Source organism: Heloderma suspectum, chromosome 3 (genome assembly GCF_057233095.1).
Source record: "Heloderma suspectum isolate Gila_16-S chromosome 3, 16-S_ref, whole genome shotgun sequence".
Taxonomy (NCBI): Eukaryota; Metazoa; Chordata; class Lepidosauria; order Squamata; family Helodermatidae; genus Heloderma; species Heloderma suspectum.
This window is the reverse complement of record NC_139460.1, coordinates 229,946,314-230,234,671: the sequence shown is the minus strand read 5'-3', so window position 1 is coordinate 230,234,671 and position 288,358 is coordinate 229,946,314. Positions and strand designations below refer to the sequence as shown.

General features: G+C 43.9%; 2 protein-coding genes across 15 annotated transcripts; both read left to right on the top strand.

The window, feature by feature from the left end:
• Positions 1 to 113,874: 113,874 nt before the first annotated feature.
• LRRC27 (leucine rich repeat containing 27) lies at positions 113,875 to 184,842 on the top strand. Of its 3 annotated transcripts, XM_084845937.1 has the most exons (12): positions 114,195 to 114,271; positions 121,772 to 122,056; positions 122,372 to 122,502; positions 123,212 to 123,270; positions 128,419 to 128,565; positions 132,184 to 132,306; positions 139,404 to 139,644; positions 151,576 to 151,707; positions 155,377 to 155,476; positions 176,547 to 176,686; positions 182,701 to 182,827; positions 183,639 to 184,835. In XM_084845937.1, the coding sequence occupies exons 2-12, from the start codon at positions 121,838 to 121,840 to the stop codon at positions 183,789 to 183,791; spliced, it is 1,572 nt and encodes a 523-aa protein (XP_084702063.1). In that variant the 5' UTR covers positions 114,195 to 114,271; positions 121,772 to 121,837; the 3' UTR covers positions 183,792 to 184,835. The 3 variants fall into 3 exon arrangements, with proteins under 3 accessions (XP_084702062.1, XP_084702063.1, XP_084702061.1); XM_084845936.1 differs by lacking the exons at positions 114,195 to 114,271; positions 132,184 to 132,306 and adding an exon at positions 113,875 to 114,108 and having other exon boundaries at positions 183,639 to 184,842; XM_084845935.1 differs by lacking the exon at positions 132,184 to 132,306 and having other exon boundaries at positions 183,639 to 184,842.
• Positions 184,843 to 204,526: 19,684 nt separating this feature from the next.
• PWWP2B (PWWP domain containing 2B) lies at positions 204,527 to 284,137 on the top strand. Of its 12 annotated transcripts, XR_014789440.1 has the most exons (6): positions 204,527 to 204,868; positions 227,848 to 229,504; positions 243,434 to 245,239; positions 246,101 to 246,287; positions 249,499 to 249,566; positions 256,171 to 257,610. XR_014789440.1 is itself a non-coding variant. In XM_084845934.1 (4 exons), coding segments are annotated over exons 2-3 (1,641 nt in total). In that variant the 5' UTR covers positions 204,778 to 205,376; positions 216,402 to 216,459; the 3' UTR covers positions 229,487 to 229,504; positions 243,434 to 257,610. The 12 variants fall into 12 exon arrangements, 5 of the variants coding, with proteins under 5 accessions (XP_084702055.1, XP_084702060.1, XP_084702058.1 ...); XR_014789439.1 differs by having other exon boundaries at positions 243,434 to 246,287; XR_014789437.1 differs by lacking the exon at positions 256,171 to 257,610 and adding an exon at positions 265,641 to 284,137 and having other exon boundaries at positions 243,434 to 249,566.
• Positions 284,138 to 288,358: the final 4,221 nt, after the last annotated feature.

Here is a 288,358-nt window from a genome sequence, read left to right as displayed (position 1 = left end):
GAACAGTCTGAAGATGTGCAAATGGGCAAGGGCTGGGTGGCCTGTAAACTATCATATGATTTTAATTAGTAATTTTATAGAAGTCGTATAACTGGACAGCTATTATTCATATGCTGTTTATTGCAAAAGGCTAGTATTTATTAAAAGAATGTGAATTATCTGGTGTTCTGAACTTTGCACATTCAATTATTGTCAGACAGAAATTTGTGGCCTTTAAAATGCCCATCTTAAATTGGGTCCTATTATGCCAGAGTAGCAGCTGCAGTGGCACTAGTTCTGACTACTGTCAGCCCAACCCAACATTTGGCCTCCTGGCAAAATCGCTGTCTGGAGCTCAAATGGGCTTAAAAGTCCATAGGATGCCACTTCAAAGGGGTCAAGGAAGCCTTCACCACCACTAATCGCATCCCTGTATCATTCCCAGAGAGTAAGGCGGTCTAGCTTGTGCAGGAGCTAAGAGAAAGGACTCCAGCACCAGTGTACAGCGTATGGCTTTGCAACACCAGTGCAATGGCAATCTCTCTGTCAAAGTGGTCTAACACCACTGACGCTGCTAGAAATCTGGTGAGGGAGCCATAGCTCAAAGGCAGAGCATATGATCTGCATGTAGATAATCTTAGAATTAATCCCTACACCTAGAGTCAAAGGTACTTGGATAGAAGGGCTGGTCTAACAGTATAGGGCAGCTCCTTATCTTTAGGGCTATTGTATTGTTATGTATGCCAGGGGATGCTATGGTTCAATGCTTTTTGGACCTCTTGAGCTCCTGTAGTTTGCATGCTCCAGTAGCTGATAGGAGGAGTTTATTTGCAGACTTTTATGTAGAAACTAGCAAATGAACCTGGCTTTGCATGGGTTGGAATAGCCCTTGGTTTCGTACAACAAAACTTTCAAGCAAAGTTATGCAGCTGTCAGAGTTGGACACACTGTGCCTGCCCCATCTGAGTGAAGCCACACCTGCTGGCACTCCTAGGCACAGACCCTGCCATGGTGCATTCCTATTGAGCGGGGGGGCAGGCGGTGTCTTCCCACTCCATTCCTGAGCAGGGTTGGCTGCCCCACAGCAGAGGGGAAGGGGTAGGAGTATAACTCTGTTCCTCAGACTACTCCCCACAGCCTCAAACTCACATCCACTCCACTCTGCAAAGCTAAGCACTGGTTAAGTCTGCCACCTACTGACTGAAGACAGTACTGCAGGCTTCAAACCATATGGACACATTTAAATAAATTTAAATGAATTAAGGGTGCAATCCTATGCATGTTTAGACAGAGAAAAGTCCTACAACTCCCAGCATTCCCCAGCCAGCTATGCTATGCTGGGGGATGCTGGGAGCTGTAGGACTTTTCTCTATCTAAACATGCATAGGATTGTGCCCTAATTAATTTAAAAATCAGAGACTCCAAGGTCCTCTTAGTTTCAGGTGTCTAGGTATCACAGTCTAGGTATCACAGTTGGGGCTACGATACTGACACACAGACACACATCCTCTTTTATTATTACAGTTACGTGCCTGCTCGATCCATAGATGTTTTCCTGCTACCCAAAATTGCATTGCTGCAATTTTGCAATGGCACAGAAAAAGTACAACATGCAATACATGACCCAATATTTCAGCCTCATTTGTGGGTGGCAAAATATGGGTGATTGTATTGACCAATTTTTCATGGGAGGCTGTGAAATCCAAGGATGGATAAAACTTATTGCCTACCACAAAAGTCTTCTTCTTATGGTGGCCATTTTTTTACCCACTCATCACAGTGATTGCCTCAAACGTCATCCCCCTCCCTCCCTCCCTCCAGTGACCCAAAATTCAAGCTATTACATAGCTCCTTGCCCTTTTCAATAACTAGCAAAGACAGAGTAAGAGAAGTTATATACATTTGTTTACATTACATAACAGGTTACAAAACTCAGCTTTTCTTGGGGCAGAATTTGGATTGCCTCTCTCTCTCTCTCTCTCTCTCTCTCTCTCTCTTACTGTAGAGTACATACACCCCTGTTTATATTCTACATCTTTAAAGCTCTAGCAATCCACTTGTCATAAGGGGTTTATTGACAGTTCTTTATTCTTTCCTTATTTTATTTTTTGTTTGTTTACCTTAATATATAATTTATATAAATCCCATACAAATCCTAAATACAATGCAATACAATACAAAAGTACACCTTAAATAATCTCAAATCAAGGTAAGTGATTTATATCTAAATTTAAAGGTAAAGGTAAAGGTGTCCCCAACCAGTCGTGTCCGACTCTAGGGTGCGGTGCTCATCCCCGTTTCTAAGCCGAAGAGCCAGCACTGTCCGAAGATGCTTCTGTGGTCATGTGGCCGGCATGACTGAACACCGAGGTGCACGGAACGCTGTTGCCTTTCCCGCCGAGGCAGTACCTATTTATCTACTTGCAATTTCTTGCTTTCGAACTGCTAGGTTGGCAGGAGCTGGGACTGAAGACAGGAGCTCACTCCGTCACGCAGCACTCTGGTCTCGAACTGCTGACCTGCCGACCATCCGGTCTGCAGTTCAGCGTCTTAACCACTAAGCCACCGCGGCCCATATATCAAAATTTAGGGGCATATTATATGCAATCTTCATAAAATTGATATAGATCAAGGTTCTTCTAGGAGAGGCTGTTATGGTGCCACCCCCCTGCCTCATTCATGGACATTTATGGGAGGTCCAGACGTCATTATCTTCTGTTCATGACCCTCTCACGTTTTCTTATCATTTCTTCCATCTTTTTCCTTAACACAGAAAATTTGTTAAGGAGAAAAAGATGGAACAGTTGCACAATGCCTTCTGACTAGTAGCACTGGGAGCCCTCCATCTGGAAGCACTCCAAGCATGAAATGATACCATTCTTTATCTACCTTCTCTTAAATGTATATTTTCCATTATTTTTACCATATCTGCAATTTTTCATGCCTAATGAACCAATATGTATATTCAGGGGTATTAGTTAACTATTTACCGACTGTAGGGACCTTTGCAACAGTCAATACGCTCTAAATCATTTTGCGATGGTTTCTGTATATGAATCCATCCATATAGCTCAGTAAAACAAACAAAGCATTTGGGATACCACATATCCAACCATCACTTCAATAACATAAAGAACTTTTTCCTGTAAGAACAATATTCTTGGACACAACCACATTCTTTCCTGACCTTATGTGAATACAAATGACTAAAAAGGCTCGTGATGAGATCAGCAAGTTGATGCTTTGCCACAGAGAGCATTGCCTTCCACTGTTTCTCACTCCCGCCCTTACACCTACACGAGAGCATCTGTTGACAAGCTAATTGAAAAGTAAAACAACATGGACATGGATACCATCCCTACAATTTTCATGAGGGATTGACGACAACAGGCAATTATCTAAATTGGTACAAGTCAAGATTTTCTCTTTAAAGAACTCACACAAACAATGTGCACCTTGACTCTTGCATAAAAGATGCAGGGCCAAAATTAACATAATATCTGCTGAAATCTTCTATTTAGGGAATTGGACCTTCATCTCAATTTCATTTGTAACACACTGAAAGCCTGTGATTACCATGTGAATAAGCTGGGCCTACTCTAAAAAAAAAAGGGGGGGAGCAACAAATGATACAACAAATGTTGAAATTCAATCACTTTTTATTTTTATTTTATTTTATTATTAAATTTATTAATCGCCCATCTGGCTGGTCACCCAGCCACTCTGGGCGATGTACAACATACAATAAAACAGTTTAAAACAATAGAATTCTACAATAAAAACATTTTCTAAAATACCCTAACCCACCCCAAATGCCTGCCTGAACAACCACGTTTTTAATGCATGACGGAAGCTCATTAAAGATTACTTCTCTAGATTTAGCTCCATATGATGCGCCATGTTGTATTATTTTGCTATCATCATCAATCATCAATCATTTTTATACTACCCAATAGCCAAAACTCTCTGGGCAGTTCACAAATTATTTTTTTTACTAAAACAGAAATATGATATAAAACCACAGGATATTGAATAAGCAATTGCCAACATTCTATTGTTTTGTCACATTCTACCATCACTAAAAAGGGGAAGGCAGGCTGAGAAGAGGTAGATGATAAGCTATTCAAATACGGGCAGGCTTAGCAACCAACAGCTCCCATTCATTTCTCTGGGACAAAGTAAATGGCTGCAATCAGCCATGCACTTAGGGAAGTGATAAAAATTACTCCTCGTTAAGAAACTGGCATTAGAATGGACTGTGAGAAGGTTTAGTCCCTGCCTCATTGTTGTCCCTTAGTTTATACCTTTATTTCCTCCCATTATAGGTGAATGGCTGCCATTCATTCCTATTGGAACAAGTACACTTGTTTACTTGGATAGGCCATCACTCAGTGGCAGTGCAGATGCTTACATGCAGAAGGACCTCACTTCAAATCCTCCAGATAGGCTACCATCCAGTTAGGGGTGGAAAGACTGTCTGAAAGCCAAGAGATCTGTTGCCAGTCAGTACTGAGAATATTGAGCTAGATCAGGGGTGGGCAACTCCGGAGTGTCCAGGGGGCCATTTCCACACATACACACACCCCATTGCCAAAATTATTGCTACTACAATGCCAAATTGCCACTGAATTTGGCAGCACAGCAGCCACAGAGTTGGATTTCTTTATTTCAATAAGGACGCACCTTATTGTAAAAACAAATTGTGCTCCCGGAAGAGCAAGATTTGCCATTAAAACAAGGTGTATGCTTACCATGCGCCTTGTTTTAAAGGGGACATTTGGCTTTTTGGAAGCACAATAGCACTTGGGGGGGGCATCAGGAGCCACAAAATAGGCAGGGAGGGTGCATGTGGCCTGCAAGCCACATGTTGCCAATCCCTGATCTAGATGGACAAGGTAGCTTCCTATGTTCCTAGACTGCTGTACTTCAGGATGTAATCACGATTAGGGCAAAATCTGACTCCCTGTCAGGACACTGGAAGGGGGCACTGCCCAGCAGGGCTCTTCTTACTCACTCTCACATGCATGCCCCAGCTCACTCTGAGCTTTAAACTTACCTTACCACCAGGAGGAGGAGGAGGAGGAGAACAAACTCTCTAGAAATGGGCTCTATGTTTCCTGCCATGGAAGCCTCATTCCTACAGCATCCTAGGAATCAAGTAGGAAACTTTGAATACTGCTTCCTAGGATGCTCTAGAAATGAGGTATCTATGGCAGGAACCATAGACGCCATTCCAAGAGCATTTTTCCTCTCTTTTTGACTTTTTTTGGTTGTGGGAGGGGGTCTTGGGAACTGCCAGGCAGGGCTTGGGAGCCACCTGTGGCCCATGAGTCACATGTTTTGCACCCCTGCTCTACAAGGAGTTTATCAATAATCTTGAACAGGACAGCCTCACTGTTAAGTCTTGAGCCACACATAATTTTTAAAAAATCAATTGGTCAGCCGCTCCCTGCTCCAGCATTCCTCCTAACAGCAGTGGGGAAACAGCAAACTTGACTGCTTTGGGATCACAGGGGTGGGGGAGGTTAAAGCTTTTTCCCTCCCCCCAACGGTCCTGATGCAGGCAAGTGGGGTAACAGTAACCTTGTACGTGAGTGTGAATGGATGTGAATGGGTGTCAGTGTGTGTGTGTGTGTGTGTGTGTCCTGGCCCCACCCACAGCCACCAGCTCCATCTACTTCAAAGGGTTCCACAGGGGCAAATGCACCCCCCCAAAAAAACGTTGCCCACCCCTGCACAGAGGAATCTGAGCTGCTATTGGCAAGCACAGTAGTCAATAGCAGGCAGATGCAAATTAGGAAAGATGATGACAGTTCCCTTTACAAGACTAGCAACCATCAGAAGCATCCACAAGCCATCTCTTCCTCATAATTGTTCTTCTACTTAAAAATACAACATAATTTGGTAAAAGTAATAGCCTAATGTACTGAGTTATCAGTGTAAAAGGGGTGGCTTCATATTATATGTCTTGCACCAGCTATGGTATTTCCCACAGAAATGTTGCATGTGAACTACAGACATGCATCTTTAAACACCAGTTAGACTGAGGCTCATAGGCACTTGTACATGGATGTTTAAGGACATTCATACTTTACTTATTTGTTGTGGGAACACTGGAGTACATCTACAAAACATTGCTACATTCAGCATGAAGCTCCCCTGACTTTAATTGAAATCAGTGGGATTTACAGGCAAACAAGACATCACCCACTGAAACTTATATTCATTCCACTGCTTTGGAAAGACAGAACAGTTTTTTAAGTCATGTGTGGAATTCCCTTCTTGCTAATATGTCCAAGGGAAAGATTGAGTCCTTTATCTCTTTTTGCTAGCAACCTCTCCATCAATAACTTTGCACTCGCTGTTATACAAAAATCAAAGACCCCCATTTGAAAACAAATCCCTTCTTGACCTGCTTAGAAAACATCTTGTACTTGTATCTAATAAAGAGGCAAGCAAACAGCCACTATTCATCATCCTGATGCTTGCACAGTTGACAGCAAATGCAATAAAAGGACAACCAACTGTTCTAGAGAAGCAACACTGAAAGTAGTGACCCTCCAGATATAGCATACAAGTCATAACTGTGCATTAAAATCCATGCCTTCCTGTTCTCACCTTGGGATTTGTATGTCTAAGTGAATATTTGTGTTTTGTACCTCATTTCAAGTCTTCCAGCTGCTATGCTAATCTCCAAAAAGGGTATTTATTTAGTCGATGTATGTCTCACCTTTTCACCAAAAATTGGTACTCAAGGATATGGTAACAGCTAGTTAGATTCAGAAAGGGGTAATCAAAATTATCAAGGTGTTGGAGCCCCGTCCAAATCAGGAAGGACTAAACCATCTGGGGTTTTTAATTTAGAAAAAAAAAAAATGACAGTCTGCAATCCTACAAACACTTACTTGGGAATAAGTCTTACTGACCTCATTGTATAGGATTGCACTTTCATGATGGACCTGATAAAAGTTTGTAAAGTTATACATGGCATGGAGTATGTGCACAGACAGAAATGTTTCTCCCTCTCTCAGAACACTAGACTAGTTGGCAGTAGATTCAGGAGAGACAAAAGAAAGTACTTGCATGCACGCACATACGCACACTATCTGACATTCACTGCTACAAGATGCCCACTGGCTTAGATGGCTTTAAAAGGGGATTACACAAATCCATGGAGAACTGGTCCATCAACAGCTAACAGCCATGATAACCAAATGGAACATCCATGTTTAGAGTGCCAGTGAATACCTACTGCTGGAGAGATGGGAAACAGAAGGGCAAACTCCTGCCTCCAAGCCCTGCTTGTGAATTTCTCAGAAGCAGCTGGTTGCTGATAGGATCTGGACCAGGTGGAGCTTTGGTACAATCCAGCAGCACTGCATTTATGTTCTTACCTACTTAAAGGGCTGGATGTGCCCGATCTCATCTGATTTCGGAAGCTAAGCAGGGTCAGCCCTGGTTAGTACTTGGACGGGAGACCACCTGGGAATCAGGCTTCCTGCACTGAGCAGGGGTTGGACTTGATGGTCTTGTAGGCCCCTTCAAACCCTATGATTTATGACCCAAAATTGCCCAGTCACAATCCTGAGAATCAACCTGTCTCTTTAAAAATCTTCCTTGTTTCACTGCAACATTGTTGTTGGTTCAAACATAGTACAAGACATTCACTAATACATGGGGAAGTGTGAACATAAACTGTATGCTGGTTGTCAAAACAAAGGAACTATGTATAGATTCTGACAAATTATCTTGGCTTTTCTATTAGGTTCTCCTCACCATCTTCAGTGAGAAGTGTGCCTATGTGTTGGGGGTGGTGGCTGCAAAGAGGTGATACAGAGCAGGTGGAATCATGGCTATAGGCTGCAGAGAAGCAAAGATGGCTTCTAGGGATGTCACTGAGTTCTGTAATTCCTTGGCTCAGGCTGCAAATCTTGGCAACTCATAGGGATGGATGGATTCACCTCCATCTGGTCCCAGGCAATCAACAAGGTGCCGTCACTGCCTGCCCGCAGGAACTGCCGGACAGCTCGGCGACTGCCCGAGAAGCACTGTAAGGCTGTCCATTGCCTTACCAAGCGGCAACTGTGTGCAGAAATTGCAACTTGGGGCAGATCTACACATAGGCTTTTCTCCGTTCTCATAATGCATCAGTCACTGTTGGGGTATATGATGCTGTCTTTAACCCACATGTATTCTGCCTGTTCCCACCGTTTGTTCCGCTTTGTCAGACCCCCATAAAAGCGGTTTAAATGGCTTTATTCCACAGTCCTGGCATCCATGTATACCAGTTCCACACTGTTGTTACATCAGAGGACTTGCTGATATCATGCATTTCCTTATATGGTTAGGAGTTTGTGTCTGCTCGCCAGCCAATCACTTGTCACTCTGCAAGTGATGCAGTTTGGTGCGGGTTCAAGTTTAGTAGGCCACTTGCCCACGTGGTTTGTGCCTATGTTCTTGTCATGGCTGGGATGTTGAAGAAATCCATCTGGGGATGTCAAGTTTACCAAGCTTGCAGCAGGTTGGCATCCCCAGACTGCAGCTCACTTGCCCGCAAGTAGGCCTGACTCAATTTGTATTGGGTCAGGCCACCTCACAGATTTTCAGGGGATTCTTTCCCCACAAAATTGGCATTTACAAGGCTGCCTCTCGCCCAGCAAGGAGCCACATCCCCATGGCTTCCCCCAGCATTGGCTGCCACCACATGGCACCAAGTAAAAAGAGGACTTTCTCTCTCTCCTTTTTTCTTTTCCCCACCCACCTTCACTACACAGTGTTTCCTACGGTCCCGCAGCTGCCAGGGCTTTCGCTACAGACAAGGGACTCCTTCAGCTCTCAACCATGGCTCTCAAAGCACTGCATAAGCGATGGCCTTTTTGCGATCCTCCGCCCGCCCCCTTACCAGCACACTCACTCACACCCTATCCCTCACACACACTTTCTCTTTCTCTCTCTCTCTCACACACACACACACACACACATACACACACACAGAGTGGATAAAGTAGCAGTGGATAAAGTAGCAGTTACGGGAACTCTGGGGGAAAGTGACCATGTTGTACTTGAGTTCTCGGTTCTAAAGGAAGCAAAAGCTGAGTGTAGCCAAGCACATACCCTGGATTTTAGGAAAGCTAATTTTAATAAACTCAAACTAATGATAAGTAAGGTCCCATGGCAAGCGACTCTAATGAGAAAAGGAGTCCAAGATGGGTAGGAGTTTTTATTTTTATTTATTTATATTTATTACGTTTATATCCTGCCTTTTTTCCTCTTTAAGGAACCCAAGGCAGCATACATAATCCTTCTCCTCTCCATTTTATCCTCACAACAACAACCCTGTGAGGTAGGTTGGGCTGAGAGTCTGTGACTGGCCCAATGTCACCCAGTGAACTTCCATGGCCGAGTAGGGACTAGAACCTGGATCTCCCAACTCCCAGTCCAACACTCTAGCCATTACATCACACTGGTTTCTAAAGGCACAATTACAAACAGTTCCAACAAGAAAAAAGGTGGAAGACAACAGAAGAAGCCAATGTGGCTCCACAAAAAGCTTAGAGATGACCTGAAAACAAAAAAGGACACATATAGGAAGAGGAAGGAAGGCGAAGCTACAAAGGAAGAGTACAGGCAGGTAGCACAGAATTGCAGAGATGGCATCAGGACAGCTAAAACTGAGAACAAGCTGAAGTTAGCGAGGGATGCTAAAAACAACAGAACGGCTTTCTTCAGATATGTGCACAGTAAAAGACAGAGGAAAGAAATGGTGGTTCAGCTATTAAATAAGGATGGCAAAATGATAACAGATGACAAAGAAAAGGCAGAGGTGCTTAATTCCTACTTTGGCTCAGTCTTCTCCTGAAAGAGGGTGTATGACCCCCTGGGAAAGGCGAAGTACAGGCTGAAGGGGCAGGACTGCAGCTTGAGATCAATAGGCATATGGTCAAGGAACACCTCATTACTTTGAATGATTTCAGATCTCCAGGGCCAGATCAGAACTGCATCCTAAAGTAATAAAGGAACTGGCAGAAGAGCTCTCAGAACCACTGTCTATTCTCTTTGAGAAATCATGGAGAACGGATGAAGTGCCAGATGACTGGAGGAAGGCTAATGTTGTCCCTATCTTCAAAAAGGGCAAAAAGGAGAAACCTGGGAACTACAGACCAGTCAGTCTGACATCAATCCCTGGGAAAATTCTGGAGCAGATTATAGAACGATCAGTCTGTTAGCACCTTGATAACAATGCCGTGATTACTCGAAGCCAGCATGGATTTGTCAAGAACAAATCCTGCCAGACTAATCTGATCTCATTTTTTGATCAGGTAACCTCCCTTGTGGACTGTGGGAATGCTGTGGACATAATATGTCTTGACTTCAGCAAAGCTTTCGACAAAATGCCCCATGATATCCTGATGAGCAAACTAGCTCAAAGTGGGCTAGATGAAACACCTATCAGGAGGATCCACAGTTGGCTACAGAATCGGACGCAAAGAGTGCTTATCAATGGGATCTTCTCAAATTGGGGAGAGGTAATCAGTGAGGTACTGCAGGGCTCAGTCCTGGGCCCAGTGCTCTTCAACATTTTTATTAATGACTTGGATGAAGAGGTGCAGGGAATGCTTATCAAATCTGCAGATGACACAAAATTGGGTGGGATAGCTAATACCTTGGAAGACAGAGACAAAATTCAAAGTAATCTTGATAGGCTTTTTTAATGTTTATAATTATTTGTTAAAATTCAGTTTAAAAAATTCATTTAAAAAGGCATAATGTCAGGCCAGAACAAGTTTGTCTTTCTGGGTAGTTGGTAACCTTAATTAGAGCAGGGGGAGAGTTGTGCCACTCATGACTAGGGATGTCACAGGCACTATCCAGTAGGTGCCCATAATGTTCACATAACCACAATAATGATAGCAATAGAATAATTGACCTGGTTTGCACATAATGTCAATTCATGGGTTGCTTAACCCAAGAATTGTTGGAGCCATGAGCAAGGGAGGGAGGGAGCTGGCTCCCACATGCTCATCACTTCCTCTTTCAATCAGCTTCAATTAACAATCCCGGGTTGTTTGGTGTGATTACTGAACACGGAACTCTTGGTTGTTAAGGGACAAAAAAACCCAGAGTTTTAACCCAACAATATATGTACCATGAATTTTCGTTGAGTTAAACTCTGAGTATTTTAACCCTAAACTACCCAGATTTTCAAGTTCAAATGTCACATCAAACAACCCAGGTATGGGGCATTCTTGAGTTGTTGATTAAAGCTGATTCAAAACAGAAGTGGCGAGAGCATAGGAGTTAGCGTGCTAATTCCCTTGCTCATGGCTGTGACAGCCCATGATTTAAACAACCCCTGGGTTGTCATTACATGCGAACCGAGCTTTGGAGAAGAAATGTTTTCCAGAAACAGCACATTGCCGCTTACAGTCAGGGCCAGAAATATTGGAATAAGGATAACTGTTTTGGCAGTTGGCCTCTGTACACCACCACATTGAAGTTGAAAGGAAACACACCCAGATGGGAGCGAAGTCAGGACTTCCAGCTGTAATTCAAGGGGTATGACAAAAGTGGGGCACTAACCATTCAGGAAGTACAGCCAGTGGCATACACACACACCCATCATTGGTGGCTCATAAGTAATGGAACGAATGGCTAACAAGCAGCTGCATGGCCAGGTATGGCCTGTTTCCTGGGCACCCCATGACCAATCAAGCAGATAAAAGGCCTGGAGGTGGTTCTGAGTGTTACATTTGGTAGCTGTTCACTGGAACTCCCCACATGAGGTCCAAAGAGGTGTCCATGCGAGTGAAGGAGGCCATCATTAGGCTGAGGAAACAAAATAAACCCATCAGAGAGATAGCAAAAACAGTGGGAGTGGCCAATACAACAGTTTGGAACATCCTGAAAAAGAAGGAATTAACTGGCAAGCTCAGCAACAGCAAAAGGCCTGGAAGACCACAGAAGACAACTAAAGTGGATGACCACAGAATTCTGCTCATGGTGAAGAGGAACTCTTTCACAACATCTAGCCAGGTCAAGAATGCTCTTGAGGAGGTAGGCATGTCATTGTCAACATCTACAGTGGCTGGGTGACCAGTCAGATGGGCGATTAATAAATTTAATAAATAAATAAATAAATAAATACAGTCAAGAGACGGCTTTATGAACGTAAATACAGAGGCTTCACAACAAGGTGCAAACCACTGGTAATGCTCAAGAACCGAAAGGCCAGATTAGCCTTTGCCAGCAAACACCTAAAAAAGCCTGCCCAGTTCTGGAATAAGATTCTTTGGACTGATGAAACCAAGATCAACTTGTACCAGAATGATGGGAAGAGAAAAGTATGGAGAAGGAAAGGAACAGCTCATGATCCAAAGCATACCACATCATCTGTCAAACATGGTGGAGGCAGAGTTATGGCATGGGCATGTATGGCTGCCAATGGAACTGGGTCACTGGTGTTTATTGATGACCTGACTGCTGAGAAAAGCAGCAGGATGAATTCTGAAGTGTATAGGGCTATACTTTCTGCTCAGATTCAGCCGAATGCTGCCAGACTGATACGCCGCCGCTTCATATTGCAGATGGATTATGATCCAAAACATACAGCAAAAGCTACCCAAGAGTTTCTCAAGGCAAAGCAGTAGAATATTCTTCAATGGCCAAGTCAGTCACCTGATCTCAACCCAACAGAGCATGCTTTTCATTTACTGAAGACAAGACTGAAGGCAGAAAGACCCACAAACAAGCAGCAGCTGAAGGCAGCTGCAGTAAAGGCCTGGCAAAGCATCTCGAGGGAGGAAACTCAGCATTTGGTCATGTCCATGGGTTCCAGACTTCAGGCAGTCATTGACTGCAAAGGATTTTTATCCAGGTATTAAAGGCGATCCTTAAGTTTGAAATGATGTTGCTTTGTTCCATTACTTATGAGCCACCAACGATGGGGGTGTGTGTATGCCACTGGCTGTCCTTCCTGAATGGTTATTGCCCCACTTTTGTCAAACCCCTTGAATTACAGCTGGAAGTCCTGACTTCGCTCCCATCTGGGTGTGTTTCCTTTCAACTTCAATGTGGTGGTGTACTGCCAAAACAGTTATCCTTATTCCAATATTTCTGGCCCTGACTGTATATTCAGTAGTGAGCAATTATTATTTCCCTCATCACAAAAGCATTGCTTTAGGGAAAGACACTTGTATTCAGCACAACATTTCAGTAGCAGCCACACATCTGGAAAAACAGCCATCTGGAAATACCCTCTTGTACAACAGTATTCATTCCCACAGCTGATATGTACTAACTTGATCCACACAATCAAAACACCTCACCATGGATTGCTGAAGCCACAGTGAGCTGGCATTTTGCATATTCAGCCCTGACCAGGAGTTGTTGTTGCATCCAAACCTGGCCACTGTCGGTTGTCTGAGGGTTAAACAACCCTCACATAACCCATGGTCTGCTGTAGGGTTATGTGAAAGCAGCCACGTCCAGATGCAATGACAACCCCTAGTTGGCGGTTGAATATGCAAAATGCCAGTCAGCACACACCAGAGCTCACCAGGGCTTAAACAACCCACAGTGTGCTTTGATTGTGCGAACCAGCCCACTATGGTTCTTAGACATTGTGGGGGAATAGACCTTATCCTGGTGGGGGACTTGGGAGAGGGACAGGGCAGGAGCCAACAAGCTCACAGGAGACAGATATCTCTGTCACTGGTATGCAGAAGCAGAAGGAGAGAGCCCTGTTACAAAGGCACATGGAGACACTTGGACACTTCCCTGAGAAACTATGGCTACTGCAAGCAGCAAAAGGGAAACAGAATAACCCAGTCAGTAGCAAACAAAGGGACTCAGGAAGTGGGCACAGCTGGGAAGCCCCTGATAAAATCAGAGGAAGAGACAGGCGAATGAGGGAATCTGTTGCAGCTCTATTCTGAATGAAGATGAGGACAAGGCTATGCTTGCCAACTTCCTTCCCTCCGTCCAAGTCTTGGAAACTAGAGAAGAAGTCAGTAGTTGCTACTTTCTCTTAACCCCATCTACCACAGTCACACACCACTGGTTTTCTCTCTCTGAGTATTTTTGAAGTCAGAGGTGTTCATTTTTTCAAAACCCACTGGGTATTGTTTTATCTTCTAGGGCTGCCCAGGAGAATTTGGCGTGTTAGTTAATTTAAGATAATTAGCAGTATTAATATCTTCAACCTTGTTCCTGAGAATAAATGTGAGCTGGTTAAACTAGGCCTATTGACAGGAGAGATAATTTACTGCCTGTAATTGCCATATTAGCTTGCATACCATGGGCCTGTGTGGGCCCGAATATAAAAATAAATACATGTTATGGTGCTTAAAAAAAAAAAAGCACACCATGCATAGAAAGCACACCATGCTTACTTCGGAGAATAGTTGTCGCTCTAGTCTATTGGGCTATTTTGCATTATAGGTACTATACAGGAAGTAGTTATTTAGAGACAACATAATTGTAACTCAGATGCCAATATTTTTCTTCATCAAGAAAATAAAAATGAAAAGCAATTAGATTCATGAGTGCCAACAAGAGTGTCCGAGATCTACATGCATACTTCCAGATGGGAGAAGCTTCTCCGTGATTCTGTGGAACTACCTCCCTAGGGAACTCCGCCATGCCCTCTCTTAAATGAGATTCCGCCACGCATTGAAAACTTGGTTGTTCAGGCAGGCATTTGGGGTGGGTTAGGGACATTTTAGAAAATGATGTTTTAGTGTGTATTTTTATTGTTTTTAAACTGTTTGTATCATTGTACATTGCCCAGAGTGGCCGGGTGACCAGCCAGATGGGCGATTAAGAGATTAAATAAATAAATAAATAAATAAATGGTTCTATCCCACACATCTATGATGTATGTGCAAGCACCACTGACATGTGGGTGGGTGGGTCAAATGTGTGGTCCTCTTTTGCCTGATCAGCACTCTTCTAGGATTGTGTGGGAAAGACTCATGTTATCTACTTTGCCCCTGTGGTTGTGACATTCACAGGTACCATGAATAAGCAACTCCCACACAGCTTGATATGCGCACAAAAGGGGCCTTAATGGAGGGAATTTTATCATGTGTAGCTTGTCATGCAGTGGTGAGGACGCTGCACCTTCTGCAGTGCTTCCTCAGACTAATTATTGAGCCTATGAAACTGCTTCAAATCAAGTCAGGCCAACAGTCCAACTAGCCCAATATTGTCTATCCTGACAGAGATCTTTCCCTGGTCTGCTACGTTGGATCCTTTTCATTAGAGATGCTGGAGACTGAACCAATGACCAACTGGATAAAAGGCGTGCACTCTACCACTGAGCTATGCCCTTCCCTGTAATAAAAAGACATCACAGATCTATCTTCTGTTGCATGGACAGAGATAGGCTTGCCACAACTATCTACGCAATGGTAACATCTCAGATTGACTAATGCAACATGTTGCATGTGAGGTAACCTTTGATGACTTCTCAGAAATTCAGCTAGTCCAAAGCAGGACTGCTAAGTTGTTGACCAGGACCAACAGAACAGAACGTATCTCAGAAGTTCTTAAATAATGTCATTGGCAGTCAGTCCATTCTGAGCACAATTCAAAATGCTGGTGCTTCACCTTTAAGCCTTACCTGGCTTGGGACTTCAGGAAGGGCCACTGAGGAATATAGGAAGCTGCCTTATACGGAGTCAGAGCGTTGGTCCAGCTAGCCCAGTACTGTTGATACTGACTGGTAGCAGCTCTCTGGGGTTTCAGGCAGGAGATCTTCCTTCCTTACCTGGAGGTGCCAGGAACTGAATCTGGGACCTTCTGCACGCAAAGCATGTGCTCTGCAACTGTGCTATGGCCCCTCCTACCTACTCCCACACGAACCTTGCCCAAATACGAAGGTAATCTTCTCAGGCCCTCCTCTAGGTGTCTCGGTCTTCAGCCAGGTAGTGATCAGAAAAAGGGACTTCTCAGTTGGGGCACATTTCTGTGGAATGCTCTCTTGGAAGAAGAAGGCCCACCTGGCACTGAATCTCATGTCTTTCTGGTGCCAGGGGAGACATTTTCATTTACCCAGTCTTTTTAAGTTTATTATGTCTGTTTCAATGTTTCTGGAGATATATCCTGCTGCTTTAAGTAATATATTATTTGAAATGTTGTATTTTTTTCAATGTTTGTTTGGAAGCCATCCTGGGAATTGTAGGACTGGAACCTGGAGTTTTGTTTTGTTTTTTAATGAAGCACTGGCATTCAGGGGAACCTGCAGCAATCTCTTGGCAGGCTCATGGCCTCAACCTATGCCTAATACCTGTGTTCTTGTAGATAAGCTCAACAACAAAGATTTTCCTCTCATCTCACCTACTTTTTGAAATCACAGCTAAATCTGGCACTTCAAGCTGATGGTTTATATTTTGAACTGCATATAAGTGGTAGTTGTGTGACATGCTTACAAAAATATTGTGATCCAGGGGGAAAAGACCAGCAAAAAAGGCAGACACATCCATCTACTGGACCACCAATGTACAAAATAATAAAATATGCCACATTAGTTTTTTCAAGTGGTTATTAATTATGAGCTCTTCTGTGAACTTCAAGAGCTGACAATGCGAAATAATGTGAATGTCAGAAAAGCAAACAGAATAAAAAGTAGCATGCAGTCTAATTCTATACTTGGAAGTAAAGTCACACTGTATTCAACAGGGCTTGCTCCCAGGTATGCATGCATAGGTGAAAAATCCAACTTAAGTCCTTCTTAGAGTAGACACACTGAAATGAATGGGACTTAAGTAATGACTAATGTAAAGCCCATTCATTTCAATAGGTCTACTCTAAGTAGGGCTTATGTTGGATTCTATCCCTAGGACTGTAGCCTCAGTCACCTTAATGCTGTACTTTACTGTTCCTAGATGGGATCGGCGGAGGGATTATTCTGCCTTCATTCATTTTCCTCTTCCCATGAAGACATGTGCTGCTATAAATACCTTCAACAGTACAGACAAGGGAGGAATACTTAATAAGATCGACATAGGCTTTGGCTAGTTTTTAAATAGAAATGTGCACCCCCTCCACCCAATGTAAGGATCAGCTGACTATCCAAAGAAGGTGGAAGACAGAAATAGCAAGATTTATCATGTTTAAAAAAGTTATTCACCCCTTGCATATCTATGTGCATATGTGTGTGTTTAGGTTTCTGAAGGCTGCTAGAGTGTATTGAAAACCACAGTAGCAAAAACTGTGTTTCCCCACTGAAATGTCTTGATTAGAAGAGACAGCATTAGCTTCCCATAAGAGAACATTATTTTGGCTCTTCTCCCATTCGTCTTGCATTCCCACCCACACTCCCTCTCCTTTGAACTCCCCTCCCACTCTCCAAATGTCCCAGAAGCATTCATGTGTGCCCTTATTCTCATGGAAGTTCAGGACTATTAGGAGGTATTACTGTTTGCTGGTTTCAAAGGCATTAACCATAAACATCCCTTCAGCTCAAGAAGACCACGCTGAATATATGCATTGACTTCTGAGCTCTATAGACTGCTAAAGATCTTCAAATCCACCTAAAAGCCTAAAAAGGAGGTGGTTGAGAGCTATAATCCTGATAGTCGATTTTCTCATACTGTTTTTTAGAGTGCAGTACCAATTTCATGCTGAATCTCATTTTCATCATGGGGGCTGCTGCCAGAAGGAATGGTGAGTGGGGAGAGACTCTGTCAGGGCTGGGCTGCTTCCACCTGCCTTGCCCCACCCCAGCTCTAAAAGACTTCATAAGGAAACTGCTGCTACTTTTGGTGTATGTGAAGGTGTTGTGCTGTCTTCAGTAGTATACCCTTTTAATGAGGACATTTGCCCAGGGAGAGGCTTCTTTCCATCTCGCCTTTCCTGGTTCTCTGCTGCCTTGAGACAAGTAGGAGGCCAGTGCTGTGGGGATGACAGTGCCCTTTCCTTGCTCAGGACATGGCCCCTCGGTTAGAGGGGTGTCTCTGTCTGCTGCTTGAGGGTGGGGTGTCTGAAGTGCCTTGTGGTTAAGAACATAACATAAGAAGAGCCTTGCTGGATCAGACCAAGGCTCCATCTAGTCCAGCATTCTGTTCACACAGTGGCCAACCAGCTGTCGACCGGGAACCCACAAGCAGGACATGAGAGCAACAGCACCCTCCCCCCACCCCATGTTCCCCACCAACTGGTGTATATAGGCTCACTGCTTCTGATACTGGAGGTAGCACATAGCCATCAGGACTAGTCGCCATCAATAGCCTTCTCCTCCAGGAATTTGTCCAACCCCCTTTTAACGCCATCCAAATTGGTGACCATCACTACATCCTCTGGTAGCGAATTCCATAGTTTAACTATGAATTGTGTGTAGTGCTTCCTTTTATCTCTCCTGAATCTCCCACCAATCAGCTTTATGGGATGACCCTGGGTTCTAGTGTTTTGAGAGAGGGAGAAAAATGTCTCCTTATCCACATTCTCCACACCATGTATACTTTTGTAGACCTCTATCATGTCTCCCCTTACCTTCCTTTTTTCCAAGCTAATTGTTTTATCTTTCCCCTGTTTTGCTCTGAGTCTGATGCAGGGAAGATTATTTTATTGTTAATATGAACTCTTAATATGAACAATTTAGTGAATTGCTTAGTTGTGACTATAATGTTGACATTTTTGGTATTGGATATTGTTAACTGACCTATTGGTGTGTCCTATGCTCGTTTAAACTTTTGATATGTTTTAAATAAATTGTAATTGACTTCTTAATGTTATGTTGTAATTGATTATAATTATGGTTATTGTATTTGTTTGTTCTCTGAACCACTTTGAGAACAACGTATTATGGAAAACACAGTATACAATTAAATTGCCTATTGACTATGAAAACAGTTTGCAGTACAATATTGGGGGTGAGGGAGTTCAGGGAGTCAACTCTGTTTATGGATGTGAGCATGGCAATATCCCTTTCAAGTAGAACTGTTACTGAACTATGAAAGGTATGGAAGAGGTATTCTGAAGGGCTTGGGCTTCTACTACTGAGAGTCAGCCGACACTGACTGTGTATGGTCCAGATTTCTCAGCAGGGCCAGCCCTATCATTAGACAGAGTGAAGTGACTGCCTCAGGCAGCAGATGCTGGGAGGAGCAGTGAGGTGCTGGAGGACAATGCTACATGTGCCGTGTAGCCTCCCCTAAGCTAGTCCACACCCATAACCAATACTAATTGCCAATTGCCATTATTTTAACACCTCCTCAGTTAGCACTCACAGATTGCCTCAGAGATTTAAGCCTGACTCCTTCCTTCTGACTCACTGGGAAGGATACAGCACAGAAGAGGTCTTTCAGTTACCAGTCCCTGAAGACACACAGCTTCCTGAGCTTAACTACAGCTAGCTGACAAATGTGGCCTCAGCTCTCTCTTGTAGAGAGAGCCTGCTACTGAAATGCTACTGCTACTGAAATGTTCTTCTCTGCAGATCATCTCAGCTTCTGCCTTCAGTGATTCAGCTCTGTTGTCCTTCCTCTGGACAGCCACCACTTGCTGCTATTCTGCTGTCCCTCTGATCTTCCATACTCTGCTTCTCCAACCTCCAACTGACCTCTATCAGATCTTTTATTCCTTCCAGCCAGAACCCTCCATCCAATCATATATTACCCTCTGGCAAACTGACAGTCCATTGGCCTATACGTAAGAGCCATTGAGTGGAGTTAGAATATTCCCATGTGGAGTTATCTTTGTCTGATCCCTTCTGATTCCATTGTCCACTATAAAAGCAGTAAACTTCTACTGTCAAAATGACAGAACCGTAAACCTACTCGAGGCCACAGGTCCTTAAGGGTGCAGCTGCTTAGGCTGTGAGGTTGACAGAGAAAGAAAAAGATATAGTGATTGTCCAGAGACATATGTCATGTGTAAACATGTGCAGCATCACATTCCTTGATACCTTAATATGATCCACATGTGGTGTCAAAATCTTGTTTTGATGGAATAGTGCTCAATTGTTGTTGAACTGTGTATGTGGGTAACTGAGTATATCAAATGTTTGTACATGTGCATGATGTCTAAAAAAATCTTTCAGAACGTTCAAAACTAACCTGGTGTTTGCAATGAATTTATGAACTGTGTTCATATAATCTCTCATGATTGTGTCATGATTGTTACACCAGTCACTATGGTGTACGGTATACCGTACCCAATCTGCTGTATACCGTACGGTATGCTATACCGTATTCAATCTGCTGTGCATGAACCATGTTCCTATCATCTTGTGTCATATATAAGTCACTGTGTATTATACTATGCTCAAATATTACCTGTGCATGTGCACACATGTGCAATATCACTTGCCTCCATACCTGAAAAAGAACACTATGCATTGGTCTATGTGTGGTGTTAATGTGATGCTTTTCTGAACAAGTGCACAATTGGTCAGCTTCTCCCATCATTTCATCTCAATACTAAAAAAAAAAGCTTCTGCTGAATTTCTACCTGTCCTAAAGCTTTTAAAAGGCACAAGAACCCTGCCAGCAGAAAGCTGGCCAACTGTATGACTGATGCAACTGAACATAGAAGAGTTAAACTATTTCCCCAGCACTGTCTGGTAATTCCAAAATTCCTTCTGCCAAACAAACACCGTTGGTTTCCAATGCGGACATATTCTGGCCCTTTTAATTTGGCTTCAGCAGAAACTCTCACCAGTTGTATTCTCTCCCTGAACAAACAGCAATGAATACAATTAATGCATTGACTAGCATCTGACATGTGATTGCTACTTGGTTCCCCAGGTGAGCATACAGCAGCCAGCTGATCTCTAAAAGCCCATCCTTCACCACTTGGAAACCAGAAGCTTGCATTGCTCTGGAAGTCTCGTAATAACCCCAGCATCGTTACATTCTGTCACATGATCAGCTGCAGCCTAATGTATTCATCAGATTGGAACAGAAAAGTGAGAATATTCCTACCCACCTCCTTATGGGCAGAGCAGCACAGAGATAATGAAATATTTCAACTAGCTGACAAGGAATGGGACATGGCTATGTGAAGGAGGTGGTTCGGCACATCCCCCAGGCATGACTGGCAGATGGTGCTACATAACTATTACATTTTTTTTTAAAAAAAAAGTCTTGCTCGGGATGATGGGAACCCATACAACTGGAGCAGGCAAGCACAATATTTAAGGGATAACACCCTTTAACTACAAATTAATTGACTGGGAATAATTAGCCCATTGCCACACTTTTATAATACTTTTTGTGGAACTTGAATACAAATTGTTGTTGTTGTTGTTGGGAGGGGAAGCACAGGTAAAAAAAGTGTAACCCTTTTTTCAATAAGAAGAATAGTGAAAATTGCAAAAGTGATTCATTCAAAAATGCAATGTTTTCTCCAACTTTTTTTTAAAGTTTTCCAACAGGCTTTACTTTGATGCCTTGCTGTCCAAAAGCCATGTGCTAGAAAAACAGAGCTCCTTGGTAGTTATCTTATTGAGAAAGTGAAAAATGAAGTGTAAAATTTAATGGCATAAAGTGATTTGACAAACACGTCCGATATCTTGTGAAATGTGTGACATCAAATATGGAAGATTTGTCTTTGAATAATGATGTGCCTCTTGTTAATAAGATACCATCAAACTAAAATAAACTGGGTCAAATTAAACAACTAGGAAAGATAGCTATGTTAAAATGAGTTTCAAATTAAACAACTAGGAAAGATAGCTATGTTAAAATGAGTTTCTTGCCAAAGTTCGTGTTTATTTTTGTTAATGTCCCTGTGACGATATGTTATGTGACATTATGTTATGTGACGTGACGGGACATGTGACGTCATGAGACGTTGTGACATGTGATGTTGTGACCTGACTTGACGTCATGTCGTGACTTCATGCCGTGACGTGATGTCGTGACATGACGTCGTATGACGTCGTGGCGTGACATCGTGACTTGGCGTGATGTCGTGATCTCGTGACGTGGTGATGTGACATGACGTGTCGTGACAACGTGTCGTGTCGTCGTGACGAGATGTCATGACGTTACGTGATGTGTTGTGCCGTGTTGTGACGTGACGTCGTGACGTGATGTGTCATGATGTGACATGACATGGTGACGTGACGTGATGTCGCGACGTGACGTCGTAACGTGACATGACGTTGTGATGTGACATGTCATAACGTGACGTCATGATGTGCTGTGACATCGTGCTGTGACATGTCGTGACGTGACGTGATGTTGTGACGTGATGTTGTGACGTGACGTTGTGATGTGACGTTGTGACGTGATGGTGTGACATGACGGCGTGAAGGCGCGACGTGACATGACGTGATGTTGTGACGTGACGTGACGACGTGTGTTGTGACGTGACGTCGTGACATCGTGACATGTCGTGATGTGTCGTGACATAATGATGTGACGTTTGTGACGTGACATGTCGTGATGCTATGGAGTGACAACGTGACATGTCGTCGTGACGTGCCATGACGTCGTGACGTGCCGTGACGTCGTGACATGCCTTCGAGACATGACGACTTGATGTGACGTGGTGACGTGACATGGTGACGTGGTAACGTGGTGATGAGACGTGACCTTATGTTAATATCCCCCACTGGTAAATGTCAAAAATCATGTGTTGAGTTTTCGGCTGTCTAGGAGTGGGGGGGCCTGACCAGGAGAGGAAGCTGCCATACAACATAGTGGATGTGTTGTGCACACAGCTCTGCTCTCCCCTCCCCAGAACGCCCCCCAGCCATACCACTTTTCAGTCACTCCATGCTCCTCTTATTAGTGCAGAGGATGGGGCTTCTCCGTGCTGCCTTGGAGGTAGCGCGGACAAGGCGGGAGGTCGGATTTCCAGGATTTCCAGGAGCTCCGAGGTCGGTTTCCAGAAAAGAGCATATCCTATGGCCCTCTAGACAGTGTCTAGCAGCCATAGGATTGCTCCCTTAAGTTCATACATGGAATAAAAGTTTCCCTCCTGCATTGTTCAGGGGAGCCTTGACCTTCTGCGCAAGCTTTTCAGGGACTGCAGGCAGCTGCAGTGGCACGGGGCCGGGGGGAGCAGAGAGGAAAGTTTCCTTCCATGACCTTCCTTAATGTAATGCATCTTAATGTAACGTATCGAAGCTTACATGTTCAGTCTGGTGGATCAGTGGAGCATCTAAGAGGAAATGACAATATGTAAGACAGAAGAGCTCAAGGTACATTTGATATGATGAATTTTGTATTCAGTTATAGGTGACCCTCTTATGTTATTCTTTACATGGTAATTAGGTTGACCTGGTTCACATTTATTTATTTGCTGAGCTCAGTGGAGCATTTTATCATTTATGTCCTCTACAGTAATGTCCCCATCCTTATCTGTCAAATCTACAATCCCCAGTGGATGAACAAAAGAACCAAAAAAAGACTTGACTTTGTTGCTGATATTCTACAGCCTGCTGCTTTCCCTAATTCCCCCTGTCTAGACCTTTCATTCTTGAAATGAAATTCAACAACAGTGAGAATCCTACTACTTCTCCCGCTTGGACTGTCCCCTTCATTTGCCCTCCTGGATTTTTGTTCTCAGTTGCAGCAGCACATAAAATAGCAAGGGAGGTGGTCGCCAAATGGTGTCCCAGAGCTTAACACTGCATTGCAAGAAAGGGTGGTGCAAGCCTTGAAAAATGTAGCCACCATATTAGATACACACACCACTCTATGCCCTTCAGAGAAGGAAAGTGCTGTACATGAGGGTGCTGTTGCACTTATGTCCCACTTGTTGGGCTTTCCACAGGCAGCTGGTTGGCCACTGTGTGAAGAGAATGCTGGACTAGATGGACACTTAGTCTGATCCAGCATGGGTCTTATTACATTCTTATTGTTCCCACCCACCTCTCTACCACTAACTCTATAGGCAAATGATCCTTACTAGCTACGGGTGACTAGATAAGTGGTCATTTATAAGCTTGTCCCGTGAGCTCCCCTTCGGTCTGCTTCTGCCATTCCGGTCTCCATGTCATCTGCCTTCTTGCCTCCCCTCATTTTCAGTTCGTCAAGCCACTTCCCTTTTCCAAGTCTGCTTCGCACATTTGTTTTTGAGTGATGTCTGTATGTTGCCATGCCACTTAACATCACCCTAAGGGAGGTGTGAAGATGCTCCTTTATCACCCCTCCTAGGTTCTGCCCTTTCCTCAAAGGGGCAGGCCTAGTATTAGGGATGTCACGGGCGCCTGACTGGGTTCGGGAATTTGTCGGGCACCCCCTGCCTGCGACCTCTGAACTGCACCCGCCAAGACCCTGTCCTTGTACGCCCCCCCACTCATGCCTGCTCACGCTCCCCAGTACTCAAAGGCATGAAAATGGCAGTGCTCACCGAACAGGTTCGCAGTGAGCCCGGGGAACTCACCGAATTCGTGGGTGGCCCGAGCACAGGTTCGGGGGGGGAATGCGAGCAGGGGCGCTGCTTCAGCAAGTACCCGGAGAAACCAAACTAGGGTGAGTTCTTACATCCCTACCTAGTATTCTTCCTCCTTTCTGACCATTCCTTCCAGTTGCACTACCTGCATCAACAAGACAACATGGGGATGTGGCATGGAGAGAGTTAGTTCTTCATGGTTGCAGGCCCCAAGGATATAGAGGTCCTGGGTCAGGGGTCCCTAACTGAAGAGTTCCTGATCCAGTTGGACTGCGGCTCAGACCTAATCATGATGATGGGGCCTGCAATGATTTATAGTGCCTCTGACAGATCAAGCCAGCCTCTCCTTGCTCAAACCCAATCAGTTGCTTAGGGTGGGAGTGCTGACACTGACGCAGTTATAACTGACGTATATGAGAGGCGATGGGGGAAATCCAGAAAGCACAAAAAATCCCTGAGCAAGAGAGAGGGCAAGATGCCTGGAAGATATGTTAACTAGGAGCAGTATCCAATGGTACTCCTACACAGAGTAGACCCATTGAAGTGAATGGGCCTAGTCTGGGTAGGACTACCTTTGGATACTGTCCCTAGGCTACAGTGTAGTTCAGTCTTCCCTTGCTATGCAGGCGGAATTTATACCGGCGCAACTGCGAGGATACGCCTGCATATGCCTATGCTGGCATATCTGCTATGATAGCACAGCTCTATCAATGTGAGGCTGAAAATGGGGCAGGGACATGGGCATTGCATGGGCAGGACAGGGAAGGAGTGGATTTATGACAAATCTATACACCCCTTCAGAGTCCATTCCCACCCCTGACAATGATGCAACTTTATGCCAACCACAGAGCTGGTGTAAGGAAAATATCACCTCTAGGAGTTGATGGAGGTGGGGGGGAGCCACATGAAACCTCTGGCCCCCTACCTGCCCGCTTTTCCCACCTCACTATGATGGAGTACAGGATTTGGTGTAACTGCACCTGATTGCACCACATATAAACTCCCATCGGGGAGATCATAACCAGATGACAGGGCATGTGACATGGGGTCTATATCTTTATGGCTCTACAGGGTGCATATTTTGGACCAGAGCAGACATTCCTTTAAATGTGTGTCTAGCAACTACTGCTTCATTTCCTTTTTAGTCTAGGTGTAGGAGCTCCAACCTGGATGCCAACTTTTGTGGGGGGAATGTAAGAGGGCTTTTAAGATCTGAACTGGGGGGCCCTGTGCCTACTCTAGAGTAAAAATGAAAAGACAACTCAGCTGCTAGACACACATTTAAAGGAATGTCTGATTTGGCCCTTTGCGCACGCAAGAGATTGCTCTGGTGATGGGAACTATGGAGAAAGAGCATTATGCATACAAAGGGAGCACTTTGAACAAGGAGCGTTTCTCAAGAACTATGACACATATGTCCCCTGCCTCAGGTGCGCATCTATATCTACATTGTTATGCTCATCCAGACCCACTTGAGCTGCCTAGATGCATCTTTTCATGCCAATGCAGATGTGCAATTCCCATGAGGAGCTTTTAGCTGTCGCACACCACTACAGCAAGATTGGCGCTTTTATGTTTAAATAAGGCCTCTGTGCATCACACTCTTTCCATGTTGACAGGCCTTTCAGGGGATATTAAATAATTACATTTACAACACTATACTTCCCAGTGATATAATGGGAATTTAATATAAAGGTTCAAACCCACTATATTTTTAGAACAGACGAGGAAGTACCCAGCAAGGATATACACAAATTGCCATGTGCGTGTCGATATAGTGTGAACAAACAAAGCTGCCAGAGCAATATAACAAAATGTAAAAAAAAAAAACAAAGTTGAATGACACATCATGGGTTTACCGAGGGAGAGGGAAAGAAACCATAATTCTTTGCACCTTTCTACAGCTAACACTTTTACCAGAAAGCTGCTAAACAGCCAATTCTGATCTGTTAAGGGATATCAAATAATTTGGTTTCTCGACAGGTTTTGCAACAGCAAATATATTTAAGTTATCAACTCTTTCATCACCATTTCCAGTAACCATGATTTTTTGGTGAGTTGGAAGTTTATGCTCGGCCTGCATTGACAAAATAAACAAAAGGCTGAGTTTTCAGGCTATATTCATCATCAGTTCAGGGTGCAGTGATGTATGAAAACGAACAGGTCAAGGGCAAATGTTCAGGTGCTTTATTGCACTACTGAGGATTACATAAGCACTTGAAAAACACATAATAAAGTAGCCATGAGAAATTAAAAAATGGTTAAACATACAGATGCCATGGTCTAAATACCATGATTCCATTTTCTGAGATATAGCAGCAGGACTGGCATCAAGGGTAGGCATACTTGGGCACCTGCCGAGGCCCCACACCCCAGCAGGGGCCCAGCGACAAGAGCCCTCTGGAGTCGCTCCTCCTCTTCACCATTGCAGCCTCTGCTTGTTCACCTGCCTCTCATTCTGGCCTAGACAATGGTGGCAGTGAGAAGGAAAGTGATAGATGCCCCTGCCTACTTGCTCACCACCTGTCAAGCAAGAAACTAGTAGTAATGATGGGAATGAGGAAAAGGAGCAATATAAGGAGAAGGAGCAATAGCAGGCAGCTGGTGACAATGGTGGTCACTAAGGGAGGGGGCCCATGAGTGGAGGGAGGAGCCCACTGAGGGTGTCTTGCCCAAGGGTCCTCAAAAACCTGGAGCTGACACTGGATGGTAGAATTATCACAGAATGATAAGTGGCTCACTGTATTTGAATCAGCTAATAACATTTAGGTTTCCAATGCAACTAAAGTTTTCCATAATATCTGAACTGTCAGCCTTATGGAGCAGAGAGACCATACCTTATATTCTAATCAGTGCCATCTGCATGCAGGAAGGATATATTCAAGGGCAATACCTCCTGTCATTTTTTTTATATAAACTAAATTTCTAGTCCTCGTGTTACTGAACAAATTGAGAAAATGCATGTCCTAAATGTGGCATAGCATGGGCTAGAACCTAGAGGAGGAGGGAGGTGGCCATGACTATTCTTTCTTGGGCTCAAAATGTCTCATCAGGATCCTGAGCTCACCTCAATATATATTATATAACCAATGTGTTAGTTATATAAGGCATATTGATTTAAATGGAGGAAACCCAGCAAGAACTTAATCAATGGGACTTAAACTTATACTGGATAGTGCCAATATTTTTCTTCTTTACTACCTAAAGTTTTATTGACTATTACCCTACCATATGGTGCATGTTAATGTCATAACAAGATGCTGATTAAACATGTTTTGGCAAATCAGGATTTCTTGCGAAAATCCTTAGATTCCCAGTTAGTTCTTGTTTTTCTAATCTATATTTTTTTAAAAAAATTTCTAGAGCTCATGGTGGCAGAAATAGTTTTGAAATAGTGATGGCACAAAATGCTAAGAACTGAAAAACAAAGATGCAGGTGCAAAGAACTCTAAATTTGTCATGTTGCCCAAACAGCATGATTTCTGAGCATGTATCACAAAATTTCAGGGAGGGTGAACCAAAGTTTCCCACATTTGAGTTATGCAGTTCCATAATAAAGATGACACAGGGGGGAAAATGAAAGCTGTCCACCATCTGTGGCTTGGCAGTCAACAGAACGATAAACAAATTATGTTAATTGCATGCATCTAAAGTAAGAATATTAGTTCCATCTAGGGATGTCAGAGAATTCTGCCACGGATCTCGGGGAGGCCGAATGCCAGCGCATTCGGCCCCCTGAAATCGGTGGCGGAATGGTCTGCCACCCCCCCCGCCACCCCCCGGGACGAGACTTACCTGGGGCGGATCTTCCTGGCGGCGGCAGCTCTGGCGGCAGCTCCGGCGGCGGCTCCGGCGGTGGTGCGGCGGCAGCAGCTGCGGCAGCCGGTCTTCCAACCAGCTGCCACCGCCATTTCTAGTTTAAAAAAAAAAAAGACGTGATAGGCTACGTAAAGATTTACGTAGCCTATCACGGCTAGGTTCGGAAAAAAAAACGTGATAGGCTACGTTAATGTTTACATAGCCTATCATGGCTGACTTAAAAAAAACACAACAACAACGCGCGTACGCAAATGGCAGAGGCCGTGGCCGCCGCTATTTGCGTACGCGTGTTGTTGTTGCTTTTTTAAGTCAGCCGCGATAGGCTATGTAAACATTTACGTAGCCTATCACAGCTGACTGCAGGGACGCAAACGGCGGCGGCTACAGCCGCCGCCATTTGCGTCCCTGCTAGCCAGCGGCCGGATGTCTGGCTGCTGGCGGAGCCGGCCGGCGGCTCCGCAGAATCCCTGCGGAGCACAGCCGGCCGGCCAGGATTCCGGGGGGGGGGGAGGAACGGAGCGCCTCCCCCCCCATCCAGGATTCCAGGGGGAGAGACAGAGCGCCTCCTCCCACACCATCAACATAATCCGCGAAAGGTAAGTGACTTTCGTACATCCCTAGTTCCATCCCTCATGATGCGTTTCCCAATATGGCCCTCGGCATTAAACCAGTAGCTTCCTTCAGTTACACAGTTGTTGACGGATTATGTCACCTTACATTCCAAGGTAATTTAGCCCATTGTTAGACAATGGAATTTAATAAACACTCTTTCACAAGAGACATTAATGTTGCACTCTGCAGAGCAATTGGGAAAGGGTAGTCAGGAAATTAATGTTATATACATAATGCCCATTTCATGGCAACATTCCAATCCAGAGCTGAGCTCTATGTGGATAATTGAGTCTGAAGCGACAACAGTATCTACAGAAAACAGCCAAAAGGTCGAACAGATTCAGACAACCCGGTGAACTTACGAGGGAACGCTCTCAAGGAGCTTTCAGTTGTTCAGTTGTCATGGTAGTGGTTTGTGGGTGTTTGCAATATGTGCTGATACTAAGTGTGAAACTTTTGTAACACATTTGTGACACAGTGCTTCGAAAGTGTTCATGCTAAATACTGAAGAAACAGCGCTGGCAGCGGGGAGAGATAATTTCTAACTTAAAATAAAGTTTTAAAGACTCTACAGAATTTATCAAACTGCACTGTTGCATAGCACTGCCTTTTAATATCTTATTTTATTGCAGTTTTAGCAATAGAGTAATGCTCATTCCTTTTTATCAGTTTGGCTGTTGTGCCAATGCAGCCAGTGTGGTGTAGCGGTTAGAGTACTGGATTGGGACTCAGAAGATCTGGGTTCTAGTCCCTACTTGGCAATGAAGCTCCCTGGGTGACTTTGGGCCAGTCACTGACTCTCAGCCTAACCTACCACACAGGGTGGTTGTGAGGATAAAATTGAGAGGAGGAGGACCACGTAAGCCACCCTGGTTTCCTTCCAAGAGGAAAAAAGATGGGATACAAATGTAATGATTTTTTTAAAAATTGTTGCAAGGCTCTATTTTGTCCCCTGTGCTTTTTAAACATCTACATGAACCCGCTGAGGGAGGTCATCTGGAATTTTGAGGTTGGGTCTCCTGATTATGTTGATAATACCCAGCTCTATCTCTCCTTTTCAAGTGATACCAAGGAGATTGTGGAAGTCCTGGAATGTCATTTGGATAGAACAAGGCATTGGATATGAGTGTAAGGCTCCAGGCCTGTAAGCAAGCTAAAAGTAGTTGAGAGAGGCTTAGAGATCCATAATGCTCTCTGCTTTGGTTCATTATTAGTGGCAATGTGTTTGCAGGTGGGCCTCTTGGTTTGCGAGATGAGTCAGAGGTCGATATGACCGCCTCAGCACATTCCATGCTAATGAGCTCTGGTACCGTTTATCTTATCAGGTCCTAGGATGAGCCTGGGAAGCGGAGTTCTGTTTGTCTTAAAGCTACAGGTGTCTGTGCTGGGAACCAAGCACTGTTAGGCTATGCTGGGAAAGTTTCAGATGAACTCTAATTAACGCTTGCTGCTGTCATGCTGCCTCACTGCAAACATCTATGGTATAAAACCCATTGTACCCCTTGGCTCTGGGTTCAGAGAAGCTGTCTGATCCAACCACTGGGTACGCCTGTGTGCTGTAAGTACTCAATAAAGTCTCCTTGTAAGTAAACCTGGATCTGGCTTTTCACTTTCTTGGCACCTCCAAACCTTAGCAGCCCACAGCCGGGGCATACAATGGGCTAAGAAGCTGAGCTGAATCCAGACAAGATGGAGGCTCTGCTGGTCAGTAGTCAAGGCAATCTGGGATTGGTGGTACAGCCTATTCTGAATGGGTTTGCACTCCCTCTGAAAAATCAGGTTTATAGCTTGGGGAAATTCCTGCACCCAGCATTGCTCCTGGAAGGTCAGGTGGCTCCTGTGGTCAAGCGTGCCTTTGTTTGGCTGCTCCACCAGTTGTGTCCCTCCCTGGAGAAGTAAAATCTGCAATACAATCTATGTGGGGCTGCCCTTAAAGAGTATTTGGAAACTACAGTTAGGTCAAAATGCGGCAGCCAGACCATATAACTCTGCTCTTATTGTTGTTGTTGTTCAGTCGTGTCCGACTCTTTGTGACTCCTCCTCTATCCTGTCTCCCTTTGTTGTTGTTGTTCAGTTGTTCAGTCGTGTCCGACTCTTTGTGACTCCATGAACCCATAGCACGCCAGGCCTTCCTGTCCTCCGCTCTCTCCCGGAGTGTGCTCAAGTCCATATTCATTGCATCGGTGATGCTATCTAGCCATCTCATCCTCTGCCATCCCCTTCTCCTTTTGCCTTCAATCTTTCCCAGCATCAGGGTCTTTTCCAGGGAGTTTTATCTTCACATTAGGTGGCCAAAATATTTGAGCTTCAGCTTCAGTATCTGTCCTTCCAATGAGCAGTCAGGGTTGATTTCCTTTCGGATTGACTGATTGGACCTCCTTGCAGTCCAGGGGACTCATAAGAGTCTTCTCCAGCACCGCAGTTCGAAAGCATCAATTCTTCAGCGCTCAGCCTTCCTTATAGTCCAGCTCTCACAGCCATACGTTGCTACTGAGAAAACCATAGCTTTGATGATATGAACCTTTGTCAGCAAGGTGATGTCTCTGCTTCTTACTATGCTGTCTAGATTTGCCATAGCTTTCCTCCCAAGGAGCAAGCGTCTTTTAATTTCATGGCTACAGTCACCGTCTGCCGTGATCTTGGAGCCCAAGAAAATAAAATCTGTCACTGCTTCCATTTCTTCCCCTTCTATATGCCAGGAAGTGATGGGGCCAGATGCCATGATTTTAGTTTTTTTAATGTTGCGTTTCAAACCAGCTTTTGCACTCTCCACTTTCACCCACAACAAGAGGCTCTTTAGATCCTCTGCATTTTCTGCCATTAGGGTGGTATCGTCTGCGTATCGGAGGTTGTTGATAATTCTCCCAGCAATCTTAATTCCGACCTGTGATTCATCTAACCCGGCGTTTCTCATGATGCACTCTGCATATAAGTTAAATAAGCAGGGCGACAATATACAGCCTTGTCGTACTCCTTTCCCAATTTTGAACCACTCGGTTGTTCCATGTCTGATTCTTACTGTTGCCTCTTGACCCTCGTACAGGTTTCTCAGGAGACAGGTAAGGTGGTCTGGTACTCCCATCTCTTTCACAATTTGCCACAGTTTGTTGTGATCCACACAATCAAAGGCTTTAGCGTAGTCAAGGCAGCAGAAATAGACGTTTTTCTGGAATTCTCTTGCTTTCTCCATGATCCAGCGAATGTTGGCGATTTGATCTCTAGTTCCTCTGCCTCTTCGAAACCCAGCTTGTACTTCCGGTACTTCTCGGTTCACATACTGCTGAAGCCTAGCTTGTAGGATTTTGAGCATCACCTTGCTGGCATGTGAAATGAGCGCAATTGTACGGTAGTTTGAACACTCTTTGGCATTGCCCTTCTTTGGAACTGGAATGTAAACTGACCTTTTCCAGTCTTGTGGCCACAGTTGAGTGTTCCAAATTTGTTGGCATATTGAGTGCAGCACTTTAACAGCATCATCTTTTAGGATTTTAAATAGCTCATCTGGAATACTGTCATCTCCGCTAGCTTTGTTGTTAGTAATGCTTTCTAAGGCCCACTTGACTTCACTCTCTAGGATGTCCGGCTCAAGTTCAGTGACCGCACTGTCATGGCTATCAGAGACATTAAGATCTTTCCTGTATAGTTCTTCTGTGTATTCTTGCCACCTCTTCTTAATCTCATCTGCTTCTGTTAGGTCCCTGCCTTCTTTGTCCTTGATCATGCCCGTCTTTGCATAAAACGTTCCCTTGATATCTCTGATTTTCTTGAAGAGACCTCTGGTCTTTCCCATTCTATTGTTTTCTTCGATTTCTTTGCATTGTTCATTTAAGAAGGCCTTCTTGTCTCTCCTTGCTATTCTCTGGAAATCTGCATTCAGTTGGGTATATCTTCCCCTTTCTCCCTTGCTTTTCTCTTCCCTTCTTTCCTCAGCTACTTGCAAAGCCTCAACAGACAGCCACTTTGCTTTCTTCATTTCTTTTTCTTTGGGATGGATTGAGTTGCTGCCTCCTGAACAATGTTACGGACCTCCGTCCATAGTTCCTCAGGCACTCTGTCTATCAGGTCTAATCCCTGAAATCTATTCCTCACCTCCACTGTATATTCATAAGGAATATGATTTAGGTCATACCTGAATAGTTTAGTGGGTTTCCCTACGTTCTTCAATTTACGCCAAAATGTTGCGATAAGAAGCTCATGATCTGAGCCACAGTCAGCTCCAGCTCTTGTTTTTACTGACTGTATAGAGCTTCTCCATCTTTGGCTGCAAAGGACATAATCAATCTGATTTCGATATTGACCATCTGGTGATGTCCATGTGTAGAGTCGCCTCTTGTGCTGTTGGAAAATAGTGTTTGCTATGATCAGCGTGTTCTCTTGGCAAAACGCTATTAGCCTTTGTCCTGCTTCATTTTGTACACCAAGGCCATGCTTGCCTGTTATCCCGGGGATTTCTTGACTTCCTACTTTAGCATTCCAATCCCCTATGATGAAGAGGACATCTTTTTTTGGTGTTAGTTCTAGAAGGTGTTGTAGGTCTTCATAGAACTGATCAACCTCAGCTTCTTCGGCCTCAGTGGTTGGGGCATAGACTTGAATTACTGTGATCTTGAATGGTTTGCCTTGGATTCGTACTGAGATCATTCTGTCGTTTTTGAGATTGTACCCCAGTACTGCTTTTCCCACTCTTTTATTTAGTATGAGTGCTACTCCATTTCTTCTAAGGGATTCTTGCCCGCAGTAGTAGATATAATGGTCACCTGAATTAAATTCACCCATGCTTGTCCATTTTAGTTTGCTGATTCCCAAGATGTCGATGTTCAATCTTGCCATCTCATGTTTGACCACCTCCAGCTTACCTTGATTAATTGATCTTACACTCCAGGTTCCTAAACAATATTGTTCCTTATACCAGCTACAATGGTTCCCAATTTGTTCCTGGTCCCAGCTGAAGGTGCTGTTCTTACCTAAAGCCAGGGCCAGCCCAAAACATTTTGCTGTCTGAGGCAAACCTGACTAGGTAATGGAACAAATACTGGTACAATTACAATGAATATTAATAACTCAACAGCTGAACAAGACATCATCTTGCTTGTCATTTGCACCACCCATCTGCCTCCATCTTTTTCATGATAATCAAGACGTGAAAGAAACTTTGCTATAAAATCTCTCCACCCCAGCCCCGTGCACTGTAAAGCACAAAAAGGCACCAATCCTAAACTTACTGAGGGAGCTGATGTGTTGCTGTGGCCTTGTTCTCCTTTCCTGTCCTGGAATTGTGAGAGTGGGATAGGATGGTGTTCTATCTGGCTCTGGCTGCTGCTGCTGGAGTATATTTTGGAGAACTGCCAAGAACAAGTTTAAGCATCAGGAGTTTTAAAGGTGATGCAGTGAGGCCCCACTACCACATACAAACCTCAGTTAAGTGTGTAGATCAGCTTTATGCGTGTTTTTTTAATAAAAGGTTCAAAATGATGGGGGCATATTTTCAAGAGGAGGACAAGGATCTGGGCACTCACATCTCTACACCCTTACTTCTTAAAGCCACATTAAGTCTAAAAGGTATGAGGAAAAAGGAGAAAGTAGTAGTAGTAGTAGTAGTAATTATAACAATAATATAATCAAAAATTGTTTCGAACAGCTATGGAACTTTGGATTACAAATTAAATTTAAATTTAGATTGTAAGCTTCTAGGGGCAGAGACCTGTCTTTTTTTGCTTATGGTTCTCTGTAAAGTACCACATATATTGTAAATACCAAAGTCTGTGCATCTTCCGGAAGCAGCTGAAGACATGTTTTATTCAAACTGCCTTTTGGTGGCCAGCAACAGGGAAAGATAAGGTACCTTGATTAGTATATTTTTACCAGCCCTGAGCCTTTGCGATGAAGTAGGCTACACATCCAATCAATCATTTAATTAATTAAATAAGTAATACATCAAATATGGACAACAATAATGGTGTAAATGGTTTTTTCTACCGCAGATAAAATAGTGATCCTATCATATACATAGAAGAAAGCCCCATGGGCAAAGCAGATATATTGGGGAAATGTAGTGCTGGGCAAGGGGAAGCCTACCTCTTCCCTGCCCACCCCTTTCAGAATGAAAAGTACTAGAGATGTAAAGGCCTGGAAAATGCTGGAAAAATGGGTTTTCAAAGTTTAAAAATTGGGGGTGGGGGTTTCCTGGAGGTTTCCAAGAGTTTCTGGAACATTGGCGGGAGGGATATTTTTCCCCATAATTTGGGGGGCTCCCCCCATTTTTCCAAGTTGTTTTCCAGGCCTTCACATCTCCAGTAACCATCCCTCCCACATGGCATGGGGCTTTAGAAAAATAAATGTCCCATTAATGCCAATTATGACTTTTTTTCTAAAGCCCCATAGCATGTGGAAGGGGCAATCTCTGTTCTGATCAGGGCTGGAGATGGAAGAGGTCACCTTCCCCTTGCTGCATGCTACATTTATGGTAGGAATTGGACATGCATTCCATGTGCCTATAATTTCATTAACAAAAAGAGAAGATATAGCTACATGCCGCATCGGTACGTATAACATGTAGTTTGGCCCTCAGGAGAGAAATAAATGTCGACCCTCCTGTGACCTGCATTCCAGGGTTCCAACAGCTTTCAAAAGACACATGTGGCAAGGAGACTTAGCTTCCCCTATCAATACCATTAAGCTGAGTGTGGTCATGTTTGAGGAGAACCACGTTGGAAAATCTCCAATATGAAGACATTCTGTTTTTTTCCCTAGGAGCAGGGTTGCCCACAGGGAAGCCCAGCACTAAAGAATCTCTTGTGTACCACTCTTATTGGAAAGGAAGATGGGGGTGATACAAGAGCAAAACTGAAAGGCAGATCCAGAAACACCAATCAAAGGCTTTCACTGAAGCCAATAGATTTGGTTTTGTCCAACAAAACTCAAATTGTAAAAGTACTTCCTGTGAATCTGAGCAACCTTTCGCATTTAAAGTTTCCATCAGGTTCCATGAATGGACGGGAAGCATCTAATTCTAATCCTAAAATATTAGTGAAACTAAGAAGATGTGGACCTGATCTGGGCCTGGAATGGGAGGCCACTAGGAGTCCCATTGCAGCTACTCTGAGATTCCTAAAGGAAGATACAGAATAACGACAACTACAAGTTTCCCTGGAAAACACAACCCTCAAGTGGAAAGTTTTATCTGCGTTCTGTGGAAAAAATGTAAGGATGGATTTCAATGGGTCTACTCTAAGTAGAATTAATACTGGATACTACCCATGTAAAGGCTAGATTTCATCGTTTTTTCCATTCCCAGCAAGGGTTTGTTTACATGACCGCTTATCTGTTGATACCAACCCATTAATGCTGGGGTCCCCAGTGTGGTACCCATAGGCACCTGCAAAACATTTAAAGACTTGTTTTAAAATTCCCCATTTTTAATATATGTACATGGATTTGTATATATCCATAGCAATGAATACATATGAAATGCATACAATGTTCTAGCAATTATAAATAGGCTTTAACAAAAGTGGACCATATATATATCCAAATAAATATCCATTTGAAGGTGGCATCTATATGCCACCTGTTCAAATACTGAAAGCACTGTAAGGTCCTCAATCCATTGCGTTATAGGAGGTGAGTGTTTATCCTTCCAAAGTTGTAATATTAGTCTTTTAGCTTTCAAAGGGGCTTGGAGAATCCATTTACACTGACAAATTAAATGTGTTAATTTCCATGGACCGGTAAACAATTTAAAAGAGCATGTACATCAGTGAATATTAAAAGACTGTTCCAGTACAAAATTTATCCATGTAATAACCTCCTCCCCAAAAGAAGCAACTACTGGATATTGCCAAAACATATGTTTAAAAGAATCAATCGGTGTATTGCCCTGCCAGCAATTAGCCAAATTAGACAATCCCTAATTAAAGAGACGTTGTGGTGTCCAATAGACATGAAACAAACGTTTTTGCTGAATAAGACACAGCATAAGATCCACAGACGCAACAAGTAGATGCCAAAGCAACGATGGCATTTTGTGGTGGTGCCCACAGCAGTTTCTCATATTCCCAAATATGCCCAGGGGTCCAAAAAGATTGGATTTTTAATGTATTAATGCATATTAATCTATGGGTTTTTAAACACATGGTCAAGGATTGAATCAGAGGATGAAATACATTGAAATATCTGAAAAGGATTTTTCCCCCTTTTACCCCAGAGTAAGTGATCATGTTACCATCTGCTGCTTCCTCTGGTGCAGCTTTTTCTGTTTCAGTTAATTATCAGATGGTCACCAGATGGAATATGCAAAGGTTCCAAGCAAACATGGAGTTCTCTCCTCTCCATCCATTCCAGTGGAAAAAACTAGCTCCATGCGTGCACGTTTCTTTGGAATGGATAGCAAGCCTTTGGGGAACGCAGGGAGGGCTCCAACAAGCAGGGCTGGCCCAAGACAGGTAGTTGATTGAGGCAGAGCTGCAAATGGCACCCCCTCACCCCAAGTCAAGGTGCACAGTACCCCAAACACGCCAATTTTGGCACATGAGAATCAAATCCTACAAGTGCCTCTCCCCATCCCTAGCAGTTAAAAAATACAATAACAAATTAAATAACTAACCATTTGCTGCCGTTTCATCACACCCAAAGTTGGCTGCCTGAAGTGGCTGCTTCACTCTGCCTAATAGTAGGGCCGGCTCTTCCAACAGGTAGCAAAATATTTCCCCTATCGCATTCACTCCCACAGGTTTCAGTCATAGTATATTTGTATCTCATAAACATAGCAAAAATCCTTGCTCCCTTAATAATGGTCTTGGCCACTGCTTTGCTCCCGCAAACTCATTTTTTTTGGAGTTACCCCTGGTGGGTAGAGAACTCTATGTTTATGCTTATACAGCACACACAGTACTTTGGACTGGGCAGAATCAAACTGATCTCTTTAGCTATGCAACATGCATCTTCAGGTCATATTTAAGTGGAGAATAGCGTAAGCATATAAAATTTTGTGTGTTTTTTAATTTGATCTATATCCTATCTTTCCTCCAAGGAGCGCAAGTTGACCTAGTTTCCCCCTGCCCCAGTTTTATCCACCCAGCAACCCTGTGAGGAAGTCTAGGCTGACAGATACTGACTAGCTCATGGCCACCCAATGAGTTTTATGGCTGAGTAGGAATTTGAACCCAGGTCTCCCCAGTACTAGTTTCCCTCTAAGCACTAGACCACACTGCCTCTCCAATGGCATGTTTATGTGCACAAAATACATTCTTAAAGTGGGTGCTTGGGATGTGAGCACACATGACAAGTTAACTCTTTAAATAAGCTCTATTACATAAAATAGGCCAAACATTAAAGGGGTTTTTTTTTATAAAAGGATTGTAACAAAATACTGAGCTAAGAAGCCTCGACTAGAACAAGGACACTGTGAAATATCACATTTTCATGTTTGCCTAAGGATGGAGTTGTTAACAAATACATCATGACAGACTTAGCAATGACAGCAGAGGGTTCAATTTCTTAAAATTGTGCAACTTGTATATTGCACACTTTTCCCATGGTAAACAAGCCCAAAAATATACTGAGATCTTGGTCTTGTGTATTTCCACTTTGCCTCTTGCTTGAAGCCTAGCTCTGCTCAGCGGAAGTGAAATATTTTTGGCTTAAACTGACCTGCACAATATAATAAGACTGACTGCTTAGTATGAAAGAACAACTGTAAGACGGGCTGCATTTTCATTTTCTGCCTGCCTTCCCTGCCTTGATACCACCGGCTGGTCTGCTGTCAAGCCATACTGAAACTTTGCAGGCAAAGGTGCGGACTGCTATTGATTTAGCAGCTCTGATGTCACAGAAGTGCTGAACAGCCACAGTTGGAGAAGCTGAGTGCTTAGGAGGGCTTAGGAGACAATAAAGCTGCCTTTCCAAGGTCCATGAACAACTTCTCTTAGACATGAATGTATTGACCAGATGCCACAAGCCTTTGCATGACAGTTGCAAAGAAACAAATGAGCAAACCCTGCCTCTCATGTGGAGTGTAGGATACTATACTACAATATACAATATATTACCATCATCTCTACTGACATAGCCTAGTAAACAATGATGGAGATGGTGTATTTTCCCCCCCTGCTTCAATCACCCGAGGCTGAAGACAGCGGGTTACAGTTGAACCTATTGCGGATAAAAGGGTAGCTCTCTGGGAGGCCCTAGACTACAGAACAGCCGTTGCATAGCCGGAGATCACATCTCCAGAAGGCTGCCTGAATACAGAGTACCAGGTACGTAGGTACCAAAGCAGGGGAGGGAATAATTTCCTTTCCTTTTCTGATTTGTTTTTGTTTTAAATGTCTCATTTGTTTCATTGTCCATTCATTTGAACTGCATTCATTTCATTTTTCAATTGTTATTAGTTCATTTGTTTTCATTTTTCACTTATTTTCGTTCCCCCATTCTGAATGGGAGACGCAGACAGTCTTCTGCTACATGTAACTTTAGCATTTTCCATTTAAATAGCATGGAATTTGCAGGCCTTTTACTAGTGCCCTAAGGCATCAGACCCAGCAAATGTCATTCAGTTTGGACAAAGGATCCCCATTTTTATAGACAATTAAAAGCGCATCCTATAATCTTTCCATTGCCTTCAACGGGATACCCAGTGACTTTTTTTCCTGCTTGTAATTGCTGTGTTTTATATCCTTTTGGCATGAACTTTGCATGAATTCTACTACCCCTCCAAATGATTAGAACTGCTAAATTTCAAATAGGACAAAGGGTTCCCTATTTTATAGGCAATTTTAAAAGATGTGCAGACACGACCTAACTGCTATGTAAACTCAATAGAGCTTTCCAATATTTCAGTTCCACTGCCTTGCTCTCTTTCCCTCTTTACACCTTCCTTTAATCCAGGGGTGCTGGATCTGGCCCACCTGAGGCTGCAATCTGGCCCTCTAAGTTTCCCCAGATGGCCATGCCCCCTTCCGCTGGCTCTACCCCTTTTCTCCGAACTACCGATCGTTTGACCATTTCCCGGCTTTGGCACCATTGTTCTTTCATTCTAAAAAGCCGAAACAAAGAACTGAGTGTGAAGCACATCGCAACACTTACCCAACACAAAATGTGGCTTGGATTCTCCATCTGCCCCTAGAAGAGGGAGGCAGAGACCAGCACGTGCAGTTTGCTACTTGAGTGCTCACCTGTTGGCCAGGGCCAGCCCTCCCAAGAAGCGGGGTGAATCCTCCATCTCAGGCAGATCTGGAATGGTGGTGGATCATGCATGCCGCTGTGCCAGAGGGTCCTGGATCCCCATGTGGCAACTGCCCTATGCCTCTCAAAGTGAGGCGCAGGATAAGCGGCCACTCTGGAGAACCCTGCTGGCCATTCTCCTGCTGCAGTACGGCATGGGCAAAGAGCTGCTCTGAAGAGCCACACCGGCTGCCGCAAAGGAGCCCCCTTCACAGCTCCTCAGAGCAGTGCCCACCCAACACCTTGCTCTGAGGACCCCTTAGAGTGAGGCATCAGGTGGACAGGCAGACTCTCTGGGGAGCGAGGAACAACCGCTGCTGAGGGGAGGAACACGAGGGGCCATGGCCACTGCAGCTCTGAGGGGGTCCTTCCTGAGAGCAAGGCATTGGCGGTGGCCACAGCACAGGCGGCCTCCAGGGCCATCTCCCTGCCAATGCCTCGCTTGTAGGAAGGACCCCCTCAGAGCGAGGTATTGAGAGGAAGGCAGGCTGTGGGGGCAAAGAGGGAGGGTGCTGGCGCTGGTGCTCCTCCCCACCCCTAACAGCCAAAGAGAGAGAGCCCAGCTGCGGTGGCCGTGGCCCCTCGTGTTCCTCCCCTCAGCAGCGGTTGTTCCTCGCGCTTCTCCCTGCCACAGTGGCGGCTTGTGCTCCCCCCACCCCCGCCAGCAGCAGTGTGTCCCCTTGCCTCAGGTGGCGGGAGGTCTTGCACCAGCCCTGCTGGTGGCGCACTATGCTGCGCTAACATAACATATCTTCCCAAAGCATCTGAGGAGGTTTGCAATACATCAGACACAGGAGATCAGATATAACAATAATTTGCATCCCTCTGAGGAAAACAATATCATGCGAGACTAAAATAACGCAAGCCAAAATTGTTATCTTGATGCTTTCTGAAATGAATGAGCCCTTGGTTTTATATGCACAGATAACAGCTTGGGAGAAGAAGAAAATAATAGCTAATTTGTTTTTTTATCTCTAGAAGTACCAAGGGGTATGACAGGCACGTGAAATGGCTAAGCTTTTCTGAACAAAGGAAGGTAGCTTTGCCACTCTTCCACTGCCCCCCCCCTCCTCCAGTATTTAAACTGCATTTGCTGATAGTATAGAAACTTGAGTGCTTATAGTGTGTGGGAAGAGCTGGTTGAGAATGCTTATGGAGAAAAATATGATAGAGGATAACTTTAAATATCCTAACCAGCTTTTATGCATGCCATTTAGAGACCCTTCTCAAATGCAAGGATGAAATTAGGGCTGTGCACCGCTTCGGCCCAAGGCCCGAACCCCGAGTTGAAGCGGGCTGCTTTGGGTCATTTTGTGCCCCCTCCGAGGAGAAGCAGAGGTGGCATGAAGCAGGCCAGAGCGGGTCGGGTGCACTTTGGCCCCCAGCCCACCCACCCCCCGATGCCTCCAGGTCCTTACCTGAGCTGCCTTCTCCTCACCACCGCCACCACAGCGTCGCTGCTGCCGCCATGCCACCCCACCCCGCCGCCTCCTGAGGCCTGGATGTGCAGTGATTCTTCTTCCAGGGAGTTGCCATTTTAAAAATGGTAGCTCCCTGGAAGAAGAGTCGCAGCGCCTCCAGGCCTCAGGAGGCGGTAGAGGCGGCGGCGAAGACAGCAACAGTAGGCAGTGGCGAAGGCAGCACAACGGAGAAGGCAGTGGCAGAGGAGGCAGAGGCCCAGGTAAGGAGCTGGGGGGTGGCGTGGGGGGGGGCCCACTTTGGGTTCAGGGCCAAGGCGGGTTGGGGGCTCCCCAAATCTGCCCGAGCCAGATTGGGCTGCCTCAGAAGCTGCAAAGCGGCTTCCAAGTCAGATCAGAGGGTCCCTGCACAGCCCTAGATGAAATAGTACTTTTGGCTTGGGACTCCACACTTATTTTTAGAGTAGATTTCATTTTGGCCATTTAGGACCCAATCCTATGTGGAGAGGCGGCTGCCTCCGAACTCAGATGCGATCATCTATCTAATGCACAGCAGGAGGACCGCAGAGGGGATCTTCTCCTCCGAACTCCAGCCACCCTGCATTCACGGTTAGATGGCCAATTTCATCACAGCACAGGGTGGCTGGGCTGGACAACGCACAGGAAGCATTGTACCAGCACTTATGCACTCCCCACCCCTACCTGCCCCCAGCATCGCCCCCTTTTGCCCTGCTCCGCACTGCTCTTACAAGCACGGAGCTCGAGGGTGACCCGCGCCGCCTATGAGGGGGCAGAGGAGGGGGCAGGGAGGCAGCTCTCCAGGAACTGACTAATACTATGGCCATCTAGCCACTGACTAGCGGCCATAGGATTGCGCCCTAAGTTATACTAAACAATAGTTCATCCGTTTCTTTAGGGCTCAAAAAAAAAAAAAAGTATTGGATTGGCAGGCCTAGAGCTTGACATTCCTTATTTGCTCATAAAACACAAACAGCAAAAACACCCAGAGCTGCTTAGTTGATTTGACATGAAAGCAAATTATCCTCATATTAAAGGCATGCTTGGATATAATCAGAGGCCGTCAACAGTAGTGACTCATGATAGCATTCTCACTGTGTGAATTCACCTGTAGGCTTCAGGAGCTTCTAATGTAAGATGTTAAAAAAGATTTCCTGTGCAAGAAAGTTGCATAGTAACCTTATTTTAAAGCTGACACCATTATTTGATTTTATTTTATTTATTACATTTCTATACCGCCTAATAGCGGAAGCTCTCTGGGCGGTTCACAAAAACTAAAACCACAAAATATAGCATAAAGTACAATATAAAATACAAAAGCTTAAAACTACAGTATTAAAGTAGAACCAGAATAAAACCTAGCAGCGCTGCAGAGATTTAAAATACAATAGCAGATTTAAAACAACAGAGCTAAAAGACTAAATGCTAAAACATTAAAATGCCATTACAGACCATTGTAAGGTACTGCATGTCTCAAATCAGAGACCCTTGCTAGCCAACTCTGGATCCTTATTCCCTACTCCAGGGCTGGGCAAAAGGTAGATTTCCAGATGTTTGGGATTTCAGCTCCCAAAAGCCCCTGCCAGTATGGCGAATGGTCAGGAATGCTGGGAGTTGAAGTTCAAAACATCTGCAAATCTACATCTTGAGTACAATTATGTATACCTCAAGAGCAGGGATGGGGAGCTGCCAGCTCACAGGCCACATACCGCCTGTGATACCGTTGGATCCAGCCCACGGCTTCTCCTCCTCAGCCCCAGAACAGCAATTAGGCTTTTTAACAGGCTTTCATTGGCGCCAACGGGAACTTTGTTTCTAAGCCAAATTGCAGCATTTTCCTTGAGACGGCTGCTGAGGAAGGGAATGCTAACCCTCCCGTACCTGGGCATGGTGACCCTGAGAAAAGGACTGCTCCCCTGGGCAGCAATTAGGCTTTTAAGAGCTCCTGTTGGCAATAATGGGTGCCTTTTAAAAAGCCCAATTGCCACACGGGTGGTGAGCTGAAGAGGGAAGGGGTGAAAGAGATAAGGGAGGCAGAGAGAGAAAGTGGGGAGGGGAGAGAGGGGGGAGGGAGAGGGAAGAGGGAGAGATTGAGAGAGAAGAGCAAGGGGGAGGGGGAGAGAAGGGGGGAGAAGGGGGAGGAGAAGGCAGAGAGAGAGAGAGAGAAAGTAGGGGGAGAGACAAGTAAGGGTGTGTGCGTGTGGGTGGGTGGATGTGAATGGGCATGAGTGGCTGGGGATGTGAGAAAGTGAGAATTGTGGTGATGGTGATATTAAGTGAAGATTATCAGCATTCCACGTTCTTTATCCCTCTCCTCCTCTCTTGAGAGAGAGTGTGGAGTGGTGATGATCTTGAGAAAGAAAGAGGGATGGAGGGTGGGTTGGTTCTGGCTCCAGCCACTGTCAGCTCTGGCCCTGCCATCCCGAAACATTCCCCCCAGGGGAGGTGTGACTCTCAGCCGAAAAAAAGCTCCCCCAGCCCCGATTTAGAGCCATCAACACACCACATGGAAGTCTCTGTGACTTTACCTAACATGTGGGAGAATTAACTGAACACTACAGCAATATTTGGGAACAATCATTTCTTTAACTGTCAGCTAATGTGGAGCTCTTACCTTAAAAAAATCTGCTCTAAGGGGACTCTGCTGAAAGAAAGAACATCAGTGGTGGCCCCTAGCAAGTCATGCACTGCGGGGCGCCTGTGTAACTGCCAGCCTTAATGCAGGTTGGGCAGGAGGGCCTGCACAGAGAGCCTACGAAATTGGCACCCAAATCAGCTCTGAAACCCACAACCCTAAAACAGCAGCCCCTGTTCAGTGTTTTGGGTCTTCCACCATCCACTCATCTTGGCAGTAAATTATGCTCTCCATCTACTTCTATAAATGATAGTCCCGTTATTGCTTGTCGGGGCACAGAAATCAAAGACGATCAGTATCAAGGAAGCAGAGGACAAGGCAGTGGCATGAATGGCTATTTAGAAGATCATACATTTCCCACTAATATAATAGCAGTGTATGAACTGCATTTATTGCATTGGCCAAATGTGTTATCTGAACTTATTTTTCTTTTTTTTAAGTTTCTCACTTACAACATATGGTATTTTACCTGTGAAATGCAGGGAACAATTTGGTTAAATATGGGAGAGAGATTTCTTAATGGTAGTAGGTGGCAAAGCCCATTAGTTCAAACTACTCATAAGCCAAGTTTGCATTCAAATAGACTTTTATTTTTCCCTTCTGGAGTGCTGAGACTCAATTAGAGGGTGTAACTATCACCTTGCAAAAAATCCAAGCCAGGCATTTCACAGAGCAATTACTGTGGAAGACAATGATCTTGTGCTACTTTCAGTGTGATGATATTTGTCAACTAAATACAAGAGTACAACAGAACACAAGAACACCAATGGTTTGAATCTTTATCATCTTAGTCATCTGTATCTCAATTAATTAGCCCCGCCTACCCTAACCTGGCACCTTCCAGATGTGTTGGACTATAACTCCCATGATCCTGAGTAAACATGGCTACTGTCTTTGAATGACAGGAGTTGTAGTCCAACACATCTGGAGAGTGCCAGGTTGAAGACACCTGCATTGGCCCCAGTCTTATAGATCAACATAAGGTTTCCACTCACTGGATGGACTCCTGCATGACCAGGGCTGCCACATTAATTTCAGTACTGGAGAAATGGCAATGCATGGATGAAACTTCCCCCAACATTGGATGTATGGGACAGTCCCTCTTAATGATGCATCTATTCTGAATATGCCCCAAAACATAAGGGTAAGTTAAATTATAGTTATTAATAACACCCATTGGTCTCTCCTTTTCCTGTAGTGTAAGGCAGGGATTCTCAAACTTTCTAGCCACAGGGCCCACTTGAGAGAACCGAAAATTACTGAGGGCCACCAGCCACAAAATGGATCACAGCCAGTCCCAAAGTGGTAGCAGGTGGAGGTGGGGTTTTGCATCATCAGCTGGCAATTACTGATACCATTTCTAATGTCCTTTAATATCTCTTTGGATATTTCTAAATTCTGTGCCACAATTATCTCCTTGTGGCTGGGAGTTCCACAGTTCAGCTTTCCTTATATTAAGTACAGCCATTGGCTGACAAGGTTTCATGACTCAGCCTCCCCTTTTTAGGCAGAATTTGCTGAACCAGAGGCTCTTTTTCTTTTGTATTCTTCCTCCCCACCCCACTGTCCCTCAAAGTATTTGTACTTCTCTCCTGTCATTTCTTCTCCCCTTCTCCTTCCACACTTAACTTCTACCCTGTCCTCCCACCCAAACTTCCAGTTTCTCTTAGCCCTGCTTCCTGCAGCATCTATATTAGCTTCCTCTTATAACAGCTTCCTTCTCTCTCTCTCTCTCTCTCTCTCTCTCTCATCCCCTTCTTCTCTATACTAATTTTATGTTTGTTTATTATTATTGTTGTTGTTGTTGTTGTTGTTGTTATTATTATTATTATTATTATTATTATTAAATATTAAGTTTTATCTCTCTGGATTTCCTCTGAAGACCCCTCAGGCCGTTTTCCCTCAAAGGGGGGAGACCCTCCCTTCTCCCCCCCCATCCCAACTTCTCCATCACCCACAAACCTTAACTCAGTCCCATCTTCTCCCCCCCCACACACACACACACACAGAGGCTGCCCAGTTCTCGGTGCCACTGCCCCAAACCAGGTTGTACTTCAAAGATGGAGGAGGTGACTGTTGCCATGGCCACAAAGTACTGCAGCAGCAGCAGCCCCCCCCCCCCCCCGGCTTCTCCTTTACTGCTCCTTCAGTCTATCTGTCTTTTCACCGCCCTTCTTCCCATTTTTTTTGTTCTCCTGAACCAGAATATGACCACAGTGGTACAGTCAACAGCCTTAAGCAGGCCACCATCTCTCATCCTGGGAAGTGCAAGGCTAATGGGGTAACAACTGGAATGCATGTTGTACACTAAAATAAATGACAGGCCAAAGAGAATTAGTGACACTAAAGCCCCACTGAAATTAATGGGGCAAAAATTAGTCACAACTCACTTACCCTATTGCGACTTAATCCCAGCTTTCTTCAGATCTGAGCCATGATCGTTATTACCAAAGGGCACAATTCACTGAGACAGGGGTCCCCAACCTTTTTGGAGCCGTGGACACGTTTTGGAATTTGAGAAATTGCTATGGGCACCATCACAAAATGGCTACCATGGAGGCTGTGGCTCATAATGGATGCCATGGGCGCCTAGCTAGTCAAAAGTGAGTATAGCAAAGCTAGAGGGTGGGAGAAATAGAAAGGCAAAGGGGTAGAGGGAAGAGAAAGAGCAAGGCTAGCAGTTAGAAAGGGAGAGAAAGAAAACTCCCCTAACATTTTACAAGGTTTTTATTTTAAAAATAAAGTTTTGAAGGGTGGAGAGCTTCATGGGCGCTGTTGGAGGTCTCTGTGGGTGCCATGTTAGGGACCCCTGTACCAAGGTGTTCTCCTGTGCAAAGCCCATTGAAATGCATTGGAGCTGCACAACATGTATGTACAAGACTCGTGCAGGGATGGTCCTGCTGGATTGTGCCCTAAGGCTGCAGTCCTAACCACATTTCCTAGGGAGTAGGTTCTGCTGAACCTGCTTATTTCTGAGTAAACACGCATAGGAGTTCACTGTAACGGTGCAATCCTGAGCACATTTACTCAGATGTAAGCCTCCCAGAATTAAATGAGTCTTACTCCCTAGGAGGTGTGCTTAGGTTTGTAGTCTTCAGCTGCAATCCTATGCACACTTACTTGGGAATAAGTCCAAATGAATGCAATAGGGCTTATGTCTGAGTGGACACGCATGGGATTGTGGTCTTACTCAGTGTCCTGATTCTTTTATTTCAGACAAATGCTAATATTTAAATGGCTGCTAGATGCTGTAACATCAGCTGTAACTGACAGGGTCACCATGCAATTCTGTCTACATTTTTCTCAGCACCTCTGTTACAAAGACTAGCTGAGAATAAGTCAAAGTGCTGGGGGGGGGGTTGCTGTCCTTTAATGCAGGGGTCCCCAACCCCCGGGCCGTGGACCGGTACCGGTCCGTGGCCTGCTAGCAACCGGGCCACAGGGGTGTACAAAACCCCCTCACCTTGGGGGCCCACGGGGGGGGAAGCGATCCGTCCCCCCCCCCGAATCCTCGCTGGCCCTGGCCAGCTCTGCTCCATGGCGAGTCCGCAGAGCTGCCGGCCGGCTCCGGCTGCTGGGACGCAAATGGCATCTGCTATGCAGATATGCAAATGGCGTCCCTGTTCGTCAAGTAATAGGCTACGTAAATCTTTATGTAGCTGATTACTACAAAGAATAGGGATGCAAATGGCATCCACATAGCAGACGCCATTTGCGTCGCAGTGGCCGGAAGTCCACCAGCAGGAAAAAAAAAACCCGGTCTGTGGAAAAATTGGACCGGTCCCTGGCCCCCAAAAGGTTGGGAACCGCTGCTTTAATGTAAACATTTCTTAGATCTAAAGGTTTCTTTTTAAAGGTTCTGCTTGAAATGTTAAAACAAACACCAAAAACCCTGTAAATCCGAAGTCACTGATGTGTCAGAATGATGGTAGATGTCTAAAAAAATGGATGCTAAAGAAACTGCTTTTGTTTAAAAAGAAGTAATTCAACCTGCTGTGTTTCTGTTCTAAGAGATTCACCAGTTTTACTCACTGCAGGAAGTAGGATGGGTAGGGTAAAATCCGATAAGTCTTATAACCATATTTTTATTTAATAGGATGCAGATGAACTAAAGTAGACCAGCTTGAATCACTTCTTCTGGGTGACCTTATGCTACTTCTGAACCCAAAAGTGCAGTGTTCATTGCTAGCTTGGAATCAAAGTCTACTTTAAAACAACAACAATCCCCCAAACCCAAACTTCCTACATTTTATGTCACAATACTGTTGTTTATAGACAGATGTCAAATGCAAATGATCCAAGAAAAGAGAGGCTTCTTCTCAAAACTTCTGTTTGAAGCAAAACGCAGGGCCGGGGTGGGGATGGGGGATGAACAGAACAAGAGACCTTCTGCTTCTATTTACTTGTTTTATTTTTAAAAATGTATATCATGTCCTTTAATTATCTAGAGGCCTAAGACCAAGATAAACAATATTGATAATATTGCTGTTATCAGCGATATTGTTGATCATAAAACAGGAGATAAAACACTGACCAACAGCCATAAAAATGCAAATTTTAAAACAGACAAAAAGGATCAAGTATCTTCGAAAAGAGAGTCTCCTAAAAGACTGCAGGATCAGGTACAGCCTGATTTGGGAGGGAGTTCCAGAGCTGTGGCACCTCAACTGAGAAGGCCCAGCTCCTTGCCCTTATGTTACCTCATAGGCCAACGGGACCCAGAGGATGCTGTCTGTCTTGGTAAGCATGCGAATTCATCTGGAAAAAGATGTTCCCTAAGATATATGCAGTTCAGGATCTATAGAAAGCCAGTGTTTTGTAGTGGCTAGAATGTTGGACTGGGAGTCGGGAGATCCAGGTTCTAGTCTCTACTGGGCCATGAAAGCTCACTGGGTGACTTTGGGCCAGTCACAGGCTCACAGCCCAACCTACCTCACAGGGGTGTTGTTGCGAGGATAAAATGGAGAGGACGAGGATTATATATGCCACCCTGGGCTCCTTAGGAGGAAATAAGGTGGGATATAAATCTAATTAATTAATTAAATAGGGTGTTATAGGTATCTCACCAATGCCTGGAAGATTAACAGCGACCAACTCAGTTGACATATTGCATCAGTTTTATATGTTGTTACTGATCGATTCCTGACTGGCAGCAGCTTCTACATCTTCCAAACAGCCCTAAAAGAACTCAGGACCAGGATACTTAAAAGATCACCTGATCTCCCACCGGCCTGCATGGTTGCTGCGCTAAACAGGAGATACCCTCCTGGCGGTACCAGGGGTCTGATTTCAGGGGTCTGGTCCATCATGGCTCGGAATAGGGCCTTCACTGTCATAGCACCCACTCTCTGAAACTCCCTACCACTATAAACTAGGCAGGTGCCAACGCTTCTGGGTTTTCAGCGCCTACTGAAACCATAATTTTTCCAACAGGCATTCCCAGAAAGCTAACCTTGCCCTCGGTACAAAGATTTGCTTCTTGTACATCACTTAGAAATTTATTTGATGTAAGCAATTCATAAATATAGTTAAATAAATAAATATCCAAAGGCCACCTGTGTAGATCTTCTACAACTCTGTTCCTCAGTAGATCCTCCAGGGCACATCAGACTTCCTGAGTTTCTCCCAACTGGTCCTCTCTGAATCTGGCATCCTCTCTTCTTCCCTCAGCAGTGGCTCCAAAACATCATAGTTTCTAGGACAGCAAGTTGAGGTGAGATGGGCTGGCCTATCTCACAGGCTCACAATTTATTTGGTTAATATTATTCTGTAGCAGCCTTCCCCATGCCCTCCAGATGTGTTGGACCACAACTCCCAGCAGCCCCCCAGCCAGGCTGCTCTATGAGTTCTCTTGAGTTCCTTAACCAAAGAGGACAATTTAAACCCACAAGCATGTTTTCAGGACAGCTTGAGTACCATGAGCTCTCTTGGGAAATGGTGCGCTCTCCTTCTGCCTCTGAATTCTTCAAAGATCTGTTTCAAATGTGCTTCTGCCAGCTCAGCATGTACTTATCCTCCCCCTGGATTGTGATGAAAGGGAAAAATTCCCAGGTGGATCTAAAGTTTCGGTATTGAAGATTACCCAGTTGGTCCTTTTGTTGGATTCTGTCCCTTGTTGAGATTGATTACGGTGTCCTGGGGTGCCTCACTGTTTCTCTGAAAGTCTCCTTTGTTGCAGTGGTTCACAAAGAAAGCATAAAATCCAGGCAAAAACCAGCGCTTCTACAGCAAATGGATTTCAGTGGCAGAGCTTAGGACATTGCTCAAGCTCTACATGTTGTTTATCCCCAGGGGACCCTCCTGGCTCAGCTGCAGCCTGAGGTACCTGGAGGTAACATGACTGGAGGATCCTGTTGAGCCAGGTACTACCTGGAACCACCCTTAGCAGGAGCAAGGCACAAGCGGTGCTGTGAGACAATACTCAGCCTTTCATAGCAGGCAGCAAGATTTATGTGTATGTGGTGGTGGTGGTGAGCTAGATGGGTAGAGTGGCCACTGATGGAACGCCAAAAAAGAAAAGGACCAAGAGCACACTGATTTCCATAAAAACTCTGTATGTTAATGTAAATGTATAGATGCAAATTTAGAAATAATTATTATAATTTAAATAGAAATACAGTACATCTAGGAATGTCAGAGAATTTCGCCACGAATCTTCCGACCAGCTGCTGCCGCCATTTCCAGTAAAAAAACAACAACAAAAGGTGATAGGCTACGTAAAGATTTACGTAGCCTATCACGGCTAGATTTTTAAAAAATACCGTGATAGGCTACGTAAATGTTTACGTAGCCTATCATGGCTGAGTGAAAAACAAAAAACAAAAAACCGCGCGTATGCAAATGGCGGCGCCCATGGGCACCGCCATTTGCGTTCCATATTTTGGCACGTCTAGTCTACATAAACATTTACGTAGACTACGGCGAAAATAAGGGGAACTCAAATAACGTAGATGCTACGCTATTTGTGTTCCCCTTATTTTTGCCGTAGTCTACGTAAATGTTTACATAGACTAGACGTGCCAAAATAAGGAACGCAAATGGCAGCGCCCATAGACGCCGCCATTTGTGTACGCGTGCTTTTTTTTTTCACTCAGCCGTGATAGGCTACGTAAACATTTACGTAGCCTATCACGGCTGACTGCAGGGATGCAAACGGCGGCGGCTATGGCCGACGCCATTTGCGGCCCGGCTGGCCAGGATTCGGGGGTGGAGGGACGGAGCACCTCCCCCCCTGGCCAGAATTTCGTGGGGGAGGGATGGAGAGCCTCCCCCCCGGCCAGAATATTGGGGGGGAGGGACGGAGCGCCTCCCCCCCGGCCAGAATTTCGGAGGGGAGGGATGGAGCGCCTCCTCCCCACCACGAATCAAATTTTGATACAGGTAAGAGACTTTCGTACATCCCTAATACATCTCACCACAGTGTAGAAGACTGTGACCAAGTGACCTGTTTGCTTGCTCATTCAGTTGCTAAGAATCAATGGGAAACCGCACTTATGGTTCTTTATCTTTAAACCAGAACTGGATAGGACAGCCCTTCAAATAGGGGAGGCCTTCAAAGAGAGGACAGAGCTCTGGCAGCCCTTCAGATAGAGGACTGCCCTCTGTAAAAGAGGACATGTGGCCACCCTAGGGGCCAGTCAGAGACAAGAAGCTGGTGGCTCAGTATGAACAAGTTGTCTGGGATCTGCATGGAGAGACTCTTAATCAGGAAAGCTCAGAGTAGAGCAGCTGTGATGTGACTGTCTCTCATGAAGGGATGAGGAGGGATTGGCCAATTCAGGGAGAAACCAGAGAGGCCCCGGCCCTAGTAAAAGAGGCCTGTCAATACTTCGCTGAACCTACACATAGCAGTTATACCGTTATCATACCATTATCATAACTATTGGTACACATGACCAATGGGCACCAATAGTTATGATAATGGTATAACTGCTATGTGTAGATTCAGCCTTAGTGATGAGCAATGAAATAAATCCTGAAATAAATCATTGTCATCTTTTGAAATGAAATGATAATGCATAGTATTGACTGGATCATATCCACAGCTAATTAATAATTACTACTACTACTACTAATGATCATAATAATAGTTATACTAACTCTGACTGTCACAGCATTTTCCGACACCATGCTTTGTTTCTCTCTCCAAAGAGATATAGCTTTCTCTTTTAAAATGTGGAAAGATGGGAGTCTACTACTGAGAGGGCCTTTTTAGTGGTGGTGCACCAACTAATGAATTCTCACCACAGAAAAGCTCACCTAGCATCTGTGTTGTGATCTTTGGGGCATTAGGTAAAGACCTTTTTATTCTCCCTGGCTTTTTAGTCCTTCCATTAAAAAACAAACAAATGGTCTTGGGGCTTTTAAATCCTTTTACAGTCTATGTTCTCCACTGTTGATTTTAATTTGGTTTTATTATATGGTTTATTTGTTTTTTTAAAAAAGTTTGTTGTTATGTTTTATTACATTCTTATATTTTATGGTTTTGACCTATAATGTGCGAGCTGCTCGAAGAGCTTCAGTTATTGGGTAATATAGAGATGTAGTAAATAAATAAATATGCACAGTCTAGGTGCAAAGTTTTAAAAGCCATGGAAGGTTTTGACTGTTGTCACTCCATGAATGAATAGAATTTCCATTCAGAGAAGGAGGGTTACGCTGGTGGAAGAGAGCCTTCTGTGAGTGCAGCTCTACTTCCATGAATGGAAACTCTTTCCATTCATGGAGAGACCACACTGAATATCAACCTGTGAGTGCAACATGGAGAAAGCAAAAAACAAAAATGACCGCTGCAATTATGAACATTTCGGTGTGACTTAGCTCTCGTATTTCTCTGAAGTGTGCCTCTGGTACTACTCATAAAGGGAAACTAAGCCTCCCCCAAAAGGAGAGATAGTATTCTTTGCTTACTCCATTGCTTGTTTTCCTGCATATGACCCTTTATTTTGTCCCATGTGTCTACCACTTCTACAGAGAAAAGTATGTGGTTGCACTTCAACACTGTTGTGGTGTGGCAGAACCTATCATCCCCCCTGCCCCATCACTGGGTGTGACGGCCTCCAGTAAGAGCTACTCCACAGGGACAGAATGCATCTCAGTGCACAGAGACACTGAGACATCTTTGAGGCTTCTCACTGCCCTTTCCATTGCTTGGTGTAATTATGGGCCCTTCACTTCTTAAAAAAAATCAAGTGGAGTTAGCTGGAGGTATTAATCACAAACTTTAGTGTTCTCACCACATTCACCATAGGAAGCTGCCTTATACTTTATCAGACTATTGATCATTGATCCATCTAGCCCTGGATCGTTAACACTGACTGGGTTTTTCCAGCCCCACCTAGAGATGTCAGGGATTGAACCTGGGGCCTTGTGCTTGCAAAGCATGTACTCTACCCCTGAGTTATGGCCCCTACAGTACAGCCCAGTTTATAAGTTTTTGATACACCAAAGCATCAAATAGTAAAGAAAACGGGGGATGAATGTGCTAGCAATCCAGAGCCTCAAAGTGCTGGTAATAAGACAGGATGCAACTATATTGCTGTGGTTGGCTTCTCTCTGTGACATTGGTGCCATGTCTTCTGCTCGCTCTGCCTCCCAACTGTGTCCTTGTGAAGCATGTGGAGAGCAGAAAACATGTCATTTCCAATCTTCTCCCAGCCTACAGACAAGAGATGGAGGAGGGAGAGCAAGAAGGAGGGTGCGACATGCACCCATATGCCCACTATAGTCAAAGAATATGCTAGCTTCTAAGCAACTGGGCTGGCCCAATGGATCCATGTGCCACTAAAGTGCTATTTATGCCTGTTTTCCAATGCTTCTTGTTTAGTATGTGGTGCCCATAAAGTTACACAACAAAATGATGAAGAGCACATTCTTCAAACCAAAAATAAGAGCTTATGTTCTTCCCCCACCTCTTTGATCATCTGCAGGTTTTTTCAAAGGAAGCTCTTTAAGGAAGCACTATTGTTTCTCTCAGCTGGGAAAGTCTCTTTTGCATAACCTCGTTGACAGAATTATTACCTGCAAAGCGGCCAAATGTTTTACTACATGGATAGTTGGATCAATTTAAAACCTCCCCTCTCCCACTCCCTTCCCCCATTACCAAGGCCCTAGATATACAGTGATGGCTTTTCAGGCACCCAGGGACTAGTTCAACCAAAGAATCAGCATTTTAATGAAAGGGCACCTAAACCAAGGAGTTCATCACACAGAGCTTTTATCCTGCTATTCAGATGGCTCTGTCACGGAAGTTTGCGGGCTCTTTAGATGGCGCCGTTACCCTCCAAGGTGTCTCCCGCCATTTCCCCCATCCTATCCCATGTTTTCCCCAAACGCAAAAAATGTAGTATTTTTCCCAGCCCACGGAACAGGAGTGCCATAACCTCCACGTGGAATTCTTCCATAGCGGAAGAAGCCACTGTCTGCCTGCTGTGGGCATTTGTTTTCGGTTGCTGGGGGTGCGCATGGTGAGGATGACGAAGGCATCGAGGATGGGAGCAGGGTTGCTGGGAAGGAGACCTGAGCAGATTTGACAGGCACGAGGGCAAGAATCGCCTGCAGATTGCATCTCCTGCCTCTGCATTTCTCAATCGGAGGGAGAAGAGGGTGCAGTGCCTCCCTGCAACAAAGGGAGACACGTCTGATCCCCCACCCCACCAAGCTCAGAAGCAACATCCTCTGTTGTTTCAGAGCACCCTATTAAGTTCAATGGGGCTTACTCCCAAGTAAGTGTGCCCAGGATTGCAGACTTATACCGTGGTATTATCTCTACTCAGACATAGGTCAGAGGTTTCCTGGGGGCTTTAAGAAAACAGTACAGCATTAGTTGAGCTACGCAAACAAGACTCCCTTTGCACACAAGCCAGGGAGGGAGGGAGGCCCTCCCTCAGTTCAAACCACGTGGCTGCTGTGTAAAGAAGCCCTTCCTAATCCCACAAAGAAATCGAAAGCAGGAAGCTCTGGAAAGGATGTGGGGTTTTGCAGGGGGGTTGCTTAATGTAGAAACACCGGAAGTATCAGCTGGGCTTCTCTCTGCAAGACTGACACTGACTGAAAAGAAGATACTGGTTTGAGTTACAGTTCAATCTTATGGATGTTTACTCAGATGTAAGGCCCGCTGTTTTCAGTGGGGATTTCTCCCAGGTAAGTGTGCATAGGATTACAGCTTTCAGGGCTTGATTGAAGAGAACAGGCGTTAGAGCTAGAACTTATGCACTGTGCACGGGTTCAACTGTGGCATGTGTGACATAATAATGAAGAGGCGAGGACAGAGCCTCTGATCATGTGTATTTTCTCAGAGCCATTGTGTTTTGAGGATACAATGGGGCAACCCCTGTGTATGCTATCCAAATGCCTTGGGGAAAGGCTGTATTTATTTATGACACTTGTGTATCCCAATCACATCTCCACAGATTTGCAAGACTGAAGGGCAGCTCTGTGTTTGCTTTCCCGATGTTGATGGTACCGCAATGGTGTGGAAGGAGGGTACAAACTGGATATCACATTTCCACGTCAACTACGATGCAAGGAAAAGAGGAGCCCTCAGAGATGATTAAGCAGAGGAAAACCCACGCATTCAAATCACGTGTGCAAAGCTCCCCTAGCATCCAAAAATATTTCCTTAGATTGTAGAATCACAAATGCTGAAAGCGAAGCATTGGCGTGTGGGTATCGTGAGTGACATGGACCAGCAGATTCTGAGCAGCAAGCAGAACATCTTCCCATCCTCCTGAAAATGGCAAACAGGGAATCTTCAATTGTTGCCTGTCCACTGCAATCACATTGTGCCATGTCTCCACCGTGTTGCAAGTAGGGTTGTACGGAATGTGTAAAATCCGCTCCGCCTGCGTTTCGCAGATTGTCAGGTGCCTTTTGTTCCATCGTCCGCCCACAGACAGATGCGAACTTTTTTCATTGTATGGGGAAAATTCGCAAATAATTACATAAGAGATTTCGTAAGAATTTACATAATTTACCTTCATACGTAACATTTAGCGTATCATTGCCCATTCCATTCCACTTTTCCTCAGCAGAAACTTGCAGATTTTCCGCAAATAAATATGCATCCGTTTCAGGAAAGTTAAAAAAAAAATCATCCAAAATTCCTGGGCTCTGCGTGGCCTGAGGGGGTCACTCCGCAACGGATTCCGCAGGCCGGATTCTTAGAGATCCGAGCTCATTTTAGTTCATCTCGAATTTCTCCAGCATCCCTAGTTGCAAGGCTGTGTGTTTCATATTGGCAGAAAAGGTCAGAGCGTAGAGATGTCATTCCCAGCTCCACTTTGACTCATCTCCCCATAATCAGCATTGTTGTACTGGGCAGCAATCATTACTGATGTTGCCATGGTTCTCTTCCTAACACAGCAGCTTTGAACCACTGTGCTACACCAATGTGATGCCCCGTTTTAGCTAAAAATTCTAGCACAATGCAACAGTTAATAATAACAAAAATACTTAGCATTTATTTAGCAAGTTCAGAGCACTTTACACTATATGCTATCTCAGTAATTCTTACAACAACTAGGTAAGGATTTCAGTATTATTATCCCCATTTTGCAAACGGGAGGCTGAGGCCAACAGCCGGACCATAGTCAGCACCTGGCATGTCTGGGCCACTGCTGAGGCCCTAGTGCCTCAAGAGGGCCCACTGATGTGGATCCCACCCCTGGGCTCCCTGGGCTGGGTGGCTGAATTACCATTTAACATTTCCCACAATGCCCCTGAATGTCTGACACAGGGTTGCTCTGGGGCATTGTGGGACATATAAAATGGCGGCTACCTGCTACTGACAAGAGCAGTGCCAGGTAAGCCCACCACAGTAGTGTCCCTGCAACAGGGCCTGCCAGAGGGCATTATGCCAAAGTCCTGTAGCCAGCACTGGCTGAGAAGCCCCCACAATGAGCAGATAGAAGAGGTGAGATTTGAACCATGGACTTCCTTGTTCATAGCTCAGTCTCTTAGCCATTATGCTAGAGTGGTTCCAAGAAATGACTCAGGGATGGTCCAGTGGTAATTGCACCTTGCTCTACATGTGATTGGTTGAGTGGATCTTTGGATTAAGGCTCAAAAGTGTGTGTATATCTCTTAATTTTCATTTCCTGTCTTTTCACATCCTCCTTGTCAATTCATTTATTTACCAAATGCCCCCCCGCCCAGCTTTTCTTTTTACTTTGAAATGTTCAACAAAGATCACAAGCTCTCTTTTTCACTATGTTGTGATGGCTCCTATTGTAAATGTGTGAAATCATAACAGGAGAGGCAGCGATGCAAACCATCTTTATTAAGGTCCAGGATGGTTTCATGGTTTGGTTTGGATTTTTAAAAAAAATCACTGCACTGTTGTTTTAAACTGTTTGAGTGGGGCAAAACTGAAATCCAGTGGGTTTATCTGGTTCCTGCTGAAGTGACATTAAGGCTGCAGTCCCACAGGTGCTTGGAAGTAAGCTCCATTGAAGTCTGCTGGATTTACCTCTATGTATGTGTGTATTTGTATGCACACCTCTGAGCTTCTGATTCAGGGAAAGTGTTATGGTAACGTTACACCGGTGTTTCTCAAACAGTGGGCCAGGGACCACCAGTGGGCCTCGGTGCTGCAGCTTGCCCAGTGCCTCCTCGTTCACCTGCCCCGCAGCCTTCTTACTGAACTGCCCCCAACAGCAGCAGCTCCCTGCGTGCGCAGCACATAGCCATGCATGGCAGTGGGTGTTGGTTAGGGAGCAAGGATGTAGCATGCAAAGTTGGAGGGCAGAAAAGGAAAGAAAGAGAAGGGAAGAGAGGAAGCAGACAGAGTGTGAGGGAGAGATACTAGCTTTCAGGGAGTTATTGGTACACTTCTATGCTAAATACGCAGAACTGTACACTCACATGTGCACACGTGCGAGCGCACACGTTATATATAGAATCATAGAATAGTAGGGTTGGAAGGGGCCTACAAGGCCATCGAGTCCAAATGCAGGAATCCAAGTCAGAGCATCCCTATAAAATTAAGTGAAAAACAAGTAAACATCACCATATTCGGCTGAGCCCTAGATCCTGAGCAGGAAGCTATCAATCACAGAAACATCTAGGAAAATAAGTGCATGTCAGCAGAGATCACGATAAAATTATTTTGTTAAATATTGAGGATTCCACCGTCATCAATAACACAAACTGTTAAGATTTCAAAACAAGCCCTTTGTTTTGAAAGTTTCAGTTACTGATGAAGGCATCATTTAAAACATTTAACAGCATAATTTGATCCTGATACCCATTCTGTCAGTCTCAGAAATATCTATTATTTATTTGAGAGATTTATATCCCAACTTTTCTCATTAGAACCACTCAAGGCAGCTAATGCCAAGATTAAAAAACTTAAGCACAAAAAATGGGGGGCGGGGTGGATCCAACCCTGGCGCAAGCAGCAATGGGACTTCTATTCATGCAACGAGACTTCCCCATCCTCTCCTCCCCCTTTAGCCTCCCGTGCACATTGCAGATCTACTCCAGAGGGTCCCCCAACTCTCTGGAGCAGATTTGGGGGCACACAGGGGGCTGCATGGGGGAAGGGGAGATCCGTTCCATCAGCGGTTGCCTCCTGCTGGTAGAATGGCACCACTGGATACAGCTCAATGAAAGCACAGCAAAGAGATAAAAATACCAAAAATCAAGGATTATAACAAAAATGGAAAAAGCCGGCAAAAGGAAATCACCCACGACTTCTGCCCTCCCATACAGAATTAAGCGACATGATCTAATTACCCGCCCATTATGCAGTCTGTATTTTGCCGTGCATTTGCTTGAAAACATCTGACATGAAACAGAATCGGGCATGGCTGTCATGCCCTACCTGGAGGAGGATTCATCTGCGGAAGAAGAGGAGAGGGAGAGCCAGCACAGTGGGCCCTGGCCAAGGCTCAGCAAGGAACAGGAGGCCTTGGCTGACAATCCTCAGACCTCTGGACTGCCTTGACCTCGCCTCTGCCTATGCCTGCAAACCCTCCTTGGAACTTCTGTGTATGACTTTGGACTGAACTGGATGCTCTCTCGCTGCTGCTCCTTGCCCAAGGCCCTTGCCTGCATTGAAACAGGACAATAGCTTCCACCGAACCTATTTGTTTGTTTATTACATTTATGAATCGCCCCTCTGCCTAATAACACGTGAGGTGATATACAACTCAAAGAAAACAACAAGGCTTAATACACATAAAATCACGGGGGCAAAATGTTCCCATCTCAACTACAGGAAAGTTTCAAAAGACCTTACACTTTCAAGGCCTGTTCCTCGGAATGAGTGTCACCAATCATATCAGACTCTTTCAACAACTGGATCTCTAAAGTGCTTAGTAGAGATGCTAGGCATCATTTTGTCTGGTGCAAAGTAAAGACACAGGAAGGAGAGTATATATGCAAGGATAAATAAAAGACATTCAGAGAATGCAGGAAAAAATACTGTTGCAAAAATAAAATATATTGCCATGGGTCAAGCAAAAGTTAGCTGCAACTAGCCCCACTGAAAGCAATTGACTAGAATGTGGTCGTGATTAATGGGAAGTTGTGGCACCACTGGTTTTAACAGACAGGACTAATTTCTGCCAGATTGACTGCAGTTCAGCAAAGTTCATTGATATGCACAGCTCAGAGGGCCTCCTGCATTCTAGTTCTACCCAATGAGAGCTCAGACTACCTCCCACAGGCAACAATGGCATGAACTGGAGGTTCTGGATGAAAGGCATGGCGCAGAATAGGTCTGATAACCTATTGATTTATTTACTGACTTATTTAAGATAAACTGAAAAAAATAAATGTATGATATTTATATACCACCCTATCCCAAAAAGGATGGCTGACACAATAAACGGGTTTTAAAAGTTACAACTAATACAAAATTTTTTTAGAAGGCCTCAGGAAATAAAATCCCAACGATAAAAATCTAAATCCAACCTTCTGTTAGCGGGAGAAATGGTTGCACTAGCAGAGCTCTGTTGCCTTTTCTAACTGCAAAAATGATTGCGTAAGCACAAGCAGAGGACTTTGTAAACCTAGGCCGTGTTTCCACAACAACAGAAGGAGAAACTAATGGAGGAGTACCGGATTTTTTTTAAAAGGAATCGGCTTTGCTGTGAGCACACTTCCATGAGCAGATTCTCCGCAGCACTAAAAATCGCTTCCCAGAACATTCTTCCGGGGGGGGGGGGGGTGGCGGGGGTTGGAGTGAACGTCATCTGTCTGGCAGGGGCTGCTCAACCAATAAGAGAGGCTTCCCCCCTCTCCCCCACCCTTTCTCCTTTCTCCTGAAAGCCCAGATGCACCTGCATTTCAGGAGCAAGCCTCAATGAGCACAATGGGAAGTACTTCTGAGTAGACACACATATGCATGTGCTGGGGAGGGGGAGAACACAAAACACAGAAACCAGCCCCCATTTTAACCCACAGGACCTCTCTGACCGCAATGTCAGTTACTTCTGAAGAGACATGAATGGCTTTGTTGTGGGAAAGAGAGCAGTAAACACAAAGACAGAAACCAGTACCCACTGTAACCTGCAGGATATCTATAACCAAGCCGTGAAGAACATACTTCCTAAGGCAATGAATTGGAGCCTCAAGAGTGTGCTTAACTGCACTAAGGAATTTAATATGTGCCATTTCAGCTGAGGGGGAATCTCTGTGATTTCTGAGGTGGGCATTCAAGGGCAAGCCTCATTCAGCACAATGGGAGTTACTACTGAGGAGACACTAATGGGTTTGTTGTGGGAAAGAGATGGAAACCAGCCCGCATTTTAACACATGGGATCTCTATAAGGGAGCTGTGACATAGTTACTTCCTAAGGCAGTGAATCGGAGCCTCGAGATTGCGCTTAATCACACTTACAGAATTGGGCTTTAACATGTGCCATGTCAATAGAGGAGCTTCTCTGTTATTCCTGTGGTCATTGAGAGGGCAAGCCCCATTCAGCACAATGGAAGAAAACACACCTTGACTGGGGTCAGGGTGAAAGGCACATCCCTGGGCAGGGCTAGCATACCCGAGCTAAATGCAGGGGTTGGGGTACACAACAACTATACTGGGGAGAACCCAACTTAAGGAAAAGAATTGGACTTTAAGCAGTCTCAGGAAATCCGGTTTTTCCTTGATAAGCTCCACGGGGGCTGCTGGATGGACCCACTGTCATGTATCCCTAATGACCTCAACACGCAGCCGGCTCAGAGTAAATCTCTGGTGGAAACACCCCCCAAATGTCTGCAACTGATTGCACAACCAGTACTCTAATTGGATTCTTCCGTTGTGCATAGTTTGGAACTTGGTTTCTGCTAGCGAAATGTCATCTGCACTAGCGGAATGACACTGTTGGATACAACCCCAAATGCCTCACAGAAGAGAACTGTCTTCATCTGGCACCCAAACGATAACTGTATGAGTGTCTGGTGAGTCTCCATAAATTGTTGTTGTTCCGTCGTTCAGTCGTGTCCGACTCTTCATGACCCCATGGACCATAGCACGCCAGGCCTTCCTGTCCTCCGCTCTCTCCCGGAGTGTGCTCAAGTCCATATTCATTGCATCGGTGATGCTATCTAGCCATCTCATCCTCTGCCGTTCCCTTCTCCTTTTGCCTTCAATCTTTCCCAGCATCGGGGTCTTTTCCAGGGAGTTTTCTCTTCGCATTAGGTGGCCAAAATATTTGAGCTTCAGCTTCAGTATCTGTCCTTCCAATGAGCACTCAGGGTTGATTTCCTTTAGGATTGACTGATTTGACCTCCTTGCAGTCCAGGGGACTCGTAAGAGTCTTCTCCAGCACCACAGTTCGAAAGCATCGATTCTTCGGCGCTCAGCCTTCCTTATAGTCCAGCTCTCACAGCCATACGTTGCTACTGGGAAAACCACAGCTTTGATTATACGAACCTTTGTCGGCAAGGTGATGTCTCTGCTTCTTACTATGCTGTCTAGGTTTGCCATAGCTTTCCTCCCAAGGAGCAAGCATCTTTTAATTTCATGGCTACAGTCACCGTCTGCTGATCTTGGAGCCCAAGAAAATAAAACCTGTCACTGCTTCCATTTCTTCCCCTTCTATAGAAGTGATGGGGCCAGATGCCATGATCTTAGTTTTTTTAATGTTGAGTTTCAAACCAGCTTTTGCACTTTCCACTTTCACCCTCAACAAGAGGCTCTTTAGATCCTCTGCATTTTCTGCCATTAGGGTGGTATCGTCTGCGTATCTGAGGTTGTTGATAATTCTCCCGGCAATCTTAATTCTGACCTGTGATTCATCCAACCCGGCGCTTCTCATGATGTACTCTGCATATAAGTTAAATAAGCAGGGCGACAATATACAGCCTTGTCGTACTCCTTTCCCAATTTTGAACCACTCGGTTGTTCCATGTCTGGTTCTTACTGTTGCTTCTTGACCCCCGTACAGGTTTCTCAGGAGACAGGTAAGGTGGTCTGGTACTCCCATCTCTTTCACAATTTGCCACAGTTTGTTGTGATCCACACAATCAAGGCTCTAGCGTAGTCAATGAAGCAGAAATAGACGTTTTTCTGGAATTCTCTTGCTTTCTCCATGATCCAGTGAATGTTGGCAATTTGATCTCTAGTTCCTCTGCCTCTTCGAAACCCAGCTTGTACTTCTGGTAGTTCTCGGTTCACATACTGCTGAAGCCTAGCTTGTAGGATTTTGAGCATAACCTTGCTGGCATGTGAAATGAGCGCAATTGTACAGTAGTTTGAACACTCTTTGGCATTGCCCTTCTTTGGAATTGGAATGTAAACTGACCTTTTCCAGTCTTGTGGCCATTGCTGAGTGTTCCAAATTTGTTGGCATATTGAGTGCAGCACTTTAACAGCATCATCTTTTAGGATTTTAAATAGCTCATCTGGAATACTGTCATCTCCGCCAGCTTTGTTGTTAGGAACGCTTCCTAAGGCCCACTTGACTTCACTCTCTAGGATGTCTGGGTCAAGTTCAGTGACCGCACTGTCATGGCTATCAGGGACATTCAGATCTTTTCTGTAGAGTTCTTCTGTGTATTCTTTCCACCTCTTCTTAATCTCATCTGCTTCTGTTAGGTCCCTGCCTTCTTTGCCCTTGATCATGCCCGTCTTTGCACAAAACGTTCCCTTGAGATCTCCGATTTTCTTGAAGAGATCTCTAGTCTTTCCCATTCTGTTGTTTTCCTCGACTTCTTTGCATTGTTCATTTAAGAAGGCCTTCTTGTCTCTCCTTGCACACCAATTGTACCATTTGATCTTATCCTTGCAAAATTACTTGACATATAAAACCCCTGTGAGGCAGCATGTTTCTCTTTGTATATACAAACCTTGGTTTGACCAAGAATGTGCGGACAAGAAGAAATCCCTAACAGATAAAATAGACTATACAGGAAATCAGATTTGCCAGTTATACCCCCTTGAATGGTTGACTCTAAAGAAGAGATATAAACACTTAATTAGGGAGAAAAAGAACCAGGCACGGAGAGTGAGTTGGCAGAATCTAATTGCCACTTCGAAGGCTCATGACTCAGCCACCTTCTGGCAAATTGTCTCCAGAGGTTGGCATAGTAAACCAGGTAGAATGGATTTCCACATTCCAGTTAAGGCCTGTCAATTGTATTTTAGTGATTTGTATGCAAAAAGATGATCCAGAGCCCCACTATTACAAACGTAAACGAATAATCTACCTGACTAGCCTCCTGTCTCCACTTCTGAAATTAGCAGGCTTATTTTTAAGCTTAAATTGGGCAAAGCACCCGGGAGTGACAACATTCCACCTGAGTTGCTTAAGGCCAACATGGAATGGTGAGCCCCGGTCCTAGCAGTCTTATTTATCTGTATCGATCGGTCAGCGTGTATACCAGAGGATTGGGGCCTCGCTACCATCATTCCGATATATAGAAAGGGGGAAAGATCGGACCCTGCTAATTACAGGCCAGTCAGTCTACTGAGTATTGTCAGTAACCTGTATGCCAGTCACCTCCTCAAGAAACTTTCAAGCTGGAGGTAGAAAACCTTTTGGAAGATGAGCAGGCAGGTTTCAGACCAGGGTGCTCCACAGCTGACCAGGGGCTTGTGTTACAACACCTGGTTGAAAAATATTCTTCTGTTCCTGGGGGGGCACTTTACACAGCCTTTATTGACTGTAAGTCTGCTTTTGATCTAATTCCGAGGGACAGGTTATGGCAAAAATGTGAGGCCACTAACACCGATAGGTGATTGTTGACTCTTATTCGTAGTCTCCATGATAAAACTTGGCTGCAGGTGAGATGCAACTGTGTAGGCCATCTGACCAGACCAATTCCAACTTATATTGGTGTCAAACAGGGCTGTGTTTTAGCCCCTACTTTGTTCAACATTTACATCAATTCCTTGGTCAACAGGCTTTCTGAGACAAACTCCCACCCTCCTAAATTGGCAAATAGACCTTTGTCTATCTTATTATATGCAGATGATGCGGTACTTCTCTCTTTGACATACATTGGCTTGAGGCGGTTATTAAGAACCGTGCACATTTATTGCAAAACTGAGAAATTGGTGATTAACTATGCCAAATCTAAAATCTTAGTCTTTACTCGAAAATGGACTAAAAATCGCTGGCAGATCAATGGGCATCCAAATGAGCAGGTTAAATCCTACAAATATTTGGGAGTAATTTTCCAGTCATCTGGATCTTGGAGAACTCAAATCTCTAATGCCATTGCAAGTGTTCAGAAGAGTGTTAAATCGCTCATCTTTTTTTACACCAAAGGAGGCCAGCACATACCATCAGCCCTAACAGTTTTTTCTGCCAAAGTGATAACACAAATGTTATATGGTGCACATTGCCGCTATGGAATCCACTCAAACAAAATTGCTGAGAAATATCCTTGGCCTTCCGAGTTTTGTGCCCAACGTGCTCCTGCGTCTAGAGGCAGGCCAAATCTCGGTTGAATCCCGGGTTTAGATGTATAAGTTAAATTTTTGGTTAAAACTGGTATTTTCCCCTCAAGGTTTGGCCCCTCTGACATTTCAGTCAAAATGGGAAAGGGCTGTGAACGAGAAACTTCATAATTTGGATTTCTCGCAAAATGCCATCTTCGCCCTGGGCTACACAAAAGCCAAAGGGGACATATGCCAGTGTATTAGGGATAATGAGTTACAAGATAATATAAGAGTAGCTACACCATATTCCAAATTCAGAGACAGGGGGTGGGCTTTCTTACCTGCAACCTATTTAACTAGTCTTAACAATTCCAAAATGCAGGAGAGCATTCATACTGGCCAAGTTCAATGTGGTACCTTCTGCACTTTTGTAGATATAATGGTACCTTACATGCTGAGCACTTGTGAAGCAGGCATGGTGGAGACTGTGGGCCATGTACTGCTGTATTGTTCCTTTTATCATGATTTTTGGCATATTTTCATTACTCCAATTTTACAAGGAATACCTGGGGGATCTGATGTTTTTCTATACAGATTACCTGCTGGCTGACCAGAATTCTCAGGTAACCTCTAAGGTGGCTAGATTCTGTGCTGCTGCAATTGTTTGTTGGCGTGGGATGATGTCAATTGTTTCATAATGTTTTAATTTGTTAAATATTTTACTATTATGAGGGGTGGCGTGCTATGGTCCATGGGGTCACGAGGAGTCGGACACGACTGAACGACTGAACAACAACAAGGCACAATTCTTATTTATTTGCATTTTAACTAATTCTTATTGCTTTTATATTATTGTATTTACAGTGCTACTTTACTGGTCTTGTGACAGTAATAAACTTACTTACATTTCAGGCCATGGGTTCTGATGATGCTCTGTGATTGAGTTGCAGGGTTCTGCTATGGGTCAGACCTTTAGCAAGGATTGGGTTAGGTTAGGTTTCTCAAGGAAGCAAGATGGGAAGAGATCAGCACTGCAGAAAGCTCCAAGTGGTTCTGGGGCTGAAAGCCAGACAGGGTTGTCTATATGTTGCTCCAAGAAGGAGCAGATCAAGACTGAGCATTAAGGAGACATTTGCTTGCCTTTAGGCTAGTTGGCTCCACCTGTGCACTGATTGGGGCTTTGTCTCTTAAAGGGACCTGGTCTCTTTTAGCAGCCTCAAACTGTGATAATGAGGGATGTGTGTACAAACCAAACTGGAGTTCAGAGAAGTTCTCCAAATTCTACCTCTAAGCTCATTCAATCTCATGCCCATCTGTTTTCTTTTTATATGAACATTTGTGCATATTTCCCCAAATGTATGCATCAATTGTGCACATCTCTGAAATGTATGCATTCTTCCTACATTGACCAGAATATGTTTGTGCGCATTTTTCAGAAGTACGCTTTTTTTCATGCACATTTTTCCAATGTATACACACTGTTGAACACATTTTGTGATTCACAGACCAAACATCATTAGCTCGGAAATCTATGGACTTCAACCTCAGATTGCGTTCAAGTCTGTGTTCAGTCTGGAAGGTGCAAACTGAGTAAATCCTGATTTAAAAAATGAACTGAAATTAATTTCTTATAAATCCCTATATGTGACATAGGAGTGACTGTGGCGAGAGTCTGAAGATGGCAAGGCAACCTCCTCTGAATGCAGAGAAGCCAACCTCGGGGATCTTTCTGGGGAACTAGGTCTTGGGGAGGTAGAAGCCCCTCAATACCTTTCTGTTACCAAATCCTCTTCCTGAGCTCTTAACTCTAGAGCCTCCTTGGAGGACAAGGGGTCAGGATTCTCTGAGGGTGAGGATTCAGGGTCCCAGTTAATGGCACCAACTGAGAAGTCTCTCTCTGTTGTAGCCCCCATCTGACTTCATTTGGTGAGGGAAACTCTACAAACCACTTAAATTTTCCCCTCAACAATATAATGCATGCTAGTGAGGTGCATAAAATAATTTCCAGTTCTGAATCTAGTAATAGTGGGCTGGAAGATTAGATGCACCTTACCTTATATATTTATTTTCAAATTTCATATAGGCTCCCATGGGCATGGGAACAGCATTGTGGCAGACTAATCACAGGCACTAGTCTCTGGGAAATTTCTTAACTGTGGCTGCTGGTGAGAAATAGCAAGTGCCATGTTTCAAATGCTACTTACAACAGTTTAAGAGCCTCCAGGGTCCAATACAACTCCTGAAACCTGGAGTACTCTAAATGTGTCAAAGGAAAGAGACAGGAAGAAAAGTCTTGCAAGTACTTTATATATTCCCTCTTTGAGAGACAGTTGTATTAAAGGAATTCCATCTCTCCCAGTTGAACCAAACTCCTTGGCCTTCTCATAAGTTTGAATGTTTTCCCTAGTTCTTCTAGCAGAGAAGAGAGCTGGTACTGTGGTACAGACCATCTGGATGGCTTTCGTGGCTTGTAATCAGCAGTGCTTTTCCTACACAAAATGACCTTCTGCTTGCACCGGTTGGGGCTCTCAATCTTCAACAACCTCCCCCCACCCACTTATGCCCCCCATTTGCTTCCAAAAGCTGAGGTTTGTGGACCATCTGGAACATAATAAAATATCGTACTGTTTAAGACTGTGGGTTCTCTGGATACTCTGCGATGTAGCCTCAGTTGCAGGGTTCTGTTATGAGTCAGATCTTTAGCAGGAGTCAGGTTAGGTCCGTTTTCTCAAGGGAGCAAGATGTGAAGAGATAAGCAAGACAAAAAGCAATGAGTGGGGCTGGAGACCAGACAGGGTTGTCTGTATGTTACTCCAATAAGAGCAGATCAACTGAGCCTTAATTAAGAGTTTGGCTGCCTGTAGGCTGCCTCTGCACTAACTGAGGCTTTGTTTTTGCAGCCTCAAGCTACCACAATGGGACCTGGCCTGTTTTAGCAGCTTCACGCTATGACAATGTGGGAATGGCTGTGGCATGTGAGTGTCCTCATGGCCAGAGTCCTCAGAATCCAAAGATGCCAAGGCAACCTCCTCTGGATACCAGGGATCCCTGGGATCTTTCTGGGGAACTAGGTCCTGGGGAGGTGGAAGCCTTTACATGACCACATCCTCTTCCTGAAATGCTAACTCTGGAGCCTCTGCGGGCAAGGGTTTGGGTTTTTAGTCCATGACAGATTTGGAGCAAATGTCTGCTATAGGTAGAGGGGATTGGTGAAAATAAAGTGCCCCACCTTGCATGAGCAGAAGTATTTTATGCTCCAACAAAGCCATCATTGGATAAAACCCCATGTGAAAATGTATTTCTTTTATTGTAATTATAGTTATACTCCCCTCTTCTGCTGAAGAGCTGTATGGCTCTGAGTCAGTCTCCCATCCAGGCAGTTTACAGAGTGAGACTTGCTTAACTGCATCATATGACTTCAGAATGTAGCGCAAACATTCTGATTTTATTGACATCCAGGTCTCTCCAGTTTGGGGTAGCAGTGATAGCCAGCCATTATTTGGATTTTTGTACAGATGAAATATCTACTGGTTTCAGAGCAGACAGAAATCACACTGCAGATATATTCAGGCTTTTAGATTATATTAAATATATATTACACAGAACATCTTTTCAGTTAACTGAAGCATTTCACTGTACTGCTCTAGAGCAATTTAAAGGTTAAAGCAGGGAAGCATGGGAAAAATATTTTTAAAATGCATAATCAAGGAGTGTGCTGAGAAGGGGATTAGTCAAGGAGCAGGTGCCTCATCCCTTCTTTATAATCAACTCTGATTAAGTTCAGCAGCATTTAGGTTCCACACAAAGATATATAACACAAAGCAAAAACAAGAGCACACCCAGCCACCTCTAATCTAGGGAGATGGGAGGGCTGCTTTAGAACTTCCAGCCCCTGCAGCGCAGATGGTGTGGTACTTCATCCCTTGTTGGTGCACTGCCAGGACCAGTCCGGGCCCTATGAGAAATGTCTGGTCCTCCCAACCAGGTTCTTCCTGTGTTTTCAGTTATGAGCTCCAATGGCGAACCGGATGGCGGTCCAGTTCAACCACACAGCCAAAGAGGACAGCCTCCTAGGGCAGGGGTGGGCAGAAGGGAGATCTCCAGTTGTTTTGGACTTCAACTCCCCAAAGCCCCTGCCAGCATAGCCAGTGGCCAGGAACATTGGGAGTTGAAGTCGAAAACATCTGGAGATCTCCCTTCTGCCCACCCCTGTCCTAAGCTAGCACAATTAAAGGGCCACCCATCATGACCAGAGCAGAATGTCTGGGGTCTCACACTGCTTACAGCATAACTGGCACAGACTCGCCCATTGCTCCTGGGATGGTGAGCACTCCTCATAGCTGCCCCGCCTACCTGTTCCTTACGTTTCAGAGCTGGTAGTACAGCACACAGGAGAGCCCACAGGAGGATATCTGTGATGCCCTGAAAAGCAGAGCTGGTCAGACTTCAGGTTCCCAGGATCTACTTTGTTTTTTTTACTAGAACCTCAAGGTCCACCAGCTGAAGTCAGGCTCAAAATAGTGGCTCAGGGCAGACATACACCTGGAAGAATTAAGGAACAGGGTGCCTTTGAGAACATGGCTCAGATGAAGATTACATTTCCAACATGGGGGGAAATCCACTCCCAGTTTCCCCCACAAATCTTTCTTCATTACAGCAGCCTCATTTAGAGAAGGGAGCTTTTGTCGTTGTTGCTGTGAAAAGCAGTTTGCCCATCTACTACAAAGCACAGAGATCTACCAGTAGATCCAGATCTATCTTCTGCCCACCCCTACTGTAGGGCCTCAAGAGCTTCCCATGGCCCTCAACATTCTCCAGAAATATTAATAAGCCAAGGGTTCACACACAGCCCAGATTCAAAGGGTTGTGTTAACCTGTCTTTCCCTTGTCTCATTCCTATTAATTACGCATTCTAGCACTTAAGTATCATAGCGAGCATGACAGTATAGAACCAGTTTGACCTTTGTTGGGGCCTGGGCACACTGAGAGATTGGACCAGTTCACATGATTAAATAAGCCACAGTGGCTTGTTTAAATCAGTGGCCCAGGCTGGGCACTGTTAACCTAACTACCCACCTGGGCATGGCTTGTTGTGACATTCAAACCCAGGCAACATAGCTTGTTTGAAGGTGAAACAACCCTCAAATAACCCAACAACAGGCCATGGTGGCTTGTTTTGATTGTGTGAACCGGGTCATTATATAAACTAGTTTGGGGAGCTTTGCAGTGGAATTTTACTGAGGGAGACATGAAGATAGCCCGTGTGACCCATCACATGATGTATGCATGTGGGGAAGAAGGATGGCAGTAAAAGTAAAAGCTGAGACACAAACCAGCTCAGGTCATAATTCAAGAAAGACAGGGTACCTCTAGTAGCAGTCTAGATGTATGTGTTGTTGGTTTCTACTGAAGTGATTCCCTTAGCATATTGATCTCATTTTCACTTAGACTACTTGCTATAGGTTGGCTTGGAGTTTTTTGGGTAAGGGGTAAGGAACTGAGGTAGGTTGGTTAACTCTGAGGAGTTCCACACTCTGTCATCTTCCTGCCCTAATTCCCATGAAGGCTCATTCTCCCTCAACTGTCACCACCAGCAGCCATTCCAGAAGGCTGTAACAGAGGGAGATGAGAGGGAAAGCAGGGCCATTCCACCAGCCCTGCTGAAAGACTACTGAATTTTTTCCTCTTCCCTCCCCATCCCTTTTGCCTTGTGTGTCATGTCCTTTTAGATTGGCTTTGATGTCTCCCATCTGCACCATGGAAAGCAAAAAACCCTGAACCCGCTGGGGAGCTGTCATCTTCACATGCCCCACCTTCAGGTATGGAGGTTTTTCTGGAGGAAAGTCTATTCCAGCTTTCACCAACATGGTGCTCTCCAGAAGTGCTGGCCTGCAACTCCCATCATTCCAAGCCAGCATGGCCAACACATCTGGAGAGCACTAAGTGGAGGAAGGCTGTGGTCTATTCATTCTACAACAACAGATAAGATACTGCTTTTGTATGTGGTTTGAGCACCTGTCTTTTTTTAAACAAAGAGACTCTTATGCCTTTCATTCTGGTAAGCATTAGGCCAAACCCTCTTAATGTTTCTTTGTCCTGCTTTTTTATTATTTTAACTAAATATTACATTGCATGGTTATAATAAGAGCATATATTACATAATATTATCTCTCTCCCACAAAATATAAAGTATTAATTGATGTTTTATTTAAGGAAATCCCCAAAATGTCTTAAGGGGTCTCCATAGCAACCATGCTGTGCCAGTAAATAACAGCACACCAGAACAATGCTGTAATTGCTTCTGGATATACTAACAAGCAATGTGTGTGTGTGTGTTTTAAAAAAGCAAGCAATACTAAAAATATATTTCTATGAAATGTTAATATCTTTAGAAGAATACTGCAAGGCAATCCTCATTTTGGACAAATGTTGCAAGGCAATTCTGACACATAATCCACTTCCCAGCAATATTTCATCATTTGAAAGGTATCTGTGTGTGCGCGTGTGTCTTTTTAAACTGCATATAATTTTGTTTAAAAATACATAGTAAAATGTATGTTTGACTGAATTATTTTAAAACCTCACATACAGCTCTGGCTGCTCTTTTATATTCGGAATGGATTAGAGAGTGAATTGAGGTTTTGATGAGAATTTAGAAAGTTCCATGCTTATTAAAATGATGTCAAGTTTTAGAGCCGGCAGCCCTAACAAAACTTTTATTCCACCTCCAGAACACAACTTACGTTAATCATTCTTCAGCTTTGATTATTTTGAATGGCTTGTTAAAACCCTGTTAGCCTGTTCCCAGAACAGCTACTTCTTAATGTAAGCATACTACACATCAGCTTCCCCATCCAGGGGTGTGGGACTGCAGCTCCTATCATTCTCAGCCAGGCTGGAAAAGGCTGCTATACAGAGGGCTCCTTCACACTGAGCTTTTATCCTGCTATTGAGATGGCTCCTTCACGGAAGTTTGCAGGCTCTTTACATGATGCTGTGATCATTCAAGGCGTCTCCTGCACTAAATGCCCTTTGTCCCGTTTTTAAATAGATTGCAGATAATGAGCTATCAAATTACCCCTGTTGTGTTCCACTTCACTTTCCTCTGTCAAAAAGAGTTAAAGCGGGAAGAAGAGGAGCGAGATCATTGAAAGATAATGGAAGACTCAGATATGGGGAGAAGGAGGGGGGAGGGTGTGTAAAGGGAGTCGTCATGATTCTGCATTTAAAACGGAAGCAGAAAGCTCCATTTTAAATGCAGGATTTCAGGCTGGTCTACAGATGCTCTTGCACCAGCTACAATGAAACAAGAAGGAGCACCTTTGTTATACCTCCTTTTTTCCACAGGCAACATTGCTATTTGTTCATGTAGATTCTCTAACCTGGTGTCTTCCAGATGTTTTGGACTAGCTCCCATCATCCCTGAGCATTGGTCATGTTGGTTGGAGCTGATGGGAGTTGTAGTCCAAAACAATCCAGTAGGTTGGGGAAGGCTGATTCAGAGTCTGTCATCTCTTACTGAAAATTAAGTGCAGGTAACGTTCATTCCTTCATTCATTCTTGACTGTGAACTACATTTCTGTTGTTCCCACTTGGTAGATGGGGAATTCAGTCAGCGACAATGCCTCAGGTCTTTTCAACCCTAGGACCCTTTGACACTCCTGGGGATTGCTCTTCCACTGTCTCTATGAAACTGGAATTATACCTGTAGCTCCAGATGGCATTTAATACAGCACTGCATTCCCTATTGCAATGACATTCTAGAAGAAATCCCTTTCAGTGTGATGGGACTTCTTCCCTTGAAAGTACGTATACGATTGCAGTCTCCAAACAGCAACCGTCTCCCAATTCGTTGTGGTTTAAAGCACATCCTGCTTCTTGAAGCATTAATGAAACGGGCCCTTTAATTAATTGCTTGCTGAACTGATTTCCTCTCAGCCACCTGCATCCAGCCCGTTAATAATTACTTCCCTGAACTCTAATCGCACAATGTTCTCATATTTCAAAAACACAGACACACCAAACAATGTATTAATGTACTTGTGCAAAACATGAAATGAAAATTATTTTGTAAAATTAAGATCAAACACCCATCCCCAACACACACACACACACACACACACCACTGCCTGGGGGGCCTGGATTTGTGGGGCTGGGGCGGGGGTGGGGGGGTTGCAAACATCCTCCATTGGTTCAGAAGAGCTGGAAGAAAATGAGGGGGGAAGGAAGTACCTGAAACACAGCCAATCTTCATTACAACTTTAAACTGGTTTCAAACCGGTTTATCTAAAGGGATCCTGCAGTTTCATGAGGGTACTGAGAATTCTTTGCTAGAGACCCCTGGCCCCTGCCCAAGCGGCCCCTCTTCCTAGAGCTACAATTCCCAGAATGCCTGTATTTGGTAGCCGTAATCACTAAAAACAGGCTTGAAACCAGTTTAAAGTTGTAATGTAGATTGCCCCCGTTGCCTAAAATGTTCTGGGTGATCAGCTCCTCAGCCACACTTTCCCTAAGCAGCACCTCATAGTTGGCTGGCTCAAGCCAGTGGAGGGGAGATGCTTGCATGAGAGTCGCTGCTGCTCCTGGGCAAGCAGGTTGAACCACTGGGAGTGAACAAAACTTGCCATCTGCTGTGGCCAGGCTAAGCCCACTCTGTTGACCCAGCTAACAGGGCCCTCTCCTCCTTCTGCTCTCCTGTCAGTGGGGTAATAAATCTGCTGCAGGTTTCAGTCATTTTCTCATCAGTCAGAACTCTAAAGAAGCTCTCCAAGGCTAGCTCCTTTACAGTTCTGACTGAAACCCGCAGCAGATTCACCGCCCCACTGACATCAGAGCCACCAGCCTCCACTGACTGCATGTATATGCTAAAAAATCACCACAATCCAAATATTTAAGACAACTGGTGTACAACTCAGGAAACACTAGAATGCAACAGTTTGCCAGCAACTACATCTGGATTCTGTGGACTGAGTGAATGAGAAAGCAGAGAAAAGAGCAAGTGGGTGCAACCTGAGCTTCTCCATGGTGTTGAAGCCAAAACTCGGAACCACTGAGCTCTTCTGATTCTCCATTGGCATCCCCTCCATGTAAATGAGGGTGCGATTAATTCCAAATATCTCACTCCCAATACCTTCGGTTCTTTCTTAAACACAGTATTCTTAGATAAAAGAAAACACTTCCCTATGTATGATAGAATGCAATCCTAGAGGAAACAAAAATAGAAAATGTCTCCCTATCCATGGCATTTGATTTTACAACAAACCCATGGCACGGTAGACTTGAGGCAACAGAAATAGAAATACATGGCCTATACAGTTAAATGCATTCTTCAGTTCTGCCACTTTAAACCTGCTATCTTAGCCTGGGCTACATAAGGTGGGTGGGACAGTTCCAAATCATTTTGCTACCTTTCCTTTTTATTTCCTTCTTGTAGCTGTCCTGGTCCTCTTACAGCAGTAAAAATCCATATGCTAATCTCTGCTTTCTGACTAACCAAACTGGACAGTTTTCTAGGTGTATATTAGGAATGAATTCAAAAAACACATTTCGTGACTCACACAGCATGAAGGGTCACGCAAGCTTGTCCTTAAATCTTGTGTGTTTGCTCAGCCAAAGTGAAGGCAGCTTTCTTACAGAGGACTGCAAATTACAGCCCTCTCTTTCTTAATTTTCTCAACTTGGTTCTTGCCTTTTATCATGACAGGGTCATGTAGCACCAGAATCTGAAGCTTCATGTGCAGGCATAGCATAAGAAAACATCAGCAAATCTTTCTGTTCATATGTTCTAAACTGTGCTATCAGGCATCCAAAAACCTACTTGCCAGCCTGGCAGGGACATCCTAATGAGCAGCACACGCAGCCCCTCCCTAAAACTTGCCTTGTGTTGACGTTTAGAGAAGGTAACATCAGGAGTCTCTTCAGAACAGAAGGGGAGATCTGTGCTGTTAATTACCTTCTCCATAACATTCAAAAATCCATATTAGTGTAAAGCTTTATTAGGTCAACCAAAAGATCACAAAAAAGGTGCAAGCTTTTGAGATCTCCAGATCTCTTCATCAGAAAAGATGTTATAAAAAGCAAAAAAGCAGTGCGGGGGGACAGGGGAGAGAAAAAACCCTGACTTAATGGTGAAATCACTCTGGCCCCTTTTGCACAACACGCTGGGCTCACCATGGGTTGTTTAACCCCTGATGAGCTGCGGTGTGTGCCAGGTGCCATTTTGAATATGCAACCCTGATCAGGGCAATTGGGTGACTTCCATGTCATGCGAACCTGCCCACTGTGGGTTATTTGAGGGTTAAATAATCCTCACATAACCCTCGGTTTTGCAGTAGGGCTATGTGAGGGTTGCTTAACCTTCAAATAACCCACAGTGGCCAGGTTTACATGATATGGCAACCCCCCCAATCTCCCCGATCAGAGGCTTCATATTTAAAATGGTGTCTGGCACACACACTGCAGTTCACTGAGGATCAAGCAACCCACGGTGACTTGGTGCGTTGTGTGTACCAGGTCACTGTCTACTTGTTCAGAGTCCCAAGATGGAATGAGGGGGGAGGGGTCTACAGACATTCAAATTAGGCTGTGCAGGTCATGTGATGGTTACAGGAAGGGCCTGCTGCTGCCCCTAGGGCTGCTTCAAAGAAGAAAAGGAAAAATGTTGGATCCTCCATTTTTGAAAATGGAAAATTAAAAAGGATGCTATACTGCTTCCCTCCCTAAGGCTTTTGCACATGCCAAAGAGCTTGAGAGCGAGGAAGGGAAGGACTGGTAGCAATGACAACAAAAGTTGGCTTGATTTACTGGTCTGTCATTATTTGTGGACTCCTGAGCTCAGTTTGTTTCAGCTGAGGTTGCAGAGGGGAGAAATTGTCACTTGATTCTGCACTAATTCTGAATAATTCCTAGAGTTAACAAATATACAGAGTGCGGTCTTGAGTATCAATAGAGTTGGTTCTGAAAATTCACCAACCTGAACTGCATTAGTGCTCACACAATTCAGCTTGCACAACTAGTGTGAACAATGCAAATGTGGGTGCCACAAACATGCTATGTAAGAACAGATATTATGTAAAACAGATGTGTACAGATCAGTACATGTCTGCTTTCACGGAATGAGAGCCATGACCATGCATGAGTTCGGGGAGCCCACATTGCACAGCTCACACAAGTGGACCAAACCGAGCTGTACATGTCTGTCCTAGGGTGTCAGTGGAACTGGTTCTCAGAAAGATTTCTAGGATAAAGAAAACATACATCCATGAAGGTGTGCCACACTGCAGCCAAACAAGACTTGTGAAATTTGTGATACACCACACCCACGGGTCTGGGGGCTTGCCCCGATGTTAATTCTCTCCCCAGGATTCTAACATAAGCAAGACTAGAAGCAAGTCTCTGGCTAAGTAGGCGAGTCTCTCTTTTTGGGTTAAGGAGAGCCCATGATCAAATAAAATGGGATCTCCCTGTTGACTAGTTACCTTCAGTCTACAGAGATAGTAGAGGGAGGAGGAAGTACACAAGCCCAAGGCCTGCTCAAAATCTCACCTTGAGTAAAAACCTGGGAGCCAAGGAACATCTGAGCATGTTGTTCAGACTTCCCCAACTTGGTGCCCTCCAGGAGTTAGACTGCAACCCCCACCATCCCCAGCCAGCACGGGCAATGATGGAAGTAGCAGTCCAACACATCTGGAAGGCACCAGGTTGGGGAAGTTTTGTTTGCTTTTCCCTTCTTGGAGATAACAAAACAGACCTAAGCATGCCATTTCAAGATCATTTTATGTGGGTTCCTTACCCCTTACTATTACACCTTCACCATTCATTTCTCCGCACATCAGAAGAAAGGAGTTAAATATTTCCCCCACTGTTTCACTGTATGTCTCCAGGTATGTATGTCAGGGTAGGACCACAGCGCAGGGGTAGCGCTCCACTTTGCACGCAGAAGGGCCCAAGTTCAATGCCCAGCACGTCTGGGAAAGACTCTCATTTCTGCCAGTCAGTGTAGGTTGAGCTAGATGAAACAATGGTCTAAGCAGGCATTAGGCAGTGTCCTATGGGCAAAGTGGCATTCTCTCATTCATATTAGTGACTGGGAGTGTGGAGCTAGGGGACAGTCGCTAGTTCCAGAGGCATGCAATGCAACGTAAAGAAAGTTTCATGTTATGCATGTGCTCCCAGGTTTTTATCCAAGGTGAGACCTGGAGCAACTCTAAACTTGTCTCCAAGAAGTAAAATGAGGAAACAAGTATGACTTCCAGGACAATCCTCCATGCATTAAACTAGATTTCCTACCTCCGGGGTCTTTACACAATGGGTAAGAAGGCTAAAGATGACCAAGGACAGGCATTGGAAAAGTTGCAAGCAAATAAGGGGAGTGGGGAGGGACACACGGACACACACTGCTAGAGAGATTTTTGACTAGTAGAAAAGTTTTGTTTTTGGATTTTTCAGTGATTTAATCATATGAAGAGAATCTCAAATGAGACCCTGAATATATTAGATCCCCTTCTTCTCCAGCTCATTTTTTGACATGCTAGCTATGAAATATCATCTCATCCATTAATTCAGAGAAACTTGCTGAGGGTTTTATAAGGAAGGATCTTTTTAAATGAGATGACCCAAAAAAGCAGGGGGGCTTTTCTCATACATTCTGAGCAAACACAGTAAATCCATCTCATTCAAAATGCTACCTTGGGAAATATTTTGCTAGCAGTCTTGTTTTCAAAATGATAGATACCCAGGGTTTTGATGCTTAATCAATGTCCTAAGAAACTAATGGTTTGTGTAGAGGTTCATTTTCCTTAGAAATTTATCATTCCAGTTGTACTCAAAACCATCAGTGTGTTGGCTCCTGCAGGGCACCCAGTGATTTATGGTAGTTTTTCTCAGCGCTGCTTATCACTGAAATAAATGAACACCACTAAAGTAATAATGCATCGAAATAATAATACAGGAGATTATCAGGACACCCCTATCCCCATACATAGTTATTACAAGTGTCATGTAAACAAGCCCTGACTTGACTTGTAACTTGCCCAGCCCAATTCTCCACATGTCTATTTAGGACTTGAGAGGGTCTTCCCCCCAAGTAAAGATGCATATCATTGCAGCCTCCCCTCCAATGCTCAATCCAAGCTGAAAAACCATGCAGAGATTATCAATTATGCACAACCAAGAAGAGAACAATATGATAGAATATATTCCCTCAGTCAACCTGTAAGCCAGACTCAGGTTGTACTAGAACTAGAAGAGGAGATGGGGAAAGGGGAGGAGATGGGGAAAGGGGAGCGTGTGGTCTGTATGGCCTAATCCCTATTATCAAATCTTCACAGCTCCGTGGCAAACCGTTCTATAATCCCCTCCAATTAACACGCGCAAATGCCTAATCCCATTAGGTCCTGATGGTTTTATCCAGCACCAGTCAAATTAAAGGAAACGTAAATCTCTCTTTTTGGATGCGGGAGGGGACGATTATAATTTGAAGGATCCTACATTTATGCGATGGTTATTTTTGCAGATTACCAGCTCCAGATGGGGGTGTGAGGTGTTGAAAAAAAAGTTGTGCGTTATATGGGTTTGCGCCTGTAAGTAAGGAAACTTGCAAGGTGGTAAATACATCGGCAGTACTCCCTTGACGCACACGCATACGCCCCGACAGAGAATCGGAGCGATATTTTTTGCCCCTCAGAGGCAGAATATCCCACTCCCAACTCTCTCTCTCTCTCTCTCCCTTCCTTATAGAAATTGCCTCTTTCCCAGCCTTGAGCCCGCAACTGACTACATCATTTCCAGGCAGTCCGTGGAAGGCATCTCAGCCTCGGAGATTCCCCAAAGCTGCTTTGAGTTTCCTGTCATTTCATCGATGTATCACTTTCCGAACTGCTGCGGACGGCGGCTTAGAGGATCCCACTTCTTCCCTGCCTTGTACCAAGCATCTTTTTGTGTGATAGAAGCAGCTGCCCTCCTGACCTGGACCCTCTCCTGACCCCATCCCGCCGCCCGCCGCGCTCAGACTGGTTAGAAATAATGGTCAGTGTCAAATAAATTAAACTAATCATCATCATTTATCTACGTAGGATCGTGGCCGGGACTTACCATCCTCCTTGTCGTCGAACACGGGTCTTTTGGAAGAGGAGGAAGAAGTACTGGCTCCCATCCTTTTCTTCCACTTGCTCCAGTGAAACATTGGCGAAGGAGGCGAGATGGCATTCCCTAAAAGTCCTGGGGATCGGGGCAAGCCGGGCGCGGCGACGGTAGTGGACACACAGCGGCGGGCGGGAGGGAGGAAGCACTTCCAAGATGGATCTGGTGGTGTGTGTGCGCGCGCGCGCGTGTGTTTGTACGCCTGTGTGTAGCGGGTGTGAGCGGCTGTTCTTACCCGCCAGACCCTCACGTCTCTCTCTCTCTCCTCTCTCTCGCTTTTGTCTACGCGGCGCGCACACACGTGGCACTGGAGGAGGAGGAGGGATTGAACTGCTGATGACTGCAATTGCAAAAGAATCAAAGATTTGCTTCGCCCTCTTTTCGCACTCTCTTCCTGCCAGGTCCGACCCCCGTCAGTTGCTGCCGCCTCTGGAACAGGGAGACAGGAGCCCCTCTACAGCTCCGGATCTCCTCTCACACACACCAAAATCCAAGCCCGGAACAGCCAACCAAACCCTCAAAATAATCTAAACCATCCCGGCTGCCTTAAGGCAGCCCGCCTCTCTTTCTCTCCCCCTGCCTGCTCCGAATCAGCGCTTTCCCAAAGGAAGAAGGCACGGCGCCGCTGGAGGGACCAGGCGCGCCACCCAAGACAAGCTGGAGAGGTCCGCGTTTTGTGCCTGTGCGCTTCGCACGGCGAGACTCTGGAGCCGATTGCCCTGAAAGGGGACGCTGAGCCCCAGATCCTGGCTAGGTGGCGCTCGAGGTCGCGCAAACGTAGAGATTATTACCTTTAACCTTCTGAGATCATCGCGATGCAGCTTGCTGGAGGCGGGGACAGTTTGGGTACAGGGGGGAAAGAAGGGGAGGGGGTGTTACAAGAGGGCACGCTTGTCCCTGCCTTCCTCGAGATGTGCTTGCTGTGTTCATTCCAAAGCAAAACATTGTATTAGAAAATATATCCAAATATGATAGAACAATGGAGGAAAAGGGAAATCATTATATTAATAGTTCTCTGTTGTGCTGGCTGCTAGTCACGATGGTTCTGTATTCCCTCCTGCATTGGAGGCAGTATGCCTCTGAAAACCAGGGGGTGGAGAACAAGAGCAGCTGGAGGGTGCTATTGCGCTCATGTCGTTTGTGGGCTTCCTGTGGGCATCTGGTTGGCCACTGTGTGAGCAAAATGCTGCACTAGATCAGGCCTTTGGTCTGATCTAGCACAGCTCTTCTTATGCTATTCATTAAAAAAAACAACTTTGGCTGTTGCCGCTGTTAGACTTTAAATCCTATTTGATCGCATTTTCCTTTCTTTAAGGTTGGCGGACAATAATTTGGAGAGGAGGAAAGGAAGGGACTAATAATTGGACACACGAGAGGATGCCATCCAATGGCCATTGGAATGCATTGCTTCCTTCCAAATGGCCACAGGAGTACTACGGCCAAGTGGCCACTGGAATGCATTAAGCCAAAGGTGACTGGTGACTTGTCCCGTGGTATTACCTTTCTGAATGGCCAACAAAATGCAACATGACGGCAGGGGAAACTGAACCAGGACAGGTGTCAGCACCTCATGCAGGGTTTCAAAGAAGGCTGATTTGTCACCATGTTTAAAAGGTGAAAATGGTGAAAGGATGACTAAAATCAGCCTTTGGGATAATTGTGTAGCTCAGGCAATTTAACGTTCTCTCTATTTTAAACAACTCTTGTAGTGCCTGGATAACCACTTTTTCTTTTCTTTTTTACAAACCTTGCATTGTTTTCAATCAACACTGCTAATTAATTCACAGCAGTTTTCCTCCTCTTATTGTTTATTTAAATTGCACGCTGTGCAATTTAAAAAGCCTAAAATAGGTGCTTTGGGGGGGAAAGAGGGTTTGTGTTTGATTTCCCCAATCTGGTGTCCTCCAGATGTGTTGAACTACAACTCCCAGCATTCCCCGAGCCAGACATGCTGGCTGGGAGATACTGGGAGTTGTAGTCCAAGACATCTGGAGGGCACCAGGTTGAGGAAGGCTGGTTTAATATATATCCTGGCCTACTTCATTGGCATGGTATTGCACATATTTATATAGATCTACTTAAAAACATACATAAATAGCACAACAAAGATGACAGGCTCAAAACTTATGCATAATTTCCCAGGCGGCAACAGAAGGTCCTAAATTAAATTTCACTTTTATTGTGCAAAAAACAGAGAGATGCACCGGAGCTGTATGAATTGCTGGTGTACCATGGCCTGCTATAGAAATGGGATACAACTAAACAGAACAAATTCTAGAGGGATAGTTGTGTTAATCAGTTGCAGCAATTTCACCCCAAGGTCACGTGGCCTCCTAAAGTATAACACAGGGGTAAGCAATGTATGGCCCTCCAGATCTTTTAGCCTACAGCTCCCATGATTCCTCACCATTGGCTATGCTGACTAGGGCTGATGGGAGTTGTAGGCCAAGAATCTGGAGGGCCACAAGTTGCCCATTCCTGCAACAGGTTTATTATGGCATAAACTTTCATGGAATAGAGCCCATTTAATCAGAGGCATGAAGTGCTATCTTCAGTCGGCATATTCTATACATACATATACCAAGGAACACAAAGGTGATAGAAATATAAGAGATATAGTGGTTGATCTGGAGAGTCCAACTGTATGCAAGATAAAAACAGTGACCTATTCATAAAAGCAGGAAATTAAAGATGATAGTACCTTCCTAGCTATGCTAGGCAATAATTAGACACACCTAGTGTCTAAGGAAGCCAAAGTTCTGACTAGGACTAGTGTATACAATAAACAGAATCAAATCATCATGTGATGTGTATAAAATCATATGGTGGAAAGGATTTTACTCTGTGTGTACTTTATACAGGTGCACTGGGGAGAAAATGTTATTTTTGCTGTCAGTGGGCAAGATGCAATTGCCCCACTGCAGGAGCAGGAAGGGTGTCCACTTGTGCATGGGCCGAGGGACTAATTTCCGTAGCCCCTTGTGACTTATGGAGTATATATCTGGATGGCTCCCCAGCCTTTGTGTGGAGAAATGGAGACTACCATCTGAAGGGGAAGATTAAACTTTCCAACATATATACTCATGTTGGTTTGGTTCCTGGTCATTACTATTTTTAAATGTTTGGTATGCTATACTTACAACCGAATCCTGTGCATCCTGACTCAGAAATAAGTTCACACATAACAACCACCCAGAGTACAGGTTGAGTATGGGCTGTTGTTGAATCGTGGGGTGTTGTTGTTGAATCATGGGTTGTCATTACATGCGAACCCTGCACTATAGTTTAACTAGGGGTTGTTAACCACAAACAATCTAGAGTTCATAACCCAACAACAAACCATGGGTTCTCTTCCTGGGTTGCTTGTAGTTAACCCGTAGTGCAAGGTTTGTACATAACAACCCATAGTTCAATGACAACCTATACTTAGCCCTTACTCTGGGTTTTTGTTATGTATGGACCATGGGACTGTGATAAATGGAACTTACAGAAGCTTTGTGCCTATTTAACAGCTGCAGCCCAGACAGTCAAAGGTGCTACAACTTTTCCTGCCATGGAAATGCAGTGATGATAGAAGCTTTTTCCAAAATACACCAGATTAGTTTCTTCTTTTTGTCATATAGGTGATACAGGCCCACACAAAGTTTCTGCCAGGAAAAAAAGAAGCAGCAATCCTGATTTTTTTTTTTTAATGCCCATTCCTGCATCTCACCCACTATTCTATTTACAAGATCCCTCAGGGCTTCTCCGAACTATGCCTGCAGTGAAAGTAACAACATTTGTGGTGGCATGACAACATTTAAAAAGCAAGCATGTAATGGAAAGTGATCTTGTAATTTTACCTGGGACAAAAGGGGTGGGGTCAACTCACACTTCACTGTAAGCCAAATCAGCATTTTCAACATCAAATGCTTGCATGTTCAGCACTGTTCAAAATAAATGAATCAAATGAATTGCATGCTCAGCAACTGAGGAAAAATAAATGAATTAAAATAATATTGTAGGCTATCTGCTGCACATGGGGCAGTATCCTATCCAACAATACCACTAATGTAAATTACACTGTGCTAGCAAAAGTGACCTCTAGCACAATGCCAATAGCGTTTGCTGGTGCAATCGGTTTTCCCGGGAAACCTGTTGCAACATAATTTATATTAGTGGTAGTGTCGACTAGGATACTGCCCATTATCTCCACATTTCTCAATTTGCTCTTACTAACACTAGAAATGTTCCAAATAAATGTTAGTGACTTGTTTTTATTCCTCTGATAATTGTCAGCAGAACAAAAGACTGTCAACCAACTTACAGTATTGGATTGTGGTTTGGTTTGCCTGTTCCTTAAATGTGTGCTAAATTGCAGTGAAACAGATGACTATACCTGGCTTTGTAATATTCTGTGTTTGCTGTTCCTTCACCCCTAGTTATTGTCTTGTTCCATTGCTATGGATTTTAGACCTAACCCTCAATGCATTTCTCCAGTGTTTTTCTCACACCTGTTTGCTTAGGGGAATAGATGGCTAATAAATTCTCACAGTCTTACAAGTTTATTTATAGTGATCACGGTGTTTTGTTTTGTTTTTCAAAGAGATCAATAAAACATGTTTTATCTCTTTGGAGTTGTTCTCTTTCTCTTAGGAAAAATAATCTGGCTTTTTAAACAGAAAACTGAATTTCTTTTAAGCCTTTGAAATCATCTAAAGATGTGTAATTTTACACCTTAAAATCAGCTCCCCACTCAGCCTCCCTCATCTCACAACATACATAGAAGCGTAACTTCAAAAATATGTTTCTCTTTAAAAAAAACAAATAAATAAAATCCTCTCAAGCTTCCTACAGCAATCTGATCATTATGGCATTTAATTTAGAATATTGTATTACGTGGGCTGGAGCAAAACACCACTCTCAACTTTTCTTTCCAGTTTGTTTCAGTTTCTGCCCAGTGTGTTCCAGCAACAAACAGCTGGTTTTCTTAGCCATCAAATAAAGTAAGTAGGAGTTTCATTTATATATTCAAAGGTGTTCCTATACAAAACACACAAAAACAAAAGAGAATAAGGAAAAGGGGAACAGCTAAAAGACAACTTTAGCCATGAGACCCTATAGTTTGCAGGAATGTATTCCTCACTCGGTGTCACCTGCAACGGATTACTAACAGAGATGGGGAATTTAGGTTTGTAACTTGGGGGCTCTTCTAGAGCCGCCTTTGTCACTTGAGGCTTAGGTGGCCTCAGTGACGTGGAGTGCCTTCTACCAGCTGTGGTTGGTGGCCCAGTTATGCTCCTCTATGGACAGGGATAACCTAGATTCAGTTGTTTTATGTTCTGGTAACCTCCAAGTTAGATTACTGAAATGCACTCTACATCGGGCTGCTTTTGAAAGCAGATTGGAAGCTGCAGCTTGTGCCAAGGCAGTGGCCAGTTGGATAGCAGGGACCAGAAGGTCTGAACATATAACACTGATTCTGGCCCACTTGCACTGGCTGTCTGCACGTTTCTAAGCCTGCTGGTTTTAACCTATAAAGCCTTACACGGCTCAGGACTGCAATACCTGAGAGAGTGCCTCTCCCAGTATGAGCCTACCTATGCACTAGGATCGTTGTGTCCTAATGCCATCATGTCCTAATGCCAGTCATCTGGCACCGCACCCATCCTCCATGATTTCTCATCTTTGAGAAATCATGGAGGACAGGTGAAGTGCCAGATGACTGGAGGAAGGCTAATGTTGTCCCTGTCTTCAAAAAGGGCAAAAAGGAGGAACCTGGGAAGTGCAGACCAGTCAGTCTGACATCAATCCCTGGGGAAATTCTGGAGCAAATTATAAAGCATTCAGTCTGTAAGCACCTTGAAAACAATGCAGTGATTACTAAAAGCCAACATGAATTTGTCAAGAACAAATCCTGCCAGACGAATCTGATCTCACTTTTTCATCAAGTAACCTCCCTTGTGGACTGTGGGAATGCTGTGGACATAATATATCTCAGCAAAGCTTTCGACAAAGTGCCCCATGATATCCTGATTATCAAACTAGCTAAAAGTGGGCTAGATGACATAACTATCAGATGGATCCATAGCTGGCTACACAATCAGACTCAAAGAGTGCTTATCAATGGGATCTTCTCAAACTGGGGAGAGGTAACAAGTGGGGTACTGCAGGACTCAGTCCTGGGCCCAGTGCTCTTGAACATTTTTATTAATGACTTGGGCTTGATCTACACTTACTGCCTTTTCTTGCTTCCAATGAGGTTTCACCACCCGCCTTTCACACTACGCAGTACCTGCCTCGAACTGGAACCGGAATTTAACACTTCCGTGCTACCGCTTTCAATACCCTACTATCCCAGTATTTCCTCTTAATGTGCTCTGATTTTCCGCCTTCAGTACCGTATCCAGTCGTAGTCCCCTCCCCCACCTGTCCATATACGGCAGTGTTTGTATTTCCCTCCTGTCCAATCACAGCTCTCAATGGCCCCATGTCTTCTTCCAGTAACTGATCGCATAGCTTCCTCAGCAGCCCCCATTTCCTCAGCAACAAGCAAAGGGCTGGATGTACGCACGCTTGTCTGATCTTGGAAGCTAAGCGGGGTCGGCCCCGGTCAGTAGTTCGATGGGCGACCGCCTGGGAATCAGGCTTCCTGCTATGAGCAAGGGGTTATTCTATCCCTTTAAATGAGATTAAGTTTTATCCCCTCCTATCCCCCGCTCCTGTTTTGTTTTTTAATTAAGGCGTTATCCTCACAGAATCAGGGCTTCTCTGCGATATTTTTTTTTTTCCCAATACAGGCATGATCTTCGAAGATTCGAAGATCATGCCTGAATTAGGAAAAAAAAACATTGTGGAGAAGCCCTGATTCTGCGAGGATAACACTTTAATTTAAAAAAACAAAAACAGGAACGGGGGATAGGAGGGGGTAAAACTTAGTCTCATTTGAGGGGATAGAACAATCCCCTGCACAGTGCAGGAAGCCTGATTCCCAGGCAGTTGCCCATCCAACTACTGACCAGGGCCGACCCTGCTTAGCATTAGGGGTGCACGAAAGCCACTTACCTGGTCTCGCAGCTTGCTTCACGGTAGGGGGGAGGCGCTTCGCTGCTCCCCCCGAAGTTCAGGCCGGGGGGGAGGCTTCCCGCCTCGCCCGGCCGAAATTCAGGCCGGGGAGGAGGCGCCTCGCCTCGCCCGGCCGCAAAATAAGAAGTTAAAAAAAAACGCCCCCGTGATAGGCTAAGTGACGATTAACGTAGCCTATCACGGCTAGATCTGCAAAGTCAGCCATGATAGGCTACGTTAATCGTCACATAGCCTATCACGGGTGACTTAAAAAAAAAAAAGCGCGTACGCAAATGGCGGCCCCCATAGGGAGCCGCCATTCGCGTTCCTTATTTGGTCGCTGTAGTCTACGTAAATCTTTACGTAGACTACGGCGAAAATAAGGGCAACGTAAATAGCGTTGCCCTTATTTTCGCCTTAGTCTACGTAATCTTTACGTAGACTACAGCGACCAAATAAGGAACGCGAATGGCGGCTCCCTGTGGGGGCCGCCATTAGCCGTATGCGCTTTTTTTTTTTTTTTAAGTCACCCGTGATAGGCTACGTGACGATTTACGTAGCCTATCACGGCTGACTTTGCAAATCTAGCCGTGATAGGCTACGTTAATCGTCACGTAGCCTATCACGGAGCGTTTTTGTTTTTTTTTTACTTTTATTGGAATGGCGGTGGCGGCAGCCGGTCGAAAGACCGGCTGCCGCCTCTGCCCCTGTCGAAGACCTGCCGAACCGCCGCCGGGACCCGCCGCCGGGAGGGACATTCGGGAAAGGTAAGTCCCATCCCGAGGGGGGGGTGCGGGGGGCAGGGGGGGTGGAGAATTTCTCCCCGAAACTACTTCGGGGGGCCGAACACATTGGCACTCGGCCCCCCAAAGTTTCGGGGAGAAATTCTCCCCCATCCCTACTTAGCATCCGAGATCAGACAAGCGCGCGCAGGAAAACAGCACAGCACTCGAGTGTGAACCAAGCCCGCGCATTCGATGTAGCACTGAAATGGGGAAAATGGGTGAGTGTGAATAATCACATTTTAATGCGAGAGCATTTAACCTGACAGGACACCGAATTCATTGCGATGGTGGGCGCAATGTAGATCGGCCCTTTGGATGAGGAGGTGCAGGGAATGTTTATCAAATTTGCAGATGACACAAAATTGGGTGGGATAGCTAATACCTTGGAAGACAGAAACAAAATTCAAAGTGATTTCAATAGGCTGGAGTGCTGGGCAGAAAATAACAGAATGACATTTAATAGGGATAAATGCCAAGTTCTGTACCTAGGAAAAAGAAACCAAATTATACAGTTACAAGATGGGGGATACTTGGCTCAACAGTACTACAAGTGAGAAGGATCTTGGAATTGTTGTAGATCACAAGCTGAATATGAGCCAACAATGTGATGTGGCTACAAAAAAGGCAAAAGCTATTTTGGGCTGCATTAATAGAAGTATAGTTTCCAAATCCCGGGAAGTACTAGTTCCCCTCTACTCAGCACTGGTTAGGCCTCATCTTGAGTACTGTGTCCAGTTCTGGGCACCATGTTTTAAGAAAGATGCAGACAAACTGGAGAGGGTTCAAGAGGAGGGCAACAAAGATGATCAGGGGACTGGAAACAAAGCCCTATGAGGAGAGACTGAAAGAACTGGGCATGTTTAGCCTTGAGAAGACTGAAGGGAGATATGATAGCGCTCTTCAAGTACTTGAAAGGTTGTCACAGAGAGGAAGGCCAGGATCTCTTCTCGATCATCCCAGAGTGCAGGACACGGAATCATGGGCTCAAGTTACAGGAAGCCAGATTCCGGCTGAACACCAGGGAAAACTTCCTGACTTTTAGAGCAATACGACAATGGAACCAATTATCTAGGGAGGTGGTGGGCTCTCCCACACTGGAGGCATTCAAGATGAAGCTGGACAGCCATCTATCAGGATGCTTTGACTTGGATTCCTGCATTGAGGAGGAGTTGGACTCGATGGTCTTATAGGCCCGTTCCAACCCTTCTATGATTCTATGATCATCTGAGGCCCTTCTCCAAGGGAGACTCAGGATGGCAACACGGGAGAGGGCCTTCTTGGTGGTGCCCCCCCCCCACATTATGGAACACTCTCCCCAGCAAGGTCCACCTGGCGCCAACATTGTCATCTTTTATGTGCCATGTTAAGACCTTCTTCCAGGCATTTGACAGCATACGATAGGGTTATTAACAGGTCCTGGAATGTCTTATTGTTGAGTTCTAAAATGTATATAAATATATATGTGTGGGTGCATGTGTATGAATGGTTTTTCATAAATATTATGTCACAATATTGTATTTTTAAGGTTTTTAATCTTTGTAAACTGTCCAGGAGCTTTGACTATTGTGTGGTGTACAAATGTAATAAATGAAATGAAATTTACGAATTAGTAAATTGGGGGAAGCCTTACCACTTGATAAGGTCCACAACCTTTAGTCATGATTAATATTTACCACACATTATAGCATGTGGTGGTGATGGGGAATAACATCATTTTATTATACTTTAACCATGTTAGCCTTGTGTTTACAAATTCAAGTGGAACTTAACCGCATCTGATGAAGCAGGCTGCAACCCACAAAAGCTCATACTAATTCATTTAAATATGAACAACAAAAATAGGTAGTCTGTATTTGTGCTACACTTAATCCTTGAATAACAACAACAACAGTACCTAAAATTTTCTAATTGCTGTATAGATGTTAAAAGATGAGACAATCCTTCTGCAGGCACACTATCTAATAAAAACAATAAGAAAAGAAAAAGGAATGGGGAGGGAAGAGGAAAACAAACATTGGAGTAGCTGTTCCTTCTCTGGCTGATGAATAGGACTGGGTTGTTCTTCCCCTTGGCATGGTATTTTTTCCCAAGAGGCAGTGGGTGCAGCTTCCCAGTGAACCTTGGTTTCCTGATGATAAATGTATAGGTGATAAATATATAGTACTCATCCTCTTTTCCCCCTTCTCTTTCCCAATTTAAATATGATATTATATATATGTCATTTGTTAAATTTGTATTCTGCCTTTCCACCAGATGGTATTTAAGGCAAATATTATATTACGTATTTTTCTAAATAATAATAACAATAATCAAACACCAGTTGTCAAAAATGCACACTTAAAATATGAAAAAAATGGCTGGTAACATTCAGATGTTAGAAGCCAAAATGAAAAAATAAATGTGGTGTTTCTAAGTATGATTATAAGTTAGTATGAAGACCTACTCATACTCTGAGGTTGAAAGACCCCAATGAAAAGCAGTGATTGCACAGTTTTTAAGAGTATTATCCGCCAATTTTCTTTCTTTTCCCCCTGTATGTATTATAAACTTGGGTAAATTGTTGGTTATATATTATTTACGACAAATTTGCCACAGCTAGTGTGGCTGGATATGCTGTGGGCCTGTTTCTTGATTAGCTAGTTGCATTGTGCCTACCACGTTACAAACAAGTAACTCCATTGGGTTGTATCCAACTGTATCCTTCCACCAGCAGAATGGACACTGCTGGTGGATCGAATTTCCCATCCTCTCTGCAGCACCCACTCGAATCCCCCATGCATGTCCCAGATTTGCTCCAGAGGTTTCTCTCTCCACAGCCGTTCTGTGGGACATGGCAGGGGTGTGTGTGTGTGCAGGGTAGGATGGGAAAGGGAAACTCCTATTGTGTGAGTTGAAGTTTGCTTTCATAGCATTGGATGTAGCCCATTGGTTTCCTTAGGATGCTGGAAAAAAATCAGTGCTCGTTGCATCATACCCATTTGCCATTCTTGCTTCAACCTTCTACAGACATTGCAATGATCTCCCTGTTTGCTGACTGACCAATTTTCTCTCACATATCTGATGGAAGGGGAAGTGAGCTTAATAGGATAAAAGAAAACAAGTAGGAAGTGGCAATATTAAACAAACCATCAAGGGTAAGAAAAGTCCCATATTTGCTTTCTCCCCTCCCAGAGAGAAGCGACACCCCACTCCCAATGGTGCCCTCAGCAGTCAACATCAAATTGCTTTGCAATAAAGCTGACCCTGTGTGACTGCTTTCACAAATGGGGTGGTAATTTCTGCTTGTAATGTAAATAAAAATATTCAGCACAATTCCTGCACATAGTTACAGTTGTTTACTTGTATTTTACCATTTTCTGCTCCTATAATTTTGAAGCAAGATTAGATTCTCTCTCTCTCTCTCTCTCTCTCTCTCTCAGCTATCCATTTCACAGCTAATGAAAATTGCTTTTGTGACGTAAATGCCCCTACTTATAAAACTGCAAAGAAAGCAAAAGCTGTAAAACATGTTTATTGTGGGGATAAAAACACCATAGGTTGGATCTAGATTTATTTATTTATTATATTTATATCCTGCTTTTTTACCTTCAAGGAACACAAGGCGGCTTACATAAACCTCCTCCTCTCCCTTTTAACCTGGCTGGGGCATGCTTGGAATTGTAAGACTTTTTTCTGTCTAAACATGCACAGGATTGCACCCTTAGTCATACTGAGTAGACCTTTTGAAATCAAAGGGGTTTAAGTTAGTCCCCATTGATTTCCATGGGTCTGTCCTAAGTTTGACTAGGTCTGGATCCAGCCTCACGTGAGTAGTACAAATGTGACATTCTGGTTCTTAAAAAAAAGAAAAATATTTAGTAAATATAAAACATCAAAATATTTTAAAGGCTTTTTAAAAATAATATACCTTTTTGAGGCATGAAAAGGCCATCTCCTATGCAGGGCAAACTAGGCCCCAAATGAAGGGGTGTGGCTATAAGGATTGATTCAATTTACAGTGTCTCCTAGCTAAGTGAATGGCTCCATTCACATCTCATGGTGGTAATTCCTGGGTTGTTTAACCCAGGAATTGTAGGGATGACCAGTGTGTGCAAGCCATTTCCGTTTTCAATTAACAATCGAGGAATGCCCTATTAAACAAGCCAGAGTTAACCCAACAGTTGCCCATGATTTGTTGTTGGGCTAACTCTGGATTGATTGACCCTTAAACAACCCAGAGTTTCTGGGCTTGGATGTCACAACATTACCCAGGAACCCAGGTAGTTAACTGAAAATGGAAATGGCTTGCACGCAGCTCGAACACTCCTCCTGTCCTGCAATTCCTGGTTACACAGCCCAGGAATTGCCAACATGCTGTGCAAACCGGTAAACTTTATCTTTATTGGCAAACTTCACCTTTATTCATGCAAGTGAATAAATACAGTATTTATTTATTTATTTATTTATTACATTTATATCCCGCCTTTTTTCCTCCTTAAGGAACCCAAGGCGGCTTACACAATCCTCCTCCTCCATTTTATCCTCACAACAACAACCCTGTGAGGTGGGTTGGGCTGAGAGTCTGTAACTGGCCCAAAGTACTGAACTTGAGGACAACACTGCAGCACGCACAAAATCTACCACCACCCTCTGTTGGCGGAACATCACACAGGGTGCAATCTATCTCTGCGCACAGAACAAACAGAGATGCATCACACACCAAAGGGATCTCTCACTACAAATTAAACATATATGCAAGTTACACAAATGGCTATGAGGAAAGGGATTTCAGACAAGAGGGAAGGGAATGACTCCAAGCACATTTGAACCCCTATCCCTCTCTGTTTAGAAATTAGCCACAGATGATTGATTGATTGATAGATAGATGGATGGATGGATGGATGGATGGATACGTAGACAGACAGGCAGGCAGGCAGGCACACACACCTATTTGGGATTAAGAAAGTGCTTAAGACATGCTTCTGGAAGAGTCCTGGGGCCTGTCTTCATGGGTGGTTTGCTGCAGATTGGGACTGTTTGGAGGTGCTTTGAGAAAGAAAGCAACTGCTTTGTAAAACAGCTACATTGCACTTCACATTGCCTGCCATCAGTGTTTCTGGAAATAGTGCCAATTTTAGAAAATAATAGTGACAGCTCTTTTCCTGCTTCTTCTTGATATTTATACATTAGCAGAGTCAGTTACTACTATAGCCATCTGCAGAGGTCACTGCAAAACATGAAGACTCGCGTAAAGTTTTTGTGTATTATGCCTTCATTTTTTTTTTAAAGTTCAAGAGAGCATATATCTGAAAAATGTTGTGAAGATTGGCAGTCTCATTTCGACGCTATATAATGTAGCCTATTCATAGTAGATAGCACACGGTTGTAGAGGGAATGACTTTGAGGCTGAGCTCTGCTGGTTTTAATAAAACACCATTTGTGAAGCACCCAATGTTATTTCACCCAGCGATAGTTATAATACCCATAGTAGCACCCACAAGACAGTGATGCTGCATTATAGCAACTTCACTTTGTCCAAATTACTACTCAGATTGCACTGCAAGTTACATTTCTTTGTGTTTCACTTCCATGAGGAAAGAAAAATAGTGCCAAGACAGAAGTCATATGAGAAACTGCTGCAGTATGTTAGAGTTAGCCTAGTCTTATATCCTGTGAAAGGAACTAGCTGCACATTGGCTTCTAGCGAGTATTCCAGATCACACTAGAGTGTCCCCAACATATTCTATGGGTGATGTTAGCTTTTGTTGTTGTTTATTCGTTCAGTCGCTTCCGACTCTTCCTGACTTCATGGACCAGCCCACGCCAGAGCTTCCTGTCAGCCATCGCCACCCCCAGCTCCCCCAAGGTCGAGTCCGTCGACTCCAGAATATCATCCATCCATCTTGCCCTTGGTCGGCCCCTCTTCCTTTTGCCTTCCACTTTCCCTAGCATCAGCATCTTCTCCAGGGTATCCTGTCTTCTCATTATGTTAGCTACCAAGTGTAAAAATTACAGTTTTCACTGAAGTTCAGTTCCCAAAACCTAATGCTCAGATCTAGATGGTTGTAACTAGGAATGCATGAGCATCTTGTTGCTCACCCCAAAAGGCACCAAGAATTCAAATTGAACACTTGTAAATGCTAAAAAAAAATTGTGAGCTTTTGAACTGGACACTCAGAACGTTCAGATGGTGCTCTTAATGCATTGTCTGCCACTTCCACTTCTCCCTGCCCCCCCCCTCTGCACACACACACAAAGGCCCAAGAAATGTACCTGGAGTCAGGGCAATAGAGTCCATAACTCCTCTATTGGTATGGGAGGAAGTGGGAAAGGGTGGTCTGCTAGCCCTGTGTCCAATAAGTCTATCTCGTTCACAGCCTTATCCCTCGGTGTGTGCTGGCTCTTCCCAAGGGAAGATGAGCAGGGAGGGATGGGTGGTGGTGGAAGAAACACATATTCTATTGGGGGGCAAGAGATCAATGCCAAAAGGGCATAGTCGATAGCGAGCTGAGGTTGCCCCAGGTACCTGGTACAATCAAGATACAAATCCTGGTCTTGGTGACATCACCACTCATCACACTGATAGTTCCTCTGAGGTGTAAGGGGCCATTCATAATATCGATCCCATTCTCAAAGTGGGGATCGAGATCTGTTCCAATAGTCTCGCTCATATCACCTTTCCTTGTCTCTTCCTCTATTAAATGATCTGGTAGACTCGGCTGATCGATACCGATGTCTAGGCTCCCTGAATGACAGAGGGGATTATACTCTTTGGTATTGAGGAGATGGCTTCTGTCGATCCCAAGGGGTTGACCTAGCTTGGTCTCAGTGAGGAGTCCCTAATTTTACCCTCGGCTGTGGAAGCCATAGAGACCAGTTCCAATGCCAGTGCCGCAATTGGTGCCGACACAGCCATTGGTACAGGGGGATCCAATAAAGGAAGTGATAGCAGGATCGGGGGTTTCGATGCCTAACTTGGAGAATTCTTGGATTCCTTTCCTTTCTATTTTAGACTCTCCAAAGTGGGCTTTGAGTTCTTTGCCTTTTTAGAGAGCTTTTTTGCTACTGTGAGGGACAAGGAGTGCCCTGGAGACACAGGGTCCATTTGGTCCATTTCAAGAGCTGAAGGACGGGGCAAAGTAGGTTTCGGTGAGATCATCATAGCAGATTCAGAGGGTGAGCATCTGGGTACCTTTTGGGTGTCCACAGCCACCAGAGCTCTCTTCCACAGTATTATCTTGAGCCTTCCCAATCTATTCCTTCTAGCTTGTTTTGTGAAGGATTGGCAATGTGGGCTGGTTTCAACTACACGGGACTCCGCCAGGCAAAAGAGGCAGAGGGGGTGACCATCTATTGGTGGTAGCTTACTGCCACCTTGCACACATTTACAGAAAGGGACCTTTAAGGCCATATGCCCGTGAGGGCCACTGCGATCAGTGATCACAAAAAACTAAACTAATCTAAACTACCTTTGTTTTCCCCAGAGGAAGAAGATAATGACAGAAAAAATAGAAAAAGGAGAATAACAACAAAGAAGACCTCAGCACTCGCTACATTCACTAAATTTCTTTGGACAAAGTTCCCAACAAGGCAACTGGTAAGGTGGTCAAAAGAGAACTGAGGGACTGGGTGGGAACCCACTGGGACATTTGCAGTAGGACGGTGGGGGAGAGTTCCCACCAAAATGATCTTCAGCTATAGAAGTTTCCTGCATTGAGGCTCCGCGCAGGCACAGAGCTCATAGAGACCACGAAGAAGAACTTGGTGCTTAATTGCATGAATGCTATTTGTGTGTCTAGTTTTAAAAGTGTAAATAAAAGATGTGGGGCGGGGAAGCAGGATCAGCCAGGACTGCAATGTAATCAGGACTGCTGTGATCACAGTGAAAATCCCTCCTTGGAGTAGCTCTTAGGCTGGGGACAGAAGCCTCCATTGTTATCCCCACAGGAATTACTATGGTCAAAATTAAATAAAACTCTTATAGTCAAATGGTTATTATTTCTTATTAGATGTCTATACAATCAAACCTCCAGCCAAGTAAGATGTGGGCAGCAGGGACAAGTTTTAAATCCAATTTCAGACAAGGCCCTTTACTCTTCACTTGATTCTTAAGTGAACTGGCTCCTCATCTTTATGATATTGAGTCCCATGCTCCTAAACTATTGTAAGAATTCCCCTGTTATATGCCAAGGATGCAGGGTTGCTCTCACTGTCTAGAATAGGTTTAAATTATTTGTTAGTCACTTTGGGGGCTTATTGCTCCAGAAACAGTCTAATTATTAATTACAGCAAATCTAAGCTCTTGGTGTTTACCAAAGCCCGAAAGCAATGAAGATGGACCCTAAATGGCAACAATATAGGGAGAGTCCCTCATATAAGATACCTAGGTATACAAATGCAGAGCACTGGCTCTTGGTCTGACCAACGGAAGCAGGCAATTAATTCAGCAAACTCTAGCCAACAGGCCATTTCAAGGTTTTCGTTATGTAAGGTGATCGCTTCATGCCTTCTTCTATCCAAGTTTATAAAGCTAAGTCCTTGGTCCAACTTACCTTTGGTATCCCAGTTTGGATTTCTGGATTCAACTATCAGGTGGAAAGAATTCAATCTAGTTTCCTTAGGAAGATTCTCAGTTTACCTTCTCAGAATGAAGGTATTTACTTGGAATGGGGTATTCCAGCAGTTGAATGCCAGGGTCAAATAAATGCCTTGAAATGGTGGCTTCATGTGCATTTTTCTGCAGGTCCTGCTAGTTATATTTATTTACTGCTTTCTGACTCCTTTGTTAGTTGGTGGGTGAGGAGATGAAGAAGAGGATTTTTAGGTTGGGTTTTTCTCCTCAGGTTTGGGGCAATTATGGCTTAAAGAAGGCACAACTCTGTTATGCAGAGATTAATTGATTAAGATTTCCCATGTTTGAGAGCCGCACCCAATGAATCCTGTTCCCCATTACTTCTAAGTAACCCTCTGAAATATGGAATTGTTAGAGCTTTGTATCTGCATACACTGACTGTTTCCAGATATAGGAGAGCATTCATGCTCACTCGTTTCAACATGTTGCTGTCTGCACTGATAAGTGGACTATTCAATAAGATGTCGATTAACAAACACCTGTGTCCATGCAGAATGGGTGCAACAGAGTCTGTTGATCATGTACTCCTGTACTGTAATCTGTATAGAGACTGCAGAGAAACTGATTCTCCCCTTATTAAGAACTCTCCCTGGATGATCTTCTGAATTGCTGGTGATGTTTTGTTTGAAGGATGACTCATCCTATATCACTGAGAGAGTTGCAGGTTCCTTATTTCAATGCAAATTAGGGGGAAATTATGTTGCCTCCATTTAAAAATGTATTGTTTTACCTAATTTCCCTTAGTCAGTTATATCTTTCTTTTGTATAAAAACTTCCATTGGTCTGTGATAGTAATAAACACTTCATTCCTTCATTGGTATCAATGGAAGCTTCCTTTCCACATCTAGTATCAGCTCCAGGGAGATCCACTGGAGTCACAACATAGGGTTAAACCCTGGCTTGCCTGTTGCATCCCAAATCTTGCACACATACCCTCCCGAAATTGTTATTACAGTTTTTTTGATAATGTGCACATTAACTGGTTTCATGTCAAATCTGCACTTTAAACAGAGTGATTTACCCCTTTCTGATTTAGCTTTAGCCTGATCAGATGCTGCTAAACCTAAATTGCCACAACTAGGCAGTGAAGCTGTAAACTGCTAAAAAAAAAAAAAAAAACCCTCCTCAGAACTCTGCTCTTAAATGACTATGTCCATTTCCCTTTCATTAAGGTGTAGATAGATACCACAGCTTTTTTTTTTTTTTTTTTCTTTTTTTGCACAGGCTACTTAACCTTTCCTCAATCATTTGTGGCTATGATTTCCCATTGCTGGGTCTCTCTTCTGCTCACATCGTGAAAGCATGTTACACATTGTGTGATGCTGGGATAGCAGGGGGACACAAGCTCACAATAAACAAGCTGCTATTACTTTGGTGCTGTTGTGAGTACTTTCGTCCTTTTAACAATTTGTCAGCCCCAAATGCCTTTTGCTTTACTTGTCTTTCACACACATTATCTATCTCCACAGTTCGTATGTTCTCTGTTTTATGCAAAAATCAATCCAGATGTCTCATTAGGAAATTTAGGACATATGCTACTTGTTTTTAGTTATTCATTCATTGGTATTTACTCACCAGCTGGAGGACAAGGAGCTGCTCTTAATTACCTTAATTTAAGAATCTGTGCTTAGCAAATCGTACACAAAAAACATCCTCCCCCATTTTTCTGAAATGAATCCTGACATTTTTTAATGTGGAAGTAAAACTTGAGAGTTTTTGAATTAGTGACAATAAACTTACACTGACAAGGAGGATAACAAGCATTGCTTTTGGTAACTAATTCCTATTATTTTCAATAGGCCAAACTATACCCCGAGAGAGCCCTGAAGACATGGAACCTCTTTCCTAGAAGCCTGGTTTCAGGCCAATGCAATGCACTGTAAAGAAGTCAGCTTCAACACAGAAATCTGAGAGATAAAAAAGAGTTAACGTTTTACTTTCTGAATTATTTTACAGACATATCCTATATGTTCTTGCCACAGAAAACATACAGCACAGAACTCATAGCATTAATTAAAAAGACAAAATCTTTCCACTCAGGTTGCTAGTCCTTAAGCCTTCCAGTATCTATGCCTCTTATCTTCTCACCCTACCCACATTTCTATTACCCCCATCAATGTGTGAAATGTTTCTTCTCCCAGGCACAATGACCTTTCACTTTATTCCCATATATTGTACCATTTGCCAGCAATCTATGACCGACCCCACCTCACAGCACTTAGGATACAGTGTGACCCACCCTATGCATGTCTACTTAGAAGTAAGTCACATTGCGTTCAATGGGATTTAATTCCAGGTAAGTATGTACAGGATTGCAACCTGAGGATCATTCCATGATGTCATGGATGGGGGTGGGGGGATTGTTCCTGTAGCATTTTCTAAGTTGCTGGGAATGGCTACTGGGGTGAGGAGTGCTAATTCATCTTCAACCAAAAAAAGAGTGTCTGCATTTAAAATGGCAAGCCACAGGCAACTGGTTCACAAGAAATAATTGATAATCTAGAAATCTGAATAGATTAAAATATTGATTATATTAAGGAAGACACAAAGTGTTCATATTGTGTTCTAGGTAATGTATAAGCAAACAGTAATAAAAAAAGGAAGAATGTTGGGTTATAAAACTCTTGCTCAGGGTCAAAATGTTTACTTAAAACTCTGCTTAAGAGTTAATGGTTAATAAATAATGTTGTGTAAGGAATTTTTAAAACTATAAAACCGATAGTAAAATAGCAGTAAAGGTAGTAAAACTGAGTTAAGATCTATCTTTTCTTATCTAGAAAAACAAATGCACGGGTGATATCATTGTGAAACCTCATGCAATAGATCTTTCTTTTCCCCTCCTTACCCCTGCAGCCCCCTCTATCCCCTGAAACCCCTTCTTAGAGCGTCGGGGGGGGGCGGTGTGCAGTGCCAGTGTTGTATAGTGGTTAGAGTGTTGTAGACCTGGATTCAATCCCTCTCAGCCATGAAGGTTACTGGGTGACATTTGACTGGGTTTGCACGACACAACAACTCATCATGGCCATGGTGGATTGTCGTGTTGTGGGAACCTGAGCTGATTCCTTCAGGGTGGCTTGGGTATGGGCAGCAAGCCACTTAACAACCCATAGCTTGCTTTACGGATTGTCGTACCCACAATGGGTTGACATGTCATTAGAACCTGGCACTGCCAACCCATTGTGGGTTCTGAGCACTGGTGAGTGAGCTGCTCAGCAAGAGTGGCAGAAACCTCTGCCACTCTTGCCGAGCAATCTCACCCATGACACAGTGACAGCCCCTCCATTGGTGCCCAAGCAGCACTTTGGTGGAGCTGTCACTTGTTCAGCAACCCTTAAAAAAAAAAAAAAATGCCCCAACATTTGCACAAAATGGGGCCAAAAATTAATGTTTTATTATTTTTTTCAGCCCTGGGAATGTGTGCAAATGTCTTTGTAATTTTTTTTGTTTGGGGCGGTTTTTTGCAATTGTAGAGGTGCACAATTTTGGCTGTCAAACTATATATAGCCTTGCCTTGTCTATTGCCTTGTATGTTTCAACTGTTCTAGGGAACAAAGTGCACTAGGAAATATACAAGGTAATTGACAAGATGGGGCTGCCCACAGGCTAGATTGACAGTGTTTGGCAGCTGACAGATCGGCTGGGGGAAGGGAGCCAGATTGGCCACTTAGCAAAGTTACCCTTAAGTTTTAAAGTGTGAAAGTTACCCTTGGGGTTCTCCCCTTCATTCCACCCCTCTCTGAGTCTCCCCCAGGTGTTTTTAAGGATGATCTAGGCTCCACCTCATTTTTGGAGCTCCCCTTTTACTGCAAATGGGAAACAGGCTATGGGTTCTGGGTGGTTTGTTAACCACCCCAACCACCCATCCTTGCTGGGTTCAGACGTCACAACAAGCTGTTCTGGTGAAGGTAATTATGTAAATCTGGTCAGCATGCAACTGACATGTGCAGGGGGGTTAACAAGCCACTGCAGCATTGACTACGCTAAAGCCTTTGATTGTGTGGATCACAACAAACTGTGGCAAATTCTTAAAGTGATGGGAGTACCAGACCACCTTACCTGTCTCCTGAGAAACCTGTACGAGGGTCAAGAAGCAACAGTAAGAACCAGACATGGAACAACCGATTGGTTCAAAATTGGGAAAGGAGTACGACAAGGCTGCATATTGTCACCCTGCTTATTTAACTTATATGCAGAGTACATCATGAGAAATGCCGGGTTGGATGAATCAGAGGTCGGAATTAAGATTGCCGGGAGAATTATCAACAACCTCCGCTATGCAGACGATACCACCATAATGGCAGAAAGCGAAGAGGATCTCAAGAGCCTCTTGTTGAGGGTGAAAGAGGAGAGTGCAAAAGCTGGTTTGAAACTCAACATTAAAAAACCGAAGATCATGTCATCTGGCCCTATCACTTCCTGGTATATAGAAGGGGAAGAAATGGAAGCAGTGACAGATTTTACTTTCTTGGGCTCCAAGATAACCGCAGACGGTGACTGTAGCCATGAAATTAAAAGACGCTTGCTCCTTGGGAGGAAAGCTATGGCCAACCTAGACAGCATAGTAAGAAGCAGAGACATCACCTTGCCGACAAAGGTCCGTCTAATCAAAGCTATGGTTTTCCCAGTAGTAATGTATGGCTGTGAGAGCTGGACTATAAGGAAGGCTGAGCGCCGAAGAATTGATGCTTTCGAACTGTGGTGCTGGAGAAGACACTTAGGAGTCCCCTGGACTACAAGGAGGTCAAATCAGTCAATCCTAAAGGAAATCAACCCTGAGTGCTCATCGGAAGGACAGATAATGAAGCTGAAGCTCCAATATTTTGGCCAACTAATGCGAAGAGAAAACTCCCTGGAAAAGACCCTGATGCTGGGAAAGACTGAAGGCAAAAAGAGAAGGGGACGGCAGAGGATGAGATGGCTAGATAGCATCACGGATGCAATGAATATGAACTTGAGCACGCTCCGGGAGAGAGCGCAGGACAGGAAGGCCTGGCGTGCTATGGTCCATGGGGTCACGAAGAGTCGGACATGACTGAACGACTGAACAACAACAACAAATCATGCAACCCAGGTCTACTTAATGACTGTCCTGTCTAAGTCCAGTTTAAAGATAAAGAACCATCAGAAGGAAGAGCTGGGCCTTGAAGTTGCGCATCAACAGCACTTGGACATCAGACTGAGCAGGCACACTGGTCACCTAGTCACAGTCTTCCACACTATGGTGGGATGTATCGGTATTTCTATTTAAATTATAATAATTTCTAAATTTGCATCTATCCATATAAATTAGCATGTGCAAATGTTATGCAAATCAGTGTCCTCTTTTGTGTTTTTTGGTGATCTGTTCCCTCTTTTTTGATAATTCATAAGCAGCCAAGATTGCACTCTAAGGCTTCCTAAATACCGGAACTACATATATATTCATAACACTAGGAAAGACAAATCTTTAACAATGACCACACAGAAGTTCAGCCAATGGCTAAAGAGAGTTGGCTCGATAAGAGAAAGACAACGGCCAGTTCTTATTTTATTTAATGTTTAGGAGTTCAAGGCAATAAATTACTTCAGGTCTGAAAGATTTTTAAAAGGTTAAAATAACACGCCATGGCCTAAAGGTGCACCTGAGAGCTTGCTAAGCTATCAGTCTGGCACTTAAAACCAAATCTGAAAGTGCAGAAAGAAGTCCCTGCAAAGATAAAGTACAATGTGACAACAGCCAACATCTTTCCTTGTGTACTTTGCTTCCCCCACAACTAAGCAATTCCTGCATGCAATGGAATTAGTTTTATAATAGCTTCTTTCTGGTAATGTCACATTGGCAATTTCATTTCCCATCTTGCAAGAACTATGGGAGGTGTAAATCAAATTATTCATAGATTACAGAACAGTTATCTAGGATTAATGTAAGTTTGTTATGTTTAAGTTTCTCTTTGTCTGCATTTAGCCATGTAATGGGTTTTTATCAATCCACACAAATCCTCTTGGGGGGAAAATCTCCTATTTCAGACTGACGCAATTCCTCACTTTGCTAGTGTTATTCACTGCAGTTTTCTATTATAGGCTAATAGGTGAGGCCTTCTTACATAACAATACCTGGCTGGGAAAGCTATGGTTTGTGTTAGAAAGGAGGGGAAATGTCATTTTTTATGAGTGATGGCTACTTACAGCAGTTTATGAGCAACTTATTTGGTACCATTACTTTCAGTAGCCTCAAAGATTATTAAAACTGACCTGTACAACTTGTGTTTCAACAGCTATGTATAGTCAAATCTCCTAGTTTTGCTGTCTGTGACTGCAAAAACAGAGGGGACACCTTGTCAAGCACTTAGGCAAAATATATACCTGATGATGAGCTGCGTTCAGCTTGGTGGTGGAGTCAGACGGAATAAGTCTGAGTTAGGGATGGCGGAGAATTCCGTCATGGATCTCGATGAGGCCGAATGCCAGTGCATTCGGCCCCCTGAAACCCGTGGCGGAACGAAGCCCCCCGTCCCCCCACCCTGTGAAAGGCACCCAAAATGGAGCACTCACCTGCTGCCATTCGCTTCACCATTTTAGCCGTGATAATCTACGTAAATACTTACGTAGCCTATCATGGCTAATACAGGGACACCATTTGCATCCCTGCGGAGGCAGTGATAGGCTACGTAAATATTTATGTAGCCTATCACGATACCAAAAAAAAAAAGGGAACGCAAATGGCGGCAGCTACGGCGGCCTCCATTTGCGTTCCTTTTTTTAGCCGTGATAGGCTACGTAAATATTTACGTAGCCTATCATGGCCAAAAAAAGGGACGTAAATGGGTAGGAGCAGCCTGATGTCACTGCGGGCTGCCCCAGCCGGTGGCTCTGCGGAGTCACCGCAGAGCGGAGCCAGCCATCAAGGATTTTTGGGGGAGGGACGGAGCACCTCCCCCTCACCGCGGATGTACAAAACAGGTACATTGTTTCATACATCCCTAGTCTGAGTAAAAGTTTGCTTAAAACAAGCCAATATCAAGGGACATTTAGGGCCGCTTCTGCCATTACTTAAAAAAAAAACTTTTTATTTAATATGTTCTTTACAGTATTAATTACACCTGTACGGGTATATAAGAGAAATAAAATATAGTATACATCACATAATTAGTTTTACAGTATCTCATAGAGTCAATGAAAAACATTTAGCCTCCAAAAAGCTAAAGTGGTAAGGATCAGGTAATTACTCTCTTTGAGTTTGCAATCCTGTTCATATTACTTACCTGGAATTGGGAGTAATCCCCAGTGAACGCAGTGGGAGTCAGCTCACCTAGGATTGCACTGTTAATGTTTCTTTTCCCTCCTTTCTGTAGAAATTTTCAGTATATGAATTTTACCAAATTCCTTTTACAGAATACTTACCATTAGTAGAACGTTTTAGTATATGGATTTTGGCTAGCACTGAGATGGGTTGCCTGCCAGCCTTGCTTCCATTTCAACACATGACAAAAAAGGAGTCCACATTATCAAAAAGACAGATGTCCCAGCTGTTTAATGACACTCTGAGCTAGTCTATGACTTTTTCCATAATGGCAATCTCCCATACGTTCAGAAATCACTGCTCCCTTCTCCCACCCCCTGCCCTTGAGTTGGACAAGCACTGCTTTTGCTACTGTAAAGAGATGTGCTCTTAGTTTTGTTCACACGGACTCTCCAACTCATCATCCACATTTATGTCAATAATAATATTGACCCACCGTGGAGGTCTAAAGATGACTGAGAGTGAAGTGCTCTGAATGCTTTAAAGTGCTATATACAGTCAGGGCCAGAAGTATTGGAACAAGGATAACTGTTTTGGCAGTTGGCCTCTGTACACCACCACATTGAAGTTGAAAGGAAACACACTCAGATGGGAGCGAAGTCAGGACTTTCAGCTGTAATTCAAGGGGTTTGACAAAAGTGGAGCACTAACCATTCAGGAAGGACAGCCAGTGGCATGCACAACCCCCCCATCATTGGGGGCTCATAAGTAATGGAATGAATGGCTGACAAGCAGCTGCATGGGCAGGTGTGGCCTGTTTCCTGGGCACCCCATGACCAATCAAGCAGATAAAAGGCCTGGAGGTGGTTCTGAGTGTTACATTTGGTAGCTGTTCACTGGAACTCCCCACGTGAGGTCTAAAGAGGTGTCCATGTGAGTGAAGGAGGCCATCATAAGGCTGAGGAAACAAAATAAACCCATCAGAGAGATAGCAAAAACAGTGGGAGTGGCCAATACAACAGTTTGGAACATCCTGAAAAAGAAGGAATTAACTGGCAAGCTCAGCAACAGCAAAAGGCCTGGAAGACCACAGAAGACAACTAAAGTGGATGACCACAGAATTCTGCTCAGGGTGAAGAGGAACCCTTTCACAACATCTAGCCAGGTCAAGAACACCCTTGTGGAGGTAGGCATGTCATTGTCAACATCTACAGTCAAGAGACGGCTTTATGAACGTAAATACAGAGGCTTCACAACAAGGTGCAAACCACTGGTAATGCTCAAGAACCGAAAGGCCAGATTAGCTTTTGCCGGCAAGCACCCCAAAAAGCCTGCCCAGTTCTGGAATAAGATTCTTTGGACTGAGGAAACCAAGATTAACGTGTACCAGAATGATGGGAAGAGAAAAGTATGGAGAAGGAAAGGAAGAGCTCATGATCCAAAGCATACCATATCATCTGTCTAATATGGTGGAGGCAGTGTTATGGCATGGGCATGTATGGCTGCCAATGGAACCAGGTCACTGGTGTTTATTGATGACCTGACTGCTGAGAAAAGCAGCAGGATGAATTCTGAAGTGTATAGGGCTATACTTTCTGCTCAGATTCAACCGAATGCTGCCAAACTGATACGCCGCCGCTTCATATTGCAGATGGATTATGATCCAAAACATACAGCAAAAGCTACCCAAGAGTTTCTCAAGGCAAAGCAGTAGAATGTTCTTCAATGGCCAAGTCAGTCACCTGATCTCAACCCAATAGAGCATGCTTTTCATTTACGGAAGACCAGACTGAAGGCAGAAAGACCCACAATCAAGCAGCAGCTGAGGGCAGCTGCAGTAAAGGCCTGGCAAAGCATCTCGAGGGAGGAAACTCAGCATTTGGTCATGTCCGTGGGTTCCAGACTTCAGGCAGTCATTGACTGCAAAGGATTTTCCTCCAGGTATTAAAGGCGATCCTTCAGTTTAAAATTATGTTGGTTTGTTCCATTACTTATGAGCCACCAACGATGGGTGTGTGTGTATGCCACTGGCTGTACTTCCTGAATGGTTAGTGGCCCACTTTTGTCAAACCCTTTGAATTACAGCTGGAAGTCCTGACTTTGCTCCTATCCGGGTGTGTTTCCTTTCAACTTCAATGTGGTGGTGTACAGAGGCCAACTGCCAAAACAGTTATCCTTGTTCCAATATTTCTGGCCCGGACTGTAAATGATAATTATTTTTAGCATTATAATTAATGAAAACAAATTTAAAATATCATAAAAGGCAAACTTTTCCTGATGATGGACCTGATTTTTGTTGTTATACTTAGTAGAGCTGTGCATGGACACCCCACTTTGCTTTGGATGACGCTTTGGACCATCAGAATCAGCCCCACTTTGACTTGGACCCATTTGGACCCCCTCTGCTTCGATTCGGTTCTGGATTCAAAGTGAGATTCGAATATCTGGATCACTCAGTTTGGGCATTTTCCCATTGACTTGCATGGGAAAACACAAATGGCCATACTTCCTCAGTTTTCATGATGAATACATGGAACCTGGGGGCCTCTCTGCTGACACAGAGGGGATCCCACCTGCCAAGTTTCAGATAGTTTGGCCCAATACTTTTAGTGCTAGGTGCAGCTGAAATCTGATTTTTTCCACAAAAACCTCAAAACAAAGAGCTATACCTCTCAGCCCTGTGCCTCCCCCTCCTCCTGCCTCATCAGCTGTCAAGGACTGATAGCCATCTCCTGCTCATGAGGAGGAGACAGCTAGCTAGCAGTGGGGGCATGTGCCACACCTCCTCCTCCTCCGGCCTGGGTGATTCACAGCACTTTTTGCATATAAGTCTATGTGCACGTAGACTTCTAATCTCCATCTTTTTTAAAAAATGGTGATCACGGCAGAGGAGAAGGGTCCAGTGAGTCGAGCAGGGGCTGAGGCAGGGGGCATCTGGGGAACCTGGACAGGGGTGGGTTCTCACATCTCTAAGTAACACCACTAGAATGATCTCTGCCTCTGAAATGCAGCTGTTTTTCTCCAGTTATTCAGTCTTCCCCCTCCCCCACCAATGTCACTGATTGGAGATTGCTGGGTTATGTTCAGCCCTGATTTGGCAAGTAGAGTTTCCATTCCCTAAGGACCCCTCCCACCCTCCTCCTCCCTCCTCCCTTCCCCCTCCCCTCTCCCTCCTCCTCAACCCCTCACTGAACTTTCTCAAGTGATACTTTTGATGCCAGGCTGTCTGGGTTGCTCAGAATGTATCACTGAGTCAGAAGAGGCGCTTCGTATACAAGTTGCTTCGCCTTGTTGCTAGTCTGCTCTGACTCGTATCAGATGGAGGCACCTCCAAAGCAGCCCACTTTGACTCGTTGTTCAGGCTTCGGACTGAAGCGGTGCACATCCCTAATACTTAGGCCATTTCTAAATGAGGCATTTATTGTGCACTCATGATTGCAAGAAAGCCAAGTGGCTGTCTGATGAGGCTTTACAAGTAGCTGAGGAAAGAGGGGAAGCGAAAAGCAAGGGAGAAAGGGGAAGATATACCCAACTGAATGCAGAGTTCCAGAGAATAGCAAGGAGAGACAAGAAGGCCTTCTTAAATGAACAGTGCAAAGAAATCGAGGAAAACAACAGAATGGGAAAGACTAGAGATCTCTTCAAGAAAATTGGAGATCTCAAGGGAACGTTTTGTGCAAAGACGGGCATGATAAAGGACAAAGAAGGCAGGGACCTAACAGAAGCAGATGAGATTAAGAAGAAGTGGCAAGAATACACAGAAGAACTATAAAGGAAAGATCTGAATGTCCCTGATAGCCATGATAGTGCGGTCACTGAACTTGAGCCGGACATCCTCGAGAGTGAAGTCAAGTGGGCCTTAGGAAGCATTACTAACAACAAAGCTAGCGGAGATGACAGTATTCCAGCCGAGCTATTTAAAATCCTAAAAGATGATGCTGTTAAAGTGCTGCATTCAATATGCCAACAAATCTGGAACACTCAACAGTGGCCACAAGACTGGAAAAGGTCAGTTTACATTCCAATTCCAAAGAAGGGCAACGCCAAAGAGTGTTCAAACTACCGCACCATTGCACTCATTTCACATGCCAGCAAGGTGATGCTCAAAATCCTACAAGCTAGGCTTCAGCAGTATGCGAACCGAGAACTACCGGAAGTACAAGCTGGGTTTCGAAGAGGCAGAGGAACTAGAGATCAAATCGACAACATTCGCTGCATCATGGAGAAAGCGAGAGAATTCCAGAAAAACGTCTATTTCTGCTTCATTGACTACGCTAAAGCCTTTGATTGTGTGGATCACAACAAACTGTGGCAAATTCTTAAAGTGATGGGAGTACCAGACCACCTTACCTGTCTCCTGAGAAACCTGTACGAGGGTCAAGAAGCAACAGTAAGAACCAGACATGGAACAACCGATTGGTTCAAAATTGGGAAAGGAGTACGACAAGGCTGCATATTGTCACCCTGCTTATTTAACTTATATGCAGAGTACATCATGAGAAATGCCGGGTTGGATGAATCAGAGGTCGGAATTAAGATTGCCGGGAGAATTATCAACAACCTCCGCTATGCAGACGATACCACCATAATGGCAGAAAGCGAAGAGGATCTCAAGAGCCTCTTGTTGAGGGTGAAAGAGGAGAGTGCAAAAGCTGGTTTGAAACTCAACATTAAAAAAACGAAGATCATGTCATCTGGCCCTATCACTTCCTGGTATATAGAAGGGGAAGAAATGGAAGCAGTGACAGATTTTACTTTCTTGGGCTCCAAGATAACCGCAGACGGTGACTGTAGCCATGAAATTAAAAGACGCTTGCTCCTTGGGAGGAAAGCTATGGCCAACCTAGACAGCATAGTAAGAAGCAGAGACATCACCTTGCCGACAAAGGTCCGTCTAATCAAAGCTATGGTTTTCCCAGTAGTAATGTATGGCTGTGAGAGCTGGACTATAAGGAAGGCTGAGCACCGAAGAATTGATGCTTTCGAACTGTGGTGCTGGAGAAGACTCTTACGAGTGCCCTGGACTGCAAGGAGGTCAAATCAGTCCATCCTAAAGGAAATCAACCCTGAGTGCTCATTGGAAGGACAGATAATGAAGCTGAAGCTCCAATATTTTGGCTACCTAATGCGAAGAGAAAACTCCCTGGAAAAGACCCTGATGCTGGGAAAGACTGAAGGCAAAAGGAGAAGGGGACGGCAGAGGATGAGATGGCTAGATAGCATCACGGATGCAATGAATATGAACTTGAGCACGCTCCGGGAGAGAGCGCAGGACAGGAAGGCCTGGCGTGCTATGGTCCATGGGGTCACGAAGAGTCGGACACGACTGAACGACTGAACAACATGATTGGCCATTCATGGAAGTTTGAGGGTCCTTTACATGACATCATCAACCAACAGGACATCCCCCATGGCTTTTCCCAGCTATCCCACCTTTAAAAAGATTGGAGATAAGCTGGAATATTTCTAAAAACCTGCCATTTCCAGTGTGTAGTGCCAGCGTATCACCATAATTCCGCCACTAGATGGCACTATTTCATTGAAAAATATAGAAAGGCCTGGCCTGGTAGGGCTGCTAAGAAATGGCATTTTCAATTCCACCTCACGTTCGTCATCTAAAGGAAACAATCCTAATTGCGCCACAGAAACAGAAGCAAAATGTTCTAGTAGGGCTGCAGGATTTTCCGTTAATGTAATGTAAGGATACCCTTATTCCCCAAATCTTACTACTGGATGATACTACCAAATACAATGTCCTCCTAAACGTGACATTGTTTTCAACATTTATTCAAAGAATTATGTTGCATATACTGCAGTCTTTGAGATGTTAAATATTACTTGCTCTTACCTTCAACTTTCATTTCTTTTATGCTGTTGTACCTTAATGATACTGGGAGTGTCATCCAATGTCAGACCCAGGCCCAACACTGAACTCAGGGCAAAATTAACCCACAAATCTATATGTACCTAATGTTGTTGGCTCATGCAAAAGCAGTCGTCTGAGAATAAGAAGCAGAGGAGGAAAAACAAGATATGGGCAAGAGGATATGGGTACCTTTATGAGAAGCATAAATGCATTGGTCTGTGGAAGAAAATATTCCACTCTTCCTCCAAGGAGCTCAAGGTACCATACTTAGTTCTCCTACCCATTTTATTCTCACAACAGCCCTGTGAGGAGACTAAGCTGAAAGATGAACACACATTAACCACACCACCAACTCTCTGGCCCCTTGGCAGAAGTGTCAGACCTTCACACATTATCACAAAGGTCAGAAGGTGACTTCTAATGCGTTCAGTTGAACCCGCCTAGAAGCCCTTTTCAGGGCCAAAACAGACATTACTATAAATCTGTATCTAGCAGCTACATCTTTTGTTAACTTTTACTGTAGGCGCAGGCCTCCAGATATGTATCTTACACTAGGGTCTTGATCCAGATCAGGGCCTCTGTGCCTACGCTAGTGTAAAAATGAGGGAGGGAATATAGCTGCTAGATATGGATTTAAAGTAATGTCTGTTTTGGCCCTCGTGAATGCACAAAGATCTGATTCTCCCTCCCAAAGGGACAGGAGTGCTGGGGGCAGAGCTTGCATGGTCAGCCCTTCTGCCCCTTGAGAGGTTCATTTTGAACTCCTGGAGAGATCTATAGTGATCAGCCTAATGAGCTTTCAGGTGGAGTGGAAGCTCTGTTTGTAAATACTGTGCCAGTAAACAGGTGTGGACTGTTGCAAATGTATCCAGTGCATGAAAAAGGAGAAAAAACACTCCCTTTGCACAATTTGGGGATGGGGGTGCAGGGAATAGGGCCCTGAAGGCAGTGATGCAGCTAGGTAATTTTAGACAATGGACTTATTGGTCGGGGGGCTTTAGGCAGCCACGTGCATTACTTTAGTTGTGAAGCACACAACTAACATTTCTTCCCTCACTGCCATTCTCTTCTCCCCTCCCTGCTTTACAACTGCTTCTACAACAACACATCACTGTTTGCCAACCCTGATTAAAAAACAAAAACAAAAAACTCTGAATATGTGTTTTGCATTTTAAATTCTTTTAAATCATAGCACTTTCATGACTACAGGAATAAAATGGAGTTTCCTTCTGCTGCCCTGATGCTAAACACATTTACTTGGGAATAAGCCCCATTTTCTTTTTTAAAGGATAACAACTTTTCAAACTAAAAACTCAGTACGAATCCAAGGCAAACCATTCAACATCACAGTAATTCAAGTCTATGTCCTAACCACTGAGGCCGAAGAAGCTGAGGTTGATTGGTTCTATGAAGATCTTCTAGAACTAACACCAAAAAAAGATGTCCTTTTCATCATAGGGGATTGGAAGGCTAAAGTAGGAAGTCAAGAAATCACCGGGATAACAGGCAAGCATGGCCTTGGTGTACAAAATGAAGCAGGACAAAGGCTAATAGCGTTTTGCCAAGAGAACACGCTGATCATAGCAAACACTCTTTTCCAACAGCACAAGAGGCGACTCTACACATGGACATAACCAGATGGTCAATATCGAAATCAGATTGATTATGTCCTTTGCAGCCAAAAATGGAGAAACTCTATACAGTCAGTAAAAACAAGACCTGGAGCTGACTGTGGCTCAGATCATGAGCTTCTTATCGTAAAATTTTGGCTTAAATTGAAGAACGTAGGGAAAACCACTAAACCATTCAGGTATGACCCAAATCATATCCCTTATGAATATACAGTGGAGGTGAGGAATAGATTTAAGGGATTAGACCTGATAGACAGAGTGCCTGAGGAACTATGGACAGAGGTCTGTAACATTGTTCAGGAGGCAGCAACTCAATCCATCCCAAAGAAAAAGAAATGCAAGAAAGCAAAGTGGCTGCCTGATGAGGCTTTACAAGTAGCTGAGGAAAGAAGGGAAGCGAAAAGCAAGGGAGAAAGGGGAAGATATATCCAACTGAATGCAGAGTTCCAGAGAATAGCAAGGAGAGACAAGAAGCCTTCTTAAATGAACAATGCAAAGAAATTGAGGAAAACAATAGAATGGGAAAGACTAGAGATCTTTTCAAGAAAATCAGAGATATCAAGAGAACATTTTGTGCAAAGACGGGCATGATAAAGGACAAAGAAGGCAGGGACCTAACAGAAGCAGATGAGATTAAGAAGAAGTGGAAAGAATACACAGAAGAACTATACAGGAAAGATCTGAATGTCCCTGATAGCCATGATAGTGCGGTCACTGAACTTGAGCCGGACATCCTCGAGAGTGAAGTCAAGTGGGCCTTAGGAAGCATTAGTAACAACAAAGCTGGTGGAGATGACAGTATTCCAGCTGAGCTATTTCAAATCCTAAAAGATGATGCTGTTAAAGTGCTGCACTCAGTATGCCAACAAATTTGGAACACTCAACTGTGGCCACAAGACCGGAAAAGGTCAGTTTACATTCCAATTCCAAAGAAGGGCAATGCCAAAGAGTGCTCAAACTACCATACAATTGCGCTCATTTCACATGCCAGCAAGGTTATGCTCAAAATCCTACAAGCTAGGTTTCAGCAGTATGTGAACCGAGAACTACCGGAAGTACAAGCTGGGTTTCGAAGAGGCAGAGGAACTAGAGATCAAATCGCCAACATTCGCCAACTGGGGAAAGCAAGAGAATTCCAGAAAAAGTCTATTTCTGCTTCATTGACTACGCTAAAGCCTTTGATTGTGTGGATCACAACAAACTGTGGCAAATTGTGAAAGAGATGGGAGTACCAGACCACCTTACCTGTCTCCTGAGAAACCTGTACGAGGGTCAAGAGGCAACAGTAAGAACCAGACATGGAACAACCGAGTGGTTCAAAATTGGGAAAGGAGTACGACAAGGCTGTATATTGTTGCCCTGCTTATTTATCTTATATGCAGAGTACATCATGAGAAACGCCAGGTTGGATGAATCACAGGTCGGAATTAAGATTGCCGGGAGAATTATCAACAACCTCAGATACGCAGACGATACCACCCTAATGGCAGAAAGCGAAGAGAATCTAAAGAGCCTCTTGTTGAGGGTGAAAGTGGGGAGTGCAAAAGCTGGTTTGAAACTCAACATTAAAAAAACTAAGATCATGGCATCTCGCCCCATCACTTCCTGGCATATAGAAGGGGAAGAAATGGAAGCAGTGACAGATTTTGTTTTCTTGGGCTCCAAGATCATCACAGACGGTGACTGTAGCCATGAAATTAAAAGACGCTTGCTCCTTGGAAGGAAAGCTATGGCAAACCTAAACAGCATAGTAAGAAGCAGAGACATCACCTTGCCGACAAAGATTCGTATAATCAAAGCTATGGTTTTCCCAGTAGCAACGTATGGCTATGAGAGCTGGACTATAAGGAAGGCTGAGCGCCGAAGAATTGATGCTTTCGAACTGTGGTGCTGGAGAAGACTCTTACGAGTCCCCTGGACTGCAAAGAGGTCAAATCAGTCAAAAGGAAATCTCCCCTGACTGCTCATTGGAAGGACAGACACTGAAGCTGAAGCGCAAATATTTTGGCCACCTAATGCGAAGAGAAAAGTCCCTGGAAAAGACCCTGATGCTGGGAAAGATTGAAGGCAAAAGGAGAAAGAGATGGCAGAGGATGAGATGGCTAGATAGCATCACCGATGCAATGGATATGAACTTGAGCACACTCCGGGAGAGAGCTCAGGACAGGAAGGCCTGGCATGTTATGGTCCATGGGGTCATGAAGAGTCGGACATGACTTAACGACTGAATAACAACAACAACTATGCACATGCTCAGCTGGCCAACCCCTGACTATATAAAAAAAGGAAGGATGCTGCTGTGATCAGCATCATCCCCGCCATGCCTAGTGGTGCTAGGCCTGTTTGTGTCTGCCCCCATCACTGGCTACTCTCTGGATGCTTAATTGGCACCGGGGGGGGGGAGCTGAGCTGTGGGGGCCCTGGACTCCCACCCAAGGTCCAGCCTTAGCTGTAGTGCTGCCTAAAGGCCTTAGAACGAAGTACAGGTGCCTCAAATGAAGACAAGAGGGGAGCAACCATGGTATAGCTAGGTTAATTTTAGACCCTGGACTACTTTATGGTCTTATGGGGGGGGGGGCTTTTTAGATGGCCAGGTGTATTACTTCACTTGTGAAGCACATAACTAACATTTCTCTTCATCCCACCCAGCCACCATTCCATGTTTGACAGCTACTTCTCCATTCTTGATACGTTAGAACAACAACTAAACTGTTTGCCACCCCTGTTGATGATAATCTGAGCATGTGCAGTTTTGCATTTTAAATTCACCTTAGCACCGTCAGCAGTACAAGAATGAAATGGAGTTTGCTTCTGCTGGCCTCATCAACTGCCACTGTCCGGGTAGTCATTTGGGGGCATCCCAGGCTATGGAGCCCTGGTTTGGCCTCAAAGTCCAGCCCTAGCTGCACCACTGGGAACGACAGACATGGGGATGATGGGGGAAAGAATCAGAAAAGGGAGGTGTTGTAGCATTTCCCCCCTCCCTTTCCTTTTGACAGAACCAAAGAGTATCGGCAGCCTTCCGAGGCAGCCTCCTACAGTGGAAAAGTCCCAGAAGAAGATAGTCTTATCAACTGCCTTGTTGAAACCAACAGTAACGGTCTGTTTCATATTTAGGTACAGCCAGAGGAGTCCCCCCTGCCTCTCAAGTAGCCACCACTCCTGCAGCTGGCTAGAATCAGTTCCAGCTAGATCGCTTCCTGCACAGCTTGCAAGGACGAGTCAGCCGAAGAGACAGGTCAACTGCACATGCTTAATGAAGTTCATGAATATTATGTGGCCCACCCCGCATCGCTAATGAGGTCATTATACTGAATGTATATAAGCTGTACCAAAAACATCTAGGGTGTGGTTCTCCTTTGTGGCGTTAGCCGTGAGAATCCACCTGAACAGCGCTGTTTGTCTCCTGCCAAATAAAATGGCGTTGGACTGAATCTCAAGAGTTCTGTGTGTCTCTAAGGGGATATTGGCATACCCCTCCTAGAGGGAACGAACTTACGCATAATTTGTGCAACACTTTCTCTCCCTTTTTCATAATGTTTCGAAACTCCAGTTTAAAAAATAAGGTGGAGGTGGGCTGAGACAAATGGGCGAGGGAAAGCCCGAGAAGAATACGAAGGAAGGCGAGCGCCAAGGTCAAGCTGCCCCGTGCAGGCAAGCAGGTCACCCCCCGCTCCTCCTTCCTCTGCCTCAAGCCGCGGGTGAGGCGAAAGGAGGCCGAGGCCGAGGCCGCCGCCTCCTCCCGCGCTTCCCAGCAGCTTGAGCGTTGCTATGGCGACCGCAGCAGCTGCCGCCTGCGGCCTGTTTGTTGCATTTTGGTCACGACATAAAGAGAAATATGCCGGCGGGAGGGAGGCGAGGGGCCGGCTGCGCTGCAGAGGGGACTCGGCGCCCCGCCGCACCTGGCGGCCTGCGCAGCAGCCCGGGGAGCAAGTCGGTGAGAAAGCGGGCTGGTTGGGGCATTAGGACCCGGGGAGAGTGGCGGGAGGCTGGGGAAGGAGGGAGGCAGACGCGGTTGTGGGAGAGGAGAAAAGTGGATATCCTGAAGGTTGAGTTGCGCGGGGTAGGGAGCCTGAGAACGTCTCGCTATCTATCCAGAAGTAAGTTTCCCAGTCTCTCGTCCGTAACGGGTACGCAGCCATTTTGGTCCCCAGGGGCCCCTGTTCGCACCAGAAGGCACCCTCGGGACCAAAATGGCTGTGCACTGCTGCTGCCTTTGCTTTGGGGCCCCCCTCAAACGGCACAAGATTCCCACGTGGACACCTCTCCACGTAAGAATGAATGTGCAGCCTGCTCACCAGCACGTGCTAGGCCACGTTTACTTGCTGCCCAGTACACACACTGGTGCAGTCATCATGAGGACCATTTATAATTGACAAGTAAGAGAGCTTTGACCTGCACACCCTAACAACCACAGTCATATTCAAAACAAAAACGGAGATGGACTGAAAAACTGGAACGCGTGGTGGTGGAGGTGGCTCTCTTCTCTGGGCTCCTCCTCCTCCTTTTACACAATTCAGCCTTAATAAGCCCGCTACTGGGCTACGTTTTCATCAAGTGTGTAACTAACTTCCCGTTCTTAACTGTGCCCAAACAGTGCCACTTCACACATTAGGCTTGACCCTAGGCAGACAGAATTTCAGTGTGGAGTCAATTATAAGTGGTCATGCATGATGACTGCACCGGCATGTGTATGTGCTGCATGTTATGGCATACAACATTCTGGTGGGCAGGTTGCACATTCATTCTTACAGGGAGTGGTGTTCATGTAGGAATTGTTACTGTTTGCAGGAGTCCAAATAAAAGGGAGTGGCAGTACACTTAAAGCGTGTGTGGCCCCCAGGCCCCCTGTTCACACTGGATGTGGCCCTTGGGACCAAAATGGTTGTGTACGCTTGCTATAGATGATAGAGATGCCTTGAGTGGGTGGAATGGAGGAAAATTAGGTGATTCTGTCGTGGAATGAACAAAACATTTGGGGAGCATGAGAACAATGCTGCGAGAATTCTGGAGTAGGGAACAGAGAAAACAATTCTTGGAGGGTGCAAAGAAGATCACATCATGAAAGGTGAACTAAGGAGGGAAAATTGATTGTGTTGTTGCTACAAAGTGGACAGGGGGTGTCAAATAAAGTAGCTTATGATGAGATGCAGTTACTACTGGTTGTTACTCATTTCTACACAGACTAGATCTTATATTTAGTCTGTGTAGAAATGAGTAACACACATTAAGGGAGCAATCCTTTGGCCACTACACACTGTCTAGAGGGCCATAGTATATGCTCTTTTCTGGGAACTGCTCTCAGAGCTCACACTCTGAGGTGAGTCCCCGGAAATCCAACCTCCCCCCTTGTCCATGCTGCCTCCAAGGCAGCACGGAGAAGCCCCATCCTCCATGCTTGGAAGACGAGTGCAGAGCGACTGAAAAGGGGCGGGGCTGGGGGGGCGTTCCAGGGCAGGGAGAGTGGCAGCTTCCTCAGTCAGTCCCCCCACCACTAGAGAGGTAAAAACAGCTGTCTAGCAAAAAAGAGCAAGGCAGGAGAGGCGCAGAGGGAACAATCCCCCCGTGACTATCCTGCCTTGCTTTGGATAGGTGGTCATCTCCAAGGTTGAAGGCGGCTGCCTATCTATTTAGGATTGCGCCCTAAAACTACCTTAATGTTAACTGCTGGTAGTACACTTGGTACCCAAGAGAAAGAATAAGAAAAGGTCATGCCCTGTAAAGCTTGTGATGGAAAATATAAACTGAGCCATTTATGGTGCAATCTTATGCATGTCTGCTCAGAAATATGTCCCATTGTGTTCAATAGGACTTAATCCCAGCTAAGCATGTATAGGATTGTAACTTCAGACACACCATTTGGCTGATTGGTAGACCAAAATGTTTCTTATTATTGGAAAGGGGTGAGAGTTACAGCTCAGAATATCAAGATGACTTGGTGTTTTGGGATTCTGCAGTTAAACTAGAAACTTGTGGTGACTGAGAAAGCTTTAAAAAAAAACGGTGTTGCAACACAGATGTGGAGGGAAGAAATCTGGAACACTAGAGAATATCCATAGATGTAATTGCCAGCTCCCAACATTCTTTCTTTGTCACACTTTATCATGGAGCCAAGTGTAAGATTATGCAGGTGAAGGGATGAATTATGCATAGGATTACCAAGTCTTGAAATTTTAAAAATTCTGATAACTGAGTAGTAGGTCCTAGAGGCAGAGGCCAGAGCTGGTCTGAGCCAGGGCAGAGTCTAGCAGTTTCAATCAGGTCAGAGCATCCAGATTTTTTTGGCAGGTACAGGAATAGAGCCTGAAATAAAATCTGTCTATTTTATAACAAAAAGCATACATCCTAAAACTATGGCTGAAAAGGGAAAAAAAACAAATAGCCTTGCCCTTTGATTTTCTGGCAACTGACCTGAAAGCCCACAAAATAGCCAGGCTGAGGGGTTTTGTTTCTTTCTTCTGGTTGGTTGGCAACACTAGCAATTCAGGTAGGGGGTTCTCAGTGTTTAGTTAACGTTGAGTTCTATAGGTGAATGTAATTGAACTATAATCTGGGCACAGCTGAGAGAGGGCAACATTGTATCTTGCCTCAGAGCATTTGGTGATGAGAGGAGGTAGGTTTGGCCCCCATCTCGGTTGGGTTCCTAATTTACACTCATTTACTTTCATATAAAAGAATGGCTGCCATTCACTTATATTGGGAAAAGTAGGGGGGCGTGGAACCTATCCCACCAACCATAGTCCTGGGTTGCCTGGCTTTCCTTAACAGTAATGCTATGGAGAGGTGGAGCTGTCCCTGCAGAACAAGAACTCTCGTGCACATACAATTCAGAGTTTTGTAGTGTCTTATGAGAAACCTAATAAAATCTGAAACTGCCTCTCTGGAAGCACAAACACCTCTATTCTGAAAGATAGGTACACAGTTTTGTGTAACCGTCATGCACACCTATTGGATAGTGTGGTTGACATAACAGATGATTACAATTCTTCCTTCTCTCAGTATGCACATACAGGTGGTTAATGTTTTTTATATGTAAATAACAATTGTTTTAGTTCATTCAAAGTTGAGTGTTATGTGCTTTACCAAATGAGCACCATGTGCTATTTAAAATAAAAGTACTACAGGACTAGCTTTGTCCAGCTCCACTATTTTAAGAAACTATTTTTTCTGTATATATAAAAGGAAGTGTTTGTCCATATGTTCCTGAAGAGCTCGAAAACAGTACATCCGATTGTTATGAAACTGTCAGGATTTGTTGTACCTCTGTCTGGGATGCTTACAGGCATAGTGAAAATTTTGTCTGCCATCAGATACTCAAACTACAAATTTGCAAGGGCAGAACCATACCCCTTCTTCAAAATCCACAAGTACACGGCAGCGGGTACGTAGGTGTCCAAAATGGTTGCACGGTTATTCTGTTTAGGGTGCAAATGGATGTGAGGGCACATCCCATTAAGAAGGGGGGTAATGCAGAATGAGCTGAAATTATCAGATAGATACAGCAGGGGGTGGGGGAAGGGAGCAAGTTGCCCAGGTAACGGAAGTAGAATGTTGGCAGTTGATGTGGTGGGAGGGAAGAGAAGGAAGAGCAGCGAAGAAGGGAGTCATGGCTGGCAGAGGGGGAAGCTCAAGACAGTCGTCAGGAGGCAAAGAACAAAACACAGTCGTTACAATTAGGGCTGTGCAGGGACCCTCCCCGATCCCACTCGGAAGCTGCTTTGTGGCTTCAGAGGTGGGCCCGATTCAGCTTGGGCTAATTGGGGGGGGGGGCTGTGACCCGACTTGGCCCTGAACCCGAAGCAGGATTCGGATGCCAAACCCCACTTCGGGGGGGCCCTGACACCCCCGCGCACCTCCGCAGTTCCTTATCTTGCCGCCGCCTCTTCTTCCTCCGTCACCACCTTCTCCTCCTCTGTCGCCTCCTCCTCTGATGCCGCCTCTGCCTTCTCCTCCGCTGCTGCCTTCTCCTCACCACTGCCTTCTCCGCCGCCTTCGCTGTCTTTGCTGTTGCCTTCTTCGCTTTCGCCGCCGCCTTCTCCTCGCCATCACCTTCTCTGCCTTCACTGCTGCCACCGTCATCGCCGCCGCCGCCAGCTCCTGAGGCCTGGATGTGCGCTGACTCTTATTGCAGGGAAGTTCCTGGAAGTTGCCATTTTTAAAATGGCGACTCCCTGCGATAAGAGTCTTGCAATGGCCTCAGGACCTGGTGGCGGTGGAGATGGCAGCGGTGATGGCAGAGGAGAAGGCAGCGGCGGCGCTGATGGCAGTGGAGGCGGTGGCGGAGAACAAGGAGTAGGCAGCGGCGGTGGAGGCAGAGATGGTGGCAGTGGAGGCAGAGATGGTGGCAGCGATGACGGTGGCAGTGGACGACGAGAAGGCGGCGGTGGCGGAGGAGGTGGGTGGCTCAGGTAAGGACCTGGAGGCTCTGGCATGGCTGAACCGGGGGTGCCGAAGCTCCGAAGCACACCGAGTGCTTCGGAGAGCCCCCAACCTGCTCCAGGTTGCTTCGTGCCCCTTCTGCTTCACCTCGGAAGGGGCTCAAAGTGACCCGAAGCAGCCCACTTCTTCGCATTCGGGCCTTGGGTCAAAGCAGTGCACAGCCCTAATTATAATTACTTTAAATGTGCCTGTAAGGTTGATGCCTGCAGTACCATATTCAGTCACTACATGGCAGATTTTCTTAACCAGGAGATTGTTTTGCAGTTCATACAGTTTGAAGCCAGGAGGAACTAGTCTGAGGGAAAGAGTTATACGGCTGCCCCTCTCCTCTTCTCCTTGACAGTCCCCACCCACAGGGGAATGAAGTGCACAGACTCTTCCCTGAAAGAGCTGGGCGGGGGGGCCACCATGGCAGGGGCTGTGCCTAGGGGCCAAGGCAGGCATAATGTGTCCAACTCTGGCAGCTGCATAAGTTTGCTTGAAGGCTTTGTTGTATCAAACTAAGGGCTGATCCAGCCCACGCGAAGCCGGGTCCATGTGCTAGTTTTAAATATTTCTTTCTTTACTCTGAGCATTACAACTGATATATCTCACTGATTGCTTCAAAGGGAAAAAGGGTGTTATGTACATGTCCCAAACCCACTGCTACAAGAATATCACCACTCAATCAATTCCTTGTCCCTTCCCATACTTTTATACACACGTCACCCAGGACCTAGTACAAGATGTAAATGTTGTTGAATCAATTGGAAACAGTGACCACAGTGCTATCAGATTTAATATATATTTAAGGGTGCAATCCTATAGCTGCTAGACAGTGTCTAGACAGCCATAGGATTTTTCGGTTTCCAAACTCCCCTCCCTCGCCACCTCACAGCCAGTGTGGTTCGTCCATGGCTCCGCACTCGTAAGAGCAGCACAAAGCAGGTGAAAAGGGGCGTTCCTGGGGGTGGGGAGGGGAGGAGACCACGGAAGCACCATTATGACACTTCCCATGTGCTGTCCAGCCTCCCACTCCGACGCGCCAATTTCAGCTGTCTAGCCACTAATGCAGGGCATACAAGAGCGTGGAGATGAGGATTCCGTCCCTGCTCCACTTGCCCTGCATTGGATATTCAGCCACCTCTGAGTTCGGAGATGGCTGACTATCCTCATAGGATTGCACCCTCTGTGGAGAATTGCCAAGGAAGTCCAACACAGTCACATCTGACTTCAGAAGAAGAAACTTCCTAAAATGAGGGAAATGGTGAAAAGGAAGTTGAAAGGGGCAGTCAAGAGGGTTAAATCTCTGCAAAATACTTGGAGATTACTCAAAACCACAATGGCTTTTAAGCTTTGTATATTGTATTGTAATGTTTTAACTTCTGTAAACTTCTCAGAGAGCTTTGGCTATGGGGCGGTATAAAAATGTTAATAATAATAATAGTAGTAGTAGTAACAATAATAATAGATCAGCTTTGCGAGAATCCAAAATGTCATTCTCATTTGTGAGAATGACACCAAATTATTGAGGGGGTTAAAACAAAAAAGGGATTGTGAGGAGCTCCAAAAGGCTTTTTCCAAACTGGAAGACTGGGAATCTAACTGGCAAATGTGGTTCAGTGTAAGCTAGTATAAAGTGATGCATGTTGGGGCAAAAAATCCCAACTTCAAGTATAACCTGGTGGGATCTGAGCTAGCAGTGACCATCCAAGAAACAGATCTTGGGATTGTGGTGGACAGCTCGATGAAAATGTCAACCTTATGTGTGGCTGCTGTTAAAAAGGCAAACTCCATGTTAGGCATAATTAGGAAAGGAACTGAGAATAATACTGCCAATATCATAGTGCCCTTATACAAATCTGTGGTGCGACTAGGCTTAGAATACTGTGTACAATTCTGGTCACCGCACCTAAAAAAGATATTGTAGATCTGGCAAAAGGGCAGAAAAGGGCAACTAAGGGCGCAATCCTATCGGGATAGGCAGCCGCCTCCGAACTCGGAGGTGACTGCCTATCCAATGCAGGGCAGGAGAAGCGCGGAGGGGATTGTCCCCAGCGTTTCAGCCGCTCTGCATTTATGGCTAGATGGCCAATTTTGGCTGTATAACCATGGGACCTTGGGAGTGTGGGAAGCAGCAGCCAGACGACACATAGGACATGTCATACTGGCATTTCTGACTTCCCCAACATGCCCTCCGTAACTCCCTGTTTTAGCCTCTCCATGCGTCTCTTCCAAGCATGGAGTGTGGGGCTGTTCCGTGCTGCCTACGAGGCTGCATGGGAGGGGGTGGAGGTCGGTTCTCAGGGAACAGACCTCGGAGCGCGGACTCTGAGGTCAGTTCCCAGCAACCGACCTATCCTATGGCCATCTAGCCGCTGACTAGCAGCCATCGGATTGCTCCCTCCAATGATCAAAGGGCTGGAGCTCTTCCCCTATGAGGGAAGGTTAAAACTGCTGGGATTGTTTAGCTTGGAAAAAAGGAGGGTAAGGGGAGACATGATAGAGATGTACAAAATTATGCATGGTGTGGAGAATGTGGATAGGGAGATATTTTTCTCCTTCTCTCATAATACTAGAACCCAGGGTCATCCCATGAAGCTGATTGGTGGGAGATTCAGGACAGATAAAAGGAAGTACTTCTTCACACAGCGCATAGTTAAAGTCTGGAATTTACCACCACAAGATGTGGTGATGGCCACCAATATGGGTGGTTTAAAAGGGGCTAGACAAATTCCTGGAGGATAAGGCTATCAATGGCTACTAGTCCTGATGGGTATGCTACCTCCGGTATCAGAGGCAGTAGGCCTATGTACACCAGTTGCTAGGGAACACGGGCAGGAGGGTGCTATTGCACTCATGTCTTGCTTGGGGGTCTCCCGTCGACAGCTAGTTGGCCACTGTGTGGACAGAATGCTGAACTAGATGGACCCTTGTTCTGATCCAGCATGGCTCTTCTTATATTCTTATCACACTACTGTTGTAGAATTGGGGCTAGTGCCACTGTAGTGCAAAGGACGAAGTTGTTCCCTTTGGTCTGAAAAAGTGATTGTACAACTCCTAAATATATTTAGGTTGTTGATTTACCTGTATTATCCACTTCCTCGTTGCAATATGTCGTGTGGGGTATGTGTATATTGGTATCCTCCTCTTTTGTTAATTTTTTTAATGTTGTTTTTCAGCTTGTTACTTATCTTTTGATGAAGAGCTTGTAGATTTCTGGCTTAGTCCAAGTGGTTTCTTATCAAATGGAGGAAAAGTGGTCTTCCACAGAAATTGATGGTGGTGGTGGTGATAACCTTCAGAATGCACAATACAAAAGGAGGAGCGATTCTGCTTCTAGTTCATCAAGATGCATCCACCAGTCTCTTGAGAACCTTGTGTCTAATTCATCAGTCTCTCTGGATTTGAGTAGGAAGGATCTACAACATCTAACTGAGGATATATACAAGTTATTTAATCTTAAAGTAAGTTTCCCATATGTTGTAACATTTGTTAAAATATCTAATCACTAAATTGTAGCCGTATTGTAAGTGCAAAACTAGAATCTATTTTTCTCCCCACTTTTTAAAAGCTTGAAATAGAATGTACAAATTAAATGTATAATTTACATTTCATTATTTCTATATCCTTTATAATCCGGAAAAAATGTACTTGAATAAATCTCAGGAAACATTTTACTTATTTTGAGTATTTCTCAGGTATTCATGATGCATGAATGGTATGCCAAGCAATCAAAGAGAATGGCATAATTTATATATGTATATACAATTTTGTCCTAGCATTTGCATTTGGAAGGAAATGCCCTGTCTGTAATTCCTGAAGATTTCTTTCAGCATCTGCCAAATCTTGTTTGGTTGGATCTGCGGTACAACAAATTTAAAGAGCTTCCCCCTGGAATTGGATGCCACAAGTAAGTCTTCTACTTTATTTGTTGTTCAACTTTTCAAAATTATCTGTTTGTTGAACAATACATAGCCATTATGAAATTATGTATTACTCCATTTTGCCCCTAGTTGATGTCAGAAAATGAATAAAATGAAAGTATAATTGGCTTCAGAAATGATGTATAAGAAAAAGGATTAACATAGTTGGCTAAGAGTCAAACTACGCAATACATTATTCATATGCTAAAAAGTGCTTAAGCTGGCCACTTTTATTTTGAAGAAAAAGCAGCCATGGGTTCTCAATCCAGAACATGCTCCCAATCTGGATGGAGGATCCGCATCATTTTCCTGCTTATAATCACCTCCTGGACTGCTATTTTCCCCAAACAGGGCCAGCCAAAGATATGAGTAAATGTGTTTTCTAATTGGTCATTAATCAAATTCAGACATTTTCTGATAAACTGTACCATACTATCACTTCCATCCATTCCCTGATGACCCCCAGTTATGTGGCCTAACACCCAATAGACATGACATTTCTCTAATTTTTTGGTAACCATAAGTCATTAATTAGATTGCTTCTGGAATCTAGCTGCATACTTCTGCTTGTTTGAAATTTTATTCCTCTAACAACAAGATTGGTCAAGTAAATAAATTACAGAATTAACTTTTTTGTCATTTAATTAAGATTTATTTTATATTTAAATGTTTGTTATTTTCTTATTTATTGCAAAGGCAGTTGAAAACTCTGCTGTTAGAAAGAAATCCTATTAAAAGACTGCCTGTTGAGCTTGGTAAGTACCTTTTCCCTCACAAATAAATGCTTAAGGAAACATAGCAATTTTTAGTAATTAACCTCTATTGTGAATGTTCTCTTGACTAATAAGGAATTTTGGACCAGATTCATTGTGGTACAATGCATCTACCACTTGGCATACTGTGGCATAGACACAATTTAATTAATACATAATAGTGACAGACCAGAAGACCATAACTATTAGGACCAGCACCTGATCTGCTGCTGAATTCAATAAGAGTTCCTCAGAGGCTGATTTGGAGGGCTCCTAGCACTACCAGTGGGAAGGCATTGTGCAGCTATTCCATCTTTTCTTTCTTAATGTATTTTCTGCGGTAAGAGAAAAGATAGAAGTAGTGGGAAAGCATGAGAAGTTTATGAGTTGAAGCCAACAATGCCTCCAGCTCCGTAAAATTCCATGAATAAGGCAGAGTGATGACGCTATAAAAACCTCATCTGGAAGCACCCTTGGACTTTCTCTCAGATCAACAGGGGAGGAGATGGGAGTTCTGCTCCTTTCCTACCTATACTAGCAATGACAAAGCTCAGAAAGGAGAAGGCCACAGCAACAGGAGACCTCTACCAGGTCACCAGTGGAACTCTGGATGCTTTGATATTGGAGTTAGAGCTCAGTAACCTTGAGGGGGGCTGAACCAACCTCCAGAGCTCTGAATTTCAGCCCCCAGATTCACCTTTGGATCTCAGGGAGCAGTATCACTTAAGGGTCTGGGTAGATACAAGCCTTCCAAAAATATGAGCTTGCCTAGCCAGTTTGGCACCGTACTTTTAGAGGCCTGCTGCCACAGTATTTAAGCAATTAATCCTGAGCTACCAGTTGATGGTTAAATCCTGCCCCTGGAATACTGATGACCTGTTTGGATTAGCCCCACCTTCTGCTGGAAGTACCCTGGATTGCTGTTTGCTGGACCTAGCCACCTTTCTGCAAAGAGTTACCTTTGCTACCTGGGTTCTACCATATCCACAACTATCTGGACTTGTAAATGATGCTAAGTGTGTGTTGGGGCCTAACTAATGGTTGTAACCCTTCATCGGTAAGAGCCAGTACAGTGTAGATTATAAAGTATTGGACTTAAACCAGGGAAACCTTGGTTTCAATCCCCATTCTGCCATGAGGTTCACTGGGTGACCTTGGGCCAGTTGCTGTCTCTCATACCTACCTCACAGGGTTATTGAGAGGATATAACGAGCTAGAGAGAAGGGTGGGATAAAAGTGTAATTAATAAAAATATTTAATATCTCAGGATCATGCCCAAATTTTCTAAATGGAGTGTACACAAAGTGAACATAGTGCTGGCTTTTCTCACACTTCTCTTTGGATTTAAATCAGATGAATAATAAAAAGCAAGATTATGAGCATTTTAAAAATCTGAAAAAGATTGCTTGCCTTAGAGTGCAATTTTATGCATGTTTAGATAGAAAAATGTCCTACAACTCCCAGCATTCCCCAGCCACCATGGCTAGCTGGGGAATGCTGGAAATTGTAGGACTTTTTCTGTCTGAACATACATAGGATTGCACCATTAATGTCATAGGACTTTCTATCACACGGGTGGAACATCCACGTCCCCACATTGCGTGGAATGAACTTGTCTAATAAGCAGAGTGCTACCCAATGGCTTATTTACACAATCTGGATACTTTAGTTTCTTTCAGAGGTGCTGAGTTCCATGCCAGTAAAACTTTAGCTGCATGCTGGAGAAGCTTAAACCTATGTATATTATGGACAGTCATCTAACATCCAAAGCCTTAAGAGCTGGTATATATACGTTGGGCTCTATAAGGAAATAAAAACAATCCCCAGATGGCTCTACAGTAAAAATTCCAAAAATCCTTGTAGCTCTTCCTCCCGCTTGTTACAATTTGTTACTCAAATATAGACCCTCCTCCTGTAGGTCACATATTATCCCAGCTCACATTTATAATGCTTATAATATATACATTTCATTTATTATTAATTAAGGAGCATCTTACATTGTTGCTGTGCAAGAGTCATGGATGTTATATGTAAAGAAATCTATAAATATTCCATCCTCTTACATTAGGGGTTCCTATACCTAGAGGATCATGGTACAGTAGCAGCTGTGTATTTTCCTTACTATATAGCCTTACTATATAGCCAAGGAGGTGTATGTGAGAGAGTTTCTCATTATACAAAGAGAGTGCTCATGAGAGTAGATGAGGGAACCTAGGAAAAGAGGGAGAGGCACAGAATATAATAAACATTGGAAATAGCGAGAATATCCCAATTTATTACTGCTAGGGGACCATCCACTAGAGGACATTTGTTTTACTACATTCATAATAGCTTTTAATTGCTACTAATTTAGAATAAGACAGACCTGATATATAAAGATATTTGTCTTCCAGGACTGCTTTTTGCAGAAAGATTTTATGTGCAAATATACTCCATAATACAGTGGTGAATAAAGTACAGATTCATGCAGAATATTAAGTATTGCACTCTTAGAAAGTGAGGCCAAAAAAGAAAGAAAAATGTTCAGTCAAGCTGTGAATGGACTTTTTAAAATGCCATTTTCAAGGCAGTGTGAAAAATCTACTATTGACTGCCATTAGGATATTGGCAGTTTTCATATTGTTCTCCACAAACAGATGTTAGCTCTGATTACCTGAAATTACCCAAGTATTTTGTGTAAATAATATTTCTTACCCAAAAGCAAATTTATGTGGAGAGAACTTGTATCTTGCAAAAAAGTATTATAGATTTTTTCAGCAAATACTTGTGTTATTTTTATTCATCCAAACTTGAGAACTGCTGGGGGAAACAAAGAATCATAGTTGGTCCTGGAGCCAACAAAATATTTGGCAGCTCTCTTGCTCCCTCCCTTTTTCTTCACAGTGCAGAAGATATGCATGCAGCCTTTGCCTCATTAAATTAATAAAACTCTCATTGATTTTATGGAGTTAGGGGAAACTCATTTATAGGAAGTAGGTTGCATACAAAGTTGAGTACAGCTAAGATATCCCACATTTTTACTAGTGGTAAGGGAAGTTCCTGCTCTCCAGGAGAGGCACCTGTGGAGAGCAGGAATGGATGGTGGGTGGTGTGGGCTATAGCTACCCAAGCAGTTGGCTGGGCCTGGATGTCCTCCTCCAGTTTCCTGTTCAAGGGCTAGCTAGCTGGGGGAGCAGGGCAACTGGGTACAGACCATGGAGGAAACCACACTGCCCAAGTCTGTATCTGGGAAATAGGCTGTCCTTCTCTTGGTGCTTGAGCATCCAGCAGGAACTATGTGTGGTGAAGGCATCCTGCAAAATCTCTACGGAGGCCTTAGGTCTCAGAAATTTGGGTGCCATGCTGGATACCAACTGCACCCCCAAGTTGGTGGTTTTGAGGCAGCAGTTCATGTTGCCTGCTTCCCTAGGCCTCTCCACCTCCCTTGGATTACTCTCCCAGCTGGGCAAGGTAGTATTTTGTCAGTACGTCCTCACAGACAGCTGAAAATTTCAAAATCGTAGCCAGTATTCTTTGTTTTCTAAGATATCCTATCTGATAAAAGCATTGCTTTAGGTGTGTTCAGTTTTGGCTTAAGTTTTTAAAAAACATATTTAGATTACACAATTTCATTTTCATACTTTGCTCAGTAGAAGTTGATCTTCACAGCCACGTTTAGCCACAATTGTTGAGAATTCTGGCTTATCATTCACAAGCAGCATGCTGGCTCACACAACGCAGTCACTCCCACTTGGCTCTCCCTATCAGCAGGAACAACTAAACTAATCAGAAATTAATGAAGAAACAAAAGCTTCCTGTTACATCCAAACATGGACTCCTGGTTTATCAAGCCCCTAACAAACCAGAGTTTGGAGCCAGAGTTTGTAGTTAGTTTAGCATTCCTGGTTTGTTAGAGGAGTGACAAGCCATGGTTTGGGTTTGGAGGTAATGGTAAGCTATTGCATCCTTGTTAGTTTTCTGTTTAGCCCCTCTCACTGGTTGAAGAAGCCAAGCAGGGGCAATTGGGCACCATGCTGCTTGCGAACAATAAAACAGAATTCTGGCTTATTGTTATGTCCAAATACAGCTGTCTCTTATTTTGTGGAGGCACCAGTAACTTGCTCTGTTTGTATAAGAGAATTGGCTTCATCCTTCCTGATAATACAAAATTAGGCAATTCCATCTGCCTTCATGATATACATAGAGCAACCTTGAAGAATATGTGAAGGCAGTTTTACAAGCATTTTAACCACTTTTCTGGGGAAATGCAAAGTATCTATCCAAGTACAATCAAGCACTTGATGTAGGATAATAGGCAAGTGTATTCCAAAAGCACAGAATTGGCCTGTTTCAGCTTTGAGTTTTGCTTTTAGATAGCTGGGCAAGTCTTTTTTGTGCTGTCTGAAAGTACTCTTAAAATCTTTTAAACTACATGCAGCTTTTGGCTTCGAGTGTATAGCAGTAAAAAAGAAGCCATTGTCCCAATCCTCCCTATATTTCCAGAAAACTGGATAAGAGAGGACAATGCAGCCTGGGAAGAAAAGGGACCTGAGTCCAACAGTAGCAAGAGAAAATAGTCTATGGAGCTCTTGGCAGACAGTCTCCACTGATTATGTATCCAATTGTGGGAGGAGGAAAGAAGCAGCAAAGAGGCTGAGAGAAGTGTGGGCATGGCTGGAAGAAGAAACAGGGAGAATGCTTTGGGATGGAAGGGAAAAGTAGTATTTCCAAAAAGTGCTAATCATCAAAAGACATTGTGCTGTTATTCAGTCTTTTCTTCCTTAACTATTTTTTTTCTGGTTTTTAAAAAAAGATGGACAAAGTGGTGGAAAAACATGGGAGGGCTACATGGGAGTGCTACAAACTGATGATGTCTGGACCCCTTGGAAAATTATGTGAAGCAGTGCACTTACACAATAAAACCCTTGTCTAGAAACACCCTGAGTGTAGGTAAATTTGGGGAGGGAAAAGATTGCTGGTGATGGCTGACATTTCTTGACTGTATAAACATTTTTGAGTTTGGCTTATGGCTTAGGAACTTTAACCACCTCTGTCTTTAATGTTTCCACATAATTGGTGTATTGTTGCTTTTAATTATCACTGCCACAATCTGATAAGGGCTCTTTCTTCCAAAATATTTTAAGTGAAATCTTTTTTTAAATTTTTTGGCAGGTAACTTAACTTCACTTACAGCCTTGAATCTCAGGCATTGTCCCCTGGAGTTTCCACCTCCTGAGGTGATACAGAAGGGTCTTCCAGTTATTCTATCCTTCCTTCAAAAATGCAGTAATTTTGACTATACAGAACCTCTTACTCCAGGTAGAGTAATTTTTAATTCATTTTTTAAAAATGTCTATTTACCTAACTTAGGTGAAAAATGGATAAGAACTGTTCATTCTAAATATAGTTTAGGGATCAGGAATATTTATTAAGTACCTTAACTTATTATTTGAATTTTACGGCATAGGGTTAAAAGCTTTAATTTTGGTATATCTTTTTCCATGGAAGAGACTCTGCTGTCATCTTAATATTTAGGAACAGGAAGGGTCAATTTAATTATCCATTTAGTCATTTTGGGGCAGTCTGATTATGCTGGGGACAGTTTGGCTACTTCTGCTTCCTCATTACATCTCATTCAGGTATATGCATTGGAAAGGGGATAAGAATGCATTCATTTGCCCTTTTGGTATCCTTCTTTATATAGAAGCCCCCCAATTATCCCTTTGAGTCATAGTGACTGGATTTGCATGACAAGACAACCCATCATGGGTGACAAGCCACAGTGGGTTGTCATGTCCAAATAAAGACTGCTGTCTGCAGGGTGGCTTATTTTGGGGCAACAAGTCCAACAAGCCCTGATAACCCATGGCTTGTTCTTGGGGTTATTCCCCGCCCCCTTTTGCGGCTCCCATTCAGAGCAGTTACTGCTGTGGTTACTGTGAAAGGGAGCTACAAAAAGGGAAGGGAGCCTAGATCTTCCCTTTCCGAAGTACCTGGAGACCCAGGGAAGTGTTGATTGGAAGCAGAACACTGCTAAGTGTCATTTCAACACCTAAAACCCTGAGGATCACCTTGCTAAGTGGCTGATCTTGTTCCCACCTCCTTTTTGGTGAACTTTTCTAACCTGTCATTGTGAACAGTGGGCCAATTAGCCTATATGCAGTCTTGTCTTGTCAATTTCCTAGTACCTCTCCTAGTTCACTTTCTTCCCTTGACAGCTGAAACATACATGGCGTCGACAAGGCAAGGCTATACATATTGGACAGCCATAAGTACAGACTTGAGCACCTCCGAAAGACTGCCAAAATAATAATAATTTAAAAAACCTATGGCTCCATTTGTGCAAATTTCTGGGGCTAATTTTTTTTTTAAGCCAGGGAACAAAAAGGGGTCGCGATCAGAGCAGGGAGGGGTACAGGACAAGCAGACAAGACAGCTTCTGCTGTGAAGGACACTGGGATACTGCCTAGAAGTCTGAGGGGGAAGAAGGGGGAGAACAAGCCACAGTGAGCCTGATCATCTGTCGGGCATACTGTGGGTTGTTCAGAAAATAACACACACTGCGTAGCTTATTCACAAGGTGGGTTGTTGTGTCTTGCGAACCTGCACAGTGTTTTCACATCAGCTTGAGGGTGGCCTGCCTTCTGTTGAGTAATTGAAAGAACCATCATTTGGTTTTTAATGCTTGCAAGTGGTTCTCATATGGATTACATTTCATATAAGATTTCTACTGCTTATATGTTACCTCCTGTCTTTGTTGGTTCACTAACTCAGAAAAGATAAGCAAAGTGTAATTCCAAATTGTCAGTACCAATACTTGTGTCTCTGATAGAGTCTATCAAGAGCATTCAAAACGGAAACCTTTTAAAATGGCATCCTGATTCAGTTCTAGTTGTGTGTAGTTATATGTGACTAGGTGCACGAACATTTGGATAGAGAGGTGCCTCCCTTTGAAAGCAATGCATTGTGAATGGATGATATCTATATTCAGATTCGTAGTTATATGGAATGCAGTTTACACCCATGGTTCCTAATCCAGAGAGAGATCAGTATTTATGGCTTATAATCAAAAGCTAATATCTGTGTATTTTAGATCAATACCCATTTGTAAGATTGATTGATTGATTGATAATGGATGGTGACTTGAAGAATGTGGGGAGTTTTTAATGTGTGGTAAAAACCCATGAACTATTTTTACAAAGAAAAGGGGTTGGTGCCTCGGATGATGATGGTTTGATGATGATGATGGATTCTGCATTGTTGTAAAATAATTACTTGCCTACGAGAAATTATGAATTCTTACAGTATATATATTGGAGATGAAGGCTGCTTTCACGACAAACATTTAAATTGATTTGTTATTGACTTGCATCTACCTGATGTTGCACATTCTATATGTTCCAGTATTAACATTTTTGCAGATGTGGTAGAAATTACGGTTGGGTTCCCAAATTTAGGACTTGGTAAAATTACTGTTAATGGATGTGTAGACAGGCCAACTTGAGCAAGTGCAGATTCTCCCATCACTGTATTGTAAAACATTCCAGCTGCCAAATCTCTCCCTCCTGCACTATCATAAAAGACGCCGAAGCATCATTCCATGTGAATCTAGCAATCTTATGCCATAGCCACCATTTTCAGGTGCAGGAGAAACCACACCCAGATTTTCTATATTGAAAATATCCTGGAAAATGAACATCTATAAGATCAGTAAATTAAATAGCCACATTTCTTGGGACTGCAATTCAAAATGGCTATTTTCTGCATTACATCATATGTTACATTAGCAGTATTTACAGTTTTTAAAAAAATTCAAGACAAAAAGATAATGTCACTCATGAAAATGGCACAAATCTTCCCAAACAACTTTTGGTGTTTTGATGCCCCCATAACCTTTTGGTCTTCAGCAAAAATTGAAAAATTATAGAATAGTGAGAAGATGCATTGAAACAGGTGGAAGAATGATCAATGGTGCTTGCTTACAAAATGAACTTTTAATCCTTATCTTAGAGCAGGGGTGCAGAATTTCAGGCCTGTGGGCCAAATGTGGCCCTGTGGGGTTCCCCAAAAGGCCGCAGCCCTTTCCCCTGACTGCCAGTCATTTGGTGGTTTCCCAGCTTTTGTGGAGTTCTTTTCTATGCTAAAGAGCCTTGTGTGGTGCAGAGGGGTAGGCGGCAGTATTGCAACCGAAACTCTCCCCACGACCTGAGTTCGATCCCAGCAGAAGTTGGGTCTCAGGTAGGCAGCTCAGGTCGACTCAGCCTTCCATCTTTCTGAGGTTGGTAAAATGAGTACCCAGCTTGCTGGGGGAAAGGTAGTCACGACTGGGGAAGGCAATGGCAAACCACCACGCTACAGTCTGCCACAAAAACGCCAGCGTAAGCGGCTTCCCTCTAGGGTTCAGGAATGACCCGGTGCTTGCACAGGAGGAACCTTTCGTTTCCTTTCTATGCTAAAAGGCTGAAATGCCTCTTCTAATGCTTAGTTACTGGCAGTAAGAACTTTAAGCTAAAATATTCTGGCATTTTTTGTGTTTTGGTCCCACCCCCTTTGCCTTCAGCCCTTCCCACAACTAGTATGTGGCTCCCAAAAGCTTCTCCAAAATGTAATTCAGCCTTCAGGCTGAAAGAAGTTAAACACCCCTGCCATAGAGCCTAGGTTTAGACCATCAGTTTTTCCTTCTTCAAAAGTTATTATTGCTCCATTTTGAATAAGCCAGTCTGCATGTGATTTCTACCTGTAAACATAATGTCTCTCAAGAAAATGTATGTGTTTTGCACAAGTATCAGCACTGGACTCTCTCATACGGAATTGATGATTGCAGAAATAAACTATTGATAACGTAAGATAATCTCAGTATATTTTGTAGAGATATATCCGATATCAATTTAGTCAATTATCAAGTGTGTACATACCTTGAAATTCTGTATTTCGCAGACTTGCCTTCTCCGCTAGAACAAGAAGCAAAGGCCATTGTTAGAGAATACAAGAGAAAATGTGACAGACCTCCAGATCGTAGGAAAGCTTTCAACGATTTGTGGAAACAGATAAGCTTCCTTAGTGAGTCTAGTAGAACCTTAAAGTTAGAGGCCAACAGCATTTTGATGTTAATTCTTTTGTACATATCCTAATTCCACTTTTTGAGTATAGATCATATAGTGGCCTGGTTCAGATGTCACAGCCAAATCATGATTTGGACATTAGGGCTGTGCCTCAGGCTCATGTTCCTCCATCTCCCCTTGTGCTCCACTTCCCTCCTGCACTTCTTGGTTCACAGTAACCATATTTGCCATGACATCCAAATGGAAGAAGCTATGGTTGCAGCAAAACATATTTTGGCTCAAAACCAGAACTTGAAACGAGGGCTTCCAGTCCTGGTATAGTTAACCATAGTTTGTCCCATCTGAACGTTATGGCAAACTATAGTGGTCACAAACTAGGAAGTCAGGAAGGAGATTGGAACATGCCAAGAAGTGAAGAAGGAGGGCACACACAATTCCAAATCATGGCCAAGAGAGAGAAAGAGAGAGAATGAGAATTTATGGCTTGGCTGTGATGTCTGAACCAATTCAGTGTAAGAAAATAGTGTTCCATCATATGTACATATTTGGATTTATTTAGCAAATCAAGTAAGGGCCTACCCAGACTAAGTTGCTTTGCGTACTTGTTACGCATTTACTGGGCATGGTCCATAAAATGTCTTATCCTTCCCCAAGCTAAGCAGATCCATTCCTGGAAAATTGCATTATCCTTGTAGTCAAACTATAATATTAAGCTGGGGAGATACTATTTTACTGAAGTAAAAAGTGTTTTTTGTATGATAGTTTTGCTAATGTCCACTGGCATCAGTTGGATGATACCTGTAACATCACTGCCCTTGAATATTATGAGTTCCTCCTTCCTCAATGTGCTCTAATGCCCTGCCAATTCAGTTACTTCTTTTTCTTCGCTGTTGTTGGATTTTTTTCTCCTATTTTGGATGCTGTTTAACCTAGCTGTTCAGTATTGGAGTAAACATCTTCCTCCACTATGTTAAAAAGCAAACTACAGATTCTCCAAAGCAAAACTAATCCCATTCCCTTCCATTAGGTAGAAAGGGGGATATAGGTCCATTCGTACTGGATCAGAACTAGTGATAATTTAAGACTTAACAGAAGCAAATACTTTTGATTATCCCTGGAAAGGCCTGAATTGTATGCATGGAATAATTTCTTGTAATTTTGTGATTTATAGATTTAATTCGGTTTAAATCCAGAAGCACTCGGAGACTCCTGGGATAGACAAACTGAATGTTTGAAGCATATGCTCAGTATTGCTATCAATAGTGTGAACAGTAGAGGTAGAACATAAGGAACTATCTTATTTTTAAAATTACATTTAAATAAGATATTCTTATTAATTGATTAATAGATGTTTAATAGTTTTGATCATTTTTGAAGACTGAAGCATATAAGAAAGGCCTATTTCAATTGGAACTGAGGTTTCTGTAATAACTTAAGGAATCTGTATTTTTAAAAATAATTGTTAATGTTTATTGTGAAATGCAGTGCACTCCTGCTATGTCTGCCTTAGAGACTTGTGTATTTCGGTGGGGGGGACACGACATTTGGCATAAAGCATAATGACCACAATGGCCTGATCCTAAGACTTGGTGTTTCTTCAGTGGATGGCCATTTAGGGTGGGGGTGTACCAGAATGCTGTATCACTGAAGCATCCCAAAGTATGGTTTGAAACCAGCATTGCAGCAATATTTTGCAAACGTCTCAGGCAGATTTAGGATCTGTGTGCTCATCTAACACTATAACATGGTCTCTTAGGCTTACAATGAGTTTAAACAAAAGGGTCTTAACATAAGAAGAGTGCATTGTAGATGCTATTCAAATATATTTGCATATGAATGATCAAGGTAATATTCCTAATAATGGATTCCTTTAAAAAAGAATAAATAATGAGGTAATTTGTGTTTGAAGTGCACTGAAGGCACAGTTCCAATGTGTGCATGAGGTTTCCCATTCACTTCCATGAAGGATTGCATATGCAGAGCACCCTGACCATTGGACTAAATGGAAGCCCTATTCATGTAAGGGCAGCTCTAAGGATTGAGGGCATGATCTCTCTATTGTAGGCAAACGGACTCTTAAACTACTGCATGTGCTTCTTTATCATAAAAAATTTTGAAATCTGTTGAACTTATTTTCATATAGCTACAATGAGTAAGAGAGTGTTAATCTTTTGTTTGAAAAAATGTGGTTCTGGTGCAAAAGGCTGCAGGTGATGTTTATTTCATGCTAGGGATGTTCATAACACTTACTGTTATCCCATTTGCATGATCAAGTATAGGAAAGAAAGAATGTAAAGTCAGAAACATATTTTATGTTATGTAAACATAAACATTTATGTTTACCCTAAGAAAAATCTATTTGTACACATGTAACATTTGTTTTAGAAATTATTGTAAACATTTGTGAAAATCTTGTATGCTTTTTTTAGTTCTTGTTATGGCTTTGTGTCCTGAAAGTATAAATACAGTTGTTTGTATAAAATAAATTATACATTAAAATATGCAGTAAATCTCTTTGTTTAATTGCCTTCCTTGATGCATATATGATTTTGTAGTGTGGTACCTGTATGTTCCCCACCGCACCCCCAAGCTAAGAACAGCTTTGGGATGAATATAGATCAGGGAAACTGCATGAGGGAAAGGGTTGCCCCCTTCCTCCAGCACCATTTCCCTGATCTTCAAAGCAGCCACCTGGGACTACTACCTGCTAAAAACAAAAATGTGGAAGATGGCGATCACGGATCTCTTGTGTAACGTACTGGGAAATTTTCCTGGAGTTAATTCAGTTCAGCAAGGAAGCTCTGAATTAAGAGCTGAAGTCACAAAGTCTTGAGAAACGTCAAGAATGCAGGTTCTGTTTGGTCAAATTCTTACTCCTAACCTTTTATATTTAAAAGGATCTCTGTGTTCCATTAATGTATATGCACATAATGTCTTTAAATGAATACAATATAGCCAGTTTTCTGCCCAGGGGGCCAGTTAGACTGAAAGCCAAACCTTCAGGGGATTCCATGCTTCCTGCCTAAATATTTCTAGCCTTGATGACATTTCATAAGCATGGAGATTTTAAGTTCAGGTTGAATGTGTCAGGAGACTTTCTCAGGGCTGTAAGCATTTAATATGCCAGTCACTTTGAGAGTTGAGTATGTTGCCCTTTTACCTGATGCATATTTTTTCTGGCATTTATTTTACTATGTTTTAATTGCACACTGTAATCTCTCATGTTGATACATACACATCTAAGTCCCAAGTACCATCCACTGGAGATGGTCATAACAGCATAATTAAGCACGTAGATTTAAGGATATGACAAAGCTATTATTACATATCCATGCTTAATTTATGGATGAGTAAAACAATAGGCTCATAATCCTGCTCATCTATATTCAGGCCATAAAGTGCAGGTGCATTGCTTCAGACCCTGGATCCGATGCATGTTGTCGGCCATGGGTAGCTAGCAACCCAAAACAAGGGTGGCCAACAGCCCTCACCAGGAGTCCTTCACTTAATAGGACAGATCCCAGGGGCTGGGAAGGAACAAGGAAGAGCCAGTAAGATCACGTGCCTCAAGGCAACCTGCACACCTTTCCAGGACCCTGAAGCCCTTTATATACCTGTTGCTGGCTTTTTCCTTTTTCTTCCCAACCCCTGGAAAGTGCCCCAGTAAGTTAGGAATGCCTGGTGTGGGCTGTTGAACCACCATCCCTTCTGTGAGATACCTTACTGGAGCTCTTACATTTCTCCTGGCAGGTGAATTCACCCATAGCTTTCAGTGGACTGGATGTTCTTGTATGGGTCTTTGCCTTGTTAGGGGTCCTTGCCTGAGCATACCTCAGCGGTGGTATGTTAATATGCATGCACCTAGGGGCTGCGATTCGGTTATATTGTTTCTCTCAAGCTGCATGGGAACTTTAGCCTCTGCACTATGCCCTCTATGCACCTTACTAAGCCTGGATTGTGCCCTAGTTTTTTTCTATATAATTGCCTACGTACACTTTCTTAACCAGTGCAATATTTGTTAACTGAAACATGTTTCAGGTGCCAAGATCTTCGGTTCCTGTCTCTCAAGCAGTGAGATCCTGACCTAAAGTTGGTGAAATCAGTGGCAGTTTTCTGTTGCATCATTTGCTATAGAACCCAGAACTGAGTGACTAAGGGTGCAATTCTATGCATGTTTAGACAGAAAAAAAGTCCTACAACTCCCATCATTCCCCATGGCTGTCTGAGGAAAGCTGGGAGTTGTAGGACTTTTTTCTGTCTAAACATGCATTGTATTGCACACTGAATGGAACTGAGCTCAGCATAGCGAGATAGGGGGTATTGGTGTTGCTGGACAAATGTGTGATAGTGAGGAAGTGAGATAGTGGTTTTAGAGGGGGAGAAATTAAAAAAAATTGGCGGAATCGGGCATAGCTTGGGGAGGTGTCCCCTCAGAAGTAACTCCCCTTGTGGTCAATGAGGCTTGTTCCCTAAACATTCATGCTACGTGTTGTGTCATTACTGTTTGCTTTGTTGAAGGGAAATAATTAATGCCCGGGGGCGGGGGAGAGAAAGAATGATTTTTGTTAAGAACATAGCACATTAGGAGACCTCCCAGGATTTTATCGATTAACAAAGGATCTGCAGCTGTCTTTCTTTACTGTTTGGTTTGTTCGTGTAAGGAAGTAGTTACTGCTAAGCTTCGATCCATCACATTATGGAAATATCAGGGGAAGGAGAAAGGAGAGCCTGGATTGGGGGGGGGGGGTTCTTATTGGTTCAGTTGCCCCTACCAGTCTGATGATGTTTATTCCAATCCCCCCACCCAGAAGTATGTTCTGTGAAGCAATTTATACTGGTGCGGTGCACTCGCTTGTGGAACCCTGCACAGACCAAAGCACACCAAAGCCAATTCCTTGAAAAAATCTGGGTAATCCTCCCTTCACTTCTCCTTCCGTTGTCATGGAGATACCCCCCTAGTTCATGATTGCTAGCCCTGTTCTGAGAACTACAGTGTTAGTCAAACATAGGTCTTATTTCCTCACATAAATTCCTCCCTAGACATGAAGTAAGGCTGGGCCTACTGTATGTCTCTATCTGTCCATCTATCAGGGTTAGGTCATTACAATCTAAATGATATCCAAGGCAGCTTACACAGATATATTCCATACAAACCAATAATTTTGCTGAATATAAGAACCCAGTCCAAACTGAGTTGTGCGTATGAAACCAAGTTAACCTATTGAATGGCACCTAAGATTGAGAATTGGTGGGGCTAATAAAGTTTCACAGTCACAGATCACTGTAGTTACACAGTACTTACTTATTATGGACAGTTGTCGACACAGAATAAAAATATGGTATCTGTTTTGTTGTCTGTCCTTTAAACTCAAACTCAGCACTATCCCAGGAACACAGGAAAGTAACCTGTGCTGCAGTCCTATACACAGTAGGGAGTAAGTCCACGGTGCACAATAGGACCTGAATAAACATGCATAGGATTGTACTGCCCATCATTTTTCCAGCTCCAATTAAATACCCAGATATTAAGGACTATTCACCCTAGTGCTTTGTCGGGAATATCCCTTCCTTAACTGGTTCCCCTCAAATATGCACCATTATGGTTTCTACTCACCATAGGTTGTGGAAAACCTAAGAGGAAGTCTACAAACCTCTGCCCACTTCCACTTTAAAACAACGAAGGTGTGCAACTGGTAGGCAAGGCCAGCCCTACTATTAGGCAGGATAAAGTGGCCACCTCAGGGGCAGGGAAGAGCGAGGGTGTCATGAAAGGGCATCAAATTGCTAGTTATTCATGTATTTTTACCTTCAGGACTAGGAAGGGGGAGAGGTGCTTCTGGGCTGTCTCCCACCCCCTCCGGTGTCAAAATGACTTAGCTGGCCTTGTGTACATCTTGACTTGGATGGGAGAGGTGGGGAATGGCATTTGCTGCTTTCTCTCAGGCAACGAAATGCCTAGGTCCAGCCCTGCTGTTAGGAAAGATCCTACAACCTGAAATTATCTTGGGATGCTCAGGTAAAACGCAACATGAATGAAGTCTAAGGCTACTGTTCACCAAACCAAATTAATTAACATGGCTGCATCAGATATTAAGAGGAATGTGCTGTAATTTGTCTCATCATATATTAATGTGGTGAGATGCCAAGTTTTTCTTTAGTCCATAGCACTTCATCCAGATGCTTCAGGAGACGTGACATTTGCCTGTATTGGTGTGATACTTAAGATAGAAACATAAAGCAGGTAGATGTATAAAACCAAAGGGCAGAGGTCTTGAGATGGCAGTGGATGAGGGGAAGATATGCAGAGCTCGCTTCTTCTGAGACCCCAGCAATGTTTCTGGAATCTTTTCCCCAGGAGAGCAGAAAGTTAGAGATCCTTTCTGCCAGCCAGATTGTGGCCCAGGATGGCAAACCAGCAAATGAGGATCAATGAAGCCTGATCCTCTCACTGTGCAAAGACAATGGGAATAGGAACTAATAGGACCCAGAGACATGTGAGAGGAATGAATTGGTGGTAGATCTTATTTTCTTTAGGAGGTGGGAGAAAGAGATTTTCCAAGAGGTCCATATCTTTGGAAAATCTTTTCCCCCACCTCCTGAAAAAAAAAGATCCATCATCAGTTACTTCCTCCCACATGTCCCTAGGTCCTATCAATTCCCATGAACATTTATTTTACACCTTACCATGTCCACCAATTAATAGTTGTAACCTCTTTATTAAAACTGGGATTATAAAGCATGGGTTGAAGGAAGCTGGGCCAGTGTAATCCATGTGGCAGAGTGAGAGCTGCAGAATGTATTCTTTTTCTTTTCATCATGTTTTGTTCTCTGTACCACTAATGTTTCCATTTACTGTGGTGTTATTTTTTTGTTCCTCCTGTCCTCCTTCAGATGATGATTGTACTATAATAGTGATGGGGAGGGAGGCTGAGGAAAGCAAGGCAGGCTTTCAAGTATAAAGTCACATTGGTCTTTATGTTTAAATCTGGAGAGAGAGAGAGAGAGAGAGAAACATATCAGGTCCTGTTCTGCCATTTTCCCTTCACGACTGGTTCCACTGAGGAGTATACAGTGACCTCTTTTTGATTTCAATAGAAATGCCTCCTGTTGAAAAGTTAAACTTGACAGACTTCATGAAATCCAGTTTGGATTTATCAGATGGATGGCCTAATGAGGAGGAAATGATACGATTTCAGAAGCTAAGGGATGAACTTATACAAGATGAAAGAGAAGAATATCCAGCTAACAAAATGGCAGCCAATGAATCCATGCCTGCACTAAGAAGAACCAGGACCAAAGAGAGCATCTCTCGTAAATCGTCCATGGTTTCATCCAGGTAATACAACATTTGATGCACCTTGCCTTGTTTTATGTTCCTTATGGTGGGTGACAGCTTGAATTCTAATACGTTAGAGAGTATTGCAATATATTAAAAAGCCAAAAATGCATGGTTCAATAAATAGCATATACTTCTGTGATGTCTTCATTGGCTTTTGCAATGTTGAGCACTCTCATACTTTTCAGCTTACTTAGGGTGCAATTCTATGCATGTTTAGACAGAAAAAGTCCCACAACTCCCACTATTCCCTAGCCAGCATGGATAGAATTGCACCCTTAACCTTTCAATGCTCTTGGTACAACTTGATGTTTGCCACTTAAGGGAAACCTCTTATGACAAAGAAGTTATACCTATGCCATCACACACACAACCCTACAGCCAACATCTGGCAAACATTTTCTATCTTCTAACAGTCACTTGTGACTTTGTGGATCATTGTTGTTGAATGAAGGTGGATACAAGATCAACCCTTATCTCTGCAACCTTTCAGGGTAATATTGAATTCTTTGATTTGGCCATCCACACACACACCTTGCTCCACTTCACCTTTGCTTCCACTGTTTTTCTCTGCCTTGCATTTCTGTGGTGGTGTCCTTGTCTGATGCCTTCCTTCATCTCCTACATTATTTGCTTTCAAACTGTCTCCCTTCAGGAAACCTTTTGAGTTGAGGTGAAACCCCTGAGTATCTGACACAGAAGCCATGTGTATTGTGCAGAACTGGGAAGAATGTTCTGTAGTGCACACTCAGTTCAAAAGGGTCGCTGGCCTGGCCTACTGTTCTTCATAATTGTACCATGAAATCAGAGTGATCCATAGAACATAGCTAACACTTTCCTGTAACTGTGGATTGCATGGAAAGGTTGGTACTGGCGTGCAAGGCAGGCATACCAGTTCTGGTCTTCACCCTGAATATATCTGATGTTTTCCTTTATTGGGTCAGCTAGGTTAAGGAAATCAAGTGGGTGGGTAATGAGTGTCACCAGGGGCTTTGCTAGGTTCTTAAAAGATCTGGGGCACAGGCCCATAACACAAATTTGCATATGCGAGTCTAAGCGCACGTCATATATATATATATATATATATATATATATATATATATATATATATGTGGGTGAGTGTGTGTGTGGGTATGGTGTGTACATGCAGTGTGCTTGCGTGTGTGTATAGATGACAGACAGACAGACATACAAAGTGTACACTGACCCCCCACCCCACTTCAACTCAGACCCTGATTCAGCATTTTGGAAAACATCCCGCTTCTACTCTGGCCAATTTGTAGTCAGACCACTTCAGCTCAGCACCAAACCTGAATCAACGTTTGGAAAAATGAGTCTTTATGCTTCCTGTAGACTATCATGGGAAATTAGAAAAAAACTGTAACTTTTTTCTCTTGATCAGAACTGGATGATAATTTCAGGTATAGTAGCCCCCTAGAAGGGGATTATACCTGCCACATGTCAGAAAAATGAGTGCAGGGTTTATATTTTGATTTTCTTTTAAAGGGAACTGCCAATAACATTTTAATTCCTTGGAAGAATGGGATAAAAATTTCAGGATTCATTGCCCCATCAGAGGAGATCCTGTCTGCCAAATTTCGGAATGCTAGCCACAAGGGGTTTTGTGCAAGGGTGGCCTTGGCATTGTGATGTTTCCAAAAGAGGACATACTTATCTCCCTATGTTCCTTGTGGATCATTGTTCTGGAAATTACAGACAATCTACAGTTGTCCCTAAGTAAGAAACTAGCAAAGTTTCAGAAGCATAGGTGCAGCAGTTCATGTGGAAGGGGAGTTCTCCAATTTGGGGGAGGGAGTGATTTGCTTTTCCTTCCATTCACACCTTCCCCAATATTTTTTGGGTAAATTTGTATGCAGATGCACAGGTCATTAGAGGTGTCCCCCAGGCAAGAAACCTGCAAAGTTTCTGAAGGATATACATGCATGCAAATTTAAAATTACTAGAATTTATTTACATTTCACCAATGTTAGCAGCAGGGGAACATGGGTGGGAAGGTGCTATTGCAGTCATGTTCTGCTTGTAGGTTTCCTATGGGCATCTGGTTGGCCACTGTGTGAACAGAATGCTGGACTAGATGGACCTTGGTCTGATGCAGCACAGCTCTTCATATGTTCTTAAATATAGAGTGCCTCTGAGCATGTGCAGAATGTTTTTCTTTCACCACTGAGCACTTACATTCTCCCCCTACCAATTCTATTCCCCTCCATGCAACCATCCCTCCTCATCCTACCATCCTCCAGCAACTCTTCATAAAAACAGATGTCTTGTCTTGTGCGACTCCTCTCTACCTCCTCCTTGTTATGCTCAAGCTTTCATTGTATCTTCCTCCCCATAACTTCATTTGTGCCAAGACTTCACCAGGATTCAGCCAATGAGTCTGTTTTCAAAACTAGGTCTAAGTTATGGAGAAACTCTTGAGCATGTACTAAGTGCTTTCCCCTCACCACTGAAGCTGGAGTTCATGCAAAACAAAACAAAACAAAAAACCAAAAAATAACCCAAATCCACAAATGATAAAACATGCATAGGACTGAGCTGAAAGGGTAGTCAGTTCATTAGACAGAATTGGGTAGGGACTGTATTAAGCTTGCAGTACCGTGCTTACAACAGTACCGTGCTTACAACGACTTATTTCTGAGTAAACATGCAGAACCTCAGGGTGCAAACCTCCCTGCAAAAGCAACTTGTGCTGGAATCCTATGCACACTTTCCTGAGGGTAAGCCTCATTAAACATAATGGGACTTCTCAGTAGGCATACATAGGATTACATATATTAGCAATATTTATCTCCCCTCCACTTAAAAAACAAACCCCAAACTCCTATTTTTTTAATTAAAGCTTTCTGTTCATAGGAACATAGGAAGCTGCCTTATACTGAGTCAGACCCTGGGTCCATCTAGCGCAGTATTGTTGGCACTGACTGGCAGCAGCAGCGTTCTAAAGTTTCAGGCAGGATTCTTTCCTAGCCCTACCTGGAGATGCTGGGGATTGAACTCAAGACCTTCTGCATGCCAAGCATGTGCTCTGCCACTGAGCTACAGCCCTTCCTATTGCTGGATAATGGCAACTGACAAACAAAACAGCCCCAGATTTGTTTCTCTGCAACCATGTGAACCCACTCTCCTCAAAGACTTGAGTGAGAAGGAGAAAAACCAACCCACTTGTCTGTTTGTATAAAATCAAATTCAGTTCAGAACTTCTCTTGCCCACTGAAGAGAAGTTTCTTTAAGAATTCCCCAAGATATGCTCTGGGTGGAATAAAGAAGAGAAAGAAAGAAAGAAAGAAAGAAAGAAAGAAAAAGAAAGAACAGGGGAGGGAAGAAGAAAAGAAGAATGGTGATTGGAAATGTGTGTGGGGTTGGGGGGTAGAGAGAATTCCCTAAGCCAAGTGGCTCCTTTCAGAGAGGTAGTACTTCAGAGGAATTTAGGAGGCTGTGCAGGGTTTGCAAGGATTGCACGTACTTAAATGAGCTTTATGAGGTGAGGTGGCTGAGGGCTTTTTCTAGCTTTTTTTAAACTGTAGAACCTATTTAAAAGCCCCAGCAGGTTCTCGATCATGACACCACATAGTCCTAACCCTCCCTTTGGGATTATTTAGGAGAAATTAAAGTGGAGGGGGAGAAAGAAGTTTGTGGAGGCTGATTGGATCCTTTGCTGTACTGAAGCTACTGAACTTCTGCAGAATCCGAGGGTTCCAGTTTGGGGCAGTGAAATCAGATGCTGTGTGAAATACCAGTATTTCACATGGAGCTTTTTCTTCCCTTCCTTCCCTGTCTTCAAAATTTCATTTCAGGCAAGCTCCCAACAGTGGGCATATAAGAGCAGAAAAGAAAAGTAGGAGGAGAGAGGTTTTTTGCACCTCAAAAAAACCCTACACCAGAGATTAGGGATAGTGACCTCCTAATGGTCACCTTAAACACCTTCTGATTAGGGTCTCTAATCCCCTGGGTGACTTGACAGTTTTGACTTTTTGTTTTAGACTTTGAGAAAAGGAAACTTTACACATGGCTAGCTCAAAACCACTGGACCTAACTGTCTGAGATTTGGTAGGTTCATTCAGCTCCACAGGGCCTGCTAGGTCCCCAAATTCCATGAATTTATGTGGAAGCACAAAAAAAATTATAGCTCTTTACTTGGACAGATTTTCTTGGAAAAAGCAAATTTTACCTGTGGCTAGCACAAAAGCCACTAGACCTAACTGTCTGAACTTTGGAAAGCTCAGCCCTCTATAGAGCTGCCCAGTCCCCAAATTCCATGCATGTATGTGGAAGCACAAATAAAATATAGGTCTTTTCTTTGACACATTTTCTTGAAAATAGCAAACTTTACCTGTGACTAGCACAAAAGTCACTGGACGTAACTGCCTGAAATTTGGCAGGTTCCATCAGCTCCATAGGGGCTGCCAGGTTTCCCAATTCTATACACTTATGTGGAAGAACAAAGAAATTATAGCTCTTTGCTTTGACACATTTTCTTGAAAAAAACAAATTTTACCTGTGGCTAGCACAAAATCCCCTAGGCCTAACTGTCTGAAATTTGGCAGGCTCAGTCAGCTCTATGGGGGCCTCCAGGTCCCCAAATTCCATGCATGTATGTGGAAGCACAAAAAAAATATAGCTCTTTGCTTTGACAGATTTTCTTGAAAATAGCAAATTTTACCTGTGGCTAGCACAAAAGCCACTTGACCTAACTGTCTGAACTTTGGAAAGCTCAGCCACCTCTATAGGGGCTGCCAAGTCCCCAAATTCCATGCATGTATGTGGAAGCACAAAAAAATTATAGCTCTTTGCTTTGACAGATTTTCTTGAAAATAGCAAATTTTACCTGTGACTAGCACAAAAACCACTACATCTAACTGCCTGAAATTTGTCAGATTAAATTAGCTCCATGGGGGTTTCCAAGCCTCCACATTTCATGAATTTATCTTACAAACTAAAAAAGTTATGGCCATTTTTGTTCTCCAATGCAAGTCAATGGGAATATGTTAAAAAAAAAAAAAAAAGCAATTAGGGCAGCTCAAAAGATCCGGGGCACAGCTCAAAAAAGATCTGGGGCCCGTGCCAGGTGAGCCCTTCTCTAACGATGCCCCTGAGTGTCACCTCTGTTATTATTTGCTTGCTTATATATTATCACCAATAAAACTCTTAATAAAAAAACAAAGAACTATGAGAACATTCCAAGGAACCTCTGTGTTTCCCAAAGCACAGCTTGAAACCACAGCCCTGCATTCGTGAGTTCTGTTAAGCTTTGACCCTTGAGTTTATTTAATTCACACTGCAGATTAACCTTTGGATTATCCCTTGGATAATTTACCTGTCTTGACATAGTACACTTCTCCCCGTCATTTTAGGGTAATCACCCTTTCCTTTCCTTTAATGGCCCTAAGGAATAGGTGACCAAGCACAGGTACCAGAAGTGGCATGAGTAGCAGGCATTTGTGGCAGCCCATTTACAGGAATAAGAAGGACTTTGTACCTGACTACTGCAAAGACCACATTCCTGTGTACCTCTCTTTGAGACGTTACTGCCAGCACCCTGCCTCAATAAATTAGAGGCAAAAGAAGCATGAGAGATGGGGCTGTGTGGAGCTTCATGTTTATTGTAGTTAGTCCATTAGAGTGGCTGTGGACTTGTGGCACACTTGCCAAAAATGTTGGCTAGCCCTGCAGTAGACTATAAAAAAGGAATCGATTCTGAGCATTAAAAAACAAAGACAAAACTTGCCTGGATGTTCAAAAGCTGCCCCCATAGTAAACCTCCATGATCATGAAGTCTGAAATTTAGTTCCCAGTGCTTTGTACTGCTTTAGATTCCCTAGCTAGATATCCATGATTGCACTGCATTCCTGTCTTCCTCAATCCCAATTCTTTCCTATCTTGAACATCTAGATGAAGAGCCTCCTTTCATAAACAACAAAGAGTCATGTGCCACTGCAAAGACTACACAGTTTAGGGTGGCCTTCGCTTTTGTGGAATAGAGCCCATTTAATCAGATGCATCCAGCAAAGTAGGCTCTAGCCCACCATAAACTGATTAATCTTTAAGATGCCACAAGATTCTTCTTTTTGCTGCAGCAGACGTACATGGCTACCCCTTTCATAAACCCCACTCATAAAGTGAGGTAGAAGCAGCCCTTGGGGATCCTTCTGAATTGAAAGGGTAGAAATCAAATAAATCTATAATAATAATAAAAAGGAAGTGAGTCTATCTGTCTGTCCGTTCATCTGTCTGTCCACACCATCACACCAAGACTGTGAAAACTAAATACATGAAACTTTGTGTGTATACTAAGGGGACCCTAGGGGTGTGCAACTCAGGTTTATTTGGTTTTTAAAATACATTATTAACTGTAATTAATTTAAATGTGTTTGTTGAAACCCACAGTGCCATCTTCAGTCATGGTGTGGCAGATTTCCCTAAAAAGTGCCTAGCATTGCAGTCAACACAGTTTGATGCCAAGTGTCAGGGATGAGTCCAAGCGCCCTGAGATTTCTGACAGCTCCAACTCTGAATCAGAGTTGGAACAGTTAGATCAGAGGCTGGGGGACGGAACCTCCCTAGTGAGCTAAGGCTCTAGGAGAGATTCCTCTGAAGACCTTGACAATGGGCCAGGCTGAGTTCCTTCCCCCTCCCTCCGCCGTAAGACCTCATATTTCTGAGGAGGAGGAAGAGGGGCATGACCTGAGAGACACTAGCATGTTGTAAAGCCAAGCAGGAAAAGTTAGGAGCAGGGCTCAGATGCTCAACCAGGATAGCCACTCTTGGAAGCCATTGTAGGAGGGAGCCACCCTAAGGGAGGGGCATCACTGTGAAGCAAGTCTGGCCATGAAAGGTTCACGCCCACACTGTCAGCAACTCTATTAGGGATTGCAGATCAATGGTTTAGGGGTCTGAGGCAGTCTGACAGTGTTCCTAGAATCTGCATTTGTAAAGAGGCCAGTTCCTAGAAAAATAAGTTAGTGACAACCTGAAGCTTGTTTCCATGTGGTGTTGATTGTGAAAGGGGAACTATGATCCACATCTGATACCAGGAGGAAGGGACGGAGTTATATGATAGTCCAAGGGATGGAGTTATAGGACTGAACCCTCCTCCCTGCTGTGGGGCAGCTCCCCTCCGGGAAATGGAGCAGACAGAGCCCTCTCTCAGGGGGCTATAGGGGTGCACCATGGCTGGGACTGTGCCTAGAGATGCCAGCAGGTATGGCTTCAATTGGATGGGGAAGGCACAGTGTGTCTAACTCTGACAGCTACATAACTTTGTTTGAAGGCTTCACTGTATCAAACTAAGGGCTATTCCAACCTGTGCGAACACGGATCCATTCGCTAGTAAATCAATAAAACAGCTGTACAAATGTCCCAAATGAGTGAATGAGTAATGGCAGTTGTGCGGTGAAGCAATGCTAAGATTCTAATTGCCAAAGTACACTTTTGTGGTTCTTTCTGCCCACATATCTACTCTTGCTCTGTGTTTATAGTGCAATATGTATTAGAATCAATTGACAAATTGAATCTGAAACCATTGTAGAATCCTTTGAATAATAATATAAATGTTAGAATGTTTCTTTTCACCCCACACCACCACAACAGCTGTGTGAAGTGTTCCTTTTCATGTTTTGAAACATAGGGCATGCCACATTTCAAATGAAAATAACCGAGGATGAATTGGCTCAGAAACGGCTACTGAAAATGCTTGCAGTCTTTCATGCCACTCTAGTAGACTTCAAAGAGCAAAAAAATAATTCTATTTAGCTTGGTCTTGTTGAACAAAGACCAGTATATGAGCTAACTACCCTTCAGCTTGCTCAAAGATATAAATTCCTAGATGGGCTAAACAGCTGCCTACTTTACTTTTAGGTGAGAAATGTCATGAATGATTCTGAGCATGTGGAGATAGTTAGCAGCTCAGACTCAGAAGGGGAACAGCCAGAACTGGGGGAGGTTTCTTCCCTAGTATGCTCAGATATGGATAGGTGTTCTTCTCAGGAACTTGGCTCACAGATGGCTCGACCAGAAGGGCCCCCCCACTTTCCTCCAGGTCTTGGAGGACAAGGAGAATGCGGGGTGTGACCTGAAGGATGCTAGAGTCCGGCACAGAGCGAAGCGGGAAAAGTTAGAGGCGGAGCTCAGACATTCCACCCGGTTGGCTATGCATGAGAGCCTACATAGGAGGGCACAACTATAAGGGAGGGGCATCCCCCCTCTAAGTTATTCTGGAGGGCAAGTTCTTGTTCAAACTGGTGGCAACGTCTCTGATTCCCACTTGGCTCCTCTATTGATATTCATAATTGTGTGGAGTAGCTGTTTTCCTTTATAGCCTGAGAGTCTCCGAGGATTTGCATTTGTAAAGAACCTGGTAGCTAACTAATAAAGTAGTGAGCCTGAAGCCTGGTGCCTTGGAGTGTGTGATTGCAAACTGAGAGGACCAAGGAACTTGACAGCTTGCTGGCAGTTTGAACAAGAACTTGCCGGCCAGAATAACTTAGGGGGGGGTGCCCCTGCCTTACAGTTGTGCCCTCCTATGTAGGCTCTCACACATAGCCAACCAGGTGGAACGTCTGAGCTCTGCCTCAAATTTTTCCCGCTTTGATCTGCACTGGACGCCAGCATCCTTCAGGTCACACCCTGCATTCTCCTCCTGCTCTGAGACCTGGGTTCTCACAGGGGAGGAAAGCGGGGGGGGGGGGCCTTCCGGTCAAGCCATCTGTGAGCCAAGTTCCTGAGAAGAACGCCTATCCATATCTGAGCTCAGTAGGGAGGAAACCTCCCCCAGTTCTAGCTGTTCCCCTTCTGAGTCTGAGCTGCTAACTATCTCCACACGCTCAGAATCATTCCTGACAAGAAATGGATTGTAGCACATTTGAAGTAGGACACAGTAAAAGTACATGTGCTGTGCATGTCAAAGTTAGGGACAACAGAGTACTATAGAAAAGGCACTTAATCTGCAATATACATCCCAGGCACATTGAAGATCACATATTTAGCATAATGATGCGCAGAACAAAAATAATTCCTATATTTTCCCCCTTTCCTGAAGAAAATCCTGAAGAAGATGGACTGTGTTCGCACAACACGCTAACCCACACTCAGTGGTTGGGTGTGGGTTGTTGTTGAACCGTGGGGTAGCTTGCTGTCTGAACCCAGGACATTTTCCGCAGGGTGGCTTGTTAACCATGCAGTGTGGCTTATTTTTCTCCAACAAGCCACCTTGAGAACCCATGGCTTGTTGTTGGATTGTTCAGGGTGGTTAACAAGCCATCCTGTGGAAAATGTCCTGGGTTCAGACAACACACTAACCCACAGTTCAATGAACAACCTACGGTTTAACAACAATCCATACTCAACCATTGAGTGTGGGTTAGCGTGTTGTGTGAACAGCCCACTCTGAAACGAGTAATCCTGAAAAACCGGTTTAGCTTTCATTAGTTCCATAGGTTTAAATATAGGCTAGGCTCCAAAGCGCCATATCATGTGCAGCCATACACTTACGTTTCTCAAGTATTTCTCAAAAAGCAACCATTCATACTGCACAGCAAACAACTTCTGAAACTCGGGGCAGTTTCAAAAGGAGTTTGTGTGATATGTCATGGTGAGGTCATTGTACCATTTAGCAGGAGGAACACCACCACCTCATGTTACAGCCCACATACAAACAGATTCATTACAATCTTTTCATCCCATCTTTCCATCCATGTGGATCCTCAAGATGGTTAACCTTCAATCATTCATTTAAAAAAACCCTCCATAAAAATAGGTGTGTGTGTATACACACACACACACACTCTACACATCATTATTACAAATAAAACCAATCGGCAACATTCCAAAAAAGAGGACGCAAAACCAAAGATTAAACCCAATACAGGGATCAAACAAAAACATATGGGCAGTTACCACCCAGATTGAAAGCTGAAATAGCAGTATTTTGGTGTTTGAAGGCAGGGAGGGAGTGGATGGATATTCGAGGTTAAAGAATTCCACAAAGGGGTGCCACCACCAAGAAGGGCCTGTCTCCTGTAGCCACCTGTCATTCCTCAAGAAGCAGTGGATTACAAAACACGATCTACAATGAAGATCTTAGCATGCAACTGATTATTCATCAGGATATATTTTTATACTTTATTATATCTTATAAAGTATAAAAAGTAACCACAACGAATATTCTTAAAATGCAATGATTTTGTGTATTTGTTTTGCAATTGGATCTTCAGTGGATCCAAAAGCAGGCATTTCAACATTGCTGAGAATCTTATATAACTCATTCTTCTCCCCCACCAAAGAGGAAATTATGGCCCTTGGTGGGGGTGTGAGGTCATCTGTTCAAAGTGGGGGGATCCCACCAGATGCCTTCCAGCCTTCAGCTCACTTTAAGATCTTTTCATAATATGAATCTCTTTTCAGCGATGAAACCATTAAGAGGGGATCCTTACCAACCCCTTAGTAATGCATTCTAGATCCTAGCCTGCACTCCTTTTTATATGAATCCTTCCTCAGTTCCAATGAAAAATACATGGGCCACAATTCTAAATGTAGTGTGAGAGAAAAGGTTTTGTTCCTAAGTTAGTTATATCTAAAGGGTGCTTCCAGACAGATGAGGCTTTTATGATGCCATCACCCTGTCTCTATGTACTCTGGGTTGTTTAGGGGTTAAACAAGCCAGAGTTAAACTACGATTTGTTGTTAGGTTACCTTTGGGTTGTTTAACCCCTAAACAACCCAGAGAGTAGTATCAAATGCTAGTCCCATGTAAAGTAGACCTATTGAAATGAATGGGTCAAGTAGATCTTGACTAACTTAAGTCTCATTCATTTCAATGAGTCTACTCTGTGTGGGACTAACACTCCAGGTTAGAGTGTCAGAGTCTCCAGGTTTGGACGTCATGCTCACAACTGACGAATGGGGTGATCATAGGTTGTTTACTAAAAGCGGAAGTGAGGAGCATACCAAAGGCAGCACACTCGTTCTTTCCCACTCACCCTTAAATAACCCACAAATTGGCATCATGTGTGAACCGGATCTTAGTCATGACTAACTTTAGCTGGATTGGTATTGTGGGATTCCCCCTGCCCCATTATTTCCCCCATGAGGTAGTCTGATTATGTCGCTATAGAAAACTTGATATAGCATAGCCCTGAAAAAAATTATCCTACATTACATCAAAACTTATACTCAAATCAATTTGATTACTTTTGTGTTTTTGCTGCATATGTAGCTTACTCAGATTTGACTAAAACATGCCAAGGTGCTAACGATTTTCATTTTTCTGGAAAAAATTGAACGCAGCAATGCTTCTTGAATCAGGATCAACATAAACAGCTGAGATTAAGACTATGGGCTTTTCTACATGCGAGTTGTAACCCGAACCTTTACCGAGGCTTTTGCTTCCGGATTCTTTGCGGGATTAAGATTATCTCCTTTACATGTGTGTTTTTTTCCGGGGGGGTTTCTTTCTCTTCCTTTCTGTATGTTCCATTATACAACCACTAGGTGGCACTGTGGTATAGTGGAATTGTGCAGTTACACAAGATTTCTATAGTGCCATTCAGAAAAATACCACACTTTCCTCATTAGGAAATAAAGCATGATAATTGTTGTAAAGCATGAGAGAAGCCCTGGAGGATGACAATGTCGTGTAAATCACAAGCACACAATAAAAGCCTTGTGCAGAAAAGCTCTATAATGTGAGGGATACTACTCAGCTGTGATATTAGATTGATTGTTCTATCTGGAGCACCAGGCATTCTGAACTAAGGAGGGTACTTTATGTTTTATAAAGTTGGAATATACTGGAAAACAGGACAGACATTTAATACATCGAAGCCCTTTCTTTCCAGCCAATGGTGTTAAATGTTTGTTTTGTTTGGCCTTTAATGTATGAATTAATTGCTTGTACCAACATGTTTATTTCAAAAGGGGCAAGAAGGGTCTGTTACCAGCAGTTTCATCCTATGATGTGGTCATTCAGAGTAAGAGAGCTGAAGAGTGCAGATTGGCAGCACTAAAGGATATGAAGGAGAAACAGGCTTTAATTGAACAGCGGAGAAAGCAAGTATATTATTATTATACAGAAGAATGTGCAATTTTTACAGATTATTTGACTACAGATAGGATTATATGATGCTTTGCCCTCCTTTGCCTTGCATTTTGATGCTTTGCACTACTTTTCAATGATTCTAAATCATTTTTATGCTGCGCATGACTCAGAGTGGAGCTACGTGTGGCAGCAACCAGTGTATGACTTTGAAGCAGCGGGGAAGAGCATGGGCTCCAGGGCAGAAAAACAGCAAGCAGGAAGGAGGTGCTTCCACACTGGACATTCCTCCACCCTGTAACCTTCCCCACCCTGTCCCCCACCTGCCCTGCCCAGCAGGCTTTTTTCTCCCAGCTGGTTTGAGTCTGGGAATGAGTCCAGCTATGAACTGATAGGCCAGAGCAGCCGGTGGAAGGGAGAGTTCAACACCCCCTCCCACTCATCGCCTCTCTGCTGGAAATTGCGCCCCCTCCACTTCATTGCCGTTGGGTGGTGATTTGTGCTGTCAAAGACAGGTCTGCTACTGTCCTGTGTGGTGCCATGCCTCACATACATATGGCAAGGCCCCATTCTACATGCATGCAAGACCTCCTGTTCAATCTTCAGTTGAAACAGGAGGGGATGGGGAATCTTTGGCCCAGCAGGCAAGCCTGTCCAACCCACAGGGCCCACAGGGCCTCACTAGAGCCCGCTTCCTCCCCGCTCCCCCAAGCCCTGCCCCTTCAGGGCTAATCGCCATTACCCCTGAACAGAGAAAACAACAGGGTTTCCACCTTAGTGTACCACTCTCCCAATTGGGAGGGGGAGTAGTGTGCTAAGTGCTTTGCCCACTCCACATCTGTCCCAAAGGGGGGAAATGTGGGGTGGGCAAACGAGGTGCAGGGTGGAGGATGTGGGGACAGCTGGGGAAGGCCTCCGCACACCAAAGCTGGGTCCTTGGCTGTGGTGGGGCAGGCGAAACCAGTCTCTGACCGAAGTGCCATCTGGAGAAGCTTCAGCCAGCGTTTCGGACAATGTCAGCGGGTATGGAGCCACTCATGTAACATCATTTGCCCACCCCAGTTAAATTCCCCACCTCTGAGTTAAGAGGATCTCAGGTGGGAAGGCTGGACTCACTTCCAGAAGATGTAGTGATGGCCACCACTTTGAATGGCTTTAAAAGAGGGTTAGACAAATGCATGAAGGATAAGTCTATCAGTGGCTACTCGTCAGGATGACTACATGCTGCCTCCAGTAGCATAGGCAGTATGCCTATGTACACCAGTTGCTGGGGAACATGGGTGGGAGGGTGCTGTTGCACTCAGGTCCTGCTTGTGGGTTTCCCGTGAACAGCTGGTTGGCCACTGTGTGAACAGGATACTGGACTAGATGGACCCTTGGTCTGATCCAACATGGCTCTTCGTATGTTCTTATGGGAAACCCTCTGCATCAGGCCTTAGACCACTTCTGCTAGTCAAGGAAGACTCTACTGGGCCTGATTCAGTCAGTATTAGGTGGTTTCATAAGGTGCCATTTCTCTTGGCCAGTGATAGCTGAGAAAATAATTAACAGTATATATTTAAATTTTTAATTAATGACCACAGCATTAATGAATTAATTACCACAGCAGTTGTAGTAATAATACCGATATGCAACCAATACCGGGGCAAAGTCAAGAACCTTGTTACATGTGAGATGGATTTCAACTGCTGCCACTGAGCATTTTATATTGAAAGGTCAAAAACCACAAGCAATATCCTTTAAATCATGAAACTGCTTCTAAAAACAATAAGATTTTAAACATTAACAAAATATTACAATCGCATGCAAGTGCTACGTTTCAAAGCTTGTTGACACAATCATTAGGTCTATGTAACCTTGACTAGTTTTTGCTACAACAGCTATGTATCATTTATTTAGTGTCCACGCTATTATGGGTACTGTAAGCAACAGACCTGAACTGATTAGAGACTTAACCTATGCATGTTTGCTCAGAAGTAAGTCCCTCTAAGTTTATTACCTAATTCTAAGGTTTAGAATTGCAGCATATACATGTCTACTCAGAAGTAAATCATACTGAGTTCAATGGTGCTTACTCCCAAGTAAGTGGGTTACTTGGGAGTTAGTCCTATTGAACTCAGTGGGACTTACCTCTGAGCTGATGTGTATAGGATTGTGCTGTTAATTTCCTCCATGCCCTTAGTCTCTAAGTAATTGTGTGCAAGCAAGATCAACATGCAGAGTAGTTTGAATCTCAGACGGTCCCAGTTAATAACAAAACATTTTTATGATGGCTAGCCTGATCCCATCCCCTGCTGCAATGCAAGCAGAGGTTTGTGCTATAAAGGCTAAAGATGCCATCATGCTTCTCTTTTAAATGAGCCTCAAGCCTCCTGCCATGCTGGCACAGATATGTGCCAGCGCTAGAGGTTGTGGCCACCCCAAAGACATCTAGAAAAGGGCAGGATGTGGCATAAGCACTTCCACTCCTGTACATAGCCCCACTCTTCATAGCCTCTTGAACGTCGCTGCTCCATTACATAGCGTTCTCCCCACTTTTGCTGATTCCAATTTTATTTATTATTTATTGATTTTATTTATATCCTGCCTTTCTGCCAAAAAATGGGACTCAAGGTGGCTTACAAAAACAATTTAAAATAGATTAGAACAATAACACACAATAAAAACATAACTATCACAGAATACAAAATAGCACCCAACCCACAGCCCCACTTACAGGCCAAAGGCTTTCTTGAATAAAGCAGTTTTTGCCTGCGGGCAGAAGGCTAACAAAGACAGAGAGAGAGAGAGCCTAGCCTCCCTTGGGAGAGGGTTTCACAGCCTGGGAGTGGTCAGCAAAAAGGCCCTCTCTCCCATCGCCATCAAATGTGCCCCTGATGGTGGCAGTCTTGAAAGAAGGCCCTCTCCAGATGATCTTAAGGACTCATAGTCTCGTATGGGAGATTGAATGCATAACTGAATAAATGAATGCATAATTGAATGCATTCCGTGTGATATTGCAGAGCAAGTGGGAATTTTTGCTTTTTTCAAATTAGATTTCTAGGGGTTCAACTGGATGTAATTAGGACTTCTCGCTGTTTTTGTTTTGCTAATTAGAATCCCATGAGGCTGCTTAAAAGAGTGGGGAAATGGTGCTTTCTCCTCCCAAGCTGTTAATAAATCCATGGGGGCGGGGTGGTACAGATGCTGTTCTTGTCTCTTCAGCAGAACTAATAGCAGTTTTGGGAGGATGGCTCCCATGACAGAGATAAAGTGATGATAGCATATCTTCAAACATGGACAGCCAGAAAGAAAGCAAAATAACTCCATACATATATAACTGTACCATGGGATTACTTACCGGCTATCAAATAAATCATTTCCAAAATTTCCGAATGATAGTCATTCTGTATGAATGGCAGTGTGAGTGGCGTATCAGTAAGTACGATCATTTTAATTAGTTGTGGCTTGACATCATACTTTATGATGTATATATTGTCTGTACATTAATATACACAAATTGGATGTGGTACTGTGCCCCAGAATAAATTTCCAATGTGGCTTTCAAGTTCCAGTGCTTTTGTAGAACATGCATGTTGTTTTCAACATCTACCATGTGATTTATCAGAAAAGTGTTGGTGACATACGGTAGCATGCCCTTTATAAAATGTTTTCAAATATTTTGTGACTTTGTATTTTTTTAGAGATAAAGAAGTGCTTCAGAAATGGAGGAAACAGGCCAAGATGATGAGAGAGAAGAAGGGAATATTGTACACATTTTCACCTGAAAAAGGAGACATGGCGGTATGTTAACAGCAGGTTGTATTCTCCTGTGGAGACCTGGAATTGCTTGTCATCTCTGACACTGATGTAACCTTGGCCAAGCTACTCCATCTTTCTGCCTAATTGTTTCCCCATGACTCTTGGCTCCTTGTTACTGCACCAGCTTTCTTGAGGTCCCATCCTAAAGAACTGCTTTAGCAGCTGGGGCACGCGAAGGTTTGTGCTGTACAGCTAACCAGCATCTTACTTTAGGCTTGGGGTGGGGAATCTCAGGCCCAGGGTCCCAATCCTGATCTCCAGGGTTCCCCCAGATGGCCACACCCCTTTCCCCTAGCCCCACCCTCTGCCCCCCAACCATCGATCATTTGGTGGTTTCCTGAATTTTGTGCAGTTTTTTCCCTTATTCTAAAAGGTTTAAATGCCTCTCCTAAGGCTTAGGTGCTGGCAGTAAGAACTTTAAGCTAAAACATGCTGGTATTGTTTTGTATTTTTGGCCCCAGAGCTCTCCTATCTAGGTCACAGCCTCTGCGTGAAACTGGGTGATGGCCCAGGGTGAATATTACTGATCCCACCAGAGCACTGTTGTCTAGGTCACAGGCAAAGTGCCACTGGACACTGCTAAGCCAACATTCAAACTCTGGAAGGTTCCCAACAATAGTGAAAGAATGCTATTTCTGTCCTCACACAATTGAGACTCTTCTATCTGATCTGATAAGCCACTATTTTGATGCCACTATTTGTGGGATAACATCTAAGTTAGGGGATGAAGTTACAAGTCTGTTTCAGTATGCAGAATTCAGATCACTGGGGCTGATTTGGGGTATGTACCTTATATGAGTACAGTAATATTGGGGTTTATTTACAAATACACACGTTGAATATAGGTGAAAGCAAACAGAATAAATCAGCACACCTACAAGCAGCAAATCCACTGCTCTACATCAGATTCCCAAAGAGGCAGCCTGTACCTCCAGATGTCTTCCAGCCTTCAGCTCATTCTTAGATTTCTTTCCTTTTCTGACTCTCCTCATCTCTCTCTCTCTCTCTCTCTCTCTCTTTCACTGGTTTTTATCCTGTGTTGTTGTTGTTGGTGGTGGTGGTGTTAGCAGACAGGTTTTGTTGGTTAAAGTCTGATAAAACAAAAAGACACAACAAAAAAGCACTGGAATATAGCACTGATCATAGCCTCATTATGCAATAAGTCACTGAAGAGATGTTATCTGGCTGCATTATGTACCAGCCTCCTGGCTGCCTCTTCTCTGCAAAACGGCACCAGGAGGGGATGATTTTCAGCAGACAAATGGTGGATAGAAGGACGATGCTTCCACCATCCACTGCCTGCCACTTTTCCTTGGTACTTCCCTCCTTCCTACCGATGCTTTTCCTCTGCTGGAGTTTCAGAGCTGTATTGGCAGGGTGACACTGTATCAGGAATCCTTGAGGTTTTTGGTCTTCATGTAGAAGAAAAAGCATTTCTAATTTTAATGTTCAGCTTGAAAATGTGTAGGCAGTATCTGCTGAAAGCACAGAAATCAGGAGCTGAGCAAAATTTCCAGGGATTGCGGGGGCAGGGGTCTTGAATCATCCATTAGCCCTCTGCCTCTGGCTCCTACTGACTATCTTTCTATCCTTCATCCATATTAAAATTGCCTGTGTGGAAGATCATTTCTATTTCTGTAAAACTCCAAATAGTGCAGGTAAAATATGTGATTCCTGTAACTTAAAGTGGGCATGCTGTTTAGCAGAGCATAATTTGACAGATCTGGGCTCAGAACATTTTGAGTCATTGGGGCACAGAGTACGCTTTCAGATCCTTGCCTCTGCATTTCTTTCCCCCATAGGCCAATCACTTTGCTGTCATCCTGTAGCAACGCAAGAGCAGTAGGCAGGATTCTGCACAGATCAGTCAGCCCCCTTCAGGTTAATCCTGATAGTAGAACTTTTCTCCAGTGGGTTGTTTGTCTTAAATTATTGCTGCCCACTCCCAGCCTTTGGGAGGAAGCAGGTGGAGACGAAAGTAAATACTTACACTAGCTCCTCACGGTGGGGCAGTCAGGGCCCATTTGTGCTGTAGGTGTCGAAACATCCGGCACATAGCTATTCCAAAGCTGTGGCTGTCCAAGCTGTTTGGAGGCGTTGAAACAGAAGGGCCTTCATTTAAAATAGGATTGTTGAAATTGATGGATGCCTCCTGAGGTTTTGCCTCTGCCAAATTGAAGTTGATGTAGGCTGGATGTTACAGTGAATCCAAAAGAGAGAAAAATCTGTCATCGTGGTCCCGGGAGAGAGCCTGCTCATTTTGTAAGAAGGCCCTATAAATGTAGTTGGTTCCCTTTACATAGTACTTAAAAAAAAAAATAAAAAAAAAATCCAAGCATTTTACACCCATGACAGGCTGGCAAAGAGAAAAGGGTCTGTGCCAAGAAAGGAGACACTAGGGACAAGTAGGCCTGGGAAGAAGTGCTTGGAAGATGTGGCATATACACAGGCTAGCAGAGCCATGTTACACCAGAGAACATAGGAAATTCAGAACCTATTAGAACTCAACATATTGCAATGGCATGACCTCCCCTCTTACCCCCATAGTGCATCTTAGAACTGTTAAGTCTTGCAGCTACCTCTAATCCTGCACAGCCCCATGGCTTGTCACATGCCCTAAAATGAAGCCTCTTTCACACACGCCCCATGCTCACAGCTATGCCAATGAGCTGTGCCAGCGAGCCAGCGTCTTCCTTCCCCAAAGGTTCCCAAACTATCCCTTGTGAACTTTCAGTAAGAAGAATCACTTTGAGGGACAGGGCAAAGATGATCCAGGCAAGCACTTTGTCCGCATTCTTATAGGACATTTATTGTGTGTTTGTTCATTCACTCGTTCTGTTTATTTTATACCCTGCTACCCAGCCAAGATTGGCTCCAAATCAGCATACCATTTAAATCCATACCAAGGTTCGATCTAATTAAGAGTCAGTTGGTGTGAAGATGGGGCAGCCTCTTCTGATGATGCAGTCCAGTTTCCAGGATGTTCCCTACAGAGGGAGCAGGGCAGAAGGAACTGAAGATCAACTCAAAGGCTGGCTGACGGTTAAGATGCCAGAGGACCTTCCGTTGATCTTGAGAATCTTCAGGCCCCTGACAGTTGGTGATGTAGGTCAAGTTCTAGGTTCTTCTCTCCTTGATCTCCAGTTAGCTGGAGTCACAGAAAGGTTGTAAAAGCTACAGCCTGCTGTCCAGTGAAACCCTAAACTCTTACTCTTGAAAATAAGGGTGAGGGTAAGGCTCTTCACAAGGCAGTGAGTTCTGCTACAAAATGGATGCCATGCAAGAGGTTAGTACCTACTGCAAATCTGGGCTGCAAAGAAGTGAGCTCAGCTTATCACAGTGGCACTGGTGTGGTTGTGCTCCACACATTCTTCACAATGATCTGAATATTGAATCCTACTTGGCATTTAGCCTGATCTTTCCAGCATGGCCAAATGGTTTGTGACACAGCAAGCTTAGTCAGGCCTGGCCGAAGACATGTTGCTGCCTGAAGCCAAGGACAAGATGACAGCCCTCCTATTCTGTGTACAAAAGCTGACTGGACCGGCAGTTGAATCTTTCTTCAACACTGATAGTGGGAGAGCATCCTCCACCACACCTGAAAACAGCAGGCTTGCTTAGGGGGTGCAGGGCAGGACGTATAGCTCACAGTTCCCTCCTCCAACACCTTGCTGTTGCTTCCCAACATCTGCTGCCTAAGGCAGCTCTCTCACTCTGCCTAATGGTAGGGCTGGCCTTGGCCATAGTTCCTGTTCAGGCCTGCTGTTTTTTATTTGAAGAACACTCTAGTGCACTAACTGAATGTCACTTGCCTCATACCATCATAAGTTCTTTCTTTTTTTTCTTTTGTTTACTCTGATCACACGTACCTGAATAAGATTTCTGGATAGCTCAAAAACTCATGCTTGCAGCATTTTGAATCTTTGTTATTTCAGTAAAAACAAAAAAAGTTGCATTGTTTGCTTAGTCCCCTCCCTCTCCCCCCCTCTGCGCGCATGCACGCGTGCGCGCACACACACACACACTCCCATATAGTTTAAACACATTGTGGTACAACTGAAATACATATGGAACACAAGAGGGCACTGGAGTACCACATATTCAGCTGCAATGATTGCTGGCTTGCGCTGTCAAGCAGTAGAGAATGCAAATAACCATACAAATCATGGGGGAACAAATATGATCATGCTTTCCTGATTTCAGTTTTGTTACCTTGATCATCGGGTAGCCTTAATAATGATTTTGTAGTGTAAGATGTGGCAAGTTACACTTTCTCACCTACCCTGGGAGAAGGTGCTGCTTGGTGTATCATCGCTAGCTTTTGTAGGGTAAGTGGCAGGTTGATTAACATTGGCTGGCAGTCACTTGCTCTATCAGAACAGTTCAGTCTCATATATGTCAATTGGTGTAGGGGGCAGCGAGAAGACATCCAAAACATTCAGGTAGTATTGTTTATATACAATCATATTTCAACTAATATTTACTATTTATATACTTTTTGATTTTGCAAAGCACTGCATATATTATCTTTGTTGTTGTTGTTGTTCAGTCGTTCAGTCATGTCCGACTCTTTGTGACCCCATAGACCATAGCACACCAGGCCTTCCTGTCCTGCACTCTCTCCCGGAGCATGCTCAAGTCCATATTCATTGCATCAGTGATGCTATCTAGGCATCTCATCCTCTGCAGTCCCCTTCTCCTTTTGCCCTCAGCCTTTCCCAGAATCAGGGTCTTTTCCAGAGAATTTTCTCTTCGCATTAGGTGGCCAAAATATTTGAGCTTCAGTTTCAGTATCTGTCCTTCCAATGAGCACTCAGGGTTGATTTCCTTTAGGATTGACTGATTTGACCTCCTTGTAGTCCAGGGGACTCCTAAGAGTCTTCTCCAGTACCACAGTTCGAAAGCATCAATTCTTCGACGCTCAGCCTTCCTTATAGTCCAGCTCTCCAGCCATACATTACTACTGGGAAAACCATAGTTTTGATTAGACGGACCTTTGTCGGCAAGGTGATGTCTCTGCTTCTGACTATGCTGTCTAGGTTTGCCATAGCTTTCCTCCCAAGGAGCAAATGTCTTTTAATTTCATGGCTACAGTCACCGTCTGCCCTGATCTTGGAGCCCAAGAAAATAAAATCTGTCACTGCTTCCATTTCTTCCCCTTCTATATGCCAGGAAGTGATGGGGCCAGATGCCATGATCTTCGTTTTTTTAATGTTGAGTTTCAAACCAGCTTTTGCACTCTCCTCTTTCACCCTCAACAAGAGACTCTTTAGATCCTCTTCGCTTTCTGCCATTAGGGTGGTATCATCTGCGTATCTGAGGTTGCTGATAATTCCCCCAGCAATCTTAATTCTGACCTGTGATTCATCCAACCCGGTGTTTCTCATGATGTACTCTGCATATAAGTTAAATAAGCAGGGCGACAATATGCAGCCTTGTTGTACTCCTTTCCCAATTTTGAACCACTCGGTTGTTCCATGTCTGGTTCTTACTGTTGCTTCTTGACCCTCGTACAGGTTTCTCAGGAGACAGGTAAGGTGGTCTGGTACCCCCATCACTTTAAGAATTTGCCAGAGTTTGTTGTGATCTACACAATCAAAGGCTTTAGCGTAGTCAATGAAGCAGAAATAGACGTTTTTCTGGAATTCTCTCGCTTTCTCCATGATCCAGCGAAAGTTGGCAATTTGATCTCTAGTTCCTCTGCCTCTTCGAAACCCAGCTTGTACTTCCAGTAGTTCTCAGTTCGCATACTGCTGAAGCCTAGCTTGTAGGATTTTGAGCATCACCTTGCTGGCATGTGAAATGAGCGCAATTGTATTGTAGTTTGAACACTCTTTGGCGTTGCCCTTCTTTGGAATTGGAATGTAAACTGAACTTTTCCAGTCTTGTGGCCACTGTTGAGTGTTCCAAATTTGTTGGCATATTGAGTGCAGCACTTTAACAGCATCGTCTTTTAGGATCTTAAATAGCTCATCTGGAATACTGTCATCTCCACCAGCTTTGTTGTTACTAATGCTTCCTAAGGCCCACTTGACTTCACTCTCGAGGATGTCCGGCTCAAGTTCAGTGACCGCACTATCATGGCTATCAGGGACATTCAGATCTTTCCTGTATAGTTCTTCTGTGTATTCTTTCCACCTCTTCTTAATCTCATCTGCTTCTGTTAGGTCCCTGCCTTCTTTGTCCTTTATCATGCCTGTCTTTGCACAAAACGTTCCCTTGAGATCTCCGATTTTCTTGAAGAGATCTCTAGTCTTTCCCATTCTGTTGTTTTCCTCGATTTCTTTACATTATTCATTTAAGAAGGCCTTCTTGTCTCTCCTTGCTATTCTCTGGAACTCTGCATTCAGTTGGATATATCTTCCCCTTTCTCCCTTGCTTTTCGCTTCCCTTCTTTCCTCAGCTACTTGTAAGGCCTCATCAGACAGCCACTTTGCTTTCTTCATTTCTTTTTCTTTGGGATGGATTGAGTTGCTGCCTCCTGAACAATGTTACGGACCTCCGTCCATAGTTCCTCAGGCACTCTGTCTATCAGGTCTAATCCCTTAAATCTATTCCTCACCTCCACTGTATATTCATAAGGGATATGATTGAGGTCATACCGGAATGGTTTAGTGGTTTTCCCTACGTTCTTCAATTTAAACTGAAATTTTGCAACAAGAAGCTCATGATCTGAGCCACAGTCAGCTCCAGGTCTTGTTTTTACTGACTGTATGGAGCTTCTCCATCTTTGGCTGCAAAGGACATAATCAATCTGATTTCGATATTGACCATCTGGTGATGTCCATGTGTAGAGTCGCCTCTTGTGCTGGTGGAAACGAGTGTTTGCTATGATCATCGTGTTCTCTTGGCAAAACTCTATTAGCCTTTGTCCTGCTTCATTTTGTACACCAAGGCCATGCCTGCCTGTTATCCCGGTGATTTCTTGACTTCCTACTTTAGCATTCCAATCCCCTATGATGAAGAGGACATCTTTTTTTGGTGTTAGTTCTAGAAGGTGTTGTAGGTCTTCATAGAATCGATCAACCTCAGCTTCTTCGGCCTCAGTCGTTGGGCATAGACTTGAATTACTGTGATGTTGAATGGTTTGCCTTGGATTCGTACTGAGATCATTCTATCGTTTTTAAGATTGTACCCCAGTACTGCTTTTCCCACCCTTTTGTTGACTATGAGTGCTACTCCATTTCTTCTAAGGGATTCTTGCCTACAGTAGTAGATATGATGGTCACCTGAATTAAATTCGCCCATGCTTGTCCATTTTAGTTCGCTGATTCCCAAGATGTCAATGTTCAGTCTTGCCATCTCATGTTTGACCACCTCCAGCTTACCTTGATTCATTGATCTTACATTCCAGGTTCCTAAACAATATTGTTCTTTTTAGCATTGGATTTTCTTTTCACCACCAGACATATCCACAGCTGAGTGTCCTTTCAGCTTTGGCCCAGCCGCTTCACTCTTTCTGGAGCTACTTGGAAATACCCTCTGCTCTTCCCCAGTAGTATATTGGACACCTTCCGACCTGAGGGGCTCATCTTCCGGCGTCATCTCTTTTAGCCTTGTGATACGTTCCATGGGGTTTTCTTGGCAAGAATACTGGAGTGGGTTGCCATTTCCTTCTCCAGTGGACCACATTTTGTCAGAACTCTCTGCCATGACCTGTCCGTCTTGGCTGGCCCTGCACGGCATAGCTTATGGCTTCACTGAGTTCTGCAAGCCCCTTCGCCACAACAAGGCAGTGATCCATGAAGGGGATATATTATCTTACTAATCTTTATAATATCCCTGTAAGAGAGGTCAACATTATTCCCACTTGGGGGCGGGGGGACTAAGGCTGAGAGACAGTAGCCCCTTTCACACATGTTCATTGTGATTGAAGGGGCCATGAGACTGCACCACTAGCCCTCCCCCCGAGGTCACATGGTTTCTGTGCTCTGCCCCCCACTCTCACTCCTTAACATTCATGTATTGAGCATGGATGTTTGAGAAGGGGAAAACCATACACATAGGCTTCCACAGGAGCTGAAACCCTAAGGCTCAATGGGCCGGTTCACACAATTACCACAGCCCACCGTGGCTTATGGTGAGAGCTAGAGGCCAGTTTGAATATACCCTACAACAGACCATGGGTTATTTGAGGGTTGTTTAACCCTCAAACAACACCTGATGCCCAGGTTCAGATGTCACGACAAACCATGGTAACCCATCGCCAGGGGTTGAATATTCAAAATGGCTGCCAGCACGTGCCACAACCGGCTGTGGCTTAAATAAGCCACGCTGGACTGCAGTGATCATGCAAACCTGGTCAGTGTGGGGGCAGAGATGAGGAGGTGCATGTCCTTTGGGGCTGAGCCTGTGGTGTGGCCCCGCTGCCTTGTCAGGGCCCAGTTTCAGTACTGCAGTGGGCCTTGTAGGTTATAGCCAGGATTTGATTAAAAGTAGCCTGGAAGGGCTTGGGCCTATTCAGTTTCTGGAATGTCAGAGTCTGTGTGAGCTTATCTCTGTCAGTGTTCTCAGAGCAGAGCTGGGGAGAGTCACCCAACTCCCTGTCCACCTGCTGGTCTGGCCTTGGCAGGCTGGGAGGCTGGAAGCTGTCCGTGAGAACCTGACAGAGGTGAGGTGGGGTTTGCAGAAGGGTCGCCTAGGTTGAAGCGTCACTGCTGGAGGGCTGAGCAGTGCCGCCCTGTTCAGACAGGGGCCTTGCTGAAAGGCTAAAGGCCCTTGTCTGTCAAGGGATCTGGAGGGGGTGTACTACAGTCATACCTTCCCTTTTAAGCTGATGCAAAGGTGAAGAGCCTTTGCTAGGAACATCTCGTCGTCATTGCCCGAAGCCTTCTCTGTTTGGATCCATCATCATCTGGGCTTTTGGAGGCACTCTGCACATGGACTGGAACTTGTTAAGGACTTGCCATGAAAAGTACTGTGAGGCTTTTCATAGACTCGAACTCTCATTGCTGTGGATTGTGTGTCTGTGTTTGTAGTCAGCTCAGTGTACGGCAGGCTGGGTTTGATCTACGACTTTTGGACTTCCCTCTGCCAGAACTCATGCAGTATGGAATTGCCAATGCGAAAGTGGTGGCTTGGAACTCCTTGCGTGTGTGGGTGTGCCATTCCCTTGATCTTGATTGGCCTTGACCATGTAGCCTAGAGTTATCAAAAAAAGATTCAAAGTTGGACTCTCTATGGGTGTGGGTTGTTTAGGCCTTTCAATAAATTATCCCCTGATTGCCTGATGGGTTCATTCTAGGAATCATTCCCTTTCCATCTCTCGGGTTGGAGCCCCATGAAAGAATTGTCTGGGTTAGGTACCCAGGAATCCAGAGTCTCTTCCCTTGTGTTCAGAACCGTGGAGATGGCAATGGAGAAACCATGTTGAGGATCTCAGTCATGATGGTAGTGTTTAGCTTTGGACTGTTCTGGAATTACATAGAGCCTGTAGGTACTGACTATCAGCTATATGATTTCTGAAGAGTGTAACCATTGCGCTTTTGACATGGGATTCCCTGCAATACAGAAAACTCACTGATTTGGGTGTCCAGTGTCAGATGCCTGAGCATGTGCGCTGGGGGGATTGGGAAACCTGACATGCCCCTTCACAAGAGTAATGAGGGAAGGGGCTAGTGATTGGCCTAGGCCACCTCGTGATTTTATGGCTCATGTAGGACTTGAGCTGAGGACTTCCCAGCTCATCCTCCAGGGTTGCAAAACAGGGCTGCATATGTAATAGAATGGCTACTGTAGCTCTATACTTCCTTACATAGTGGACCCCAAAATTAGTCCAGCAGAGAACTGTGTAATGCTGGTGACGCTGTGTGTTTATTCAGTATAAGCAACGTTCATCCCACCAAGGTCTGGAACCAAAATCAAAAGCTGGGAATTGCCAAACGCTAACTGTCTACCTTCAAAGGCTAACTGTCTACGAAATCAGATTGATTATGTCCTTTGCAGACAAAGATGGAGAAGCTCTATACAGTCAGTAAAAACAAGACCTGGAGCTGACTGTGGCTCAGATCATGAGCTTCTTGTAGCAAAATTTCGGCTTAAATTGAAGAACGTAGGGAAAACCACTAAACCATTCAGGTATGACCTAAATCATATCCCTTATGAATATACAGTGGAGGTGAGGAATAGATTTAAGGGATTAGACCTGATAGACAGAGTGCCTGAGGAACTATGGACGGAGGTCCGTAACATTGCTCAGGAGGCAGCAACTCAATCCATCCCAAAGAAAAAGAACTGCAAGAAAGCCAAGTGGCTTTCTGATGCAGCTTTACAACTAGCTGAGGAAAGAAGGGAAGCGAAAAGCAAGGGAGAAAGGGGAAGATATATCCAGCTGAATGCAGAGTTCCAGAGAATAGCAAGGAGAGACAAGAAGGCCTTTTTAAATGAACAGTGCAAAGAGATCGAGGAAAACAATAGAATGGGAAAGACTAGAGATCTCTTCAAGAAAATCGGAGATCTCAAGGGAACGTTTTGTGCAAAGACGGCCATGATAAAGGACAAAGAAGGCAGGGACCTAACAGAAGCAGATGAGATTAAGAAGAGGTGGAAAGAATACACAGAAGAACTATACAGGAAAGATCTGAATGTCCCTGATAGCCATGATAGTGCGGTCACTGAACTTGAGCCGGACATCCTCGAGAGTGAAGTCAAGTGGGCCTTAGGAAGCATTAGTAACAACAAAGCTAGTGGAGATGACAGTATTCCAGCTGAGCTATTTAAAATCCTAAAAGATGATGCTGTTAAAGTGCTGCACTCAATATGCCAACAAATTTGGAACACTCAACAATGGCCGCAAGACTGGAAATGTTCAGTTTACATTCCAATTCCAAAGAAGGGTAACGCCAAAGAGTGTTCAAACTACCGCACAATTGCGCTCATTTCACATGCCAGCAAGGTGATGCTTAAAATTCTACAAGCTAGGCTTCAGCAGTATGCGAACCGAGAACTACCGGAAGTACAAGCGGGGTTTCGAAGAGGCAGAGGAACTAGAGATCAAATCGCCAACATTCGCTGCATCATGGAGAAAGCACGAGAATTCCAGAAAAAGTCTATTTCTGCTTCATTGACTACGCTAAAGCCTTTGATTGTGTGGATAACAACAAACTCTGGCAAATTCTTAAAGTGATGGGAGTACCAGACCACCTTACCTGTCTCCTGAGAAACCTGTACGAGGGTCAAGAAGCAACAGTAAGAATCAGACATGGAACAACCGAGTGGTTCAAAATTGGGAAAGGAGTACGACAAGACTGCATGTTGTCACCCTGCTTATTTAACTTATATGCAGAGTACATCATGAGAAACGCCGGGTTGGATGAATCACAGCTGGGATTGCTGGGAGAATTATCAGCAACCTCCGATATGCAGACGATACCACCCTAATGGCAGAAAGCGAAGAGGATCTAAAGAGCCTCTTGTTGAGGATGAAAGAGGAGAGTGCAAAAGCTGGTTTGAAACTCAACATTAAAAAAACGAAGATCATGGCATCTGGCCCCATCACTTCCTGGCATATAGAAGGGGAAGAAATGGAAGCAGTGACATATTTTACTTTCTTGGGCTCCAAGATCACCACAGACGGTGACTGTAGCCATGAAATTAAAAGACACTTGCTCCTTGGGAGGAAAGCTATGGCAAACCTAGACAGCATAGTAAGAAGCAGAGACATCACCTTGCCGACAAAGGTCCGTCTAATCAAAGCTATGGTTTTCCCAGTAGTAATGTATGGCTGTGAGAGCTGGACTATAAGGAAGGCTGAGCGCCGAAGAATTGTTGCTTTTGAACTGTGGTGCTGGAGAAGACTCTTACGAGTCCCCTGGACTGCAAGGAGGTCAAATCAGTCCATCCTAAAGGAAATCAACCCTGAGTGCTCATTGGAAGGACAGATACTGAAGCTGAAGCTGAAATATTTTGGCCACCTAATGCGAAGAGAAAATTCTCTGGAAAAGACCCTGATGCTGGGAAAGACTGAAGGCTAAAGGAGAAGGGGACAGCAGAGGATGAGATGGCTAGATAGCATCACCGATGCAATGAATATGAACTTGAGCACACTCCGGGAGAGAGCGCAGGACAGGAAGGCCTGGCGTGTTATGGTCCATGGGGTCACGAAGAGTCGGACACGACTGAACAACAACAACAACTGTCTACCTACCACAGGTCACCCCAGTTTATCTTGACATGCAGCTTAGACTGACATGCACGGTGGCTTCAGAGAATATATCTGAGGGAAAGGCGGTTTGTTAGAGCATCTTAACTAATGTTTCCATAAAACTGGCAGAACGACTTAAGAACAGCAATGCTTGAAACAATCCTGTAGCCCAGACTAACTGACGTTTCTTCTTGCCAGTGGTGAGGATCACTGGCTGAAGTATGCAACATGGGTTGGGAATACAGAGTTCACATTAAGCTTCCTAGAATGATGTTGTAATTTTCAGCTGTGCTTGTCTATTGTACATTAGGCTGGGAGGTTTGCTCGTGTGAAACCAATACTGTGCCAGCTACATTGGTTGCCAGTGTGTTTCCAAATCCAATCGAAAGTGATGATTTTAACCTTTAACGCCTTAAATGGTTTGGGTCCAAGTTACTTGAAGGACCACATTCTCCTGTACCAGCCTAACCACATTCTGAGGTCATCAGTGGTCCTTCTCACCTGCCCACCACCAAGGGCGGTTAGGCTGGTGAATACAAGGGAGAGAGCATTTTCAGTGGTGGCCCCAAACCTCTGGAATCAGCTTCCATCAGGGGTTTGTCAGGCCCCTTCTTTGCAGGTTTTCAGGAAGGCTCTGAAGACCTACTTGTTTCTGTTGGCCTTCCCATAATATGTGGGTGGCAGGTTTTAGTGGTCTTATCTGTTTTTATACTGTCTTTATAGTACTTTAATTTTTGCATATTTTTTATTGTTTTAATCTTGTGTGCCACATTGAAAGGGTTCTGCCCTTAAAGGCAGTCTAACAATCGTTATAAATAAATAAATAAAATTACCTTGAGCAGGTATTGGAAAGGTGACTATTATGTCTTATAACTAACTAAACAAAAAAGCCAGATCTCCCCATCTACTGTTTCACTAATTAGGGGAGAGGGAGGGAGGGGGGGAGAGAGAGAAAGTTGCCTTAAAAAAAGATTTCAGTTCTATTTTCAGGAAATACACATATCAATTCTAGTTATACTCCTTTTTTAAAACTATACAAAGAGTTTAGTCACAGCAACCACAGGGAAAAAAACAGATGAAAGATTCTCTAGCTGCTATGAAGCTTCATTGCAAAATCCAGGATTAGAACAAGCTTATAAATAGCCACTCTTCTGGTTGCCTGTGGGGACCAAGGCTCACCTCTAGCAACCAGACAGGAAAGCTACGTGTAAACTGGACAACAGTTTGTTCTCACCTTCAGTGTGGGCATTCATTAAACGCATGGAGGGGGAGCAGGATCACTCATGCTGGCCATGTTCCCAGTATCTGTGTATTCAGTGGAAGGTGCTGTTTTGAATATTTTTTAGAAAGACAGAGTAGAACAGTTGAATATCTTCAGGACTGCTTCCAGAGGGGTAGTCATGTTAGTCTGTTGCAGAAAACACAACAAAGAGTCTTGTGGCACCTTAAAGACTAACTATTCTGGCATAAGCTTTCATAGACACCTTAATAGTAGCCATTCACAAAGTTGCCATCAGCCAACAATGTCTTGTGAATGGCAACTGTTAAGGTAATTGTCACTGTCTGTACTATTTGCATTTCAGTTCCTTCTGACAATACACTTTATGTCTCCCCACCCCACCAGCATGTGTATATCAGCCTGCCAATTTAGGTTAACACTTCATGCATCTGATGACGTGGACAGTGTCCACGAAAGCTTGTGCCAGAATACATTTGTTAGTCTTTAAGGTGCCACAAGGTTCTTTGGTGTTTAGGATTATTGCACTTAATCTGTTTCTTTCTGTCCATAAATGTATAATTATAACTCATATGTTGTGAGACCCAGAAAACAATTCTGCTGTAATGGGATCAGGAGCTGCCTGGCCTAGAACTGGGACCCCACAATACTGAGATGCCCACTATGGTCTGCAGGTGGGAGTATCTTCCTAGACAGTAAAAGGTTCGCATAGACTGGAGTGACTAAGACCATCCAGAACAGGTTAACCATTGACTCCCCCTGACCTCAAAGGACTATGAGGGCTTTTTGTTCAGGCTGGGACTTCAGCTGGTCAATGGCTCTGACCATCTCCACCCACCTACCCATCCACCCAGAGTTGATAGCTCAGCTCTGACGGGGGGGCATTGCATTTACTGAGCAGTCCAAGAGCAAAGTTGTTGTATCCAGGGAAAAAACAATTTTCATCCCAGATACTGTAACAATTACATTTGGGAATATTGTTTGGAGAGTAGGTGGCTTGACTGTCATGGTCAGCACTTAGACTTTGACTGGGTTTGCATGATCACTGCAGCACACCATGGGCTTATTTAAGCCATGGTGGGTTGCAGTATGTGTGGCCCACCCTTTTGAATATTCAAGCCATGGTGGGCGGGTGCCATGTCATATCATGTTGTGTGAACCCAGCGAGGGTTAAACCATCTTTGCATAACCCATGGGCTGTTTTAGGGTTGTTTAAGCCTCATGTAAGCCACCCTTGCCGGGATCGCACAACGTGATAAGCCATGGCGACCGCCTGCCACAGCTTGAATATTCAAAATGGCTGCTGGCACGCACTGCAACCCACTGTGGGTTAAATAAGCCACAGTGGGCTACAGCAACTGTGTGAACCGGCCTGGGATGCAATCAACTCCTGTCCCTCCCTGCCCCCCCCCCCCACATCATACCTTAACCACTGATTTACTTTTCTTTTCTGGGCTGGCTCCCAATGTTGCTCCACCTACAGATGATTATGGTGTTCCAGAAAAGAGTGGGGCGGCAGTGCCAGGGACGGGTACTGAGTCCAAACTGCAGAGGCTGCTATAGAAATGGTGTGGGAGAAATAGACGAGAGAGAGGCAGGGAAGAGCAAGAGCTGGAAGTCCAAGTTGTGGCAGCTGACAAGGACCAAGACAGGCTTCATTTTCCTGGGGATTGGTGGACATTACAGTGCTAAGAGACAGATTTATTGAGCTGGGGAAGAAGTATAGTAAAAGCATTGACCTCTGTGAAGTGATAGCCCTCCCTAGGGTGAGGGCGAGGTGGGGAGATATTCAGCTTTTTCAGAGTTTGCAGAGATGCTAAGTTGTCTCTAGCGAGTCAGACGAACATCATTGATTGACTGATTGATTGATTGCATTTATACCCCGCCTTTTTTCCTCTTGCAAGGAACCCAAGGCAGCTTACATTATCTTCCTCCTCTCCATTTTATCCTCACAACAACAACCCTGTGAGGTGGGTTGGGCTGAGAGTCTGTGGCTGGCCCAAAGTAACCCAGTGAGCTTCCATGGCCAAGTGGGGACTAGAACCCGGATCTCCCAGCTCCTAGTCCAACCCTCTTGCCACTACACCACACTGGCTCTCAGAAAAGAATCTTTAAAGAATCTCTTAAAGATTCTTTAACATCATGGTTAAAGAATCTGAGGGAATGGATCAACTGTACTTCTATATGACCATTCAGAGCAGTGGCGTCAAAAACAAAACTAGCTGTAGTGATAGCTAACCTCTGATAGGAGATGGCACCAGAAGAAGAAGAAGAAGAAGAAGAAGAAGAAGAAGAAGAAGAAGAAGGGGAGGGGGAGGAGTCTTATCAGTAATGGAGTTCTTCACAGTTTAATTAACTGCATCAAAACCAATGTAATAGATTGTCACGCAGATATACTGGAGTAAGGCCTTTTTCATACATGTTTCCATAATTGCACTCCCCTTGAAAGATCAGATTTGCAGTTTGGGAGTGCCCCAGAACCTGGTCCAGGTGGTGGCTGTGGTGGCCACAAGTGTTTTTGCTTCGTGTACTACCTGGTGTACCAACTGTGCCCTTTTCTGGACAGGCAGGCATGCCTTAGTGCTATCTAGACTGGATCACTGTAACACATTCTATGTGGGGTTGGCTTTGAAGACCATTCAGAAATTTCAGCAGTACAAAATGCTGCTGCAATAGTTTTGATCAGGGCTAGGTCATGGGAACATACTACTCCATTATTGTAAAAGCTGCACTGGTTACTGCTCCGTTGCCAGATGCAATTCAAAGTGCTGGGTTATTACCTTAAATGCCCTAAACGGCTTAGGTTCATGATAACTAAATGATTCCCCAACATAGGAATGTAAGTATGGTTGGGGGAAATGTACAAAAGGGCCTTTTCTGTGGTGGCACCCAAAATGTGGAATTTGCCCCCTTGTTTATTGTTTTTTCACAACTGCTTGAAGACCTTGCTCTTCTAAATAAGCTTATTGATGTTTTTCTTTTGAATCTGATTCCATTTACTTTTCATCTGCTGACTTCTGCATTTAAAAACACACACACATTGATTCAATTGTTAATAGTTTTATGTACTCATTTTATTTATGTAAGCTGGTTTGAGCTCTTCCATTTCAGAACTGAAAAAGGAGGCATAAACCCTCTAATAAAGGAAAAATGAATAAGTAATCTGATTGTTGCGGCTTATGGCTAAGGCAACGCATGATGGTGATAATGAAATTTCATTTTATTACTTTTAAAAAATCCTTTAGAGGCAGTACGCCCACCTGGGTCATCTCTGTGCAGTAGTGCTTGTGTAGCCCTTTTAAAAATGGGGGTGGGGGGAATAAGGAGCATCAACAAAGCTACCCCTTCTTCCTTCAGCTAGGTCTGCCATTTAAGTTTGCTTTTTATTTATTTTGTTTGTTTTTAGTTCTTTGCAGGGTATGCGGGCTCCTTCTCCAGTGCTAAAGTTCACATCCCCTTGTTCCTTTTATAAACCATTAGACACAATCCCATATATGAACAAGCAAACACACACACGCGTGCACCGCCAACACATAACACGCACCTTTACCTGGGAGTAAGTCCCATTGAACTCAGGGGACTAACATCCAAGTAGATGTGCATAGGATTGCACTGTTAGGAAGCCTATCCAATCCACTCATTCATTGTATGGGGACTAGGTATGGCATAACTGTTGCTGGTAAGAGACAGGCAGGTGTATCAAACTAAGGGTAAAATGCAACTGGGGCTCTTTGATATCATGGAAAAGCCTTTCATTTCCAGTCTCATGAAAGACAAATCCTAATGTAGAGCACAAAAACAGATGTGTTTATACTCTACGGTTTCAGTGTTTACTAACAGCCGTTCACTTTGATACCAAATGGATTGTTTAACATTTCCCACTTTATTAAAGCATTTAGACCTTGCCAGAATGCCAGCACTATAAAGCATGCACAAATCTTTCTTTGATGGCTTTTTAGCAAATAAGGAGGTGTAGATATGTTAATAATAATAATTTTTAAAATAACCATTTTTCTTTTTTTTTTTGAAGAGGGCTTTTTCGTTAGCCTTCGCCTACTGAAATGTGCTCACACCATTTCTGTCTTGCAACATGTTTCTCTGAAAATAAACAAACTTGGATTCTTTGAGAAGTCTTCAAGAACTGATAAGGTCTGAAATGGATTGGGTTTCATCAAGAACTTTTACACTGGGCGTCATTGGCATGCTTTTTAAGGCTATTTCTGAAAAGCAAAAGTGATTTACTTTATGGCAAACTGGAAGGAGCAAGGACTTTCCTTTAGAAATGATTTTGTGAGTCAATGTCATAGCTGAAGGTTCTGTTTTTATTGCTGTAGGATTGCATAAGTGAACAGATATGTCCAAGGGCTCTAACTCTCTTTGGTTAGCTGTGTGGCCCTGTGTTTATTCCAGATGTCTTCACTTCTGCTGGCCTGATCCTCAAAGTCTTCATCAGATGTTGATGCTGTTTTGTAGGGCTGTAGCTGAAAGTAGCATCTTGACCAGTGGGGCTGAGGAAGCCAGATCTCCCCATATAGGGAAACCTCCACCTTGGGCACTGATACTATTAAACAAGCCAAGTGGCAGATATAGAGTGGTCACTTACACATCACCCCAAAAGAGAACACTGTTTTGCATAAAATGTGCATGTGCTAATTTATATGTATTTATGGAAATGTCAGAATAATTACTATAAGTCCAAATGCAATAAATCTCCCCATAAGGAGAAGACTTTGCCTAGGTGACCTGTGTGCCTGCTGTGGCTGCTATTCAGGTGATAACTGTTGATGGGAAACTTCATGGCCCCTGCTGCTCTCCCTTCTTCTGGTTCTTTATCTTTAAACTGGACTTGGACTGAACAACCTTTCAAACAGAGGCCTGCCCTCTCTAATGCAGGACACATGGCCACCCTTGCAAGATGCCCACAACAGATGTGATGCTGGCTGATTTCAAAAGCTGCCATGTGATGGCACTGGGGCAAGGGATGGACTTTGTTCTGGGAGGCCTGGGTTCATCCTCTAATGTTCTCCACTCCAGATGGTCCCTCATCTGGAAAATGGGAAATCCTAGTAACTGATTTCACAGAGCTGTTGTGAAGGAAAACACTTGGCAGTTTACAAGCTCTAGGGTGGTGGTGAGCAGCAGTGTTCCCCTTCCTTCTGATATTGGGGATGTCTGCGTGTTCATTGTTTTCTTCTCATGAGCACCAATTTATTGCAGATAGGATAGGAAGCAGTTCTGACGGTGTCTTTTTTTTTTTTTAGTTGGTACTTAATTTTGGAAGAAATGGCTTTTCTTTTTGTTTTTCTTTTATTTCCTTTTGTTCAGTTGCCTGTTTTCAGGTTTGCTGCAGCCAGTTGTGTAGGAGGAGAGGCAGTCGGCTCCCTGTGGCTCCTTGCATTGCTCTGGGATGGCATTCAACTCTGTGCTATTCCAGCAATAATAAAAATTTGGAGAGGCAGGGATTGCCCAGCACATGTATGGTCCTGGGTGTACAGAAAGAAATGTGCACTCACATATAAATATCCCGTTCACTAGGCAAGCTCATTGCAGGAGATACACCACTTTCCCCAACCTGTGCCCTCCAGGTGTGTTGGACTATCCAGATGTGTTGGACTCCCAGCATCCCCCAGCTAGCCATGCTGGCTGGGGGATGCTGGAAGTTGTAGGTCAGCACATCTGGAGTGCACCAGTTTGGGGAAAGCTGTGATAAGGGATATATATACTTTGGGCATCTTAGATTTGCTGTGATGATGTCCCACGATTCACAAATGCAGCTCTTGCAGTGTGGACAATGAAGTGTTTCCCAGCAGGGAGGGAGGCAGGCACCTGGACTCTCCTTCCTGAGTCCTCCAGCACCAGACATCCCCTCACTGAGGACATGTCGATATTGTGGGGGAGCTGCTGGTAGAAAACAGACAGCTGTCCAGTCTCTTAGTGCCTCTCTCATGGCTCCATCAGCTACAATGCTAGTTTCCCTTTATAAACAGATGGCCATGTCTCCCAACTGAACTGGACTCTACTCCAGTTGGCAATGTGCAAGTGGTGGTGCCAGCGCCATTTCTAGATGAGGGAGCGTGCCCATCTGAGCAGTCAGACTTGTGCTCTGCATCCTGCTGGGAAATTGGATCTAGCAGTCATAGGAACGTAGGAACTTGCATTATACTGGCCCCATCAGGACAACACAACAACTCACTATTAAACAAAACATGGATTGTTTCGGGGCAAGCAACCATTTATGACCTACAAACCGGGTCACTGAGGTAGACCATCAGTATTGTCGACACTGACTGGCAGTGGCTCCCCAGGGTTTCAGGCAGGATTCTTTATTCGCTGTACCTGGAGATACCAGCCAGGCTTAGGGGTGGATGAGCTGAGCAGTCACCTGGGGTGCTGAGCTGAGGGGGCCACCAAAAGCTGAGCTAAGGGGGTGCCAAGCTGAGCTCAGTGGCTGTGCTTTTGAATGTCTTGTCTGCCGTGAGCTAGGATGGCAGAAAGCAAGTGTCTGTAACCTTTTTTTTTAAGGTTCTACAGGTGGTTTGGGCACTAACTACAAATATGATCTTCTTTCAATTAGTTTTAAAATATGTTTCTCTTTCAATTTCCAGTTTGATGGCATTTGTGCTAGGTAAAACATGGTGGCACACAGCTTTACTATGAGGCAATGTTACCGAGCACTTAGCACTTAGTTTATACTGTAAACACTATAAGCACGATATAAATAATAATAAAATAAAGCTGTAAGCTGTAAGAGATCAGCTGGATATCTTTTTTATTTATAATTTTTCTTTATTATTTTTAAAGATAAAAATAATGGCAATTCTAAAATAAAGAATGCTTGCCAAAAGATGGGAACTGCCACAAAACCAAAAATATTATAAGTAAAACTTGCGATAGTCCTGCTGTGTTACATAGTGCCCTGCCCCTGCTCAGAATGTGGCTTTTCAAGCTTTGGCTTGTTCAAACTGTAGCACAGGGGCTGAGAGATCAAGCCTTTGAGCAATGTTGTTCTCAATGGACATCACACCTGCACCAAGCCCCATAAAATCCTCTGGGTGGCCCTGCAAAACTGACCACAGAGGGTGGGGGAGGCACCAAAGAAACTCCTCACCCAGGGCTCTATTTATTCTACTGGGGATTTAACCTGGGACCTTGCGCATGCAAAGCAGGTGTTCTGTCACTGAGCTAGATAGAGTCCCTCCTCTGTTTGACTTGGAGATCTTATGACAGGAGAGTGGTGATTGCCTTAATTCTTTGATATCACTGTGTGTGTGTGTGCGCGTGTGCATGTGTGTGTGTGTGCATATATGTAGTTGTCAGACATCCACCTAAATGAGGCGTCCAGTGCAGTGAACTTTTCAGCTGAAACTGGGTACATAATTAGTGATTAGGGAATCATTTCAATAGCACTTGAAGTTGCCAGATTCGATATAAGATTGGGCTCCTGCTCTTTTACAAGTTGTGAAAAAGGAAAGATTTCAGTAGGTGAAACTTTTTAAAAAAATCATATAGGTTCAATAATAATGGGATAGATCACACCAGATAAAATTCTCCCTTCTATGAGATTGTCTAAGGCATAGGAGCCTGAATCTTCTAGCAATCCTGGCCAGTGCAATCAATCATACAGTACTTTTCCTGAGATGTTCTAATGCCATGATATGCTGCGTTTTTCCTAGGTTTCACAAAATGCACCTTATGCTACAGATAATATTAAATACCATGAGAAGTTAGAAGGCTGGAAAGAACCAACCAAACGAGATGAACACATGGAGGCGGCACTAAATATAAACTCAGTGAAGATGATGGATGATTTAAGGTGAGAACAAAGATGCAAGTGTACTGGGTTTGAACAAATGGAGATGCCCCAGTAATAGACCACCACACCCCTCTCACACCTATTTTCTCTCTTTGGGCTTCTGCGTTATGTCCAAAGTTGCCCTAAGGTGGCTTAGATGAGTAATATTTTAATTACATTTTCCATACCCATCTTGCAGTCTGGCCCTCCCTATGCCAACATGGTAGTTACAGGCCTGTTTTAAACCATACAAGTATTCATTCAGTGTCCACTATTAGCCCCATGTGGTGTTTACTTTTTGTATTAAATGTTAAGGGAGGCATTGCAAATATTTTCTCATTAAGGAACCTGAATTGCAGCACTCTCACATTCTAGCCCCACCTGCCTTTTCAGACTTATCAGTAACAATTAGCAGCCATTCAGTCTTTACCTCTTTTTTGTTTCTTTTTTTTGAGCTCCTGAGACAAATGCATATTCTGTTTTCCAGTTTGATACCTCATTCACATCTCTATAACAAATGCACTAAAACAGCTTCCACACTAACCCCCACGTTTCATAGTAATGTATATATTCCAGTGGTATTCTGAAAGAGCTAAATGCGCTGAGCTTGAAGAAAAGATAGGAGATGGATGGGGCAGAAGGTGACTTATCAGTATATTGCCATCATTATATCATAAATGGCTGTCATGAAAGGGCAGTGCAACTGATTATTAGGTTTTGTGGGGACAAAAGAGAAGCCATGGATTCAACCAAAGGCATAGCTGGCAATTGAAAAGATCTGAAAGCTTTGATGCTAGTTTCACAAGAGAAGTGGAATCTTATCTAGGAATTTAACAGAGTTCCACGTAGATGACCAAACACCACCACCATAATTGAACACTCTGTGGTATAAACTTGTTCGAACACCCTGGGCAAATGACAGTGATTACGATCAGGCAAGACAAGTTCAGCCAACTCCATCTCTGCCATCGGTGTAGACTGTAGAGACAGATGTTCCCTGCCTTTTCAAATCCGGGGGAGGGGGGACAAACAGGACATTCCTGTCTTCCAAATGTAGAATGCAGTGCATTTCTGTCTCACCCATCCTCCAAGGGGTGCATACTGCTGTACAGATGTCTTTCTAATCCCCCCCCCCGATTACTTCACGAGATTGGTTAGACTGAGAGAGAGTGGTACCCAAGGTCACCCAGTGAGCTTCATGGCTGAGCAGGGATTTGAACCAAGATCGCCCCCATCCACATCCAACATCCTCACTACTCTGTGCTAGTTGGTTCTCCTGCCCCTTCCATTAGCACTGTGCAGCACACCAAACCTGGGGAAAGCAGGGTAGAAGAGAGGTCCTCTCTGCTCTGCATCCCTCTTCCTCAAGAGAGGAGGAACAAATACACACACCATTACAGCCCCTGCAATCGCCACCCCCATGATTCCTACTTCCAAGGTTGGAACTTCCTTCCTAATCACTTGCACGCTCTTCTATGTATCTTATCATCCCCTGTGTTTCCACTTGGAAAGAGAGAAAGTGGCCTGGTTTGCACATAACACTAAACCATGGTTTAAGATTATGAAGATGAGTCACAGTGAGCTTTGGGCTCACACGCTCTCTGCTCCCCTCTCCTCTGTTGCAGCTGTAAGGAGATTAGATGCTTCTGCTTTAGATTAACCACAGTTTAGCATGTTATCTAAACCCTAAACTGTGAATAATCTTAGCTAAGGTTTGTTCAAACATGCCAACTTTGTAAAATATGATTTCATGTTGGTTTGTTTCAACACATTGTTGTTCAAATTAACCATAGTTTGTCCAGGTATGGATGACATGGCACACTGTGGTTAGTCTAAAAGGGAAGTGAAAATTCCAAACTCTTCACGGCTGCACAGGAGGGTGTGTGTGATCCCAAGTTTTACTTAGCTTGTTCTTGTGATGCTGAACTGTAGTTTAGCGTTACATCCAAACCAGCCCATTGACGGAAATGGACTAATAGAATATTGTACTGCAATTTCTGCTATATAAGCATTTCTGTGCAAAGCTTAAATGCTTACAAAATAAGTACAGTGACTATTCACCTATTAGTGCTGTTGTGAATGTCCACTGAAGTTATCCAGCATATATTTAAGCTTTGCACAGATATGTTACAGACCGTACTACTTACATGTCATGGTTATTTCTTGCCATCATTTCCCCTGCCCCCCCCCCTTTAGTGTGTATAGTCTGTGAAAGCTTATAAACCTTGACAGTTTTGCTGCAACAGACTAATATAGTCCCCCTCTGTATATTTTGCTACGTATATTTGTTCTTCTGAAACTTCATGTTCATATTTGGATGCCTTCAGGAAAATAAAAACTTTTAATTGCCCTGCGGCTTCTAAGAGCTCCAAGAGAGCAGCCATACCCTTTGTGTTTAATCAGCTTCACCTATCTTCTCCTTCAACAGCAGCTGATAACAAAGCAATTGATACCCAGTGATCAGTGAGAAGGAGCTATGTGGTAATATTTCTCTTGCTCTCTAAAACAATGGCACAATCATTCCCCCTCTCTGTTTCTCCTCTGTGTACAGATTGAAAGGAAATGATCTCTGAGTTTTCAGACGTTTCCGTGCTTTAAATGTTTCAAAGGACCATGTCTGTACATAAGAGTTCTATTACAATGAGCCAAAATACAATGTAATTTCTGCAGAACTCTTCAGACATTCTATTTGTATACAAGTATATCTGTACTTGTATTTTGAAGAAACATGCAGAGAAGCAGCAAGAAAATGTTACCTGCTGTGCAACTTCCATGCATTTAAAATAGGATGTGCTTCCTTGAATTGTGTAAGGAAAGATGGAATGTATTTAGAAAAACGAAATAAATAGATGATGGAATATGAATGTTTTTCTTAAATGGATGGCTTGTAGAAGCAGTGCTCAATGTACCATCATCCTTCCAGTCACTATATCATGGATTTTAAACTCAAAATCAAAGGCCCCAGTCCAGAGTTACAGAGAATCTCAGCTGTGATAGCTTTATGTACAGGTATGGTTTGTGATTTGTGCTATTGTTGGCTTCACCCTGGCCCTTTGGTTAATGTATCAGTTTTGTTCTGGGAAAAGGCAGCAAGAGCAGGAGACTTTAAGAATGCCAGGAATGTGAGGGCCCCGGATGGTAGCAGGAAAGCTATTGCCTAATTACCCATGTGCATCCTCTACTTATTAAAATCAAAGGTGTTGCCCCCCGACCCACCCATGGGAACTCTGGATACATGCAAATACCTTCCTGGCTCCCAAGTCACCTTCTCAGCCAGATAACCCACAAAATTGTCCAACCTGTAAACTGGAGAATCCAGGGCCTGGGTGGGAAACATGGCCCAATTTTGAAGCACCCTCACCCCAAAAGAGATCACAGCAGGTTAAAGCACCGCCTGGGTACCACATGCGGTATCCTTTTGTTCTGTAAACTTCTACCTGTCTTTCTCCCCAGCCCTCACCCCAAAGCATGGCATTTGTATTACTCAGTCAGTTAGGTTTAATTCAGTCAAGTAGCCAGGGACCTCCTTGAAGTCTCATTTTATTCCCCAGAGTCAAGCTATTGAACCCTTTGTTCTACGCCATTGAACAAGTCCATGCCCATTGATCACTTTGTATTCTTTGTTTGAAGTCTGTAACAGCCCTTGAGTTCAGGAACCCAATGCATGCATTTGTTCTTTCATCATGGGACTCAGTGTGGACAGGCTCCCTGGGGCACAGCTCCAAGAACCACTCAGGGTTAGCTTAGCCTGCACTTTGTATTCCTTCCTAGCACTCTTCCTCTCCTCTTCTGGTCCCCAGCCCATGTTCCCAGGGCCAGGTCCTTTTCCCACTCTTCTGCCTGAAATCACCTCGCCGCCTTGTTTGCCATGGCACTGCAGACCCAGATAGAGCTTCACTCTCTGGCGAAGCACCCACTGTGGCTCTCTAGCTGGCTTCCATATGTAGTGCATATGGCTTTCCAAACTGTGAGCTCAATACTTGGCCCTGTGGGCAGCCATGCTTTGCTGGAGGCTGTGCCACTCCTTATGAGTTGCTAACACTGAGTCCAGTGGTTCGCTTGTTTGGTGGACAGGCTGGGCATCTAGGGCATTGTGCTGAGGTTATTTGGGGTCCTGAGTCAAGTACAAGCATCTACAGAACCCACCTTCTTAGCTCCTTCCTTTGCCTTGCCTCATTCTCCAAGTTCCCTTGCTTCTCCCCATGTTTGTTATTTTCCTTGGCATAGCCAGGGCCAAGGGGAGGCCTCATTTTTCAGTTCTCCGTTTCAATGTCTGTTCTTGCAACCAAATTGTACTTATACCAGGGTCCCTAATGACAGCCCACCCAGCCACTTAGTCTCCCCATCACCGCCTTGACTCCAAGAACCCGGGCTTTGGGCTGTTTCTAGATAACTTGGTACCCAAGAGTATCGAGACAGCTAGGGTGGCTACCCCATTTTGAATTTGTGACCCAAAGCTTGTATTGCAGAGGGTAGCCTATGTCCTCTATGAGTTTCCAAGTACCTGTGACCAAGCAGGAAATGAGGTCCTTTGTGTTTCTCTTACTCTGGAACATGGTAAATATACTGGCTTTGGCTCTATTTCCTTCTCTTTCTTCTGAACGTTTTCTGGATTTATCCATTCAGGTGGCCCATCCTGTGCTGTCAGTACTTGCATTGCCCCGTGTACAGCCTCCCAAACTGTGCCTCAGTATTTCCCTACCCCCTCCCACTCCTCATTTTGCAAATGCTAATTACCCACCTCTTTCTTTCTCTATCCCTATCATTGCTATCAGGAATAGTGTGCTAGTCCAAATGCTAAGGCTTGGTATGCTAAGGAAGCATTCTTTTCTTCTGTAAGATACTCTGGTGAAATAAAACTTGTATTGATCGACATTAGGAAGGGGAGAACAAGCAATGTTTGAGCTTGTCGAGGTCTAGGTTTTCCACCTTGGTCCTCGCTCCTGAATGCAAGCACCATTTTTCCCCGAACAAGAAAACTGTGCATTTTTGAACATGAAAAATGCACATGTTTCCAAACATGCATCCCAAATGCACACTTTCCCCCCAAAGGCTGAAAATCCATTGGGGGGGGGGGAATGCACATTTTCGGAAGTGCGCACTTTCGAACGCAAACACAAGCTCAGGAAACTGCAACATTTTCTTGAGAACAAAAAAGGCCCTCTTCTTAGTAGCCATCCACCTAACTTCCTTTGGTAGGCGTTCCTGTAGAAGGACAGCTGAAGATGATATTAGGGCTAGGCAGGTATATATGGGAGCAGTTGATCCTTCAAATGATCCCCAAGCCGTTTAGGCCTTTGAATATCAGCACTTTGAACTGGATCCAGAAATGGACTGGCAGCCTGTGCAGATGGTATAATATGATAACGTTGGCATAATATGATCCTGTTATCCAGTCCCAGTTAACAATGTGGCTGCCCTACAGTGCACAATCTGCTGTGTACACACCACAGCTTTGGGAAAGATCCTTATATTTCTGTGTTCACACATGTACAACATGCAAGTTCATGCACATGTGAATAAGGTGATGTGCGAACACCAGACAATTTAGTCACACTTAAATCCAGTTGACATCAACAGGACTGACAGAGCAATCTTATACATATTTACTTGGAAGTAAGTTCCATTGTGTCCAATAGGGTTTACTCTCTAGTAAATGTGCTTAAGAGTGCAGCCTATACATTGTGCAACAGTGCAGTCCTATACATGTCTACTCAGAAGTAAGTCTCATTAGGTTCAGTAGGTCTTACTTCTAGATATGCTGGTATAGAATTGCATCCTAGCTTTCTGTGGGTTGGGTTCAGTATATTGACACATTTATTTGTTTATGCAATCTTTTAAAAAAAATGTTTTCCCCAAATATATACACATTAGAGATTGAAAGCCCTTTTGAAATATCAGTCTTTCAGCATAATTACATGGCTTTTCAATTGTTAAGGTCTTCCTTAGAAATGCAGTAAATGTCTTAAATACATCCATAAATGGAAACAATGACAAATTGGGGGGGGGGGGAATTATTATCCCCTGTCTTTCAGAGCTGCCAAATACAAGGAAGTGGAAAACCGCATTAAACAGCACACACAAATGATGAAAGAAAAAAGGAAAAAGTTAACAGGGATACCCCAAGAAGCTATGGAGAGAGCAAATCAAGACTTTGAAACTGTAGGTTACATTTATTCCTTTTTGAAATATAGGGTTGGTTTCGATATAATGTTCCTTACAGTCTAAACCATGATTTGGAGGATCTAGTGGGTTGTATCCAATGTTAGGCTAACAAGTCTCACTCATTTCAATAGGTCTACGCTAAGTAGGACTAACATTGGATAGAATATGTGATTTGTGTTTACATGGTCCTGCACTCTGATTCTCTCCTGGGTTAGCAGGAAATCATATTTTGCTGTTATATCTGAGCTGGATAAACCATGTTTTTTGAAAATCACACCACATTCAGACTATGGTTTGCAATTCTGGTTTGCGAGTAAAATATGACTTGTGCAAAGCATGCCTCTAATGCAAAACTATGGCTTGCTGTTAACACAGAAATAAGGGAGGGAACTGAAGCATGCAAGGGTTCACCAGGTTTGGCATTGTCTGAACTGAGCCACAGTGGTACTTCATTTTGTTTTGTTTTTTATTCTGGTCAGTTTAATCTCAAGTGCTGCCAAAAATTTAGTCTTTTCTAAATATTTATGTTGGTTACGAAGTACTACTGAGTTTAGTGATACCCACTTCCTGATAACTGTGCTTAGGACTGAGTCTAAAGCTTTCTTGCCTGAAGGCAATTCTAGATCCAGTTTTTTACTTCAGGATCAGTGTGGCAAGGGTTCAGTTTATGTATCAAGATTCACAAACACAATAACAGATGGTTGTTCAAGGCACAAGTGAAAATGCAGTGACTTACTTTTAACATTGTTGTGTTAATGTGATAATAATGCTTGGGTTTGTATTCATATCTTAACATTTCCCGCCACAGGCTGAAAACCTTGAGGAGGAGCTAGCTGACATGAGAAAAGACCTTCATAAGGAATATCGCTTCACTGCCTTCACAGGAGAGCTGCCACCTCCAGCAGAGAATCCACTACCAACACCCAAGCCTCAAAATATTTTTTCGAACATGACATTTTAATTATATAAAAGTGTATTTCTCATGCAGGAGCCACCTGCTGCTGCACACTTTTCAGGGGATCTGCTTTTAACCAGACTTCATAAAATTGTTCTTTCCTTCTTTATCCTTATCTGTCTGTATTTCATTCAGCATTAGAATCTTACTGTCTTTTACACTCCCCCAAGTGTTAATACCGGTCTCAAGATTTTGAAGTGCCTTTAGTTGTTGTCCAGTGATTCAATGCTAAAATTTTGATCTTCACACATTTCCACCCTGCAACCCTAATTTATAGATGAACCTTAAGGATATATGTTGCAAATTTCAATCCCTGTTAATGTCCAATGGTGGCAGAAATGTCTGTCGCATATCAGAGATTCTGCAATTCTGATGTAATGGGCCGCTCTAATGAAAGAAAGCCATGTTCACACCTTTCCAAATGAAAATAAGTAACGGCGATTACCCATATCATTGATCAACAAAATAACTGGGTCACCAAATCATCCTTTCTTGATGAAATTCTTTTGGGAATGAGAGATAATCAGATTGGCATTCTACCTCCTCAAGGTCAATAAGAAATGCACAAACTGATTTAGAAGGTTTAAGAAGCAGCATGTGATTCACCTGGCAGCTATCTGTTGTGCCTCTTTAGGAAGATCTGTTTTCCATTTTGTAAATCATCAAAAAGCCATGGCTCCAAGTTTTACTTAAGAGTTCCCATTGTAGATCAGTGTGCAATTTTGATTTCTATGTCCTTGGAAGCAGTCAAAACCTCTTCCCTGAGTTTTGGTGTTCAAGGTTTTTGTGATTATGGGAAAGTCAAGGCTTCTAGAAAACTACAGGCTGAACTTGAGATATAAAAATTAATCTTCATGCTTAAGGAACTATTAGCCCAATGCATTTAATCACATTAAGCCTTTCTTCACACAGAGCTTTTATCCTGCAACTGAGATTGCTCCTTCACAGACGTTTGCGGGCTCTTTACACGACACCGTGTTCCTCCAGGGCGTCTCCTGCACTAAATGCCCTTTGTTCCATTTTTAAATAGATCGCAGATAAAGAGCTATCAAATTACCCCGTTGTGTTTCGCTTGAGTTCCCTCCATGAAAAGAGGAAAAGTGGCAAGAAGAGATCAATGAAAGATAATGGAAGACTCAGATACAGGGAGGAGGAGGGGGAAAGGGGAGGGGGGAAAGGAAGTGGGTGAAAAAGGGAGTCGTCATGATCCTGCATTTACAACGGAAGCAGAAAGCCCCGTTTTAAATGCAGGATTTTAGGGTGGTGTAGAGATGCTTTCAGCAAGCATGGCTGGCTGGAGAACGTTCAGAGTTGTAGGACATTTTTCTGTCTAAACATGCATAGGATTGTGCCCTTAAATTAATAGGAAGATGAAACAGATAACTTTAGCAGGGAGCTATAGCCACTCTCCCCATATATATTCTATTTGAAACCATTTTAGAAATAAGAGCATTTTTCATGAGGTTTCAAGGAACCAGTAAGAGGGAGGGAAGGCATTCAGTACCTGAGATTTAAATGCAGCCTTATTAGACCCGACAAATGGTTCAATTCAGGTTGTGGCTATACCAGCTGTTTTCCTCCTGACCCTGCAAAGAGACGGTGTTTCATCCCTGTTTCTGCATCCTACCTCTGATTGCCATTTAGCTTGGGGCAAGACAGCACTTCCAGATGGAGTGCACTTTTCTGCAAGCTTCTGTCAGGACTGTACTAACACTAGCCATCTATGGCTGTATCCTCATACCCACATAATGAAAGGGAGGGGTGCTGCTGGCCTTGCAGGAGGGGCGAAATGTCTAGCTTTTAAAAGCAGTTCGAAATATGTATTTTAATGCAGCAGAAGACGAGTATGGAGCTTCCAGGGAATGAAGGATGGGGCAAAGATTTCAAGTGACCAGTCTTTCAAAAAGGTACAAGTAAGATGTGGGTGGACTCCTGCTAACATCAGAGACAACATCCAGTAGATTTTCCTGATGGCAGGAGGTCCAGATTCCCTACTCCAAAGGATGCGCAACAGTCACATTTGGGGGAACAGGAATCACTCTACCACTCCAGATAGAAGTATAATGGGTATTGATTCTCCACAGCTAGAGTGCTTGCTGGGGCAACATCATTTGGCTTGTTTCACGTGTTTGTCTTGATTGTTTGTCTTGTTTAGTTTGATTGCACAGCATTCCTGAGGTGTGCGCGTGCACACATGCACACTGAAATGTAGCAAGAGGCCACGGATCTTGCAAAATCCGTTCTGTCTGTATTTCACAAATGGTCAGGTGCCTGTCTGCTCATTAGCGGAATCGGATTCTTTCCAATTCCCTGAATTTGCGCAAATTCACACTTGCGAAAATGTGCAAAACCCACCCCCACCCCGAACGCTCATTTTCATGCTTTAGCCTATGGGGATAATGTGCATTTTGGGCTGGTGTGTGTCTTTTAATTTTATGTATTTTTCTATGACTAAATTTGCATAACATTCTGGAGAGTAAAAAACCAGTCCGCAAGTCTGCAGAATCCATGTGACTTGGGAAAAAATGGTCTGCTGTGGAATCCACGGGTCAGATTCATATAAATCCGAACTCATTTGATTCCATAGCAGACCTACACACACCTTCTGCACCATGCCAGCTCAATAGATATCCATACCAGATTATTCAATGGAAGCACTCCAGAGCACAGAGTAGTAATGGACTTGTTGCTCTATCCAACCCCAGCATCAGCACCCAGCCTGGTGCGGTAAAATGCTAGAGGCACAATAAAGCGAATTTAAATCATACAAATGAACCAAATAGTTTTATCAACAGACTCTGTTGTTGCCGTGAACTGTTTGTGAACTCCTCACCTTCTTCCTTATGAAAAATAAGCAGATGAAATCTGTGTTCAGAAGGTAACCACCCAGCACTGGCAGAACAGACCAATGCACCTGAATAGCAAATGCACTGGGGCGGAGTAGCGGGGGAGCCTAGAATTATACCTGATCTATCCATCTACTTGGCTGGAACAACCACATAAAATATATTTGGGCTCCTGAAGGAGTTTGCAAATTGCATGCTTAAGCCTGCCCAGCTGAGCCTCTTGGCTGTGGTAGGATATGAGTACTTTAAAAGATGGCAAAGAGGGAGATGCGGACTTCTTCTCGTCTGTGGACTTCTAGCCACAATTAGACATGTGCCTAATACGGGGAAATTTGCATGCAGAGTCCCAGTCTGAGCATGGCAACTGTTTTAAGTAATCCTAGACAGTGAAGGATGTAGTTCCTGCTGCTTCCAGAATACTCCACCATGAAACAGGGCCAGCACAAGATATTTTGTGACCTGAGGCAAAGGACAAGATGGCACTCCCTCCCATTCCATATACAGGAGCTGACTAGACCGGCAGATGAATACTACTTCAATACCGGTGAGGGGACTGTGTCCTCCACTGCACCGGAGGGCAGCAGCCTAGCTTAAGGGGCACAGGGCAGGCTTCATGAGACACTCAGCTCTGTCAAGCATCTTGTTGCCACCCGCCAAGCATTCATCATGCTTAATGGTAGGGCTGGCCCTGCCAAGAAATCAGCATAGAGGGTCTCATTGTAGCTTCCAGCTAGAACAATCCTCCAGAGCACGCTGTCACAACCAGAACTGTATGAATTGTCTCTCTTTTGTGTCGTCTATAGGCTATCTACCATTCACTACCCTGTGGGAAGCATTCCAGGATGTATGTGAACCGCCTTGGAAGATCTTGCATCCTGAAAAGCGGGATCTAAATAATACAGATAAAATTCCATAGAATATAGTATAACTTCCACATACTGAGGACTAGTTCTCAATGAGGTGTAAAATCTGTGTCTGACCTATGCAGCTTCAGACAGCAGGTGTGGCTTGACATCACTGACATCCATACAATAAAACAAACAAAATATTCCTGCACAGAGAAAACAGTTCTAGCCTGGCCTTCTCCCTTGCCATGCTAATTCTCTGTGTGTATTGATATATATATATTTTTGTATGGGGGCATTCCATTGTAGGAGCTCCCATCTGCAGCCTGAAATGGTAGAGAGCAGGCACAAGTTTACTACCTCAATGAGAAACTGCCCTATATTCAGAGAAGATCTGAAGGGGAAGGGCAGTTAAAAGAGACCAGCAGCACAACTGATGCCTTCAAGGTATGTGAATAACACAGCTGTGAACTTGTTAATTCAGAATTTATTCTGCAACTGTATGACTGTAGAGAGAACCAGTGTAGTGTAGTGGTGAGGGCATTGGACTGGGACTCAGGAGACCCAGGTTCTAGTCTGCACTCAGCCATGAAGCTGACTGGGTGACTTTGAGCCAGTCACTGACACTCAGCCTAACCTACCTCACAGGGTTGTTGTGAGGATAAAAATGAGAGGAGGAGGAGGAACATGTAAACAACCTTGGGTTCCTTGAAATAAAAGTGGGAAATAAATGTAAGACATAAATAAATAATAAGCTCTGCTTGTTTTTTTTCCCCCCAGAGAGCATTGACCATACAATTTGCCATATAAAACTATATATATTAAATAAAAAAAATGCCTGTACATTTGCAAATGTCAACTATAGACAACTTAAATTTGGCACATCACCAATTTTGCAGGTACTAGAGCTTCCGTTGATATCTCAGTTCTACAATCACATTTCTAATAAGTTGCTTATTTTCTTTTGTCCCTCAAATAATTAATCTCTCTGAACTGTGATGTACTGCCAGAAATAGTTGAAGGAGCTGCTGTTACATTCCAACACCTTGTGAGGTACAAAGGAAGTTTTCTAGAGGTAAATATTAACCAACTCTTCTCCTACAGTTCTAAATCCTTCTTCTGTACTCTTATTTTCTTGGGTAGCCTCCATTTTGGATTACATCAGTATATGCCAATGTTTGATTATGACTATACATACATTGTTGACAGCTTGTTTCTGAAGATGAATTTTAAGAACACCTTGATTTTTATTACACTTATATCTCAACTTTTTTCCTCTTTCAAGGTGCCCAAGGTGGTCTACATAGTCCTCCTTCTCTTCATTTTATCCTCACAACAATCCTGTGAGGTAGGTTAGGGTGAGAGTCAGTAACTGGGCCAAAATCACCCAGTGAGCTTCAGAGCCAATTGGGAAATAGAACCCGGATTTCCCAAGTCCCAGTCCAGCACTTTAACTACTACACCACACTGGCTCTCTCTGGAGTTGTATAGTTGGATCCAAAGATTGTGTGAGTGGAAGGTCACTTGCACTACAGAGTTTTTTCATCCTTTCCTCCCCATTTTGCCTTTCCGGAGGGTTCATTTTGCCTTTCCGGAGACCTTCCCAAGCAATGTGGGCAGTGTCATGAGAGCTACAGTGGGAGGAAGAATGGCCCAAAACTGGGCAGAGATGCCTTATGTGAACAGACTCCCATTCAAGCAAGGTGCCTCCATCCAATTTTTTGGCCATTCCCCTCTCCACTGCATGCCTTCTCCCCTGTGATGGAGCCCACACTGATCCTCCAGAGAGGCTTTGGGGAGAATTGATTGTATAAACAGCCTTTCACTCACACAACCTTTGGGTCCAAACCATTATGTATTTCCAGAAAAGTACAGCATCTCCAATGGCTGGATCATTTAGTGGAGGAAGGCTAGCATGAGACCATGCAAATCTAGACCATATAAATAATATAAATATTTATTTATTTAGGGCGCAACCCTATGCATGTTTAGACAGAAGAAAGTCCTACAACTCCCAATATTCCCCAGCCAGCATAGCACTGTGGAACAACCAGGGAAGCCATTATGCCTTACCTACTGTGGCACTGGAAGCTTTGAGAATATCCAAAGGCAATGGAAGAGGGAGAGCATTACCATGGAAGAAAAAGCCTGTTGGCTGTATTTTCCTAATTCCTTATTACAGCTGCTTCCCCTTGTGCCATATAAGTCAACAGAGTTGTGAAATTGGCTAGATCAGGCTGGATGCTGCATCTGGTCTAATCGGTGTCACATTTACTCGTAAAACAGAGCTTTGGGTGGACAGAGAAGATAAAACATTCTTGTTTGGGGGTGGAGGCATCACTGAGAGTAGTGGGGACCAAGTATGCATTCTTTCACGTATAATATTTTCATTTAATAATAAAAAAATATCGAGTTTCTAAACTTCTTAAGGCATGGAGGCAGACACTATCCAGTAAGTATTTGCAACAGTCACACAAAAATACGTGCACATCTACTGCTGGCAGCCAGTGATGGGAGAAATCCCCTTGGCTCAGTTCACGGTCTGCTTAGCATTTATGAGCCTCCTCAGTGAGCATTTGGAAGAAAGCTCATCTGTTTTTGAAAGTTCCCTGTTGGCTTGTAATTCCAGTGCAACTACGCTGATGCTGCCACACGCAGGCAACTTTTTGCATTGCCCCCTGCCCTAGGAATTGTAATTCCCAGTGCCAGCACAGGAAGCTTGTTGACAAGGGAGGAGGGGCCATAGCTCAGTGGTAGAGCACCTGCTTTGACCCCCGGCCTCTCTAGGAACGGCTGGAAAAACTCCTGCTTGAAACCCTAGAGAACTCTTCCAGTCAGTATTGACAATACTGGGGTAGATGGACCAGTATAAGGCAGCTTCCTATGTTCCTATATTATATCAGATCAGAATATATATCCATCTAACCCACTATACTGTCTACTCTGACTACCAGTGGCTCTGCAGGGTCTCAGGGTCTTTCTCAACACCTGCTCCATGACCTTTTTAATGGGGGGGGGGAATAGATTAAAACCAGGACCTTCTAAATGCAAAGCATGTGTTCTGTCACTGAACTAGTCTCCCTCCCCACCTACTCAGCAATGGATGAGAGCTACTTGGGAATTTAACTTCTCACTTTCCTGCCAAAACAAACACGCCAGGGAACAAAGCAAAGTTTTAGATCAAACAGAAACAGCATCCACTTTTTAGAATATGGTAAGAAACCACTGAAAAGGACTGCCCCAAACAGAGGGACGATACTCGTTCAATAAAAAGCCGATTGGTTGGGTGGGTCTGTTCGTCTAGTAACAACACTGCAGTTCCTCACAATCAGCTATAGTCTACTTGAAAGCAAGGGAATTATTTGAAAGAAGATTTGGACAGGCACCTACAAAGTAGCCTGGTCAGCCTGAGCACTGGCTGCACGTTTGCTGAATATCATTTTACATTCTGAATGAGGACGAATGTTGGGAGCAGAGAAGGAAATAATGCTGAATTCCTAATACACCTGAAAATTAAGAGCTGGATAAATTTGTATTATGAGCTTCAGCAACATCTCTAATTACAGCATTATTTGGTGCACTGCTGGGAGCTAGTTTGGCTTTTGCAGCATACATCATGAAGCACTATGAAAATCTGCAAAACTGGCTTGACCGGACAGTATGGCAGAAGCAGGTCCCATTGACAAATATAGTGCTGCCTCAAAGTGTCTTTTTTTGCATATGAAATGTCCCAGATTATGGAGAAGGGTCATAGATCAGTGGTGGAGCAGATGCTCTGCACACGGAAGGTCCCAGATTCAATCCCTGGCGTCTCCAGGCCAGTCTGGGAAAGACCTGTGCCTAGAACACTGAAGAGCTACTGATAGTCAGTTTAGACACTATTGAGCTAGGTCTGACTCAGTATAAGGCAGGTTCCTATGTTCCCAGAAGCTATTGCTTGGGCCCTACCTTTATTGTCCCTGTGCTGCACCATTTAAGAGTATTGTCCTATATGGATTTAGCATCTGGTTCCCATATCAGATGTGTAAAGTGTGATCAAGCAACACATAAGCACTTGTAAACATGCACCTGGGAACCCTGATTGGACTACAGATCACCCCCCCCCCTCAGCCCATGTACCTAGACGTTTAAAGATGTGCACCTATCACTCATGCTTTGCATGTTGATTATGGACAGCTCCAGTGTACCAGGAGCAAGTAGCTTGCCCTTTAAAGTGTGAGTCCCTCCTAATTTCTGAGTCATCTACATTGCCATGTGTGCACTTATTTGTCACAGATGGTAAGATGTACTAAGGGTTTATATATGGAACCGTTATGATCTGACCACAGTCACATATGCCTTAGCTACATCCGATTTGGACTACTGTAACATGCTCTATGTGGGGCTGCCTTTGAAAACTGTTTGGAAACTTCAGCTGGTCCAGAATGCTGTGGCTAGATTGTTGACTGGGGCTGGTCATAGGGAGCATGTGATTCCCTTGTTACAACAGCTTCACTGGCTACCAGTCTGTTTCCAGGCACTATTCAAAGTGCTAGTTATGACCTATAAAGCCCTATATGGCTTGGGGCTAGAGTACCTGAAAGACTGCCTTCTCCCATATGAGCCCACCCAGGTCTTAAGATCTTCTGGAGAGGCATTTCTTTGGGTACCACCACTTCTGGAGGCATGTTTGGTAGGCATGCGAGAGAGGGCCTTCTCGGTGGCTGCTCCCAGGCTGTAGAACTCCCTGCTGAGGGAGGCTAGGTGGGCTCCGTTTTTGTTGTCCTTCTGCCAGCAGGCAAAGATGTTTTTATTCAAGCAGATCTTTGGCATGTAAGCAGGTCTGTTGGGTTGAGTGCTGTTCATTTTCTGTCATTGTTGTGTTTTTAATTTTGCTTTTAATGTACTTGTTTTATTATAGTTTTAATTAAAAAAATACTTATCTATAATTGGAAGCCACCTTGAGTGCCATTTTCTTGGTAGAGAGGAAGAGCACAAATGAAATAAATAAATTATCCGTGTCAAAAATGGTCTTGCATGAAGTGGCCCTTTCTAGGGAGATGGCTTTAGAAAGGTATTTGTTTAGAAATGAAGATATAAAGTATGGATCATATGAGGTATAAGGCTCAACTTTATGCTGACACGTTCAGTTGAAATACCGATAAGCTGAAACCTGATAATCAGAATAAAGAAGTACCTCAGTAACAATATAAAAGGAAGGTTTATTGTTTAAGGGACCTTATTCTTAAAAAGAGACAAATATATGTCCAGTGAAACATATAGGATTGGATCTACATTCTGTCATACTCATACCCATTGAAATCAGTGCACTTCAGTTGGTCATACTCAGCGTAGACCTATTGAAATCAGTAGCTTGAATTAAGTCCCACTTTTTTCAATAGGTCTACTCTGAGTATGACTAAGTCTGGATCCAACTCATAATTTAACTTAAAGTAATGAAATTATGTGACCTACCCATTTTCTGACACAAGGAATAAAACTCATGACAGGGCTGAGATGTGAATTGCTATCTGGATGCTGATTCAGAACATTGACTTCTGTCCTTATAAAAGTTACATTGTTCCAAGATTACCGTCTGATGGCTATGGATAGATCTATCATTCTGGATTTACCTTAAAAGCAACACTTGATCTGTCTGGGATTTGACCAAAAATAGAGAAGTTAATATTTCTTAATAGTCTTGTGAATGTTTCTGTATGTAAACTAATTGTTAGAAGGCAGTTTATTGACAAAGGTGTCTCTGGAATGTCCGGAATGGGAAACTCATCAGAATGAGAGGTAACACACCTTTCATCCTAGCTAAGTGCATGGGAGCTGCTGGAAGCTAGGTGTGTGCAAAAGAAAGAGAAAACAGTAGTTTTGGAACAGAGACAGGCAGAACCAGAGAGATCAGGGCTGTGTTTCCACCAGCGATTTACTCCAGCCTGCCTGCGCCATGGGGTCTCTGTGGTTCCATGACGTCGTGGCCATTCAGCCCCAGTGTCGCATTTTATCGCTGAAAAACCGCTTACTGCTTACAGTCCGACTTTTCCCAGTTATGGCGGCTCCATTACTGACCTGTTTCCACAATCACACTGGGTTCGCTGTCTTAGCCCTGCCCATGGGGCGTGTAGCCCGGCCTTTGTGGGTGTGTCGCTCTGACCTCAGTGACCCAACCCTTTCCCTCCCTGTTTTCTAGAAGTTTCATTGCCGTTTTGGAGCAGGATGCTGAGGGACCAAGTTTTAAAACATCATTGAAAATAAGCACTAGAACACAGACCATGACCCCAGTCAAGGGGTGTTTTCTCCCATTGTGCTGAATGAGGCTTGCCCTTTCAATGGCCACAGAAATAACAGAGAAGCCCCTCAATTGACACGGTACATATCAAAGCCCTCAATTCCTTAAATGCGATTAAGCACGATCTTGAGGCTTCGGTCCATTGCCTTAGGACATAACTCCTTCACAGCTTTCAAATAGAGATCCTGTGCGTTAAAATGGGGGCTGTTTTCGCTCCCTTTCTACAACAAACCCATTACTGTCTTGTCAGAAGTAACTCCCATTGTGGTCAATGAGGTCCTCTAGGTTAAAATGGGGGCTAGTTTCCCTCTTTGTGTTCTCCCCCCCCTTTCCCAGCACAAGCATATGTGTGTCTACTCAGAAGTAACTCCCATTGTGCTCAATGAGGCTTGCTCCTGAAATGCAGGTGCATCTGGGCTTTCAGAGGAAAGGAGAAATGGTGTAGCGGCTGCCATTTGCATCCCTGCCTTTTGCTGTGATAGGCTACATAGATACTTATGTAGCCTATCACGGCTTGGCAGGGACGCAAATGGTGGCCGGCGTAGCGGCTGCCATTTGTGGCTGCAGCCCAGCAGCTGCTGGAAGACGACCCAGAGCTGCCGCCGCCAGGTAGGTCCGTTCCGGGGGGGATTTTGGGGGGTGGCGGTGGGGTAGTCCGTTCCGCCACGGACTCCGGGGGGCCAGATTCTAAAGAATCCGGCCTCACTGGAGTCCGTGGCGGAATTCTCCAACATCCCTATGCACAATTGCGCTTTAAACCCCCATTTCAGGGGCAACAAGGAAGGGTTAAAGGGCGGGGGGGGTTGCTCCAGACACAGCGCTTTGATGTTTTGCCCCTTTGTTAATGCACAATTGTGGTTTCAATCTTCGTTTTAGGGACAACAAGGAAGGTTTAAAGGGAGGGGGGTGCTCCAGACACAATGCTTTGATTTTTTGCTCCTTCTCTAAAGCAAAACAAAAGGGCTGGGAAGGCCAGAGTGAGGAACTTCAGCAGGGCAGAGGGGGCGAATCGGAAAGTGGAGGAGGCGGGAAAACAGACGGGGTAAGCAGACCCAACCCACTCCAAAAAGGCTCCACCCAGCCATCAAGAGAATAACACGATTAGGGCTCCGTGGAAACAGCACAGCCTGCCAGGGTACAACGATGACAGACAGGGTCCTTTGGGGACATGGAAACACAGGAGAGAGAAAATGCGCTTGGGGAAACAGCACAATAAAGTTGGAAAAGAAATGAAGGCGATAGTGTGGAAACACACACCAGGCGAGGAGCTGTGAACTAAAAACTGGAAGAACCCTGCAGTACAGGATGCCGCCAGCTAGGGATCTGATGCGAAGTAGTGGATCTGCTGCCTGATAGGAGTGTGTATGCTGCTTGCCTCCACTTATGGTCTAAGTCTATATTTGTAAATAAATCAAATACTACCCCCCTTTTTTTAAATTTAAAACTCGAAATAACTATAAAACTACAAATACAAAACATAATAAAACCATCACTACAGCACCAGAAAATAGATAAAGCGCTTGGTTATACCCCCAAAGGTTGTACAAATAAATACATTTTTAACTGGTGCCTGAATAACAACAGCATGGGGGACAGCCGAATCTCTACTGGAAGAGAATCCTGTAGAGAGGTTCGCCTGGCACCTGCATTGTACTCTTTTCCGCGCCAGGTGAAAGCCTTTTTATTTTCCCAGCATTTTAGCACTCTAGTCTTTTAGCTCTGCTGTTTTAAATCTGTATTTTAAATCTCTGCATTGCTGCTAGGTTTTATTTTCGTTGTACTTTTATATTGTAGTTTTAATATTTTATTCTATATTGCACTCTGTGGTTTTAATTTTTGTGAACTGCCCAGATAGCTTTGGCTATTGGGTGCTATAGAAATGAAATAGTCAGGAGTGCCACCACCAAAAATGCCCTGCCAAGTGTGGTAGTCCCAGAAGCCACATTCCTCAAGGGCACCACAAGCAAAGCCTCCCAAGCTGATCTTAAATCCTAGGTCGGTCAGTAGGTGGTCCTTCATGTATCTCCAGTGTCATCTCCTCCAAAAGAAGGCCAACCGAAGTACCTCTGCCAATCCTGGGACTTCTCACCACTCAGGGAAGTGGGGAACATGTGACAATACCCAACATTGCAATCCTAAGCACACATCCTAGGGAGTAAGTCCCGTAGAACTCAGTGGAGCTCACTTCTGAGTAAACATACTTATTTATAAGTCACTTTACCTCCTCAGTGGCACATGGAGAGGGTATTGGTATAATAAGTCAGGCATTAACCTCCAACTTTCTGAGGGATTTTGTTGTCAAGTGTTCTCTGTATTGAATCCAAGCAGGGAAGCAAACATGAACATAGATTTTAGAGGAACACAAGCTTAAGTTACATTCCTAAAGTCCCTTTGGTGGTGTCTTAGGAACAGTGTTTAGACATCATTTGAGTTTTAAGTTTGTAAGGGTGAAATGTGCTCTTGTCCAGGCACCAGGTCTTGTTTTCTGCTGCTATGGAGCAGTGTGAATGTCTACTGCTGCACAGCAACCGCAGAAGGGTTGATTATTATTGCTGTGAACTGCACAGGACCTGCCAAATATCTGTGCAGCAACATGGACAGACTCGCAAGGAATGTTATCCCACTGCAGCAAGAGAAGGGAAGGTGTGACTAAGTGGCTTAGCCAGAGCAAACTTCCCACCTTCTTCTGAACAGAAGGGCCTGCCTGACTACAGTAGACACAATCCGTCTTTTGACATGGAATGGTTTATAAATTCTGTAATAAATAAATTAAAAACCCTGTCCACAAGCCCCATTGAATTTAAATGAGTTCTAATAGTTGAGCAAGAGCACAGCTGTGATCTTGCTCAATTTTGATTCCAGGAGACCGTGCTCCACAATTTTCCTGGGTATACCACGCTCTTACTAACAAGGGGTCACTTTGCTTCATGACTTCTAGAACACACTCCCTTTGGAATTGTGACTGGTTCCCATTCTCTCTGCATTCATGAAGAGGATCAAGATGCATCTTTCAAAGTGGTTTTTTTATTGTTGTTATGCTTGTTATGGTTTTTAAAGGTTATTTTAATGTGTTACTAGGTTGTTTTATTTGATTATGGTTTTTATTTTCTGAAATCTTTGTAAAATGCCTTGGTTGGCCTCAGAAAGGTGGCACAGAAGTACAATAAATAAATAATAAGTAATAATGATATCTTAAAGCACAATCCTATGCACGGTTAGACACATACAAAAGGCCTACAACTCCCAGCATACCCCATGACTGGCTGGTGCATGCTGGGAGTTGTAGGCCTTTTTGTGTGTGCCTAAACATGCATAGAATAGCATCCTAAGGGTCTACGTAACATGTACTTGCAGGTACACACATTATGCCCTTGGAGGAGTTGTTGTATTAAGATGATCTCATAAATATAACTAACTGCTGCTTCCCTCTTTACCCAGCTTGCCAGGTAGAACTGCTTTCCATCAGAATCTGCAAGGCCAACCCTACCATTAGGCAGAGTAAGGCAGTCGCCTCAGGTGGTAGAAGATGGGCAGTGTGGAGGGGGCAGTGGCAGCAGCCCCCTGGCTGTTCCCCTCTGTTGGAGGACAGAGCTGTGTGCTCCAGTCAGCCTGTCCTGCATCTCCTAAGCAGCCCACCTGTCCTCAGGTGTGGTAGAGGATGCTGTCCCATCACCAAGTGTTGAAGTAAGACTCAACAGCTAGTCCAGCCATCTTCTGTAGGTGGAATGCCAGGCGCCATCTTGTCCTTTGCCTCAGACAGCAAAATGTCTTAGGTCAGCCCTGTCTGAGAAGGGGAACTGCATCTCCAAACATGCTGTGGGTGCACCCCAAATCGCCACAATTACTTGAGGCTCCTGGCACATATCCAATATGTGACCCAGAGTCTTGGGGAATTTGTGCCTTCCCTTCACACTTATGTGGAGTAAATGCAGTATATGCATTTAGCTACCATGTGCAGTTATAAATGCCTTTTAAGTAGAACAAAGTTTCTGAAGGGATTGCATTTCCACATATGGAAAGCATGTAAACTGCATGTAGAGAGCCACGTGTGATGCTCACACACATTTTGACTTGGCTGCATGTACACCTCCGGGGCAGATGTAGCCAGTCACGATGCTCCCTACACAAGCACCATAACTCCCTTAAAACTGAGGAGGAGCTTCACGCGTCATTCCTTCAGTCTTTTCATATCCTGCTCTTCCATGTCAAATATTTCCTGTGCGGCTTACAACAAAGTGGTAAGAATGACTAAAACCAGCAATAAAACATTAATCAAAAACAGCAGCAAAGAAAACAGGAGACCAGCAGCACTGAAACAATTTCCATCAAAGATTTAAAAGCCAGGTGAAATCAAAAGGCCTTCTCCTGGCACTGAAAAGACAACAGCCCTCTCTCCCCAATATCTACGTGCCTCACTTCAGACTGTCTGTGGGGACATCCAGAGGAGGACCTCGGACGATGATCTGAATGTGTGTCCAGTGAGGTTACAGTCCAATTAGATTAGGAGTGGGGAACTTCCAGGCCATAGGCCAGGGCTGGCATCAAGAGTAGGCATAGTCTGGCACCTGCTGAGGGCCCACATCATAGCAGGGGTTCACTGACAAGAGCCCCCTGGAGTTGGCCCTGCTTTTCACCATTGCAAGCCCTTTACCTCTTGCTCTGGCCCAGACAACAGTGGTGGTGGTGAGAAGGAGGAGCTGGAGATGCCACTGCCTGCTTGCTCACTGGTTCTTGGCCTGTCAAGAAAGCAAGTGGGAGTAATGATAAGAAAGAGGATCAGGAGCAATAGCAGCTGATGACAATGGTGATGAGAAGGTAGATTCACGAATGAAGGGGGTCCATTGAGGGTGTCTTGCCCCAAAGCCCTCAAAAACCTGGAGCTGGCACTGCTGTGAGCCAGATGCAGCCCTTGGGGCCTCCCACCTCCTTCTCTTATTGATGCCAATTGAGACTTATTTTTACAGTCTCCCCCCCCCCCAATAGAAAAGCATGAGAAACTAGTAAAACACCAATTGTGTTGGACCAATTGGCTCTCCAAGTGCTGCAACTGCTCCCCCACAATCCCGCCGCCCCCGGCACAGCAGTTTAGACTTTTTAAAATCCTCCATTGGTACTAATAGATGCCTTTTTGCTGCATGGGAGGACAATTTGGGGGCTTAACAGCTAGGGAGGGAGTTGTTGTTGACAGTGGAAAAGGCAGCTGTAACCACAACAGCTGCACAAATTGTGGAGACGCTCATTCTAGGGCAGCTGTCCCCAAGCCAGCGCCCTCCTGAGGTTTTCAGACTACAACTCCCATAATCCCTGAGCATTGCCTGAGACTTATGGGAGTTATAGTTCCAACATCTGGAAAGTGCCAGGTTTGGGAAGTCTGTAGTGGTTAGAGTGTTGGACTGGGAGTCGGGAGATCCAGGTTCTAGTCCCCACTCGGCCATGGAAGCTCACTGGGTGACTTTGGGCCAGCCACAGACCCTCAGCCCAACCTACCTCACAGGGTTGTTGTCGTGAGGATAAAATGGAGATGAGGATTATGTATGCCCCCTTGGGTTCCTTGAAGAGGAAAAAAAAAGGCAGGATATAAATGTAACGGATAAATTCTCTCCCCTGTAGCATTCCATTTGTAAGTTTGTTTAAAATACGATGACTCAATAGGACAGGGGCAAATTCCATTTTGGGGAAGTTTCTGAAGGACCCATTCCAGTGGCGGGCACGGCCAAAAGCAAAAGGGCCAGGGCCGGAATACCGGAATATTTCAGTTTAAAGGTCTTACTACCAGTAACCAAACCTTAGGAGACGAATTTCAAACTTTTATAATGGAGGTGGGGGTGGGAACTGCACAAAAGCCAAGAAACCACCGAACAGCTGGTGACTGGAGGAAAGGAGGTGTGGCCATTTCAGGAACTCCTGAGGGCCAGTTTTGGCCCCTGGGGCTTGGGATTCTGCACCCCTGTATAGAACATCAAGAAATCAGAATGGCCGGGGGTGGGGGTGTTGTTGCACTGAGCACACACATAATTTTACATTTGAAATTCAAAGCCCATCTTGATGATTGCCCTCTTAGTTTAAGGGAGCCAACCAGGAGGGATGCAAAACGGATTGCAATGTGACATCTGAAGCAAGGCTGCCTTTATATTAAAAAAAAAAAAAAAAACACCCTGCAGTCCGCCTTTCCACAGTTACAGTACTACCAGGTGATTGATGAGAGGTTTTAATTTTCACGGTTCCATAGAACTCAACAAAACGGCGCCATCTTCTGTCTGCTTTAATAGTGCAACATCCCGACTTAAATAGATAGCTCATTATTTCCCAACCTTTTTGAGATGGAATAACCAGGAAATACCTCTGGATGCACCCTGGAGGTTCATAAAGTCACCGCAAACTTCCGTGAGTGAGCAATCTCAATAGCAGGATGAAAGCTCCGTGTGAAGAAGCCTTAAGTTTCTCCTGCTTTTCTGCTGAGGTAACTTTTCTACAACTTGGGACACATTGGGTAGCATCCAATGTTAGTCCTACTTACAGCGGATCCATTGAAATGAATGGGACTTAAATTAAATAAAGTCCCATTCATTTCAATGGGTCTACTCTAAGTAGGGCTAACAATAGATACTACCCATTAAGTTACTGGGCCTCAGTGCGCAACCTGCAACTGATTTTGTTAGCTTCGTTGCTGAAGGACTGGGAGCGGGCAGCTTTTGCAAAGGCTGCACGGCCTATTTCTTCTAGGAATGTTTCCAGAAGTAACAAGGAGCGACAGCATGGGCCTGAGATCGAAGGCGGCGGCCCGCTTTTGCCCCCGGCGGCGCTTCCTCCGCCCCCCAGCCCTGAAGCGCCGCAGCAGCCTGCCAGCAAGACCCCAGCAACCGCCTCTCAAGCAAAGGGGCGGCGCTTCCTTGCTCGAAGCGGCCGGAGAGGTTAGCTGAAGCGAAGAAATGCAGGGAACGGACGGTAGGGGGCGCGTAGTGGAAGCGGGACGCCGCGCATAGTAACCTCCGTCGAATTGTCAAACATTGTCATGGTTAAAAGGGCTGGAGAGAGAGGGAACAGGGATCGCTCAGGTAATGTGAGCCATAAGACTTTCTTCTCCTCATTATTTCTGTGCATCAGAATTATCCTCATTTGCTAGGCTTTAATTGATACTTGCTTGGGTGATCCTCCCCACCGTTAAAAAAAAAAAAAAAGCTTTCTGGTTGCTCTTTAAAAAAACCAAACCCAGATCCAGGCTACAGAAGATTGTCTGATAACTTCAAATGAATAAAGCAAAGCAAGCTTCCCACCCTCCTTTTATATATATATAAAATCATCTTGTTTGCAGACTGGAGCGAGAGCATTTTATGTTCGAAGACTGCAGGAGCATAATATGCAGAGAAAGTGCAATGAATGTAGCTGTCACACCTATAAATGGTTTGAAATGTAGCAGAGGAATGCAAGGTTTATCTGACTAGTGTTGCATTTGCTTGGCTCTGTTTAAGAAATTGTATCTGAACAACAGAGCTTTGGGAAGGGGTGGGGGAGGAGGGCAGAGAAAACCTCTGCTAGTGTTTCAAATCACCACCACATTGTATTTTAATCACATTTTCCAAGATTTGCGTCACTATATTTTAATGCTTTAAGCTAAAACCACAATTATGTAACCTGGGTAGGGGGAAAAAATAGAGGGTGGACTAAGAAATCTACAAATGGACATGTTGATTTTATCTAAAAAATAGTCTTCAAATTGCAGATCTGGGCAGGTTTAGGAAACCTACAAATGGTCATTTTGATTTTATTTAAATTGAAGTGTGCTGCTTATCATGCATTCCCTTATTCTTTCCTGATTCCCCCTTCATACTGAATAGTGTATATTTTGAGCAAGCACATTCAAGGAAGTGAAATGTGCTTTAAACCTATGAAGAGATGGGTGGCAGGCATGGTTCCCTTTTATTATTCCCTTTGAATGTGTCTGTCTGTCTTTCTTTCTTTCTTTCTTTCTTTCTTTCTTTCTTTCCAAAGGATGGAGTACTATATGTTAGAGTTGAAATGCTACATTTCAATTAATTTTGCTGCCTACGTAGTCGCTATTCATCGGATAAACCTTATTAAATTTTTCACTAGTGAACAAAATTTTGACAGCATTGTAGATTTATATCTAAAGAGCTAATGCAAGAGTGGCAGGAGCAGGAAGAAGAGCTGATGACCTTGGACCCCAATTGAATGCAAAGAGAGGCAGTGGCCCTCTCCTCTTTGTTGCACTATGTATAGGCCTGAGAAAATAATTCTACACAAAACTATGTGGCGTTGTGTCATTCAGTTTTAAGAAAGATTTGGATCACTCCCCCATCCTCACCCCCAAGTAAAAACTTTCAGATGTATCTAGACAGAAACGTTAACCCTTCAAGTATATTGGTTCAATCTGAATGTTTTCAGAATTATCTGTTTTGACTCCCTTGTTTTTTTTCCATAGCAGGCCCAGAAAGAGACTCCCAACTGCTTCCCATTTCATTTTTGTTTCTTACCAAAAGTAAGACTGCGGCTGAATTTAATCATAATCTCTTGTAAACATGTTTTTCAAAGCATTTCTTTGATTATGATGTGATCTCAGGGGGATGGCCACTTTTGTGCCTGTCTTGAATGTGTTACTTAGAAGGATAACACCCCCCCCTCCCCACAGAAATTCATGGTCCTTACTTCCAAGTAATGAGTGAGGATCAGGGTGTCAGAGGCTTTTTTCTTGCAGATTTGCTGCTGTAGTGGAATGTAGAATTTCCCCTACTTTTATAGTAATAATATAAAGGCTATGATTAAGTTCTTTTGAACACAATGGTACATACTTTTGAGTAAACATGCATAGTATTGGGTTGCACATAGCCAACTTGTAATTTAGGATTTTGTTGCTACGCTGCCCATTCAGAATGCCTCTTTTGAAAATGTCCTGTATCCATTACAGCAAAAAATTATATTCATGTTACAAAAACAAAACCTGGCCTTAAAACACTGTGTTTGACTTTAAGGCTGCAGTCCTGTACTGACTTGTCTGGGAGTAATCCCCATTGAACTCAATAAGACATACTTCAGAGTAGGCACGTATAGGATTGATTTAGATTCCTGCATTGAGCAGGGGGTTGGACTCGATAGTCTTATAGGCCCCTTCCAACCCTACTGTTCTATGACTGCTCTCTCAAACCTTATCTGGAAGTAAGTTTCATTGAACAAAACTGGTTTCCAAAGTAAATTTGTTTGAAATTGTAATGCAAGCCTGCATCTGCAATTTTCAGTCTTCTTACTCTAAAAATAGTCCATTGCTTTTAGTAAGATTACTTTACAGTAACTAACTTGTAGACTACAGTCTGCCTCTGGCTGCAATCCTAAATACACTTACTTACTAGGGATTATGCCCATTGAAACCCATGGAACTTATTTCTGAGTAAACAAGCATATAATTGTGTGTTTAGATACCTGTACAAGATTATATTACTAACAACACAACTCTGCATGTTTATTCAGACCAAAATCCCACTATGTTCAATGCTGTTTACTCCCAGGTAAGTTGAACACAATAGGACTTACTTCTGAGTAAACATACATCAGACCGGGCTGCTACTAAGAAAGAGAGCTAAGTGAAATTTATGTTATGAAGAGGAAAGCTAGTCATAAATCAAATTCAGACTTGTTCAGTTAAAGTCATACATCTATTTTGGGAAGAGTTTTTAAAGCAATTGGGAACAGGTTTTATTCAAGATGAAATATTTTGTATTGTGGTTGGCATTTGAAATTTCCCATATAAGTTGGAGAGAATGGCCTCCTGCTACACTTTGTTCATCCTCAAACTCTGTAAAAAGACAAAAAGAAAAAAACAATGTGCTCTCCACTATTAACAAACAAATTTATTAACAGGAGTTGAGTGTCTGGCCTCCCCACCATTCTGTAGTACAAAAGTAAACCTTCAGCCCTTCCCACAATCTGGCTAAGCCAAAGTACTGAATCCGAGTACTCTGATTTGTGTTGCAGAGGGAAACGTTCGTGTCCCACTATGTTGTTTTTTGGGGTGGGGGGGGAGTTCACACCACAAGTCCCTTATCCCAGGTCATTTCACCCAAAGGGTCATTGGTTGGACTACACTAGGTAGTGCATAGCTGGCTAGGGCTACAACCCAAAGCAGACTTACTTGGGAGTAAGCCCCACTGAACTTGATACAACTTACTGATATGCATGCCTAGGATCCCGCTGTCACAAATAGAAATTCTGGAGAAATACAGAGACAACCTGTGCTTTATTTAACAGACTATGTGGGGGAAGAAGACCGAATTCACTTCACTGTGGGCTGTCTAGAAATCTACAGAGTGGCGTGTGTTGCAGCAGCCACCCACTTCAGGTAAATATGTAGTTTGCAGGGGAGGGGGGGTCAGGGAAGACATTCCTCATTTTTGGGTCAATAGAATTATCTTTTGCGGGGCTGCGGGAAGGGGAGAAATGTGTTGAATTTAATCTCTGCTTTGTCTGAGCGTTTGGGGATGCCACAGCACATGGACGCAAACTGTTCGCCCTGACTAATCACTTGACCCTTCACGTAGGAGTATGCGTGGTGCTTCTGAGCTCAAGTGTTGGGGCAGAGGGCAGACCTTTCTAGGGATAACCCTTAGTGAAAGGAGGAAGGGGAGGGCGCGACTAAACCTCCCTCTCGTTCTGTAATAACCCTAATGGAGCCAACTGTTTCAGGATTCCGCCGTGGAACGTTCCCGGGAGCGAAGCATTGTGACGTCAGCGCACCTACTAATCCTGCCTGCTGAGGGGGAGCCTGGAGCCATGAGGTCATCGCAGCGGCCACTGTAGCTATCCGGAGAGCAGCAGCAGCGCGAGCAAGCAGCGCGAGCAGCAGCCGCGGCTTCAACGGGGGTGGGGGGAGGGGAGCTGGCCCGAGCAAGGCCGCCCGAGATCCCGCAGCCGCCCTCCCGCTGCAACGGAGGCTGCCGCCGCCGAGTTTCTCAGCAAAAGCATGGAGGTGGCGGCGGACGCGAAGGAGCCGCAGGTCGGCTCCTGGCTGCCCGTGCTGGTGGAGCAGATGGTGAACGACACCCTGGTGGTCACCTTGAGCTGCGGGGAGAAGCGCTTCACCGGGATTCTCCTGGATTGCACTAAAAAGTAGGAACATCCGTTGCTTTGATAATGATAATATATAGACAGATATTGTTTTTATTCCCCTACCTCCACTACAAAATACGTCCAAAGGTGTGGGGGAGGGGGATTGCTGCTGCCGAGAAGTTTGTTGTCTCCACTGGGGCCTGCTGGAGGGCGAGGGCACAGCAGATGGGCAGAGGGCGGGATTAGGCCGTAATCAGATTAAAGAGTTAAAGTTGCATGGCACATTGCAGCGGGGGAGGGGAGGAAAATCCTGGGCGGGGGGGGGAAGGGGGGCTGCGTTTTCTTCCCCCTTCTAAACGGGAGATGTCTGGTTTCATTTTCTCTTCGGAATCCAGCGTGGAAGAAATGTCTTCCTCCCTGAAAACAAGGCAGTTTCTGCAGGAACACGACCGAGTCCTCTTTTAGTGACGTTTTAAAAGGGGACTCGTCGCCTCTTCTGAAAAGGCTGTTGAAATGGGCCATACTTTCTGTGGGCATAGGCTCTTTAAAAAAGAAAAGAAAAAGAAAGGTGTGTCATGGGGCGGGGGCGGGTGGGGGGAGGATTATTGCCTTCATCTTTCAGTGATCAAGCTAGCAAACTTCTGGGAACAGAAAAGATCAGTCGTCATGGTTGTAACTTTGCTAAAGTTCTCTCCCCCCCCCCCTTTCTTTTCCTGATGAGGTTCCACTTGTGGTGCTGGTGCGGCACAACCTCATGATGTCACATGTTGCCATAATTACAGACTTCTTTGTTCAGAAATATTGCACACTTCAAAAACCTTTATCTCCGGTTGAAACTGCCCCAGCTTGCCATTTTGATCTTTTGGGGTGGGGGCGGGGTTACATTTAGCCTCCTTGATGAAAGAGTGGGGTGTGTACGGGCCTCCTTGAGAGTGAGTGAGTGTGCATGTAAGAAACGTTATACACAAAGGAGAACAGCAAAACTCAGTCCTCTCTCCTTTCCCATCTAGGACATTATGTTTAATGAAACGCCTGCTATTGAAAATGGTGCTTGTGCTGTTGTATATAGAGAGTGATTTTATACACATGTAATATTTCTATAATTGCCTGCTTTGCCGTATCATCAAAATGAAAGATTTGCATATGTAATAAAAGACATATCCTATTAGCTCATTAAAGTGTATATTCAAGTCTCTCTAATAAAGGAAACCAAACCTGGAAAAGCGTACAGAGATAGAAAACTAAATTTAACAGGTCTTACTGGCTAAAATGCTACTTTTTTCTAAAAACCTGATATAGCATTCATTCTCTCTCATGCGCCCACTCCTTTTCTTTTGTCCTAAAACAGCTAAAACTTATTTGGAATACATCCACTGCACAAAAATGGAATTCTAGAGTGTCTGTGGCAGAGATCACAAGGTACTTGTCAAATGTGGGCTTTTCCTCCCCCATTTTATTTTCTGAGTGGAAATTATAAATAACTGCCTGCCACTTTTGGAGGCCCCAAATTCATTTTTCTTAATGAAGACTTAGTCTTGGGTGACAGCGTCCTTATCCCTCCTCCCTTCCCAAGAGTCTGCAGCCGTTAGCCTTTGACAATCATCCTGCAAGCATTATCTCATAATTACATGTGCCTGCAACCATAAATAGTAAAGTCATGTGAGTTTAGCATAGGGCTTCATGTGAATTTTAAACATAAATATTATTTTCTGAGTGTACAGTTTTCTCCATTCTAAACAATATTCAGATAATTGTGGATTTATAGGCCTCTTTCTCCCCCCCCCCCATTGTCCAGGCAGCTAAGTTAATGTCGCTGATATTGTCAAATAGTCCTTCCACTATGTGGCCAGGCGTTGCTGCAGCTGTATTGATTTCTTTCTGGCATTTGAGACTCTGAAGCAAATTAACATGGGCACAATGCACTGGCAATCTTTGTGTGCAAGCCCCATTGGAACGAATCAGAAGTGTGCAAGACTGGAGGCTCTTTCAGAAGCCCTACTAATTTCCACAGGACAATTGTATGAGAATATAAGAGCCATGCTGGATCAGACCAAAGGCCCATCTTGTCCAGCATTCTGTTCGCACAGTGGCCAACCAGCTTCCTGTGGGAAGCACGCAAGTAGGACATGAGTGCAATAGCCCTAAATTGGGAAGAAGGGAAAATTAAGCTTTGCTGTTCCCTTTTGTGCATAAGATCATTGCATATGCATACATGTTTGATTGTTATATTTATTTATTGCATTTATATCCCGCCTTTTTCCCTCTTGCAAGGAACCCAAGGCAGCCTACATGATCCTCCTCCTCTCCATTTTATCCTCACAACAACCCTGTGAGGTAGGTTGGGCTGAGAGTCTGTGACTGGCCCAAAGTCACCCAGTGAGATTCCATGGCTGAGTGGGGACTAGAACCCAGATCTCTGGGCTCCCAGTCCAAGTCATGTTGCTTTTTATGCCAGCCCTCCTCTTCCTCTATATAAACCGTTCTTACATGTGAATGGTTTCTAAGATGATGTTCCTTCATATTTTTATTTCTTCAAATTTCACTTTATATGTCTTTTCTAGAAACATTTTGGAACCAGCTGAATTAAACCTTACCATTTATCTTTTTGTGATGAAAGAGGCTATATGAACAACACACGGATTGTGGGATTTGGTTATTATTTATGATTATATATCTGTGGACTTAAATGGGGTAAGACCATTGTTTATCTAGCCCAGTGTTGTCTGCTCTGACTGGCGGCATTTCTCCAAGACTCCAACACAGGTTCTTCCCATCACCTGCTACCAGACCCTTTTAACTGGAGATACACGGGATTGAACCTGCAACCTTCTGCGTACGAAGCATATGCTCTGTCACTAAGCTGTGGCCCCTTCTGTATAAGAAAGAAGGTTGTACTTGAATTCAGTTTTTAGAAAAAGAAAAAAAATCATAATTGCATCTGCTAGCTTTTGAGCTCATCTGACTTATTCGAAGAAGAAATAATAATTTCCCCAAATAACAGGGCAGAATTTGAGGGGTTTAGAAAACATCTCTGCTGATGTTCTTGGCTTGGCTGGTTGACTGTTTTTCCCTAGCAGCCTTCCTGGATAAAGGCAGTGTAAAGTAAACCAAATCTTTGGGTTGCTTTTTTAGTACAAGGCTTAAATAGCTTTATCTCTTGTTTTCTTTTCCAAACCACCCAGACAGTTCAAAAGCTTTGTGCCTGCCCACTTGAAGCATGCCTTTTCCCCCCTCCTCCCCCTTGGTTTTCCTAACCTTTTTTCTGGTCTTTCTTTTCAGTAGGACTAAGATGCTTCGTGTTTAGTTTAATATACTTCTTACCCGGCCATATGTCGCAGGTTGATTTAGTTGGCCTGTTAACATATTGCTCATTCACAAATTCCCTGGTAAAGGAGAAAGCCTTAAAGGTTGCTTGAACTTGAGGCAGCACTCTGAAAAAGATGGAAACTGAGTAAGGGTGAGAGAAAATCCAAAATGAACAAAAGGTGAAATCTCTCACTAGAGAGTAAAGCCAGACTGAAAGTGGAGGGAGAAAGAGAGATGTATGTAGAAATCAATGCAAATGGAAACAAGTAAGAGTAGCAAAATCTGTGTAAAAGAAGTAACAAGATACTAGGAAGATTAAAAGCCATGGGAATGATGAGGCTGTTAAGAACAGATCTGGGAGGCTATAAAGAACATAACATAAGAACGTAAGAAGAGCCATGCTGAATCAGATCAAGGGTCCATCTAGTCCAGCAGTCAATCAGCTGTAGATCAGGAACCCACAAGCAGGACAGGACTACAACAGCACCCTCCCAGCCATGTTCTCCAGCAACTGGTGTACATAGGCTCACTGCCTCTGGTACTGGAGGTAGCACATAGCCATCAAGACAAGTAGCCATTGATAGCCTTTTCCTTCAGGAATTTGTCTAACCCCCTTTGACTGCCTATATATGATGTGGGTTGGGAGAGAGGGAGAGAGCCCCTTCTCTTTCAAGTGACTGATAGGCAGGGTAGTTTCTAAACTGTATGTATCAAGTGGCTTACATTGAAAGGAAACTTTTTGAGTAGGCCTTGGAAAGCAGCTGGATTTCCAGCAATCCACCATTTGACTTCTTGATCTCTTGTGGCCAACAAATTTGCATGTTCTCTTACCAGTTTCCCACATTCTTAGATCTAGTTTCTGGCTGCCTATATACTTAATGGTGATTTAAAAATTATATATATATATATATATATATATATACACACACACACACACACACATACATACACATACACACATACATACGCACGCATACATACATGCGCTTATATTACAGGCAGGGGTCCACAAATGATGGGCTGGCTTCCTAGTCAGCTATTATTTATGGTCACTACCCTCCTTTGGTACATACAGAGGGCTTTGGAGAATAGCAGGGTTTTTTTCTCATTTGTGTTGCTGCTGGCAAAGGTAAGAAATGAGAGTTTCTCTTGCTACATGGAAGAGACTGCTGCCATTTCCTACCTTCTCCAAGTGGCAGTGCAGATGAAATCTCTAGGGAGGGGACCTGTATACTATGTGTCCTGCTCTTCAGAAGGCCCAGTAACACTGTACCCTGGCAAGCTGGAGAATGGCTCTGTGGTCATCTGATTATAGCTTCCCTGCATATGGAGGTATGTGGAGCCAGCTTTACAACATAACATCCCTGGCTTCTTTTCCCACCGCTCTAATGCACCAGCAGATATTTTTCCTGTCAGATTAAATTTTGGGTAAATATACGAGAGAAGATGAGCTTCTGTGTCCCACCCATCCCTTCTTGTAGCCAAACTGGTTTCAGCAAAAATTCTGGGTAGAGACAAGGCAGTAATGGGAAGTCCTTCTCTCTTCTGCCTGTGTTCGGTTCTTAGGTTAAAAGTTCTGCAAAATTTGACCCAAAAATGGGTCAGGATTTCCAGTAGCTCTCAGTCTGCAAATACTTTTGGCTTCCCTCCTACTTGTAATTTTGTTCATTTGTTTCTCATCTTAACATAATGTCACTGTGAATAAACTTGCAGGGCAATCCTATGCATATTAACTTGGAAGTAAGTTCCACTGAAACCCATGGTACTTAACTCCCAAGTAAGTATGCATAGGATTGTAGCTTTACTGGGACTCTGTTGTGCTTTGTCGATGGTAGGATCTCTCTGGTGACAGATACCAAATGAGTTGGGGGAGATGAGGGGGAAGGCAGGAGGAGAGGAGAGTAACATATACTGTATTATAAGAGGAAACGTGGAGGGGCAGATGTGTGCAGAAGTATATCAGCAGTAGCACCTATTCTTCTTGTACCAGTTGGAAGGGATTCACGGAAGGATTTTGGCTACTGAGAGTCCTATGGTAGGCACTTTAAAGCTTAGCATGTAGGAAGGCGGTTGCCTGTATCCTCCAGCCACACAGTTAACTCCTTTGCAGCTTCCCAAGCCGTTGCAGAGGAGTAAACTTGGAGTTTGTCCCTGTGGTAAGAGGCTACAGATGACTGCCTCCCGTGGTGATGATCACTGGACCTCTTTTCAGGCATTCAAAAGTGAGTCCAACAAACAAGTGTGTGAGTGCTGGAAGGAAGAATTGACATTACGTCAGCAGGATCACACCACACGGATGTGCATTGGAACGTCTGACAGAGTCCCCTGTCCATTTACAGACATTCTAAAGAACATGTGTGTGGTGGCGGTTCCTGGCCACCCCCTGCTTGTCTTCATTGTATCCACTTCTGAATGCCTGAAAAGGGCATGTGAGATAATTCTTTCAAATGGCGGCCAGTGGGGCTTTCAGTTCTCTGAATCTCTCTCTTTGGCAGACCAAGGAAACTGCATATGCCTTTTAGCTGGAGAATATTGGTAAAATGGACAGGACCTCTTTTTCCCCTCCCCTTCATCTTGGGTTTGGGACATATGAAGTGGCTCTCTACTGAGTCAGATTGTTGGTCTGTCTAGCCCAGTTCTGTCACTTCCAGTTGGGAGCAGCCCCCCACAAGCTCTGGCAGTGGCCCTTCCAATCCTTTGCAAACTGGAGATGGCTAGGGGTTGAACTTGGGAACCTCTGAAGGCAAGTCACATGCTCTGCCACTAAGCTGTGAGGCATGGCTTGCTGCAAGTAGTGTAGTGTTGTGGAAAGAGTGTTAGGATTGAAGCAGGGAGCTCTGAGCTCAAACCCCTTCTCAGCCATGAAGCATACTGGGTGGCTTTGGGGGGAAAGTCAGAGACCCTGTTAGCACATCATGACAAGCCACCGTGGGTTAATCGCCTGCGGGGCTCCACGATGCACACTAGTCGCCATCTTGCATATGCAGAATATGCACAGCCTAATGGGTTGTGGGTGGTTTGTTAACCATGCCAACAACCTACCCTCGCTGGGCTCACACAACACAACAAGCTGCAGTGTGCCCCCGCCACAGCTTGCATATGCAAAATGGCAGCTGGCATGTGGCACAGAGTCCCCACAGGTAAATGGTGGCTTATCGTGGCTTACCGTGTCATTTGAACCAGGTCAGTATGTCTCAGCCTAAACTACCCCTCCACCCCCCACACACGCATGCACACACAGACAGGGTTGTTGTGAAGATAAAATAGGGTAGTTCCATGATCCATGAGCTCTTTCCTAGCAAGGTAGGATAAAATTGTGATAAATCTGTTCAGATGGCACACAAGCCTGTATATAAGACTTGCTGTGAGTAGTGCTTAGGATGGAGCTCATCCAGCATAACATATCTGTAATGCAAACATCACAAAGTACATAACAATATCTATACAGAAACCAGCGAGCTTGTCGCTGAAGGAATTTCTGCACTTTCGAAACCTTGCTTTGGTGATGAAGGGTGCGTGCAAACTGGCACAGTTAGGCAACTGGGTATTCCCAGCATGTGATGTTCAGTACTGTTTCTGCTAGTTTTCGTGTCTTAACAGAACCATAATGGGGGGAAGCTTCATTTCCCAAGCCTCTTTGTAACATGGAGATATTAAGTTCTCCAGGGTTTAGGGTTCTATGTTAGTCCTAATGATAGGCAGATGGGAGAAAAAGAGAAGAACCAAGGCCTCCACTGCCTTGGTTGTGAATGCCACTGTCCAGTCTGAAGCATTTGTAGTAATAAGAATGAACCTGAACATGTAACATAGTTAAATTTTTCTTAACACTGGATAACTGTTACCTCCTTGCCTCCAAGTTAAAGGGTGCTCCGTTCCAAGCAAGCATGGTCTGTGGCACCTTTCACTTTTGGCACTAAGCGCTGAACAAAAGAGAAAATGGAGATCAGTCCATGAAGACAAAGCAGAGGTTACAGAAGTGAAAGTTTGCCATTTTAAAGAGGTATTTTAACAGTTGTTTATAATAGTTTTAATATATATCTTAGTCATCTCAAGTAGAGGGATGTGGCTTTTGAAAGGACCAGGCCTAGTTATTAGCAAGCTTAGTCACTGAACAGGTAGGAATTCAAATGTGTTCCTATTCAAGTCTTTCCTGTATTATTTACTTAGCCGGTATTTGCATCTGCCCTCTGGCAGAGAAGCTAAGGTTTTGGAGAAGAACATTTATCCCTTCACAAGAAAAAGGTTTCTAAGGGTGGAACGGCATGTTTCCTTGGTGAACACCTGTTGTGAGGTAACATATGTGTAGGGGGCATTTGTAGAGGAGAATTGGCAGGTAGGAGTACTTAACTTTCTGCTCAGCTGTTTTCTGTGTGAATCCCACCTGGCTATGTTTTTTTCCCCCTCAGCCTGGTTTACTGTCAGTTTCATAGCCCAGCTTGGAGAGGCTGAGAGGTGGTATGTGCGCTTTAAAATGGCCTCTGCAAGGAAGAATCAGCAGGTGGTGTAAGCCCTTCTGTCCCGCTAGCCAATTCTGCCTTGCAGATGTATCCTCATGCATCCCTTTGCCTTACAAAGATAACATGTCATTGAGAACCCTCAATTTTATACCTGTGTAGTCTTCAATATGTACTATTTATTCTGATAGGATAGATCAGCACATTAATTCAGGGGTCTGTACGCTGTGCTAGAACAGCATTCCTCAACCTGGTGCCCTCTAGATGTGTGGAGCAGCAGCTGGGGGATGATGAGAGTTGTAGTCTAACATGTCCGGAAGGCACTAGGTTGGGGAAGGCTGTGTTAAAAGAATAGAGTGCCCTAAAATAACTAGAAAAATATTTCAAATTCATGGTGCCAATTTGAGGTGTTTTTTTTAGGGGGCAGCCTTGTGGTAGACTACATAGTTACTTGAGGTTGCATCATATACCTAAACTAGTGTGTGTCACCACAGATCACTTCTTGATGGCTTCCATTTTGTGGTATTTGCCTGATAAGAAGCGACTAATGCTGATGGTTTTGCCCTTCAAGTTACTAAGTGATGTCAGCAGATACCAAAGAGTGTTCATATATTACATTATTCATGTGGTATCTCAGTCTCTCTCTCACACACAAGCTGATGGGCCTCTTTTCCAATGTCACACTAGCACGAAAGGGTCTGACAGGTTTGGAAGGATGGTGCCCTCATAAGTGGGCAAGCTGCTTTCTGTGGCCTTTCTGCTAAAGCCAAACTGTTTTGTTGAAAATTTAAATTGCACTGAGCTAAATGTCTCATTTTACTTTTCAGTTTTTAACCTGCTTACTCCCACTTTTACTCTGTTCCTCAGATCTACTTGGTCAGCACTGTTGTGCCAATAAATGAAACTGGGACAGTGCTGGAAGTAGATTCTGGTCCCACAGTCAGTGCTTGTACTGAGTATGTAAGTGTAAAATCGCTCAGCTCTAAGGATTACATAGAAAATCTGTTATTTCGATGCTGGACCCCAGCTGACATAGGTATATATAGGCTGCACATAATAGGCACACCTTCATGAATTTTGCATACATCAAGCCACAATCAATAAAACGTCTTTATGGCTTTGAAGACTGTTAGCCTATATTTGTAGGATTCCGAGTTCTGTACGGTGAATTTGTATGGCTTCGTGTTTTACTTTAGTGCAGGAGTGTGGCCCTCCAGATGTTGTTGGACTGCAGCTCTCATCAGACCTAGCCAGCATAGCTAATAGCGAGGAATGGAGGGAGTTGCAATCCAACAACTTCTGGTGGACTACACATTTCCCTATCTCAGTGTCACTTTAAAAAAAAAATCCATCTCTGCAGAAAGATAAGGCCCATTCACACCTTCTAATCCAGTGAGGTGGCAAGCTGGTCAGTTTGCTGTCACTTAATTTCCTGTTTTGAGGGAGAAGGAGTACATTGGTGTATGTGTTTCTCCTCATTTCTCATGTGGTGGTGGTGTGTGACGTGATTGGCCTGCTCCCTTACTGCACTTACACAATTTAATATTGACTTTGCAGAAGCGGAATGCTTGGCTTCTATCCATCGCTATTGGTCCCCACATAAAGGATTGAAGGGATGTGTTGCCTATCCTAACCAAAGCACAGTGCAAACAATTGGGAGAGGAACCGTAACTCAGTGGTACAGCACCTGTTTTTCATTCGGAAGGTCCCGGGTTCAGTCCCTGGTATCTCTAGTTGAAAAGATCAAATAGCAGGTGGTATGGTGTGAAAGAGCCCTTCCTGAGATGATATCTTAAAATATGTTGGAAAAGCAAGAGGTGTGAAAGAGCCCTTCCTGCAAAGAATGCCTACAGAGAGGGCAGGTCCAAGTTTGTGGCCCAGGCATTTTGAGGACAAAACCGTCTCAGTTTGCACGCGTGTGTTTTCAGGCAACTTTTCTGAAGCCAGCAGCAGCAATACATTCCTTGCTGTGAAAAACATTGCCTCTCTAATTCACAGTTCTTTGTCATGATCTCGGCAATAATACTCTCTTGGGGTGAAAACTGTTCACAAGTTGAAGTATTTGTTTTTTGGCAAGTGACGACACAATTGAGGGTATTGTTCTGTTCTGTGAGGCAATATTATATGGCTAATGCCTTCAGAATCAGATCAGTGCACTACGGAGTAGAGTACAATTGCTGTCTTAACACTTACTTGCTGCGCCGTATGCTTAGTGAAGGATTACAGCACTGTACCAGGAGGGTCAGGGGGTGGGGGAGCTGTTTCTGAACCAAGAAAACACATGTTGACCTGGTTTCCGTGATCACTGTGGGTTAAACAAGCCACAGTGGCTTGTTTAAGCCATGGAGCATGCTGGGCACCATTTGCCTAATCACCTGCCCAAGCATGACTTCTCATGTAATCCGAACCTGGGTGACATAGCTTGCTGGAGGGGAAAACTACCCTCAAATAAGCTATGGGCTGTTGTTGGGTTATTTAAGGTTCCCCCCGCCCCCACTCCAACAAGCCATTCTGCCCAGGTTCGGACAACATAAGCTGCTCCCGGGTGAGTGATTAGACATATAGCGCCTGGCACACACCACAGCTTAAACACGCCACAGAGTTCCACCCTGTGGAACTCCCTCCCTAGGGAACTCTGCCGTGCCCCCTCTTTAATGAGCTTCTGCCGTGCATTAAAAATGTGGTTGTTCAGGCAGGCATTTGGGATAGGTTAGGGTATTTTAGAAAATGTTTTTACTGTAGAATTGTATTGTTTTAAACTGTTTTATTATATACTTTGTACATTGCCTAGAGTGGCTGGGCGACCAGCCAGATGGGCGATTAATAAATTTAATACATAAATACATAAAACAAGCCACTGTGGCTTGTTTAGCCCATGGGGATCATGCAAATTGGTGCGTTTGTACTCAAAAGTATTGTACTGTAGAAATTAGACCTATTTGCATAATTTTGATTTCAGTTGTGTGTGTTGTTTTTGCCAAATTACTATTTTGCCAAGGGACTGATGGGATGGGGGGAATTAAGGGACAAGTTGAAGGTATAATAGGGAGCACAGTAAACATATGGCAGAAGAGAAGCAGTGTTTCAGGTGTTATTACAGTGAAAAGCAGATTTTAAAAAAATTAGATAACAAAAGCTTCTTGAAGCTAAATTATTGTAAAGTTTCAGTGAACCTTTCCAAATTTGATGGGTGGAGTCAGCATAGTCTCTTATCCTAATATATTGTTCAAGGGCACTGATATGCTGATGGATTGTCCCTACCTGCAGAATATTTCCATTCAGTGGATGGAGCCAGTTTGTGAATGCCAAGGAATAGGTGAACAAACTGCATCCTTCCATTGAAACAAATGGAGCAGCCTGCATGTGTCTTTGCAAGCTTTTGAACACATGCAGGCTGAAGGAATAAAATGTTGTTCTGCTCAGGCCAATCAGAAATAGACATTTATCTTAATTAACCGAGGCCCGAGAATACAGTTTTAGGTAGTTATTTTTATGAAGCTTAATTAAAATTTTGGAAGCCGTTACTGTACAAAACTACTGCCAAATAGGGTTTGCATGCTTTTGTTGGTATATTCTAACTTTTCTACTCTTCTGCTTGTATACTTTTATCAGTGCCCATCAAGCTTGGGTGGAAATCTTACAAAAGCAGCTTTGTGTCCCCAGTGAGTTCAAGAGGCCAGGTATAATTGGTTCAAAAAAACCCTATGGTGCCAGCGTAAGTTCTGTAAATGACCTTCCATTTGAGGCCATATAATGTATCTTAGTAGACTCATTTCAAGGTGACACTTTTATGGAGACCTGTGACCCATGTTGCATACAAATCTTTTCCCCAGGCACAGAAACTGCACTCCTGAGCACTGTTGCTGCCTGAATTTGACCCCTAAATTGCAGATGTGAGTACAAAGTGGTTGGTGCAGTCTCTTGACCAGAGAGCTGAGCTTTCAATTGCTGGCTGCCAATATTACCTCAGTCTCCCCTACACTAGGCTTCAGTCAGCCAAATGATGTGTCAGCTGCTTTCTCGGTGTCCTGCTAATATTGTGGCAGCTTGTGAGTTCTTCTCTGTAACTTCCTTCCTTCTGTAAAGATTCAGGTTCATGCCCCTGCTTCCTTTTCATTTGTATAGGACAACTTATTCAGAGAAATTTTGATAGATTAATCTTTGTTCTCGGCAGTTAATTGATTAATCTGTCACCACATTTTGCATATAGGTGAAGACAAGTTTTCTGATTCTGAAACAATCATAGAGTTGGAAGGGATCTCAAAGGTCACCTTGTCCCTCTCCCTGCCAATGCAAGAAATTCACTACTAGAGCAGGTATCTATCCATCTTCTCCTTAACAACCTTTGATGAAGGCAAATCTTTCAGACAAATAACTCATACTACCACTTTGAGTAGTGTAGAGTAAACATTAGTAATGTTTAATCAAAGGCCCTTGTAATTTGAATCCATTGGTTCGGGTTCTTTGGGTTGGCCAGGGTTTCCAACGTGTTGCCTGTGGGGACCTCCAACAATGTCCATGAAGCTTTCCACTCCCTGCTCCCTCAAATAATTATTTTTAATAAAAACCTTGAAAAACGATAGGGTGCCAGGTTCTCCTTCCTGCTCCTGAACCTGCCACTGATCAGGTGTTTGGCAGACAAGAAGAGAAGGAAAGAGTTGATTCCTGATCCCACCCAATCTTCTTCTGCTCACACAGACCTTTCCCCTTTTCTGTCTCTCGCTTTCTCTCCCTTCTCCTAGGGGTGGACGAAAGTCACTTACCTGTCCTCGAAGCTTTTCGCGGTGGGGGGGAGGCGCTTCGTTGCTCCCCCCGCGAAGTTCAGGCCGGGGGGGGGAGGCTTCCCACCTCGCCCGGCCAAAATTCAGGCGGGGGGGGCTTCCCACCTCGCCCGGCCGAAATTCAGGCCGGGGAGGAGGCGCCTCGCCTCGCCCGGCCGCGAACTAAACAGTTAAAAAAAAAAAACAACCGCCCCCGTGATAGGCTACGTGACGATTAACGTAGCCTTTCACGGCTAGATCTGCAAAGTCAGCCGTGATAGGCTATGTAAATCGCCACGTAGCCTATCACGGGTGACTTTAAAAAAATTTTAAAAAGCGCGTACGCAAATGGCGGCCCCCATAGGGAGCCACCATTCGCATTCCTTATTTGGTCGCTGTAGTCTACGTAAATCTTTACGTAGACTACAGTGACCAAATAAGGAACGGGAATGGCGGCTCCCTATGGGGGCCGCCATTATCCGTACACGCTTTTTTTTTTTTTAAAGTCACCCGTGATAGGCTACGTGACGATTTACGTAGCCTATCACGGCTGACTTTGCAAATCTAGCCGTGATAGGCTACGTTAATCGTCACGTAGCCTATCACGGGTGTGTGTTGTTGTTTTTTTTTCTTTTATTGGAATGGCAGCGGCGGCAGCCGGTCGAAAGATCGGCTGCCGCCCCCGCCCCTGACGAAGACCCAACGAACCGCCGGCCGGACCCGCCGCCGGGAGGGACATTCGGCAAAGGTAGGTCCCGTCCCGGGGGGGGTGCGGAGAATTTCTCCCCGAAACTTGTTCGGGGGGCCGAACACGTTGGCGCTCGGCCCCCCGAAGTTTCGGGGAGAAATTCTCCGCCATCCCTAATTTCTCCCCACTCTCAGTCTCTAGCCCCACTCTTTCTCTCCCCAACCCCTTTCCTCACTCTTTGCCTTGCTGTTTCCCTTCCTTCCCAGCCTCTAGCATTGCTATTTCTGTCCCCTGCCCCAAACCTGTCTTGTTACATGTGAACCCTGATTTTAATCCTGATTTTTCTCCCTGTGCTCCACCTCTCTATATCTTGCAAGCATGTTATTTAATTTAATTATTTAACATTTATTTATTTATTTCATTTCTATACTGCCCAATAGCCAAAGCTGTCTGGGTTGTTCACAAAAATTAAAACCAAAAAGCGCAGGATAAAACAATATAAAATATCAAAGCATTAAAACCACAATATAACAATACAACCATAATAAAACCTAGCAGCAATGCAGAGATTTAAAATACAGATTTAAAACACCAAAGCTAAAAGACTAAGAAGCTAAAATGCTAAAACACTGGGAGAATAAAAAGGTCTTCATCTGGCTCCAGATTGAGTACAACGTAGGTGCCAGGCAAACCTCTCTAGGGAGCTCATGCCACAGTAGAAAAAGCCCTCTTATTAAAGCATTTTAAAACTGCCCTTCATCCCTGCAAATAACAGGGCAGTGTACAAATATCATTAAAATAATACAGTACAGTAAAAACACCAAAAATACACCGTCATCATCAAAACAAAGAAGACGGCAAATACCAAAGAGACAAAATAGACCAATTAAAGTTTTGGCCATGTACTGAATTGAGCAGTAATGTTTTGGAATATTTGGATACGGTTTTGGGGTGTCTATGTGTTTTGATTGTAGGATTTTGCATGTTGCCTGGAGATTTGAGTCTATGGGAAGTTCCTCCAGACTTTTTTAAAGTCCTTTAGCCAGAGCCTTTCCAGCATAGGCCACCTCTTGACTTGCAAATTGTTTGAACCTTCTAGGCGTTAAGTACCCCTGACTAATCATCTTAAACTGCCTCCTTAAGATTCACACATCTGGAAAGTGCCAGCACTATGTTGAGACTGGCGATGGTCATTTTGGAGGGTAAGACAGGGCAGTAGCCATTTTAAAAATGATTTCAAACAAAGCTAGAACAAGAAAGAAGATAGTACACGGTGTTCAGCTAAGGAGTTTCTATGCAAATAGTTTAGAATGGGGTGACTCAGCCCTATCTAAAACAAATTAGTCAGTTAATCACACTTAGGGGCCACATTCAGGCTAAAGTACATTGCACTTTGGTCACACGTATAACAGCACACCCACCCTTAGATGACACATATGACCGGAACCAGAGACATTTAATGTAAAACAGATAAGCCTGACCTTCAAAAGGGCGACTTTCGGAGCCCCATGGTTTTGGATTGACAAATCAGAGAATTAAGGGGTTTAGAGTAATTGGAAATCATGTTTTGGCTGCTTAAATACATTTAAAGGATTGTTGTTGTTGTTTATTCGGTCAGTCGCTTCCGACTCTTTGTGACTTCATGGACCAGCCCACGCCAGAGCTTCCTGTCGGCCGTCGCCACCCCCAGCTCCCCCAAGGTCGAGTCCCTCACCTCCAGAATATCATCCATCCATCTTGCCCTTGGTCGGCCCCTCTTCCTTTTGCCTTCCACTTTCCCTAGCATCAGCATCTTCTCCAGGCTATCCTGTCTTCTCATTATGTGGCCAAAGTACTTCAGTTTTGCCTTTAATATCCTTCCCTCAAGTGAGCAGTCTGGCTTTATTTGCTGGAGTATGGACTGGTTTGATCTTCTTGCAGTCCAAGGCACTCTCAGAATTTTCCTCCAGCACCACAGTTCAAATGCATCTATCTTCCTTCGCTCAGCCTTCCTTATGGTCCAGCTCTCACAGCCATAAGTTACGACGGGGAATACCATTGCTTTAACTATGCGGACCTTTGTTGTCAGTGTGATGTCTCTGCTCTTCACTATTTTATCAAGATTTGTCATTGCTGTCCTCCCAAGAAGTAAATGTCTTCTGATTTCCTGGCTGCAGTCACCGTCTGCAGTAATCTTTGCACCTAGAAAGACAAAGTCTTGTCACTGCTTCCACGTTTTCTCCCTCTATTTGCCAGTTATCAATCAAGCTGGTTGCCATAATCTTGGTTTTTTTGAGGTTTAACTGCAACCCAGCTTTTGCACTTTCTTCTTTCACCTTCGTCAGAAGGTTCCTCAGCTCCTCCTCACTTTCAGCCATCAAAGTGGTATCATCTGCATATCGGAGATTGTTAATGTTTCTTCTAGCGATTTTAACTCCAGCCTTGGCTTCATCAAGCCCAACACGTTGCATGATGTGTTCTGCGTACAGGTTGAATAGGTAGGGTGAGAGTATACAACCGTGCCGTACTCCTTTCCCAATCTTAAACCAGTCCGTTGTTCCGTGGTCTGTTCTTATCGTTGCTACTTGGTCATTATACAGATTCCTCAGGAGGCAGACAAGATGACTTGGTATCCCCATACCACCGAGAACTTACCACAATTTGTGATGATCCACACAGTCAAAGGCTTTAGAATATTCAATAAAACAGAAATCGATGTTTTTCTAAAACTCCCTGGCTTTCTCCATTATTCAGCAGATATTGGCAATTTGGTCTCTAGTTCCTCTGCCTTTTCTAAACCCAGCTTGTACATCTGGCAATTCTCGTTCCATGAATTGCTGGAGTCTACCTTGCAAGATCTTGAGCATTACCTTACTGGCATGTGAAATAAGTGCCACTGTTCGATAGTTTGAACATTCTTTGGTGCTTCCCTTTTTTGGTATGGGAATATAAGTTGATTTTTTCCAATCTGTTGGCCATTCTTGTGTTTTCCAAATTTGCTGGCATATGGCATGCATCACCTTGACAGCATCATCTTGCAAGATTTTAAACAGTTCAGCTGGGATACTGTTATCTCCTGCTGCCTTGTTATTAGCAATGCTTCTTAAGGCCCATTCAGCCTCACCCTTCAGGATGTCTGGCTCTAGCTCACTGACCACACCATCAAATCTATCCCCGATATTATTATCCTTCCTATACAGATCTTCTGTATATTCTTGTCACCTTTTCGTGATCTCTTCTGCTTCTGTTAGGTCCTTGCCATCTTTGTTTTTGATCATACCCATCATTTAAAGGATTAGGCTCATTTATATTCATAATTTGGGGGTTACTTGGAACAAGAGAGCTGTTGATGACAACCTTAGACTGTTCCTTACCTCAGGGAAGTCTGCCACACAGAGATGGTAATACAGGGATTTCCACCTGGTCAGTAGAAATCCAAACTTTATCTTCTCCTCCTCTTCCTCCTCTTCCTCCTCTTCTTCCTCTTCCTCTTCCTCTTCCTCCTCCTCCTCCTCTTCCTCCTCCTCCTCCTCTTCCTCCTCCTCTTCCTCCTCCTCCTCCTCCTCCTCCTCCTCCTCCTCCTACTACTACTACTACTACTCGGATCTGTTCCAGTCTGGGTTCAGCCTTGTTTTGGGACAGAAACAGTCTTGGTGGATGACCTACATCAGGAGCTGGACAAAGAGAGTACACCTCTGTTGGTTCTGCTGGACCTCTCAGTGGTATTCTGTATCACTGATCATGGGATCCTTCTAGGATGTTTGGGTAATAAGAGACTTGGGAGCACTATTTGCAGTGGTTCCAGTCCTAATTGGCTGAATATTCCCAGAAGGTGGTGCTGGGGGATTATTGTTCAGTCTCATGATCACTGGTTTATGGACTTTCTCAGGCCTCTATATTGTCCTCTCTGCATTTTAACATCTACATGAAGCTGCTGGAGAGGTCATCCAGAGTTTTGAGGACTCGTTATTATGCTGATGATGGCCAGTGTTCTCTCTTTCAACTGATGCCAAGGAGGCTGCGGAATACCTGAACTGTTGTCTGGACATAGTGAGGGATTGTATATGGGCAAAGAAATTGAGGCTCCATCCAGACAAGGCAGAGGCTTGATTAGTAAACGAGCCAACCTTGGATTGGTGGTACAGGCTGTTCTGGATGGGGTTGCACTCCCTCTGAAGAACCAAGTCCACAGCTATCTTCAGTCTTGAGCCAACTACATTGGTTTCCATTTTGTTTCTGAGCCCAATTCAAGGTGATGTTTGTTGCCTATAAAGCTCCAAATAGCTTATGGTCAGCATATCTGAAAGACTGCCTCATCCCATATGAGCCTGCTTCTAATCTGTCATCCTCATCAGAGGCCCAGTTGTACATCCCATCATCAAGAAGAGAGGCTAGGTTACATGAGATGGGGCCTTTTCTGTAGCAGCACCCTAACTGTGGAACTTGCTCCTGAGGGAGGTCAGGTTGGCTACATCCCTGCTGAGTTTTAGACAGGCAGTAGGAACTGCACCATTTTGCCAAGCCTTTGATGAATTTTACTATTCTGACGTTTTAAAAAGAATGGTTTGTTCCTGCTTTTATTCTGTTGTGATTTTATTGCATTGTTTTAAATTGTACATAGCTTTGTAAGCGAAAAGCAATTTAGAAATACCTTAAATAAATAAATCTAAATATATAATTTCTTTGTAACTCCTAGTCAATAAGTAGTAACCTCTGTAATTGAATTGTTTCTTAACACTCATACCATTTCAACTTTTGGGAAGGCATGAAATTTCTTTGTCCACTTTTGGGCAATTGGGCAATTTCCTTCTTCTCCTGCTCCCCCCCCCCCCGCTGTTCAGGAGGGGCCCCTGACTGGACAGGTTTTTCATGGGCTGAAGCTGGCTTATTTTCTACAGTCTAGGGCTAGTTCCTGTAGGCTAATCTAGTCTAAATGTGTGGGAGGGGGGAGTGAGGAACATCAAATAGACAAAAGTATGTTTTTAATTTAACTGACCATGTTTGTAGTCTCCTTAATATATTTGGAATGATTATGCAAACATTTGACATTTACATTTTAAAAGGCTAGGTACCCTAAATGCAGAGTAGGGCTGAGCAGAAACTACTCTTTCCTCAGTTTTTCAACATTGCTCATAAATGGCATTCAGTCCACTTACAATGGAAATGGCTATGCTCTCCACTGCTGCTTGCTTCCCCCCCCCCCCCGCAACACAGTGCCAAAGTGTGGGCAGAAAGCATTGTCTTTGCTTGGATGTGGGTTTGTGATGATGCCAGATAGCCAGTGAGATCTGGCTATTTAATGATTTCTAAAGCCAAATCGGAGTGAGGGAACGCTTCCTGCCCTCAGTTTGGTGTGGCTGTGTGGATAGGAAGGGGAGCAATAGCAGTAGGACTGTGATCATGGCAGCAACAGCATGCTCAGATGGGCAGCAAAATGTTTAGCAAGGGCCAAGAGAGCTTTGGCTATTGGGCGATATAGAAAAGTAATAAATCATATCTGTGAAAGATTTTCTCTTATTTTATCCCTACCCCACCCTAGGCAGCTTTTGAGCCAAAGGGACTATTCACACAACATGCTAACCCACACTCAGTGGTTGAATGTGGGCTGTTTGTTGAACGGTGGGTTATTTGTCAAACCATGGGTTAGCATGTTGTTTGAACCCAGGACATTTTCCACAGGGTGGCTTGTTAACCATGCAGTGTGGCTTGTTAACCACCCTGGACAACCCAACAACAACCTGTGGGTTCTCAAGATGCCTTGTTCGAGAAAAATAAGTCACACTGCATGGTTAACTAGCCACCCTGCAGAAACTTCCAGGGTTCATACAACATGCTAGCCCATGGTTCAGTAAACAACCCACGGTTCAACAACACCCCACACTCAACCGCTGAGTTTGGGTTAGTTAGTGTGTTGTGCGAACCCAGTCAAAGAGTCACTAGAGAGCTTTCTACTCAATCCTAATGTGGGGTGAGAGGTTCATTTCCCTCTGGTGCAATATAATTCACAAATGTCAGTGAGCTTTCTCACATGAGCTGAGTATCAGGAAAATAGCCAGTAATATATAATATAACTTGGCAACTAGCCAACTGGAAGCGCTAGGCACTGGAGAGACTGACTGGTTCATTGTGGCATAAGCTTTGGTTAGCAACAGGTTTGTGTTTGATGCAGAAGGCTGTTGTCAATGAAAGCTCATGCCACTAATAAACAGTGTTGTTTTCCTAAGGTTCCACAGTCTGTGTTTGCTGTATAGCAGCCTTCCCCAGCCTGGTGCTCTCCAGATATTTTGAACTTCGCTTCCCATCAGCACAGGCCAGCATGGCCAATGGTCAGGAATGCTGGATGTTGTAGTCCAATATCTGAAGGGCACCGGGTTGAGGAAGGCTGCTGCAGAGCTTTATGTATGTGAACCTATATAATTATATCCACCTTGTATTTAAGCCCTAGCCTCATAGCTACAAGTGACAAGGAATTGCTCCTAGGTGGTGAGTGAGCAGGCTGGCAAATGGAGCATTCTGTTTCTTCTCTGCATCCAGCAGGCTGCTGCAAGAGGGACAGAGCTCTCAGTCCTTCCTCTTCCAGCCCCCAGTACGCTAGTAAATACATTTGCAACTGAAGGTGCAATCCTACGCATGTTTAGACAGGAAAAAAGTCCTACAACTCCCAACATTCTGCAGCTAGCCATGCATGTTTGGAAATACTGGGAATTGTAGGACTTTTTTTCTGTCTAAACATGTGTAGGATTGTGCCTTTAGTAATTTTTGTGGGCATGTTTGCAAGGGTGGATTATATAATCCCAGCACTTTGCACATGCAAAAACGTATCTGGTTACTCTGTAGTTGACTACTGACTGCTGAATATGTGGATTGCTCCACTGAAAAATACCATGTTTGAGGTGAGGCAAACTGCATTTGTATCCTGCTCTTCCTTCTCCAAGGAGTTTAGGGTTAGCTAATCCCTGTAGGAACCAGTCCTAACCTTCATAAAAATGGTTTGGTTTTTGAAATGACCCTAAGGCACAGTAGGATACTACCCATTATCTGACAAGATTTCCGGATGGTGAACAACAAAAATAAAGAAAAAAGAATCATAATACAGGATAATGATAATACCGAATTAAAATATTTAAAGGCAGAATATGCTAATAAAATTGTGGCTGGTCAGTCAGGGAAGTTTGTTTAAGCAAAATGGACTTCAGCAGGCTCTGAAAACAAAACAACATTGGTGCCTGCCTGACATCAACAGGAAGGGTGTTCCACAGAGAGGGAGCCAGTGCACTGACGGCTCTACTCTGAATGGACTCCACAAAGACTGAAAGCCCATGTTGAGCCACCAGGAGCACCTCATCTGATGACCTCAGTGACTGGGCAGGCTGGTAAGAGAGAAGCTGCTCTCTCAGATATCCTTAGGTGATCACTCCCAAGGTGTCCTCTGCAAACAGATGTCTATAATCAGGACCAGGAGATCTGGTGGACCATCTTCCCCTACTTACACCCAGCCAACCTATAGGATCTTCAGAGGAGGCCTTGTTGGCCATTCCGTGACCAACAGAATATCGCAACATAACATTTCAAAAGTGGATCTTCACAGCAATGCCACTGACTCCATGGAACACCCTTCCATGTAGAGTTTGGGAGGCAGAAAATGTGTTTTAAATGCTTCCTGAAAACATACTTGTTCATCATGCAAGCTTTCCTGGCTTATAATTGATCTTCATGCTGCTGCTCCATTGTATTGTTTCTATTGTTTCTTCTTATCTTACCTGTGTTGTTGTAAGTTGACATCTTTTAGTGTTACAGTATACATGTACTTTTAAGTGTGAATTTAATTATTTTTAATGTAAATAACTTAGAGATTTTATGAAGTGGTATGGAAGTACTACTAATAAACAAATAAAATAAATAATACAAACACACGGGGAAATAGAAGTCTGGATTGAATTGTTCAGAGATACAGCAAGCCAGCATCACTTGCAGCAGCACGCTTTCCTGCTACTGTGATCACGGAAATCACAGTGACTGTATCCAGACTCAGATTCGTTCATTGTTCTGTTTCTCCTCCTGGTTGTGTGCACTTCATCGCAGGTTGGGGTTACTCATGTGGTGTGAGAAGTAACTGTATTAACTGGCCCCTGGTGCAATTGCAATATAAGAAGGTTAGGGATGGATAGAAATTTTGTTCAGTTCTTTCTTTGAGAAGAGTAAACCCAAATTTGTAAATGTCTTCATAAACGGGACAGAAAGAACTTGAGATTTTAAAAATTCCATTCGTGTGTGTGAGAGAGTGCAAAACTGACAGATTCGTCCACCCAGGCAGAAGGCTTTGACCTGATTTGCATGTCATGCTAAGCCACACTAAACCATCGTGGGGGGTTGCAGGGTGGCTTAGCACGACATCCCAACCCAGAGTGGGTTTTCCATTGTGGGTTGTTTTTCACAAACAAGCCAGCCCGAGAACCCATGGCTTGTAGTAGGGCTGTTTAGCTGTGACATCTGAACCCAGCTAAGCAATGTTATTGTGGGTTGTTGGGAATGGCTAGAGAATCAACTGGCAAAAGCAGTGAAAACCTCTGCTGCTCCTCATGACCTCACTAATGCTGCTGCCATTCTCCCTCATCCCTTCTCAGCATTTTCCCCCTCATGATGGGTTTTAGGTTTTTTTAAATAGAAATCTTGAGGAAAGGACACCAGAGAGTGTCACAAACATGTTCAAAAGTTTTTATTTTATTTATTTATTACATTTATATCCTGCCTTTTTTCCTCCTTATGGAACCCAAGGCGGTGTACATAGGTCCTCCTCCTCCTCATTTTATCCTCACAACAACGGTCGTGCACAAGTGTTCAGGAGTGAATAGGTAGTATCCAGTAGAGGGTGTTTCGTACATGCACCCAACCTCAGTCTGTGAGTGCCCAGCACCGCCAGCCCAGCACTGCCAGCCCAGCTCCGCATGCAGCCACAGTATAGTGTTTCTGGGGACAAGTCCTGATGCAAATGAAAATTATGTTTTCCAGAAGGGGCACAATCCAGAAACAAGAGTTTTCACTTGCGTCGGGGCTTTTCCCCGGAAACGCTGTATCGCGGCAGGATGCGGAACTGCAACTGGCTGTGCATGCAGAGTCCCTGTTGGATACTACCCAGTGTCTGCTGCTAAAAAGTTTGCATAATTTTTCCCTCCGTTTTACTGCTCTGCCATGAATTTTTGGGTCCTCGGTTCTTAAAACTCTGCGTATTCAACCATGTTTGTAGTGCTGAATTGGGGTTGCCTCTTTTTTTTTCCTGGGAGGCTCCTCATCTTTAACAGGTACATGACAGACAAGTGCAACATGATCTTTTCCATGCTGGGAATCGCTTTACCACTTGAATTGAAGAATTTACCAAAATTTGCAAATCTCTTCATGAACTGGACAGAAAGATTTAAAATTTTCAAATGTGGAAGAAAGCAAAACCGATAAATTCGGCTACAGAAGGGCAGCTTTTCCTTGAGAAGAGCCTTGCTTGGCAAAATCTGGGAAAGGACCCAAAGAATAAAAACCCATCTTGAGAATTTGATGGGTAGATGCAAATTAGCTTTCCCATGTTGTGTTTGCTTTCATTGAAACATGTGGTTGTGCCAACCTGTGTTGTTAAAAGAACCTGTAGCGCACAGCCTGGGTTGGGCTCTCCATAAAAAGAGTAAACTACCTTTCCAAAATTGGATTGCTGCTTCAGGATTATAGGACAAGAAATTAGCGTCTGCTGTTCTGCAATAAGGATTTTAAAATTTATTTTTGTCATTATGTGTACAATTTTGGTGAGAAGTACAGTAAAAATCTATTCTGATCTTGTGCATTTTTCTTCTTTCCACCTTGCTCTAGGTCTGGATTATTTTGTGTTCCTCCAGCCTTGTTACCAAAGACAGATGACCTTTCTGATAAAACTTGCACTAATGGGAAATCTGAGGACCGACAGCCTGTACAGCCGGAGACTGAACGGTGGTCTTCAGAAGAAAAACTCCCCAAGGCCAATGGCGATGAACACGTTCCTCCCCTGTTGCCCCCACCACCATCGGGCAATGTTCTTCCTTATCCTCCCTATTTTGAGGGAGCCCCCTTTCCCCCTCCATTATGGTTAAGGCGCACATATAATCAGTGGGTACCTCAGCCACCTCCAAGAACTATAAAAAGGACAAAGAGGCGCTTGTCCCGAAATAGAGATCCCGGCAGGCTCATTATGAGCACCATTAGGCTGAGACCCAGGCGAGTGCTTTGTGAAAAGTGTAAAAACACTCTGAATCCAGAGGAGGGAAACAAAGCCAGGCAAAATGCAAAAACCAGGAGGCGGTTAAGCCTTCAGGATAAGGAGCAAAAAAGACACAGTGAATCTGACTACGTAGAGAAAAGGAGCAAAAGAGAAAAGCGGGAGGAAGATAAGTTTTCTGGGGAGCTGTTGCATCGGACTCCAGTCATAAAAATATCTTACAGCACCCCACAAGGTAAAGGAGAAGTGGTGAAGATTCCCTCCCGTGTTCATGGCTCTGGGAAGCCATTTTGTCCTCAGCGACTACTACAGAATGGAGGGGAGGACCAAGAGGAGGCCAGAGACTCGGAACAGTATCGGGAAACCAAATGTTTTATGGACAAGTCGTCGAGCGGCCACCTTGCTTCTATTCCAAAGTTAAAGTTAACCAGGCCTGTGCATTCCAGCGCAGATGTGCCACCTCCCAAAATCAGGCTGAAGCCCCATCGGCTCAGTGAGGGAGATAACGTTTCAATTTATAAAGCAGAACTTATTGACGAGATGAATGTCCTTCCTCCTAGTGGAGAGTCTCGTGCTGCTGCTTTTTATACTGATGAGTCTGCAGACAGAAGTTTAGCTGAGATGTCTTCAGGGAGCTCCTGTGAAGACGATGACTTCAAAAGGTTTCCTCAAGGTAAAGATGGACGTGATAACTTGGCTTTTCTTATGAATTATCGTAAGAGAAAAGCGGATTCTTCTAGCTTATCAGTGTGTAGCAATGACAGCCTAGACGAATCCAAATCTTCGAGCTCGGAAGTAACATCACCAGAAATGTGTGACTTTTTACCTGGTGATGATGTTTCTGTCTCTTCATCCTCAAAAGATGAGCGTAAGATTGTGCCCCCGTTAACAGTTAGACTGCACACCCAAAGTGTCTCCAAATGTGTCACTGAAGATGGACGAACTGTTTCAGTGGGGGATGTTGTTTGGGGCAAAATTCACGGCTTCCCATGGTGGCCAGCCCGTGTGCTTGACATAAATCTTAGCCAGAAAGAAAACGGAGACCCTTCCTGGCAAGAAGCAAAAGTTTCATGGTTTGGTTCTCCGACAACGTCTTTCTTGTCTTTGTCAAAACTCTCCCCTTTCTCTGAATATTTCAAACTGCGGTTTAATCGTAAGAAGAAAGGGATGTATCGGAAAGCTATTACAGAAGCTGCCAAGGCAGTGGAACATCTGACCCCAGAAATAAGAGACCTCTTAACACAATTTGAAACATAGTTTTGGCTTCAGTAACAGGTAAGTGTATATTAGGGACTATATATGCAGCATGGAAGCTGGTTTTAAGCATACATGTTGTATCTGGGGGTGGGGGTGGGGCTTAAAGTTTGTTTGCAAAGCATTTAAAAGGGAGACGTACCAGTTGCTTCAAAGATAATTAACAATTAAAGATACAATACACCTCTCTCTCTGTCTCTCTCTCTCTCATATATAAAAGGATGATGTTATAACGATTAGACTTGGTCTCCATCCAAAAGCATCTGAAATGTAAACAGCAAGTTTAGGTTTAAAAAATTCTGTTTTTAAATAATAGCTTAACTTTTAAAAATAAAGCCATCATTTATCAGGAAGCTTGCTTAAATACCTTTGAGAAAGTCAACTGTAATTTTGCTCTCATATTTCACATACTTCTTAAACAGCATTGTATTGATCCCATGCATATGGCAGAAGAGATAATTTAAGAAATAAATACCTCTGTGTTGCCTAAAGTGTTTAGTTTTCGGGTCCTTTTGAAAACTGGGTAGGAAGCTGCAGTGTAAAGGCCATCTAGAAAACCTGAATTTCTGTTCCTTTACAGTTTAAAAAAAAATCTGAGGGGTTCCACCCACCCCAGTTGATGAAATTTTGTGTACACAATTTCATCAAGAAATTTATGGATTTCCTGCCTACAACTTTGAAAAACCCAGCCAGCTCACACATTCATATAGATCATCTACCTGGCCTGTCTCTCTCCTTCACCACTGCCTCTACACAATTTCATCACTGGCATGGGGGTAACAAATTGCACAGTTTGCCAAGGCGTGTACCTTCATGCTTCCTTTTTTGTGTTTCAAGTATGGTCACTGTCTACTATTTAGGACAGGGGTGCAAAAAGTGTGGGCTGCAGGCAACCCCCACCCTCAAGCCTTGTTTGGCAGCACCCAGCCCCCCAATATCTGGTGCTGTCAAAAAAAGGGGGGCAGGGGAGAGAAAAACCTTCTAGGAACAGGCTGTATGGTTCCTGCCATAGAAGCCTTGTTCCATGGACACTCTAGGAACATCCTAGGAAGCAGTACTTGAAAGTTCTTTCCAGCTTCCTAGGATGCTCTGAGGACGCTCTAGGAATGAGGCTTCTATGGCAGTAACCATAGAGCGCATTCCTAGAGTGTTTTCCTCTTTTTGGCAATTAAGTTGGGGTGGCTGTGAATGAGAGGGGGCTTCAACACCGACATGCTGGGATATGGAACAGATGTTGTTGCTGCAAGATCAAGATCTGTGGCTGCTAGGGTGAGTGTGAGAGGTGTGCCGCAGACACCCAGTGTGGCCTTCAGGAATGAAAAGGTTGTGCACCGCTGCTTTAGGAAACCTTAAACTTGAACTGTTCATAGGCCTGTGGCCAACCAGACATAAACATTGCACACACGGTTAAGTCCCCATCCCTTCTAGTTTGTGAAACACTGATGTGAGTGATTATGGATGTAATGCCATGTGTTCTCTGTGAATCCCAACTTTAAGATTTTTTTTTTAAGGGCATGTTCCTAGCCCTTAGGGATGTAACATTTAAACCATTTTGGCAGGGTGCTTGATTTCTAATTGCTGGAAGCCAGGCCAGCTTGGAAATGAGCCATCTACTCTGGAAGCCCTGCTCATAAATCCTGAAAGTGTGGGAGCAGACGATGGTTGTTCCATGATGAATGGAATGCACTTTGCACATGCTCAAAGCACTTTTCTTCACTATTACTTCACATGTTCCAGTACTCAGCCCTGGTAATGAAAACAGAAAGTGACTATGTCCGTGTTTGCTTCCTGGATTTCCTTCATAGCCTCTGGTCATGTTCCCCTTCCTGCTCGCCTTCTGCTGCTCTCCACCTTCATATTTGTTCTGCTGCTGCCATGTTGTTTGTCTTCATCAGCTGACAAATTTTGCCAGAATCCAGGTAGCGAGTTCAGAATAAACTGCGCCAAACTAATCGAGTAAACCTATGCAAAATAAACAACGCCTGTTGGGAAGTATATCCGTATAAACCTTAATCGCAACCATGTATGGTTGTGCTTATCATTTGTCATTTAAATTGTTAATGGAGAACTTGTCCGTGCAAGCCTTCAGTTACTTTAAAAGCAGAATGGTTTTTTTGTGTTTGTGTGTGGGCCTCCTCATTTTCCTGAATGGCCAGTGAAAACTGCTGCTATAACATAGTGTCACCTGCCAAAACAGAGATCTTAACGTATTGCGTAACCTGTCTAAGAAGCCTCTCTTCTTTGTCTTCTATCACCTTGCCTTCCCAAAATGTTTTTTTAAAGATAAGGAGACTTAGTCACTGTTATTGTTATGTGAATATATTTGAAGATTTCCTCCAAACATACACAGACACTTATCGTGCTAAACTCTAAGGAGCCTTGCTGCAATAAATGGAGATCATGCATATGTATGGGTTAATCCTTTGGTAGCTGAATTTACCTGTAGACAGCTGCAATCCTTTTTTCTAAGCCATGGTTTCTGCATCTTACTGTTGGGTTTTGTGGGTCTCTCCACTTTTCTGTCCCCTTCCACTTAACATACAAGCCCAATTTTGTGTTGTCTTGACACGCTAGCTACTGAGCATCGAGGCGAGGAGCTCTGCCAGTTCAGCTTGTTGGCCCCAGGCCACGTTAGCTTAGCAAGGAGTGATGTGCAGCAAAGCACAAGATAACGTAGATGTCTGTTCTGCATTAATGAAGCCAGAAGAATTGTCAACCTCTGGGTTCTACATTTGCTAAGAAGGTTCAGAAGCCTAAAAGCTGCTTAAGGCTAGTCCAGAGGCTTGTGCTTATCTCATGGTTTTTCTCTTCCCTTCTCTCTCCGCCTCCCCCCACTTCCCATTTTAATAGCAGGCAACTCCACTCACTGTCTAAACCAGTTTGCCATGTGTCATTTGAGGAGGAGGAGGAGGAGGAGCTCTTTGAGCAAAACAAACCTAAAGGTCTGCTGGGCTTACACAGTTGGTTGGAATGCCACTTTCGATGTCACCAAGAATTACAGCAAGTTGATCTGAACCTATTCCAACTTATAAAAATTGGCAACAAGTCCCCTAAGCTGCTGTATGTTCCTTGAGCAATCGTAGAGCCACTGGCCACATCGGCACATCATGGTAAGCCGTGCTGAGGGTTCTGGCTTAGCTTGAATGAGCACACTGCTCAATCACCTCCTCCCAGTGGGAACAGCTAAACAAGCCAAGGAACCTCCATCTGTGGTTTGTCCACCATTATGTCCAAACTGGAATCTGGATTATTTCTCTCCCAGTAAACCAGAATCTTATGTCAAGAATAACCCCTAGCTTATGATTCTGGCTTGTTAGGAGAAGATCAAGATAGAGATCCTGGTTTGGACATAATGGTAGACAAACCATGGAAGGAGGTTCCCTGATTTGTTTAGCTGTTCCTGCAGGAAGGTGGAGTCAAGCCAAGTGGAACAGTCAAGCAGTTGCACTTTAATGGGAAGCCAGAACTCTCAGCAATTGGGACTTACTCATGACATCTGAACCGGGCCAGTGTGGTGTTGTGCAGGAGCAGGCAGAATGTCAACAAAGATCTATTGGAAGAACTCAGGGTGATTTCAAGTAGAACTGCAAGGGTTTCTGACAATAGCAACAACAAAAAGGCATTTCATGGGGGGGGGTCTAAATTAGGCTGTTGAAATAAAGAAAGCTTGGAGGAAAGCCAGGAGTGGATTTTTGTTTGAAAAATCCTCGTACATTATCTCAACCAGACAACTAAGTGTTCATTATCCACTGGACTTTGGTATACTGGGCATCACCTAGCACTTTGAAGTGGGACTCTAGTTCAGTGGTAGAGCACATGTCTTGCATGCAGAAGGTCTCATGCCAGGTTCAATCCCTGGCATCTGCAGGTAGGGCTGGAGAAAGACCCCTGCTTGAAACCCTGGAGAGCTGCTGCCAGTCATTGTGCAGACATTACTGAACTAGGTGGGCCAATAGTCTGACTCGGCACACGGCAGCTTTCTGTATTCTTATTTGCAATCACAGGGACTGGAAACTCACCTTTAAAAGGAACAACGTGGGAGCTGACATTCTTGGGAAGCTGATTTTTTGCACAATACTGTATTCTGCTTTCCCCCCACCCTTCTGCTGCAGAATCTCCGCACGTATCCAAACCCTTGCTCTAAAGCACTTTGCCCACTAAAATGTGCTATTAACAGTTATAATGTTGGGGGAGTGGTTTGTTTCCAACAGACGATGGTGAGAAAACGATCCCGTCTTAATGTAGTCTTCCTAGCTTATTCAGCATAAAGAGAATTCATTTGTGTATAGTATAATGTTAATTCTGGAAACAAGCTTGTTTAGGCTGTTTTCCAAACTGCCAGACTTGGATTCTTGAGAAAGAATAATGAATTTGATAATGCAGTAATTTACTTTCCCACTCTACCTGATCAGAAGCCAGTAATTATGACTCTGCGGAGGCAGTCAGAACAAAAAGAAATAGACACCCATGTCAGCTGGGGCTGATGGGAGTTGTAGTTCAACACATCTGGAAGGCACCTAGCTGGTGAAGGCTGCTCTGGCCCCAGCCAGAGGGTCTTTTTATCAGTACTTATTTATTTTTTTATTTATTATTAAATTTATTAATCGCCCATCTGGCTGGTCACCCAGCCACTCTGGGCGATGTACAACATACAATAAAAACAGTTTAAAACAATAAAATTCTACAATAAAAACATTTTCTAAAATACCCTAACCCACCCCAAATGCCTGCCTGAACAACAACGTTTTTAATGCATGACGGAAGCTCATTAAAGAGGGGGCATGACGGAGTTCCCTAGGGAGGGAGTTCCACGGAGCGGGGGCACCACAGAAAAGGCCCTCTCCCTCGTCCCCACCAGTCTAGCTGTCCTGGCTGATGGGACAGAGAGAAGGCCATCCGAGGCTGATCTTGTTAAGCAGCCTGTCTGGTGCTGCTGGAGGCGCTCCTTAAGATAGGCTGGGCCGGAACCATATAGGGTTTTAAAGGTCAAAACCAACACCTTGAATTTGGCCCGGAAAACAACTGGTAACCAGTGCAACTTCTTCAGCACTGGAGTGATGTGATCTCGCCAGCGGCTGCCTTTAATCAGGCAAGCCGCCGTGTTCTGTACCAGCTGCTGTTTCCGAACCGTCTTCAAGGGTAACCCCACGTAGAGCGCATTACAGTAGTCTAAACAAGAGGAGACCAGGGCATGTACTACTGATGGGAGCAGATGGTCGGGAAGGAAGGGGTGCAGCCGCCGTATCAGATGGAGTTGATACTTTGAAAGCATGAATGGTATGAAGTCTACTCTACCAGGTAGAAGGATTAACATCTAATATAAAAAAAGTTGCCATCTTCACCCATATTAGCAAGAGAGGCTCTTCTCACTTGCCCACCTTTGAGGTTAGCTAAGTGGGCAAATACAGGAGAGAGGCCTTTTTCTGCAGTGGCCCTATACCTCTGGAATGGGTTACTGTCAGGGGTCCCCCCACCCCATTGCTGCAAGCTGTTAGGAAGTCCCCAAAGGCTTACTTGTTCCTTTGGCATTCCCCTGATCATGTTTCACTGAACTGTTCTGGTTTATAGCTGCAACTGTGCTGTAGATGTTAGTGTTGCCTAGGCCAACACCAAACACAATGTTTTATTGCTGTATTGTTGTTTTTATGAATTGTTTCTGTTTTATCACTGTATCAGTTTTTATGGTGTGGGATTTTATTGTAAGTCACCTGCTCCTGCCCTGAAAAGTGTCCTAGAAATATATATATTTTTAAGGAGTATGCATAAGGAAGTAGCCTTAAGTTAAGAGTCTGCTACTAAGACTGCTGACAGATTGAAATCTATCCTGTTACTAAGCACAGCCAAAGGGAGCAGTGTTCACATGCTTTCTTCCACTGTGTTTATCCTGTTGTTCTTCAGAGATCCTTATTATGGGTTCATTCAGATCCTTCCCACCGCCTAAAAAATAATGCTGGTTAATTCATTTGTTACAGCTAATGAGTCGACTGTAAAAAACATTCCAATAAAAATTGTTTTCAAGGCTACAGAAAGAAGATGGTCTGGAGTTAGATGAGAAAATAGGTGCCTCTTTGGCCAAGGTGAATGAGCAGCTCAGGTGGACGAGTGCAAAGCAACTTAAGAGGAAGCTATTGAGGATCACTCTATGCAAACTGAAGTGCTTCTCCTGTTGGTAACAGCTGGGCTTCCGACCACTTGTCATATAGTTAGGGATTATTCAAGCTGCAGGCAGTATTATGATTCTAAAATGAAAGTGCTAATGTGATATATTGTGTAGAGGCCTGGAGCTGTGGGGATCAGCTACAGTTGGTACAAACTGGGCCATGTGATCAGACTGGAAAGAAAATGCTTGGGTGGGAAGTAAGGGTAATAATGGCACTCATCTGACCTAGAAAGAGAAGATTCTATGATGACCAGCTGCACTCTGATATATGAGGAGCCCTACTGTTAAGCAGCTTTGAAATGTAATGTGCAACTGTCAGAGGCTTATAAGAATGCAGGGCTCTGTTGTGAAGAAGGGCAATTAGTGTTTTAGCTAATGGTAGAACAAACAGAATTGGTGGGGTGAGGTGGGGTGGGGGTTCTGCAGTAAAGTAAATAAAGTGTTTGCAAGAAATACAAGCCTTCCATTTATATCATTGTAATTTTCTTTCATTTTTGGTGCTCTGGGTCTCTTGTCTGGTTTGTACATCAAGCGGCTTAAGGCTGCAATCCTATATTCAGTTACCTGGGAGTAAGTCCAATTGAGCTCAGTGGGACTTTCTTCTAAGTAGACATGTATAGGATTGCACTCTTAAAAATGTTCATAATTGGCTGGCGGGGAGGGGGTGTTGGTTGTTTTGGGTAGCCTTGCAGATCCTGTCAAGCCTTGGAGATCATGATAAGTGAAAAACAATTCACATGGGTGAAATTGCAGTTGATAAGACAGACAGAAAGCCACTTTGAAGGGGTTAAAAGTAATCAGTGATGTTACCTTCATTGTGCAGGGGATACAGCTGTTCATTTATGGATGAGAAGTAACAGATTTTGGTGAGATCTGTTATAGCTTATACCCTGACCTTCTAAACCTATCTGAGGACAAAGTGATTAACGAGGTAGTCAGATTGGGGATAGGTAACACACCTGCTAACTTCTAAAAGATAGAAATTTAGACGTCTCTTGGTGACCTTGGAATAAGCAGTACTAGATTTATGATTAAAATAAGCTAAGTGTGTGTGTTTTAAAAGTAATTGTATAGATGAGATTTCTAAATTTAGCATAAAGTAACATTAAAGATTCTTACTAAGAAAGAGTCATTGTAATAATGATGAGGAGGAGGCACATTTTTGTTCTTCAAATGTGCTTGTCATTATCTTTACAACAGCCCTGTAATGTGTGCCAGTAGGGCTCACTCCATATTGTAAATAATGGGTTGGTGGATGGGGCCTTAGAGAATAGAGGCTACCCAAAGTCTACTTCTCTAAGGGCACAGTCCTAAGCATGCTTAGGCAGAACAACTGGCTGGGGCGTATTAGGAGTTGTAGGACCTTTTTCTGTTGCATTGGGCTGCGGCTTTAGTTAAAGGCTGAGCATCTAAATCAAGGGCATTGAACCTCAGGCCTGCGGGTCAAATGTGGCCCACCTGGGTTCTCAATCTGACCATCTGGGGTTTCGCCCTAATTTCATGCAGGTAGGGGGAGCCCGGAGGGAAAGGAGGGTGGGGGGCAGAGGGAGAGGAGGGCAGGAGGGATAAGATGAGAGGGGGGTGATGGAAGAAGGGGGAAGCCCTCCACAAGTGATCGGTTTGGACCACTAGCAAGAGCGATTTGTCCCTCCCCTGGAGCCTAATGGGCAGCGAGGAAGTGAGTGAGAGAAGGGGGTGGCAGAAAGACGGAAAAGGGTGGCCCCATCCACTTTTAGATCTGGCTCCACCCACCATCACCTTGCAGACCCCAACACATTCCCCAATCCTGGTGGGTCACCAGAACTCCCTCGTAATTAGGGATTCCGTCAGTTATGTGACTTCCTTTATCCCCAGATCATATTGGCAGGCTGGTGCAGGTGTAGAGCCGCTTAGGGATTTTATTTCATTAAGTGGTATGTAAGTATTACTAATATATTCCCTGCACTATCAACATAGGCGTGGGGCAGGTAATACCTCCTATAAAAACAGGTTTGAACACACACAAATATTTACTACCTTTGGCCCTCCAGAAACTATTTAACCCTTGGCAGAACTTGGGAGGGAATTCCAGAACATGGGAGCGGCCACCAAGATCTCTCCGCTTTGTGCCCTTGTGGTTTGAACCATGGAGGCACAATGGCACACTGAAGAGAGCACGGAGAGCGTGACCTAGAGTGCACCTGGGAGTCTCTTCTGCTGCAGCACACGTTGCATGAAAAGACTGATAAAAGTGAGCGAGCTATCAGTAAAAGAAGCTTCTCTGCTGTTGCTGATCTTCTCACTGAGTGACCTAAGTAAACGTAATTTGGTGTTCTTTGGAAACACAGTTTTAAAATCGCTGTACTGGAAAACACAGCTAGCCTTGGAAGGTCACATGTGATAACTCGCATGGTGTATACATATGCACAAATGTCTTCTCTTTATGTACTTGGCCCAGGCCTAAATAACTCTGTCGTGTGAGTTAGGCTCCAGGTAGGCTGACTTTAGGCTTGCAGGATCTAATTTGTTTGTATGCATTTTTTAGTGCTGTCCACCAATCAGTCGGATACAAAATTAATAGCTTGTCAGAATTAAGGAACAGGGTGCCTCTGAGCACATGCTCAGCCCAAGCAATTTGTTTTCAGCACCAGAACTGAGCTTGTAGTATTTTCACACTCAAATCCGCTCCTTGTTTTCCTGAAGTTTCAATGGCCTATTTTGGATGGAAAGCATCGTTTTTTGTTGTTGCCTTTGTTAAACAATTGGGAGTCACAAACTCTTGCTGATCTACTGCAAATGGCCCAGAGATCTAGTCAGTCTTGTGTGTCTACCTTTTGTCTCCCCTCTTCCCCCACACTTAAGCTCTGATTTAGCACAATAATTCTATGTCTTGCTTTTTATTGTAAACCGAAATGAACTCTGAAATCGGGTAGGATTTTTTAAAACATGTTCATGGTTTTCTTTTTTTACACTAGTATGTTATCTGATGTATCTTTGCAGCTCCAGGGCTTGTCTTGTAGAGTATTGGCACCCAAAAGCAAGTTTATGTTGTTGGGGGGAACAGCGATCTTTAGCTTTTGATTGGCATTAGATTGCAATATCTGGACTCTTTCCATCTTGGTGGATTAATGAGACAGTTGTCTCAGGAAGTGTCTTGGTTGCTTAAGGCATCGAAAGGAATTACGATATTTTATTACATTCCGATGCTTTTGAAAACCTTGAAATACATTTCTCCCCACCACCACCACCGCCCCTTAAAGTAAGAACATTAGAAAGGCTGTGCTGGATCAGACCAAAAACCTTTCTAGGCCAGTATTATGGCCAACCAAATGCCTACGAGAAGCCCACAGCAGAACATGGACACAATTTGACACCCTCCTGCTCATGTTCCCTAGCAACTGATATTCAAGAGGCATACCAGGTAATATATAGCTATCATGACTAGTAGCCACTGATAGCCTTATTCTCCATGAATTCATTTAATCCCCCTTTAACATAATCAAAGCATATTTAGATATTAGACGACAACAACAAAGGCAGAATAAACTGTTAATGGCCACTGGTTTCAAGAAAAGTACAAGTCAGAATTTCAGAAAAAGCAGTGAATATCAAATTGAGTCAGAAGAGATGGATTATTCACATAGTCTTGTACATTGCTTGGTTGTTGCTATATGTGAAACAGCCATCAGAGATGTAACATTGTAGGAAGAGCTTTTACATTGGCCATGCCATGCACATGCCCATTGTTTATGTAATTACTTGCACTGCAGCATGGGTTGGCGTGTCATCCGAACCTGGCGTGCAGTGCAGGTGGCTTCATACCCACCCTTGCAACCCATGCCGTGCAGTAGGGGTTGTGGGGTGGGTATGAAGCCACCCCCACTGCGCTGGGTTCGGACAACATGCCAACCCACGCTGCAGAGCGGTTAATTATGTAAACAATGGGCATGCATGCAGGGGCTGGGGGAGAGGCCACGATGGCTTCTTTTACCCCTGCAGTCATGCAAACCCAGTCACTGTCTCAAACCCCAGTGCTTTTCTTCTTGGGATGCTTCCAGATGAGGGTGTTATGGTGCTATCTCCCTGCCTCATTCATAGAAAGGGGGGGCGCAGATGATATTGTCTTCTACGCATCTGCCAAAGTGTTGCACTGGCTAGAGTGTTGGCCTGGGAGTCGTTAGATCCAGGTTCTAGTCCCCACTCGGCCATGGAAGCCCACTGGGTAACTTTGGGCCAGTCGCAGACTCTCAGTCCAACCTACCTCACAGGGTGGTTGTTGTGATGATAAAATGGAGAAGAGGACTATGTACGCTGCCCTGGGTTCCTTAAAGAAAAAAAAAGCGGGATAGAAATGTAATAAAATACATACATGTGCCCCTGCATGTTTTCTTACCGCTTCGTCTGTCTTTTTCCTTAATGCAGAAAATCGGTTAAGGAAAAAAAGACAAAATTGTGCAATGCCTTCTGATAGCACTAGAAGCCCTCTGTCTGGAAGCATCCTTGGTGTCAGTTCATGTCTTCAGCTGTGAATCTTCTAGTGTTGAATGTTCCAGTGATGTACTTGCATGTATCAGCCATCCCTTAGATTTTATAAAGTCCCAAATGCCAGAATCCCTGTATACCTTGTAGACCTTTGCCTATATCTAGTTACATCAGAGATCATCCAAAAGTTTCTTCTTGACTGTACCATTTTTCTGCTATCACAACTTCAAGTGCACAGAAAGAGGGGGTGTGCCCCCCCCCCAAGTGGGGAAGTCTGTATGCTCCGGGGAATAGTGAAATCTCTAGAGCATTTTTCAGAAGCATTTGTAAGATCTCTTGGTTCCATCTAGTTTTTAAACTTGCCCCATTCCTGCTTAAGTGCATCCATGAATCTGTTTTAAGTACATAGTATTTTGACTGGATATTTTTAACAGAATGGGAACTTCGACTATTTCCTTAGAATAGGGACTTCTCAAACATTTTGACAGATTATGCTCCCTTTCTAAAACTGCAGGTACACGTGAAAAGAACTATAAACCACTTCCACTATTAAGGGGAGTCCAGTTCATCCCCAGTGTTTTGAAGGCTACTCTTCAATTGTAAACACATACCAGATTTTTTTTTCTGTAAGGACAATCTTAACTTAAAAGCATTTTTGATTATGAACATGAAAATGCTGTTTGCTTTTGTAAACCTTCTTGAGAAGTGGGAAATCTTTATTGCCACACCATCTAATTTTTACTGAAATCAAATATTGTAGGTTCTGCTTCCTCATATCCCAAGCTGGATATGCCTTAACAGTCCAAATGCAAAGTATAGTTACTCCATTATTTACACTTCCTGCTGCTTCATTAAGTGACATTTTTAAGGAACCTAGTCTGGGAATATTCCATATTCCTACTTGGAGAGGGACCAGTTTTTTAAGAACACAAATAATGAAAAATTGCATCTCTCCCCCATCCCCTCAAGTGAGCACACTGCCTTTTTTTATTCTGTAGTATATGGATTTGTAACTTAGGCAATGAGGGCAGGAAATACAGGAAGCATGGGATGATAGAAAATAACTGCAGAATGCAGAATTTGTTCCTAATAAAGGTGTTTTAATAAAGCCTTGTTCTGAGAAATTGTATTATAAAATGTCCCTCCTGACTGGAGGGTTTCAACTTAACCATCATTGACCAGGTTTGGGCGACACACTGCGGCTCATCGTGGGTTATTTAACCCATGACAAGCTGCTGCATCTGTGAGCGCCAAGTTGCATGTGCAACGTGTCGGGCGAACCCAGCAAGCAGGGTTTATGTGAAGATTAAACAACCCATGTTTATGTGAGGTTTATTTAATCCTTGCATAGCCCACACTCACGAGGTTCGCCTGACACAACAACCCCCAAGCAGTAGTTGCATATTCAAAATGACAACTGCGCACATCACAGCCTCACTATGGGTTAAATAACCCACCGTGGGTTGTTGTATTGTGTGAACAGCCCCATTATTTCTTCACAGTATATTCTAGGGGGTGTGTGTGTGTTTTCTTTTTCTAGCTTTTGGGCAAAAAAATATTTTTTTTGTTATTTTTTTCCAGTTAGATAACATTGGAGAACACTTGGATGTTTTCATATAAAACAGGGGTGCAGAACCTCAGGCCTGGGGAACAAATCCAGCTCTCCTGAAGTCCCAGTCATCCCCCTGGGGTTCCTTAGATTGCCACACACACACCCCACTGATCACTGGGTGATTTCCTGGCTTTTGTGTGGTTTTTCTCCCATTCTAAAAGGTTGAAATACATCTCCTGAGGCTGATATTTGAGGTATTTTTGGCCCTCTCCCTTTTGCCAGGCCCCACCCACAACTGGGCTGCAGCCCTCAAAAGCTTCGCTGAAATGTAATTCAACTCTTGGGCTGAAAGAGGTTCTGGAAGCATCCTTGGTGTCGTTTCACTACTGTTCACTACTGATGCACAACAGTAATTTGTGTTCTTTGTTGTTACTGCTTATAATTTTATGATGCAATCCCACACATGTCTACTCAGAAGCAGGTCCCAGTGAGTTCCATAGGGCTTACTTCCAAGAAAGCGTGTATAAGATTACAAGCTTATTTGTGATGTGGTACATGGAGAAACATTCTAAACATTGCTTGGTAAAACAACTCTGAAAGTGGACGTACTGACCTGTCAGTGGAAGCATGGGAGGAGTGGAAGGGATTGGAGGTTGATGTACCATGTGACAGGAAGAGCAAAGGGCCAGGGTGTGTTCTGTTATATGGCTGGATTGATAGATGGGTATTCATACTTGTTTCCAAACTTCCATTCAGCAAGTTGGAACACCCAGTATTTGCCTACCCCTACCCCATCCTCTTATTTTATTTATTTATTTATTACATTTCTATACCTCCCCATAGCCAAAGCTCTCTGGGCAGTTTACAAAAGTTAAAACATTAAAATACAATATACAGAGTTTAAAAGCCATTTACATAAAAGCATATGGACAATATATACAAACAACATATAACTAAAAACAACTTTGAACTAAAAACAATTCAACAAAAAAAATCCAACAATAAAACAACACAGCTTAAAAACAGTGAACATACTTATGCCTCCCGCCCCCAAAGCTGCTTCTGAGGGTTGGGGGACCCTCTGGGACAGAATGGGATATAGTCTGGAGGGCTGCAGTAAGTAGGAGGGAATTGGTGAAAATTGTGTGAGCCACTGTGTGAGCAAGTGGAAGTGCTTTCTGCTAAGGCAAAGGCACCACTGGATACAGGCCGTAAAGTAATATAGTGTGTGTGTGTGTGTGTGTTTAATTTCCATGTGATTTAATGGGAAGGAAGCCATGCAACTGCTACCGCAATAGTAAATTTGCATTTTAGGGTATTTGTACTACAAAAGCAATTACCAAATCACCCCCAACCCCAATTTGGTTATAGGAAGGGATTAAATAAAGCTTCTTTTCATATACTGCCTAAAACAGGAAACAGAAGCTTGGAATAAAAAAAAAGTACTGTATCAACTTAGCTTTTCTGTGCTCAACAGGAGAAGATTATATAAAAGTTGTAGCTTTTTCCTTGTTTAAGGCAGGTTGCTAACAATTTTTTTTCAGTTCTATACCATGTGGTGCTTTTAACTATAGTCCTTCTTCAGAATGTGCAACTCCATTGAGTCTTTGATTTAAGAAAACCATAGCTGTGACTCTCCACTTTGCTGTGACAGATTTAGACTGTGAGGTTTTGTGCTATATTTAGATGGAGGGCTGTGTGTACACTTTTTGTAGTCAGTGTTGGACTGCTCAGTACCACTCTCAATAATCTCTCTCTCTCTTTCACTTTCTTCAAGGTAACAGAAGATAAGAGCACAGCTGTCCTAGAGTTTCACGAAGTCTGTAAACATCCTGACATGCTTCCCTGGGAGAATTGTATGGTTTCAATGTACATGGCGGCAGGATTTAGTTTTCATGCTGGCCTTGCTCATCATCTGTGAAAGATAACAGGCACCCGGACTGCTTAGGAGGCCCTCCGGAGGCTAGTCTGACCAAAAGTCATTAGGCTACTTAACGCAAGAGAAGCAAACGGGCGAGTAATATTTCAGTGGACTTGAAGCATAATGAAATACTACATCTTGGAATGTATTTATTACATATGAAATGTTAGCTACTCTTGGTAATTCCCCTTCCTCCTCTTCCCCTCTCCACCCACACTTACACACACATTGCTGCTGCTTTTACTTAACAAGATCTCTCGCACATTCGTGTTTAATTTTAACGCTGCAAAACTGTTTACTCCAGTTATGTACACTCTTGAGAAGGGACATGCAATAGAATGGAATCAGTGTAGTCTTAAGGTAAAATGGACTCACTTTTGTGTCTATTAAAATTTGGAAAATGTGCAACACATCATCCCTTGATGGCTTTTATTCCAAATGATGTGGCCAAAGCTTCATTTGTGTGCCTTAGCTTGTGGGATCCTGCAAAGTTCCCTTCCTGATCACCCCCCACCCCCCAAGGAAAAGCAAATTCTTAGGGGTTAGCCACCAAGTTTGTCAACCACAACCACAGTGGGGATGCAGAGAAATAAATTTAGTGCGTATTTTAAAAAACACACATAATAATTCAAAGTTCTGGCTTTTCCTAATTTTTTATGTGCCTGATACTTTGGTCGCTGCCTCAAGATGTAGTGATGGCCACCAATTTGGATGACTTTAAAAGGGGGTTAGATAAATACCTGGAGAAGGCTATCAATGGTTACTAGTACTGATGGCTGTGTGCTCCCTCCAGTACCAGAGGCAGTATGCCTGCTAAACCAGTTGCTGGGGAACATGGGCAGGAGGGTGCTATTGCACTCATGTCCTGCTTATGGGTTCCTGGTTGACAGCTGGTTGGCCACTGTGTGAACAGAATGCTGGACTAGATGGACCCTTAGTCTGATCCAGCGGGGCTCTTATGTTCCTTGTATTGTGGTTTTGCCCAGGTGTGATTTGCTCTGTAGAGGCTTTTTGTCTTAGCTCAGCAGCACTGTCTTCTGCATGGTGTAGGCAAATATTCAGCCAGAGAATCTTCTGGTGTATTCCTGGTGTTTAGCTTAACCTGGGCACTGAATTCCATGCAAAAACTGGAAATATAAAGAACCATATGGCTGCTACAGAGGCAGGTGCTATGAGCATTCCGTCCTTTCATCTTGTAGAAAAAAGCCCTCATGATTGTGGAGAGAAGCTTCAAAAAGTAGATGTTGTTTGAAGCAGTCTATCCCAGGACCTCTGATAGCTGAGGCACATTTCTCTCCCCACCCCCTTTCACTTCATTCTTGCCCTTGAAGAGGTCTGCATTTATCATGAAAAAATGAGAATTGCCAATCTGACTCAGATGTTTCTGCACAAGTCTTTCTTCTGAGTTTGGAAGGAGGCAAGCCCACATCTGTGACTCATGCAGAAATGCAACAGCCAGCCCTCTTCTGAATGTATCTCTTCTGTGTCTCTGCCAGGAGTGATTGAATGATCCAGTCACACCTGATGTAGAGAAGCAGCAGAATTGCTTATCCTCAAGAGTAGCTCACCCATTACGGATGGATGTTTTGGACAGAGGAAGCATCTAGCTTTGTTAAATTTAGTGGGATTTTTGAGTAAACATGTAACAGATTGAGTTTTCAGGTATGTAACTATTTTTCATTGCGCATTCATGGCACATTGATTTGGTCTGAAGGTTCCTAAACAAGAGAGGACTAGGGTGTGTGTGTGTGTGTGGGGGGGGGGCATTTTAAATGTATGCATAAAAGCCAACACCGCAGAGAGGCAAAGGATAAACCCATTATACAAAAAAGTGAAAGAGCACACATAGAAATATTCACTTCAAGGACAGTCCATGTTCTATTCAACATGCTTTTTAGATGGGGTGTGCTTTTCCATTATTTGCCTATATTTATTCCAGCTCCAGACTGAAGTAGATAAAAATGACTGGGGAGGAAAAACCTGAAACTTGTTTGATGTTTATTTGGGGAGGGGCAGGGAAAGAGAATTGAAAGAGTAAACACAAATAAGAATAAAAATCACCCCAAAGCTAAGAATTGACATCCAGGGTGCATCCTGTGCATGATAGCTTTATCTCTCAAAAGGAGGTTTGAATGCAGAAAAAGTCTACTTCAAATATAGTGAACTAGTCTGCTATGATAAAAGGGGGAAAGAAGGGACATGCTAATTTGTCTAGAGGTGACAAACATGCCTTGGTCAAATGAAGGTAACACACTCCCCATGGGCTGCCTCTGAGCTGGCACAGAACGCTGCAGCCAGACTGTGATCGGGTGCCCATTCCATGGATTGGGTTACTCTTACTACTTAATCTGCACTGGCTCCCAATTAATTTCTGGCACAATTTAAAGTGCTAATGATTATCTGTTCAAGTCCTATATGGTTTAGGCCCTGGGTATCTTAAGAACCAGCTTCTCTCATATGAATCTGCCTGTCAGTCAACATCATCTGTTAAGGCCTTGCTTTGCATCCCACCACCATTGGCAGGGCGTGGTTGTCAGTGACATGTAACAGGGCCTTTTCTGCAGTGGCACTCAAGACTGTGGAACTCCTTCCTCCTGGAGAGTCACCCCCCCCCCACATTACAGGACTTCTGTCAAGCTATGAAGACTGTTTTATGCTGCCAGGCTCTTGGCTTTGAGTGAATTTCTGCTGCCTTGTGTTTTTATTATTGGTAAGCCTTGCTGTTTTGTGTTTGTGATTGCACTTTGCTGCCCTGCATTTCTAATCCAGGGGTGTCAAACCTCAAGCCATGGGTCAAGTCATGCCCACCTAGGGTCTCAGTCCAGTCTTCCAGGGCTCCCCACATGGCCATGGCCTTTCCTCCAACCACTGATTGTATGGTGGTTTTCTGGCTTCCCCGCCTTTCTGAAAGGTTGAAATGCCTCTCCCGGAGCTTCGTTAGTGAGAGTAAGAGATTTCAGCTATGCTAGTTGGGGTGTTTTTGACCGTGCCCCCTTTGGCCCTTGGGACCTTCTCTGAAACTGAATTGGACCTTCAGAGGTTTGACACCCCTGTTCTAATCGACAGATACATTTATTGTTTTGATTTTTTGTTCATTTGTTCTCTGAACCACTTTGGGGGCCTTTGGACAGAAAAGCAACCTATAAAAATGTGTAAGACAAAGCATAAGGCTTGAGACAAGTGATGACTTTCTCAGAGAACTGAAAGTGGTTTGAAAGGGGGATTGCTGCAGGAAGCGTGTACACTCATGCCCCTTTTGGATCTTGGAAACAGGTTTGGCAGCTATTTGAATTATTCCCAAAAACCTGTAAGGCCAAACCAACATGTATATTCTATGGGAAGCAACCCCAACCGCTTTCACTCAAAAATCTGGGTTGTAGCTAATTTGTGTCTCTTTGCTGATGGAAGGTGTTTTGATCCAGTGGATCAGTAATCCTTCTTCAGCATAGGAACACCAGTTAGATACAATCCACCATCTCACCCATACATGCAGATGGTGGGGTTAATTTAAAATTGACCAGCTGGAATCTAATTGCAAAGATTACTTCCTAAGAATGCTTCATAAGAATGTATCTTTTTAAAAAAATCACGTTTTGTTGGGAAGATAACTAAAACAAATAGGAACAACAAAACAAGAAATACAATTTGTAATTCAGCAGCTCATTAATTAGCCTGAAACACAGGATAGAACTGATTCACGAAAGATTCATAGAATCATAGAATAGCAGAGTTGGAAGGGGCATATAAGACCAACCCCCGATTCAACTCAGTATAGATCACAGAAAGTGAAGGTTTGACAGAAGCACAGAGGAATGGGTTGGAGGAGAAGGGAGTGAAATTACCTTTTACCAATTACCTGGGGAGGTGGTGGGCTCTCCCACACTGGAGGCCTTCAAGATGAGGCTGGACAGCCATTTGTCAGGGATGCTCTGACTTGGATTCCTGCATTGAGCAGGGGGTTGGACTCGATGGCCTTGTAGGCCCCTTCCAACCCTACTATTATATGATTCTATGATTCACCACATGGATTTTCAGTCAAAGAAATCCTGAAGAGGACTGGTAAGACAACAGTCATACTGATGGAGGTTGGGAAAGCGATGTCCAAGGACAGAACCATCAAGCCAAAGAAAAAGGTTGCCTAAGTGTCTGGAACCTTGTCAATAAATTGAAATGGTAAGATGTACAGTTAAAAGAATAGCATTGCATTGAAATACGAGATGCCAAAAGATAACACTAGTGTCGGGTATATATTGTTTAACATACAAAACCTGTGAATGAAGAATCCATGTGCTATAGAACCAGTGATGGATCTCATATGTTAACTGGGTGATGCTAGGAATGAAGTATCTCTTTGGTTCTTATTAGCTAGCTTCTGAATTCTTGGAATTCAGCTGCTGTTTGTATTAAGTTTTCAGGGGCGTCTGTCATGAGTGAGTAAACTGGTCTTTCCAAATACTACTCCAGCGAAAGGTCAACTTTAAGACTGTGAGGAATAGGAATAAATCAGCTCAGATCTATTGTGCATTTGAACATTTATCACTGTTCCATTTTGACAAATGGTGCAAAATGTACTTATACACCCGTCTGACTGATGATACATTTCTGTGGTGTCCAATAAGATCTAGCCTGAATACGAAGACATCCTTTACAAGTTAGGTTAAATGTCAACTTGCAGAAGCATTGGAGCTGAGAGCTACACAAACAGGCTGCAGAAATATTTGCTCAGCTGAGCAAACTTTCCCAAATGTACAAATTCTGACCAACTGAAGTCGCCTCTTGGGGGCGGGGTGAGGATTGGAACAGGCTAGAGTGTGAAGTCTTCAAGGGTTTTAACTTTTAAGACAGTTCTGCATCAGGGGCTTTTAAAGAAATGCCTTTTCTGACCTGTTAAGCCCTTGACATGGTGTTCATTCAGATAGCCCTTGGGTAGCTTAAGACTGAAGCAGACCTCAGTGAACCACTTCACACAATACAGAATTCTTACTCCCCCATGGAAGTATCTCTGGAGCAAAGAAAAATGTAATATGTGAACTGCCATCGATTCCTGTGGTCTTTCTAGTTGGAAAATTTGGCATAATGGCAGGAAATGTGGCTGCTGCTATTCATTGTGGTTCACACATTACATTTTCCACATGAATGGCCAGGGACGGTCAGGATTGCTTACTGAGAACGTTGCATATTGTGCAAACTAATCCCTGTAAAAAAAAAAAAAAGTAAAAACATTTTGGACTATATTGTAAGTTGTTTTGCTTCTGCATATGTTTCTCTGGCGAAATTGGTGTTGGTTGTTAATGTGGTGGATGCTGTACATTAGTCTTGTGTTTCACTGGTCTCACAGACCAAAATAAAATGGGGGTAGTGGTGGGGTGGGGCGTGAAAGTAAATGCTCAAGGTCAGTGGGTGACTTTCCTACAGTGACCTGGTTCGCTCTGTCACCGCAACTTAAACAAGTGGTTGCTTTGACTTGGAGTCCTGCATTGAACATGGGGTTGGACTTGATGGTCTTATAGGCCCCTTCCAACCCTACTATTCTGTGATTCTAAACCATAGCAGGTTGTTGAAACCGTGGTGTGTGCCGGGTGCGATTTGCATAAATGCCACCACCGCACGGCTTGTGCCGTCCAAATCTGGGCAGCATAGCTTGTTGGAGGGTTAAACAGCCCTCAAATAACCCATGGACTGATGTTGGATTATTTGAAGGTGATTTAACCTTCCAACGAGCCATGCCACCCAGGTTCGGATGACATGACAAACCACGCCCAGGCTGTGATTATTCAAATTGTTCCCGGCACACACCGTATTGTTCCCGGCACGCACCATAGCTTAAACGAGCCACAGTGATCATGCGAACTGGCCCTATGTCTTTTCTTCTCCCTTCTTCCTGTGTCCTTCCATCTCTTTTTTTTTTTTTTTTTTTCAAGGCCTGACTGGAAAATCAAAGAATTTCTTTGATAGGCTGATAGGTGAAGTGGCTGTTTCCTTGATACAGGTATGTAAAGTCTGCTCACATAATGTTGGATTTCGCCCTTGGTAAGCCATCCTGAACTGGCAAAATACAAACATGACTTGAAAACATTTCCAGTGGTTCTTAGTTTTCGTTTATTGGTGCCAAAGCAGAGAATGTAAATCTAATCGGAAATACTAGATTATTAGAATGCAGCAGCTTCCCCCAAGATAGTGTTGTCCAGATGTTTTGGACTTCAACTCCCGTCAACCCCAGCCAGCATGGCTAATGGTCAGAAATGCTGGAAGTTACAATCAAAAACATCTGGGAGTCACCATATTGGGAAAAGATGTTATAGAGTATATTGAAGCTATATTGGAAAGAATAGCCAGCAGGAACTTCGGTTATCCTCACCTTGTTGCTAAAGAATAGAAACAACCTGTTTGAAGGATCTTGACCTGAATATTAAACATTAAAACCCACTTCAGATTGGGACCAGCGCACACAGGAAGGGGACGATTAAACCTTCCCCTCCCACATGTTTGCTTCCATAACTTCTGTTCCCCATCCCTCACATAGGGATTTTAAAAAGAAAAAGAAGCCTCTATTGACTCTACTTTTTAAAATCCATGCATGGAGGGTGGAATTTCAGGAAGCAAATGGATGGGAGGGGAAGGCTTAATCCTCCCCTCCTGGTGAGTGCTGGTCCCAATCCAAATTGAAGACACATGAAGTTACTTTAAAAAGATAGGGCTCAGCTTCTTGCTACACCATTCACCTAAAGTGTAGTTTGACCCTAAATTTGACACTTTGCAGCTACTACACTAACTGCCAAGATGACTCAACTGCTTGTCTGACAAGTTTTCTAGAGCTAGAAACACATCACACACCACACCACAGGCACACCACAGAACCTCCTTTTAGAGCAGAAGGGTTTGTTTGCAGCAGGTCCTATATAAAGAGGGAAAAGTTTCAAGGCAAAAATGTGGCACGTCTACTGACCTGTAACTACCTATAGCTGTCGTTTAATGTGCATGGGTTATTTCTAAGAGAAATTGCTTGCCATTTTCATAGAGAAACCTGGCGTGACATGGCAAAGCCTCGGGCAAGCCATTTTTTAAAATTATTTCAGCTTGCCTCTTTAAGGTGTATCCTTTTTAGTATCCTTGTTGCTGTATTTCGGCAAGTCTCTGTGCATTGGGAGGATCAGTACCTTGTTTTGGCTGAACCCGGGGAAATGGGTGATTTCACGCACATCATAGAGAATCAGATGCTTAGTCCTGACTTCACGATTGCTAGTCCAGGCAGCTCTTCTCTTAAGCCAATCCAAGTGCTTGGCCTCAGTTTGGAAGCTGCAGTTGGTGCAGAAGTATGCCACTCCCCTCCTGACAGGCAGGGGAGGGTGGGAGCCTATTCCCCTGCAGTGGGCTGCTCATTAACCTCTGGCCTGTTCAAGCTGCTGATTCCGATCTTTTCGCACCCCTCAGAGCCTGGAGCCTATATACCTTATGCTCAGATAGTGCCTCTTCACGTTGGAAACAACAACAAAGCACCAAGATAATCTGGTAGGGAATGCTGTTCTGTATTCCCTCTTCCAGAGAGATTAAAGAGAGCAACAAGGAGCAAGACTTCTACAGCTCTGGCCCTGGGGCTGTAGAATACCCTCTACGTGCATAAATGCACATCGCTCCTGGAGGGGGGCAGGGGGAAGGCAAGGCATATTTATTTGTAGAGGCATGTAGATCAGCTACTGAAGAGTTTGATGGGTTGCTGAATGGTTTTAAATGGTGTAGGTTGAAACATGAAACATGACCATGAAATAACAAGTACAGATCAAAATACATAAAGGTAATGAGAATCCACACTATTAGGTGCTGGTCGTTCTGTGCTCCTAAAGGGCTGCAGCAGCCTGGTGAGAAGACCCCAGCCTCTCCGAAGCTGGGGGTGGGGTGTCTTCTCACAAGGCCAGATGTTTCACAACTGGCTCCCTAATCTCTCCTCCAGAGGAGGCTGGATGCAGTATAAAGGAAGTAGCAGTGGTGGCATTGCTTTTCCCCAGCCTCCCAGGTGTTCTGGCTCCTACGTTGGTCTTAGTCAGTTGGGACTTAGGCAAAGCTAACTTTAAGCAGATTGGGCTGGACATTTTATTTTTATATTTTCTTAAAATGTTTCAATAGTGATAGAAGTTGGTGTCAGCCCAGAAGTAGATTTTAAATAAATGGGAATGTGTCCTGGAATTTAAGAAGCAATCTTCCTTCTAAGACCCAAACATAGAGGAAGAGAAAAGTATCCAATAAGCAATATTTTTAGTTTTAAAACTATAACGGGCAGAAGCAATCCTAATCCCAGCTACTGTTGAAGTTGCAAGAGCTTCTAGGTTCCACTGATGGGAAAAGGGTAAGGGCATAGGGCAATTTCAGTTGGGGTGCTGAAGTCGTGACCTCCATGTAGACTGGGATTAATTTGAGCCAGGGCTCTGTGTACTTTGTGGCCAAAACACACCAAACTTTGCATTCTGTACCTAAGCAATCCAAACTCTTTGCCAAGAAAAGGTGAATTCTGCAACCTGTATACATTGTGCAAGCCAAGTAAATCTGTCTAAATTATTTTGCATAATTTCATCCTCACATCATGAAAAGGTGGCCACCGCACCCACATCCCAGGGTATCCCCCTGTGTATTTTCCATCATCTCTTTTCCTGCAGACTACTGAAGTAACATCCCACTATTTCAGAGAGCAACATCTCCATGTATAGATCCACTCACAGCTGTGTACATCACTTGATTCTTCAACACTTGATTTTGACATTTCAGTGAACTCTTATTGAAAAGCGTTGTTGCTGAAGTGAGGTGGTTCAAAAGTTCTCTCTGTAATGTTTTGGACTATGGTGGCTTGTCTGCAGATGCAAGTAGTCTGTAGTCTTTAAAATTAAAATATTCTCTGGAAATAATGCCATTCTTGTCGCATACCCTTAAGATTAATACTGGCTGTGTTCCAGCCTTCCCCCACACCTGGTGCCCTCCCAGTGTTTTGGACTACTACTCCTACCATCTATCCCTGACCATTGGCCATGCCAGCTGGGGCTAATGGGAGTTGTAGTCAAAAATATTGGGATGGCACCAGGGTGGGGAAGGCTGATCTAGAAGACCAACAGGATCATGAAGCTAGAATTTTGATGTTTTCTGGAACATTTTGTTGTGATGAAAACTGCATCTATTTGAAAATTAGAACAGCAATTTGAACAAGAGATCCAACTCTATGATGTCCCTTTGTAGCAGGGGTGGTGAATCTCAGGCCCATGGGCCAAATCTGTCCATCGTGGGGTCCCAGTCTGGCCTTCTGGTGTTTCCCAGATGGCCACACCCCCTTTCCTCCAGTTACTGATTATTTAGTGTTTTCCTGGCTTTGGTGGGTTTCTTCCCATTCTAAATGGCTGAAATGACTCTCCTAAGTCTCAGTTACTGGCAGGAAGAGCTTTAAGCTAAAATATGCTGGTATTTTTGTTCCCGCCCCTTTTGCCTTTGGTCCCTCCCATCACTGGAATGCAGCTCCCAAGAGCTTCTCCAAAATGGAATTTGGCCCTCAGGCTGAAAGGGGTGCCTCACTTCTGCTTCGTAGGAACTAGCATTAGCTTCACACTTTATGCAGCCATTATTTGTGCTGTGGCTACACAAATGTTTCCTATAGCCGACATGCAAAGTGTGATGGGCAGTGGACATGCCACAGGAGCAAAATAGGATTTCCTGGGGTGTAAGTGTCAACCTATGACAGAAGATTTCCTAAACCTTCTGAGACATGCACCAGGAAGTCCTGCTTTTTTGTAGCTCCTGGAACATGTCCACAGCCCTTCATGCTTTACTGTTTTCTCTGGAAAAAGCTGGTGCGGTGAAGGCAAACATGATTACCTACAAAGTATATGAAGTAGCTTTAAAGCACAGGGCACCATTTGGCTCTTAGCTCCTCTTCTGTTACAGATGACAAATTATGATTTCTGAGAAGCATTTGTATCTCTCATAACGGTGTTTAAAAATTACAACGAATACTCTACATGTGGACTGCTTTTCCTCAATTTAATCTTAAAACAGGTCCAAAAGCAGGCCTCTAAACCTTCTTGTAAATTCCCCAATGCATCTCCCAAAACATGACGGTATCCTTGTTAAGCCGGTCCTCAAATGAAAAGGTATAGAGGTGCTATGTCAAATGAAGCTCTCTGTTGGCTTCTGAGACCCAAGGAAAGGAAAGGTTCCTGCTGTGCAAGCACCGGGTCATTCCTGACCCCTAAAGGGATGCCGCTTACACTGACGTTTTCATGGCAGACTATAGCGGGGTGGTTTGCCATTGCCTTCCCCAGTCATGACTACCTTTCCCCCAGCAAGCTGGGTACTCATTTTACCGACCTCAGAAGGATGGAAGGCTGAGTCGACCTCAGCCGGCTACCCGAGACGCAGCTTCTGCTGGGATCAAACTCAGGTCATGGGGAGCGTTTCGGTTGCCATACTGCCACCTAACACTCTACGCCACACGAGGCTCTTCTGAGACCCAAACTACACATTAATTTTCCCATGTAGTTCTGGCTTTGAGTGCAGAGTGTATAGGGTATTTTTTTGTTTTGGTTTTTATTGCCAGTAGGGGCTGGGGGGAGAGAGATGCTTTAAACCTTTGCCTCCCACTCTGGTCCTGATCCAGATTGAGTGGCTCATACCTCCAATTTACTTGGCCAAAAAGAGACCACTTGTTTCAATGGTTCCTTTCTCTGCAATGTAAATTGCAGGCAGCTCCCTGCTCCTGCAGTCCTCATCAGGACCACAGTGAGGGGCAAAGGGTTAAAAAAACCCTAACCCTCACTTTAGGGTCTCAGTCTGAATTGTGTGTGGGGGAGCCTGCAATGGCAAACAGTTGTCTTTTTTAACGCATCCTGCTGTCAGGGCAAAAGCTATACAAGAAAATAACCTATAATTTGGCCCTGACTTCGCAGATCCTGTGAAATATGGCCTGCATTTCGGGGAAGTGGGGGGGACAACAATGACAAAACACAACACGACTGATAACAGTGCAGGAATATGCCTACAGCCAAGTGGAAATTGCTCAGAGTCGCATGGCTGCCAGAAGGATTTTGTGAGAGCAGCTTCTCTTGTCCTATAATCAGAACAATCATATCTCATTTTTTTCTTTATTTACGTCACAGGCAATGCATCTACCAATGTTTATTTAGAAAACAAAGTCATCTTTCACACTCAAATTGCTCTGTGGGATGATGAGGCTTTTGATAACTAGTCAGACGATAGTGTGACAAGCAATTTAACCCTATGTTTAGGTTTCGGCTTGCTATTTTTCAATGTCAATCCTTTGTGTTAGGTTTGGTCTTTGGCACATTCTTGTCAAACACACACATGCATCTATTTTCTTTTGGTCTGCTTTCTGCTATTACAGGATGAAAGTGAAACTCTGTCAGAAAAAGTTTGCAACATGATCGTTTATAATGTCATGGTATAATGCACAAAATCTTTTATTTAGCCAGATGAAGGACTGTTCATATCATCACCATTTTCTCTTGCTGTGATCTTCACCATTGCTCAGTTAATGCAGCCTTCCCCAACCGGATGCCCTCCAGATGCATTGGCTACAATCCCCATCATCCCCAGACAGCATGGTAAATGGCTGGAAATGATGGGAATTGTAGTCCGACACATCTGGAGGGCGCTGGGTTGGGCAAGGCTGACTTAATGCGATTAAGCATGCCTAATGTTTACTGTATCATACCTTGTATTAACATTCAGAGCTGTCCTTTTTTAAGGCACCGGCTTTAAAATACAAGGTTATTGCAAAAGAAGTTTGTTAAAAGATTTTCAGGTATCTTCTGTCCTACTTTCTGCTGTTATAGGTTGAAGAGGAACCCCTATGGTTGAAACTGTTTGCAATGTTTGTAATGCCCATAACAGGGTTGGCTCAACGTTCCCGAGAATTTGGCCCTCTCGATGTTAGACCCCTTCACAGTTGCTAAGATGTTGCTTTTCTGCAATAATCTGGAAGCAGGATTGCATCTGTGGTTTCACACAGCATTGAATGTAGTGTGCTACCCAAGCACGTAATGTTCGTCCACGTGGCAAGGGCAAAGTGGGCGGTGCATTGTCAACCTGAACCTTTGCATGATGCTTTCCTGAAATGTTTTTCTCTTCACCCTCCTTCTCCTTTAATGGCTTGATTTCTTAAGCCTGCCCTTTCCCTGTTGTTGCTTAATTTCATTTGCACCTGGGTGAAATAAGAAATTATTAAAAACATTTTTTTAAATGTTGCACCGGCAAAAGTGATTGGGCCTTCAAGCCAAACTCTCCTTCCAGGGTGAGCAAATGCCAGCTTTCTCTGCTGCCACCGTCTCTATCTGATTTTTGTTTCCTAATCTGGGAAGGTGGGGGAGGAGAAGAAACATTTAAGAAAGATCAGCATTTGGGAGAAAACTGTCTTCCCTGGGAAGCATTGGGCTTTTAGAATTAATACTTCAACAGATTGTCATCAAGAGACTACCCAAGTAAGGACAATTTCATACCTGCAGATGTGTGCCCACCATTCTCCTCCCGTCCCCTTCTTTCTTTTGAAGCTGCCTTTCCCCTCAGCCACCTCCAATTACTGACTTCCTCCTCTTCCTCTCCAGTTGTCCTTCCAGATGGAAAGCTTGTGGAAGTACCTGCGAGGCTCAGCTCTCTGCAGCTCTGAGGAGCCAAAGAGATCCACCACCACCACCAACCCACCAGCTTCTCCAAGCTCCAGTAAAAGGCAGGGAAACCTCTGCTAGTTCAATGTCCCTTGCTCATTTCTTCCTGACCAGGCCTGGGCTCCTGTTGCCTGAACCTAATGACTGTGCAGTGTAGCAAGCCAGATAATTAGTGCTTTGCCAGTCCGCACTGGTCTGGCAAGTACTTCAGTGCCAGTAAAAACTAGAAAAGTCACCACGAATCAGGCAGGTCTGGAAGAAGGTTATTGCTCAAGTCAGAAAAGATGTGTTTGCAACTGGCTGGGAGCAACATCAACTGGCCTCTCTATACAGAGAATGAATGAGGGCTAGCAATTCTGGATTAAGCAGCTAGTGTGGATCCCCTCACTGTCTCTACCCGGCCAATCACAGTTTTGAAGATGAAAGCATCTTGCAGATTTATCCTGAGTGGACCATGGTAGGAGTACAAGGAAATGTTGGAAGAAGCTCTTGTGACTCTTCTGCTGTGGAATAGCTTACCCCCAGAGTAGCCTCCCCCAATGTGGTGCCCTCCAGCTGTTTTGGACTAAAACTCCCATCTTCCCAGACCATTGGCCATGCTGGCAGGGACTTCTGGGAGTTAAAGTCCAAAACATCTGGAGATCTACCTTCTGCTTACCTCTGCCCTAGAGACTAAAACTGAAACTAGGGCTGAGATTAGGGGACCTGTTCTTCCCCAACCATGTACAAAGCAAGGGAACAAATTTGGGGGGAGAAAAAGGGATGGAGTGCTGAATCTTCCCTTCCCACACCCCACTGCTTATTTCACCACAGCCCCCTCTCCCATGTGGCTCACTTGTGGTGTCTGAAATCCAATAAATGAAAAGTGCCTGGGGCAATGGACAGCCAAGATCAAATGTTGGTGTCTTCTGGAAGACTTTTTCAAAGTTCTGATAGCTCATGGAGACCAAGGATAGGGTTGTATGATGGTAGAGTTTTAATATTTGTAAGGATGTCTATTCTGTTTTTACTGATGGTTTATATGTTACAGTAATAGCTAAATGCCTGAAATTTGGAAATGTCAATATTCACATATGAAGGTTGTCAGTCCTAGGCAAATTTTGAAAATGCCTGGAAACAAAGAGGTAATACTGGTGAATATTGATGCTCACCTAAATGTGATTGTCAGCATTCACTTGTGTATGTCTATAAAGTGGGGAAATTATGTACGTATATGTGTATGCAACGAAATCCATCCCAAAGAAAAAGAAATGCAAGAAAGCAAAGTGGCTGTCTGATGAGGCTTTACAAGTAGCTGAGGAAAGAAGGGAAGCAAAAAGCAAGGGAGAAAGGGGAAGATATATCCAACTGAATGCAGAGTTCCAGAGAATAGCAAGGAGAGACAAGAAGGCCTTCTTAAATGAACAATGCAAGGAAATCGAGGAAAACAACAGAATGGGAAAGACTAGAGATCTCTTCAAGAAAATTGGAGATCTCAAGGGAACGTTTTGTGCAAAGACGGGCATGATAAAGGACAAAGAAGGCAGGGACCTCACAGAAGCAGATGAGATTAAGAAGAGGTGGAAAGAATACACAGAAGAACTATACAGGAAAGATCTTATTGTCCTTGATAGCCATGATAGTAATGTCCTTGATAGACATGATAGTGCAGTCACTGAACTTGAGCCGGACATCCTCGAGAGTGAAGTCAAGTGGGCCTTAGGAAGCATTAGTAACAACAAAGCTAGCGGAGATGACAGTATTCCAGCCGAGCTATTTAAAATCCTAAAAGATGATGCTGTTAAAGTGCTGCATTCAATATGCCAACAAATTTGGAACATTCAGCAATGGCCGCAAGACTGGAAAAGTTCAGTTTACATTCCAGTTCCAAAGAAGGGCAACGCCAAAGAGTGTTCAAACTACCGCACAATTGCGCTCATTTCACATGCCAGCAAGGCGATGCTCAAAATCCTACAAGCTAGGCTTCAGCAGTATGCGAACCAAGAACTACCGGAAGTACAAGCTGGGTTTCGAAGAGGCAGAGGAACTAGAGATCAAATTGCCAACATTCGCTGCATCATGGAGAAAGCAAGAGAATTCCAGAAAAACGTCTATTTCTGCTTCATTGACTACGCTAAAGCCTTTGATTGTGTGGATCACAACAAACTGTGGCAAATTCTTAAAGTGATGGGAGTACCAGACCACCTTACCTGTCTCCTGAGAAACCTGTACGAGGGTCAAGAAGCAACAGTAAGAACCGGACATGGAACAACCGAGTGGTTCAAAATTGGGAAAGGAGTAAGACAAGGCTGCATATTGTCACCCTGCTTATTTAACTTATATGCAGAGTACATCATGAGAAATGCCGGGTTGGATGAATCAGAGGTCGGAATTAAGATTGCTGGGAGAATTATCAACAACCTCCGATATGCAGACGATACCACCCTAATGGCAGAAAGTGAAGAGGATCTAAAGAGCCTCTTGTTGAGGGTGAAAGAGGAGAGTGCAAAAGCTGGTTTGAAACTCAACATTAAAAAAACGAAGATCATGGCATCTGGCCCTATCACTTCCTGGCATATAGAAGGGGAAGAAATGGAAGCAGTGACAGATTTTACTTTCTTGGGCTCCAAGATCACGGCAGACGGTGACTGTAGCCATGAAATTAAAAGACGCTTGCTCCTTGGGAGGAAAGCTATGGCAAACCTAGACAGCATAGTAAGAAGCAGAGACATCACCTTGCCAACAAAGGTCCGTCTAATCAAAGCTATGGTTTTCCCAGTAGTAATGTATGGCTGTGAGAGCTGGACTATAAGGAAGGCTGAGCACCGAAGAATTGATGCTTTCGAACTGTGGTGCTGGAGAAGACTCTTACGAGTCCCCTGGACTGCAAGGAGGTCAAATCAGTCCATCCTAAAGGAAATCAACCCTGAGTGCTCATTGGAAGGACAGATACTGAAGCTGAAGCTCAAATATTTTGGCCACCTAATGCGAAGAGAAAACTCTCTGGAAAAGACCCTGATGCTGGGAAAGACTGAAGGCAAAAGGAGAAGGGGACGGCAGAGGATGAGATGGCTAGATAGCATCACCGATGCAATGAATATGAACTTGAGCACACTCCGGGAGAGAGCGCAGGACAGGAAGGCCTGGCGTGCTGTGGTCCATGCGGTCACGAAGAGTCGGACACGACTGAACGACTGAACAACAAATGTGTATGCTCATTTGCATCATTCACATGTGAACATCGATAGCCACAAAACTTCAGGCAATTACTGTAAACCCTTTCCTCTGCCTCTCCCTTTCCGTAATATATGCATTGTTTAGTTGGTTTTACACTATATTTCTTTTTCAACCATGGTTGATTATTTCAAAGCTGCAAGTGGTTGGATCACAAGCCAGGTGTGCCTCAGTTACATTGCACCACAAATACACCAGCAACATGCTTTCAAATGATAGTAATTATGTTTTAAAATACCCACTTATAATGGCAGTGAGTAACTCTTATCTAGACCATGTATCAATTGCTAATTAACCCAGTGTCCCATCTGCAATGGAAGCAATTGGTTTTGCTTCCTGCTTCATTGCACACCTCATGCATATGTTAATTGCCCTGGCTCTGTTACTCATCTTCTGCTTAATTTGCCCTATCTCCAAACTATTTATAACCTTAACAAGTATACTGGAGAGCGCTGCTCTCTTTCCCTTTTTAGAGGACCATCCTCCTCCCTTGAGACAGACAAGATTCAGTTAAGGAAAAGGACATATTTCAACCACCCCAACCTCTAAACATGGCTGGGGGTGGTGGGAGTTGCAATTCAACACATCTGGAGGGTACCAGGCTTGGGAAAGCTGATTTATTTATTTATTTATTTATTTATTTATTTATTTATTTATTTATTACATTTATATCCCACCTTCTTTCCTCATTAAGGAACCCAAGGTGGCGTACATAATCCTCCTCCATTTTATCCTCACAACATCCCTGTGAGGTAGGTTGGGCTGAGAGTCTGTGACTGACCCAAAGTCACCCAGTGAGCTTCTATGGCTGAGTGGGGACTAGAACCCAGATCTCCTGACTCCCAGTCCAACCCTCTAGCCACTACGCCAATAACATACTTCATAGGAGCAGTCGAAGTGGCCTTAAACTGAGTCAGGCCATTGGTCCATCTAGCCCAGTATTGTCAACACTGACTGGCAGCAGCTCTCCAGGATTTCAAGCAGGAACCTTTCCTAGCCCTACTTGGAAAAGGCGGGGATTGAACCTGGGCCCTTCTGCATGCAAAGCAGGTGCTCTACCATGGAGCCACAGCCCTTGCCCTTCATCTGGAATTGTTGAAGAGCAACAAAGCACCCAAGTCCAGTGTGCAAGAGCAGGAGGCATGCGTCCATGCAGATGTCCACTAGGCAAACAGGAGTGAGTCATTGCCTCACCATTCTGTATTAGTATGAGGATGCTCTGCTTTTCCTAGGACAATTCTACCAAGGAAAGATGGAGTTCCAGTCACTTTCCCACATTGGGAGTCATATGGTTCAGCCACACCCTCTTCACACTTCTTCCAAAAGATGGGTGCTCTCCCAACACCTCTGAAGGAGTTCTATCTTGCTATATAAGCTAGCTCAGCCTTTCCCAACCTGGAGCCCTCCAAATGTATTGGGCTACACCTCCCATCACCCCGCTCAGCCTGGAGATGATGGGAAATGTAGTCTAACACGTCTGGAGGGTGCCAGGTTGGGGAAGGCTGAGCTGGAGAAACGCTCACCTTGGCCTATTTATTTACGGAAGAAGAGCTAGCTTGTTCTTTCATATCATATGACGAATGAAATAATATGGGGAAGCAGTACATTGTAATATGCACAAGCAGCCAAACTCCTTGTATTTTTATAAGTATGTGATGAGGGCAAGATGTCAACACATCATGGATATTTCCATTTTCCTGTATCGCTGAGTACATTGCAGCAAACCTGAAATTCTCAGAACTGTGCGCTTGTGTAAAGAAGGCGGGTCCTGCAGGAAAACATCCTGTGAATCTGGATTATGCCCTAGAAGTGTATATGGCTGGCCAAAGACCTGCTTCTCACGTTCCAGAAGTTTGTGTGTCTTAGAATGATGCAGACGACGTCCTCAGGGAGCCACTTAGGAATAAGAGGCTGTGTCTATGTTAGCAGTGCTATTTTTTCTACAGCTCCTATCCATTTCTGTGAGGCTTGCATAGCAGAACTTAGGGCATATCCTATGCGTGTTTAGACAGGAAAAAAGTCCTACAGCTCCCAGCATTCCCCAGCCAGCCATGCTATTGAGGATCTCTGGCTGAGGAATGCTGGGAGTTGTAGGACTTTTTTCTTTCTAAACATGCATAGGATTATGGTCTTAGTGGACAGCTGTCCCTGGCTAAAAAGCACGTATCATAGAAATCCCAGTGCTTGAGCCTTACACTGCTGAATTAAATATTTTCCTTGATATTCATTCTTGCTATGTCTTAATTCTCTCTCCACCCAAGACTTCACATCTGTGAAAGGATTCAGAACGACAACATCTGCTAGCCCAGCTCTTGCTAAAAGCAACTATGGCTGTAAATCTGATTCAGCTTTGTTTAAATAATAAACCATTTCCCCCACCCTGTTGCAGAAAATAATTATAAACTACAATTATTCCCCTCCTCTGTTTACAGATATGTGGACTAGTCATGAGCAGTGAGTTATGATCCGCTGCTCACACAATGGGAACACACTGCGTTTCAATTTATTTGTGCTGGTTCTATACCTCCTGGGGCTATCATTAGCATTTTCCTTATTATACCCAAGAAATTGGTCTTATTCCAGCTACTGTATGTCATCATGGTTCAGAGAAATATAGACTAAAGTGACTCATGTGAGATCAGGTGGCAAGTATGAAACACATTCTTGGTCATTAGGTCACTTCCTGTTCAAGGAATGTACTCCTAAATCATATCTGTTTTGGGTAACTTTTATGATAGACTCAGTTTCTCCCTAGTGACTTTAGTGCTCCAGAAACAGGCATTCTTAAAATTCCAAATAAAGTGTTGAGAAAGAATGGCTAAAAACAATATCCTTAATCTACTTGTTGCAAAATTGCAGTCTGCCAATGAAAGAATAATAAATGAACAAAGCATACAAAAACGGTGAAAGAAAAATGCCCACCCACGGATTCCCAGGAAGCTGATGTATTTTGTGATGCTGCTTCTGTTAAGTTAGCTTCTTGGGCTGCAGTCTTACACATTTACTTGGGAGTATGCCCAAGTAAGCCCATTTAATTCAGTGGGGCTTACCTTTGGGTAGAAACCCATAGGATTGCTCTGTCATTACCATGGTTTTAACAGAAGGTTGGCCCTATTGTTCGGATTCATCTGAAGGTTAGTGATGGGTGAACTTACTCCAAGCAACTTCGTTATTTACTCAGAAAGTAACACATTCGTCCATGTGAGCTCAGGTGAAAGTTCTCCTTTGATATGAAATCTTGTTCCATGTATATGGGTTTTTGCCCATCTGCAGTGTCAATGTACATCTTGGGAGTTGTAGTTTGGAACTGCGTCATGTGGCATGACATCATGCTGCATGACGTCATGTGTCACCACATTATGTGTCCCCTTTCTAATTGGTTGTTTTCACGTGGCCTGTCTGTATGATGATGCCATGTAATGTTTACTTGCTGTTGGCAATCACTGGTATGAGGATAGATCTAATGAGACTGCTTCAAGTAATTTTGAGGAGCGTGGGGGTGGGTGGGAGATGGGGGGCGGGGCTAGGTGATAAGGACAACTGAAAATTTTGGAGTGGAATCTATGTACTACTTTACAGCTCATGCGCCAAAGCCTGCAGCAATTCTGAACTTAATGGTGAATCTGTAAGCATCGATCCAGACTCACTACAGTGGTGAGCATTACAAATAGGCATGTTTCAAACAGCAAGCCAACGAATTACAAAATTTGGCAGCATCAGTACTCAAGACTGGCCTTACTGTTAGATGTGCTACGTAAATTTTGTATTTTGAATTTAGTCGGATAAAATTATTGTTGGATAGGCTCTTAAAAACCAAGAGAGAATGTGAAGCACACTTAATTTAGGAGTAAGCTGGGATCATGGCTCACCACATGTACACCTCAGTACCTACTAACATTCTCCACATGGTCATGTACCCCTGTATGTGATCATGTGAAAGCATTTGGCAACGTAAACCAGTCATGAGTTCCACTGAAATCCGTACCTATTACTTCCAAGCAAGGGTGCTTCCAGGGTTTTGTGGAAGATCCACAAAGATCCTAAAAGGAAAACATACCACATGCTCACTTCTGCAGTTTTTAATACTGTGGTTCTCAACTTTGGGTACATAGTTGATATTAATTGACTACTGCTCCCATCATTACCAGCCAGCATGGGCAATGGTCTGCACTGAAGGGAGGAGTTGTCCAGCATCTTGGGACCCAAGGTGGGGAACGACTGCTTTAATCCACCTTCCCTGTTAGCCTCCCAAGAGTTGAAAAAGTAGCAGAAAGTAGGGATTGAAAATTATGCCTCATCTAGAGTTTGGCTCTATGGACCAGCTGCTTGATTTTAGATGAGTTTGGTACCTGCCATGTGATCTTCGACCGAGAAAAACCCAGGGATCCTCCATAATCATCCCTAATTATGTCCCTCACATTTGTGGGCATGTCTATCCAACTTTTTCTTCTGAATCACTTTTCCTACCACCAGTTTTTTGTCATCAGAAAACTGAGATGTAGGGTAAGATAATCAACTGTGTTTGGGAAACCTTTCCAGGAGTTGGGAATTCCTAGTAGAACTGCCGTCAAACTCTTTAGTAAGGTAAATGATCAGATTAGTTCAGGGCTTAAACGTGGAGCCTATTTTCAATATAAGGAATCATGCCTGGAATATACTACAAGGTAATGATAAGAGAATATGTCATATTTAAATAAAACTACCCATCTCTGTTTGCCGTTGACAGCCCCTATTTTCTGGTTCGGCTTTCCCCAACCTGGTGCTCTCCAGATGTGTTGGACTACAACTCCCATCAACACCTGGCTGGAAATGAGGGTTGTAGTCTAACACATCTGGAGAGCACCTGGTTGGAGAAAGCTGTTCTAGTACCTCTCATTGCCAAAACAACATTCCTATTTTATCCATATTTTGGCCTTTTGGGGAGACATAAGTTAACTAAGTTCAGCGGGACATACTCCAAAGTAAGTGCATAAGAATGCAGTCATGATTGCTTACTTATCCTGGGATGAAAGGGATGAGACAACTCCCACTGTTTTACCAAGAGCTGAAATCTTAGGTACATTTCTGAGTCAACATGAAAAAAATCAAGCTGCAGCCATTCATCCTGTTAAACATTCTTAAGTTTAAAAGAATGTTATGGTCAGTTTACTAACACACCCTGCTTCTGGAGTCATTGCAGGGCAGGCTGTTGAAGAATAAAGGAATGCAGTGTACAGCATCCAGAGAAGAGTTTTTAGCAATAGGTAATGCTCAGGCACCAGTGATCTCTGATGTGTGGATAGGGATGTTACAAGTATACTCTTTTCATTTGTGAAATGTTAGAAGGTAGGAAGTTAAACTATATAGATAGGTACTGGCAAGTCTGAATTTGCAACATGATTAACCACTATTTAGAATTCCAAAGCAGATCATTCTGAAACTGTCCTGCATTAAGTAACCAGTAGCATAGACTGCATGGATAGAAGTTCCTAATCTCCGTACTGGACACTTCAATACTGAAGTAGGTGGACTTGGAGGAAACTGGATTTTGGAGTGTATGCAAACATAAATTCTGACTTCAAGAATCTGCTTTTCATTAAAATAAATGGGTGGGGGAGAATGAAGAAAGATTTAGGCCAGAGCATTCTGGCCAGAGCTAAATATTAAAACATGTTTTTGTCAAGATGTAATGATGATTATAAAAATGCTGCTTTTGAAAGTGCCATAGATCTTGTTATTCTGCATGTTTACAGGTGTGCTGGGAAAATTGAAAGTCTGAATTCAGTCAGCAATTAAATGTCACAGTTGTGTTTGTCTTTTAGAAAAAGTTTTAAACCTTTATACATACAATTAGACATGTTGTTAAACTCTTGCAATATGAATCCGTGGATCAGCAAATATATTGCTCTTTTCCTAAAGTGTAATTAACCCAAACATACATGTTTGTCTAAATTTTAAACGCTAAAATATGACTATTGAAGATCTCTTCTCTGGTTGTTTTTCTGGAAAAGAAAACAATGTGTTACTGTATCAGGATGAAGACTGAAATACAGAAAGCAATAAAATGGAAAAACACACTGTTCACCATTCTCTCCTTTTTGTCTTGCTTTGCTTTCCTTCTCCCATAATTCACTTATTTGGTTCTTATGATCTGATACTTTCTCATAAAGGAGCTAGCCTGCTAATCCTTCTTTTTTCCTGTTTCCTTATTTCCCCAGGTAATGCGCCATCATGCTTCACAGCAAAGAAGGAATTCTAAGCAGGGCTTTTACTCAGCACTTCTACTGTCCTGTGGTGTGTCCGCAGTAGCAAGCACAAGTACTAGAAGTCACAAGAATGCATAGGCAGCTGCTGTTAGCACTTCCATTTGCTAACTAGGAATATCTGGAGCTTCTTGGCTGACCTGTTTCCAAAATGACCTGATCAGAGGACATGGGCCAGTGGCAAGTCTCTCCCTAGATTTGATGCTTCGCATTGTTTGAAAGCTGGAGTGTTAACAGGTGCTGACAAATCCACTGCTGCCAAAGATTTGTGCTGTTAGGTTGCCATATTTCCAGCAGATTGAAAAAATGGGACCATGCATTTGATTTCCCACCAGTGGGAGGTATATGCTCCCGATCCCTATTGGATGTAATGGGGGACAAAGGGTGCCTAATAGGACCTGTTAGTTAGACTACTGTGATCTCCTTAGAAAAGAAATTTTGATCAAATAACCTCTGTGAAACACTTTTCTCCCAGAAACATAAACTATATACCACTGAGCAATGGAGGCGGGGGGGGGGGGGCTCCAATTTCAGTGAGGCTGTAATTCCATTCTGAGTTTTAGTCAGAACCAGCCAGAATTCTAAAGGAATGATCCAAGGTGCTGAAGCCTATCCCCCAAGTGGGTTCAGAACCTTGGATAGCTCCTTTATAGTTCTGGCTGGTTCTGACTGAACCCCAGAATGGAATCACAGCCCGACTGAAATCAGAGCCTCCACTGCCACTGAGAACTGCTGTAAACTAAATGTATAATTTCTGATATATTAAATAATGATAATGATATAAATAACAACAACTAATAAATTTAGGGTACAATCCTATGCATGTTTAGACAAAAAAAAGTCCAGAGTCCCAGCATTCCCCAGGCAGCCATGCTATTGAGGATCTCTGGCTAGGGAATGCTGGGAGTTGTAGGACTTTTTTTCTGTCTAAACATGCATAGGATTGTGCCCCAAATGTATACATTAAATATATCAGATTGGTCGTATTATCATGGCAGCAATGAGAGGAGCAATTTGTCCCCCCCCCCCCCGTGCCCATCATCAATGACCACAGTGTTGACAGCTTTGTATTCACTATTTGGCACAATGCTGGGCTTCAGAGGGCGAACTCAGAAGCATTCCAGTTTGTTCAGTTTAAGAATGTCCAACGATTATTCTTATTTTGGATAAGAACATAAGAAGAGCCATGCTGGATCAGACCAAGGGTCCATCTAGTCCAGCATTCTGTTCACACAGTAGCCAACAAGCTGTAGACCAGGAACCCACAAGCAGGGCATGAGTGCAACAGCATTCCCCCACCCATGTTCACTCACTGCCTCTGGTACTGGAGGTAGCACAAAGCCATCAAGACTAGTAGCTGTTGATAGCCCTTTCCTCCAGGCATTTGTCCAACACTCTTTAAAGCCATCCAAATTGGTGGCCATCACTACATCCTAGTTAGCAAGTTCCATAGTTTAACTATGCGCTGTGTGAAGAAGTCCTTTTTTCTGTCCTAAATCTCCCACCAATCAGCTTCATGGGATGACCCTGGGTTCTAGTACTTTGAGAGAGGGAGAAAAATGTCTCTATCCACATTCTCCACACCATACTTAACTTTGTAAACCCCTATCATGTCTCCCCTTACCCTCCTTTTTTCCAAGCTAAATAATCCCAGCTGTTGTATCCTTCTCTCATAGGGGAGATGCTCCAGCCCGTTGATCATTTTAGTTGCCCTTTTCTGCACTTTTTCCAGCTCTACAACATCTTTTTTTAGGTGTGGTGACTGTACCACACCTAAAAAAAAAAGATATTGTAGAGCTGGAAAAAGTGCAGAAAAGGGCAACTAAAACGATAACACCTTTAAAAAAGATTTAGGGCACAATCCAACATTGTGCATGCAGTCCTCCAACCCTCTAGAGCAGATTTTGAGGTGGCATGGGGGGGCTACTGGAGAAGGGAATCCCTCCCTCGCCATATCCTCTCCCCTGCACCCCGCCTCAATTCTGCTGACTGAAACGAATCCGTTGGGAACAGCAGAAGCTGCACCTACCTGATTTGCCATACTAGTGTAATATACTCTGATCGTTACTGAAAAGTAATAGTTTTAAGTTTTCCATTATAAATCATGTTGATACTCATTGCATTGGTGATTTATCAGTGGACTATATGATTGGTTTTAACTTTTTACACTCTTTGTACAGGAATTGTAGATTACACTGGGTTTTGGATGTTATATAAAGATGATTGCAAAATTAGTCTTCTGAGTTAGCTTTGTCTTTGGCCTTGAGGTCTTATTAAAGTCCCCTCTAAAACAGATTAGCTAATGACACAGTTTGTCTGTTTCTGATAAGTGCTAGAAAAAAGAACGTGAAGTATTTGTTGCCCAAAATAAAAAGGAACATTTCCACAGAACCTAAAGTTTTAAATCATTAGAGAACTTTATTCACAGGGGCAATTCTATATCTGTCTACTCAGAAGTAAGCCCTATTGATTTCAGTGAGGCCTACTCCCAGGTAAGTGGAATAAGATTGCAACCAAAGCGCACTAAGGGTTTTATACGGCAGTGCAATGTGGCCTTTCTATCAGGGATATGCTGTTACACGGCTGACTAAAGTTCGTAGCCCAGTCAACCCATTCTGCGGTAGTGGATTAATACATTTGGGGGGGGGGGGTGTCTGGGACCCCACATACTCAAACCCACCCATAGATATTGTTTGCATTTGCTTAACAATTGCTATGTAACTACCAGGATAGTCACAGCTTGAAGGCTGTGAGTCTTGTCTTGCAGGGAGAGGTGTCCCAGCCCTGCTGCCATTGGGTTAACTGCTCTGACATCATGCTACCTCTGCTCTTCTACAAATCAGATTGTACAGTTCAGCAAATGTACCCTGTATTCTTATAGCCCACCTGATTCATCAGTGGTTTCTGTTAATCTATGCTTCTTCTCTGATTCTCTCTTTTGGCAAAGCAACCATGTGTTGACACATCTTCTCTGGTGTTTGTGGCCTGCAGACAAGGAAAAAGTACCCTGCTGGAGTTAAGGTTTGGGAGCCCAGAGAAGGCCTGGTACTGGAGCCCAGCAGTTTTTGGCAGGTCTGGAGGCAAATTGCAGCACAAATGTCACCTAAGGGTGTACTGCTAAATAAATGGTTGGATGTGACGGTCGAGGGAGCCTTGCCCCTTAACTTTTCAGGCCACTGGTTTGAAGCTAAGCAAACATGACAGGCTTTTTTTTCCTTTTTTTTTCTGGACGGTTAGAACCGTAGACTGACTGTCTCTCAGAGACTAGGCTTTCTGCAAAACTCTAAATATTTAGCCTCTCAAATTTTGTTTACATGATGTGGAGATACTGGTCATAAGTTCAGGTTTGTATTCCCAAATCAGTGGACCCACACTGGTTTTCTTTACATGTACACAGATACCATGGTTTAGTGTTATGAGCAACAACAAGCCTTAGACTTGGTCATTCCCCTCCCCACCCTTTCTTCCTCCAGCATGGCTGTGAGAAGGAGATCAGAAGAATCCAATTCCTGTTTTAAATGTCATTATGTCCCAAATGGAGGGAACTCTGGTTAGGTTAAAATTATGGTGTGCGTTTTTAAAACAAGCCAAGATCAATCCATGGTTTATGATCCTGGCTTAACAAACCATAGTTTAAAGGCACAATCCCATACTGGCTGGGGAATGCTGGGAGTTGCAGGATTTTTTTCTGTCTAAATGTGCATAGGATTGCGCCCTAAACTAACCAGTGTTTCCTCAGTTCAGATGGAATGATAAACTCTAGTTAGTTTAAATGGGAAGTGGATGCATCCAATCTCTTGGAGGCTATGCCTGAAGAGGTGAGGGGAACCCAAAGCTTGTTTCTGTTTGTTCACAAAGCATTTAAGTATGGTTTAGCATTATATCTAAAACAGGCCATGGTAAACCATGGGAGTGGACACACCCATTTTTTCATTATCTGGGTGCAAAATGCTATTCCTTGCTAATGTGTAGAATGCTTCAGACCCAAATAAGCCTGAATTGGGGGGAGAAAAAGGACTTCAGCCTCCACCCAACAGCTGCAAGAGTGCCAGCCCTATTATTGGGTCACCGCCTGAGTCAGTTTATATTGGGTGTCATGAAAGGATAATGAAATGTATTATTATTGCTGTTTGTTTGTTTGTTTGTTTTGCTGCCAGGGATAGGGAGAGGTGCTTTTGAGATTTTCTGCCTCAGGTGCCAAAATAACTTGACCAGCCTTGCATACTGTGTGCCATGACTTGGGGGCCGGGGAATCATTTGCTGCTCTGCCTCAGGCAGCAAAATGTCTTGGGCTGGGCTGGCTGCCAGCTTCTCCACCACCACCACCACCCCCTTTTGCCTTTGCAGTATTCTTTGGCCCTCTCTGACTCATGTTTGTATGCCTGCAGTATAGGTCTAACATGCTCATTGGTGTAGGGACAATGACACAGTAATTCCCAGGCAGCAGGAAGCATCACCGCAGCATGGCAGCTGGGGCCTGTGTCGAAGTGTGGAGCCTCTTCTCCATCCCCAGTTTGAGTCCTCCCCCTCCCCCGCCCAGGACTCAGCCCTCCTGGACAATCTGCGTTGTTTGTGCCCTGAGGCCCATTTGAGATATTGACTTTAGAACTCGTTCCACTGGGAGCTACAGTGAAAAGACAATAGCCCTTGGGGGAGAACGTGACTATCCATAAACTCTCCTTCAATTTCTGCTTGCTTTACGCTCAGTCCTGCGAGGGAGTCCCTATTGGTGGAAAGAAAGAAAGAAAGAAAGAAAGAAAGAAAGAAAGAAAGAAAGAAAGAAAGAAAGAAATGACGTTTAAAAAAAAAGAAGGAAAAAGATGCTGAAGCAAATTGAGGTTACTATAGGATACGTGGCATATTTTAAAACACCCTCCTTGTTCTGTTCTCTTGCCTTGCAGCACAGCTGGCAGAGAAACTGTAGGAGGTGGCCGATAAATCAATAGCTTGACTTGCCTTATACCTTTCATTGTTGTGTGTCAGCAACAAGGCTACCATTCAGGCACTACATCTGCCTTGGTCTGCTCTCCCCTGGGTAATTCCAAAAACAATGGGCAAACACCCTTCATTGACTCGTATTGATTAGTCCTTATTACAGAACAGTACCAGCGTTTGCATCATTACACTTCAAGCTGTATATCTTGGAGGTTTTAGTGGATGTGGAATAGTCACATTTCAGAACAGTGTGCATGTGTACAAGAGATAGATCTATATTTGTGCTTTAATTAACCTTTTTCTGTATTTTTATATTTATTTTAAATGATTTTAAAATAATTAAACCCTTTATAATGGATATTGCTCACCCTGAGCCTTAATGTGAGGAATAATTTTTTTGTTTCTTTTTTTAAACGAGTTATTCAAAGACTACTGCAGTTGTTACACAGAACTAATAAGTAATTGACCTGATCCAGAGGGGTAACTCTTTGGGCACAATCCTATATCAGTGCCAATGATCCTGTGCTTGACTCATTTCTTAGTGTTAGATGCTCAGCACGGTGGGTACATGCTTATGCACGTCTGTGAACATGCATAAGCAAGTATGTATCCTCCAAAAGCAAATATGAACGAGTTAGCTACCAGAAGGGGAAAGAAGCCCCAGGCAATAGCATCCTAATCAGCTCAGGCAAAAAGAAAAGTAAAATATAGGCTTGTGTGCCCTATCAGCTGAAGAAAGATTGGATATATGAACCACTGATGCTATTCAGATGGCTGCTAAATTGTTCTTGGGGTCATATTTATTGAATGCATTATATCACAGATAACATATACATTTGAAATGAATCTTTTAGATTTAGGATTGAAACCAGCATGAATGAAGGAATTGTTAATTAATTTGCTCATTGAAATGTTAAGTATGGATTGCAAGCTCTCCCCTGTACTCAAAAAATTATATTCTGTGCTGTGGGGATGATCATAAACCAGATGGGCAGATCTCTCTGTAACCACTGGATATGGGATTAACTGTTTGGTCATGAGAGAGGGCTATGTGTAAGACAAGTCCTTTATATCAGTCTCTGGTTGGAAATGGACCCTTCACTATATTTCCACAGTTATCTGCGCATACTTTGTTTTTGTACCCACGATGCTGAAAACCATACTTAGACTAGCCACTTCTGTGATTTCTCCATCTTTCATGTTTGATGCTCAGCAGTGCTTGGGCACATTTCTTAATGGTACATAGGGCTGAAGTTGTTAGCAACATTTATAATCACTTGACGATCCAGCAAGAAACTATTGGTCCGTATTATTCCCTTGATGCTGTTCAATTAGTGGCTGTGGTTGACTGCTTTTAAATCAGTGGTAATAATAATGGTGGCTTTGCTTATAAGCTTTTCAGAATGACCTTTCACCTCAGCCTGTAACCTTCAGTGGCTTGTGTCCAGCGTACCTGAAGGACTCCTTGCTTCCATATGAGTTTATTTGCCAGTGAAGAGCTTTGAAGGGTACAGTTTTCCACATTCCGCCTTTATCAGATGTGAGGCCAAAAAGTAAACAGGACAGGGCCTTCTTTTTAACAGGGTTTGCAAACTCACTTCAGACCCTCATTAAAATGGGAGTCCTGTTTGCTTTAACCATAGTTAGCATGTCAGGGAAAGGGTAGGGGGAATTTTCATTGGAGAAGAAAGATAAAGGAAGCAGGGAACGTTCCACACTCCTGGTCTCTTACCCACCCTTATAAGATTGGGAGCATTACATATGCTCAGACTATATCCTGTGTATTCCAAAGATATCTGGCCATTCCAGTAATCCTGGGAAAAGCCTCCAGGAACTACTTCCTCCACCCAATCTGTCAACCATCCCTTCTATGCTTTCAGACACTTCCTGAAAACAATCACTGTCCAGCTCCTAACACTGTTCTAACTACTTCCTTTTTTTTTTTGGCAACATATCTTCTTTAAAACAAGGGGGGACATAAAGAACATAGTACTGAAATTGCCATGAAAGAAAGTAATAAGCTAGTCCTAAAATACATGGGTTAGAATGGTGCACACAGTTAAGACTGCTTAACCCCTATTGAAGTCAATGGGATTTAAGCTCCACAACATGACACCACAGCATAGGATATATTTAGTTATGGAAATCCTTTGCTGCTCAGATGTCACAGACAATGACTTGGCATGAAATGACTGTCTGCAATTGCTCAGAATAGCAAACAGAGGAAAGGAAAACTCTGAGTTTGCTGCTTTGAAAGTAGCAATCAGATTTGAAAAGTGGACAGATAATAGTGGGTTTCTTATTAAATAATCATGTTTTAAAAATAATTTATAGAGGATCATCTATGTCCACTTACAATGCACATGTAGAACATATGTACTGTATGTTCTGGTAGTTATACCAGATTATAACTATCTTGACAGCAAGTTTACATTTTGCCTGCTCAGCTTGTACTGGATCAAAAGGTTGTGAAAGTCTAGAGACTAACAGTCCAATCCTATTCATATTTACTTGGAAGTGACTTCCCCTAAGTTCAATGGGACTTACTCCCAAGTCAGAATACCCAGATCATTCTCCTGGCAGAGGTAAAAGCACTTTGGGGAGGTGATTTGAATAGAAAACCAGCAAAAAGACGGAAGATTATCTCTCTGTGCTGGTGCCACAACTTCTTATACACATCTGTGTGAATTGTACACTTAATGGTACTGCGCATGTTCAAATAGCAGCAACCAAAGACTTGTGCCTTGTGTACAAGATACGTCTAAATAAGGAACAGAGAATCAGACACTGTTCCTTTGTGCAAGACCAGCCATTTCTATTAGTGTCTGGTTGGAAACAGACCCTTTGCTATATTTCCAGAGTCACTACTGATTTTGTTTTTGTACCTTGAAATGTTGAACAGAATTAGAATTCTAAAGAAAAGAATTAGAAGAATTGCAAATTCTCTGCTCTGTCCATCTTTCGGATGAGAGGTGGCAGGGGACCTGTAAGCATATGCAATAGCTGTACACCCTAGATCAGTGTGGGCAACCTGTGGCCCTCTACAGCAGCGTGGAGGAGAAAGTGAATCTCCAGATATTTTGGACTGCAACTCCCAGAAGCCCCTGCCAGCATGGCCAATGGTCAGGAATGCTGGGAGTTGACATCCCAAACACCTGGAGTTCAACTTTCTGGCACCCCTGGTCTAGATGTTGGTGTACAACTCCAACTGTTGGTGTACAACTCCAACTACCATCAGCCCCAACCATGGCAAATGGTCAGGGATGATGGGAGTTGCAGTCCAACCATGTCTGGAAGGCCAGAGTTTGCCCACCCCTGCTGAAGATGCTATTTTCTGTGCCTTCTGTGTCTGGGTCCATCTGAGTACTGCCTACAGGCACTGCCCAAGCACCAGAAACTATTATTTCAAAAATTAGAAAACCTACCTTATGGATGGACCCTGACAGAATCTGCTCATAGATGGTGGAGCTTGGCAGGCTCTGGCGTTTACTGCCTTTTCAGACCCCCGAACTGGTGACCCAACGAAGCGTAGCTTTATTTGTCAGTCTAGTTGGTTGGTTCACAACCCTCCCACAAAGGCTGAGCAGGCACTGGTGGGAAGACTGGAAATACATGGGCCCAACAATGGATCCCAGTACATCAACCTGAAAAGCTGCATTTGACATTAACCCCATCTTCCACTATCAAGTTCTAGCACCCTCAACTAATGAAATGAATGAATGATAACGAATGAAACAACACGTAACCAGAACCCACTGAAATTCAAATTAGTAGCTGGATTGTCTGCAGACATTTGTTTTCTTGTCATGAAATACATAATTCTTCAGAATGCTGGCATATGCTTATGCAATAATCCCAGCACAATTTGAAATATTCCTGTGACATCAGCTCACATCTGTGGGTCTATGTAGGGAAAATGCAACAAAGCTAATTTTAGGTTTCCGGTTACTATTCTCATTTTTCTGACAATTTACCTGGAATGAACATAAGGGCAAGGTCAAACTTGAAGTGAAACGTAGAACAGTAAACAAACAACAAAACCCTTATTCCACTTTTTCAGGCTAAAAGCATTGGAGTTCTCCAGCAGGTCACTGTTGGTGAGATTTTTTTTTTTTTTGCCTGCCTGCATTAAAAAAAAGAAAGAAAATTTTAAAACAACTTAAACCAGGAAGTACACAAGGTCAAACAATAACATTTTCATGTGATTTTACAGCTTGGGGAAAGGGCCACTCTTCTTGAACTCTGAAGAGGATAGGGTAAATGAGAATGAAAGGTCTTCCATCCATCAGGATCCATATATGGAAGATCTCCTACAGGGATACAGAGTTCTAGTCCTGGAGGACCAATCCAGTTCTCCAGGGTTCCCCAAATGGCCACACCCCCTTCCCCCAACCACCAATTGTTTGGTGATTGACAGGTTTTTTCCCCCCATTCTCAAAGGCTGAAATGCCTCTCCTAAGGCTTAGCTGCAGGCAGTAAGAGATTTAAGCTAAAATATTCTAGTATTTCTGGCCCCACCCCTTTTGCCCACTACTGCACGAGCTTCTCCAAAATGGAGTTTGTCCGTTGGACTGAAAGAGGTTCAACATCCCTTATTCACTGCCTTTAAGCACCTCAAAAACTGCTCTTAAGAGTAACCACACCTGAGCCAGGGCTGATGAAGATAGGGCTGGCATGGAAGGGCTGGTGAAGAAATCTCTAGCTAAATGGGTTTTTGTTTTAATTATTGTTAGCTGTCATGTTTGGGAGAAAGTCATCAAGCAAAATAAAATAATAATAAACTGGGAATTGAATTTGGGGTGCTTCCAGACAGAGGGCTCCTAGTGTTATCAGTGAGAAGGCATTGTACAGCTGTTTTGTCCTTTCTTTCTTAATGGATTATCTGCAGTAAGAGAAAAGACAGAAGAAGCAGTGGGAAAACACGGGAGGATTATGAGGTGAAGACATTATCTGGCCCCCCTGAAAAATTCCATGAATGAAGCAGGCCAAGGGTGCCAGAAAAGCTTCATCTGGAAGCACCCTTGATACCTAACTGGAAGAGATGGCAACAAGTGCCTTGGAAGGGAGAATTATAATTCAAATGGTCTTAACAAATTGCCCCCAAGTGCAACAGCAAATATTTGCTGCTTGAGAATAACCCTCATGCATATAGTTTAATCAGTAATTTTAGCAGTTCTCCACAGCCCAGCTGTACACCAGGAATTAAGAAAGCAGCAATTTGATTTGCAGGGGTAGTTTACTTGTTTTCCTGATGGTGGTCTGATGATCTTTAAATCTTGCCCACAATTTTGTGGATATTTAATTGGTCTTAATAAAAGTGTTGCCTAATCAAGGATTTTGGATTTTTTCTTATGGACAAGCACAGCTTGTTTTACGTGCGTTTTTGCCCTCAGTGGCTTCATTCTGTGTAAATGGTTTTATAAAAGTACTCTGTGCTTCTCCTTTGTGTATTGCTCTTGGCCAATGCAAACGCATTTACTTTACCATTAAAGAAGTGTTTGCTTGGCTGGTATCTGCACCTGCATCGCCTTTTTAAATGTTTCTCCTCCTACATCTTTGTTCCTGTGGGGCACTTTGCACTCAACATACATGCCAAGTATCCACAATACCTGAATGTAGGTGGGCGGACATAGGCACTGTCCTGGGGGCGGGGTGGGGTGGGGTTGCTTTGCGCAAGAGAAAGATTAAAAAATATAGGGTTGCAATCCTATGCAAACACCTGGGGAGTAAGCACCAGTGAATACTATGGGACTTCCTTCCGAGAAAGCATGTACAAGATTACACTGTAGGTCTTTCCCAAGACTTTAGGGTTTCTCTTTTCTTCTCAAAAGCATGTCCCAGCTCAGCAAGTTTAAAACAGGAAGGTATTTTTAATATACATTTCTAAAATCTAGACTTTTAAAAATTAGTTGTTGCGTTAGCACATCAGATCAATGATGATGATGATGGAAGCTGGTAACAAAAGAGAGGGCCTTTTCAGTGGGAGCCCCTGATAGTGGAATGCTCTCCCCAGTGAGGTCCGCCTCATGCCAACATTGTCATCTTTTCAGTGCCAGGTTGAGACTTTATTCCCAGGCATTTGACGGCATGTGATGGGCTTCTTAATGTAGTTATTTTATCAGGTTGTAGTATGCTACTGTTAATTGGTTTTAGATGTTGTTCTACATTTTTGTATGTTTTAATTTTTGTTGTAAGAGGCATTGAGTCTTTTCTTAGAAAGGTTTCTAAGAAAGTTAATAAATTATTATTATTATTCAGTAACTTCAAGTAACTTCTTGCAACTGAGAGCCACAATTAAAGTAAGTAGCCACAATTAAACCATTAGTCTACTAGGTGTATTCCAGGTATTTCTTGCTATAGTAAAGATATGTACAACTTTAATGTGATATTTATGCACCAAACAAGATCACTATGGCTGGAAGATCCCAATAACTGGAAAGTCAGCATAGCCGGCTGAGACAGTGACCATGGCAGCTGTGCCAACAACATTAGGCTGGTTGTTTCAGTGACTCATGAGTGAATCAGATTCTGTCAGCAAAGCAAGGTTTGTCTGAGACTTGTGCACGGAATCACATTTGTATAAACTCTACAGAATGTATAGAAAGCATTCTGGGTAGCAGAGAGCAATGTTCACGCTAAAAGCTTGTTCTTATAGAGTTATCAGGCATTAGGATGAATGGCTTTTTCAGCCATCGGCATAGTGTTTTGTCTTGTCCCCATCGCACCCCAGTGCCTGGGCTGGTTTCCAAGTCAGGCAGTGAAAAAGCTGGAAACCTGACTCAGTCTTTCTCCCAGCCTCATCTAAAATATCAGCACTTTGATAGTGCTGACATGTCCAGGGGTTATTTGGCTGAGTTCTGCTACTCTTCCTTATTGACAAGGAATGAACTGTGTTGCATTGTAGCGCCGCTCTTAGGTCACATAGGAGCTACCTGGAATGTGCCCCAGTGTACTTTCTCCGTCCAGATTAGTCACAGTGCCAATCTGTTAGGAAAGCCTTTCCTAACCAAGTGCTCTCCAGATGTGCAGGATTACAAAAACTGTAGTCCAACTCATCTGGAGAGGGTCTGGTTGAGGGAAGCTGTGTTAGGAGGCAGCTGGGGCACCTGGCTTGCATCTAGGTGCTCTCTCCTCCTGCCACCCCCGGCAGAGCCTGTCTCCATCCCAGTACAGATCTGTCAGGGATTCCAGTGCTTGAACCAGCATCCTTATGGTCTGAGACTAGAACCTAGCTTAGTGAGCTACCTGGGACCATATCTTAAGTTAGAACCCTCTTCCGCTTTGAAAGGAAACAGGGATGTACAGAACCATTGGCCCCTGCAATTGGTGGGCACTGGGCAGGAAGGCATCTCCGTACTGGCTATCCCCTCATTGGCCAGGCCCTTTGCTCTTGCCCAATCAACCTGGCAGTGCCTTCAGCAGAGCTTCTGATATTTTCAGCTGCTTCTGCTTCCAGCTTCTCCACAGGTTCCTTGCCTTGATTTGCATACACCTGCCTCTCACCCCAAAAGGAACCCTAAGATTATCAGTATTGCCCCTAAGAGCAGCTAAGAACAGCATAAAGAGCTACCTTATATACCGAGGAAGATTATTTGTCAGTTTAGCTCAGTATTGTCTATACTGACTGGTCGGACGGTCATGCCCTTTTACAGAGGACAGTCCTCTTTGAAAGACTGTCAGAGGACTGTCCTCTATTTGAAGGTATCCTCTATTTGAAGGGCTGTCCAGTCCAGTTCTGGTTTACAGATAAAGAACCATCGGAAGTGAGAGCTGGGCCTTGAGGCTGTCCATCTACAACACCTGGACAGCAGACTGAGCAAGGCACACTGGTTACCTGGTCACAGTCTTCCAAACGATGGTGAGATGTACTGTATTTCTATTTAAACTATAGTAATTATTTCTAAATTTGGATCCATACCTATAAATCAGTATATGTCATTTTTATGCAGATTGGTGTCCTCTTTCATCATCTTTTTCTGGTGATGTGCAAGTGGGCGCCCTACTAACCGGCAGAGCCTTTCCCAGCTTACAAGCAGGAGTCTTTTCTAGCCCTTCCTGGAGATGCCAGGGTAGGGGGATTGAACTTGGAACGTTCTGCATGCAAAACACATACTCTGGGCCTTTTCCCACAGTACTGGGCATTTGTGAAGTAGTAGGGAAGGATCACTGGAATTCCCACCTCATGCATCAGTGTGATTTCCAAAACTGTCCTCTAGGGAGCCCTGCTGTTCCTCAGGAGTTCATCAAAGGTTCCTTGAGAAGATCTGCTTGCCTCACCCCCATCATCCGCCACTGATCTTCCCCTGCAAAGCACAATTGCAGTGGGGGGTGGAGGTGTCCTGAAGCATATTCTTCCTTCACGTGGGATTATAGGCCTTTACTGGCCTGCCAGCAAGCACTGGATTGAAAATGTGCCTTAGAACATTACATTACATTTAAAAATAAATAAATTCTACTCTTCCTCCAAGGAGCTCTGAGCAGTGTGTCTGGTGTTTCCCCTCCCTCACCACCCCCATTTTATTCTAACAAGCATCTTGTGAGGAAGGTGAGGCTGAGAAAGAGCGACTGACCCAAGTTCACCCACTGAGCTTCAGGGCACACAGGGACACATGTCCTAGAATCCTCCGTCACAAGTGGTTGTTTCCCAGCAACAATATATTGTTTTGAGCTCTTCCTGTTGTAATGTAAAGTATTTTGGGGTGGCTTGGTCTTGAATGAGCAATGAAGACCCATTCATTTCACAAAAGACCTACAAAGGACATATATAAAACAGAGCAAGGTGGATCAACACAGCTACCTGGGGGACTGATGAGCCTCTGCACTTCAAATTTACCAGTGCACCACTGCACCTGTCCTCCCTGTGTAGATGGAGGAGGTCTGAATGGAGGCTATAACCATATTTGTCTGGACATTTACCAGTACGCTATTGCCCCTGACCTCCTTGTGTTGACAGAGGAGGTCTGAAAAGAGGCTATAACCATGTTTGACTGGACCACCATATTTGACTGGACCATGTTTGGCTGGACATTTACCACTACACCACTGCTCCTGACCTCTTTGTGTTGATGGAGGAGATCTGAACAGCAGCTGTAACCAGGTTTGGCTGGACATGGTTACAGCCTCTGTTCAGACCTTAATATGGGAAGGGGGTGGGGCCAGCACACACATCCCTGTGTTCCCGACCAGCATGACCACCAGCATGACACTTTGAAATGCCTGCAGAAGGCTGATGAGTCTGGCTGTGTCTTCCCTGCCCCATCAGATTATTACTTAATGCTATTCCTATTGGGAAAGCACAGTCACACTGCATGTCTGGGTTGAGGAATGGGATTGCAACCTGACTCGGCGTGGTAACAACACTGATCTTGTGGGAGTGGTGTAGTCCTGGCAGTTCTTCTTCCCAGCAGAGGATGACAGCATTCCCAAGAAGCCAAGGGAGGTTCCTAGGCCCATCATCTATCAGGCAGGAGCAGGGCTAGCCCAAGACATTTTGCTTCCTGAGGCTAAGAACAAGATGGCAGCCCCTCCCATCCTAACTGGTCTGGCAGGTTAATCTTCCTTCAACACTGGTGATGGAACAGGGTTTCACCACCATACCTGCAGGCATCCAGCTAGCTTAGGGAGTACAGAGCAGACTGTGGGGCACACAGCTCTGTCCTCCAGCACCTTGCTGCCATCTCCCAGCACCTGCCACCTGAGACGACTGCCTCATTCTCCCTAATGGTTGGGCCAGCCCTGGGCAGAAGTCTGGGTTCTTGTTCAGGTTTACTGCAGAACAGCATATCCTCATATCCTAAGAGTTCAGGATGAGCATCTCACAGAATTGCCCTGTAAAATATATGGCAGTTTCCGATCTCAGTTCCCTTACCTCTGAAAGGGGGAAAATAGTGACTCATGATTGTTGTAAGGAAGCACAAGCATTTTTCAAATAAAAAGTGCCAGATCAAAATGATGGATGATGATGGTGATGATAATCTGACATGGAGCTGGCCACATGGCTGCCCCATTTACTGCAGGATGCAGAATGACTAGGTGAATAACATCCTAATGGTAAAGATGCACTATTAAGAGTGGGAAGTACTAGCAACACCCTAGATATTATGCTGGTGGACTTGGGTGTTAGAATCAGGCTGCCTCTAGATTCCTGAAAAGTGTGAGTGGGTGGGTGCAGTTTTAAGCACAATCTGGGAAGGCTGGGGGGGGGGGATGCAGGCAGAGATGTGAAAGCCCGTAAATAAATGGAAAAATTCCAGGGGGGGGGGGTTTTCCAGTTTTTTCCAAGGACCATTTTTGTTCCCCCCCCCAAACTTGGAAAAATGGAACAGCTATGGATTATGACATATTATCTTTTAGAATTTAAGACAAAGTGTTTATATATTGTTACCCGACCTTTACTCCCCCCAAAATGATTTCTAAAAACTATGGAATAGGAAGAATTTATAGAAAGACTAGAGATGTAAAATGTCTGGAAAGAATTAAGCCATAGGGAATTTTTTTTTTTTTTTAACTCATCCCTGTAAGAGTCCCAGCATAGTTATTTCTTTCAGTCCTTATTAAAATTATTGATCTAAAGTATATTTTACTGATAGACATTTATGCTCAGTTTCCCAACATGTGAGTGAAGTCACCACTGTGCATTCTTGACAGTAAATGTTTGGTACAGAATAAAGTAAATGTATACTTTAATCTGACAATAATTACAAATTTACTGAGTTTATCATTATATTTTAAAACTTTTCAAAGTAATCTTTTTTACAAACCAAGTTATACATAAAATAACTTTAGGAACAGAAAGGCTGCTTTATGTTCTTAAAGTGGCCCTCACCAACATGGTGCCCTCCATCAGTTTTGGACTACAATGCCCAGCATTCCTGAACATTGGCCATGCAGCTTGAGGCTAATGGGAGCTGAAGTCCAAATATCTGGAGAGAATCAGGTTGGGGGAGGCTGTTGTAAAGCAACAAAGTGACTTTAGATCTGTAAAGAGTGTGAAAAAAAGAAGAAGTATTCCTTAATTTTCAATTTCCCCCCAAATTTCTGTTTTTCCTCCCAAAAAGAACCTGGGGAAAACACAGTCTCTTTCCATGGCTTCAAAATTTCCAGAAATTTTGCATCTCCAGGTGCAGGCCACTCCTTTTCAGTGGAGCTCAAGGAAAAAAGCAACAGTTGGAGAGAAGCAGTTTCGGGAGTGAAAACAAAGGCGAAGGAAGGATTTAACATGCCCATTCATGCGACACAGTGCCAGCTCCAGGTTTTTGAGGGCTCTTAGTGAGTCTACCTTCTCACCACCATCATCACCAGTTGCTATTGCTTCTTAACCTTTTTCTCATCATTGCCACCACTTGTCTGATCAACAGGGAGGGAGCCAGTGAGCAAGTAGCCATGGCATTTACTGCTCTCCTCCTCACCCCCACCATTGTCCAGGCCAGAGCAAGAGGCAGGTGAACAAACAATTTCCAATTGTGAAGAGAAGGAGCAACTCCAGGGGGCTCTTCTCAGTGGGCCCCTGCTGGGGAGTGGGCCCTCGGCAGGTGTCCAGCCATGCCTACCCTTGATGCTGACACTGACGCTGCACTTTTAGTTGCTACTTCTACCCCCACACTGCTTTATGGGAATTCAGCATGACCCATGTCAGGGTCATACTGTCATAACAATGCCTGCTTTGCCCCATAGTCTTAAGGCAGAATCGACATGGGCTCTGGATTCCAAGAAGCTCAGAGTATACCAGGCTACCCCTAGCCTCTGAGACCAACATGTAGTAAGATTCAGGTTCTCTTTCTTCCAAAGAAAAGTGATCCTGAAAATGTAATGTGCAAATTGGCCCCAATGCGGCTTGGGCTAGCTTATTCTTTTCTCCTTCAGTTCTGTTTTCCTCTTTCTGTCCATGCACCTAGGGAGTGAGCAACACATGCATTCCACAGGTCTAAAAATAAAGTCAATAAATCAGAGAACTAGCAAGCTGAATGCTTGCTAGTGGAGTCCATCCAGCAGCTTATTGTTTGCTTTTCAAAGGGATTTCTTTTTCAAATTTCAGCAAAGCCACATTTTGCATACTTGCAGCCTGCTTCCCAGACACCTAAATTGAAGCCCATTGTTCCTCTGAGCATGTGGTCAGTTATTTTATGTGTGCATGTGTGCGTCTCATGTGTTTCCTGTCTCCCTGCGGTCTTGCCCCTTCCTTTAATCAAATAATAAAGGTCCTTTCTATGCAAGATTATCCATTTATCTTTAAAATAATAAAAGATTTTAAAAAACATACTCCAAAGCCTGGCCTTACTACACTTTCTTTTTTCTTTTTCTTTTTTGCTTTCAGAGCTATGGTTTGTTCTATTGTCTGATTCACTGTCATTTATAAGAGGATGAAAGGATTAAAGGATATGTTGACAAGTAGGAGATGGGACCCTCTGACTGGCAGAGATTACTACCTGGTTTTGGAATAAACTGATTGCTAGAGGTCACCTGCAGTTGGGAAACAGCCTTAGATGCCTGCTTTGCTTCTCGTTGCATAAAGAAATCTCTATGGACTTGGACGGATTTTTCTTCTCCCCCCGCCCCTGTTTATAACAGGGCTATACAACCCATGGCCTGTGGACTGCATGTGTGCATGTGTGCACACACATACACAGAAATTTTGTGCGTCCCCCCATGACCCACCTAATGATGTTCTGGTGGCAGCCACAGGACTCACCGCTGATTAGCTGCTGGGATTGCTACTTTACCGCCACTAAATGTGGCAGGAAAGCAGCAACGGGAGTCACCGGGGCAAAGCCTCCTCCCACCCCCAGCAACCCCAAAGCAGCTGGGATCACTGCTTTACTGCTGCTAATGGCGGTAATAAAGCAGCGGTTGCAATCCGGTTCACTGGAGCAGGGAGGGGGCTTTAGCGGATAAGGTTGTGCACCCCTGCTTTAGAGTTATGGGTATGACCATATAGCAGCTGCCCATGTTTCTTGTTGGAGACTGTTGGGCATAACAAGAAATGCTGGAAGTGAGCCAAGAAAGGCAGGTATGTTCTCCCAGAAAGCCCAAGCTCTTCTGAGTAAAGGGATCAGAGGTCCATGAGAAGAATGGAGATCAGGTGAGTTATACCATTCAGCAAGTGCAGCACCCACCATTCACAAGGAGGCTGTGGCAATCCCTGTGCTGATTACGACTTATGCAAATAGCAGACTAAGGAGATGACCAGGGTCAACAAATGGATTGTTTTGAGCCTGATTAAATGGCTATCCAGAATCCTGAGCTGGAGAGGGGCAGCTAAATGGGAAATCAGAAATGTGCCCACCTCTCATTCTGAGCAATGGCCAGCAGACAGTGCATGCAGTAGACAGATCCCAGGGCATGGTCTGAAGGCACAGGAGGCAACCACCTTGCTGAAGCTAAGCAGGTCTGGATCTGGTCAGTGCTTGGAGGGGAGACCACTTGGGAACCGCATGTAGTTCCATGATGGAAGAAAGGTGGGATACAAATGGAATAAATAAATAAATAAAATGCATACCCATGCCCAGAGGGATGGAGGTGCTCATCATTGGGCCCTGTGGAGATCACCTCACCCATGACTGACTCTGCTTGAACCAGTTGCACGTGCAGGGTGCAAGTCATTATCCCTTCCCAAATTAAGAGAGATCTATGCAGAACTCCAACATATGGAAACATTTTTCTTTTTTTCATGCAATTAAAAATATACATCACAGGTTGAGTGAAAGCCTTTCAAAATTCACTGGTGCTTCCAAGGGGGCAGCTCCTAGCATTACCGGTCCAAAGTCACTGTGCAGCTATTTTGTCTTTCCCTCCTTAATTGATTTTTTTGGTAGCAAGAAAAGAGATGGAAGAAGTGGTTGGAAAATGCATCTGGACCCCAGTAACATTCTGTGAATGAGGCAGGGCAATTGCATAATACAAGCCTCATCTGGAAGCACCCTTTACCTGACCTCTCTGTTTGGAATGGGTTGGGCTTCCAATCAGACCAATAAATTGCTAAACCAGTATTTATTCAAAGGAATGACTAATTGGGTTTGGGGTAGGGGAGGGGTTCTTCTCATTTCATCATACAAGTATTTAGTATGAGATCACATGAACGCAGCACAGAGCCTTAGTCAAGGCCAATTCAGACAGCCACCTTTTTAAAAGTGTAAATTAGTATATTTGTAGCCATTCTGTCAGACTTAATGCAGTTGGTAGGCCAAACTAGTTAGCTGCAGTGGATTGTCACAGGCACAAATTATTAGCTCAGTCACAAACACTTTTGAGGTGGCTGGATTTGCTACATATATGCATATGGTAGTGAGCCAATCTACATGGAAACAAGTTCTGAGGCGGTTACATTTAAATATGGATTTTCATGAAATTGGGTTAGCTCCTCCTGGGGCAAATGGTAGCCAGTAATGAGGTGTATACCTTAAAACAATCCACTTGCATGGGGCAAACGAATAGAATGTAGGGATGTACGAATCCCTTACCTTGCTCCTCTGAGGGGCATCCGCGGTGGGGGGGAGGCACTCTGTCCCTCCCCCTGGAATCCTGCCCGGCCGGCTCCGCTCCGCGGCCAAGCCATGGAGCCGCTGGCTGGCTCCAGCCGCCCACAGCTGGACATCCGGCCGCTGGGCAGCCCTGCAGGGATGCAAAAGGCGGCTGTCGTAGCCACCTCCATTTGTGTCCCTGTATTGAGCCGTGATAGGCTATGTAAATATTTATGTAGCCTATCACAGTGGGGGGGGGGGAAACCCCGTAAATACTTACGTAGCCTATCACAGCCTCCGCAGGGATGCAAATGGCGTCCCTGCGTTAGCTGTGATAGGCTACGTAAGTATTTATGTAGCCTATCATGGCTTGAAGAGGAGGAAGCGAATGGCGGCCGCAGGACGGCCGCCATTCGTAAAGCGGCATGGACGGGAGCAGGTAAGTGCTCCGTTTCGTGCGCCTTTCATGGGTTGGGGGGGCGGGGGCTTCATTCTGCGACGGATTCCGGGGGGCCGAATGCACTGGCATTCGGCCTCACCGAGATCCGTTGCGGAATTCTCTGACATCCCTAATAGAATGGAGTGTTATCAAATGGGTGGGTGCAGGGAAGTGAGGAGACTTTTGTCTCCCACCCCACTGAAGCTTTTAAAATCAGTGAGGCTCTGCATACCTTTGCACTTCCCTACATAACAGTCTTATTATGCTCCCCTCCCAACTGCTGCACTCAGTGAATATTTAAAGGAGCAGGCAGTGATTGAGCACAGGGTCAAAACTTTCAAAGCAGCATGGCTGGCTCCCATCCCCAAGGCAAAGAATTACTTCCTGGTAGATGTAAGCCCCCACCGCATGCAACTTTTCCACCAGCCCTGCTGAAGCCAGCTGAGGTCACATGGACTCCCAAACTGCACAGAAGCTGCTGTGACTGGAAACCCCACCACAAATAGAGATTTTAAAAAAATGGATTTAAGGCAAGAAATGCCGCGTTAGCCACGGGGAGGGATGTATGTCATCTAACATGATCGACTTGGGGCCTGAACAGAACTAGAGTAAAAGCCCAGTATAGGTGAGCCCAAGGACTGGGCAGGGGTGGAAGAAGCATGGCCTGAGAACACATGATGCTGTCAACTTGCTAAACTAAGCCGGCCTGGATCTGGTCAGTGCCTGGATGGGACACCACCTGAGAATCCTATGTAAGCCACTTTAAGTTCCATGATGGAAAAAAAGGTGGGATATAAATGTACTAAATAAAAATAAGATCAGAAAGTGGTGATATGACTGAGCCCTGAGACCATGTTGTCAAAGAATTAATCTGTGCTTTTCTTGGTAACTAGGAAGCCAGGATTTTCCTTGAAGAATGGCTTTTTTTTTTTTTTTAGGTGAGAGGAAAGCTGCCCCAACACCTTTGGCTGGACTTCTTTTGCTTTCACTTTAGAGAAAGGCCCAATTAGACGTTGTGTGGTGGATGTGTGTAATAATCTCCTGATATTGCTGTTTGTTTGTTTGTTTGTTTGTGTTTTTAAAATGAAAAGCAGCTTCATGAGGCTGTGTGATTGGGCAGATGAACCTATATTTTCCCCCATGGGTGGAAAAGCAGCTTGGGGGAGGACAAATTTTGAGGAGAAAAACAGAAAATAAAGGGTTAAGTTGCTCTTCCCACTCACTGTTCCTCTACTCAACTTGGCAGTCCCCATGGCTACTTTTCAATGTAAAAAAAGTTGGAAAAAGATTACCTGCATCTGCCATGTAATGCCTGGATTAGTCCTAACAAAGTGAAGTGTGAAACTGTCATGGATACTAGGTAATCTTAAAATAGGTCCTAACAGAATATCTATGCCACCATCAAATAAGATTTACAGCAACAGCTGAAAACTTGCCTGAGGTTGGCTTTCTGATTAAAAGCAGAATGTTGGTTGCACCTGCAGTTAGAGGCACTGAGAAGAGGGTATATTGGTGAAATAGGATAAAATGCTCCCTCACTATGGCTCACTTCTGCAGTGAATGAGAGCAGGTCAAAGCACCTAATTTTGTATGATTATATAATAAGCCATAGTAGTAAAACAGTCACAGATATGCAAAAATAAACCAAAACAAACAGAAAATATATCCCAACACAAAACTAAGAAATGTTAAACCAATAGGGATAAACACACTGGTGAAGATAAATCATATTAAAAAATGCTGATAATATTACTTTATCTGTTCAGACTAAAAATATACATTCAAATACAATAGAGGAGAATACAGTTCAGTTGTACAATAATATCCTGCAATACAAAGAATAACCAGTACCAAAAATGACCAAACACGTTTTGACCTAAGATCTTCAGTGGTCTAATATATAAAAATCGGCTAGTCTGTAAAAAGGTATATGAACTATATGCTTATATACACACAGACATGTTTCAATCCTAGTTTCTCACATCTATAGACAATATAGGACACTGCAGTGTTGCCACCTGTAATTATAAAAACAACTGTATTTTTAAATATATATTTTAATAACTGTTTCCAAAATATAAGTTAAAACATACAAATATATTATGTGTAGAACACCAATTCAGATACAAAAATAAACTACATAAATGTATTTGAGGGATTATTTCCTCAATCGATAAGTAAATTTTTTAGACCACAATCAGCAAGTCTACAATGTATTTTTCACCTACGTTTTTCTCTACATAATAATTCTAAAATATAACAAATGATGACCATTCCAACAAGTAATCTAATAGTTTACGGATGAAATCCTATGGTCCCTGGGCCTGTGTCTCAGGGGCAAAACAATTTGTCGGATCTCTTTCTCCAAGGGAGGGAGAAGTCACCCTCAGAGAGAGAGAGGGAGAGAGAGAGAGAGAGGACTGTGGGTAGTATCCAAAGTTAGTGCTACTTCAAGTAGACCCATTCAAATGACTGGGACTTAAGTTACTCATGACTAATGTAAGTCCCATTCATTTAATGAGTCTACTGTACAGACTAACTTTGGTCACTACCTTCTTTGGCTAACTTTGGCTACTCCATGAGGCTGTGCAAAGGTCGACAGCTGGTGTGCCAAGGTCAGAGAAGGTTTCTTTCCTTCCCATCAGTGAGAGGGAGGCTGTTAAAGAAAGAAGACAAAATCCCTCAACCATAACAAGGAAAAATGTACCACCGGCACTTCCTTCTGCCCTGCCAGCCCAAGCTTGGCAGGGCACAGGAAATGGTGGTCCCTCCACCTTCAGAATTACCCTCTTGTCCCATAGGATTTTTGTAGAAAATGAAAGAAACCAATTAATGTTATTCTT

Bases quoted from the DNA above. Each gene is read 5' to 3' on its own strand.
- LRRC27 (XM_084845937.1), top strand. From the start codon at position 121,838: ATGGAGGAAAAGTGGTCTTCCACAGAAATTGATGGTGGTGGTGGTGAT. The intron at 122,503-123,211 runs GTAAGTCTTCTA...TTTATTGCAAAG, and splicing joins CCTGGAATTGGATGCCACAA to GCAGTTGAAAACTCTGCTGT. The intron at 182,828-183,638 runs GTAGGTTACATT...TTCCCGCCACAG, and splicing joins CAAATCAAGACTTTGAAACT to GCTGAAAACCTTGAGGAGGA.
- PWWP2B (XM_084845929.1), top strand. From the start codon at position 204,723: ATGGAGGTGGCGGCGGACGCGAAGGAGCCGCAGGTCGGCTCCTGGCTG. The intron at 204,869-227,847 runs GTAGGAACATCC...ACCTTGCTCTAG, and splicing joins CTCCTGGATTGCACTAAAAA to GTCTGGATTATTTTGTGTTC.